The 260,092-nt window shown below is 39.6% G+C and overlaps 3 protein-coding genes across 4 annotated transcripts; 1 reads left to right on the forward strand and 2 right to left on the reverse strand.

Moving 5' to 3' along the window:
• Positions 1 to 46: 46 nt before the first annotated feature.
• Fdx1 (ferredoxin 1) lies at positions 47 to 18,362 on the reverse strand. Its single transcript, XM_051197462.1, has 4 exons — positions 18,052 to 18,362; positions 11,814 to 11,938; positions 3,759 to 3,888; positions 47 to 387 (listed from the first exon to the last, which is right to left on the reverse strand). Exons 1-4 carry the CDS (start codon positions 18,246 to 18,248, stop codon positions 273 to 275), a joined length of 567 nt encoding a protein of 188 aa, XP_051053419.1. The 5' UTR covers positions 18,249 to 18,362; the 3' UTR covers positions 47 to 272.
• Positions 18,363 to 93,743: 75,381 nt separating this feature from the next.
• Rdx (radixin) lies at positions 93,744 to 155,164 on the forward strand. Its single transcript, XM_051197464.1, has 16 exons — positions 93,744 to 93,899; positions 109,656 to 109,727; positions 112,267 to 112,350; positions 114,639 to 114,734; positions 115,246 to 115,520; positions 116,804 to 116,887; positions 117,782 to 117,928; positions 119,741 to 119,837; positions 120,564 to 120,727; positions 123,677 to 123,807; positions 131,952 to 132,112; positions 133,383 to 133,475; positions 135,814 to 136,056; positions 137,189 to 137,349; positions 152,369 to 152,466; positions 155,014 to 155,164. Exons 2-15 carry the CDS (start codon positions 109,716 to 109,718, stop codon positions 152,433 to 152,435), a joined length of 1,815 nt encoding a protein of 604 aa, XP_051053421.1. The 5' UTR covers positions 93,744 to 93,899; positions 109,656 to 109,715; the 3' UTR covers positions 152,436 to 152,466; positions 155,014 to 155,164.
• Positions 155,165 to 166,230: 11,066 nt separating this feature from the next.
• Positions 166,231 to 221,196, reverse strand: Zc3h12c (zinc finger CCCH-type containing 12C). Of its 2 annotated transcripts, none has more exons than XM_051197466.1 (6): positions 220,992 to 221,196; positions 195,688 to 196,439; positions 176,444 to 176,583; positions 174,565 to 174,799; positions 171,662 to 171,768; positions 166,231 to 171,087 (listed from the first exon to the last, which is right to left on the reverse strand). In XM_051197466.1, the coding sequence occupies exons 1-6, from the start codon at positions 221,013 to 221,015 to the stop codon at positions 169,691 to 169,693; spliced, it is 2,655 nt and encodes an 884-aa protein (XP_051053423.1). In that variant the 5' UTR covers positions 221,016 to 221,196; the 3' UTR covers positions 166,231 to 169,690. The 2 variants fall into 2 exon arrangements, with proteins under 2 accessions (XP_051053423.1, XP_051053422.1); XM_051197465.1 differs by lacking the exon at positions 220,992 to 221,196 and adding an exon at positions 220,515 to 220,657.
• Between the last annotated feature and the right edge of the window lie 38,896 nt (positions 221,197 to 260,092).

Raw genomic sequence — 260,092 nt, forward strand, 5'->3', positions numbered from 1 at the left:
AGATTACACAGTAATGTTTTGCTAAAATCACTGGACACACTCATGATAAAATGTGTAAGGAGTTTATTATATCAGCTGTCTTCTAAAATTAAACTGACATTTTAATAATTTAATCAAAACAAAACTGCAGTCTTTCAGTACTACAAACTGAATTAAAACAGCACAGCTACTCACACTGAGAAATACATTCTGTTGTGTAATCATTTAATTATACTGAGAAATAATTATAAAAATAGGTAAAAATTTCATGAAAATATTCCTTTTATTGTATCTTAGGAATTCTTGCTCATGTCAATAGACTGTCTAACATCTGCCACTGCCTCAGGCACACGAACAGTCATATTGTCCATAGCTTTGGTCAGACAGACTTGGCAGCCCAATCGCGACCTGCAAGGAAAGGAGGCTCGGTTTAGTATTGGGTACATGGCATTCACAAGCATGCAGTTGTTTAGAATATTTTTATACTTTCTTGCCCAAAACAGCTAGAGAATTTGCTAATCTTTTAAATTTACATTAGGCCAAAGCAGACACCACCATCCACGACAAGAAGAGGGCAGTAGAAGGTCAGCACTAAACAACCATGGTGGCAAGCACCTGTAATCCCAGCACTTAGAAGATGGAGGCAGGTCAGTTCACAACCATCCTGAGCTACACAGAAGTAAAGAGATGATGCTAGGATATAAGATCCTGCCAGAAAGTAACAACAAAAGCCTTTAAGACAAGACTCACAGACTCAAACCATCAGTTGTAAGAATGTATTTCCCTCATGTTTTTAACATCTCTGAAATCAAGGTCCATCTTAAGGCCAATGGCATGTTACAGTCACTGCTACAGTGAAGTGCCTGCTGTGTCATGGCTGTGAGATAGGCTACAATATACACACCAGTGTCACCAACTGAATAAAAGAAGTATTTTGATTCCAAAGGTGTTAATAAGTCCAAAAGGATTATAGACCTAAAATTACCAGCACTAGAGGAACTAGTAGAAGCAAATCTGCATGTTAAAGGAAGACAGACCACCACTCCATTTTCTTCTCTTTCTTTCACAAAATTACACCAATCACGCTTTCCTTAGATGCCTTGATTTCAACAAATGTGTTTCATATGTACGGATATGTTTAAACATCTTCTCTAAATACATACAGTACATTAAATGAAACTATACTACAGTACATATTTTAATAAACAGCATTTTTCTTTTCTCTTAGAAGTACACAAGTTACAAGTTAAGCCAGGATTGGTGGCACATGCCTGTCATCTCTGCTATTTAGGAGGCTAAGACAAAAGGATTTCAAACTGAGGGCCAGCCTGGGCTGAAGAGTAAGAATTCCAGCTTGGATTTAACTTTAATTCAGTCTCAAAATTAATAAAGTAAATAAAGGACTGGGATATAGCTCAGTGTTAAGTACTTTCCTAGCATGTGCAAAGTCCTGGGTTCATTTCCCAATACGGGAAAGAAAAAAAAAAAAAAAAGGAAGGAAGGAAGGAACGAAAAACAAAAAAGTTAATCTTACAATCAAACTGTCTTTGGCAAAACATGTTTTGAAGGCATTGGCTTCATTAACGGATTCAATAAACATTTACTGAATGTATAATGGTAAAATTTTTCTACCACTAAATGCCAATGGTATAGTACTAAATGTCAACTGGTGTACTACTAAATGTCAATGGGAACACTATTATATGTTAATGGGTATACACAGAGTACTTTCTTATTAATACCTGTTACATGTTGGGCACATGAGTGGTAGTCAGAGGAAACCACAGGATTTAGAGAAAACTGGCCAGCAGTCCAAAATCAGCAGTAACAGTGTATTCACGGGCAACTTTCCATTATTTCCTAACCTGATCATCAAGATGGAGAATAAAAGGCTTCTTCACAGGACTGCTGAAGAGACTAATTGCTAATGTCAACAGTATGGAGTGAACTTTCAATCAGACAGATGAGATGAGACAACTCACTGATTATTAGCATGTGAGACTATGGCAAATGCCATACAAACAGAAAAAAATGAAACCCCTCTGAGAAAGCCATACTTGCAGCCAAGACAGATGGTAGGTAAGATTTCCCACTTAGTGAGAGACAGGAACTTGAGAAGAGCATCTCAGGTAAAGGAGGTGCTTCAGATTTGCTGCTGTGAAGCACTAACAAGGACAAGCAATGGGCTGGGTGTGTCTCAGTGACAGAGCACCTGCCTAATGTGTAAAGTCCCCAATCCAATCACAACACCCTCCTCTGAGAAAAAAAGAAGAGAGAAAAGAAATTACATGGAAAACTATAGTTTTAAAAGTAGTCAGGGCAACACACTTAAATTTAGATATAGTGAGGCACCACTGGGGAATCCTAGAATAATGAAGCCAGTTTAACCACAGGGAATGTTGATGGTTTGGAAAAAAATAAAAACTACCTCCCATCAGTTGTCTTTCTTTGTAGAATTAGAAACAGCCTTGACAATATACACTATGCTCTATCTGCAAAAGCAAAACCCATGGCAATGCAATACATATTTTATAGGACTCCACATGTTCATGTATGATGACTAAGACAATGCTACTCTTTAAGGAACTATTAATTTAGAAAGTAAATCAACTGTCAGTGAGGCAAAGCAGAATACTAGGCCAGTGAAGACAAAACAAGCACACCATGGGTCAGAGAACATCCATGGGTCAGGGCAGCAGCCACAGCAAGCTTAGATATAAAAGGTATGATGCTCTCAGTCTTTCTTCCCAGGATGTTATATTAGTCTCATCTCCATGAGAGGGAGGTAGAAGGCAGGGACATAGCTGACTGACAGACAGGGTGCTCTGTCTGGCATGGGCAAGGCCCTAACACCCAAAACCAAACAGAATATAGGGACAGATGAATTATAAAAGGAACAACTGAAATTAATAAAACTATTATCACTATAACTGCTTAAATTTTATTCTTACCATATAAAACCTAGATCATGTAAGCTAATAAAGTTTTTAAGAAGTTATCCTTCATTGAGGTAGCAAAATACAGTTAAACAAAACCCAGTAAGCAATAAGCCTCCTTAATTATGCCTTGAAACAGTAAATCATGATGAAGGCTTCCTGACTCTAAGACTGGATAATTAAAAATAGTATCACTAATGCCACCTGCTACTTGAAGCTCACCATGTTTAAGAGAAACTCTACCTACTAATTAATAATCTCTGATTAATTTACTCTAATATACACTTTGAAAAAGAACTACTCACCTTAACATAATTACTATTATATATTAAGTTTCTTTGAAAACTCAGTTCTCTAAGACAGGTAAAAATTTCCACCATAATTTTGTTCAATTATCAAATCTGTCCTTCAAGAACAGCATTCCATTTAATTCCATCCTATGATAGTGTATAAATACTAATTCCTGGCATAAAAATAGACTAAAGAAGACATATTAGGATTTAGAAATTATATCACTAGTAATTAATTCTTTGACTTTTGTGAAAGGGAACTTTCATGGGGACCAACTGTGAACAGCGAAAGAGAAATGCTCCCAAAGGATGTTCAAATTTCATGACTTCTGTCTACAAGGACACTTCTACTCATGGCTTCGATGGACCCAACAGAATATAATGCAGATATTTCCAGGCTGTCAGTAACAGTGAAGCAGCCTTAAAGTCTTACCTGACAGGTCAGGCATTCTGCCTTATGCCTGTAATCTCAGCACACACAAGTGTGAGACCACCCTGACCAACAGTTAAAATCTTAGCCTTCAAACAAAACTAACCAACAAAATATACTCACCTGTCTGTTAGTCCATAAGCCAGGTCAAGCATATCATTCTCCTCATCAGTGATGGCATCTAACTTCTCATATATATGATCCTCAAAGATAAGGTGACAGGTAGAGCAAGCCAAAGTTCCTTCACAAGCACCTGTAAGAGCAGCAGAGGCTCAACATGCTGTGCATCGCAGCAGTGCACACCTGGCTGCTCTGAAATGCTTCTGTTAGAATTGGCTGTAATACTAAAGGAAGGGTTTCATTACTGAATAACCACAAGTCAGGAACAGGACCCCTTAACCCCACACACTTTCTGAAGTCACTCACACAGTACTTCACAAATAGGTAATGTGAGGGGGCCATGAAGGCCATACAATTCTAATATTAAAATGTATCAATAACTGAGGCAAACACACAAAGATGTATTCTTAAATATATATAGCAATGATGTATATAATCGTATGCACATAATTTACCTCACCTAGAGAGACTCAAAACAATTGACAATAATTTGTGTTAGCCAAGAGAAAGAAACCCTACACCTAAATAACTAGTCTTCCTTCTCAATTCTCTAAGTAATCAGACCTAACAAGCAAAACCTTTTAAGACTTACCACAGATTTAAATAATGTAATTATTTCTTTTATTCCATTTTAAAATTATATATTTATTCAATATATGTGTGTTGTATATGTATGTGCACATGTCTCAATGATCAAACTCTGGTCACCAGATGTGGTGTCAAGTGCCTTTACTTGATGAGCCATCTTGCTGGCTCCTTATTCCACTTTTAAACTGTTAATATAACAGTTATTTACTCAGCTCCTCTTATGTGCCAGGCACCACATAAAGTAAACTAACAAAATCATGTCATCTAAACAAATCAAGACAAACTCTATGAAACTGCCTCAGACTTCATTTGGAAATCTCTTCACAAAGAAACCTAACTATATAAACCAAGGTTTCCTTAACTTTTCTACTCATGACCCATTTTCAAGTTAGAAATTTCTAAGTGACCACAGGTATATAGGCAAATAAAACAGGTCCATAAACACACAAAAATAATAAATCATAAACAAACTTTTAGAGCAACTACTTGATTACACACACACACACACACACACACAATCTCCCAGAAGTGCACTAGCCAGATAGCCTTGAGTATATATACAACACAGCATCAGAAACAGAAACAAGGAGATCTGTCTCAATAAGGTAGATGAGAAACAGCTTCATGCCTTGCACCAGAACTAGAAGGAGAGAGAGGGAAAGTAGGAGAGAGAGAGCGCACGCACCCTAGTTTTGTTTTTTTAAGGTCATTTAAAAGCATTGATAGCCTCAGAAGGATCCAAGTAATGAGGCACAAGTTTGGGATATGAGTTCTGGAACCAGATTCCCTGCCTTTAACCACCTCTTCTGCTTACTATGTCATGTAGGCTTCTTCACTCTCTGTGCTTCAGTTATTGTAGTAGTAACTATACTAACCTCACCTGGAAGTTACAGGAATCATGAGTATAAATAAATACATATTGGCAACACATCTGGCAGGTTGTGATAACTACCATTTGGAAATAGTGAGAAATCTCAGGCTGCTGGGGGCCGGTAAGTGCTATCAATGACCTCACCCGGCACTAGACCCTGCATGCTACAATACTAACCAGACTGGTAGCATGTGCACATTGGTACAATACTGGCATGACTGCCATGTCATGGGTAAACCAACTTTCCAATTGGATTTTATCTGGCCTCACAGAAGGGACTCCTTGGCTGGCACTGTAAATCTGGTTGAAACCACAGGCCCTAGGAATTTACTGTTGTTGTTTTGCTTATTGATTAAGCTATCAAACTGCCTTCTAAATATTGATGTTTAGAACCTCTGATTTGCATTGTCCTACTCTGGTGGGACAAACTTGGTTTTACTTATTTGTTTTTGTTGTTGTTTTGTTTTGTTTTTGAGTCAGGGTTTCTCTGTGTAGCCCTGGCTGTCCTGGTACTCACTCTGTAGACAGGCTGGTGTCAAACTCAGAGAGATCTGCCTGCCTCTGCCTCCTGAGTGCTGGGTTTAAAGGCGAGCGCCATCACCACCACCCGGCAAAGCTTGTTTTTACAATGGGCAGTGAGTGATTAATGCAGAGGGCTCATAACTGGTTAAAATGCCAATATAAATGATCATAAGGTTCAGGGAACATTATGGAAGGGAGGCAGAAAGAACTCTAAGTATTGGTTGAGGAAGAGGGGAGCTATGAACTGCTGGCATCTGGACATAACATAGCTACTGCACACATCAACTCACAGCAGCTGTGATGACCTGCACAAAATTGCAACAGTCAAAATTCTAGCATGGATGGAGGAGGGGCCTCTAAGACCCTGCCCTTGGCAGAAGAACTACTGGAAGTTGATAGTTGCTGAGGGAGAGAGATCCATGCTCTTTTGAGGACATGACACTAGTAGGTTGTCCATACCCCAATGGATAGCCCTATACCCATCACATATTAGCAGCACTAATTGATCTCAGGGGGTTATTAATAGCCAAAAGGAGGACATGAAGTTAAGCGGAATACAGTGTAGGGGACACTAAAGGAAGTTAAAGAGATGTAGGAACGAACAGAGGTAATAAAAGCACAGTTATAATTATATGAAATTTCCTCTTTCCATTTATGAAATCTGAATGCTGCTAACAGGAAGTTGTCTACATGTGAGTCTTGTATTAGGGTCATTCTGTTCACTAATGATGCTGACAAGAAAGGTGGATCACCCACACACCTAACCCCTTCCCTAAATGAAACCTAGAATATAGCTGTGTGGTAAGTTACACATTGAGAATGTGAAATTATTGTCCAAAAAAAATGATGTAGCATACCAGAAAAACAACAGTAAGCATAAGGAAGCAGAAATATAGTCTTCTATAAACATTCCCGGGACCTCTTATCATAAAACAGGCATATGAAAACTACAGAAGGAAAAAAGTTTCAAATAATTTTAATCACAGATGTGTAACTGCCCCCAAGTGGCAGAACACTGCAACACACAATACTGAAAAGATTATTAACATAAAAATAATGTGTTGCTTCCCAAGTTAGTAACTGTCCATTTTGATACATTTATTTACTCATCCCTTCATACACAATAATGAATGAATTAAGAATGTCCGTATTCCTTATCGGGAGTTAAATGGAAGAAGGACACAGGAGTTAATCAATGTATTTACCAAAATGTGGTAAATGCTATGAAAGGATGATCTGAGGCAAGATGGTGAGACAGACTAGACGATGACTAACTACTGCAGACTACAAGCAATGCGAGTTTATAATGGATTGGGAGTAACAAGAGAAACCCCACTAGGTCCTGGGTGGTTGGGCAAAGGAGGATTTCTTTTGTTACCTGAACCCAATACCCTACATCCCAGAATCCAGTCACTTCTTCCACAGCATTTGTCATCATCTGCTATGTATTTTCCCTACATGACATAAGGAACTAATACAAAAAGATTTAATAGATACAGAATAGTAAATAAACATTTATGGGATGGGAGAGAGAAGACACTGTCCCAGCAGAGGTAAAAGTGCACAGGAAGTCTCAAAGGTGTGACTTTAGTGTGAATTCAAGCTTCTAAGAGGTCAGCATCGCCAAAATAGGAAGAAGAAAAAGGAGACATGGAGAAGACTGGAAGAGCAGTGGGAGGAATATCATGTGTAGTAGCCTTTTAGGCCAATGAGGAATCCGGATTTAGTCCTAAGTCCTCAGTGGTTTTAATCAGAGATCAGCCATTGCTGATTTTTGTCCTGGCAATCACCCCAGCTGCAGGGCTAGATCAGAAGCAGGTTCACAGGAGCAGGTGTGCAATGGCTTACCAAAGCCAAGTAATAAATATAAGGATGGAGCCAAGAGGAGCTACTAGAGGGTTAAGTGAGAGTAGGTGCTGATGTGCTGGGTGTACAGGAAAACAAATGCTGCTTGGGTTTCAGGCTGCAGTAGCTGGGCACAGGAAATTGCTGACACAGGAAATGCTAGGGGAAAGACTGCATTAGGAGAAGGGTGGGATCAAAAGCTGTTTAGAAACATGATTTTTAGCAGCCACACAGCTCAGTGGGTAAGGGCAATTGTTGCCAAATCTGGTTGATGACCTGAGTTTATGCTCATAATGCATATGGTAGAAAAGGAGAACTAACTCCGGCAACCTGTCCTTAGCTCTCCACACATGTATTATAGCATGTGTAGTCCTACACTCACACACAAATATTATACACATGTGGTAGAGGGGATAAATAAATGTTTAAAAAATCAAATGTTTGGTTATAAATACATTTGGGATTTCCAAAAGAAATGTAAAATAGGGAACTGAATCTGCAAGTTTAAGCTCAGAGGAGAAAACTAAGCCAAGGATGTGAATGTAATCTCTACCAGCATTTAGGACGGACTTAAAGCCACAGAAAGGAAGAGATCACATGGGCAGACACTGCAGAAGCTCAGATATTTGAACACATGGATCCTATTAGGTGGCACTGTTTGGGCGGGGTGGGGGGATGTACGGGGGGGGGGGGGGCAGGGATAGGGAAGGTGTCATGGAACCTCTTCAGGAGGTACAGCCTTGCTGGAAAAAGCATGTCACTGGGTCATGCTTTTAGAGTTTGTAGCCTCCCCCAGTTCCAGTTCACTCCCTCTCTTCACATCTGTGGTTGAAGATGTAATCTCTGAGCTGCCTGCTATGGCCACCTGCAGCCATGTCTCCTTCTCTATTATGAACATCCCACGTGCACCTGTAGTAAACCAAGTTAAACTCCTTCCCTAAGTCATTTTCGGTCAAGGGTGTTTTTATCACAACAGAAAAGATCCTGATACACTTGGATTAAATCATTTTTTCTTTATAGAAACCTTATGGGGTATATACTAATATTAGCCCCCTTCTACGGATGAGAAGACAAGATAAGAAGTTAGGGCCCTAGCCCAAAGTCACAATATTGTGAGAGTGGTTGAATGGACAGACAAGCATAGGCAGGAAAAACTCTACTCAACCACACCAAAAAGGGTTTAGAGGGAAAATACTGTTTCAACCTTGACATACAGTATGAATTTAATTTTACACACTTTATAAAATAGGTAAGTATTTCACAGCAAAACCCCTGCAAAAGAAGTTGTGTTTTTCTATGTTCTATTACTTTTTATTTCTCTAAGATACTAATTAGAATCCAATACACCAGAGCTGGGAGTGTATCTCAGTTGGTAGGGTACTTGTCTAGCATACATGACACCTTAGTTTCAATCATGACAGAAACCAGGCATGGTGGCTCATGTATTCCCAGCACACACAGATGGAAAACATTCAAGGCCAGCCTCTGATACATCCTCTCAAGGCCATCCCAAGATAAGGTTGGTCAGGCACTTTATCACAGCAACAGAATAGTAACATACAGTAGAGGGACTTTTGCAACAAAAACAAAAACTTCCTTCTGGGGCTGGATGGTGGTGGTACACACCTTTAATCCCAGTGCTTGGGAGGCAGAGGCAGATCTCCATGAGTTCAAGATCAGTCTGGTCTACAAGAGCTAGTTACAGGAGATGCTCCAAAAGCTACACAGAGAAACCCTGTCTCAAAAAAACAACAAAACAAAAACAAAACAACATTCCTTCTGATGTTTAATTCTTAAAACTCTTGTTGAATTGTCTTAAACAACATAGTCTTGCAGTCTATGACTACATATCTGTTCTCTGTAGACATGCAGCTGTTTTGTGTTAGAAACATCTCTGTAGTAAATTGCCTAGGACAACTGTCTCTTCGTGAAAGTGAATCTGCAGAGAAAATGGCATAAATAGCTTCACTCAGTTATAGCTTTCACCAAAGTGTTCTCAAGGGCTAGAAAAACACAATGAAAAACACAATTTCTTTTGCATGCTCTCAGAGTACTAACAGTCTCTACACATACAGATGTGTTGGTTGACGACATGACAAAGAACATGACTTAACATTTTGGTTAGTTCTAGGACAGCCAGGCCCACACAGAAAAACCCTTTTTCAAAACACAAACAAACAAAATTGTCTAATAAATCTAACATCTTGGTTTCTGTAGTGAGATATTCACTTTGTCCGCATCTGTGGCACTGACTATGCCCATTGTGGGTAGAGATGGGGTCGAAGTGACCTGGGTGAGGAACTAGGTCTGAGAAAGAGCCCAGGATCGCTCTCTTGCTGGCGAGACATGGACAAGAGAGGATCGGGAGGCATCCTTGGGACCAGGAACCTGATGGTGTTCATCTGTCTATTTTGTAAGTTATTTCTCCCTGAATAAACATCTATTCGGCCTATTTGTTTATGCTGATCCTTATTAAACCACGATAGGTTTCCTTGTAAGGCCCATACCTTGCTCTTCGTGTATGATGAATTTCTTTTTCTAATGCACTTGCAGACACCACAGTGCAGAAACTGGGAATAAGCTCACCCCACCCCAGATGTGCTACAGTCACTGCACATTGGTAGTCATTGCTGCTATGTTACCTAGTCACTCTTCTAGACAAAAGTTTACATTCCTCAGGGTGTGACTCCCAGCTTAGTGGCCAGAGGTTTAAATGTCTGGTGCCAAGAGGCTTTCCATGTTCTACCAGGAAACTCAGGTGACTAGGCAAATACTTCAACAACTGAGCAATCTGCATGTTAGTCTTCATTCTTGCTTATAAGAGCCCTCACCGTTAGCCAGAGATGAGAGAGTAGAGTCTGTGTCTTCTTGATCCCCAGAGCCTCTTAAAGCCTTCTATGGGCATCTTGCTCTGTGAATATTCCTTTCAATGTGTAGCTAGGCTCTCCCTTACCCCAACTGGCATCACAAACTGAAAAAGTTGATCATTTTTGGTGAATGCTCTATAGACAAAAATCACATCACACAGCAATCTGCAAGGAGGATCAAGGAACTCTCTGGACTAGAACTCTTCTAGGAAACTACAAGCAACAATAACAATGACAATATTCTGAGAATTAGAACTTCTTAGGAGAAACTTGAACCCAGTTTGCCTTCTAGAAATCACACAGGGGATAGTTTTCACCAGGGCTGCCACTTCCCAAGAATGCTGCATATTGGGTGTGTGTGTTGGGGGTGGGGGTGGGAGGTAGGAATTCTAGGAAAATGAGAATTGACCAAGCTAAACAGCCACAACACTACTGCTCTTGCCAAATTGTGCATCTTGATCAAACCAGCAAGAGCCCCGAAGCAAAATAGTCAGGCTGTATTACAGACAAAGGCATATTTTGAAATATATTTTTATTTTATTTTTTTATTTATGTGAATCTTTTACTTGTGTGTGAGCCCCAAAATCTGCATTTCTCAGGTGACAAAGATGGCAAAGAGACAAAGAACCCTCAGAAAAGAACCATTTAGACAGTCAGTGCTTCCCCAAGGTGTGATATGAAGGTTTGGAAACAGCAGCTTTGTACATGTGGTTAGACAATATGGTCAGAAGTAAAGAAAGAAAACTTTCCACACAACTTTCTTTTCGAGAATAAGTTATCCACCCTGAGAAGGTAGGATGGCGTTTAAAATTAAACCGAAGCTATTAAACTGCTCTGTGCTACAGTACGCACTACCTCTGACCCGTATCTCCCACACTCACTGACCTACAGCACAGGTGATCAGTTGGCAAGGGGCCACAATCAATTTCTGAGCCACAGGGCTATTTAAATTCTATTCTAAAAGCAAAAAAGAGTGTCATGCTGTTATTCATTTTGAAGAGTTTTTTTTTTAAATGTTTTTGTGAGTATGTTTCTGCCTGAGTGTACACCATGTGTTCAGTGTTAGAAAAAACAGAAGAGGGTGTAGAATCCCCTGGAGTCCCAATTCCAGGCAATTATGAGCCAACTGACTGAGGTGCTGGCAACAGAACTCAGATCCTCTGGAAGAGCAGTATGTCAGTAATTGGTTTTAACCGCTGAGCCATCTCTCTAGACCCTACTCTAATAATCTTTGCAAATAAAAAAAATTTTAACATTCCCTAAATTATAATACTTACTTAGAATGTTATAGTTTAAAAGGTAAAACAAACAAAAATCCCTATAACCTATTCAGAAGTTTACCTTGGCAGTTTCAGGAACACTTACCAAAACCATCAATATCTAGATTATTTTCAATCACAACATCCAGCAGAGAGTCACCGACTTTTCCCTTGGTTGTTAGTGTCTCACCATCACGGTTCTTGAAATGAACTGTTATCTTATCTTCTGAGCTAAGAAAGGAAGCAGCATTTCAAAATTTTTAGTAACGTCAAAATATAAGTTAAATGCCAGGGAGATAGTTCATCAGATAAAGGCTCTTGCCGTGAGAGCTTGGCCATCTGAGTTGGATTCCTGTAACTCATTCCAAGGTTATCTGACCTCTACATATGTGTCATAGGTGCCCACAACACATCATCAACATAACTCACACAAGAATAACAAATAAAAAAAATTAAATCTTAACCTGCAAGATCAAATGAATAAACTCACATGCAGGAAGAGACAGCACAAACCCAGGGTACATCCTTCTACTCCACCTACAGAGGGCAAGCTCTATCACCTTAAAAAGAATTGAAAACTACTTCCTGACCCAGCATCTGGTGGGTTGTAGAGTTTTGTCTCCCTACCTGTCACAGATCTGTAAATCACTCAGCAATGATTACCACCCAGGAAATCTACTGGGTTTTATGGTAGTGGTAACAGTGATTCTGGTTTGATTTTCATGCTGGGAATTAAATTCAGACCCTAACACATGCTAAGCACATATTTGACCACTGAGCTACACCATCAATTCATGAAACCTATTTTGCTTTTGCAACCTCATAGAAAAACAAGGTCTCTGTGACCATGGCCCTAAAAGACAAGGTTATTTGTGGTCAGCTTCAGAAAAGTAAATCATTCTGCTAGCCACAGGGTCACTACTGTGCAAGTGTCTGGTTGTGAGACTCTGACCCGGGGGGCAGCTATTTTACTTTTGAACATTTCATTTTAGTCCACATGGTATATTCCAAACTAACAGAATACTGGAAAGATGCATACCACTGCATGTGTTTTTAATGTTATCTATCATCTAGTAAATCTAAATTGCTTTCCTTCTACCAAACACTATTTAAAATGTGGGGGAAACATTATACTAACACCTGGAGCTTTCTCCTCCACTCCCAGCACTTTAATTAGTTGTAATTTTTAGCCATTATCAATAGATGGCAATAGCTACTCACCCCTAAAGGCCAACTTCCCTAGAGTAAAATCAAGTAATTACAGGGCTAGAAATATCTTTCAGAAGTACAAATCCAATCATCGCAATTCACAAATAAGGCAGATGAACTGCCTCCAGGGGATGATATGGCATTTGATAAAAGAATCCTGCTGATAAAAAAGGCCCAACTTTAAAATATCAGTGAAAACTTTCTTTGCTTGTATAATGATTATACACTAATATTTTTTAAAAGAAAGAAACAACATAAAATTTTGTGTATGTGCCTTCAAAAAAAAGGCCTATGTTCTCAAACTTTTTTTTTAATTGGGGGTGGGAGAAGCCTTTAAAAACACATATTTTTACTTGCCTGGCACCCCTAGCATGTGTCAAGTCTAGCACTGTCAAAAGACAAAACAGGAGATTTATTTATTTATTTATTTATTTATTTATTTATTTAATTTTTTTGCATGGCTTCAGAGACAGAGTCTGAGCAATGTTCTTCAATGTCTCAGTCCCAACCTACGCTCTGTAAAACAAGTATCCTCACACTGGGGGGATTGCAACTCTAAACTACTCAACAGCTACGCTCTTTTCTCAAGGTAAACCAGCTGAAAATGACGACAGCCCTCAAAGCTAGGAGAGTCTCTAAAAACACAAATTAAAAGATAGAGGAGGCCATGACTTACGCCAGCTGGACTCCATAGTAAAATGGAAAGTTTAGGAATTCACTTATATATTATTTGGTGTTTTGGGTTTTGTTTGTTTGGTTGGTTGGTTGGTTTTTCCAGACAGGATGTATCTGTATTGCTTTGAAGTCTGTCCTGGACTAGCTCTGTAGACCAGGCAGGCCTAGAATTCACAGAAATCCTCCTGCCTCTGCCTCGCTAGTACTGGGACTAAAGGCATACTCCACCAACACCCAGCTTACTTATATATTATTAAGACGTGTGTCTGATAGCTAGGAAACCAGCATAGGACAGACCCAGACACCATGAATGTGGTTGCTAGTTAGGAGAACTGGGCAGTCTATAGGGCCTCTAGTAATGGATCAGTATTTATCCCTAGTGTATGAATGAATGGACTTTGGGAGCCTATCCCACATAGCCTAGACAAATTGGGGAGGGCCTAGGCCCTGCCCCAAATGATATGACAAGACTTTGAAGACTCCCCATGGAAGGCCTCACCCTCCCTGGGGAGCAGAAAGGGGATGGGATGGGCTTTGGTGGGGGTGATAGGGGAGGATGGGAGGATGAGGGAACTGGGATTGACATGTAAAACAACTTTGTTTCAAATTTAAAAAAAGGAAAAAAAAGACGTGTGTGCATCACACACACACACACACAAACACACACGGTAGAGAGGTTGACATTTTCAGCTTGGGCAATTGGGTTTAAGTTAGGATTACCAAGATTAAGAGAAAGAGCTTTGTGGAAACTGAAAATGAGCTCACATTTGGAACTTGTTTGGCTTTTAATACTTGGAAAACCAGATGGGATGGTCCCCAAGCCATATGGTAATATGAATCAGAGAGATGCAACAGGAACAAATGACTGGAAGGTAAGCCACAGTAAATGGGGATTATGGAATTATTCAAAACCAGGGGCTTTAGGACTGCCATTCTAGAGCACACAAGTGCTAAACTTATAACAAAGGAATTTCAAATCACAGTAGTATCAGCCTTTTGTCAAGACATTTATCTACAGTTTGACAATATTCAAAATGCCTAAGCCATGGAAAAACTCAAACACAGATCAATAACTTTTATTTAAAACCCCCAAAATTTCTTTCTACTACTAGGAACCTGGACTGCTAACAAGTACAAGAGCAGCGGTTCACAACCGGTGGGTCTCCACCCATTTGGGTGTCCAATGACTCACAGGAGTCATACATCAGACATCCTACGTATCAGATATTTCATTACAATTCATAACAATAGCAGAATTACAGTTATGAAGTGGCAGTGAAAATAATTTTATGGTTGGGGTCACCACAACAGGAGGAACTGTATTAAAGGGTAGCAGCATTACCAAGGTGGAGGACCACTGTACTAAAGGTATGGAGCCCCAGTCAACAAATGCTAAGATCAGTAATGGATTCAATAAATGAAAAGGAAGGAAGCACAAATGAGAAAGGTAATTCTTCAAGAGAAATAGCGGAGAACCTAAGCGAGAAGACACAGCTTTTGCTCTTGCTCATAACACACACTTTGAAGGAAGTGACCATGAAAACCACTCCTATATACAAGTAGCATTAAAATACCATTTTGTTTGTTTGTTTTACCAAACCCTTCTTATCCTGGGCTAACTTCCAATGCTCCATGTAGCTAAGGATGGCCTTGAGCTTCTGACCCTCCTGCTCCACCACCCCCCCCCAGTGCTGGGGTATGTCACCCCTCACTTTAAGTGGTGCTAGGGATCAAACAAGGCTTCTTCACATTCTGCACAAGCACTCTACTAAGTGAGCTATATCTTTAGCCCAGGATTAAACTGTTTTTAAGTTAACAAGTTAAACAGTTAAAATAGGGAAAGTTTATGGAAATACTTTATGCACATGTACTTGCCCAGAGTTCACCCTCACTGACTGGTCTCTCAATTGTACAGACCACCCCAACACCTCCTTCTAAGAAATAGGTAAGATTTCAAGTAGCAGAATAAATGTTAATTCTTCTAAACCTTCATCACCAAATAAAGAGATACTTGCTTTGCTCAATCAACCCCAGCAGACACATCATCAGGCTTAATGGAGTAAAACAGTGGTTCTCAACCTTCCTAATGCTGTGACCCTTCATGTTGTGGTGAACCCAATCACAAAATTATTTTCATTGATACTTCATAACTGTAATTTTGTACTGTTATGATTGTAATGTAAATACTTGTGTTTTCCAATGGTCTTGGGTGACCCCTGTGAAAGGGTATTTAGAATCCCCCCCCCAAAAAAAGGGTCGATACCCACAGGCTGATAGCCACTAGAGTAAAGTATGGCTGCTCTTACTCTTTCGTCACATAACCTGGGACACTGGCACAGAAGAGGGCCAGCCTATGGCTCCCTCCTTCCTACAGTACCTTTGCTCTCTGAAATGACTCATGAAAGAATGAACTAAAGAGCTACCAGCTGTAGCACTGCAGTACCTCACACACCTAACAAGAAAGTGGGCCCTGATTACAACCACAACATTGCAAGAAGACTGTCACCTGTTATGTGGCACAAAACCTACTCAAGGTCTAGGCCTGGTTTTGCCAGCTAGATAATACTAAAACTTTATGTCCACTCACCTACCTATCTACTTCACAGGATTGTCTTAAAAGCACAGTGAAATAATATATGTTGAAGCCCTTTGTAATCAAGTTACTGTAAAATATCAAGTATTACATCACAGTATTTGGGAATACAAGCTTTTCAATAGTCACTTATTGAGAGCTTATGTAGATGTGCAACTTGAAACTCAGCTTCTAGAATTGCTGTCCAATAGGACTTTGGACTTAACAGCAATGTCCTATACTGGCAATGCCAAACACGGTAGGCACCACATGTTAAATACCTGAAATGTGTGTCTAGCATAACTGCAAGACAGAACTGAAAATATTATTTAGCTTCAATTTTCTTAATGTTCAATAACTACATATGACTGGGAGCTGCTGTGTTAACAGCAAGAGTCTGGCATAATAAGAGCTGGAAAATCTACTTGATGCTCCAATGTCTGTGTCAAGAATCACAATATCTAAAACCTAATGACAAAATCGTGGGAACCAATTTGCAAAACCATTTATGTTCCCTTATATACTAGTTACACTGATTAGGTTTAATATAGGTTATAACTTAAATCCAGAAAGCATCTGCCATACAAATTAAGGCTTTCCCAGATGAATAGTCAGAGGAACCAGGGGAAATAGGACCAAATGGCCCCCACGATTTCCCTCTTACTTCATGAAACACACACACACACACACACACACACACACACACACACACACACACACACGGGGCGGGTACACAAATTCTCATTTCCTGCTATACTCTCTACTCTGGAGTCAAACAACTAGCAGGAATCTCTATGATCAGAAGTTCTCTGAAGAAGCCATATCTGTGTTGACTATTCTACAGACTGACTCACCACAGACATTCGAGGTTGTAAAGAGATGGATTGCCACAGATCTAGAAACCCAACAATATCTTGGGTTGTTGTTGACACCTTTCATGGTCATGTATCATCAGACACTGTTTCTGAGCTTTATGATAGCCAGATAAATAAGTTTTGGAATGTGTAGTCCTAACAGGCCATGGGCTTCCAATCCTAACACTAAAGATGCAACAGCTTCAAAACCCTATAATCCATTTGATGTCCCCTCAACGTATTTGACAAATACATTGATTTGTGACTTTCTTTGGGCCTGTGACTACAAAAGTTGAGCTGAGTTCTTCCACGGAGAAACATACAATTCATGGAAACCTTAATCTGTGTTTCCAGACCATGGGCACTCGTTTGGCTTTGAAAAAGCTCTCATTTTTCCTTTGAAGCAACAGCCATGTTCTGTATTGACACTGATATTATTTCTCAACATGTCCCCACACCCAGAAACTTTAAGTAAATGTTATGTCTAGTAAACCCAAGGGTGCAGTGCCTTTAAAAACAATATAACCAATATAAATCTTACACTTCTGGGGATCTTTCAACTTTTTCAACATTTACCACAGAATTCTCTACACTATGACCCCAAGAACTGTTGCTAAGAGGCACCTTCCCACTGAGCCCTCATTTTTCAACCAGGTGAAAGACCAATGCCACCCGTACGGAGTTACTCATCCCTTAACCCATCCTGTAAGGGCAACACTGTTATTCTAGGTCTGCCCGGACTGAGGTTAAGTCAGTTCGCGTTTAAACCCCACCTTATCTAATTCCCACTAGGCAGGCGCTCCTAACCCTTCCATAGCTGGAAGGCAATACGAAAGGACAGTGTGTGTTAGCCTTGCCAGTGGAGCAACCACAACGGTAATGTCAACAAGGACTCCACCGAGGACGCCCGGGGACGGTGGCCCACACCGCCCTAGCCAGGCCCGAAAATGCTGGCGTCATGAAGCGGAAGGGAGTCCCGGGCGGAAACGCAGGCCGCGGGGCGCCGGGACCCACCTCTCGCCGCCGCGCCTCACCTGCTCCACGCACGCGCAGACACGCTCAGCGGCCGCCCCCGTCCCGCCTCTGCGAGCACGCAGGGGCTTGGGGTCCACTGAGGGAAGGCAGTTCCCGCGCGGACCCCACAGGCCAGCAGCCGGCGGCGATCCAGGCCACGGAAAGCGACGGAGGCACAGACGGCGCGCAGGAGTCGGGCGCCCGGAGCGGTCGCCATAGCTCGGTTGGAAGGTTCCGGCTCCTGCGGTGTCCTGCTCAGTCCGGAGGGTCCCGTGCGTCCCTCGCGTCCGGGTTCGAGCCGACTACAATCCCGCGAGCGCCCTGCGTGTCCTATAACCCGCGACCGCGCTCCGCCCCGCCCCGGCCCGCCGCTGCCACGCCTCCGCGGGGAGGGGCGGGGCCGAGCACCGCTCCCTGGAACCCTTTCTGGAGTTCACCTTTAACCTCTTCTACAGTCAGATCTGCATTCTGGAGCAATTACTTGTCAAACACTGTCCAAAAAGCTGCCTGGTTAACTGAACCGCCTTTGTCCTACTCCCTCAAAACCAAGCAAAATATCGCAGTTTCCATCACCTTTAGAGTTTAAGTTAGAGCAAAGGGGATCTAGGTTTTTCCTACCTAAGACAGCAGAGGTTTTTTACAAAGTTTTAGAATGCCAATCGGCATTTTTTTTATAAAGAGAGGCATAGATAAAATCGTAATATCATAATGAATAATTCGTTACTAAGGGGTGCTGAAATAATGCCTCAGCCTGGACTGACAGTGTGTAAAACCCTGAAACTTAACAGGAAAGGTGTTTTTTTTTTTTTTTTTTTTTCTTTTGATAATTAATGACTGGTAAGTTGTGAAAGAGTCTTTGAGGTCAGACATTCAAACCCAAGTCCTATGCTGATCAGAGAGACCTTGGGTAAATTATTCTCGGGGATAACAGTTTCCATAACTCACAGATAAGTTCGCATTCAGGGCCATTGTGGAGGCTAGGTGAATAAGAGCAAAGAAGTGCGTCATAAACCATGAGTGCATCGTCTTGAGCATTCCTGATAAGCTGCTGAAGGTCAGAAGCAAGCTGAACATACTTGAATATTCAAGCTGGGGTTGGAAACATAGCTAAGAGGTTAAGAATACTTGTTACTTGTGCTCTTGCAGAGAAACTGGGAGAGCAGCTCACAACTGTCTGGCACTCTAGTTCTAAGAGATCCAAAGCCCTCTTCCAGCCACGTCTGGCCCCAGGCATGCACATGGTGCACGTACATACATTTAGGCACATACATTTAGGAGAAGGAGTATTACTCAAGAGGCTGAAGATGTGGCTCAGCAGTTAAGAGCACTTAGTAGTGGGTTACTATCTGCAGTTAACTCACTGTGGAGCAGCACACCAGACCTGACTTGAACATCACAATATGCATACTGTGTACACATGTGTGTGCATATATACATACATAAAAACATCACATGAAATCCCATTAGTACTTAATGGTTTTGTGTGTTTGTCAAAATTATAAAGAACAGAAGTTGGAGAGATGACTCAGCAGTCAAGAATGAATGCTGCTCTTACAGTGGACCTGAGTTTGGTTCCTAGCATCCATGTTGGGTAGCTCACAACAGCTTCTATTACCAGTTCTAAAGGATCAGATGCCCTCTTTTGGCCTCTGTGGGCATCTGTACACACACAACACACACACACACACACACACACAGAGAGAGAGAGAGAGAGAGAGAGAGAGAGAGAGAGAGATACACATAAATTTTAAAAACAACAACAAAAACAGAAATCTATTGTCTCACAGGTTTGGAGACTGGGATGTCCAAAATCAAGATGGCAGCAGGTTCAATGTGCTGTAAGAGACCGGTCTCTACTTCCAAGATGGCACTTTCTTGCTGTGTCTTTCCATGAAGGAAATGGGTTAAAGCAAAAGGGCCTACTTAGTTCTATTAGCCTTTTTATGGAGGCATCAATACCATCCACAAGGGTCATGCCCCTATCCTATTTCCTGACCAGTCTTGGGTTGGCAATTAAACTCCCACATAGATCTTGGAAGGAACACATTCAAATTACAGCACTTTCCTCTGTCCCATCTTTTCCATTAAGTCAACCCTATTCTTCCCAACAGACCACCTCATCTTGCATACTTGCACAGAGAATACATTTGATGATGCCTTTGTTAGTAACTGTGCTAGGAACTTCCATAGTTTTTGGCTCACTCATGAGCAACTGTGTATGCCAAAGACCTTCTAGTTAGCAAAACAACCCTAGCTCTCTAAGGCCCACTGTAATAGCAGGTGTTCTTGGTCCCAAGTCCAGGGCACAAATAAAAGAAACTACAATTTTATTAGTCTTATAGTTTTGATCTTATAAACACAAAATTCTACACAAGGTCAGGAAGTAGCATTACCTAAGCACAAAAAGTGTGTGTGGGGTGTGTATGTGTGTATGTGTGTGTGTGTGATGCTGGAGTCTAAACTTCAGCCTCTGAATGCTAAGTCAAATGCTCTTGCTAAATAAGTTTCATTACAAAAAAAAAAAAAAAAAAAAAAAAAAAAAACTACCTTGACACCCCAAGGTGATTTAAAAAACAAATAGCTGATAATATTGATGAGTGAATTTCCTACATCAAATAATATGTAACTTGCATTTAGATAAATGCCTTGGTGCCAACCATCCTGTGTTGCTTCCAATGCTTGTTCATCCCTGATGTTTCTTTTTTCTTCTGTTTTTGATACTATATTTACATTATTTTTCCCTTTCCTCCTTCCAATCCCTCCTGTATGCCCCTCCTTGCTTTTCTTCAATATTTATATACAGAATTCTTTATTAATTCCTTAGAAATTACACATCACACACCCCAATCCCACTCACCTCCCAGTCCCTTTATATCAGCCACTCACCCTTGCATTATCCCCCCACAGAAGAAATCCTCCTAAAAATTAATTAAAAACAAAAAGGAACCACCTTGCTTCTCTGTCTTTCCCACCTCTCTGACACCTCTTTATTCTTCCTAGTGGCATTGGAAGCTGCGGTGTGTCACACAGTATACCCTTTTGTCCAGTTATCCCACAAATGTTCATTGCAATGAGACATTGGTCTGGTTCAAGGCTTCTGGTCTCTGGCGCATCACCATCCCTAGATTCTCACTGAAAATCCTTTTGGATATCCTGCTGTTGAGTCATGGGAATCATGCCGCTATTACTCCACAAGACCAGTCCCTTCATGTACTTCAGCAGATCATAGATGGGGTAGATGTTAAGGTGAGCCAACCCAAGGCCCAGGAATATGGGTCTGGGTGGCAGCTGAACTGGTCAGTCTGGGCATCTAGGACCACCCTCCTTCGGCAAGGGGCAGGGCCAGCTCTCTCACTCCCATGTTGAGGGGTGTGGCCATTTCTTCCAAGTGGTGGAAGGGGCAAGCAGCTCTCCCATGAGGGGCAGAGCAGTTCTCCTGCTTCAGTGTCCAACAAGGGGCAGGGCCAGCTATCCCGGGGCCAGTGAAGGGCAGGACTGGCTCAGGACAGCCTTCCAGTTTCAACACACAGAGTTCCTATTCCCCCCTGTGGTAATACAGGCCATGGGCATCATCACAGATGCCAGCTGCAACAGGACCACCGACCCAGACATGGCCCTCAATACCCTTCTTACTCTTTCAAATTCACAACCCCTTTCTTTTTTACTGTTGCTATATGTATATGCATATATTTCTATATTATTAAATATAACTTGCTCAGTATGAGTAATGATACTCATATGTATGCTATCATGATTAATCATTTAGTATTAGATAATCAATCGGTATGGTCTTCCATGGAAAAGTTTTTCTCCCATTCTCAGAATTCCTCAGTTGCTTGTTTTTTGTGTTGGATATGCTTTCTCCTCTCCATGTTACCATATCTATTGTTGCTGTCTTTGTTCAGCATATGTTAGGGCAGTCATGTTGGTGAGATGTATAAATGTAGTTTCTGACATTAGTAGGAGACACATTCTCACAGCAAATTCCGTGTTCCTCTGGCTCTTAGAATCTTCCCACCCCCTCTCTCATAATGTTCCAAAAGCCTTAGGTGTGGTTTGTCTATAATGGTCTCATTTGTCTCTCCATCTCGCTAGTGCTGGGATAACATCACCTTCATGTGAACTATGTTTCTCTTTCAGACTGTATCGATTTGGTGTAGCTCTGGGTGATCTTGAACTCACAGAGATTTATCTGCCTCCATCTCCTGAGTACTGAGATTAAAGACATGAGGCACCACTGCCTGTCCTCTATTGGCTAACTAATGTAAGTAGCTTTGCGCTCTTATCTTCAGGCAAGCTTTATCTGTTAGATCATAAACAAAATATTATCACATTTCTCCTTTTCTGTCTAATTCAAAAAAGAAGGTTATAACTAATATAAGAAAAACTACATTAAGTACAATAACTATATACAATATACACAGAAAATAAATATATTAACAATGTCTAGTTCATTTGTGTTTGACAAGTTCAGAGAAAATACTCCATATGTATCCTATCTTGTTGAGTGCAAACGGTTGTACCTAATTGAGTTTCTATTCTAATTTGCATTATCAAATTATCTTTTAATGTCTCTCAACCTTTTACACTTTACTCCTCTTTAGTGAGTTTCTTTTCTGAGTCTGGTAAACACGGAAAACTATAACATGGTAAACACATCTAGTGAGTCATCTGTTATTTATTAAAGTATCAGATATTATTTAGTTGCAAGGCTTTTACTTGAAAAATGATCTAAAGAACCTAGTTCTTTAAGATCAACTAAAATTTGATGAGCATTTCTACTTCCCAAGTCTTATTTGTTTGTTTGTTTGTTTGTTTTGAGATAGCTTATCATTTTGAAGCCCAAGCTGACTTCAAACTTATAGAAATCCTCTTGCCTTCTCTTCAATGCTAAGATTACAGGCATTAGACACACATTGGTCTTCAATTTCTTACCTCTTAAGTGTTTTCATACAAGTTAAAAATCACTCAGTGTATATATCTTAAATCTCATTACTTTTTTAAAAACCTAACATTTTTAGTACATTGTGTTGGTAACAGACTGCTAGCTGCTATGCAAAATGTCCAATTTCTTCTGAGAACAATATGAATTTTTATGTATGTGTAGTATTGTATATGTGTAGTATATGTACACATTTGCAGTTGTACATACAGAGGACCAAAGTCAGGTATCTTTTCCTGGATTCCTTTCTACTTTATTTGTTTATTATTGAGACATTGTACATATGTTTCTACTCTTGTTTAAGGTATTGTACCTATGCAGCTCATTTAACAATGTAATATAAATCTCTAGTCCTTGAAAGCTAGTATTACAAACTATTTAGGATAATAAAGAAATGCAGGTTAGTAGTTAGTCACTTATTACAATCAAACGTGTAGTCATATTAGCTATGTTTTCAAGGTCAAACAGATATATTTTAGATAGATAGGTGGTCTTCAAACACTTCAGGGATCACAGAATATGACATTTAAGATGTATTAATAACATAAGGCTTTTTATGACAAGTAGACATGTCTGCTCCTAGCAGCACTAATCTACTTCAGAGAAGACGATGGGCACTGAAGAAACTCCATATGGAGTTTGCTTCCTTTGTGGAAAAAACAAACCCCTGGGCAAGAAAGTGTCCTTGCCTCAACAGCTGAAAGTATGCTGTACAAATTGTACAAGCAGGGCACAAAAGAAAGTGAATGCTGAACTTTGCCAAGACAAGGTCAGACAGTCTTTCAAAATTCCTGCTTCACAGAAAAGTCTGTCAGGTATTCTAGGCCTGCAGGCAGAAGATGAATTCCTCAATTGTGCAGAGGAACCTTGGATGACCACCCAGACAGCCAGTTGTTTCTTTCATTTCTTAGTTTTGAAAGTTGTTTGTTCTGCGCTCCCTGTTTACTCAGGTAATATTGTATCCTTCTCCAGTTCTTGATGGAGTTGAAGACTAGATAGTCATAGTTACAGTTTTCCTTGTTACCAGAAAAGAAACTCACAAAAGAGGTATAACATAAGGTTGAGAGACAGAAAAGTATAGTTTCGGGTTGGTAATACAAGTTAGGATAGAAAGTAAATTAGGTACAACACTTTAGACTCCCCAAGATCAGATAGATAATGGAGTATTTTCTCTCAGTTTGCCAAATGAAAATTGACTGGACATTGTGAATACAATTCTTAGCTGATAACTGTTTTTATTGAATGTAGTTTTACTATATTAGGTAAAACCTTCCCTTTTTATTTAGACAAAAACAGGGAAATGTTTTGTGATATTTTGATCTCAAACTGACAATAAAGTTTGCTTTGAATCAGAGGACAGAGAAGTCATCAGTTACCTCTGTTCCTCAATCCAAAAGGCCGAGAGAGGATCTTACTTCTTTCTCCTATCTGTCTGTCCTCAGTCCTCCAAAACCTCTATGGTTAATTTTGGTCAGCTAGTGGCTAGTTCTTCCCTCTGACTCAAAACAAACTTTATCAGAATTTTATCAAAATATCTTACAACACTCAATGAACTTGGCTAGTGTCCTAGTCAGGGTTCCTATTGCTGTGATGAAACACCATGCCCAAAAGTTGAAGAGGAAAGGAGCTTATTTGGCTTACAATTCCACATCTCATAGTCCATTATTGAAAAAGTCAAGGTAGCACGCACCCGCCCCCAAGAAGGGGAAAGGGACACGATCCTGAGTAAATTGGGAGCACGTGGGGGGTAGGAGAAAGGGGAACGGGGAGGAGAACATGAGGGTCCAGGAAGATCAAGTCAAAGGAAGAATAGAGGAGAGCAAGAAAAGAGATATCTTAATAGAGGGAGCCATTATAGATTTAAAGAGAAATCTGTCACTAGGGAAATGTTCAGGGATCCACAAGGATGATCCCAACTAAGAATCTAAGTAATAGTGGATAGGCTACCTTAAATGCCCTTCCCCTGTAATGAGAATGATGACTACCTTAAATACCATCCTAGAACCTTCACCCAGTAGCTGATGGAAGCAGAAGCAGAGATCCACAGCTAAGCACTGAGACAAATTCCTGGAATCCAGTTGCAGAGAGGGAGGAGTGATAAGCAAAAGGATCAAGACCAGGCTGGGGAAACCCACAGAAACAGCTGACCTGAGCAAATGGGAGTTCACATACTCCAGTCTGACATCTGGGGAACCAGCATAGGACTGAACCAGGCCCCCTGAACGTGGGTGTCAGTTTGGAGGCCTGGGCAGTCTATGGGGCCTCTGGCAGTGGAACCAGTATTTAGCCCTACTGTATGAAGGGACTTTGGGAGCCTATTCCCTATGGGGGGGATACTCTCTCAGCCTAGATACATGGAGGAGGGCCTAGGCTCTGTCCCAAATGATGTGACAGATTTTGATAATCCCCCATGGAAGGCCTCACTCTCTCTAGGGAGTGGGTGGGGGGTGGGATAGGGGTTTGGTGGAGAGGATGGGAGGATGGGAGGGAGAGGGAACTGGATTTGGTATATAAAATAAGATTATTTTTATTTAAATAAAAATTTATGAAAAAGAAAAAGAAGAAAAAGTCAAGGCAGGAACTCAAACAGGGCTGGAACCTGGAGGCAAGAGCTGATGCAGAGGCCATGGAGGGGAGCTGCTCACTGGCTTACTCCTCATGGTTTACTCAGCCTGCTTTCTTATAGAATCCAGGACCACCAGCCCAGGGTGGCACCACCCATAATGGGCTGGGCCCTCTCCAATCAATTTCTAATTAAGAAAATGCCATACACATCTGCTCAAGCCATATCATATGGAGGCATTTCCTTAATTGAGGTTCCCTCTCCTTTGATGACTTTAGCTTGTGTCAAGTTGATATAAAACTAGCCAGCACACATAGGCTGGTTAAGCAATGAGCATCAGGAATCCATCTGTCTCCACTCATAACCCTCAAGGCTCAGATTGCAGGCACGTATCACCCTGGAACCTTAGGCTACAGATATCAATACAAATGTTACATAATACAAAGTGATGTCTGGGCAATTATTTACAACACTTTTGCAATAACAAAACACTAGAAACACGATCCAGCTGTTCTTCATTTGCAGATCAGTTCAGTGAACTATAACAATTGAATAGCATGAACCTAAAAGGGGTGGGGAGCTCAGAAAAAAAGTGAAATGCTTAACAGTAAAGATTTGTATTATAAGGAGCAAAACTTAATATTGATATATGAGGAAATACTAGACACAAATAGGAAAGTGGCCATTAGAACTGGAGCTAAAGGTTGGAGTTGTACTCCCCCAAATCAAAAAACACTTGGGCATACAAGGAAGTGTGAGAGTTATCAGTCATGGACCTAAAGAGGTCAGAGGAAAGTATCTTTTCACCCCTACACAGAAAAAATACACTGAGCCTGAAAATTGCTTTTGCAGGTTTTATCATTGAGCGGTGCGTGAGCTATGCCTGCAAAGAAATGTGTTCTGAACAGAGTTAAAAGCTGGATGTCATTGTGACTAGCTGTTAACAAAACACTCTGAGCTGGAGTCTTTGCATTCTTGTGCCATTCACTGATCGTGGTCAAAGCAGTGCCCTATAGTACTGAGCAGTCCTATGGCACTGAGCTGCCCTATAGCACTGAACTGACCTATAGCACTGAACTGACCTATAGCACTGAACTTTCCTATGGCACTGAGCTGGCCTATAGCACTGAGCTGTCCGATAACACTGAACTGTCCTATGGCACTGAGCTGTCCTATAGCACTGAGCTGGCCTATAGCACTGAGCTGTCAGAAGCAACTGTTGTAAAGACTAACTACATCTACAGGATATAGTCAGTATATGCACTCTGGATGCTATTTGTGTTGCTATTGTCATTCTATAGCAGAAATGCTTATGTTCAAGGACATTATTGAACCCTTGTCCAAAAGAGTCAAGAATCCATGGCCAAAAATCTGGCCAAAATCCCATGGCTAAGGAGATCATGTGCCCTGTTGTTTTGCTGTACAGACAAGCTATCAAACTGCCTTCTAAGTAGTTATGCTTGTAAGTTGTGTTACTCTCAATCTTAGCCAGAGAAGATCTTTATTCAGTTGTCAGTGGTTAATGCAGAGACTCATGGTCAAAGTGGTAAGAATAAGAAGGATGCCCTAAATGGGACATCTACATTTCCCTTTCCAAGGGAAATTATTAGAAAGAATGTAAGAACCAGAAGATGGGAAGAATGCTGTTAATATAGCCTTCTAGATCTGGCATGGCTGTGACAGTCACAAATTCACTACAGCTGGTGCTTTCTACACAAGTCTTGCACAACTTCCTACACAAGACTGAGCCCACCAACATCATCCAAACATGGATAGGGGGGTGGATAGCTCATGATGTTCTATCCCTAGCTGAGGAATTGCTGGTAGTTAATAGAGGCTGGGGGAGGGGGAGTCATTTTTCTTCAGTGATGTAGCCAATGGTAAAGTGTCCATGTTCATGAAAGCAACCTTACTTAGATTCAATTTGTCATAATAAAAAAAAAAAAAGCTGCCCAGGTTATAAAGGTGTGGCAGCTGAGAGCACTTAATGCTTTTGCAGAGAACCTAGGTTCAGATCCCAGTACTCACACAGCAGCTCACAGTCCTCCATAAACCCATTAAACATTAAAGCAGGAGAGGAACCTGTTAGGCAGGAGGAGTTCAGATAAAATGAGAGGAGGTAATAGAGGGTAATGTGAAGGTGACTATGATCAAATATATTATATGCATAATGAATTGTCAAATAATAAATAGAGAAAATACAGAAATCAGTAGGGGATAGAGATATGGATCACCAGTTAAGAGTATGTGCTGTGATCTCAGAAGACCTGAGTTTCTTTCCCAGCACCCATGTTGGGTGAATGAAAAAAAAAAAAAAAAAAAAAAAAAAAAAAAAAAAAGATGAATGGAAGGACATGGCTGTTCTTATGCATGCTGAGAGATTCTGGAAGAACCCAGATGGCAAGAACTGTTTTGATATGCTAAATAGGCACCGCAGTTATCCATTTGTCCTGAATTTGAGACCAACATTGGGTGCCACACAATTGCCTGTAACTCTATCTCCAGGTCCTCTTATAATCTTTTCTAGCTTCCATGGACACCTGTACTCACATACACATACCCATACACAGACACAGACACAGACACACACACACACACACACACACACACACACAAAAGTAATACTTTTTTTCTAAAAAAAAAAAAAAAATAACAATTGGGGGCTAGCTATATGGCTCAGACTTTACAGGCACTTGCTGCCACCCCAACAATCTGAGTTTGGTTCCCCGAACCCTTATGTTGGAAGAAGAGACCCAGCTCCTGCAAGTTGTCCTCTATCTCCAATCTCATACTGTGATATGTGTATGCCCCCAACACACTTTATATATTTGAAAAATGTTTTTTTAAAAAACAATTTGATTTCATCTTCTACTGTCTAATCATCTTGTCTTGCCTCGCTATTATATAGGTTATCTTATATGTATGCATGCTGGTATTTATAAACATGTCTTTAGGCAACAGTAAAGAGAAATTTGGGGATGGCAAGGATTTATATTTCAATGCAAAACTTGGTTGCCTAGTGTGTTGGTTGTTTTCATTGTTGTGACCAAATACTTAGCAAAAGTCACCTGAAGGAAATGAAGTGTCATACCACCGAGAGAAACTTGAGCAGAAGAGACCTCAAAGTCTGCTGCCACAGTGACAAACTTCTTTCAACACGGCCAAACCTACTTCACCAGTGCCACACCTCCTAATAATGCCACTCCCTTTGGGGCCATTTTCTTTCAAACCACCACACCTAGTAAGATGGAACTTTGAAAACTTATGCTAGACTTTACTGTCTAGCAGTAGAGGCAGAAAGACACTCTGGTATAAAGGTAATAGGGTAAGAGAAATTTTGTTGGGGTTTTGTTTTGTACTTTGTTTGGGGTGTGTGTGCGTGTGTGTGTGTGTGTGTGTGTGTGTGTGTGTGTGTGTGTGTTTGGAAATGCTCTGCCTCCTATCTTCCAAGTTTGCATGGATAATTACTTAGGAACTAATGATACTTCAAGATAGTATAATCACACACAGATTAGCACTAATGTAAAAAAAAAAAAGTGTGTTCTGAGTGCATAACTGGGGACATGGAACATGCAATCAAGAATTGTTTCAACTTCAAAGTATAATGATTAGAAACAACCAAGGGTTACAATATATACCACCCTACAATGTAACTGCATGGAAACAACAAAACTAAGTAATCAGTAAACTCCAAGATGATGGCTGGAAGCTAGCCAGAGATTATCTATTAAGTCAAAGAGCAAGGTCCTAAACTTAAAGGACCAATGAATGTAAAAGGAGGAATTTCCAGATGAAGTTATTGCCACATCAAGTTCAAAGGGCATTGAGTAACTGTGGGAAGAAAGAATGGAGAAACAGCCTTAGTTCTTGGATTGTCTGGCTCTGATTATAAATCACAATACGATTGCTTGTCAACTCGTATGTTCTGCTTCCAGTGGCCAAGCAGAATCTGCCAGGTGTGTGCTGACAGGCAGAGGCAAATTCCTACAAATGTTAGGTGACCTGAAACCAAATCAAACTAAAGCATCCAGTGGCAGAAGCGACAACATAGTTATGTTCTGTTGCCTAACATAGCATCTTAGTAAGGGGCAAAACACCATGAGCAAAGCAACTTGGGGAGGGAAGGATTTATTTGACTTAAACTCCCACACTGTAGTCATCACTGAAGGAAGTCAAGACAGGAACTTAAGCAGAGCTGACTGGAGGCAGAAGCTGATGGATGGGATCTGCTTACTGGCTTATTCCTCTTGGCTTGCTCAGCCTGCTTTCTTATAGAACCTGGAACTAGCAACCCACAATGGATCTCTACAATCTTATGGAGTTTATCTTCTCAATTGAGGTTCCTTCCTCTCAAATGACTTTTGCTTATGTCAAGTTGGCATAAAACCATCTGGAACACACAGTATCCACAACTGAGTATCTATGAAATGGTTCTCTTGACTTCCAGTTTGGGAGGCCACAAGTTGAAGATCAGTTGATATCATCCATTTCAGCCTCAATGAGGGCTTTATGGAAGATGATGTCACCAAGGTAGAGCAGGAGAGGCACATGGTAGGTGAGATGTGGAATCTGGGAGTTGAGGGGCCAATCTTTCTCTTTTTATAACTACTAACCTTCAGGAATTAACTCATTCTGAGCAACTAGTGTTGGTCTCTGGCTTTGACTGGCATTCCTATGACCTAGTCATCTCGTACTCCTTAGAGGGTCTGTCATCTCCCAACAGTCCTCATAGATTACCTTAGGAAGCATACTCAACAGCGCCATATCTAAGGCACGGCATCATCTTGAGAATATCACCAAAGAAAGCTGGACTGAGAAACATTCTATTCAATACAGGACTTCTCAGAAATAAAAGAAAGAATTGCCAAAGCTGAGAGGAGCCTGAAGGGCACGTGATGACTAACTGTAACATGGGATCCTGGAACAGAGAAGGATAGTAAGTAGGAACTATGGGCATCCCAGTAGAACATTGACTCTGATAATAAAAAGAAAGAAAAAGTTATGGAATGAAGGAGAAAAAGCCAAAATTTAAGAGTGTGTGGTCTCTGCTCCAAATGATATGACAGACTTTGAAGATCCCCCATGGAAGACTTCATCCTCCCTGGGGAGTAGAAAGAGGATGGAATGGGGGTTGTGGAGGGACTGGAGAGGAGGAGGGGTGAGGGAATTGGGATTGTCATGTAAAACAAGCTTGTTTCAAATTTAAATTTTAAAAAAATCATCACAAAAAAAAAAAAAAGGAAAAGAAAAAGGAAAAAAGTGTGTGGTCAAGTGACTTTACAAGACAATCTAAACCTTCTCTAATGAAGAATTCATCCTCTTTCCTGCAAATGAAGCTAGAATAACTAGTCAGCCTTTGGGAAGGATAATAATGACATTAAATTATATATAGTTGGGATAACAAATATGATATACCTAAAACAAAAGCTAAAATATAAAATACATGGAAAACTTTATCATGTTACTGTGAGATAGGGAAAGATGTCCTACACAGAACATAAAACCACAAAGCATAGAAGAATAACTATTAAATAAACTCATCAATATTAAAGATAGGGGGCTGGAGAACTGACTCAGCAATTAAGAGTACTCATTGCTCAATCATGAAGATGAGAGTTTGGATACCAGCACCCACATAACAAGCCAGGTGTGCACACACACACAAACACAAATAAATAAATGAAAAAATATGTAAAGGAGGGAAACAGGAAGAAGAGGAAGAAGAAAGGGCCAGGGAGATGGCTTGGTGGGAAAAAGCTCTTGTTAACACAAATCTGGAGACCTGAGTTCCACTCCTGGATCCCATGTAAAGAGCCAGATGCAATAGTACACATCTGTAACCCCACTATTCCTAAGGAAAGATGGGAAGCAGACAGAAGCTTGTGTAATAGCACAACCAAGAGAAACCTTGTCTCAAGGTGAGGGCCAGCACTCAAAAGTTGTCCTCTGGCTTCCACATGCTCTCTGTGGTACAGACAGGCGCGCGAGCACACACACACACACACACACACACACACACACACACACACACGTTGCTTTCAACTCTTTTGTTTGACTTCCAATCATGTGGCTTATCAGAAACTGTAGGATGCAAGCTGACAGCCAGAGTCAGATTTGTACATAAACAAAACAAAAAATAGTGGCAGGAACGCTCTCTCCTTCTCTCTCTCTTCTGTGTGTGTATGACAATTAGAGTGCAGAGTAAATGACTATAATCACAAAAAGCTGGGGAAAACTAAAAACATATTTTTCAATTTTTTAAATAGTAGATAGGTCATTAGTAAATATGTAATTTCAACTACAGTAATAGTCACTTGGAAAGAAAAAAAATCAAGTCAAAAGAATAAACATGTACCCTGTAGCTGTTTGAGATGCCATACACAAGCAAATGACTCTTCTATTAGCCTGTGTAGAATAGGTAATGGAACCTAGCATGACTTGTTCACACACAACTATGGCTTTAAAAAAAAAAAAAAATGATGACTAGTAGTGAGGAGGTTGTCACAATGTCATCTTTTCAGATACTTTAAAAATGCCAGTTAAGATTTGTTTCCCAAAGATAGTCTCTGAACTTTAGAACAATAGAGTCCAGAACACTTTTCACACCCAACCGCGTATTCCAGAGCAGAGCAGGCTGTGTACTAAAATCCCAAATAGTATAGCCAATGGTAGAAGGGTTTTTCTGGAATATTGTGTGGCACAGTTGCACATTGATTGCAACCACTGGCCATAGGTCTGTTCTGAAATACATACCAATTTTTGATAGTTACAAGCAGTATTTGGGTAAAAATCAAAAGCATGTCTAAGCACATTAACGGGTGACTTATGGGTTCACTCTGAGCCCTGCAGAGTCCTTGGTCTTCACATCAAAAACTCACATTCTTTGATGCTTTGTAACCCTGTAGATAATGTTTTGTCATCTGTCTTTATATAAATAAACAAAAGCAGAAGAGTTCTATATACTCTCTCCTCTTCTCTCCCCATATTCCCTCCGCAAGTCATTGCATTTAAACTTTCATCTTGGCACTTCACTGGTTTGTAACAATCAAGGTCAACAATAGTTTCCACACAGCTAAATACCATAGTCAATGCCCAGTTCTTGTCTTACTTCCTTCATTGGCCCCATTTGTCATGTCACCAGCAAATACCACACTTCCTCCCACAGTGTGAGCTGACATCATTCAGAGTTCCGGCTCTTATCTTGATCACGTCTTCTTGATCACGTCACATCCCCAACTCTAAATGTTAGTGTGTTCCATGTGCCGATCTTCAAGCTTTTATTTCTATTTTTATTAAAGGAATCTCAGGTAGTCTCCTTCCTGAAAATATATCTACAGATCTGTATGTTGCTAAAATATAAATTTTTCTCTTCAGGCCAGGCCATTTTTTAGTCTGAATTCCACATCTGATTTTTCACCTGGAGACTAACACAGACTTCACCTTAAAATTGAGAAAATGAGTTGAGTGAAGTGTTTCTCCTGTGTGTGTGTGTGTGTGTGTGTGTGTGTGTGTGTGTGTGTGTGTGTGTGTGGCCCAGAGGTCAACGTGAGGTGGTTTTATGCTGTGCCTTTCCAGTCACAAAGGACTTTATTCCCCAAGACACCTCACTTGCTTGCTGTTCCGTGCTTTCCCCAGATACACATACCCTTTTCTTCACTATGTCAGGTTACCAGTGAATCTTTGCCAATCATAAAACAGCATCTACTCTCCCTCATGTCTATCTTCCTTCCTGCTTTACTGTTACAGCCCTTATCAGCTTCCTCACCCCCCCCAGAATATAATGGTTCTAATATTATAGTCCCAATGTCTAAGTCAGCATTTGCCTATATTATCTTTCAATAAGGAAGATTTCAGAAGAATCTTGCACCAGGACTTGAGAGTCTAAGTAAAGTGAAACAAACAAAAACTCACTCCAAGTGTTTGAAATTTACATATAACCCTGTGACTAGATTTCCCTATGTAAGTTAGGGGAAAGAGTTGGAAATTGTGTAAATGATATGTTTACCTAGAACCCAAGGCACAGGCCAGTTCCTGTGATCCCTTAAAAGCAAAAGTCACCACCTGCTTCCATAAGGTCTTTCAGAAAGGCAGATTTTGAATATTAAAAACAGCAATTGAGGCCCTGAGAGACTGGCTGTTCCACACTCACCCTTAAAGTCCAACGATTTCTGTCAGGTTCCCAGAACCCACATAAAGGAGGAAGGAAAGACTAACTCCACAAAGCTGTCCTCTAGCTGTACATGTGCATTTGTGTTCCCAAATAATAGTGATAACAATTTTTAAAAGAACAATCGAGTATCAATGACATGGATGAAAGGGTACATTTTCTGATCATTCCTCCTAGCCTAAGTAATAAAGCAATTTGTCCATGAGGTAGAATAAGAAGCTCTTTCAATTTATTCAAGAACAGAGCAGACAGAAAGTCTAACTGCTACAGACTGAATGTTTGTGTCATATTTCCAGCCCTGGTAATATGTTGAAAGTCAATAATAATAGGAGGAGGAGTCCTCTTTGGAAGATGATTGCTACTTGGTTAAGTGGGTAGTTGTCTTGAATTGGATTAGTGCCCAGTGAAAGAGACCCTCGTGAGATCTTCTGGTCAGTGGTTCTCAACCTCCTAATGATCCTCATGTTGTGATCCTTATTTACCACAATACCAAACCACAAAATTATTTTCATCACCACTTCATAACTGTAATTTTGCCACTGTGATGAATTGTAATGTAAATATCTGTGTTTTCTCTTGGTCTTAGGCGACCCCTGGGAAAGAGTCTTTGACCCTGGGTTGAGAACTGTTGCAAGTCACCACATGACATACTGTAAGAAAGTGTGATTTCTGAGACTGCTGGTTCCAACCACACACCAAATCTGTTGGCTCCTGACCTTGGAGTTGCCAGCCTCTGGGTCTTGGAGGGAATCCTGTAGTTTATCATCCGGTAAATAGTCTGAACAAGAAAAGAGAGTAATTTTAGGAGAAAGCAGGGTCCCACGCTACTTGGACATTGTAAACAAATTCAAATAAGGGCAATGCTGGCCACTTCAGCCCGCTAGGTGGAGCACGAGGAGACAGACAACAGTCTAGCAGCTAGCAAAATCGACAGGCTTTCCAAGCCCAATCCAGAGGGTGTCTACCAGTGGCCACCCCAGTTGGTTGGAGTAAGGGAAGGGAAGTGAACCCAAAGTGAGCTAATAAAGTAAACAGCAGGGCAAAGCAACTCCCAATACAAAGAATAACAAACCTGATTTCAATCTGAAGCTGAAGGATGTGCTTTTATGAAAGCACAAAACTTTGAACCTTAGAAAATGAGTAGGCTGAAAGTGCATTTGGGACACTCTCTGGATCAGAAATAAAAAATTACTAGTTATATTAAAATTAAAGCCAGTGTCTGACAGGATGGCTCAGAGACGCCAGCAAGCCTGTATGTCCTGGGTTCAATTCCCAGAACACACATGGTAGAAGGAGAGACAGACTGCCTGGGATTTTACTCTGACCTCCACACATACACCTCCCTACCCTCAAACAAACAAACAAATAAATAAATAAATAGGTGCACATTTTTAAAACATGGGAGAAAGAAAGAGGGAAAAGTTATTAAGAGGAAGTTTGTAATCCCCCAACTAACTGCAGCGCTCTAATACTCAGGCACGGGAGTAAATTTCTGCTTAATTTGATCATTGTAAAGCTTTTAAAAATTACCAATTAAATATGTTGGATTATATTTCATGGATAAGCCTTTCTACCACTCTAAACACATCACATATCTCATCATCAGAAAAATCTCAGATGGAGATAGATGACTTGCCAATTAAAGAGTAAAATTTGGCTATGGCTTGTGCATTCCCACCCATTTACTATAAGCTCCTGTCACCTGCCAGGAATCACCTGCCCTGTTACTTTTCCAGTAGCTCTGTGCACTTGACTGAGTAAGGATGCCTTTTTAGAGAGAGACTAGCCATACGTTAGAGAGTAGACTGGTATGTCAGGCATGGTAATACAGGCCTATAATCCCAGTGCTCAGAAGGTGTAGGCAGGAGGAGCTCCACTTTGCAGGCTGACTGGGCTACACAGTATGACTCTGTTCAGAAAGGAAAGAGAGAAGGGGAGGCAGGGAGTCTGGCTATGATGTTTTCTATTCATGTAGCTGGGGTAGGGGGCACCAAGGTCATGAGGTGTTCCTCATCTCTTTTCATCAGCCTAGTGTAGGCAGAACTAAGATGATAAGGACCATGGGAACTTGATAATATTGTTGAGAAATCTAAGGGCCTCTATAATTTTAAGCAGAGACCAGATGTCTTAGGCCATTCAGACTACTATAACACAATATCTTAGGCTAGGTAATTTACAAACAATAGAGACTTACTGCTCACAGTCCCAGGGCTTAGAAGGGCCACGATGAATGCACCAGTATCATAAAATGGGTTTTCCTCTCTCTTTTTTTGTTGGGATAGAAATCAAAACCAGGGTCCTGTGAATGCTACAAAAGTGCTCTACTATTGAACTCTACCCCAAGAGTTCTCACACACAGCTGCCTGTGGGGACAGAAGTGGAAAAGCAGGCTCACTTCAGTCTCCTTTACAAAGGCATTAACCCCACTCAAGAAGGCAGAACCCTCGTGACTTCACGCTTTTCTCCCAAACCCCATTTATTAATAGGACTGAATTGATGATGAAGTTTCAACTTTTGAAGGGAAGCCACAACAACATGCTACGACTAGTCCAGGAAGTTGCAGGCCATTCTTCTATGGATGAAGATATGCAGGAAGGTGGAGAGCTAAAGCACAGTTAGGGCTCAGCCAAATGACTTGAAAGAACTGTGAGATGGACAAGGCAGTTGAGGATCCAAGGTAGTGAACAGAATGATTAACAGTTGAATTTATGGAGCTGGGGAGAATGGAAACTCAAAGGTCCCATCCAGACTCTTCTCAGCAGCTAAGGCTATAGAAGGACACGGGTTATAAGTAGACAGGGTGGAACCTTGCACTGCTGGCCTCTGACAGAAAGTAGAACTCAATCGCTTTCTAAGCCAGTGACCCAGTTTCATCTGCCTTAAACAGCTCTTGGCACCTGTGGCTGGTGTGCATTCTTCTGGCTGCAGAGAAGCCTCCCCTGACCTCACAGCTCACTTGGCTCCTCCCTGCCTGTGACTGGGCTGTTTTACACACCAGGCACTACACTGAGTCTTCTCTATACGTTTTATCAATTACTGCTTATGAGATAAACACTATCGGCATAGCTAAAACTTAAAGAGGTTTGATAATTTGTCCAAGGTCACAGAGTCAAGTTTAGATTCATCTTTGTAATTCTAAATGGTCTCTTTCACCTTTGTAACTTCCAGAAACAAGTGTTTTGTGAACCAGGCACAGTATAGTATACTAAGACATTTTAAAACTAAGGGACAAGGGAGATAGATATAAGACAGGTACCTGGAGCCTCAGCTGTCTAACTGCTATGCCGCTTGTCCCTGTGGCAGGCATGGACTGGAATTCAGAACTGCATGTGCTTGGTATTTGTATTTGGTTCCAGATTCAAAGAAGGAAGAGAGAATATCTGCAAGAGCCTCTGCTCATCCCTGTACCCTTCCCCTTCTGACTTCCACAGCTTCCCTTTGACTTACTTCTTTTCTCTTTGGCACCAATCAGAAAGAGCCAACCAGAAACAAGAAATAAGGAGAAAGAATTGGTGCCAGACAAGCATGGAAGCATTCTACTTCAAGGGAGGTACTAGAAATTGAAAATGCTGAAAGTCACAGAAATGGAATCTGCAAAAATCTAGATCATCCATGAAAGAATGATCCATGACATCATGGATGTATGTGTCCACATGTCACTGATCAGGGGTAGGGACTTCAGGACTGCAGAACAAAACCAATCACTAATGGCTGATGTGTATAGAGCCTACTGTGCCAGCACTTGGGATGCTGAGGGAGGAGGGCTGCTACCAGATAAAGCTAGCCTGAGCCACACAGCAAGCCCAGGATAGCCAGGTCCATAAGGAGGTTCCCTGCTATATAAAAGTGAAGAGAGAGAGAGAGAGAGAGAGAGAGAGAGAGAGAGAGAGAGAGAGAAAGGCACTTGTTATATTACTACTTGGCAAACAGAGTAATCAAATACTGTCATCCTTTTGATAATATGAAAGCCACAATTCAGACTAAAGATAGCTAGTCATAGCACTGCCTGCCTGTATTTCCAGGTTCGTGAGAAGTTGAGGCAAGAGGATCCCTTGAACCACTGAATTTAGGTCAACCTGGATAAATAACAAACAGAGATCCATCTGCCTCTGCCTCCTGAGTGCTGGGATTAAGGGTGTGCACCACCACACCTGGCAGACTTTGTCTTATAAGAAAAGGAATAAACAGAAGGAAAAATTAAGAGAAGAGAAAGGAGCGGAGAGAGGCAGGTAGTACTAGCAACAGAAATCAAGGGTCTAGTATAAGGGCTGACAAGATGTCTCAGTGAGCTAAATAAGGTACTTCCTACCAAGCCTGTTGACCTGATTCAACAGGGATCCACATAATGGACAAAGAGGAACATCTCCAGCAAATTGTCCTGTGCCTTTGGCACACATGTGGGTACACACGCTCCAAATAAATAAATGTGACTTTTAAAAAACATTTCACCTTGAAGCCTCAAGGTTTCAAAAATATTCTTTCTGTTTTCCTCAGCACAGCTACAGAAATGACTCATACATAGAAGGTCCCAAACGGAACTAAATTACAGTGCGCTAAAACAAAAACAGTTACCCTGGCCTGTTTTAAATTATCCTTAACAGAGTGAAAAGAGTCTGAGATGGAGCAATCCCTATTCACAGCCTTCACAGAAACTCCCTGGAGGCAATTGGCTATTTGTTTCTGGTGCTAGAAGCAGGGGAACAGTCAAACAATCTGCATCTTTTGGGATCAGTTTGAGGAGCAGCCAGGCCTTTGAGCCCTGGGAGTGTGACTAGAGAAGTGGCTTGCTTTGTCTAACACCCACCACATGAATTGTAGTGCCAGGCCTGGAGGTAGGGTGTGGGGTACAATGGAAGAGTGGAAGAGAGTGGTGTTGCTAACCCTCACAGCCTTGCCCCTGTTGTTTGTCTGTGGGAGTGATGCTAAGTGCCTATAATATGCCAGCCTGCTTGTGGGGAGCTGTCATCAGATAAGAATGACATGTAGAAGGGGCTTTCCACTCCCCCCAAAGTGACCAAAGGCAATTTCTTCAAATTATATCAATTTAAAAAATGCTGCCACCACCATCAAATCTTACTTTAAATTTTTGTGCTTGTTACAGGAAAAATAAATGGGGTGTTTTTTGATGTTTTGTTTTTATATAGTCACTTTCTTGATGGGAAAAAGATAAAATATGTAATAATTGGAGCTTGGGATAAAAGAGAAGTTTCATTCCAAAATAAAACCCAGCTGTATCTATGAGAGTTTTAAATGGGAAAAAAAGAAATTAATTTTAATGGTATTAGAAGCAAACTGGGATCTGATGTCCACTTAATACGATGAAAAGCAAGTGGTGGCACTTGCTTGTAAACTCATGAGCCTGACTCAAGAGGATGGCAAATTCAAGGTCAACCAATGCTACATAGTGAGATTACGCCTCAAAAAAGAAAAAAATTAAAAAGTGCACTGACCATATATATGTTTTTCATCCTCTTGTGATTAGCTGTGAAGCAATGCACAAAGATGTGTCTCCATCTCAGTCTCCAGAACCTGCGGATGCTGTTGAGCCTCTATAGATGCAACAACAATGTTGAATGTTTTGAGTAAGGAGACTGCAGACTATCTGGGTACATTTGAGGTGCAAAACTACGAGTATTCTTATAGGAGGAGGCAGAAGGAGACCTCATCTAGACAAAAGAAGAGGAAGCAATGTAATTATGTAGGTATAACCTGGAGTAATGCAGCCCCAAACCAAGGAACACCAGCAGCTCAGAAACTGGAAGATAGCAGGCAGGATTGTCTCCTAAGGCCTCAAATGGTGTTACTTATTGGATATAAAATGTATCCTACAGCCTGGTGTGTTTGGTCCCAGACAGCGGCACTGTTTTGAGCGGTTCCAACACCTTGAAGAAGGAGCTAATGCAAGGAAACGAGACTAGTAGCAGGCAGGCCTTGAGGCTAAAAAAAACCATGCTGCTTCTAAGTTCTCTTCCTCCTAGTTTCTGGTCACTGAGCACACAGCTCCTAATTCCTGCTGCCAGGTATTGAGCTGTCCCTGACACCATGCCTTCCTTGCAATGATGGACTGTACCCTCAAACTGTGAGTTGAAATAAGTTCCCCCAAACTGCTGTTTGTCAGGCATGTTCTTGCTGATTCAGAAGGAGTGTGGCCCTGTCAATGCTGTGATTATGCCTCTGCAATACCGCTTTTACATGTCTGCCTTAAAGAACTATATAAAAAGAAGTTTCTGTTACTTAAAAAAATAAAGGATTTATTTTTTTAAGTCTGCATGTGTGTGTGTGTGTGTGTGTGTGTGTGTGTGTGTGTATGCTGTGTGTGAAATGTATATGCTGAGTGCAAGTGCCTGTGAGTGCTGGAATCCAGAGGAGGGTGTCTGATGCCCTGAAGCTGGAGTAACAGGTATTTATGAGTCTTCTGACTCCAGTGCATGGGTCCTTTGTCAAAGCAATAGATGCTCCACTGTAGTTACTTTTCTATTGATGAGATGCAACACCACCACCAAGGCAACTTAGAGGAAAATGTTGCTGTAGAGATGTCCTATAAATGATCTCTTTTCATCAGGAACAAACCTGAATTCAAGGGCAACCTGTGACTCAGCTAATCTTCCCCTTGCCTTCATTTCTCTATGAGTTAACCTTCCCCTTCCTTATTTCCTATGAGTTAATCTCCCCCTTGCCTTCGTTTCTCTGTGGAATACTTCAGGGCAATCTGATAGCCAAAAGAAAAATGCCTTTCGGTGTGCTTTGTGGGGAAGTACGTTCATGAGGTATCTCTGAGTCCTATGTCCCCTAAAGGTGCAGATGAGAGCAGATGCTCTCAGTGACCCTGTCACCCTGCCCTTTAAATAGACAAAAATGAAAAATGAGGTTTGTTCTCTTTTATCAGGAAAAAGAACCAGGGTCTGCATGACTCTCTGTACTTGGCCATTGCTCTTCTCTTCCAAGAACTCCACAGTTTTAGCTTTTGCTGTGCAGAGAAAGATATTTAGTGGTTGCTTACTGTTTCAGAGGGTGAGTTCGTGCCCTTCCATGGCAGGAAGCATGGCAGCTGGCAGATGCTGGAGCAGTAGCTGAGAGCTCACAGCTGATCCACAAGCAGGAGGCAGATCAGACCTCACTGGGAATGGTGTAGGCTTTTGAGTCCTCAAAGCCCATCCCCAGTGACATTTCTCCTCCAACAGGACCACAGCTCCTTATGCTTTCCAAACAGTTCCATCAACTGGGGACCAAGTATTCACATCTATGAGCCTACGAGGGTCATTTGCATTCAACCCACCACAGTGCTCTTCACCCCTGACCCATTTCTTCAGCCCCAAATTTCTGTTGTTTTAAGCCACTGCTTTTATAGTTGTTACACTAGCTCAAGCCAATTAGCAAGCTTCCCTAGCCACCCAAGCTCCTCCAAGCAATAGTTAAGGGAGGGAAGACTTATAAATACAGAAAGAATAGCAGCAGAGGTTTTAGGTAATTTTTCTCTGTGTAACAGTCCTGGCTGTCCTGGACCTCACTTCGAACTCACAGGGATCCATCTGCCTCTGCCTCCCAAGTGTGCCACCACTGCCTGACAATTTAATAAATATTGTTGAGAAGTGATTTATCAGAGATAACAAAGGGATGTGAAGTGTCCACTCTATTGGAAAGAACTAGTCACCAGTTCCTTCCTGGAGCAAGGTGGCTAAGAGGCGCCACACAGGACAGAGCCAGGCTTCTGCACAACAGCTCTGTGCTCCGGGGGGGCGGGGGGGGCGGGGGGGAGAGAGGAGATGAGCTTCCTGAAGCGCTGATTCCACTTTCTGCTGTGTGCTCAGAAACAGGTCACCCTAACACTCCAGGTCTCAGAAGATCCTCAAAAGTTCCACAACAAAATAGCCAGGTAAGCAAGCTCACTGGTATCAGACTCTTCGATCTCATACAGAATTACACATAGAGTAGTCTCTAAGTTCTGAGAGAAATCCTTTAATGTCTACCATATCTAGAGAGCAACAATCATGGGAGACTGTGGAAGTGTGAAATGAAGATGTTTCAGGAGAAAAATAGAATTGATATTTATTTCATGTGTGGTAAAATTTGAGGGAAAATTATTATGAAGAGTTTGCAAAATCTGTTGGATATCTTGGGGTGGGGGCAGTAACTGTATAATAATATTTAAAAACCAAGCAACTGTCCAATGGTGAAGGAAGTAGAAATAATTCATTTTAATTTTTCTGTTTTTATCATTGGAACTTGATAAGTCATAGTTGCCTGTATTTATAGGGTGCAAATGATATTATATGGGGCTGGAAAGATGGCTCAGCACCTAAAAGCACTTGCTATTCTTCAGAGGACCCACTTTTAGTTATGAGCATCCAAATTGTGACGCTTAGGTCTTTAAGAGGATCCAACACCATCTTCCAGATGCAGCAGGCACCTGCACTCACATAGCATACATACAGATGCATAAACAATAACAACAGCACATTTAAGTGATGTTATGACTTTAAAACTCAACGAGGAACAATTATACTCCCTCAAAATTAACATCTCAAATGCTTTATTTTCTGTGGTAAAAGCATTTGACATTTACTCATTATTACTATCCAGGTTGTGTAATATCTCAAAGTTCACAAAGTAAAACTTTATTCCTCCTGTCTAACTGTGGCTATGTACCCCCTGACCATCACCTCCATATTCCTCTTATCCTAGATTAGAAGATTTACAATTACTGGTGTTAGGTTAAGCAGAGTCTTTGTAATAATGAAGATAGGATTGCAACACACAGCATGCCTCAGTGGTAACAGTTGATAAATACCATTAGACTTTCTTAGGACTTATTTTTATTACTTTTAATTATATATAAGTGTGTGTGTGTGCATGTGGGTATGTGCATTCGGGTACATGCATGTGGCTGCAGGAGTCCCCAGAGGCCAGAGGGGTCAGATCACCAGATGTTAGAACTTCAGACAGTTGTGAGCCACCTGATGTGGGTGCTGAGAACTCAATTCTGGTCCTCTGGAAGAGCAGCAAGTGCTAACTGCTGAGCCATCTCTCCATCCCCTAAACAGTGGTTTTTGACTGAACATCATAATTGTTCTGGAAAATGTGGGGGGAGGGAGGTGGGAGGAAAGAGTTGGAGTTGGAAAAGACATTTTAAAGATCTCAATAATTTGCCTTCTAGACTCACAGCCTACATGTGTGTCTTTATAGTGTTCAAAGTCCATTTACAAAGGAAACCATCTCATCACTGAAGAAGAAATTTGTAAAATGGGGATAATTGAAGTATCTGAGTGAGACACAGTGCTATTCATGTGTAATCCCAGTACTGAAGGAGGCTAAGATAGGAGAATCACAGGTTGAACAGATAGGAGTTCATCCTGGGTTACATCGTGAGACTATGCCTTGAGACAGGCAGACAGTAACAATAACCAAAAGTCTGTTTGGTTAAACAGAATATAATATAAACATTCTTCAAAAAAAATCCCAATATGTTGCATGATGTATGCCCAGATAATGAGAACAAAACACACAGACAAACAAGCACAACAGCCTCATTGCATCAGGTGCCTTCCCCATGGCTGTGTCAAACTCTTGACCCAGCAACTTCAGCGAAGAAAGGTAAGTTTTTGTTCATGGTTTCAAGGGACATCAGTCCATCATGGTGGGGAATGCATGGCAGCAGGAGCAGGTCAATCCATGGCTGCAGAAGCTGTCAGTTGGCCACCTCAGCAAACAGGAAGTCAAGAGAGCTCCGGCTAAGACCCAAAGTTAGTATCAGCTTCAAGGATCTGTCACCAGTGAAACACCGATGTCAATCGTCTAAGCATCATGGTCAAAGGGTCCACAGAGTCACAAAACAGTACCACCAGCAGGGGGCCACATTTTCAAACCCATGAGCCTTGGGAGTGGTTCAGAAACCGTGGGTGGGGCAGGGTGTCAGGGTGTGCATTTGACACTCAAACATGTGATTCTAGCATACTGCCACTCAAGGAGAAAAGATACTTACATGCACACTGAGGTTTGTGTCTGCACAGACACTTCTGGAAAGACACCCGGAGAGCTGCTAGTGGAGAATGGGCCAGCCCTGAGGAGGCTGTGGAGGGGAAGGCAGGGTAGGCATGCAGTCTGTATCTCACCGCATGCTGTTCGTCACTTAAAAGTTTATGTTAGTGAGTATACTAGCTGTGTATTAAAATAAAAAGAATTCGAGGAATTTTTTTTCTAATGAACCTTGGTCAAAGGGGGAAAAAATGCAAACAAGTGTCTCCTGGACATAACTGGGCCCTCATGAGCCACAGCAGATATGGTTGCTTGCACATCGAGTCAGCCAACATTCCAGCACGGATGGGCGGAGGGGCACACAAGCCCACACCCCTGCCTGAGGAGCTGCCGGTAGTAGGTGACTGCCTTGGTGACAGTCCGTTTTCTTTAGATGTGTGGCCTCTGCTAGTTGACTATGCTCCTGTGACTGGTTCCACACCCATGCCTATATGGGCAACACTAATTGGACTCGATGAATCATTTAAAAAAAAAAAAAAAGGCAAGAATTTGGGGGAGGATCTGGGAGGAGTCAGGGGAAGGAGTAAAAGATGAATGTGATCAAAATACGTGAGATGATCAAAGAATAAATGTTAAGATTAATTTAAAAAGACTGACTCTCTTAATAGCTCAGCTTAACCTGTCAGTCATCCCAATATGTTCAACATTTCCCCTTTAGGTGGCAGCAGCTGCATTCTTTGCGTGTACAATCCAGCCAATGTGTCCTTGGGACCAGATCAACAGCAACGTGGTTGCATGACTTGTTTGTTTTGTTTTGTTTTTCCTTCCACAAGGGAAAAGAATCCTTGAAATATTAAGTATTCATTGAAGAAACGCATGGCCCAGAAATGTTCCCACGTACTAGTGCTATAAAAAGAAAATCACAACAGGGCAAGAGGCTACAAGTCCAGGTGGTTATAAAGCCAGTGGGAGGGCCTTTACCAATTGGACAGTGTTGGTAGTAGAATGAGTATGTCTGGGTAGAAGAACAAAAAAACAGGTCAGCTTGTTTTGCTCAGTGCTCCTCCAGATTTCCTAAACGTGAAAGCTACTTCCCAAAACCCCGTTTATCTCAGCCCTAATCTTTGCCACTGCAGCCTTCTCAGCCCATGGGAAACTGAAGATGGTATGCACATGTTATCTAGTGCCTAGATATTTCCAAACCTGAGGTCTTTAATTTCTTAAACGTGGAATGAAGATAAGGACAGAAAATTAAGGCTCATAATAGAACTATTGGGAGAGAGTGAGGGAGGGCCTTCTTAATATTCCTTCAACCCAAGAGGAGAGTTACTATGGAACCATAAGGCTTATCATTTACAATTCTTCCTACCACTTGCACAGCCTTATATTTAATTCTGAACACATAATTTGACATTATTTTTCATGGGAGACGCATACATTGTCTAGTTTCTGAATCCATCAATTTCAGACACACCATTATTACAATATGATAAAATTCTCCTTGACAACTTTCTAAAATCTCCTTGAGTGAGATAGTTCATGATTTAAAGGGCCTTGAGAGGGGTTGGCACCTATATGCCCATATGTCAGTTGGTATTTATCTTCAATTTTAGACACAACTTAAGAGTCATTAGGAAAGGAGCCCTCAGTGGAAGAACTGCCTTGGTCAGACTGTCCCTTGGGCATGTCTATGGGGCATTTCTTTGATTGATATTGATGTAGGAGGGCCCAGCCCCTTGTGGGCAGCACTGTCCCAGGTGAGTGAGTGTGAGCTGTATAAGAAAGGTATCTGAGTGAACTAGAAAGTGAGTGAGCCAGTAAGGAGGCTCCTCTGTGGTTTCTGCTTCTGTTCCTGCCCTGGAAGTGTAAGATGAAATAAACCATTTCCTCCCCTACTAACCTTTGGTCATGTACTTATCATAGCGACAGAACAACAAAGTACAACAGTTCACAACAAAGTCCCCACCCAGCCCAGGAGACCAGGACTCCATGCTGTTTATTGCATTCCTGTCCCCTGACCCTGTCTGGTGTGTCTCAGGCATTCTAAACCATTTTCATGTCTGTTTAATGGAAGTGCATGGTATGGAGAGGTCTCTGTCAGTTCTTATAGAGCTATTCCTGGTAGCTAGCAAAAAGGGCATCTCATCTAACAAGGCCACGAAGAGTCTCCATCCCTGGAAGGGTTTCAGGAGAGTTGAGCAGAGCCTGTTGAACCATCAAAATGCTGAATGCACCCTGGGAAGTGGCTAACGTGGGAAGTTCTGTCATGTGTGTTCTACTCTAGTGAGATGGTACCAAAGAGACCAGACAGAAGGAAGGAGAAAAGAATGAATGTCCCTTGGGATTTTACTGATACTGTAACAAGACGGGATTCCATATCAACTCCAGAATTGTTCCGTCATTAGTACTCTTTTCCTTTAATTTTTGTTTTATGTGTTTGAATGATTTGCCTACATGCATGTCTGTGCCATGTGCAGGCAATGCACATGGAGGCCAGAGGAGGACATTAGATCCCTTGGAAGCGGAGGAATAGAAAGTGGTGAGCTGCTGTGTGGGTGCTGGGAGTCAACCCAGTTCCTCTGGAAAAGTAGCCAGTGCTCCTAACTGCTGAGCCATCTCTCCAGCCCCCTGTTCGTAATCATGCGCAGATGTCAATGATAGCTGTTGACACCTAATAAGGCCCTTATTATTTGATTGGGACAGTGTTAAGGAATATGGGTATATGTGTAAATATATCAGTAAATCTCAGGGTTGCATGGTTAATTGTGTTTTACTTTTTATAATTATTAAAAGTAATGTTAAATAATGTCAGGATTTACCATTATAAAGTTCAAAAACAAAGAATTTAAAGTGACATAAAAATTGTTTTATTATCTGTTTTTGGTTACTAGCACTTTCTCTACCCCTTTTCCTTGGGATTAGGTATGACAGCCCAAGACCACAGATAGATATGAATGAGTACTCACTTGCTAAGGCTTTGAAAATTTTATATATATGAAATTTTAAATACCAAAAGTTGTCCTGTGTAACAGGTACTATATTTATGGTCATTTTAAAGTCCAGAAAACCAAGGTTTAGAAACTGCAAATATTTGCTCAAGGTTCATGAGTGACAGAGCCCAGCTTGTTTTGAACTAGGAACTGACCCTAGTTTCTCACACATGCAGTCTTCACTGAGCTCCCTTCAGCCAGAGTCCAGATTGGATCTTGCTTTACTAATCTCACACAAGGTTCATCCCAGAGTTTGGGTCCCATTTTGTGCAAGCAGACATACATTTTGTTTTTGTCTTATGACATTTTTTTTTTAACATAGAAATCTCAGAGGGCTCTAAATTATATGGGCTTGGGGTGTGGCTCAGAGACAAAGCTTGGGAATAGTAAGGTCCTGGGTTCAATTCCCAAAACTGAAAAGAAAAATGGCATTTATGTGTTTGCAGATTTGAGAGTTGACTGGCACTTCTCAGAGAACCATGCTGAAGACAAAGTCTTAAGAAGTGAGTACTCGTATCTAGCTGTGGAATCTCAGTGTCATACATGACCCTGAGGAAAAGCAACAAGGAAAGTGCTAGTAACCACAAATAGGTGATTCTGTAAAATGATTTCAATACCACTTTAACTTCCTTGTTTTCAAACTTCATAATGCTCAATCCTGACATTATTCATTATTTCCTAATAATTATAAACAGAGTAAAGTGTAATCAATCATGAACCCAGAAATTTACTGATAACTTCTCCAAAGAGACCTGACTGGATGTGTGATTGTATTATTTTGTAAATGTACGCGTAAGTATATATTCATATGTATACACACATTGTCACAGCATGCACGTGGAGGTCAGAGGACAACTTTCGGAATCAAACTCAGATGGTCAGGCTTGGTGGCAAACATCTATACACACTGAGCCATCTTCCTGGAGCCATCTCTCCTTAAAGAGAACAAAATGATAATACCGATCAGGAAGAAGAGAGAGTAATATTAGTAATTAGTAATATTAGCTATGAGAACTTTCTCAGCAGTTCAAAGTGGGGGGGATGGATAGACTGGCAGATGAGCAAACAGAGGAGAAGCTGCAGGCCCAGGCACAAGAATGAGCATACACCTTCCCACAGGACCCCAGGAAGGCTCCACTCTGTCAACAATGCTATGATGGACTGTGGGGCAATTATCAGTGGCCTCATTACTAAGCTGGATTCTGTGCCTTGGGACATCTGGGCCCCTTACCTGAGACCTATGTAAACACAGCATGACAGATGAGACTTTGCCCCCAGGATAAAAACCAGGGCACTGTCCTTAGAAAGCAAACAGTCGGTTTAGAGAAGGTTCTTTAAAGGGTCTTGTGACCTAAGAGAAGACAAGAAGAAACTGCCAAATCTCCATGATAAACTCAGGGAAACAGTCAAACAAGCTGAACCTGCCTCTCCACCTCCTCCACACAAACGCCTCAGCTGCCTGCTCATCCGCTCTTTTTAACTGACAGGCAACAATTGTCCATATCTTTATCATTTATTTTTATATGGAGCCTTCAGATGCCTAAGATGCTGGGCTGGGGAGATGCCTCAGCGTAAAGTTCTTGCTGTGTCAGTATGAGGACATGAGTTCCAATCTCTAGCACCTATGTAAATATCCAAGTGTACTGTACACACCCGTAATCTCAGCACTCAGAGGTGGAGACAGGAATATTTCTGGGGCTGGCTGGCTATTCAGTGAGAGAGCATAGAGAAAAGCACTGCCAAACACTTATGTCAGGCTGTTAGAAACTAGGACTAGAGCCTGTGCCAACTATCTGACTGCTCTAAAGCATGCTGTTCTTACACAGCCCTTCCTAGTTGTTATTCTACTCCGCTCTTCATTGAGATGACTTTTTGTGTCCACAGGAGGTGCTTTTAGAGACATCATCTGGTACATAAGTCCTGCCATCTTGGATAGGATTCCTGTCAGTAATTCTATTGAAGGAAAAAGACCTAAACATTGGGGAAGGATCCACAAAGATATTTCTACCAAATTTCTCAGTTTCATTCATAGAAATAAACAAGGGACACAGACTTGTGCGAGGAAAAATTATAGCAGTGAAAACTTCAAATACAGCAACTGGACCTGAAGGAAAGAGGTAAGTCAAGCAACAAAGAACCAATCAACTCATAAATGACAATCACATTCCAATATGTAGTTTAGTTCATTAAAGAAATAAGTTTGAGGCCAGCCCGGACTGCACAGTGACTATCAGCTTAGGTTACATAGTGAGACCCTGCCTTGAAAAGGGAAATGAAAAAGATGAGAGAAAATTAACATAGAGAAACAAATTTTGGGAAATCTAACTAATAATACGAAAATGTGGTTTTAGATAATTTAAAAGACTAAAGAGAAATAATCTAGAAGTAATGAATTAAAATCTTCTATGATAAATACTTCAGATTGAAAATAATCCCACCAGTTACTATGCAGAGGAAGGGGAAACATACACACACACACACACACACACACACACACACACACACACACTATAATATCTAAAAATGAAATTAATATATAGTGAGTATACATTGTATGTTGTATATTCTCTGAGATCTTTGGAATGTATCAGCAAAGATTTTGCCCTTAGATCTTTTATTGTGTTGACCGAATGCCTTCAAAGTTCTGAAGAAAAATAAATGAATGAATATTGGAATATGTGTCCAGTCAGATTAGCAGCTGAATGCAAGAGTAAATAATTTTCAAAAGCAACTCATGAAGTGCAGAAGAAGCAAGGCCATGTAAGTATGGCCCAGAGGGAGAGAACTCCAGAAAAGGAGAGAAGGGAGGCAGAAGGGAGTGATAGAGAGGACAGGAAGACAGGAGTCAGAGGGAGGGAAGGGAGGCAGGCAGGCAGTAGTCAAAGAGATGGAGGGAAGAAAGGCAAGGCTCAGAGGGGAGGGAAGGAGGCAGGGCTCGGAGGGAGCGAAGGGAAGAACACTAGTCCGAAGCTTAGGAGACTCTCATTCCTGCTGTAGCATTCCCATTTTCTTCCAGATGGGTTTTCCACAGCATTTTACTGACAATTCCAGACCGCAGTTACAGAAGTCCTTTGCCAGGACTCTGCTGAGTGCTTCATGTGGAATATCACCAACCTTCACAGACCCATTTATAATTACAGTAGAATGGAAACATGTAAACATGAGTGTACATAAGGTATACACACAGTCCTCTTACACAAGTGGGAATCAAAGCTTCCATCCAAGGACAAGATGGCCCAGGTTCATTTTCCTGCCACTTGATAAAAGGAGACAGGAGGATTAGATTTGAGGTCAGCCTGAGCTACAGAGAGAGACCTTATTTCCAAAAGGAAACCCAATAGAAATAGAAACTTTGTTCTGGGAAAATACTTAAGGGTACAAAAATAATGTTCATCACATGGGGTGTTATTTTTGCTTTTAGTTTTAGTGTTTTAAATTTGTTTGTTTGTTTGTTTTGACATAAGAGTTTCATTCTGTAGCTCAGGCTGACCTCAAACTCAAAACAACCCTTTTGCCCCAGTTTCCCCAATACTGGGATTACAGGTGAGCCACTATGCCCAGGTAAGTAGAATTTTTATTAGGAAATGTAATAACATCATTAGCACAAGACAGAAAATCAAGGGGAACAGAGAAATTGAGAGCTCAAGCTCAAGAGATTGCCAGTACATTCTTCCTAGAGTGAATGCTATAAATACATTGCAATTGACAATAGCAACAGCTATATGATCCACAACAGCATCTGATAACTGCAGGTTTTCAGAATGTGGCCTGGACCTTTCTATACGAGAACTCTTTTATGCCTATTTGAAACTTCTATAAAATTATAAGTCACTTCAATACTAAATATTTACATACAATTATGTATTATTAAATAAGTGAAAGTTATGCATGCTCAGTGATCTTTTCCATAAGCATGTGACTAACACTTCACACACACACACACACACACACACACACACACACACATAACTATAAACTATCCTCAATACTGGCCAAAGGCTCGAGATTTTTTAGAGAATGCATCTTAAGTTAAAGAGAATTTATTGTATTAGTTATTTCACATTTAAAAGAAAAAGTAAACTATTCTCTGTAGCATTTCTGACTTTGGATCTGGGAGAGCTGTAAACATCATGACGCCTAACCTTTCTTGGCTTTATAAAATGACCCCAAACTGCTCACTCAAACACTTAGACTTCACTGAAAAGGAATTTATCACTGAGGCTTACTCATCTGCCAGACTGTGATAAAATGCAACTTTGTGTTAGGTCACCTTCTTCAGCAGTTAATATTTATTGAGCTGGGGAATGCTGTAGCACTGAGGACGGAGAGCCAGAGACAGAAAGCCCTTCAGGTCCAGCTCTGACTCCAGCTAGCAGAGTGACCCAAGCCATACACTTAATATGCTTAGTTTCTTCATTTGTGGAGCATGGAAACAAATTAATAAATAAATAACTCGCCTTACTGTTTTGTGTTGTTCCTGTGAGGATGATAAAAAACAAATGAGCCCCTTTGAAATATCACCAAGGACTATGAGATTACAATGCAGCACCATCTGAATCAGGTTTCTCTGTTGGGAAGAACTTAGTAACCAGCTAGCAATGTTTCCCGAATTCAGTTCCTCTCTCCCCCTCTATCAATTGTTCAGCCATTTCCTATATCAGCAGTGCTAATCTCACAGCAGACACTGATCTAAAATTATACCCTCAGAACTATTTCCTCTTCTAAAATGACAAGGAAACACAGGCCACTGCAGCCACAGAGGACTTGCCAGTCATCACATCTAACGCCCTTGTTTTAAACATGAGGCAAATAGCAGTCCAAAGGGGACGAGTGAACTGAGATAAATGCAGGACAATGAACTCAGAACTTGGATTAGAAGCTGGATCCCCAGTCCCCAGGAACACAATCCTCTCTCCTGTAGTTGCTGAAATAAAAAAGGAGAGAACATTTATGAATAAGCATGCTTAATAAAGGGACAGGATACCTGATGAGAGGAGACTAATTACTCTAACCATTTCTGTAATCTGAAGTCTTTGTTCCTTTACTCACAAAGCAATTACACAAGGTAACACAAACAGCAAACAATAGGAAATTAACAGGAAAAATTTAAAGTAAAAATCCTTGGGGGTGGGGCTGGGGGGGAACTACTCAAAACTATTCTGCAAATCTGATTGTATCATAATTGGGCACTTAGTCATATTAAGTATCCAACATTTTAGTAAAACTTGGTATCATTGAATCCTTAACAGGGCCCTTTGAAGAGAGGCAGGAGAGTCTAAGTGGTTCAGAATATCTGGCTTTAGCCTAGTGGGGTAGGACACACTTCTAGTCCTAGCACTTAGGAGGCAGAACAGGCAGGCAGGGTTACCTAGGGAGTGAGATCTTTTCTCAAAAATAAATAAATAAATAAATAAATTAGGAAAAGTAAGAATATTGAGTTTTACATAACTGTGGATTTGAAGAATCAATATTGTGAATATGGCTGTTTTGCCACAAGTCATCTATTGATCCAATGCAATCCCCATTAAAAAAAAAAAAAAAAAAAAAAACAACCTTATGCCAGTCTTCAAAGAAATAAAGCACAAATCTTAAAATTCATTTGCAACTATCAAAGACCTCAGATAATAAGGCCATCTGAACAAAAAGAATAACACTGGAGGTATAACCACATGCAATTTCATGTTACATTACAGAGTCATAATATCAAAAATGGCATGGTACTGGCACAAAAAAAGAGATGTAAATCAATGGAACAGAATAGAAGATCCATGCATAGCCACCTGACATTTTACAAAGATATAAAAAAAATGGAGAAAAGAAAGACAGCCTTTTTAACAAATTAGGTTGGGAAAATTGAATGTCCACATGTAAACAAATAGAATCAGATCCTTGCCTCTCATCCTGCACAAAAATCAACTTCAAATACATCAAAGATCTTAGCACAGGACTCAAACCTCTGAAATTGCTAAGGGAAAAAGTAGAAGAAACACTTCAAGATATAGGCATTGGGGGAGGGACTTTCTGAGCAGAACTCTAGCAGCTCACAAGTAGGACCTTGTGAGATTAAAAGCTATGTACAGCAGAGGAAACAGGCAATCAAGAGGGACAACCTATAGGATGGGTGGAAGTCTTTGTCAGCTATAGATCTGACAGAGGATTAATATCTACAATGTACAAAGACTTCAAAAAACTGAACAAGGAAGTGAAAATTCAATTAAAAAGTTATTGAACTGAACAACTGTCAAATGAAGGAATATGAATGGCCAATAAATATTTTTAAAGTATGCAATACCCTTAGCCATCTGGGAACTCCACATTACAAACTGCTTGGAGATTCCCTCATCCCAGTCAAAATGCCTATTATCAAAACTAAGAATAAAACAAACAAAAAAGAAAACAAAAACCACTAGCAAGGATGTGGGGAAAGAGGAATCCTTATACACTGCTCGTGGGAGTGAACACTGGTACAGCCATTAGGAAATTAGTGTGAGGTTTTACAAAAAAAAAAAAAAAAAAAAAAAAAAAAAAAAAAAAATAGAATCATCGTGAGAGAGGGGCTGGAAAGATGACTCAGTGGTTGAGTGGACCTGCTGCTCTTACAGAAGATCTGGTTTGGTCCTCAGCACCTGCATGGCAGCTTACAGCCATCTATAACTCCATTGTCAGGGGATTTGATGCCCTCTTCTGGCTTCAACTGGCACCAGGCATGCAAGTGGTACATAGACATACATGCAGGCAAACATAAATATAAAATACACATAAAATAAAAATAGAAGAACTGCTGTGTAACCTAGTTATGTTATCTTTGCATATAAACCAAACACCTCTAAGTTGACATCCTTGTTTACTATTGCTCCAATCACAATAGCCAGAAAAAAACGGAACCAGACTAGAAGTCTATCAACAGATGAGTGAAGTAAGACAATGTGGTACATACACACAGTGGAATTTTATTCAGTAATAAATAAAAATATGAAGTTTCCAGAAAAATAAATGGAATTGAAAAAGACTATACTTGAGAGGGGGGAGAGCTAGAAAGAAGAGAGAAGAGACCCCAGAAACAGTTAAAATACTAGGGGAATATACATCTCCCTTCCCTCTGCACAGCTTTGCCCAAACTCCAGATCTTTCCATCACCAAAAGAGAGATCTCCTCCTTTCTTTCTAAGTAGGACAGCTTTTTCAGCCAATTCCAGATAATATACCCTCTTTTTTCAGCCTGCCAAAAGTTGTTACTTGACTCTTAAGTTCACAGACCCCAGGTGCTAGATCCATGTGGAGGGGCAATGGCCTGTCTTGGTCACCCAGCTCTCTATTGTGCCTTTATCCTTCTTGCTATCCTGACCTCATCACATGAGGAGGCACATATCCTTATCCCTCACCCCCCCCCACCCAACCCCACGCAGCCCAGCCATACTTCTGTCTGGACTGGGAAGGATCTCATCCTCTTTCATCCTGATGTCTCAGTCCTGGCTCTTCAGGATTCAAACACAATTCGGTGCCAGCTTTTCTCTAAAGGGCTCCAATGAGATTAGATGCCCACATCCTCATTGCTAGGAAACCTTGGGCTTTTCTAGCCCTTGGAGCCAAGAGTGAGCTGATGCATCATTAGTTCTCCATAAAAGTTTGCTGGGGGGGGGGGGAAGGAAGGGAGGAGGGAGGGAGTAGGAAGGAAGGAAGGAAGGGAAATGTGTATTTGTTACTTTTCTGTGGCTGTGATAAGTCCTGTCTCAAAAAAGAATGGAAGAAGAAAGAAAGGGTTCCTTTTAGCTTTCTATTCCAGAGGCAAGAAATCTATAAGGATGTAAAAGGCACCAGGAAACCTGGCAACAGGAATAGGAGAGAGAGAGAGGGAGGGAGGGAGGGAGGGGGGAGGGAGGGAGAGAGGAACAGGGAGAGAGAGAGAGAGGGTGGCTATGCAAGACTAAATGGCCAGAGCCCACCCTAGTGAGTGCTTCTTCTGCAAAGCTTCACATCATGAGGTTCTATAACCCAAACAGAACTGCCAGCAGAGGACCCAAGTGTTCAAATACATGAGCCTAGTGGGGAACTTTTCATTCAAACTACCATAGAAAGGCAGAGATGGGAAAGGAAAAGAAAAAAAAGAGAAGAGACAGATTTGCATCATGTCATTTCATGTGCTAAGATGTAAGGAAGTCAGTTCACTAAGCATTTGAACAAAATTCTTACGTTTACTTTTCCACCTACCTGAATTTGAAAGCATTTATAACTGAAAAATCTTTTAGTATCATAAATATTTACATTTTGGGAGGGATTTATATATGTATATGGGAAGGGGTGCTTAAGCCATAAAAAAAAAAAAAAAGAAGAAGAAGAATTGAAAACCTGAGCTTAATACCAGGACAGATAAATGTGATAACTAAATTCATGTACCTACTTGGCTGGGTTGAGGAGTGCCAGACCCCGATGAAAGCCCTGCTGTGGAGCAAGCATGTCTTCTGCGCCTCACTGGATAAGAGCAGGTTTTGAATCAGAGCTGAGCAGGGTAGGTCATGTTCAGCAATGTGGACAGGTACCATCCCATCCCCCAAGGGCCAGGAGAAACTACAAAAAGATAAAGGGCTTGAATTTGTTCTCTGGGCTTGAGCTGAGACATCCATCTTCTGGTCACCCCAGGACATAGTTCTATGCCTTCAGACTCAGGATGACATTAATAACGGGCTCTCTGGGTTCTCCAATTAAGCAGGTGGTACATCGTGAGACTTTCTCAGCCCCTGAAAACCACAAGAGCAAACCCCCCGGGATAAAATTCACATTTCTGTATACAGTCATCCTTTAGTGAAGGATTGGCTGCAGGATCCTTCCTCATTTCAAAGTCCCTTATAAAATGGCATAGTGCTTGCATGTAACTTACATATAATCTTCTTTAAATAAACTATCATTTTATTTATTCATATGTGTGTGCACAAATGTTGAAGTCACAGGACAACTTGGGTTAGGTAGTTGGCTCTCTTTCCACCATATAGCTCCTGGGAATTGAACTCAAGTCATCAGATTTGGTGGTAGATTCCCTTACTCACTGAGCTATCTCTCCAGCTTTTTATTTACATCTTCTTGCATACTTTAAACCATCTATAGACAAGTGCATTCTATTTAATAAAATGCAAATGGCTATGTTATACTGTTTAAAAAATAAGATAAAATCTGAATATGTTTAACATATATATATACATATATATAAATATATATATATATATATATAAATTCTTTTTCAAATATCTTCCATGTGCAGTTGTTTAAATCTATGTGGGTAAAGCCTATAGATACAGAGGGGTGAATACAAATCCCGTTTTACCTGTTTATCTGTATATCTTTGATGCATCTGGAGCTTAAAAGTCCTAAATTCTTATCAGCTGCTGTGTGTTGGAGTATTCATTTCTTGGTGTTGTTTAAAATGAGGGAAATCCTAAAAAAGAATGGCATTGTTATCAAGTTGCCATGGCCAACAATTATAATGAAATTTTAAATTACCAATTTTTCATAGCATCCACAGAAGTGATCATTGCACTGTGAATTTTCATGACCTCTGAAGGACAGCTTTTCCATTGTTTGAATCTCTTTTGTTTGTGTCTTTGTCTTTACTTTACTAATACCTCTAGAGTTTATTGTTCCCATTAATTCTTGTCTTTACCTTACTAATACCGCTAGAGTTTATGGTTCCCATTAATTCTAGTTCTGAAATGGTTTTTTGAACCTGTTCCTGGCCTCTCTGTTCTGTGTGACTCCTACTCTGTTAATACTTCTCAGTTAGGTGCAATAGCTCCCTAAAGCTGATGTCTGCCTCTTTAGCTCATCATTCACAATTATGTCCATGGCATCCTGGGACACTGAAATGAGTTCAGACTGTCCAGGCCATTTATCTGTGAGGGTACTTAAAGGCTCAGCCTCTGGCTCCAACTATCTTGCTATATTCAATGTTCTCTGGCCTCCAAACCCTTAGCTTTCTTTTCGAGCTCTTCATGCCTGCCACAGACTCTCTTTGATTACCTGGAGAAATGAAAGTATTTGCAGGGCTGGGGAGATGGCTCAAGTAAAAAAAAAAAAAAAGTACTTAATGCACAATCACGGGAACCCAAGCTCCCATCCTCAGCATTACCTAAAAGGCCAAGCCTGGATGCAAGCACCTGATGAGAACCTACTGCAGCCAGTAACTTTATGCATGAAATTTTTAGACATGCTGAAAATACACAACCAAGAGAAGCTTATAATCACCACCACCAGCCTTGCCTTCTATTTACAAATAATAACATAGTTTTTAAATGACATCCTGATAAGCAGATTTCATTCACTGATGGTCCCTGAGTATGGTTTAAGCAGCTCTTTTCCCCAACTCTTCTAAATTGGCAGTTCAAAATAATTATTGACATAGGATCTTAAGCATTAATGATCACAACACAGTACCCAGAAATATACCCAAAGATTTATGCTAGCAGTCAAGAGGCCTCGGTGACCCAACATGAAGTTATTGTACTCTTCTGAACCTACTTGTCACAGTAGGATTAGGACCAAAAGTGTGTGAAGGAGAAACTAATGCTTATCAGTAAGAGTTAGTGCCCATCAATAAGGATTGCATAAATAAGGAGAGGCATAGGAGCTGGAAAGAGATAAGGGTAAGCAGTTAAGAGCTCTGGGTGACTTGTCTAGAAGACCAGGATTGATTTCCCAACACCCACATGGCCTCTCACAACTGTCTGTAACTCCAGTTCCAAGGGATCTGACAACCTCTTCTGGTCCCCTTGGGGATTAGGCAAGCAAGTGGTACAGACATATTTGCGGGAAAAACATCCATACACATAAAATAAGAATAAAAAGTTAAAGATTAAAATAAAGAAAGGCACATTGTGCTCTTCACTTAGGAGGTACCCATTGTTAATAAGTCAGTTCTCCCTGAAAGTAGTCAAAAATGTTTATCACAGTCCAGCAACAACAATATGAACAGAATTCCTTTTGGAACTTGGCAAAAGCAACAACAACAATTTTTATGGACAAATACAACAATCTGAGAAACAACCAGGAAAATTCTAATTAGGAAATGAACATTAGGGAAGATTCTGCAGTTCGCTAAGGTCCTGTGTTTACTGCTACTGGTCTGTTGCAGAAACAGAAGTAAATCCAAATAAAGACTATGACTGGATTATGTAATAAGGCAATGGAGATAAGCATGCCCTTCAGACAACTGGCTAGCCATTGGAAAAAAAGAATAAAGCTGGGTGCCGACCTGAGCTTCCAGATGTAATAAAGATTGCATCATCCAAAACTATCAAAAATAATTACAATCTTGTAGCTGAGTATTCCTCTGTGAAGGAGGACATAAGGCTGACTCTTGGGAAGAATTTCCACTACAGGGACTCTAGTGTGGCTTCTAGATGGGAGCTGTAGGAGTTTAGCTGTCAGCGCATATGTATGGCTTATGGGAAATTCCCCATGTGATTTTCAAATTCAAGAAGAAAATGCACGAGTATGATGCCTCATGCCTTTATCCTTGACACTCCAGAGGCTGAGGCAGGAGGACTGCAGTAAGTTCAAGGCTAGTCTGGATTATGCAGTAAACTAGGGTGTGAGACCCAATCTAAAAACAGAGATAATAAAAGTAAGAGGAGGAGGAAGAAGAAAATGTTACAACTGGATTTCAGGACAGTCTTCCTCAGTGTAATGATGCTGCCATCACTATCCCTGCTGTTGCAGGATCTACCCTCTTAGAGGAGGCCTGGGAGTGAGAATGAGCAGCTTTCTAGAAACAGACCCATATGCAGATCCTCACTCCCCTCCTGGAAGGAAACACAGATTTAAGACTTAGAATCCAATGGAAAAGGAACACACTGAATAGCCACTGGGTGGGAAAATAAAACTCAGACTCTGCTGTGTCTAGGCAAACAGAAGTCAAAGTTCATGTGTGGGCTGGATGATGCATCTGAACCAGAAACAGCAAGACACTGCAGCAAGATGCGGGGAGACAGCGATCCCTAGGTAAGCACACAAGCTTTGAACTCCATGCTGTGAATAGAAACTGGCCTGGCCATAGTGACAACAGAAGGAAAGGGCAGGGCTCAGACCCCTCAGGGATGAAAGTTTAGGTCACTATAAGTAAAGAATGCCGACCAGTAGGAATACATCCAGAGCAAGACATCATTTTGCTATTGCCGAGTTTGCATCTAAGTGTTTTGGCTTTTGAGTTCTAGACTGGAAGCAGCAAGCAAAGTGATTGATGCTAACTTGGTGATACATCCCCATTTTAAGAATGCCTGTTCACACTTTAGAAAAGAAGATAGATTCTTTTGCCTACTAAGAATTCTACAAAAGTTTATATCATTGGCAATATTCTGTCTCAAGCTCCCCCAGCCAGCTCCCTCTGTGCTGAGAGAGCTGTTTTTCCCTTCTCTCTAATCCATGGTCCTTCGGCCCTTCAGGTGTTTCTAACTCCATCCCCTTGCACCTGAGCCCTTTTCCCCACAAATTCATGCACGGCTGCTCACCTGCTGCCATGTGACATTTTTGGACTCAAGGTTGTCTCTGGAACTACTCTAAAACACTAAACTTCTGTTCACACGCATTTGGAGGGAGCGAAAGCCAATGCTGTGGTCTAGAACATTTACAGTATTACTGCTTTTCAGTCACAGTATTTATGGGGGGAGCTGAAAGGTCAAATCAGCATCCAGTCCCATGAGTCCAAAAGGATCAGAATAACAACAAATTAGTCCTTTTTTACCTCTGGCCCTGGTCCATGTGACTCTCCCTTTCCTGGCCAAAGGGCAGAGGAAGGCCTCTGAGTACAGAGCAGGAATCTGTTGCATTGTTCAGGATCTGCAGCCCCAGTGATAATTAAGGCTTTGGGGAAACTTGGTTTTTCCAACTCTGTTTCAGGTTTCCGTTTTTGTTACAGATTTTAGTTACTCACAGACCAAATTCTCCTGTCCTTAGGATGACCATTCACTTAGTGAGCACTCGTAGAGTGAAAATGTAAAGTTCTGGAAATTTCCCATTTTTCTTTTTCTTTTTCTTTCTCTCTCTCTCAAAAGTTGTTCCCCACCCCCACCCCCGCCGCATCAGGAGGCCGGTGTTTAGTCACCATTGTCATCATGAGTATATTTAACACAACAGGGTCACTGAAGGCTCAGGTCCTTTGGAAATTAAAGGTGAGTCACTCCAGTGAGAATCTCACACAGCTACAGGGCAAGCCCCTATTTCAGACTGTCACCATTTCCTCTTGAGTCTATTCCAGTGTCCTCCTTGTACCTGGCTGCCCTCTCTAATGGTAATTATGATTCCACTGGGTATGGAGCTATGCATATCCAGTGTTTTGTACTATCTAGTTGTTGAGTGAGCCAGATTTTTAATACACATACTCAAAGCAATGTAGGTACCACTGGGAAGCTCCTGGGGGGCAGCAGGAGCTATTTTATATATACTAAAGCAGCAATTTACCCAATGTACCTTTGAGATCTGAGGCAGAGGCAAGGATGGGAGGGGGGAAGGCTACTTTTTCATAGTATTCAATTTGATTCTAGGAGATTAGGCAAAGGAATGCCTGAGTGCATATTAATAAATAGGTAACCATAGACCTTATGTTTCCTAAAATCAATACGATTGCCCAAATGAGTGAGTTGACACAGGAAATGTCCTCAAAGGTACAAGTCCAGTTTTCTAGACACCAAAGTATTTCATTTTCCTGTCAGGGGCAGAACCCACATGGCCAGGCATTGTAGCTCATGCCTGTAATCCTGGTATTCAGGAAGCAGAGTCTGGAGGATTGCCAGTTCTAGGCCAGAATGGGGCACATAGAAAGACCATCTCAAGACACAAATGAAATAATGCATACAGGACACACAGGAACACTCTATTTCCCCTTTACGATTTCTCTCAAAGTTCATTCTTCTTATGTGAATTAGTAATTACAACACGAATGTTTCTAAATGCAGGTTATCAGGCCCTTCCTGTGCATGCTTACATCTTAATCCTCAAACACTTACCACAAACTTCCAAGTCAGTATTCAATATCTATCATAATAAAGACCAGGTGTGGTGGTGCGTGCCTTCAATCCTAACACATGGAAAGCATGGACAGAAGGATCTCTGTGAGTTGGAGACCAGTCTGGTCTACATAGTTAGTTCCAGGACATCCAGGACTAAATAAAGACCCTACCTCAAAAAAAAAAAAAATCACAATAAAATAGTAGCCTTCGGATGGATTTACAGATTCCTTTCTTACCGCTTTAAAAATCATCACTAAGTCCCAAGCACTCTCCACTGTTAAGGGAAACCCACCACTATCAGCAATCTAAATAGACTGTAGTATCTATAAATACATATTTGAACACTCATTTACTATGTGCCATATAAGGAGAGAAAGGTGACTGAAATGACATCGGCTTTCTTTCATCAGATTTACAACACAGCTGAAGAGATGGCTACAATAGGTCCTCACACATGAGAAGAATTGCAACTCTGGACAGGGCTGAATCCATTCCTGCCAAGGTCCCATTGAGCTTCATATGACTGAGCCCAATGGCCATTTCCAGTTAACAGTACTTGGCTTCTCCAAACATTAGCTAGTTAACTGCACCCTGAACTTTCAAACATTTCTACACTTGACTTTCATTTCTGTATTTTCTTTTCAATGCTTATGATTCCTAGATCTGTCGTTTTGGCTTCTGTATTGTGTCCCTCCTCAGTATCTCCTCTGGGGTAGTGAACATGCCCCATATGAACCCTGAATCTCCATTCCACAAGTCCAATTCCTTGCCAGTGCTCCAAACAGGATCCCTGTTAACATACTTGATCAGACCCTCCAACATCCTGGAATCTTCTTTATCTTTCTTACATTCAATTTGCCATGAAATCCTTCTGGGTTTATTTTAAACCCTATCACGATGTCCACATCTTCTACAACTCATCACCAGTATCTCCACCTAAGATGTGGTTTTCTACACACTCTTGGCTGACCTCTCTGCCTCCAGTCCTTGCTCTTTTCTCTCTAGAGCAGAGAGAGCTGTCTACCCTGGATACTGTCATTTCCTTGCATACCTTTCCAGTGACGTCCTTCATATGGAAACCTGCCCTAAGTTTTCTGCTTATGGTTCCTAGATTCATAGTTACATTCTCTGCCTGGTTCTTGGTTCGCTTTCTCTGCTACCCATTATTTGAGTGCTTTTTTATGTAGCTTCACTCTGAGACTCTGGTATTTGCATTCCTTTGCCTAGAATACTATTCACCCAGGTATCACTGTGGTTCTCTTCCGTTCTTATGTGTGTCTGTACAAATGTCAGCTATTCAGAGAGACAACTCCTAAATAGCATTCCTCTCTACCTCTTTCCTTCCTGGTTTTTTTTTTTTTAACTGCCTCTTCTCTCTCTTTCTCTCCCTCTCTTTCTTTCCCTCGCGCTCTTTTTCCTTCTCCCTCCCTTCCACTCACCCCGTGTGTGTGTGTGTGTGTGTGTGTGTGTGTGTGTGTGTGTGTGTGCGTGTGTGTGTGTGTGTGCGTGTGTGTGTGTGCGTGTGTGTGTGTGTGTGTGTGTGTGTGTGTAAGATCTAAAACAATGAGTGCCCAGTACATAGTAGATACTTCTTAAATAAAAGCTATATGAATGTGGTAACAAAAGCAAAATTACAATAAGGCATTGCATGTTAAATTGGTCTGTTATAAGTAGTGAAGGAAGCAAATATCCCTCAGTTAATGTTCACAGGTTTAAAGAGCAGCCACACAAAGGCTGAGGGCGGGGCTCTGTAACACTGTCTGGACAGTAGCACACTGCTCCTTGTGACCTGACCTACTGCAGGCCGTGGAAACACTCAATTGAAAAAAAAAAAAAGAAAAATAAAAAAGAAAAAAAAAAAAAAAAAGCAAGCATGGTTTGGTGTTGCTCTTTCCCAGAGAAATGTGACCAGCAAAATCTGATTTATCTGTGTAACAGACCTGTTTAGGAGGTGGACAAGAGAGATGAAAGGAAGGAGTATTGGCTGTCTTAATTTAAAAAGGAACAAAACAGAGAAGTCCTGTGACAACCCAGGTGGATGTGTAACTGATACCTAGCTTATGATCTTGCTTCCAGGACCTGAGATGGGAGAAAAGAGAGGCAAGAGGGGAGGAGGCAGAGATGGGGAGGGAAGCAGAGGAATATGAAAATATGAATGAGCACATATTGTCCATATGTCAGAGCGAGTCTGCTTTCTAGATAGATCCTCAACCCTGATTCCCCCCACCTCTGAATCTGATCATAACTCCCTTAAGATATAAGGTGAAGGAAAGGTATAAAAGGAAAGCGTGTGTGTAAGAGAGGGAGAGTGTGTGTGTGTACATCCACAGATGCATGCAGATGCAACTATAATGATTTGGGCCTTTAAAGGAATTTAATTTAATGGCATGAAAATAATTGAGGTTTACAGAATGGATCATGGAATTTAGTGGAGCTGCCGGTGATCTCTCTCTCTCTCTCTCTCTCTCTCTCTCTCTCTCTCTCTCTCTCTCTCTCTCTCTCTCTCATGCATTTTCCTTTTACTTTTGCTTATGTGTTGTGTATGTGGTGTGCATACTCATGTGTCTGTGTTATGTACACATATGTGTGTGCTGTGTATGCTGTGGCCAGAAGTGAATGCTGGGTGTCTTTCTGGTCTCCCATGGAATCCAGAGCTCACTGACTTTGTCAGTCTAGCTATCCAGCTTGTCCCAGGGATCCTCTGTTTTCACCTATCTAGTACTGGGAATCTGTGGGGGGGGGGCACTGATCTCAGATAAGTACTTTAACCTCTGAGCCATTTCCCTATCCATTTCTTTTATTTTTGAAATGTTGCAGTCAGCACACAAAACAATAGGTTTCATTATGCCATTTCCATACATGTATCATTGCTCACATTTGCCTCTTCTTCGTCCCACTCTGTCTGCTTTATTCTCAGCTCTATCTATGTAAAGTATGTTTTGCTTCACAATTATGGAAACAATTACATATCAAGGGCAGCATTGTGGGTATAGTCAATTAACTGTGTAACCTGTGCTTTCCTGCTCCAGCTGAGGCACATGGTAATAACCCTATTGCTAAATCCATATAGCATCCATTACTTTTCAAAATGTCTTTATGGAAAAGATCTGTAGAATGGAAACAATGAGGTGAGGGCTCACATGACTTGTTCCAGGCTCTTCACATGTGCTGGACTGTTACCATAGTCATAGAAGCGATCACTGCATTTTCCTTCCATATACCATGTGGAAGAGACCAAGGCACAGAAGGTCCAAGTAATCACATATAGTTGGCTGCTTAGTGGAGTTTCAGTCTAAAGCTATTTCCACAGCTCACGTGATTGATCTCCCAGTCTCTAGTCTTAGTGCAAATTTTAACTGGAGTCTCAGGCTTCTTCGCTCAAGGGCTTAAAGCTTTGCAGAAGGGTTTCCTACCATGGATGTAGCTCAGATAGAGCCTTTGCTTAGGGTGTCAATGGCATTGAGCTTGGCTACTACCAAGTAGTTTTCTAGAGTATGTGTTAATTTTTGTTTCTAAACTGCCCTACTAAAATGGTCACATATAGCAAGCCCACTCTCAGCAGTGGGGCAGGAACCTTAGCGCTGAGTTACTCAGAGAGCCTGATACACCGTGGTGGAAGTGGTAACTGAATTGGGAAATTGTCCATGTTTGCTACTCACCCTGAAACAGGAAAGTAGATTGCCCAATGCAGAATGTGCACTTTTACACACACACACACACACACACACACACACACACACACGATCTGATGCTCATCATTCAAAGGAGGAGGCAAGACTCAAGACAAGCCCAGATGCAGTTCTAAGAGAAAAGTGAAAAAACTGTTGTTATACGAAAATGGTAAATCCAACCCTAATAAACTACTCTAAGGCACTCATCAGATAAACCCAGTAGAAGGAAAATAAGAGCAATACAAATATACATACAGTGTGTATGTGTGAGTCTGTGGGGTGGGTGCAAGTGTGTGTGTACACCTGTATGTACATGTGGAAACTGGAGGTTAACCGTGGGTGTCATTCTTCAGGTGCTGTCTATCTTGTTTTTGGATAGGTTTCTCACTGTCTTGAGCTGGTCAACTACATTAGGCTGACTGGCTAGTGATGGAAATCCTCATTTCCACTTCCCTATCGGATTACAAGTGTACATTCTCATGCCTGCCTTTTAAAAAACAACAACAAAATCCACATGAGTTCTGGGGTCTCAAACTTGAGTAACCATGCTTACATTTTAGGAAGTTTAACACCCAACTCTTCTCTCCCATCCCCCAGTGCCCTCTTTCCAGGGAGCAGAGCCACAGACCCCCTAGAGTGCCTGCCCTGGTTATGAATGTCCTGTTCATTAGACAGAAGGACAAGTCTGAGCCAAAAGGATCCGGGATTCATGGGAAGGAAAGCTGGTTGAGCCCAGCAGGAACTGACAACTAGAGGGCTGGTTCCAGAGAAGAGACATAGAGCAAGCTCTAGAAAGTAACCAAATATTCTTCCCGAGATTCCACCAGAGATGATTTGTTCCACAGTAACATGGTGCCAGCAATCTGAGGCGCTGAGTCTAGCCTCCACCTCATCAGCCCAGACAGTGTGGAGGCCAAGAGAAAGAATTGGAGCTGGCTACCCTTAAGTTGTGCCAATCCAACCAGGCTGAAGATAGACATTGGCGAGATTAGAAAAAAAATAAAAATAAATAAAAAACCCTCTGGGGTTTGTAAATGTATCCATTTGTGTGTTCTCCTATTTGCTTTCTTTTCTTCCCATTTTCTTTGTTAATTCCAACCAAATTCCAGCTGAACCAAGAGGAAAACTGATTTTGCACACCTAAATAATGGAAATTCTCCAGAGGCAGATAAGGTAGGGAGGAGCCAGAGGATCTGAGGCCAAGAGAAAGCTGGTAGGCTGAGGCAAGGCTCTGAACAGCAGGCCACACTAACATCTTCCTTCCTAGTGATTTGGGCCTTATCTTTATGCTTTTCCTTGAAGTCCTGCTTGCACAGTGGCCTTGGGCCAGAGGTGAAAGAGGCTCTGTGACTTCCCATTGTCAGAGCCGGGGGAACAAATAAAGGATTGCCTCCATGGGATTGTGGAATGTTTATTATCCTAAAGAAAAGAATTTGTCTTGTCTCACAGGAAATCCTGTCATCTTATCTTAGAACTGGCCCTGAAATAAGTAATCACCATTGCCTTTATGGGAGCACAGGACCACTAGGGGATGAGTCAGTGGGGACCAGCAAGAGGCAGGATTAGGCTCAAAACCAACTCTCACAATATTCATGCCATTAAAATGACCTTGAAACAAACTCTGAACTGATGTGTCCTGTGTCCCTATCCTGTTCTTTGTTCTCCACCCTATCCAGGGAGCAGGGTGTCTTCCACACTGCCAAAGTTGAGAAACAGCACTTGTAGGCTGAGTTATCTATGAATTCCTAAAATGTGAGAGCTAGGAAAGGCTACTGCAACCGGGGCCGCCTTGGACTTCACCATGTCTCTGTGGTGCAACATACCTGTAAATCCACTCCCAGAATTAGACTTTTGAAAAGTCCATCCCTAATATTTTTAAGTTCACTTGATTCCTTTAAGGTTTCAACATTGTCTTTACTTAATCTCTTCCAGGGAATCTCTGCAAATCCAGTGTGGCATTCACCCAGTGTGGTTATTGGTTTCTCAGGAGCTATTTTAGAGTCCTTTGGATTTTGGAGCTGAGCGCAACTTTTTGTCTTTATCCCCTGGTTCCTTCCTAGCCTCATCTGTAACACACCCATGCAAAACAAAAACAAACTCTTGGGTTTCTACAAGACAATGTCTGACTTCACGTCATCTTCACTTCACAAATCCATGTTTGTTTTTGGTTTTTCAAGATAGGGTTTCACTGTGTAGCAGTGTCTTTCCAGGAACTCTCTTTGTAGACCAGGCTAGCTTTGAACTCACAAGAAATCTATCTGTCTCTACTTCCCCAATGCTGGGACGAAAGATGTGAACTACCACACCTGGCTCATGGGCCCATATGTGGATGTTTGTAAAAAATGTGCTTCAATAGGTTTAAAGCTTTGTTGACAAAATATTTCCAAGTTTGCAAAAGATTTTGTAACTGAAATGGAAAACAAATTTCTGCAAAAAGAATTTTCTTGCACTCCAATACTGCAATGATGGAATGAAAAGTTCAAAGGACTCCATGAGATAGGAGTCTATAGGAATTCTATGAGAATTAATTCTTAAAATCAAATCATTAATTTTTTGTTTTAAGGTTATATAATTTCGCAATGCTATGACTATTTCTGCTGCAAAGAACCTTAGCCTAGAAAATTCTTATTTCAATGACATCTAAAAAGACTGCTAATCAAAGGCTTAGAAACCCGCTACATCAAAGGCCAGTACAGCTATCTCATTTTTCTAAGGCAAGAGATGGTTTCACAGTTTTCCTTGATTTACAAATAGTGGAAGTTTACTGTGAATCTTGGAAATTTCACCAACTGTGTATTTAACAAACAAATGAGTTCTTGCTTTAGACAAGTAGAAGGAAATTTTTAAGCAGCAGACTTTTGATAAATGGCGGCAGGCCACATGACTGCTGAGGACTAGTCTGACAGGAATTGGCAAGATAACAAACAGTACAATGACGGTCCATTATCTTAGTGTTCACAGAATGACTTGGCACCTCGCCAGATGTATAATCAGCCCATTTTTGTTTTTATCACACAAACCAATGGGTTTTTCCAAATAATAGTAAATTAGGTGTGGCGCTTTTCTTTTTTTTCTTTTCTTTTTTAACTGAGAGGATTTCCTGAAATCTGTCTAAAAGTTTTGATTATATCTTTGTATATTTTCAATAAATGGTATGTTATGTACCTATGTTAAAAAATAACACAATGGGTCTGTTGTATGGGCTTTTTGATTTGGAGAATCATATTTTCAGTGGCTCTCCCCTGACTTGGTTATTCTACACAAAGGCTGGAACACTGTTATACAACCCAAGGACCACACTGCTCTCACAGCACCCTGGTCTCCCTCAACAGGGAAAAAGGATCAGAGCCAGCAATCACTGCTCCCCAAACATGCCCAAAACATACTGCTCAGGGTTATAATCATGTCTTTGTAATGGAATATTTGAATTCATTAGCATATTGCAGCAACAGCTGCTGATTAACTTACATTTTTTTTAAATTCAAGATCCTCCTGCCTCAGTCTCTGTAGTGCTGCCATTACAAGTATGTTTTACTATGCTACACACTTACAATTTTAACTGTCCAAGTTGTCAGAATATCTCAATCTGTATATAGACTATTGAATATATGGAATCCTCACATTCAAATCATAAAGGTCCATTTACTATTGAATATATTAAGGAGAAATAAAGATACTGTATGAAGCTCCACAGCTTTTGTTCTAAATGTCTAATCTTTTTAATATTTAAGTTTTTTTTAAAAAAATGTATGAGTGTTCTGTCTGAATGTATGTCTGCATGCCAGAGGAGGGAATCAGATCCCATTACAGAAGGTTGTGAGCTGTCATGTGGTTGCTGACAATTGAACTCAGAACTTCTGGAAGAGCAGACAGTTCTCTTAACTGCTGAGCCATCTTTCCAACCTCCCCCATGTCAGTTCTAACTGTAGCATTTCACTGAAATGTATAGTTTTGGGGTCTGGTTAATTTTGGGGGTGAAACTCTTTTATTTACAATACTTTTAAATAACAAATTTTAAACTAAACAACAATTTCTGCCAGGCATAGTGGTGCATGCCTTTAACCCCAACACTAGGAAGGCAGAGAAGGGAAGATTTCTGTGAGCTCCAGACCTACAGAGAGATCTACACAGAGAGACCCTTTCTCGAAATAAAATAAAATAAAAATTTAGTGGCTGGAGAGATGGCTCAGTGGTTAAGAGTACTGGCTGTTCCCATTATTTGTAATAGGCAGAAGCTGGAAAAAACCTAAATACTCCTCAACTGAATAATGGATGGAGAAATTGTGGTACATTTATACAATGGAGTATTATTCTGCGGGGGGAAAAAGAAAAAAAAAAAAAAACAATGGTATCTTGAAATTCACAGGCAAATGGATGGGACTAGAAGAAACCATCCTGAGTGAGGTAACCTAGTCACAAAAAGACAAACACAAGCCTTCAATTATTAGCTGATGGAAGCAGAAGCAGACATCCACAGCTAAATACTGAGCTGAACTCCTGGAATCCAATTGCAGAGAGGGAGGAGTGATGAGTAAAGGGGTCAAGACCAGGCTGGAGAAACCCACAGAAACTGCTGTCCTGAACAAGGGGGAACTCATGAACTCCAGTCTAACAGCTGGGAAACCAGCATAGGACTGATCCAGACTCCCTAAACGTGGGTGTTAGTTAGGAGGACTGGGCAGTCTATGGGACCTCTGATAATGGATCAGTATTTATCCCTAGTATATGAATGGACTTTGGGAGCTCATTCCACATAAAGGCATACTCCCTCATCCTAGACACATGGGAGAGGGCTTAGGCCCTGCTCCAAATGATATGACAGACTTTGAAGACACCCCATGAAGTCTGCTCCCTGGAGAGCAGAAAGGGGATGGGATAGGGGTTGGTGGGGGGAACAGGAGAGGAACTGGGACTGATGTGTCAAAAATGCTTGTTTCAAATTTAAATTAAAAAATTATATATATATATACACATATATACATACATACACACACACACACACACACACACACACACACACATATATATATATATATATATATATATATATATATTTCTTCCAGAGGACCTGGGTTCAATTTCCAGCACTCAAATGGCAGCTCACAAAGCTCACAACTGTCAGTGACTCCAGTCCCAGGGGATCTGATACCCTCATACAGACATGAATGTGGGTAAAACCACCATGTTACATCTTGCGTGCTTACACCTATAAAATATGATTGAAAAAATTTAAAGAATTACTTGAATCAATGGAGATAAGAAATTTGTTCACATTTAAAAGACAATATTGTAAACTACCAATTCTTCCCAAATTGACTTATTTAATTAAACCCTTATCAAGACCTCAGCGATCTTCCCCTGCACCCCTGTGGTAATTAATAAGTTTGTTCTAAGAATCACAAAAATGCAAATTATCTGGAATAGAATCACTTGATCCTAGAGTTCTATATCTGCCTGGACAACAGTGAAAGCCTACCAAAACCCCAACAATACCAGGTCAGTTGTGCTGAATCTAGGCTGCAAAGAGGAAAGACAATGCATCACAAAGGGAACAGAAATCTTTTTTTAGCTAGTGAATGTATTCTTTAAGTGCATTATAGTGATATTTTTATAAGTGTTTTATATAAATATATATATATGCATATATATTTGGTGTCAAAATTAGTCAGACTTTACATATAAAATATGCCTGATGACACAATGATAGAGCAAGTATAGCTTAATTAAGCAAGGAAAGACAACCCCTATGTTCATGAAGTGTGAACTGTTAATAATTAGATTTTGCACTTATTCTAGCCAACATCTCAAAAATATATAAAGTGCTTAAGTTGAAATGATGCTTAAAGCATCTAATGTGATTTAATAACATTCATATTAAAAGTTATTTTAGAAAATATGAGGAGATAAAAAAAGTTACATGTTTCTTGTCACTCAAAAATATGAGCTACAGCCAAGCATTGGTGTCTCACACCTTTAATCCCAGCATTTGGGAGGCAGAGGCACTGAGATCTCTGTGAGTTCAAAGCCAGCCTGGTCTACAGATCTAGTTCCAGGACAGGCTCCAAAGCAATACAGAGAAACCCTGTCTCAAAAAACAAAACAAAACAAAACAAAACAAACAAAAAAAAAAGAGCTACTAATTTTGTTTTCAGATCTTTCCATGTATAAAGAAACATAAAAATTTTGTAAAATGGGATTATACTGCAATATTACTTTGTATGATGATTCAAGATTATAAAGTGAATGTTTTTGTATGAAATTTAGTCTTTAAAATATATTTCTTTTCATAATGAAATCATATTTCTTATTATGTATGTTATTATTCTATGCTGTAGAGTTGTCTCTCATATCCACAAAAGATTGATTCAGTTTCAGGACATATCTGTCCTGTGGTACTCTGCAAATGTTCACGTGTCATCCATGGGATGCTTGCATGTAATCTACACATATAATCCTGAATACTTTAAATCATCTCTAGATTACTTACAACAAATAATACTAAGCAAGCAGTTGTTACACTGTATGTTAACCATATGTTAACACTGTACATGTTTGGTATAGATGCCATATTTAGCTGAATCCACAGCTGTGGAAAGTACAGAAATCAGGGTATAATTGGACACTGTATATTCTAATTCACTTACCACTTTTTATGAGTTTGAATTCTTTATTACATTTATTCATTTGTGTGTGTACACACATGTGAAAGCATGTGTGCCATGGTGCATGGGTGGAGACTAGAGGACAAGTTTTAGAAACTGTTCTACAGGTACACTCTGGGGATTGAACTCAGGTAGTCAGTCTTGGAGGCAAGCACCTTTACTCACTGAGATATCTCTCTGCCTTTATTAAGAGCTCCTGAGGATATTTAAGCTGTTCTGAGGATTCAACAAACCATTATTGTATTAGTGTTGAGTAGTTTAGCATATATATATATCAAACTATGTCCTTATTTTTTGGTATTGTTAGAAATGAATACATGATCATAGAGTATGAATATCTAGACTCCTGGTTATAATACCAAATTTGTTTTTTAAGGAATATTTTAGATATGAGAGAGGGTATCTCATTACATTCTCCAAACTATTTAAGTATTGGAGTCTTTAATTAATTAATTAATTTGACATAAAGTGTGGCTATGTAGCCCAGGCTAGACTTGAACTTGAAAGCCTTGTGTCTTAGTTTCCTGAGTACTGGGATTAAAAGTGTGCACCACTACTCCTTGGCTAAAGAGCTTTAAAATGTTAATAGCATTTTCTACTCTGCTCAATTCTTTCAAAGAGATTATTATTTGGATATGATACTTTATTTAAAAGATATTAGTTTTAAAGAAAAATAAAACATTACCTTTTTTAAAATATTAGTTTATTTTTGTTATATGAGTGTTTTGCCTGCGTGTATGTATGTTTATGAATGTTTGCCTGCTTGTACGAATGTACCCCCATATGTATACCTGTTATCCACTTAGACCACAAGAGGAAGTGATCCCTGGAAGGTGCAGAGGGTTGTGAACCACCCAACATGGGTGCTAGAAACTGAGCTTGAGACCTCTGCAGGAGCAGCAAATGCTCTGAACAGCTGCACTAACTATCTCTCCAGTCCCAATGGCATCATCTTTACTTGACAGATAGTGCTACATTCAAATCACATGCGCGCGCACACTCACACACACACACACACACACACACACACACACACACACACACACTGATGTTGATACACAAGTAAAGTTTTTGTTAAAAAATATTTAAGATGAGTGCATTTTTTTTTTCTTTTCAGCTTAACGTTTTATTATAGGGCCCTACTAGAAAATGTTGCCTGGTAAGAAATGATCATTTCTCAGCGACAATTGTCAAGTATGACCTCATGTGCTAGGAATGGTTAAAACTGTGAAGAGCCACTCTGTCTCCAATGTAGATTTTCCTGTTTTAAATTGTGTCCTATCATGGACAAGACTGAGACACAGGACACATATATCTTCATGTGTATGAAGAATTCTAAGTCCTCTGGGTATTTGTTTGATAATTCTGACCTCATGCCAAATGATTGATGTGTTCCCATTGGTCTAACCCCAAAGAATGATTCAGTCAGGGAGTCTGAGAGGCTGGAGAGCCTTGGGCTCTCAGGACAATTCAGGGAGGGTCAAGGTTCATAAGCACAGCATGAGACCAGATTTCAGTAGAACATTCAGAAAGAAAACAGAGAAGAAGCAGATGAAAGTCACAGTGCTTGAGGCCAAAGACTAAGTAAATATATAATGGATGAGGTCAACAGGAATTGCTCAGGGAGAAATGATCTCAGTTGTGAGTTAGAACAAAATGATGTACAACACACTGGATATTGTAGTAGGTTAAAAACACTGAAATGACAGTGGTATTGAACGATGAATGCAAGCATTGTACTTTGCTCTAATATCTTTGATGGTATTTGGTGCTGTGTTTATTTAGTTTGATGTATGTATGCATGCATGCATGAATGAATGATTATCTTAGAATGAAAACAAAAATGTAGAGAGTAAAAGAACTCCAGCAAGGGAGAAGGACCTTGGCTTTGGATGCTACTCTCAGAATGGCTTTTGATGTGGTGTTTTCTACTTGAAGAAATGAATGTGAAGATGAGTAACCTAAGTTTCCCCGAAATTTAAATAAATCACACCCAAGCGAGTCAGTTACCCTATTCCCTCTCCTTTGTACTTCTGTGTTTTTTAGACATTGGTAGGATGGAAGAATGATACCTTACTTCTCAGATGAAGCAAAAATCAGAGATCAAGGAACTGGATTGCCTGGATCTCATTTTTACCAAAATGATGGGCCAGAGAAAACTGGAAACCTCAGAAAGATGGACCTAGTCAACATTCCAAGAAAATGAGAATGTGTGAGTAGTCGACAGAGACTTTTACCTACTTATAGGTCTGAAATGTCTATTACTTAAGTCCTCCCTATGCTTTTCTGTTTGATATGTTCCAAAATTCCCCCAGAAATACCCAAACAGGGTCATTTTCTGTCAGGAGACAAGGGAGGGTGGAAGAAAATAATGACATTGTTTTTCCTGTGTGTGTGTGTGTGTGTGTGTGTGTGTGTGTGTGTGTGTGTGTGTGTGTAGCCAAGGGTAGTACTAGAAGAAAAGCAGGGTCAGACATGCACCCCTGAGGAGGAAAAGATGAATAAAGGGGCCAGCTTAGAAATAAGAGATGTCTTCAGGAGCTCATTAAGAGAGAATGGCTCCACTTAGGCAGTGCTGATTTCTAGAAGGGAATGGATGGCATTCTCTGCAGAGTCTATCCATTAGATCCTGATGTGTTCTTTATGAAAATGACCTTTCCCTAAATATCTTCATACCCTCACACACACACATGCTGCAGCTTTTTTCATTATTAATCCTCATCTCAGCAAGCATGAAGCTCTAAAATAGGTATTTGCCTGACTCTAGATCTTGGCCTCCTGGATTACCAGCCATGGTAGTGTCTCTGTTTCCTCATGGATAAATGAAGAAGTGAAGGGGGAAAAAGATGGAGGAAGGGAGAGAGGTAGAGTAGAACAGTGTTTCCCACTGGGGTTTATCATGAAGACTAAATAAAAACCACCTATGAGTCAGTTAAATACATATATTAGACTCATTATTTCTGTGACAAATACCTCCTGATCCCTTGCTCAGCAGCACCAAGGATAGACATGACTGGGATGCCACTGGAATGAAGGAAAGACAAACACAGACTCATGGACAGGCTGGAATCATGTGGTCTGGGATCTTAGACGCAGAAACCTCAGCACCCAGGAGGCTCAGTGTGTTTATTAGATAGAGTTGAACAGAGCAGAGGCTATTGCATACAGATGAACAAGGTGGTGGGCTAATTGGTTTCAGATGAACAAGGGGAGCAAAGTTTATGGTGTATATCTGGATAAAGGTGACAGGTATAGCAGTCTCTGAAGGACAGCAGTCTTCAGACAGTAAATATCTGGGTAGGGCAGCTATTGTGGACATTTCTCGTACACACTATTAAATATCCACACATGGACCAGAGAAAAAGGCTTTGCCATTTCTCCTAATCCTGAGGCTATGGGGCCTTGACATGGCTATGCCTATGTTAACAGCACAGATTCACTCAGGGACTCCTCTTCTCCCTACAAACACCTTAGAGAATGACTGGAAAGGAGAAAAGACTTATTTTGGTTCATCATGGCTTCGGTGGCTTCAGCTCATGGGCAGCTGACTCCATTACTTCCAGCCTTAGGAAAGGCAGACCATCATCATGGTGGCAGGAGTGAGTAGAGGACAAGGCTATTTGCCTCATGGTGGCCAGGAAGTAAAGAGGACGGAGATGGCATTAAAGACAAGATACATCTTCTCTCTGGGGTACTCCTTCAGTGACATTTCTCCAACTAGGCCCGACCACCTACCTTTTGTCTTCAAACAATTATAACTCAACTAGCAGTTAAATCCATTGCTTAAAGCCCCCAGGATTCAATTGCTTTCCCCCAGAGTCCACCCACTGGCAACTAAGTCACAGTCAACTGGAAATCCATGAGTGTGTGAGGGGTATTTCATACTCTAATTGTGATAGCTTATTACCTAGCTCAGAGCAGGTGAGTACTAACTCTATTATGGTTCTTGCTACTATTTCAGTGCGCACACATCTTAGGTGTTGGGGCAGAGGCCTTGCACACTGATTTTGTCAGTGAGATGAACCTAGATTTGGAGTGGTGTGGTACAGATGGTAGGATGTCTGCTGTAGCCAGTGCCTCTGAGCTGCCACTTTGTATCTCACAGCCTCGTCTAGTTCCAGGGTTCAGCCTCTTACTTTGTCCTCAACTTCTGCCACTCACTGCCATGAACCAGCTGTCTGCACTCAGACTTCATGGAGATGCCACATGACACTGATCCTCCTCTTACGAATGCCACTCAACTGACTCCTTCTCTGAGGCTGCCCTGGATCCTGGGAAGATGCCATGAGAGGTTTTCAATGTCCATGTCTGCCCAAGGACTGAACAGCGGGTAGGGTAAGCCTTAACTGATAGCAGATGGGAGAAGAGCAGGCTTTCTCCCTGTCCTTCACATGGACAAACTGTTCTCAGATATGACCATTCACACTCCTGCCTGAGGCCTGAACTTTAAATCAAGCGGCCAATTGTGCTTGGCTCATGTGATAGCTAGCTCAGTAAAGAATTGAGCATTGGCTCTCTTTCCTTCCCTGATTGAATATTCCTACCCCACTCATTCCTGTTTCCCTGGCTTTTTAACTTCCTGATAAATAAATACAAGTATGTAAACTTTCCCTTCAGACTCTGCAATTTGATATACTTATCATAGTCATTTCCTTACCATCTATAAAAGCTGGTATTTTTCAGCTGGGTGTGGGGGTGCCTCAATTGGTAAAGTGCTTGTCATGTGAACATGAGTACATGAGTTCTATTCCTAGAGCCTAGGAGTGGTGGTGCATGCTTGTAATTCCAGGGCTTGGGAGGTGAACACAGGAGGATCCCTGGGGCTTGCTGGTCAGCCAGCCTGGTCTAACTGATGGGTTTCAGAAGAGTGAGAGACCCTGTCTCAAAAAAGGGGGTGGCAGTGATTCCTGATGAATGATACCTAAGGTTTTTCTCTGGTCTCCACATGCATAGGCAAATATGTGTAATCCCCACCCCCCACACACACACACGCAAATAGTACTTTCAATTTTTAGCTAAGTAAATGACTGCCCAGAGACTCTGTCCTTCCAAGGCAAGACATGGTAATACATGTCTATATTCCCAGGAATTCAAAGATTGGAGCAAGAAGATTGCAAGTTTGAGGCCAACCTACAATCAAGACCCTACCTCAAAAACAAAACAAAAATCTGAAAACCAACCAATCAATCAAGCAATTAAAAAATGAAAAAAAAATACAAGCAAACAAACAGGAAAAAGAACCTATACAATGCTAACCTGACTTTCAAATCTCTTGCTTTAATGATGGCAGGAGCTGGAGCAGCCATCTTTGGCCATGAGATGGGAGGCACATGCAGAGAGTAGAAGAACACAAAGATGGGGAAGCAGATAGCCTTGACAATGGAGCAGGTAAGTCCATCTCTAGACTGCTTACCCAGTGTCCATGGCTGTCCTATTGCTATGAAGAGACACTGTGACCGAGCAACTTTATGAAAGTGTTTACTTGGGGGCTTGTTTACAGTTTTAGAGGTCTGGTCCGTTATCATCAATGTGGGTAGCATGGGAGCACATAGGCAGGCACTGGAGAAGTAGTTGAGAGCTACGTTCTGATCCAAAGGCTAGGGGATAGGGGTAGGCCTGGCATTGGACATTTGAAGTCTCAAAGTCCAGTCTACTGACACACTTCCTCAAACAAGGCCACACCTCCTAATCCTCAAAAAAGTGTCACTCCCTGATGACTAAGTATTCGAACATATGAGCTCTGGGGGCCATTATTCAAACCACTATATCTAGACATCATTCTGAGAAAGAAGAATAAGGCTGTTATCTATTCAAGTAAGAAATCAGCTTTCTGTATGAATAAACTGAGGGTCATATAAGACAAAAAATACATTAAAAGGATTTCATATGGTAGCTGTGGATTTGGAGCATAAGCCTGAGTGTCAAAGTATATATATCGCTTTCAACTCATAAAGACTAGCACAATGAGAACAAACACAACCCTTCCTAGTGAGCAGTCTTGACTAACCCACATGTTTTCAACCTAAATAAACACATGCTACTAGTTGCAGTAGCCTCTACGGTGGGTCATTGCACTTACACACTCAGACTAGTAGCCAGTTGGCTTTTTAACATCTAAATATTAATAGTGATAAAGGTCTTGGAAAGATCAGGGATAACAGGAACATACCTATACATAATAAGAGCAATATACAGCAAACCAACAGCCAACATCAAACTGAACGGAGAGAAGCTTAAGGCGATTCCTCTAAAATCAGGAACAAGACAAGGCTGCCCTCTCTCTCCATACCTCTTCAATATCGTACTTGAAGTTCTAGCTAAAGCTATAAGACAACAAAAGGATACCAAGGGGATCCAAATTGGAAAGGAAGAAGTCAAACTGTCTCTATTTGCAGATGATATGATAGTTTACATAAGCGACCCAATAAACTCTACCAGGGAATTCCTACAGCTGATAAACACCTTCAACAAACTAGCAGGAAACAAGATAAACTCAAAAAAATCAGTAGCCCTACTTTATTCAGATGACAAAGAGGCTGAGAAAGAAATCAGAGAAACATCACCCTTTACAATAGCCACAAACAACATAAAGTATCTTGGGGTAACACTGACCAAACAAGTGAAAGACCTATATAATAAGAACTTTGTGGCATTAAAGAAAGAAAATAAAGAAGATACCAGATAATGGAAAGATCTCCCATGTTCTTGGATAGGTAGGATAAATATAGTAAAAATGGCAATCTTGCCAAAAACAATCTACAGATTCAACGCAATCCCCATTAAAATCCCAGCACAATTCTTCACTGACCTTGAAAGGATAATAATCAACTATATATAAAAACAAAAGACCCAGGATAGCCAAAACAACCCTGTACAATAAAAGAACTTCAGAAGGCATCACCATCCCTGATTTTAAGCTCTACTGCAGATCTATAGTTCTGAAAACCGCCTGGCACCAAAATAGACAGGTAGACCAATGGAATCAAATTTAAAATCCTGATATAAACCCACACACCTATGAACACCTGATTTTCAACAAAACAGCTAAAAGAATACAATGGTGGGGGGGAGGAAAGCATCTTCAACAAATGGTGCTGGCACAATTGGATGATGGTGTGTAGAAGACTACAGATAGACCCATGTCTGTTGCCATGCACAAAAATCAAGTCCAAATGGATCAAAGACCTCAACATAAAACCAGCCACACTGAACCTCTTAGAAGAGAAAGTAGGAGCTACCATTGAACAGATTGGTATAGGAGACTGCTTCCTGAATATAACTCCAGGAGCACAGACACTGAGATCAACAATTAATAAATGGGACCTCCTCAAACTTAGAAGCTTCTGTAAGGCAAAGGACACAGTGGACAAAACCAAACGGCAGCCCACAGACTGGGAAAAGATTTTCACCAATCCTACATCTGACAAAGGGCTGATCTCCAAAATATACAAAGAACTCAAGAAACTAGTCACCAAAACACCAAATAACCCTACTAAAAAATGGGGTACAGAACTGAAGAAAGAATTCTCAATAGAGGAAATCAAAAAGGCTGAAAGACACTTAAGAAAGTGCTCAACATCCTTAGCTATCAGGGAAATGCAAATCAAAACAACTCTGAGATACCATCTTACTCCTGCCAGAATGGCCAAAATTAGAAACACCAATGACAACTTATGATGGAGAGGATGTGGAGAAAGGGGAACACTCCTCCATTGCTGCTGGGAAGCAAACTTGTACAGCCATTTTGGAGATCAGTATGGCGGTTCCTCAGGAAAATGGGAATTAGTTTATCAGAGGACCCAGCAATCCCCCTCTTAGGCATATACCCAAATGATCCACATCTATGCAACAAGGACATGTGCTCAACTATGTTCATAGCAGCATTATTTGTAATAGCAAGAACCTGGAAGCAACCTAGATGTCCCTCAACTGAAGAATGGATAAAGAAGATGTGCCACATCTACACAATGGAATACTACTCTGCAGAAAAAAAATAATGGAATGTTGAAATTCACAGGCAAGTGGATGGAACTTGAAAAAACCATCCTGAATGAGGTAACCCAGTCACAAAAAGAAGAACATGGTATGTACTTGCTCATATATGGATTTTAGACCTAGAGCAAGGATCATCAACCTTAAACTCACACCACCAGAGGAACTAGGATACAAGGTGTATTCTAAGAGATTCATATAAGGTCCCTCACATAAGGGGGAAGGGACAAGTCCCCCAGAGCAGATGGGAAGTGGGGGGGGGCAGTGAATGGAGAGAGTAGTAGGAGAAAGAGGAGGGGAGGAGAGGAAAGCACGAGTGACTAGGAATATTGAGTCAGGGTAGGAATAGAAGACAGAAGAAAGAGAGAGAAAAGAGGGAGCCATTATTGGTTTGAAGAGAAAACTGAACCTAAAGAAAGTCTAGAGACCTACAAGACTGCCACCAACTAACAATTTGAGCAACGATGGAAAGGCTACCATAAATGCCTTACCTGGATAGTGAGATCAACAACTAACTTATCCACCATCATGGAGCCCTCATCTAGTACCTGTTGGAAACAGAAACAAACACCCATACCTAAACACTGAGTCAAACTAGAATCCAGATGCAGAGGGAGAGGACAAGTCCAGGTTGCAGAAACACAGAGACAGCTGATCTGAACAAGGAGGAGCTAATGGGACCCACAGACTGATAGCTGGGAATCCAGCATGGGACTGACTCAGGCCCCCTGAATATGGGTCTCAGCCAGAAGGACTGAGCAGTCTAAGGGATCTCAGACAGTGGAACCAGGATGTATTCCTGATGCACAAAAGGACCTTGAGGACACATCCCCCACGGAGGGATACTCCCTTAACCTAGAGACAGGAGAGAAGTCCTAGTCCCTACTTCAAATGACTTGACAGATTTACATGACGCCACCTGAATGGCATTGTCCTTCATGTGGAACTGGGTTAGGGGGATGTGAGGGGAGGGTGGTCAGGGTGCATATGAGGTGGGAAAGAGGTGGGAAAGAGGGAGGGAGGGAGGGAGAGGGAACTGTGATTGACATGCAAAATAAAAAAATAATAATAATAAAAAGAAAAGCAAAAAAAACTTTAATAGTGCAACTGGTGTTTAGTATCATAAAGGAAAAGTACATGGGGTTCATACAAGGGCACTTAGCACAGGCTTGAATTATGATTCATATCTGGAGGACAAATTCAGTAAGGTGAATGGGGTGGAGAGAGGTGGAAGATCCTGGCAGTTGGGTGTGGAAGCAGATAAATCTAATAATCATAGAAGGCCAGGGTGACTTGAGCTTGGAGAGCAAATGAAAATCAAAGATGAGAATGTCTATAAATTGGTCTGGAGGGAGCAGAGATGTGAGATCATCATAATTACATTTTAACAAATTAACTATGGATGCAGTAATGGGAATTAATTGAAGAGGACACAAGTGGACATGTAAAACCAGGACATTATTAATGGAGTCTGAAAGGATCCAGATGGGAGTCATGTAGCTAGAAAGACAGATACAAGAGCTCAGATCGTTAGGACTGAGTAATAGGTTGTATGAGTCTGTGAGGAGAGGGAGATGTCAAGGATGGATCTTACAGCTTGTGCTGAGTTAGAGAGGAAGGGTAGGTTTGAGTAAGTCCCACTCCAGGGGTCATGGTTTCAAGGGTGGACTTTTCATTGAAGTCTCATCTGCTTCTGGATTACTTTATGTAATTCAGTCATTTTTCAAAGCTAAGGAATGGCCTATCATGAGTGAAATTCCTTATAGGTAAATGTGTTGATTAACTATTGCTATATAAAAAATACCCCAAACTGTGACTTAAAAGAAACACTGGTTAGCTCAAAATTTCCTATGGGTCAGGAGCAAGACAGCTGGGCAGTGATGGTTTAGGGTTTTCTTGGGGTGCCATTCAGGCTGTGAGCAGGGGCTGTAGTCATCTGACAACCTGACTGAAACTGATGACATACTTCTGAACAGCTTGCTCATATGGCTGTGGATGCAAGGCCTTGTGCCACCAGGTCACTTTATTTGGATTGAAGCCTCAAAAGCTATGAGTCAACAGAGAGCCTCTCTCTTTGTGAGTTAACTGCCTCAGGTACTTCATTACAGTCATAGAAAGCTGGCTACAATTACTGGGTAATTTATAACTCATGTATTCCTCAAAGTTTTGGAGGCTGGAGATCCCTAAATGAAGGTGACAGCAATTTGGTGTATGGGAAAAACTGGCTTCCTCCTCTTCAAAGATGGTGCCCTGTAACTAAGAGTCCTCACAAGGCAGAAAGGTAGAAGGGGTGAAGGACAGTCATAGTGGAAACCTCTCTTATAAGGGTATTAAGGCAATTCATGAGGGCAGCTCACTCACAGCCCAATCATTTTCTAAGGCTCCTTTTCTTTATACTGTCTTGCTGCTAATCAAGTCTTAGCACATGAATGAGAGCACAGAGCTCTGTCAGGTTATGGCACACACTGTTGATCCTACTTTAGTCTACTTGTCACCATGAGTCAACAAATACATCCCATTTGGGGAGGGAGGGCTCCATCTGTCTACCAGTGCACAAAGAGGTCAGGAAGAGTGTTGGATCCCCTGGAGCTGGAATAATAGGTGGTTGTTAGATAACTAACATGGGTGCTAGACCCCAAACCCAGGTCTTCTGAAAGAGCAGCAAGTGCTCTTACCACTGAGCCGTCTCTCCAGCCCCATATTTTAAAACACCACATTAAAGCTGTGATCTTTGGTGCTTTGCCATTCACAAAGTGCTGAGCAACCTTCCTTGGTAGTAAACAATGCTGCTGTATAGAATCAAACAAATAAAAGGAAACCAAAATAGTAGCTGTGGAGAATACTCAGTGCCAACAACCAGAGGGAATATTTATTTGCTTAAGTCTTTTTACTCTTCTCCCTCCCATAAAGAAAGGAAAGGGTAATAATACACAAAGTTTATTGAGTTACAAATCAGTCATTATTTCGGTTTACAATTATGAGATTTTTTTATGCAAGGTGACTCTGTACATACACATGTTCTGCATGTTTTATAAAAGCATGTAATGCATTCTGTAAATTACATTGTTTATATGAAAATCAACCATTTTATACTGGTCATAGTGAGAGCTGAAGAACTTTAAACCTCAAAGAAAGCTTTCTGCTAATCTAGTCCAGCTATCTCACTTAGTAATGAAAAAGCTAAGTACACACATGGGCACACACATTCACCCTCGATTTCTCACTCAGTTTGAGGCAGAGCACTGCTAATGAGATGGCCATTGGCAAATACCATTGGAGATGAGATTCAGTGCTCTTTTTTTTAGGCCTGAAAATTCTGCAGTATCTTTAACCAATATGTGTTAAAGGCCCCATGCTTTTTTTTTCTCTAACATTCCTTGCAAGTAGGTTACAGAATTGTCCATAAATGCTTTCAAGGGCACTTTGTAACTTGTTGGTAGGAACTGGGAATACAGCCAGGCTTGTACATTCCCTTTCTAGACTCTTTCCACTCCATTTATTACTTACTTCTGAAATTTTATTGTCATTTATCACCAACTAAATTGCCTTTACTATATGAATGGAGAGGATTAAGTCATAACTTTTAGTGTCTTTGTTGATTTAATATGCTCATATCTGTGAACACATGAATTATGTACTTATGTAATTTGATCCCAAGATAAGGAGAGAATGAAGGGAGGAATAGACATATGCTTTCCTGACTGTTACTTAGGCACATTAACCCTCATACTTCTATTGACTATACTGAAATTTTATAGCTCATATCAGCAATTAACTTTTTGTGGCTTACTCAGCACACAGCATCAGCGATAAGATAGTTTTATTTACTTTGAGTTTACTGAGGGCTATTACATTGATTACTTTGAGATGTGTTCTTAAACATGCTCAATAATGTGAGAGCTGTTGTACATAATGCAAATTCTCTTAGTTGTTTTCTACTTAGAGGCATAAAAACTAATACTATTTCTGCATTGTTACAGTTTTTTTAAATGATGAATAATTTTTAATGGAAAACAATTTTAAAGTGTTCCCATATAAAAAATATACTCTAATTTTCTATCTAATATTTTTGCTTAAATTCTTGGCTTGGACAAAAGTTTATTTTCCAAATAAGTGTAAAAAGGGACCTGTTTTAGTGTCCCTCTGTGCATTTATTTAGCAAGTATTTGTTCATTGGGTTTTTGTTGTTTTGTCTTTTAAAATAGGATCTCATGTAGTTTCAGATGACCTTGAACTCCTGGTCCTTCTTGAGTGTTGAGATTACAGGTCTGTGACAGCATGCCTGGCTTTGTTCTCATTTGCCACAGTTCCTTAAAGTTCATCTACATTTAGTTATTGAATATTCATTTATTCCTAGATCCTCCATAGATATTAAAGCCTAGCATGCTCCCAACATGACTGACTGTTTTGATCTTTCAATATTTACTTATCAGGAAGTTTATTTCCTGGCACCTTTCTTTACTCACTCTTGGTGCTAGTTCCTATCCATCCAGTGGCTTTGGCAATGGGAGCTATAGACTGTTCTTCAGAGATCCAGTTTTCATCAGCGATCTGTTGATGGGCACAGAAATCATGCGTGCCTACAGATTAGTCAGCACAGCTAAGCACCAGCGAATCTCCGGAGTCAGCATAGCCCATTGCTGAAGTTCCTGCTATTCTTTTTCAATTTCCTCAGTACCTCTATAGAAGAAGAGATCATGTAGGACTGCAACTGATCTTGGAGATGGTGCTGCACCATGTGCATGGATCTTCACTGGCCAGCAGCCACATCACACCTACACACACACACACACACACACACACACACACACACACACACACACACACAGAGTAAGTTCTCTTGTACTGCACAGATAGTGATGATGGCCACACAGAACAGAAATGAATCTGTGCTACACAGAGCAATGGTAGGCAGGTTGATATGGTACGTGGGAGAGGCTGGTGTTCATTCCTGGGGATCAGTCACCATCTGCTTCCTAGATCTGGTTAATGAGTCTCAGTCAGAGAGTGGCCAATAGGAGTGTCAGAGGCAAACTTTAGCACATCATGGATTCCTATAGGACATGACACTGACCCCAGAGGGTTTTCAGTGGAAATAAAGCTTTTCTCAGATCTTCTTCAAAGTTACAATGTAGACAGTGTTACCTGTCTTGAGGCTATTCTATTCCATCTGGAAGTAAAGGTGAGTGCCGTCTGCCTGTGTTACTGCTCTCAACCTGCAAGAAGCAACTAAGAGAGGAAGGGTCTACTCTGGCTCATAATGTGAGGGTGTAGTTTGTTATGACAGGGAAGGCACAATGACAAGACCATGAGAATACACCCTTACATCTGAGTAGATCAGTGGGGTTTTTGTTTGTTGGTTGGTTTTTATTGTTCTGGAACTTGCTCTGTAGACCATGTTAGCATAAAAATAAAGAGCTCTTCCTGTCTCTGTTTCTTGAGTGCTGAGATTAAAGGCATGCACCACCACCTCCTAGCTGTCTCCCTTTATTTTTATTCAGTTCGGGATTCTGGCACATGGAATATTGTCACCCACATTCAGGGAAGGCCTTATCCTCTTGGTTAATCTTTTCTGGAAATGTCCTCATGATATATTCAGAGGTATGTTTAATACAAGTTCACAATGACTATTAAGTAAAACAGCATTTTAGTGGGTTCCAGTTGCAAGGAATTTAAAAATATTCTTCTGCACTGTTGACAAGACATCAAGGGCCCTGGGCACTAGGAGTGTTTTCCTTTAGATTATGATAGGAATATAGAATAATGCCACATGGGCACTGTTCCATTCTACCAAGGACCAGAGTGGCACCACATACAGTGGTCTGGGTCTTCTGCATCAATCAATCATTAGTCAAGAAAATGCCCTCAAAATTTGTCCACAGGCCAAAATGACAGGTGTTTTCTCAGTTGAGGTTCCCTCTTCCTAGTTTGTGTCAAATTGACAAAGACTAACTGCTGTGGAATATTCTTTTATACTGTGTAAATATATGTCACTGTGACTATTTAATAAACAAGCTGTACTGGATTTATGTTGAGGTCTGTGATCCACTTGGACTTGAGTTTTGTGCATGGTGATAGATATGGAACTATTTGCATTCTTCTACATGTTGACATACAGTTATGCCAGCATCATTTGTTGAAGATGCTTCCTTTTTTCCACGGTACTGTTTTGGCTCTTTTTTTTTTTTTTTTTTTTTTTTTGTCAAAAATCAGGTATTTATAGGTGTGTGGGTTAATGTCAGGGACTTCAATTTGATTCCATTGGTCCATGTGTTTTTTTTTTACTATGGCTCTATAGTACAGCTTGAAGTCAGGGATGGTGATGTCTTCAGAAGTTCCTTTATTGTACAGGATTGTTTTAGCTATTGTGGGTTTTTGTTTTTCCATATAAAGTTGAGTATTGTTCTTTCAAGGTCTGTGAAGAATTGTGTTGGGATTTTGATGGGGATTGCACTGAATCTGTAGATTGCTTTTTGACAAGATTGCCATTTTTACTATGTTGACCCTACCTATCCAAGTGCATGGGAGATCTTTCCATTTTCTGATATCTTCTTTCTTCAAAGACTTACAGTTCTTGTCAAACAGATCTTTTACTTGTTTGGTTAAAGTTACCCCAAGGTATTTTATATCATTTGTGGCAATTGTAAAGGGTGATGTTTCTCTGATTTCTTTCTCAGTCCATTTATCATCTGTATATAGGAGGGCTACTGATTATTTTTTTTCTTAGTTAATCTTGTATCCTGCTACATTATTGAAGGCGTTCCCTGGTAGAATTTTTGGGGTCACTTATGTATACTATCATATCATCTGCAAATAGAAAAAGTTTGACTTCTTCCTTTCCATTTTGTATCCCCTTGATCTCCTCTTGTCTTATCGCTCTTGCATAGGTATGGAGAGAGTGGACAGCCTTGTCTTGTTCCTGATCTTAGTGGAATCAATTTGAGTTTCTCCCATTTAATTTGATGTTGGCTGTAAGTTTGCAGTAAATTGCCTTAATTATGTTTAGGTATGTTCATTGTATTCCTAGTCTCTCTAAGACCTTTATCATGAAGGGGTATTGCATTTTGTCAAAGGCTTTTCCAGCATCTAATAAAATGATCATGCGGCTTGTTTTCAGTTGTTTATATGGCAGATTACATTGATAGATTTTCATATGTTGAACCATCCCTGCATCTCTGGGATGAAGCCTACTTGATCATGGCAGATGATTTTTTGATGTGTTCTTGGATTTGGTTTGCCAATATTTTATTGACTATTTTTGCAAAAATGTTTATGAGGGAGATTGGTCTGTAATTTTCTTTCTTTGTTGTATCTTTGTGTGGTTTGGGTATCAGGGTAACTGTAGCCTCGTAAGAAGAGTTTATCAATGTTCCTTCTGATTCTATTGTTTGGAACAATTTGAGGTGTAACAGTAGTAGCTCTTCTTTAAAATTCTGGTAAAAGTCTGTGCTGAAGCCATCTGGTCCTGGGCTTTTTAAATTTTTTTTGGGGGGGGGAGTGCTGGGAGACTTTTAATGACTGCTTCTATTTCCTTAGGGGTTATAAATCTATTTAAATTGCTTATCTGGTCTTGATTTAATTGTGGAACCTATCCAGAAAATTGTTCATTTCTTTTACATTTTCCAGTTTTGTGGAGTATGATCTGATGATTCTCTGGATTTCCTCAGTGTCTGTTATGTCTCCCTTTTCATTTCTGGCTTTGTTATTTTTGGATTTTCTCTCTCCCTCTCTCTCTCGGCTTTTTTGGTAGATTGGATAGGGGTTTGTCTATCTGGTTGATTTTCTCAAAGAACCAGTTCTTTATTTCACTGATTTTTTTTTTTTTGTATTGTTCTCTTTGCTTCTATTTTATTGATTTCAGCCCTCAATTTGATTATTTCCTGGTGTCTACTCTTCCTGAGAGAGTTTGCTTCTTTTAGTTCTAGAGCTTTCAGGTGAGCTATTAAATCACTCATGTGAGAGTTTTTCAAGTTCTTTATGTGGGCACTTAGTGCTATGAGCTTTCCTCTTAGCACTGCTTTCATAGAGTACCATAAGCTTGGGTATGTTGTACATTAATTTTCATTGAATTCTAGGAAGTCTTTAATTTCTTTATTTCTTCCTTGGCCCAGTGGTGATTCAGTTGAGCATTATTCAGTTTACATGAGTTTGTAGGATTTCTGAGTTTGTAGGATTTCTGTAATTTGTGTTGCTGTTGAATTCTATCTTTAAGCCATGGTAATCCCATAAGATACAGGGGTTTATTCCACTTTTTTTTTTTTTTTAATCTGTTGAGCTTTGCTTTGTGACCAAGTATGTGGTCGATTTTAGAGAAGGTTCTATGAGGTGGTGAGAAGAGGGTACATTCTTTTTGTATTTGGGTGGAATGTACTATAGATGTCTGTTAAGCCCATTTGAGTCATAACATCTGTTCCCTTACTTCTCTGTTAAGTTTCTGTCTGGCAGTGTGAGTTAGCCTTGAACACATTGGCACATGAGACCACTTCCTAAATATAACTCCAGCAGGACAGACACTGAGAGCAACAATCAAGAAATGGGACCTCCTGAAACTGAAAAGCTTTTGTAAGGCAAAGGACATGATAAATAAGACAAAATTACAGCCTGTAGAATGGGAAAAGATCTTCAACAACCCCAAAACATATAAAGAACTCAAGAAACTAGACATCAAAATACCAAATAAGCCGATTAAAAAATGGGGTAGACAGCTAAGCAAAGAATTCTCAACAGTAGAATATCAAATGACCAGAAGACATTGAAGGAATTATTCAATATCCTTCATCATCAGGGAAATGTAAAATGACTCAGACCATCTTATACCTATCTGAATGGCTAAGATAAAAAAACACTGATGACAGCCTATGTTGGAGAGGATGTGGAGCAAAGGGAACACTCCTCCATTTGTGGTGGGAGTGCAAACTTATTACAGCCACTTTGGAAATCAGTATGTCAGTTTCTCAGAAAATTGGAAATCAATCTATCTCAAGACCCAACATTACTACTCTTGGGCATATACTCAAACAATGCTCAATCATACCACAAGGACACTTGCTCAACTATGTTCATAGCAGCATATTTGAAATAGCCAGAACCTGGAAGCAACCTAGATGCTCCTCAACCAAAGAATGGATAAAGTGTGGTACATTTACACGATAGAGAATTACTTGGCTGTAAAACAAAACAAAACAAAACAAACAAAAAACAATGACATCATGAAATTTTCAGGCAAATGGATAGAACTAGAAAAAAAAATCATTTTGAGTGAGGTAACCCAGACCCAGAAAAACAAACACAGTATGTACTCACTCATAAATGGATACTAGATATAAAGCAAAGGGTAACCATACCACAATCCACAGCTCCAGAGAAACCAGGTCAGAAGGACCGTAAGAGGGACACATGGATCACCCTGGGAAAGGGAAATAGATGAGATCACTTCGGTGAACTGGGGGCATGAGAATATGAGGGAATGGGATGGTCAGTTGGGTGGAGGGACGGGGTAGGAGAGCAAGGAAAGATAGATAGAGGGAGCCATTATGGGGCTGGGAAATTCCCAGGAATCCACAGGGATGACCCTAGCTAAGACCCCAGGCATAGTGGAGAGGGTGCCTAAACTGGCCTGCCTCTGTAATCAGATTGCTGTCTACTCTAACTATCATTATAGAACCTTCATCCAGTAACTGATGGAAGCAAATACAGAGATCCATATCCAAGCACCAGGCAGAGCTATGGGAGTCCAGCCAAAGAGAGGGAGGAAGGATTATATGAGCAAGGGGAAGGGGAAGTCAAGATCATTCAGGGAAACCCACAGAAACAGTTGACCCCAACTTGTAGGAGGTTATAGACTCTAGACCAACAGCTAAGAAACCTGCATGGGACCAAACCAGGCCCTCTGCATGTGGGGCACAGTTTTGTAGCCTGGTCAGTTTGTGGGACTCCTGGTAGTGGGACCAGGATCTATCCCTACTGCATGAACTGGCTTTTTGAAGCCTATTCCATATGGTGGGATGCCTTGCTCAGTCTTGATGTGGCGGGGTGGGGAGGGGTTTGTCCTGCCTCAACTGAATGTGCCAGGCTTTAATGACTTCCCTTTCTGAGGAGTGGATGCGGGTGATTTGGGGGTGGGGGAGATATGGGAGGAGGAGGAGAAGAGGAGGGAGGGGGAAATGTAGTTGGTATGTAAAATGAATTAAAAAAAAAATGAAAAACAAGCTGACTGGTGAATTGATGAACAGGATATAGTTAGGTGTGAAAGCCAAACTGAGAATGATAGGATGAGGAAAGGCAAAGTCAGGGAAGTCACCAGGCAAGTACAGAGGGAACAAGAGATGAATGTGCCATGCTAACAAATGTACAGCCACGTGGCAGAGTGTAAATAAGGAATATGGGGCTAATTTAAGTGTAAGAGTTAGCTAGTAATAAGCCTGAGCTATCAGCCAAGCATATTCAGTCTCTGAGCCGGTTATTTGGTTATTTGAGACTGGGCAGAAGGGACAGGAAACATCTGTTTACAACTAACAAGTATGGGCCTGTCCCTAAGTAGTGACAAAAGCTTTTTTTTTTTTTTTTTTTTTTTTTTTTTTATGATCCTGGTTGCCGTCTGGAAACCTACTAGAAATCCTGAAAGCACTACTGCATCTAGCCTTCTCTTTAGTCTGTCCCCATTTCTTTTAACGAATTCTAAGTCCTTTCTGCATCTCTACCACCTCCCAAATTCAAGAGCTCCTGCCTTCACATGGGGGGCTCTGTAGCCAAACTGTCTAAGGTGTCCCTTGTAAATCCATTGTCCACTGTAATGGAACCATGCAATCTGCATTGTTGTCAGTTGTCTTACTAAAATATGAAGTAAATCACATTATTCCTCTTTTCCCACTCTGTTTCAATTTTATTGAAAATAGATTTTTTTTTAATGCAATATATTCTGGTTACTATTTCCCTTCCCTAACTCCTCTGAGATTCTCTCCAAATCCCCTTTCGATAACCCACACCCTTTCTGTCTCTCATTAAAAAACAAACAGGCATCTAAAGAATAATATTAAAATAAAACAAAACAAACAAAAGATCCACAGGGTGGGGGAAATATAAGAAACACATATAGTCAGAGAAACAAAGACACACACACATTCACACAGTTACACCCAGGAAACCCATAAAAACACAAAGCTGAAAACCATTAGTATATACAAAAATGATCTTTAATGTGGATTTATTTATTTATTTTAAGAAGCAAGAGGCAAACTTATTTGTGTTGGCCATCTACTACTGGGTATGAGGCCTGCTCTTTAGAGTGGTTTGTATTCTCAGTGAGAATCAGTGGAGAGAACTAACTTTTCATTTGAGTGGTTACCAATTGGAGATAGCTTCTGGGTTAAGGATAGGATTTTGTGTCTACTTCTTTCAGTGATAGACAGATCCTATCTGGTGCATATCTGTTCAGGCCCTGTGCATACTGCCACATATCTGTGTGTCCAGAAGGCCTCGTTTCCTTCGTGTTCTCCATCCTCTCTGGCTCTTATAATCTTCTCTTCCACAGGGTCCCCTGAGTCCTGAGAGGAGGGATTTGATGGAGACATCCCATTTATGACTGAGTGTTCCAAGGTCTCTCCATGTGTGCACATTGTCCAACTGTGGATCTCTGTATTTGTTCCCATATACTGCAAGAGGAAATCTCTGATGATGGCTTGAGCAAGTCACTGATCTATGAGTGTGGCAGGATGTCATTACAGTCATTTTATTGGTTTGCTCCCTTAGCAGAGCAGCAGTATTTGATTTTTCCCTAAGTCCCTAGTTTTTCTAGTGTCAGGTTCTTGGCCACCCAATCGGGGTTGGTGATGGGTTCCACCTCATGGTGTGGGCCTTAAATCCAGTCAGATATTGGCTACTCCCACCTGACATTCCTCTCTTTAAACGCCTAAATCTTAACAAGCCAAAAGTTCAGCACTGCCCAACTTACCTTTCTGAACCCCCTAGGTATTAACCATCCATTGCTACTCAGTGCCCAGAGCTTCCTTCCTGCTTCTCTGAGGAAACTTCTACACACCACTTTCCTCTCACTTCCTCCTTCTGTAGTGTTTTCTTCTCTGGGCAGAGTTAATTGTCCTCTGTGTCTCCCTGGACACATGTGTGGACCTTTACTACAGTCATATCACATGGTACTGTTTGCTGTCTTCACTACCTATAAAGAGGGCCAGCCTTATAAACTAGGGGCTTGTAGCACCTAAATATCAAAAAAAAAAAAATTCACTTCATCTATAAAGTATTTTTGTAAACATTAGTTTTCTTCATTTCTGGAAGTACTTTAATGTGTGCTGGTGAGACCAAATTAGAACAAGCCAATATACTGTGGTGAAGTCCACTAAGAATGCAGTGTAGAGACTTTGGTAATACATTTAGTTGGGTTTTTTGTTTTGTTATTTTGTTTGAGACAAGATATCACTATGTAGCTCTGGTTGTCCTGGAACTTACTCTGCAGACCTGGCTAGCCTTGAATTCACAGAGATCTGCCTGCCTCTCTATCTCCCAAGTGCTAGGATTAAAGGTGTTAGTCACTATACTCAACTATGATCTTAAAACATATGCTATTTAAAATATATATATCTTGGTAACTATTAATATCAGATATCTTTCCAGGACAACAAGACTTGCTGTGGATTATGCTCACTGTTAATACCAAAGCTGATTGGCAGGGCAAGGCAGAAAGAGATTGGGCAAGAGAATGCTGGGAGAGAAGGGTGGAGTCAGGACAGTCACTGGCAAACACACATACCAACATCAAAATTAAAGTTTTGGGATATTTAGATTGAATAGTTCATATTTCATTTAAAGTGCTAATATTTGACGTGAAGAACAAAATTAAAAGAATGGTGTGTTTCTATGTTTAAAATATGCATCCTAAAGATAATATTGTGATGGGTTTTTATTTTTTGTTTTATTTCAGATTATTTCCTTCAGAAAGAACCCCAAATATGGGACTATGTGTTAATAGAGTTATGGACTCTCTTAAAGATTGACTCACTCCAACAAACTGTTTGCTGGAATTTGTTTCAGTTAACATTTGAGAGTACCCTTTTTAAATCTTACCAGTTTGAATACTATATTTTACTTAAATATTTACTAATATGATAGCCAACTGAAATGTTACAACTTGTGGATTTGCTATTGCAGAGCACCGGATAAAAATCAGGGCTTTTGAGTCAAACATGCATTGCATTTGGGTTTAAGTCAGGCTCTGCCATTTCCCAGCAAGGTTACATTGACAAACAATTCTTATGAGCTTCTCTTTATTCATTCATTACCTTATTTTAATGCCAATAGGAGCTCCTCTTTCAGCCTGAGCCTGGGGTTGTAGTAATCATTAAACAAGGCAGTCATGTGAAAGCACTTCACACTGTTCTGAACACATGACTAAGACCGAATGCTCCATTTTCAGTTGCAAAGTTCACCAGAGACTTTAGTTTGATTTGTGTGCTATTTAGAGACATTTTTACTCTCTTTTTTTCCTCTTTGTTGTACCCGTGGGAAGAGGGTCAGCAAGTATTCCTTTGGTTGTCTCCAAGAACCACATAAACCTGCTTGGTTACAAAGCATGCACCTGCTTCCCATCCTTGAGGAATTTGCAATCTAAAAACTTCTGGGATTAACCTGGACTCTCTGGGGTTTTTTTTAATTGTTTAGTGAGGTCTCTAATGGCCATGGTGGTAAGTTACTGAAGGGCAAGCTTGGTGAAAGTGCTGAGCAGAGTTCCTGGGAAAGCTACCGTCTCAGCAAAGGTAAGCCAAAGACCGGGAAGATAAATTACTTGTTCTTTAAACGTTAAATACACTAAATTTTACTTGTAATGAAAGTTCATTTACAAAGATATATTAAGTAAAGCATCTTAAAGTGGCAGGCTGGTAAGGTTTGTATCATTGCTGTCCTTACAGTCACTCCACTCCCAAGTGTTACTCTAAAGCCCAGCAGAAAATACCCAGGGCTGGCATCAGGGACATAACCCCACCAGGAGAAACTAGACAGACACTCTCTTGTCTAGTGAGTCTAACGAGACTATGGTCAGAGGGATAACTTTTTCCAAGTCTAGAATAATTTAGGTTTGGCTGCTCTCTGGGCCCTACTTCCAACTTTTTCTTAATCTGCCAAGCCAAAAAACCCGATCGCATTACAGGGTCATACCCATTGGCTTTTTGAAGGAACTTAAAACACTGCAAAATTGAAAGCAGCCAGCCTTTCTATTTAGTTAAAATCTGCATAAAATTAATGTCCCTTTGTTGCAAATGCTGGGCCTATTTCCCTCTTAACCCGGAGTCCTGATGCCTAGCACCCAACCGCACCGTGGAGCGGCGGCGCGGGTCGTCCCCCGCCCCTCCTGGGAACAGCTCCACCTCGGGGGCGCTGGAAACGCCCTCCGTGAGTTCCCTGGCACCAGCGGGAGTTTCAAGTTTCCACTCGCCGGGCGGGGGCAGGAGGCGGGCGCGCGGCTCCGCTTGGTTCACTGCGGGCTTCGGACTGGGGCTCCCGCCAGCCCGTAGTGTCCTCGTCCCTCGGGAAGCCTTCGCCAAGGCCCCGCAGCGTGTCCCCGGGCCGAGGCCCGTTCGTCTCCGCCGGTGGCGCCGAGGCCCCCCCGGGGGGGGCGGGAGCGGGAGAGACGCCCTCGCTGCGGCCGCGGCGTTGGCGCTCGGGCCCGGGCCTCGCCCGCCACTGGCGGGCCGCGGGAGGAGGGGGCGCGGGGCGGCCCCGCCCTCCCCCCCGAGGAGGCGCCGGGCGGCCATATTGCCGAGCTGTCTGCGGCGGCGGCGCGTCTCCTCTCAGGCGGCTCAGGACTCGCACCGCCGCCTCTCCGTTCGCTCGCTGCCAGCCGCGACGCCCCCGCCGAGCCGCGCCTCAGCCAGCCGGCTGCGGGCAGGGAAGGAGCCGCTCATTTTCGGGGTAAGCCCTGCCCGGCGCGCTCCCTGGCCCCCGGCCCGCTTGCCCGCTCTCCCCGCCGAGGCGCTGAGGTGGCGGCCAGAAGTTGCCGGGCTGTGGCGCGGCGGCCCGGGCCTGGCTGTGGCGCCTCAGAGACGGGTTCGCTCCTGGCCGCCCAAGAGGCGCCGCCGCGGTCGTTAACGGCTGAGCCAGGCCGCTTGCCCGGCGTCTTCTGCCGCTCCGCGCCTTCCGCCGTCGGCCTGGCCGCGCCGGGGCGTCGGGCGGTGCGGGTTCCCGCCGCTGCGTCCTGGGGCCCAGGCTCGGCCCGGCGCGCCCCCGAGGGCCGTGGCCAGCGTAGGTCGAAAGCTCGCTCGCAGCCCGGGGAGGGGAGGCACGGCTGGAACTTCTCCCCCGGCCTCCTGTTTGAAAGTCGGGGTGTTGGATTACTAGAGAGCCTGTGGACGCCTCAGCAGCGGGAGGGCTGTCGCGTTGCCGGGCTTGCAGCGTCGGCCGGCCGCTCCCGCCGCTCGATCCCGCGAGGCCAGGCCCGGACTCCCGGCCGGCCTCCCTTACCTGCTGCTGCCGTCCTCCCGGCCCCTGGCCTTGGCCCGGGCGGCGGAGTCGCTGCCTGGTGTAGTGTCAGCGGAGGACCCCACCCCACCAGCAAAGTTCGCATCCCTACCATTCCGTGCTCCCAAACTCCGTCTTTGAGCTAAGTTTGAAAGGGGGCAGTGCGTTTTTTCAGTTGAAACGGCACGTCTGTTCCTACACAGATGTTTGGTTAAAGGTTGCCAGGATTCTGGGTGGTGTTTCTTATCACCCTAAAAGTGGTTATTCGTTTGAAATGTGTTCTAAGAGGTCAACTTCATTAAAACACACACACACACACACACACACACACACACACACATATTAAAATACAGTTGAGATTTTGTAGGAGAGGTGCGAGTGCTAAGCCCGTTGGCTCTATGGAGGCACCAAGGTTTGCATGATGTAAGTGTAAAAGCCCAAGGTAATAAGGGTTTATGTGATTAAAGAATACTTGGACACTGCAATCTATTGTTGACCGAGCATCTTTGGTTTTTTTTTTTTTTTTTTTTTTTTTTTTTTTCACAGAAGCACAGAATAAACAATTGCCCTGTTCATTTTGCTGCATAAATAATGGCTTAATCTGCTTGCCAAAACATCATCACTGGATCTGGAGAGAGAGACTAATGTTTAGGGTTTAGGATTGCTTTTTTTTTTTTTTTTTTCCTAATCTTTAAAATTTCGTTGTTTGCACCAGTGTGCAGTTTACCTCTCATAATAATTTATTCAGATATGACAAAATGCAGGCTCCTTTTCAAGTTGTCAGTATGCTGTGAAAAGAGTTACACTGACTTTGCTTAAACCCCTCTGGATTTGGAATTTAATAAGCAGTTAATATTTAGAACGAATAATCACTCGGAGTTTTTAACTTTGTTTATATGAGGAGTTTGATTGTGATTCTTAACGAAAAGTTGCCCGGTGTTGGTTGTGTGTGCCTTTAATCCTAGCACTCTGGAGGCAGATGCAGGTGGATCTCTGTGAGTTCGAGGCCAGCCTGGTCTACAGAGCTAGTTCCAGGACAGCCTTCAAAGCAATACAGAGAAACCCTGTCTTGAAATAAAGAAAGAAATGTTAAGATGTTAAGCCCTTGCCTCCGTGGGTCATACATATTGTTTTGTTCATTCCTGTACCTTCACACAGGAGGGAATGTAGGAGGAGCTTGGAGATGTTTGTAGAATAGATTTAATAGACTTTGCTGTGGGAAAAACACGTTGAATCTCAGTTTTGTTGGAACTGATTACTCAGGTGGAAATGACATTGCTGCTTTTCTGTGTGATGGTTCAAAACAACAGGTTTTGCTCATTTTCCTGCTCAGTTGCTGTCAGTAAGCATAGGGATGAGAGATAGGAGCAAGAGCTGGTTTTTTTGCTTTTTGTTTTACCATTCCCAAGAGTGAAATTGGATTTTTATTAACCAGTTTTCAGACTCTGGCCAGTGGTTGGAAGACTTACAGATTTATTTTATTTTCATTTCTCAATCTTTTATTATAAAAATTATGTACAATCTAATATAGTAGATTCTAAAATGATGAGAGTCCTGGATTTTCATTCATTTTAAATATAATGCATTTTACCTTGAGCCATTTCAAAATGGAGTGGCAAATCTTTAACTTTTTCCCCAAAGACCAAAGCCTTGAAATGCTGTCTCCTTGAGGACTGAGCAGTGCTGGTGGAGCATATCTGTAGGGCATAGGTAAGAGTTTCCTGTGTTGGTGCTGTCTGGGAGAGGAAAGTCAATCTTTCTTGTAACTGCTGCAGTTTGGGAAGTAAGGAAGTTAGTCTTGGATGACTTGGGAACCCTGCAGATCAAGGCTGGTGGGCACTAATTTACCCTGTTGACGTCCAGGATATGTAGCTGGATTAAGTTGCTACTCTGAAAAGCTATTTTAAGTTTCTTGACCATAAGTGTCACCAGAATGTGTTCCGGGAAAGCCTGACTTACTTAAGTAGCTCATGGCATTGGAGGTAGAGGTAACTAGTCTGACCTCAGAGAGTTATCCAGTGTGTTTAAACTATCCCATCTTGCCTATTCATTGTTTCTGTATGCGTTTTAGTGTTTATAATGGATGTATATCTTGAATCATTTTTTAAAAAAACTATGAAGCTAATAATTATATAGTAAAGTTATAACACCCGGAAAGTCATTAAGCCATTGAGTAAAAAAACTGTCTTCTCAACCCAGAACTTGGCAATCCTATCACCAGCCTCATTTGTCATTGGTAATTTCCTTGTGTATAGAAAGTGGTAGCGCTTCTGTCTGTGGGTCTCAAGACTGTTAGCTGTAACAAACCCTGACATGGTGTTTATTACTTATATTAAACATCAAGTAATTGTGTTTTTCTAATTTTCATCATTTGAATGAAATTAGTGGAATTTGCTATACTGATTCTTAGAAGTGTTTGTGTAAGCACATGTGCAAATTTTCTTGGTTAATGATTAGTGGTGAGGTTTACTCTTTTTTTCTTCCTAAAGTATAGCATAAATTCACAGTAAAAGTTGGTGCACACAGAAACATGTACATATACATACAGGACATACACATAAGCACAAAATGTTGTCTTTTGAATCAGGTGTATGATTTGGAATAGCAACATTTATATAACATATGTATCTTTACCTGGAAACTGTTTTAGAGAAGAATAGTTGTCTGTGTGATCAATTTCTTCTAGTATCAGCTTTTCAGAAAAGGTGGAGGTTATATAGGGCTCCACACTGAATAACAATTATGTATAGCAGTCCTCACAAATTCATCAATTTAAAATAACTAGACTTTTTAAATTGTTTTTATTTCATGTATATTGTCATCCTTGCCTGAAGAATGCAAGTCCACATGAGGGTACCAGGTACCCTGGAATTGGAGTTACAGACAGTTGTGAGCTGCCATGTAGGAGCTGGGAACTGAACCCTTGTCCTCTGGAAGAGCAGCCAGTGCTTTCAACCACTGAGCCATCTCCTCTACCTCAGTTACTAGAATTTTGTTTGTTTTTTGTAATGTTTGTATTGAGACAGGGTCTCTAGCTCTGGCTGTCATGTAACTTCCTATGTAGACCAGGCTGGCCTGGAATTCAGAGATCTGCCTCTGACTCCAGAATGTTGAGTTTAAAGGTATATGCCACTATGCTTTGATAATAAACTAGTTTTGTTGAACAAGGTACTTGCTAAAAATTTGGGTATAAGTAAGCTTTGTCTTTCTCTATAGTTGACCTTTTAAGTATAATTGTAAATTACATGCATTTTTTGATGTATATAAACAAGGTCACTATAAATTTTATACATCTAGCCATGTGATAACCAAAAAATGCTGATTACGTTTCTTTGTGCTTTATATACATTGGAGATCATAAAGAAGTAAAATTAATTTACTTGGAAAGATTGTTTAGTAACTTTTGTTTTTTAGTCTGCCAGTTAAAATCTATAGACCAAATCCAGCTCAAATTTTTCTAAATAAAGTTTTGTTGCACCTTGTACTTGCCAATTGTTTACATGTTGTCTATTGCTACTTTTGATCCGTGATGGCAAACTATAGCTAATACAACCTAAAATAGTTACTCTTTGTCTTTTTGCAGAGGGAATTTTCTTCACTTACTTAAAAGAAAAACAAGAACAAAAAGCTCTACTCTATTGGAATGTTTTAAACTGGGCCTAGTAGTACAAATCTGTGATCCTAGCCGCCCTGAGATTAGGTAGGGGGTTGAAGTTTAAGGCCATCCTGGAAAACTTAGTGAGGTTCCCCCCCAAAAAAAAAGAATAAAAGGGCTGCAGATATATTTCACTAGTAGTGTACCTAATAGGATTCAATCCGCATTGGATGGGTGGGGATTGGGCTGTTCTTAGGTACAGTATCAAAGAAAGGAGTACCACATTATTTTTTCTAAGATAGTACAATTTATATATAGTTACCTCACTATCAATAATTAATACACTTTTTTTCTAAACTTTAATTCTTATTGCTCTCAGGACCTTAAATGCTTCCTTTCATTTACAAAAAGTTGAAATTAACTAAGACTTGCTGCAAGTGAATTTGCATCATTGAAGATGGACTGAGTAATAGAAACTTCTTAACTCTGGCCAAGGACCTTTCCCCCTTGGTTTAGACTAAGATTTTTTTTTTTTGTTATTGTTGGGGTTTTTTTTTTTTTTCGTTGTTTTTGTTTTTTAACTTTGGTTAGCTGCAGGGATGAGTTGAGTACATTATCTAGATACAAAGTATCCAAGAGAATAAGGGAGAGTTCTTTTCCAGAAGCCTCTCCCAAAATGTCATTCACTACTTCTTAGCCATGATAATGGCATGTACCATATCTCCCAACATTGGCACTGTTAATCAAATTGCTTTAATTCTGTTTCTAATATTTTCCTTAGTCATATACCAAATGCATTGAGTTCTTTCTTGTCCCCAAATGAAGACAGATACAAAGTGACCTGTCATACATTAATATACTTACTTTAGTTTGAATATGCAATTTAGTGTATTCTTTGTTTACAACTGAAATTGTAAAAAGGAAAAAAACATTGGTTGCTATTAAAATGCTTTGTTGAATTATTATACACAACTAAATCAAGCCTTCTGCCAGTTTTGCAAGTAAAATTTTATTTGAACACACTGTAGTTCATTTACTTAATTACAAAGAATAATTGCAACATAGACTGGAAACCTAAAATGCTTATTTACCTGACCCTTTACAGAAAAAGTTAGCTAAACTTTGTTTTAAGATGTCAGTCATATATCCAAGTAGTTGTTACAATATGGTAAATACTTGTTGCAGTAGGTCTGAAAGATGGGCAAGATACTGAGGAATTGGCAATGTAAAGAACAACACATGTGCCATATTGAATGTCTTAAAAATGTGTTAAGTGGGATTGTAGTGTATATCAGCTCATATAGGTGTAAAGTTCTAAGACTTTTCTGTGATGTCAATTCTGGATATCTCTTGCTTCCTATTTTAAAAAAAATTTAACTCTTCCTGTTTCTGAAATAAAGTCTTCTAATAAGACATCTGGAGTAGATATACTTGTCCTTAAAAAGAATCTCCCTTCGTAAAAGTGTCAATGAAGATATGCAGTATCTTAGCTATGGTTAATTGACAATAGTCTTTCCAAGTGTGTTGTCCCTGTGATCTGTGGGCTAATATGCCTCTGAGGATAGCCATGTGCATCCCAACACATCGTAGATGACAATGCCATGTTGAAAGGTCAAAAGTTGGACACTCATTGTATGGGGGATGGATTAAACTTTGTTAGATGTCCTGAGGACTCCAGTTCTTAAATTTTTTTAGGTTCTAGATTTAAAACTATACAAACCTAGTTTGGTTTTCACTAGAAGTATATGTACTGGAAAGCTTACTACTTACACTTAAGGAACACACAGTATGCTAATTATAGTCATTATTAAATGTAATGTTTACTATGTTTGTCTTCTACTGTTTCTTACTAGCTTGGCCATTTTATATCATTAAAATGAGAAGAAATGTTTTCCTTGACAATAACCAGCCGCTAAAGTGAGTATTTCATGTAAGCTCAGCTCATCATCAAAAGCAACAAACATCTGAGGACCATTTGTGAGACTGGTACCATCCTAATTTCTCAAAAGAGAGATTGAGATCAGAAAATTAGAAGTTAAATGGTTTATAGGGTACGATAGAGACCTGCCTTATTGACCACATGAAATGTCTTATTTAAAGATACTTAGGCATTGAATTTAGTTTTGAAAAAGCAGCTAGTGTTGTATAATGTCTAGTATCTCAAAATAAGTAAGATGTAGAAGTATTTGTGAGAATTTCCCAGTTCACTGTGGGTCTTTGGTTCTTTACCATAACTTACATGAACCTGCCTGCCTTCCTCATACCATTTCTAAATTGCTTATTATATGGTTTGGTTTTTAAAAAGTTTTCTTAAATGTAAATGAATAAGTTCGGCTGCAGATAGCTACCTTACATTTTATTCTAGCACATGTTTACAAATTATAATGTATCATTTCCCTTTCTTCTCACCTTAGGAACAATACAAATTATTTCCAAAATTTTTAGAGCAGAATTGAAATTCAAGGTAAAATGTTATTTTGTAGTTTTGTTTTACATTTAAGGTTTAGAAATTTGAATTTTCTCAAAATTCTTGAATATTTTCTTAAAATCTACATCTACATGAGCAAGTGTCAAATAGAATTCCCTGTCACCATGTAGGAAAGTCAGCTGCTGAGGTGATCATCTGGTTAATTTTCAGCTTTGATATTCTTAGAGGTTGGTTTTCAACTCGACAATAGTAGAGGAGAAAGCTTTCTCATCATCTTAAAAGTCCCATTGGTTGTCTGGCACTAGCTTGCCTCTAACTGCATGAGGAAAGCAGAGTAGGTCAGTGAGGGCCCAGAACTAGGAAACTCACTAACCAGTTCCATGCCTTTGACAAGTCACTTACTTAACCTGCATGTCTTTACTTTTGGAGGTATAGGAGTTGGAATACTCAAGTAGTGTGGGGGAAAGACAAGCAGTTATGAGGATTAGATCATGCCTGTGAATGTCTTTAAAGTGAGTATTCTGCAAATGCTAAAGGCAATCACATGGGGGTGGGAGGGGGAATTATTACACCATTAAACACTGCTAATTTATAGTAAACATTTCTTGCTATTTTTAAAGTTTTAAACCTGAGGGTATGTGAACTTGGATGGATAAGTTATATTCTTATTCACATTCTGTTATGAATGTGGCAGTATCAGACTTGTTTCCATAAGACATATCAGGGATCTTCATTATACATTCACTTTTAAATTAAATCCAGTACAACTGTTATTTAAAGCGCTAGAAAAGAGGCACATATTACTCTGACATGGATTTGTGTGTTTTAAATTTTGATAATTACATTCAAGAATGGCAGGTTTCTTGTAACTTTCTGTATTTTATGCATTTGTTTTATGAGCTTAAACACTTCTGGGATGTGGTGCATAGGCCAGAGTGCCCTATACAGGGAAAGAAAGGCTTGAGTTGTCCTTTTGCCAGTGCCGTAACTGTGATTATTGCCTGCCAGGTACCTTATTAATGCATTTTAAATTTGTCTTTGTAATATTGCTTCCTTGTTCCCCAGTAAATTGGACAAGTGTTCTTTTGAAATTTTATGCAAAGACAACTATTGTGCTCTTCTGTAGTTTGAATCCCAGAAGACTGAAAACCATTACAATTAGACCTTGGGAAAAGAATAATTTGAAAGTAAAGTGGGTTTGGTGTTAATTATTGAAGCTTCAATATAAGCCACTATTTTTGGTTGTCAGCCTAGCCTTTAAGGGCTGAGCCATCTCTCCAGCACAACTGTAAGCCACTAATAGACTACATTTGGCAACACCTGTTGCAGTTCGGGACCTGTTGGTCTGTTGTGCTGCAGAAATCCACTTGGCACAGACAGGGCAGCCTCTTCTGTGAGGAGTGTCAGCCTCAGGGTTGAAGGACAGGATGCTGTATAAGAATGTTTTGCCTTTATTGTATAGCATTGTGTTTGCTCTTGTGGGTAGTTTGCTGGAGATGGGAAGCTACTGTTGCCAGCATCTCTTCAGACTGAAGACAAACTGCTGACTGGGTAGTTGCTGCCCTGTTGTGCTTCTGAGGAAGTTGAGGTGGGAAAGAGGTTGGGTAGGGCCTCTTTAAGTAACATAGGAGTGTGAGGAACTGGAATGGGGAAAATTAATTACATTAATAAACTGCAGGGTTTTTTTGTTTTGTTTTGGTTTTTTTTTTTTTTTTTTTTTTTTTGTTTTTGTTTTTGTTTTTGTTTTTTTGAGACAGGGTTTCTATGTATTGCTTTGAAGGCTGTCCTGGAACTAGCTCTGTAGACCAGGCTGGCCTCGAACTCACAGAGATCAACCTGTCTCTGCCTCCAGAGTGCTGGAACTAAAGGCATGTGGCACCAATGCCAGGTTTGCAAGTGAAATTTCAAAAAATTAGGAAAGGGGAGAAGAGAGTCGTTGTTTTCTGAATAGTAAAACGAGAGAAGAGAGGAAATTCACCAGTGTTTGGTACACAAATATGAATGTTTGGAAGCCAGATAGATATTTAGAGAAGAAAAGGTGCTAAAAAACAAAGTTGGCTTCAAGTTGGTAGGGGAATCCTAGGATATGTGTGTATCTTACTTGATTTTTCATGTTATCTTTTATTTTCTGTTCTGCTACTAGCAGGTTCTAGTTGTATTTAAAATATATGATCCAAAAAGGGGCTAGATATGTGCCATTCATGTTAAATAGTACCTTTATATGAACATTGTTTAGTGATCACTAAATTGAAACTTAGATTTACTCCATTTACACATAGGTTTGTCCTAGAACTTTTTAGATAGAATTCCTTTACAAACCATATTATGTAAGATAATAAACTCGTATATAAACAGATTAGTGAAATATACTTTTGAAAGCTTTGTATCTAATTTTTAAAATTAGAAACTTAAAAGTAAAACCTCTGTTAATACTAAATGATATAACACAACAGATTCATGTTTTCACATAGTTGTAATGAGTGTCTAGTTAACATGTTCTGCTTCTGCTTAACCTTACATAAATGTTGACACAGTTTGTCCAAATGTATAGAGACAGACTCCCTAACAACAACAAAAACAACCCCTGGAGTGTCTGTCTATCATGCTATTTCATAGTTTCAACATTGCTTGTGGTTTTTATCTTTGTCTACTAGTAAATAATGTGGCCGAGAATATCTTAGTAGAGATCCTTTCTTTTATATTATTGCCTTGGGCTTTATTCTAGAAGCAGAATTTCTTTCTAAAAAGTTGTACAGCTTTTTTTTTTTTTTATGTTGAATCACAATTTATAGGAATATGGAGCCAATTTATGATACTGTCATACTTCTACCACTTAGGCTGCTCAACATTGACTATGGAAGTCTTAGCTTGCTACTGTGTAATGAGGACATAGTAGCACCTGCCAGTTATTTTGCTTTGTGGCTTTAGTTGTTCATTTTATCAGAGTACAATGTGTTTGTGCAGGTTTTCACTTACTGTTTATTAGTGGAATGGATTTTGCACAGCAGCTTTATTATAGCTATTGTATATTTTCCTGTTTCTTTACCTCTACCTATTTAGGGATGTAAAATAAAGTACATTAGTTTTATCCTAATATGTAAGTATTTCTTCCTCCAAAACTGAATTATCTTTGTTGTCTTCTTATCTTTCCTTTTGAAAACACAATTTGTAGTTTTATTTTAGAAGCTTACAGATTCATCCTGATTCCTAGAGGCTTTTCAATATTTTGGAGTATAACAATTTTGACCTTTTATGGTAATTTTTGCGTGGTTTTATAAGCTATCTTGTTCTTTAGTGGTCCATAAATATTTTCTCTGATTTGGTTAGTTGTATATGAGTTAGTGGAGTCTAGACGCCCTATGATTCATGTAACTAGCTTCTAAGACATACAGATTTATAAACAGTTCTGTTATTAGATTCTTTGTAGTTGTACCATTATAGAGATAATGATTTTTTTTTTTAATCTTTCACTTTTATCGAGACAAGTGAAATGAAGTAAATGGAAGGCTAACAATTTTTGAGATGAAGTGATCACTCTGACAGTGCACATCTCTGTCATTTGGAAGTGAAATGTTTCCATATTTGTGAAGGCTTAGTTAGGCACTTTACTTCTTCACAGTCGGTACCATGTGGTACTTTGCTTATTTATGTAAGAGCCTAGTTTTTTGTGTGTTGACGTAGGACATATCCTTTGGTTTCAGTAGAGCTCTCTTAAAGGCTAAACTTAATGCAGATTATTTTGCTTGAAACTTCTTTTTTGGGGGGAGAGGGAGAGGTGGAGTACAACTTGAAATAAGTCTAATTGAAAACTTGGCCAAATTATTTCAATTTTTAGTACCTGTGTTTAAGAAATAACTTTTCTGAAATATGAATGTTATAACTTAGTATGTAGAATCTGTTGGATAATTAAGGGTTTCGATTTGTTTGTTCCTTACTGATGAGATTGCACTGGAGGGACACACCAATCATATAGTTCAGAAAATAGTATGGTAGTATGAAGAAACTCATTTAAATCTCCCTCTGCCCAGCTCCAGAAAGAGTAGTGTGATAGGAACTGGTATGTTATAGTACAAGAACACTAACTCAAGAAAGAACTGAAAATTAGTGGCCACAAAGAAATATCCTGAGTACTCTGATAGGAAGGGATAAACCTGAAAAATACCTTCACGGTGATAATGTAATATAGGACTGGCAAGTTTCCTTCATTGGAGAGTTCATCAGGGATGTGAGCTCTCTAAAATGACTATGAAAAACAAGCCTCTATGAGCTGAAAATTGAATTTTAAAGAGAATAAATGGAGGGGCTGGAGAGATGACACAGTGGTTAAGAGCACTAACTGACTGCTTTTCCAGAGGACTCAGGTTCAATTCCAGCACCCACACGGCAGCTCACAACTGTCTAACTCCAGTTCTAGGGGATCTGCTACAATATACAGACATTTATGTAGCAAAACATCTATACACTAAATATAAAAATTGTTTTAAAAAAGAATAAAGGGCTTTAAATGAAAGTATGCCATGAAAGTATTAAACTGTTTTAGTCAAAAAAGGCTTTCTAGGGATGTGAGGATGGCTTAATGCTTGAGAGCATTTGCTGTTCTTCCAAAGGACCCCAAGCTTAGTTCCTAACACCCAAATTGGGCCACTCACAGCCTCCCCTAACTCCAGCTCCAGGACATTTGACAATACTTTCTTCTGGCTTCAGCAGGTACCTGCACACACACATAAAAATTTAAAATCCTTAAAGTTTATTTCTAGAAATAAAAAGCATTGAAATTTTAAGTCATGGACAGGAAAAATAAATTAAAGATAAACAGAATTGGGCTGGAGAGATGACTCAGTGGTTAAGAACATTTTTTGCTCTCTTGGTGGACTGCAGTTAGGTTCCCAGAATACACATCAGATATAGCTCACAGCAGCCCATAACTCCAGTGCCAAGATTCTGCTGTCCTCTTCTGGCGTCTCTGGGCACCTACACTCAGGAGGCCTACATCCACACAAACAACCATACACATAAATAAATCCTAAACAAAACTGGAGAAGCCGGGCCTGTTGACTCACACCCGTGATTCCGGCCCTCTGGAGGTGGGGGGATTGCCTCTAGTTTATGAGTGCTAGGTTGGCCAGAGCTGCTTACTGTGAGACCTTGCCTCAGAACACTCATCCAACTGTAGAGACATGCTGGCTAGAGGAGTATCATTCAGTTAAAGGGATGGAAAATTTGAAAATGTAGTCCAAGAATGGATAGGAAAATTTCAGAGTGTCCAAAATGAACTACTGGGTAAAACGAGCATAGAAGAAGAGGCAGTGGCTAATAGAGTCCTAGAATCCAAGAAAAGATGAATCTTTAGTAGGAAGAAGCTCACCAGATCTGTGGCAATTTGCAGACAATCTGACATTAAAGGAAAGTAAAAATTGTTAAAGTAGAAAGAAAAGATTAATACAAAGGAATGACTTAGATTGACAGCTGACTACTCAGTAATGCTAACAAATGCCAGAATTAAGACTTCGAAATGCTGAGCAGTCATAGCCACATGTCTGTGTACAGTTGCTATATGAGGAGAGACCACTTCACTGGAAAGATTTAACAGTTCTAGAACTGCTTATCTGATTACCAACCTAAAAATTCGTAGAAGGGAAAAACTGACATTTTTATCAGAAGTCAATTGGAAAAGCTTGATGTATTTTTGTCAAGATTGGTTAGGTAGACTAAAATGAGTAGAATAAGAGATTTAGAAATTAAAATCATGGCTTAGCTTGTTCTATATTACCCAAAGCATACCATATAGTATTTTTGTTTATATCTGGAACAAGTCACTAGCCCTGTACTAAAGGGTTTTAATATTGAAGCAAATGCAGAAACATAAAAATTAACATTTTGCCTATAGACCTAAAAGTCTTGCATTTGAAAACTAAAAATGGAAAGCAATAACATAAAATATTTTAAAGTAGTGATTAGAAATAATAGTTTGAAACTGAGATTTAGAGCTTGGTAATGAATGAGAGAAGTACATATAAAAATCAAAGCTGTCCCAGGCATGTCAGGGGCAGGAGGGTGATCGAGAGAATTTTGAGACCAGCCTGGGCAATATAGTGAGGTCTAGGCCATTCTGGGCAAAGAGTTAGAACCTGTTTGAAAAACTAAATGCAAAAAGCAACAAAAATCCCTAATCAATTGAGCTTGCAACTTATAAAAATGGTATAGCTTCAAGTACATGACAAATGTTCCCCCACCACCCTGAGGATAATCCCAGAAAAAGGGGAAACATTGTGTTCTCAGACCTTTCATTGCAAGATGCCACCTTCATTTTGAACATTAAAGTTGTATTTGACCTGAAACTCCTTTAATTCAGGTGTGTTTGTAATACTCACAGGGCTCTGATTAGTGGTTTAACTGTAAAAAATAGGCAAGAAATCCAGAGCAGAAAAGTGGGGGTGCTGGCACATGCCTTTAATCCCAGCAGTTGTGAGGCAAGAGGCATGTGGACTTCTTGAGTTCAAGGCCAGCCTGGTCAACAAAGCAGTTTCCAGGACAGCTAGGACTACACAGAGAAACCCTGTCTCGAAAAAACAAACAAAAGAAATGGAGGATGGGGGCTGGAGAGATGGCTCAGCTATTAAAGGCTAGACTTACAACCAAAAATTTAAGAAATGGAGGATGGGAGGGAGAGGGAACTGGGATTGATAAGTAAAATAAGATTGTTTCTAATTTAAATAAAAAGATATATCTCCAGAATGGATTTTATTAAAATAACTCAGCCTTAAAATTTAAAAACTCTAGTAATTACATTGTAGATTTTTTTTTTATTTGTTATTAGTGTAGTACAAATGGGATGTGTGTGTCCTAATGAGTGGTTGTGGTTTTGGAAGCAAAATATGAGTGATAGCACAATACATTTACTTAAAATATTGCTGGTGTTGAGCTAAGGGTATGGCTGTTGGTAGAAGTTACTTCCTGCAGAGTTTGACTCCCCAGAATCCATGGCAGTCCTGGATGGATATGTTGATTCACCTATAATCCCACAGCATAGGAGTTGGAAGCCAAGGATCCTCTGGATAAACTAGGCCAACTAGACTAGCTGAATGGGTGAGTTCAAGTGAGAGACCTTGCTTCGGTATGGAAAATGGAAAGCACTTGAAGAAGGCACCTCACATTAACCTCTGGCTGATGCTTATACTCAGATATTTATGGGTATATATACTCATGCTTGTATATCACAATACACATGAAAAAATGGAGTTACTGTAATCTTAAAAACTATTATAATCTGAGAGAAGTTTTCTTAGACATTCTTGCCTATGTAAGAGCAGTAAATTGTTCTATGAATTGTGAAAGAAACAAATTTCCTGTATCAATATTTTATAGATCATGTTTTTACCATTTATTATGCCACTAAATGTTATAGATGAAGTTTAATATACAAGTGATAAAAGAATTTTCCATATTCTCACTGGTTTGTTAGTGAAATTACTATGGAATTACCCTTAAACTTTGGATATGTTTAGCTTATGATCTTTAAGCATTAATTAGTAAAAAACAAAGGTTGGACATTTCTTTGATATATTTTAGAGAACACAAAATGACCCAGAGTAAGAAGAGTAGAAGAAAGCATTGAGACTTAATGAAAATTAACAAAAGTGAAAGATAAACAATTATAACAAAACTGAGAAGTAATTTTTTTTTAAGCTCAATAACCTAAGTGGACTTCTGCCAAGATTAATGGGGGGGGGGGGTGGCAGGCAAAACTTGATAGTATTACGAGTTTAAAGAGAGTCATAATTATACATCTAATAAAGAAATAAAAGTTACTATCAAGCATTATGACTGTTTCTGGAAATATTTGGGCCATTTTATAGTTGAATAACCCTTTAAAGTAGCTAAAAAGGTCTAGAGATAGAGATTGCAGTGAAAGCAAGCCAGTTTTGGAAGTTAAAAAATGTTTTTCATTTTTGCACACTATATAGCTGAGACTAGCCTCAAACTTACTATGTATTCCACTTTGGCGTAGAACACTGTCCTCTTGCTTGGGATCAGAGTGCAGGGATAACAGATGTACACCACCATGCATGGGAACTGTTAAAATCAAGTCCTATATATGATAATATTAGAACTAAGGGAGGGGCAATAGTGTTAGAGAAAATTTGGCCTGTCAGAATCTGTGTGGGGGGGGAGGGGGGTGTGGGTGAGAGTAGGGAATAGGCTACAAAAAGTTAAGGGATGGGTATTTTAACTTCCACCTGAATGTCATTGCCCAGTGACTTGGGGGGGGGGGTAAAAAAAAAAAGAGGAAGTTTCTCTATATAGACATTTTTTGTCATGTGTTTGAATAAAATTTAGGGAAAGTACCTTATTTGAAAGTGTGTTAATTTAGCTGTGCTTACAAATATCTTGTCAGTGATAGTCTACATAAGTTTATCTATAATGATACAGCATTAGTGAAAGGTTTGGAGCTGGAATCTCTTCCTAGACAGCTGATAATGATAAAGGGTTGGTAGATTTCTCAGAAAGTCAAACATTGTTGATGTTTCTTAGTAAGACTGTTTACTTCCAAGAGCACAGAGTGGCCCTTTCTTATTAAGATGTGCTGCCTCAGTGAAGAAATCATACATCAGCATTCACTTAGGACCACTGGGGTTCAGTGGAGCCCACTGACTAGCTGGGGACTAGCACCAGTATTGCTATGTAGAATTGTGGCTGCCTTCTTCACCTTAGGCGAATAAGGTGTATTTTTGTTTTGTATGTGTTTTGTTGTGTATTTTTCTCAGGTTTTAGAATTTCAAAAAGAAAAGTAATTTTTAAGGAAGACAACTTTGATCAGCTTTTTGAGTTTCCCTTAGTATTTGAGTCTACCCGCCTTCATTTTTACTGTCCCTTTCCACACAAGGCAGGTGCCTTGATGAGCTTGTATGGGAGAGCCAGTCTTTGGGTCCTTAGAAATCTTGCTTGTTTTCTTGGTGTTTCAGTAGATTAATATAGTTAATGCTATGCTATTTGAGACAAGTGTTGCTTTCAGTGCCATATACTTTTTTAAGGGAATGTGAAATGCTAGCTGAAGACATTGAACATGATTGTAAGAGAACATGGTGACACTTTTAACCTGGTTTTCTACTTTTTTCCTTTTTGTGTAAGGTGCAGCTAAACCTAATATGAAAGATAATAAAGTATGCTTTTTTTTTTTTTTAAACAGGCTATAATCGTTTATAGAAGTGAAGAGTTTCTAAAGAAGGTAACAAATAGGAGAAAGAAAATGCCGAAACCAGTAAGTGCTTTTTATATCTCTTGATACTGCTTAGCATTTTGTAGGTTGTAAAGAATAATCACAGGTGACACTACAGTTAAGGTTAAAATTAATGACATTTGGGACCAAGCTGTCTAGTTCTATCCTGGTTTTCATTGTTGATCTGTGTGACTTGTTTAATCCATTTTGCTTGACTTCTTTTGTATAAAGTAGGGTTACAATTTAATTTACTGTATAAAGAAGGGTTATAATTTAGTTTATTGTATGATGTAGGGATATAGTTTAATTTACTCAAGGAAGGAAACAAGGATTATAAGAATCTAGTATACATTTAGTGCTCAATCAATGTAACTTATTGTTAGCAGAAGATAGTTGAGAGGTATGCAAAACCCATGCCTTTTAACTTTCTCCTAATTTGAACTTGGATGATGGCCTAGATTTACATACCTAGATCATTTTCTTTCTCTTGGAAGTTTGTGCTTCTCGGCTAAGATGTACTCCTTTTGGTTTAGGGTAATGAAACAGCATTTTCTTCAGTGTTTCTTTTGGCTACCAGTGTGTCTGTGTATGGCCCAAGGTAGCCTTGAGTTCATAATCCTCCTCCTTCAGTGTCGTGAGTCTTGGGAATAAGATAATATAAGTGGGATGGAGTGGTGGCTTAGAGTGATCAGAACATTTTGTTATTGCAGAGGACCAGTGTTACATTTCAACACTTATGTCAGGAGGCTCATAGCCTCCTCTAACTCTGGCTCCAAGAGGATTTGATATCTCTGGCATGTATAGGAACCATGCAGCATTCATGTGCACAAATCTATGTACACACATACACATAATTAAAAAAACAGACTTAAAAATATATATATAGGTATGTGGCACCATAACTGGCTCAAATACATTTTTTTATTAACAAAATTGTTGGTTGGTTATTAGAATTTTCTGGCATAGATACCACTGTGAAATGACTTTGGTGCAAAAGAAAGTTAAAACTAAGGTGTAAAAATCAGAAAGAAGTAAAACTCTGTGTGCACATCTCTCTCTCTCTCTCTCTCTCTCTCTCTCTCTCTCTCTCTCTCTCTCTCTCTCTCTCTCACACACACACACACACTCACACACATACCTACCTACCTTCAGAGGCCAGAGGAGACCTTAATATCCTGCTTGGTCTTTGACTGAACCTGGACCTAAGCTCGTGGCCAGCAAGTCCCAGTGCCCTTCTTTCTGTCCTCCATAGCACTGGGGTTGCAAGTGTGGGCACAGCCATACTCAGCTTCTATATTGGTTTCTGGGGATTTAAGCTGAGGTTTTCCTTCCTGCACAGCAAGTACTTTTAAGTGCTGAGCAATCACCTCACCCCAGAGCAAAAAAATTTTATTTGTAAGTAACAAGGTATTTATTCAGCCAATCCTCATCAACCTAAAGCAGCTACCACAACTAATAATAAAACTAAATGATATTATACATAGTTACAGTTATAATAATGAAAAATTTCATATATTAGCATCAGAGTTTAAAAATGAATGTTACAGCATCAGAAACAAACTACTTAAAAAAAATAAAGAAGTGACACTGAGAAGTTACCATAGTAAAGATCTAACTGTAGCCAGGCAGGTGGTGGCGCATGCCTTTAATCCCAGCACTTAGGAGGGGAGGCAGAGGCAGGCAGATCTCTGTGAGTTCAGGACCAGCCTGGACTACAAGAGCTAGTTCTAGGGTATGCTTCAAAGCTACACAGAGAAACCCTGTCTTAAAAAACCAAAACTGATTGTATGGGAAAATGTTGGAGGCGTAATTATAAAGCATTCTTAAGATTCCTCCAGATGTAAAATTTAATTCAGTTCTAATCATTTGAGTCCCAGCATTCTTCTTGGGTAGAGTGGGTAAAGATTGCTAAAGAAATGAAAAACGAACAAACATGGAAAGCTTAGAGAGTTGGATTGAAATTCTTTCTTTTCAAGCTACAAAAATAAGAAAGGAACACCTGTAACTCTGCAGTCTATTTTTAGCAGGAATGTGAAACTTATAACTACTTTAGAAAGTATAGTTTGTCTTATAATTAATATTTATCTGTTACTTATCATTGAAATTTGTATATTAGTTGAAGATTAGCTCTGTGTGTTAACAGCACATTAAATATCCTTGGGGCTAGAAGATGGCTCAGTAGTTAAGAACGCATAATGCTCTTTGCAGAGGACCTGAGTTTCATTCACAGCACTTCTTGCCTATGATGTTTGAGGACCCATTTCATTTCTCAGTATCCCCTACCCCAGATTTTCTAACTGTACACGTATATGCCTATAATCCCATTAGTGAGGAGGTTGATGGGCCAGGAGAATTGCAAGTAGGCCAAGCTTAAGTTACATAGCAAGGCTTTATCTCAAAAAAACAAGGACTAGGGATGTAGCTTAGTGGTAGAGATTTGCGTGGCATGCACAAAGCCCTGGATTCGGTCCCCAGCATTGTAAATCCACACAAATACTGTAACTCAAAGAATGTTTTTATGCTTACTGCTTTGTAAATGTATTATCTTTTCTAATCACTATCTTTTTTGGTTTTATTGTAGATCAACGTACGAGTAACTACAATGGATGCTGAGCTAGAATTTGCCATTCAGCCCAATACAACTGGCAAACAACTTTTTGACCAGGTACCATTTAATTTCATAAAGCATGCAACTCTGTTTTCTATACTTCTGTTGGGTCAGTTACTTTTCTTGTTGCTGTGAGAAAATAACCTTACTAAAGCAACTTAAGGAAGGAAAGGTTTAGTGTTGCTCAGTTTTCAGATCTAGTCCATCACAGTGAGGAAATCATGGCAGCTGGAACTGATTAGGAAGCAATGAGTATTGAAACATTTAGGGTGAGTCTTTCTGCTTCAGTTAACCTAATCCAGATAAGTTCTTGTAGGCACAGGTAAAGGTGTGTCTCCTAGGTGATTCTAGACCCTGTGAAAATGACAATATTACCAACACATTCTCTTTGTCAGAGTTCAATTAACAGTTTTCATTGTTTGGTACTGATTTAATTTTGCATCATTAGTCTGAGTCTTTATATTTTGTATTCTTCCCCCCCAAGAAGTTTTTGCTTTTTAAAGAAATTACAACCTTTACTATTTCTTAGCTATTTTTTTTCTTACTTTTTATTTATATCTTTTAAGTTAAATTTTTCAAGTAAAGGAAAGTAAACTGAAGAGTGTGTCTTGCTGTCTTGAAAAGAAGTCTCTTAAGATTGTCATTCAAAACATTAATCAGACTGGAGCAGTGGCTCAATGGTTAAACACCCTAGTGCTCTGACATAGGACCCAGGTTTGATTCCCAGCACCCACATGGTTGTATACAACTATCTGTAACTCCAGTTCCAGGGTATTGGACAGTTTCTTCTAACCTCCATGGATAGCATCAGTATACATGTGATGCAAAGACACATGCAGGCAAAACAGCCACATGTAAAATGAAATTAGTAAATGAAAAAAATTTTGCTTAAAGTAGCCAAAAGTGCTTACTACTTAAGTGAAGTTAAATCTTTTGTAAAGATTTTAAATCTCATGTCTCCTTATTTTCCTCATTTTATTTTAAATACAAGTGGCTTTTAAAAATATACTGTAATGTGGTGGTATACTGGTATGCATTCTGGTTCTGCCACTTTATTCCAGCCCTTAGGATGCTCATCACAGATTTGTTCATATGCAACACAGTTCTAACTTCAAAGGGAATAAGTTTATTTTGAGCCCTTTAGGAACACATACACAGGTTGATTTGACTACATCCCACTGTAGGAGTGCTTCTATGGATTGCTATAGTCACGGAATCAGAAAAAGGCATAGAACATTCACCACTCTAGTGGGGAGAGTAGGGGGATGGATTATAGCAGTAGGGAAAAACTGCTGTATCTTTCAGATGTTATCTGATGATATTCTTAGCGGGGATGGATTATAGCAGTAGGGAAAAACTGCTGTATCTTTCAGATGTTATCTGATGATATTCTTAGCTTAGGGTTGGTAGAAGCTGGTGATCTGCTAAACTAATGGAGTCTGAAGGTGGTTTTTTTGTTATTGTTTTTGTTCTTTAAACTAGATAGTTGAAAGATTGTTAGGTCAAATAAGGAAGTGCACATGAATGGCAATTACATAGACCTAAGATGTGCAAGGATAATTTGTGCATCTGTAACATTTCAACTCTCTATGCTTTCTCTTGTAAAATCTCCATGCTTAGTCTTGCACAATCTTCACACAGTATGGCTTTTTCCTGGGAATTTTCCACTAGTCATTTTATCAGAAGACATGGATTTCAAGATGAATAAAATAATGATATCTGTCTGTCCTTAGGTGTTTAGACATGTAAGTGTTAAGACACATAAAAAGACACACTGTAAGCTAGTTGGTATAGGGAACAAATTAATAATTTTATTTCTATGATAGAAATTTTATTCACAGAAAGAATGTCAGTTGATCTGGGACTTAAATAATAAATTATTCGATGAGTGATAAAGATGCAGAAGTATTGTAGGCAGAAGGAAAAGTGTGAGCAATGGTGTAGAATGTGAAACTTAGACATGGTCCAAGAATTGAAGGCACCAGACTCTGTCACCAGAGTGAAGTGCTTTGCCCTAAGTACTGCTTGAACACTGCAGGAATCAAATAGGAGCATAGGCTTGCCCCATCTGTGCTTCTATCCTTCACACTGTTCTTTTGTTTACTGAGGCTGTGATTCGAGCCAAGGAAATGAAGATAGAAGTGGCGTAACAGGCCTGAGAATAAAAAGCTGAATTGATGTTTTCAGAAATGTTTTTTGAGCCTGTCAAAAAAAAAAAAGAGTGTGTTAAAGGAAAACCCTCTTCTGTGGCACTTCTACTTGTGTAATTTTTTCCTTGTGACCTATGGTGTCGAATGTCATCTGATCACTCTGTGAATGTTAATCTGAATTTATTTGTTTTGTAGGTTGTAAAAACAGTTGGTTTACGTGAGGTCTGGTTTTTTGGGCTACAGTATGTAGACAGCAAAGGATATTCTACTTGGCTTAAACTTAATAAAAAGGTAAGATGTGTATAGTAACATTAAATTAATTTGGTATGTTTATTAATCTGTGCTAAAAAAGTATTAGCAGGTATGCTTAAGTCCAGGCCTCCTTTTGCAGTTGTCTCTTGATCATTACTCATGCCTTTTAATTCATTTAAGCATCTCCAATATTACCACTATTACTCTGTACTACTACTACTCCAATATTACTATTACTGTGTATGAACCAATGATTGTGAGAAATAGAATTTTGAAGCAGGTGTTAACATGTGTTAGAAACGGGCCCGCCAGCTGTGAACATCTCTAGGATGAGCTCCAGCACACAAAGGCATTTTCATTCTGGCTGTTGACTGGGCTCCCAGAGCTGCTTGGCAGCCTCAGGACCACACACAGGAACTTTAGCACATGCATTGTTTACGACTTATATATAGCATTACTGTCCACTTTCTATAAAAAAATAATTTGATGTAAATATATTCATTTACAGTGAATTAAGTTTTGTTGATTATCCTTTAAATTACTATTCTAGGTGACACAGCAAGATGTTAAAAAAGAAAATCCTTTACAGTTCAAGTTTAGAGCTAAATTCTTTCCTGAAGATGTTTCTGAGGAATTGATTCAAGAAATAACACAGAGACTTTTCTTCTTGCAAGTTAAAGAAGCCATCTTAAATGATGAGATATATTGCCCACCAGAAACTGCAGTTCTTTTGGCTTCCTATGCTGTCCAAGCCAAGTATGGAGATTATAATAAAGAGATTCACAAACCAGGGTACCTGGCTAATGACAGACTCCTCCCACAGCGGTAAGGAAAGTAGGCCTTTATTTAATATTCTCTAAAGTTATATTCCAGAAGCATATGCCAAATTTCTGAAAAAGACTTTTAAGTTGCCAGGTGGCTCTTAGTCAAGTAAAGCACAGATTTCTATCTGTTCTACTGTGTTCATGTCTGTAGGATGTGCAGCAAAAGGAGTATGGTTTGGTCTTAAGGGAACAATATGAATTACTGTTTCTAAACATTGGAACACACGCAGGTAGATGCATAATAAACACTGTTGACTAGTAAGGGGCAAGAGCTGTTTCTTCCATAGAATGAAGTTTTGGTTTAGTGTGCAATACAGTCCCACCTTTGTAACACTCAGAGCAACACTGCATGGGAACAAATGACTGGAGAATGAAGTTTGGGAACTGAATCTAATCTGCTCTTTGCTAGTTACGCAACCTTAGATTTGTAACCTCTAAGGATCCACCATAAGCAAAAGTGGTTAATTTTCCTGTGGCTGAAAGAGACAGAGTCTATGGTGTTTTATTATAAATATATTGCTTTTGCTGCTTTGGCGTTGAGTAGAAAAATATGAATACTTTATCAGTTCACTGTTGAGTAAGAACATTGACAGAATACAGATGAAACACAAGTGTGTGGACATAGGGTTTAGTGTGGAGTTCTTGAGCACATTGGTCCTTGAGTAAATTGTGTAGCCCACATTGACTTCAAATTCAAAATTAGCCTGCGTCAGTTTCTTAAGTACTGGGATTATAGGTATTCACCACCATGTTCAGCTTAATTTATGCTTTCTTTCTTAATAAAAAGTATTATCTACATAAAATGACAATGTTAAATTTTGTCACAAAAATAGTATATATAGAGTATAAAAAAGGGTTAATCAGGACTCAAAAATTCTATTTTCCTTTGTGTTCTTAGTTTTCTGTTAATAATGAGATAGCTATTTTTTCAATCCAGAGTATGATTCATTTTAAACATTTGAGTTCTTGTAAACTATAAAATGCCATTAAAGTGTGAATTATTTAAAGTAATTTAAGCTATCTAAAACTTTATTTTAGCTTTCCCTAGTAACATCCTCTATGACTTCAGTATTCAGCCAGGAAACTGACTCTGACACAGCCTATGACCTTGTTCTATTCTGTTTTATATGCTCAGTAATATTTTTAGTTCTGTGTTGTTTTAACATGTGCACTGATTTGTGTGACAGCTTTCATAGTCAAGTTATGAAAGGACTCTATAGACTTTGAAAAGACCTTGAATTTTTTTAATCAAAGACATTAACTACATTTCTTTTTCCTTTGTAGTGTTTTGGAGCAACACAAACTGACAAAAGAACAGTGGGAGGAGAGAATACAAAACTGGCATGAAGAACACAGAGGAATGCTAAGGTATCTGAGAACTAGTTTCTGTTTATTTCTTTCCACGTTAAAGCACTTTCATCTCATTTAAAATCTTCTTGGGCTGGTGAGATGACTCAGCAAGCAGCTAAAATTGCTGCCACACCTAATGATCTGAGTTGAATCCCTCCCAAATGGTTGGAGAGAACCGACTTCCTTCCTTCCTTCCTTCCTTCCTTCCTTCCTTCCTTCCTTCCCTCCCTCCCTCCCTCCCTCCCTCCCTCCCTCCCTCCCCCCTTTCTAAATCAAAAGTATTATCTATCTACATTAAATGACAATGTTAAATTTAGTCACAAAAATAGTAGCTATGGAGAAATAATCAGGACTTAAGAATTCTGTTTTCTCTGTTCCTGGGTGTCAGTTTCTCACACCTTTAATCCCAGCACACAGGAAGCAGAGGCAGGCAGATCTCTTGAGTTTGAGGCAGTCTGGTCTTCAGAGCAAGTTCCAGGATAAACTCCAAAGAAATACAGAGAAACCTGTCTTGACAAACCAAAAAAAAAAAAAAAAAAAAAAAAAAACAGAGAGAGAGATGTCTTTTCCTGTCTGTTGCTTAATTTCTGTTAATAATAAGATAGCTATTTTTTTCAATGTAGAGTATGAGTCATTTGAAATATTTGGGTTCTTGTAAACTACATAATGCCCATTTAAAAATATGAATTAAAGTAATTTAAGCTATCTAAAACTGTTTTAACCTTCCCTGGTAACATCTTCTGTGACTTCAGTATTCAGCCAGGATACTGACTCTGACACAGCCTGTACACATGCTGTTCCTGGCCCCTATACACACACAGATGTTAAAAAAGGTTTGAGTATTTTTGTAGTTTTAGTTTAATGTTTACAAGTGTCTACTTAAATGTATTACATTCAGCTGTATTTTCATAGGGAAGATTCAATGATGGAATATTTGAAGATTGCACAAGATCTAGAAATGTATGGTGTCAATTACTTTGAAATCAAGAATAAGAAGGGCACTGAACTGTGGCTGGGTGTTGATGCTTTGGGTCTGAATATTTATGAGCATGACGACAAGTGAGTATACAGATGTCTGGTGAGCTAGTCTTTCTGTGGTCTGAATGGCTTTCAGATTAGCTCTGCTTGGAGAAGTTGACTCGATTGTCCTTATTGCTTTCTTTCTCTTACAGTAAAGAAGTAGTTAATTCCACATTGAGTTTTAGATGTCATTTCTATTTTTCCTAGTACCTTGTAGTTTCAGAGTTCACTTCTGAGTCTGTTTATTACATGAGAGGGTTTGCCTGTATTTACAGTGTGCCATTTTTATCTCTTGTGAGTGAAATCTAGTAACAAGTAAAAGCTGTTACCTCAGTAAATTAAGGGAGTCCTTAAATGTTGTTATAGTTAACTTGTAGCTTGAAATAAGTTAACTTACATAATAAGTCAAGAGGAAATAATAGATATGTTTAAGCATTTTCTTGTAGGAATTGTTTTACATACTTTTAAAGATCAATTCAGTAGATTATCCTATTATTTACAGTGGTTAGTGTAATATTTTTAATTTGATCAACTTAATTTTTTGTATATATACACAATTCATATCCTATATGTTACATCATGATCTTACAGTATTTACTAATATTGTAATATAGTATTAGTTATGTGTATGTATATAATGTTAAAATATGTTGATACTATATATGTATACTACAAATGGATGATACAGATATATAATACAGTGTGAATATATCAAACTCATAGTCCTTTTCGAGTGTAAAAACTAAGGGCTGGAGAGATGGCTCAGCAATTGAGAGCATATGCTACTTCTAAAGAGATTGCAGACTTGATTCCTAATTTTCATGTCTTAAGGCTCACAACTTTCTCTAACTCCATCTCTAGGGAGAATGGATTCACTTGCCTCTGAGGGTATCTGCTGTCATGTGCACCATTACACACAATAATAATAAAGTCTTTCTCTAAAGAATAATAAATCTACGCTATCAATCCCTCCCACCCTCCTCATTAAAGCAGATTGTGCTGATACTGTGTCATTGGCCATTAGAGGGCAGAATAACATGCATATTGATTTATTTTATGTAAATAAGTAGTTATGCCGTAGTGCTTATTAGGCATTAATAGTAATATAAATAGGCAGAAAATCTTGTTTTCTTATCAGGAACCTGATTAAAATGGCCTCTCTGTGTATAGTCATTTTTGTTCTCATGAGATTCCATGACTGGAATCAAATGATTCCAGTCTGATTCCCAATTTGTTTATAAACAGCGTGGCACAATGGTAGTGACAATTGCTAGGCACAATGGCTCACATTCTGAAATCCTAGTTCTTGGGTGTTAAGGCAGGAGGATGTAAGGTTTAGGCTTGCCTGGTCTATATAATAAGAGCCTGGTGGTCTAAAAACAGTAGGGGACCAGGGAGAGGGGTAGTAAGAACATGGGAGCAATTTTCATTATTAGGTTCACATATCATAAAATTAAACTTTACTGAAATTCACTACTTTTATATAGTCATGTATCTAAACATCTTAAAATTATGAGGAAATCTTTAATATTCAGTACTTTGTATATTCCACATCAGAATTTATGATTATGTTATAATTACTTTGTCCTACCAAACTGATCCTTGCAGCTTAAGACTCAACATGGTAAAAACTAAACAGAAGAGAAATTCAAGCCAGAAAATCTTGAATGGCTATTATTTTATGTGATTGAATTAAATTTTCCTTTCTAAGTTAGCATCACCTGTATAGTGTAAGATTATATGCTCTGAGAGTCTGGCGCTCTTAAGACTTGCCATTTGATCTGTCCCTGAGCTGTATATTTCCCACTGTTTCCTGCCTTAAATTTAAAGCAACTTTTTTTTCCCCGTAAGGTTAACACCCAAAATTGGTTTTCCATGGAGTGAAATCCGAAATATTTCCTTTAATGACAAAAAATTTGTTATAAAGCCAATTGACAAGAAGGCACCTGTAAGTATTTTTTTGTTTATCAACTTAAGATTTTCTGCTGCTTTCTATGACACTTAAAGAAGGGCACTTATCACCCCGAATTGTTTCTGAGGGATATTATCTTCCCATAGTTACATTTTTTTCTCAATGATGAAATTCTATTAAAATACAAAAGTTTCCATTTTTCTTAAGATGTAAGAGTTTTAGCTGTGATTTATATGATTGGTAATGGTATTGGAAGGGTATTAACAGTCATCCCTAAGAAGTAATTTAAACAGCATTTATTGTTTGCAAGATTGTAGTAGAGGTTACTGTTTTTTATAAACTCTATTTGTGTACTCTGAACTTTCTATTTTAATATTTGAGACTTTTTATTTAGATTTTTAATAATTAGTGTCAAATATACTTTAGTACTTAGTACTTATCTTTGTTATCTAAAAGATAAATATTTGAAGAACATTTTTAGATTAAAACAGCCATGGAGAAAGACCAGTTTTGACAGTATTGGCAAAACAAACCCTTTTCCAGGGTGTAAGGATAGCTGTTTGTAGAGTCTTTGGAGAATTTGAAAGAATTAATGACATTTAGTTCATCTTTAGAAAACAGGTGAGAAATGAAGGGATAAGGAACTGTGGAGGTGTATGAGATTTCGGAGTCCCTAAACTTAATGTGCAGTGACATCAGAATTTTACACATGTTGAAATTGAGTCGTTGTGAACGATTTTAAAATTAATATTTTCTATTCAGGATTTTGTTTTCTATGCTCCTCGTCTGAGAATCAATAAGCGGATTTTGGCCTTGTGTATGGGAAACCATGAACTGTACATGCGAAGGAGGAAGCCTGATACTATTGAAGTTCAGCAAATGAAGGCTCAGGCACGGGAGGAAAAGCACCAGAAGCAGTTAGAAAGGTATTCATGTGTACCTGTTCATTTAATTGCTTGGGACAAGCTATCTAAAAGTTACAGACTCTTATTGGTGTGTTTAATGCCAGACTTTTTGTACAGTTTTGGTGATGGGCGTGAAATGTATTTCTAAAATAATTTAATGTTACGTGTTAGTATAGAGGCAGTGTAGTTTTAATATATTTATGTCCTCAAAATAGAACTGGGTTGAAATGAATATTTAGAAACCCAAACTCTAAATGAAAATACATACATATATAATGTGAGTAATGTCAAGAAGCTTCCTGGGGAAAATGTGATTTGGTTAGGGTGTGGGAAAGGCATGTTCAAAGGAGGAAGCCAGCATAAACAAATGTGTAGAGATAAGAATATGCAGGGTTTTCTTAGGGATCAGTAAGTGGACCAGGTTAATCCTTTCAGTGTGCAAGGAAGAATAATGTCTCCCAGTTTTATGTGGGAGATGAGAAAGGCCTATAGCAACCCTAGGTGTCAGCATGTGATGTGAAGAGCTGAATGCCCTTGTAGTTTGGTATGGTCTGTGGAGATAAGAGGTGAGAAATGCATCTCAGCAGTACTGCAGAATCAGCCCCAAAATGTTTGCACACCATCAGGGTAATTGCCTCCTATATACTTACTTATAGTCACCTTCTTTTCAGTCTTTTCCCCCACCCCCTATCTACATATCTCATTTACCTCCATCCCTGTAGAAGAGCTGATGAGACACCAATAGGGAAAAGCTAAATGAAGCTAACACTCTTCCCTAGAAGGGACATTTGTGCCAGAGAGTAACCCAGAAGGTTTTGAGCCCCTGAGATAGGTTATAGCCTCTAGGCCTTGAGACTTGGTTTGTACTGAATCCTCAAGAATTAACGATCTCAGAGTGTGGCAGGAAGAAAGGTAGCTGCCTTAAGGACCTGTGGTAGTGCTGTACATGACTGTTCAGAGGCTACGGAGTGGTGGAATAGCCTAACAAACAACCTGGGTTGTAGACAGCATGCTGTAGAAAAGTAGTTATTTGAAAACTGGTACTTCTGCTTCTATGAACAGCTCAAGAGGACAGCAGGCTTTTAAAGTTGAGGGCTGGTGCTAGGCCCTGCTTTTGTCCCAGGAGCCTCGGAAATGCCAGCTTGCTCTTAAGCCTCTTTATTTAAGTTTTCTAGGGGTGTTGAAATTCCCAGCTTCCAATGTCTCTGCCTGAGTATACTTTATAGATGGAAATGAGGCGGGAAGTGCTGCAGAGACCCAGGACAGATAGGTATTGGCTCTTTGTTCTGGGTGTTGAGGAAGTCCATCATAGAGAACTTAGAACTGGAGTGGAGCAGCCCTCACTTGATTCATTCATTCTGTCTGTGTGTGTGTATGTATGTATGTATCTATCTATCTATCTATCTATCTATCTATCTATCTATCTTTATCATTTCTTTGTCTCTTGTTCTTTTAAAATATTTTTTAAAGATTTGGTTTTTCTTTTAATGTCTATTTACCATTTTGTCTGCCCATGTATGTATGTACACTACACATGTGCCTTGTGCTTGTATTGGTCATAAGAGGATGTCATATCCCCTGGAATAAGAGTTATAGATGATTGTGGCCTAATATGTGGATGCTGGGAATTGAACTTGGGTCCTCTGGGCCAATTCTTTAGCCTCGGGTCTTTGGTTCTTAAATGCAGTACCATATTCATTCATCAGTAGGAGGCTTAGTGACCCTTCAGCTTCCTGTGTCAGCAGTGATGTATCAGGAAGTCACCACCAGCAACTCTTGCTAACTTGTGACAGTTTTCCTGCAGAGTTCTACACTTTTTTTTTTTGTTGGGAACAGATAGATGCCCAAGATCTACAGGAATTTCCAAATTCAGGCTTTCTTAGTAAGAAAGTATTGTTTGGTAGTACAGCTTGTGATATAATTGGCACTAGGTGGCAGTTGGTACCTTTTTTGTGAATATTAAGGAAATGTTAGAGATAGAATCACTTCAGTGAAAAATACTATCTTTGAAGGTAGTAATTTGAATATTAAGCATACGAAGTAACACAGTTTAGTGTCCTCATCTTTTTGGTTTTGGTCACCCACATGGAGTTTGTCCAAGGGTAGGCTCTTGCTAGATGTTTGATGACTATATTAGTTTCCCAACTCCCCCCCCCCCCCCCCATGATCTTATTAGGACTGTGACAGACACAGATAAATCTTCTTGATATTTTTCCCCTTTTACCAGCATTAAATACCTTCTAAATTGTGAAAGATGGTAGTTTATTTGTCATCTTATATCTAGGCATAAATGGCTAGTACCCAGAAATTCAGTTTGTGTTAAGTTGTTTTTAATGGTTGAAAATCATTGAGCTCCCAAGCTGTTTTGCAGTTGAAGGTACTTGTATATGTTTTCTTTAAACCTTTGTTATTTCCTAATGGAGGGCTCCTGTTAACTAAAAGAGTGAACTCCCTTGGGTTGCGGCAATAGGTGCAGCAAACTATATTAAGATGTTACATTTAATCTGTTCTGTATGCATATGCTACATTTAATCTGTTCTGTATGCATATGCTAGATCTCCTGAGGTTTTTCCCACCTGAGTTGTCTCTGAGACCACGCTTTGTATAGTTGTTTTAAGTTTGAAAATTTTGTGTGTGTTATTGTGTGTATGTACATACACATACCTTAATTGTGTGGAGGTTAGAAGTCGAGAGCCACTGGGGAAGACACTTGAAAGGCAAGGTCTGTCAGCAAGTTCCAGGGACTCACCTGCTTCTGCCGTCCCCCAGCTCTGGGGTTGTAGCACATGCTGCCATAGATGGCTATGAGCAGGTAGTGCAGCAGTGCTCGAAACTGAACTGTAGATGGTGAATATGTTGAAGTCTTTAAATGGTTATGTTACGCTTTCTTAATTTGATTTGGGATTAGAACAAATAACTGATTAATTTGTTTCTACCTGTTTATTTGTATTATGTAACTTGTAATTTAAGGGCACAATTAGAGAATGAAAAGAAGAAAAGGGAAATAGCAGAGAAGGAAAAGGAAAGAATAGAACGTGAAAAGGAAGAACTCATGGAGCGTCTGAGGCAAATTGAAGAGCAGACGATGAAAGCCCAGAAAGGTAAAAGCGTTTTTGAAGAGTGAACTCAAGATTATTACTGTGATGCTAAATAGCAGTGTTTCTCTGCCGATATGGGATGTTATTTGTGTTGTATAGAGTAGTTGTGTTTAATTCACAGATTAGTGTATAGTGGAATCTTATCAAAGTCTGTTTAACACACAGTTCTCTTGTACTCTTATTCCCCTCCATTTTTTAATCATGCAAATGTTCTTTGTATTCTTCTATATTATCCATATATAAATTTATACTTTTTAACTTTTTTTGGAATTCCATAACTAAAAACATGCCTTTCATAGCTTCTGGAACCTCAGCCCATTTAGTATAGTGCTTTGGGACATTTAAATACTTGACACATTTTTAAGTTCTCCCTGTATAAACTAAGCCCCTAAGAAATACTTGATTTCAGTTATTATAAAGCACTGAAGGCTAGAGATGGGTTCTGTACAACATTTGGTAGGTAGTGTATCACAGAGCACTAAAGGTGGGGGGTATGGTTCAATAAGACACTTGCCTAGTATGTATAAGGCTTCATATTCGGCTCCAAAACACACAAACTCATGCAAGACATGCCATGCTGTTTGTTTGCTTTTGATGTTTAGATTAACATTCTATTCAGCATGTATTTAAAGTGCTGAAGTACAAAGAAAGACATAGTGTTTACATTGAATAACTCTAGGATACACTACTTTGACAAAGCATTAGTGGAAAAAATAGAAGAAAAAACGTTAATTGAACAGATTAAATTGTCCTTCCCAAGCTGCAGAATATCAGCAGATAATATGAACTTATTCTGTTTATAATACCTTCACCTAACAATTAATAGAACTTGGACATTGATGGCTCAGGCTGGCCTGAAACTTTTAATACTGCTGGCTCCCTCCTCACAAATATTAGGATAACTGGTATGTGCCACCTTACCAGATGTGTGCTTTGGGCTGGAGGTATGACTCATTGGATAAAGCACTAGCTAGCTGTGCTGGCATGACGATTTGAGTTTGGTCCCTGAACTTACATAAAAGGTACTGGCTTATAACCCAGTACTGGGAAAGCTGACATAGGAAGATTCTGGGGTTGACTGGCCAGGCAGTCTTACCAAGTCAGTGAGACCCTTGTCGTGAGAGGGAGGGAACAGATTCTGGTTGACTTCAGGCCTCCATGTGTATCCATATCACAGACTAAATAAACACAGATTTTAAAATATTTTATTCTAACTCAGTAGTAAACCTCGCCTCTCATAACCTAGAATTTTCTTCACCACCAAAAAATTGTAAAGTATCTGTTTATAGACCACAAAGTGGAGATAGAATGAATTCCAAATTTGATGTTGTGTATTCTGCTTTAGGTACCTTTTCATCTTCTAGGAGTACCTACATGGCAGTAAAACTGTGCAGATGAAAGAAATACATTTATAGAACATTGGTAGAGTGACATGATGTATGTGTGCTAAGGACCACATGACTAGTATAAGTTGCACCTTTCAAGAATGCTGGAAAGCAACCAGGACTAAGGAACATAGGGCACATTGACGGGATGCTTGCTTACTTGTGTGAGGCCCTCACTTTGGTTCTTAGTGCCACTGGGCACATGACTTTCTGTATTATACTGAAGGGTAGTTAAAGAATGAATATTTGATAGTAGATGAAATATTGATTCATAGCTTCTTAAAATTTATATAACTCTTTGAGAGAATAACCACTAAATCTTTTAATTTTAATCTCATTTATTTAGGATGTATAATAAAAGTGTTAATGGTTTACATACAAAACTACTCAAAGAAGCACTGAAGAGTATAAGGGAGCTAGAACATAAAGAATATAGACCACCTTTATCAAGACAGTTGCAAGTCAGTCATCTTAAGGAAAGGACATCCACCACTGTACTTTTCTTTTTTTAAATAAAGCTTCCCAGGCAGTCCTAAAACTTACATGATTGTCTTGTAATTTGTGCTAAATTTTCATTCAAGTGCAGCAAATGACCATATGTCATGATAGTTATAGTAATCATATTTCATTGTCATTTTGTTTTAATTTTTATTGAAGCTGTAATTTCAAATGACTCATTAAGTAGAACAAAAAGAGTTGAGCAATTGTCCTAGAACATCCTAAGCTGTGTTGGGGATATCTGAAAGATGCTGTTACTAGACCTGCCATTCATTTGCTGTTCTAATGAATGTCCAAGTGAAATTGACTTCCGTAAGACAAGCTATAGAAAGGAGTTGTGGTCTAGTGATTTCATTAATTCTGGATGTGTAATAAGTACTGGATGCATGGAACTACATAGATGCTGTTATGATTAAATGTGGTGAACCTTGGTGGATTCCATGGCAGGCAAAGTTGACCAAGGCAGGGGACAAACATGCCAGGCAGACATAGCTTAAGTGAGAAATTTTATTAGAACGGGAAGGGGGAGAAAAGGGGTAAAGAGACACAGAGACCGAGAAAGGACAGGAGAGAGGAGGGAAACAGAAAACGTCCTGTCATGAGAGGAGCAGGAAAGAGAAGAAAGCAGAAAGAGAGCGTGAGTGGAGGTCTTTCTTTTAAAGGCCCTTTGCACCTGGGCTGAGCAGGGTATTGCCTGAGTGCATTCTGCCAGATGACAGTGGCTGGCCAGCATAATGCCTTAATCCTTACAGGTGCAGTTCCTGCTTTGTTGCATACACTTATTGATGGAAGTGGAACAACAACTAACAAAATCATTCTGTGGTTTGAACTGTGGAGAGGCAGTCAGCATGATAATGTGATGAATATTAGATAGGACTGTTTACAGTTAGGAGCAAAACTTTAATTTTGTCATCAAGTTAGAATATGACCATGAGTGAGTCATTTTAACACCCTCATTTTCTTAGGTTTCTAAATTCTGAAGTGGAAATAATTCTTAATTTAGCATTCAGAGATTATTTATAGTTCGTTTTATTTCCTGAATACCTCAGAAAATACTGATAGAGTCTGTATAAAGCTGTTAGGAGTAAGTCTAGTCATTTGTTACTGGATAGTATATTCCTAAAAAATCATGTAAACTGTACACAGTCTTATTCTTGCAGCTTGTCAGAATAAGATAATGGACATTATGACTTTCTTTTATTACTTCCCAGTCATTTGTCATCTCCTATGTAAATTTTGCCTTTGAATTTGTTTTGAGGTCTTAGTTTTATCTTAATATGCCATAAATTAGCCATTTAAACTACAGTTTAATGCTGTTTAATATGTTCAGAGTGATGAGCAGCTACCACCACAATTTTCAGAATCTGTCGTCTCTAAGAAGAAATCCCATGCCTATTAAGCAGTCAACTAATTTCTCCCAGTAACCCCCCTCAGCCATGGGCAACTGTTAATCCATCACCACATCTACAGACTTGCCTTTTCTGTACATATGATTGGTTTTTCTTACTTAGCCTGGTATTTTCAAAGTACATCTGTGTTTTTAAATTGCTGAATGATATTTTATATTTTTATCCACCAGTTCTTGGGCACTTGTATTGTTTTTACTATTTCACTTTGTTGTATATAACTTATGAATTACATAAACAGGTTTGTTTTATTGTTTTCATATCGCTGGCCATATTGACTTACAATTTTTGAGGAACTGCCTAATTGGCTTTATGTTCCTACAGCAATGTGTGAATTCTCTGCATCTTCTCCAGGATGTATTAATGCTTGTCTTTTTGATTTATCATCTTCCTAAATTATTTACAGTGCTCTTAGAGTTTTGAGTTTGACACCTTAGTATCTAATGATGCTCAGTATCTCTCCATGTGCTTACTGGCCATTTCTTTATTTTTGGGGAAAATGTCCAAATTTCCAGTTCACTGGCCAATGGGATTTCTTGTTGTTCTAAGAGTTCTTATATGTCTGGGATACAAATCTTTGTCAAGCCAGGCAGTGGTGGCGCATGCCTTTAGTTCTAGTACTTGGGAGGCAGAGGCAGGCAGATCTCTGTGAGATCCAGAATAGCCTGGTCTACAAGAGCTAGTTCCAGGACAGGCATCAAAGCCACAGAGAAATCCTGTCTCAAAAAAAACCAAACCAAGCAAACAAACAAACATAAAACCCAACAACAAATCTTTGTCAAATATGAGATTTGCAAATATTTTCTCCCAGAGAGATGGTAGCCTAGATGATAAGGGCTTGTCTCTGTTAGCACCAAATGCTGTCATTTCACAAGAGTGCGATTTCTTTCTCTGATTCTGTAGCCTCCTACATGCTTTCTGTGTGCTTCCTTGTGTCTCATTTATATGCACATTTGGGGAATTGGCAAATAACTGGAGGGAAACAGCATGCAGATTTGATGAGGCTTTTCTCCTTGTTTGCCCCTTCCCTTTTAAGGCACTTGTCCTCCTAGTACTTTTCCAGTCTCAAGCTCTGTATCCTCAGCTTGGTCTTCCTGTCCCAGTAGAATGATAGTCCCAGGCTGCTGTGTGGCTTTGCTATTGTCCACTCTTGGGAGGCAGATACGTAGAGTAAATACACAGCACATGTGAAAATGTCTTCTCATTTGTCACACAAAACATGTGTGACACATATCCTGGGGTGTTTCGTTTTAAGAGAAGATCTGCCTTATTCCCCAGGCTGGCCTTGAACTCCTGGAGTCAACTGATCATATTCTTTAGCCTTTTAAAGTACCTAGGACTGCAGGTACACACCACTGTATCTGGCAAAAAAAAAAAAAAAAAAAAAAAAAAAAAAAAAAAATTGTGCCTTACTGTTTTCAATTATTGTATCCTAACAATTATACTAGTCATTGAAATCTTCACTCTATTTACAATGCCATATAATAACTTCATTATTACTTAGGTGTACTATTTTTGTTGTTGTTGTTTTCCTTTGTTTTTTAGTTGATAATACACAGCCACAGTGTTCTATGAATTCTAAAAATTGTGATTATTAAATTGTTACTTTTTTTCCTTCTAAGATTATGTGTTTTCCCCAGGAAATCAATAATGTAGATACTGTAGTTGATAAACCATTGCCTTTGAAAAGAGGCAGAAAAACTTAATGTTTGGGCTATATCTATTAAGGCTTATAGGTTTTGTGTGTTTTGTTTTGTTTTGTTTTTTGTTATTACAATGTTAGTAGTAGCTTCTATACTTGGTTCCTGGGGTGAGAAATCATTTGACTTGCAAAGTCATATGATGCTGGGGTTCAAATATGAGTGAGGAAGAGAAGCTTCCTTAAATTTTATTAGTTTGAATTTACATTACCTTTGCCTATCACCTCCATATTAACTATTATGACTATGAGATACGCACCGCACCACTCTGACATGAGTAGGGACATAAGCAGATTGTCTTTGTGACTTTTGAAAGAGGTATTTTAAATGAGCCTTCATACCACATCCCCAAGATGGAAAGGTGTTGGCTTTTTTTTTTTTTTTTTAATGAGCCAGATGGGGGACAGTTTGTACTACTTATCATTCTTATCAAGTTCTTCACCAGTCTTGACTCACGTATGGGCGAATTCAGTAAATATTTTAAGCATTAACACATCTTGATTACTCAGTTTGGCTGTTGTGTGAAAGCAGTCATGTAATTCTGAGTGAAGTTGTTGGTGTTGTCTCAATAAAATGTTAATAAAATAGCATTGGGTTTGGTACATAGGTCAGCATTTGTTAACCCTTGTTCTAGTGCTCTAGTGAAAACTGACCATTTCCACTTAAGGTCATATAACTATCCAAATGGGTTGTGGGTTTTTTTTTTTGGTAGGTGAGACTAGAATAATGTTCATTTTAACATTCTAAAAGACGGGTTTTTGTATAATCCTTTTTTAAAGTCATTTTAAGAATCTGTAACAAAAAGTTATTGAATCTTTGTTGTTTTTTAATTGATACTACAGAAAGTTGATTTAAAAAAATAACATTAGGGAGTACCTTTGTCAAATTTTAATTTGTAATCCAAACTTCCAAAAATTTGTTAGAAGATCACCCCCCCCGCCCCCCGTGGCAGACATAAAAATTTAGTACACAAGGGCTGAAGAGATGGCTCAGAGGTTTAGAGCACTGACTGTTCTTCCAGAGGTCCTGAGTTCAATTCCCAGCAACCACATGGTGGCTCACAACCATCTGTAATGAGATCTGGTGCCCTCCTCTGGCCTGCAGGCATACATGCAGGCAGAGCACTGTATATATAATAAATAAATAGATAAATCTTTTTAAAAATTTAGCATACTACCAAACTACCAATTTTGAAGTATATGGTTTAAAGATATGAAGAATCAGCCTGCAAAGCTAAACCTCTGCCTGTTAAGCAATAACTTCCTAGTCCCCTCTACCCATAGCCCTTAGCATATACCCTTCTCTGTCTGTGCCTGCCTGTTGTGGATAGTAGTGAGTAGAATCATGGAGTGTTTGTCTTTTTGTGACTGGCTTATTGCATGTAGTATAATACCTGCAGACTCATACATATTGGAACGTATTTCAGAATTCCTGACCTTTGAGACTTAGCATACTTGTGTTTCTTTGGAACCCTGTTTTCAATTTGTTTGTGTAGGTAAATGGTAGAGCCATGAGCTTTGTGAGCTCTGTCAGCCAAGTAGGGCAAGAGAAGCTTATTCTAGGTTAACTTAACTAAATTTTAAATGAAAATTCAATGAATCATCATGTAATTAAGCTGTGGTAACATCCTGTAGTATACATTTTAATATTTGTAGCTAAATAGCTACATAGAATTTGTATGCTAGATTTGTATGCTATTATTTTCAAGAACTTAAAGCTTAACCAGAGTCACTTTTGTTCTCTAACTAACCCTTAGAATCATCTCCCAAATCTGAGATTACTTATGCTACTTTTGATCAAGTCCAGTAAAATTAAGAGGTATAAAATCTTGTTTTTACATCTCTCTAAAGGACACAACAAGGAAGACTTGGTCTTTTTTGGACATTACACACTGTTGTGTCAGAATTCTTAGTAATACTTGCCAAAGTAATGCTACATTCAATGTTTTAAAGTCATCTAGGCTTTTAAAAAATAGTTTTGTGTTAGTAATATTTTCTTATTCAGTTTACTGAGATAAGAAAAAATAAGCTTGGTACATGCACAGATTACAGTGCTTGTCAGGCACTTCATTATGTCTTAAGGGGGTATGCCTACTCTCTCTCTCTCCCTCCCTCCCTCCCTCCCTCCCTCCCTCCCTCCCTCCCTCCCTCCCTCCCTCCCTCCCTCCCTCTCTCTCTCTCTCTCTCTCTCTGCGCCAAAGTGATTTGTAGGTCACATAAGAGCTTTTATGTCAAATTGCTTTTCAAATTTAGTGTCTACAGTTAGCCCCTCAAGATTGTTTATGACTCATCAAATAAATCCATAAAGACCTCGATACCCCCAAATCTGAAATGTTTCAGACTTACATAATGTCCTAAGTGAAAGCTGGATGCTTGACTTCATGTGGCAGGTCTCAGTCACAGCATAGGTACACTGAAATAAGTCTTGCATCAGATTATCTGAGGTTGTGCAAGGAAGATGAGTCTGAAACCAATGAATTGCATGCTATATTGACTCTTAGCTCTAAATTCTATCACTGTGTACATTCAATACTGAAAATCGTCACAAATCTGAAATTCAAAACACTGACTGTCCATGCATTTCCAATGAGGGTCCCCCACCTGTGTTTAGTTGAGGTGAATGGTCAGTAAGACTTAAAGTTTTGTCCTGGTATGAGAGGTTGAACTTTATCTTGTGTGCTAGACAAGACTTATAGCACTGAGCTATGGCCCTAGCCACATATGTCTTAAAATGCATTAATTTATAGATCTCTAAATATGGTGCCTACTGATAAAGAAACTCTATCTTTACTTTTGGGCAGTGCTGGGGATTGCACTTTGAACCTTGTACATCTGGGCCAGTGCTCTCCTCAAGTGTTATTCCACCCAGGCCACGGCCTTTCTAATTCCCCTGGATCAAAAGTTAAAGATTTTCTTTCTTTTCTTTTCTTTTTTTTTTTTTATGTGATTTTACACAACCTGAACTGTAAGGGGCTTTCAGTGTCCTTGCAGGTTTGGATTACATAATTTCTAAAATTGTGTAAAAACAAAGTTAAAATTGAAGTGTTTGTATATTCAGACACATGGTGATCTGTAGAAACTACAGATTTTGGCATCTTGTTGTAATTAAGATGATTGAAATTAACCCATGTTTTGTGGACTGGGTGAAACCTTTGACAGAACTAGAAGAACAGACTCGGAAAGCTCTGGAACTGGAGCAGGAGCGCCAACGAGCAAAAGAGGAGGCAGAGCGGCTAGACAAGGAGCGCCGAGCTGCGGAGGAGGCCAAGTCCGCCATAGCCAAGCAAGCTGCTGACCAAATGAAGAACCAGGAGCAGCTGGTAAGGCTCTATGTATTCTTGGCAAGAGCAACACTTCACCAAATACATGGTGTCTTCTAAAAAGCATGCCAAAGGGATAATAACAAATGTCAGAAATTGAACATTTTTTTTCTGCCTAAAAAAAAAAAAAAAAAGAAAAATCAAAACCAAACAGGATAAAGGGGTCCATGTGTTTTGAGTCATATTATTTCCTTTTATGAAATTGAAAATAGATCTTCTTTCATATAATATATTCTGATTATGGTTTCCTTTTAAGTGGAGCCAGTGGCCAACAAAAGGATTTTCATTCACTTAGACTACTGATTCTCAAACTTTTTAATGCTGTGCCCCTTGAATATAGTTCCTCATGTTGTGGTGACCTATGATCATAAAATTATTTTTGTTGCTATAACTATAATTTTTCTAGTGTTATGAATTATAATGTAAATGTCTGTTTTCTGATAGTCCCCTGTGAAAAGGTCGTTCTATCCTCCCCTGCCCCTAAAGGGTCGTAACTCACAGGTTGAGAACGCTAATTCTGACTTTGGACTGGCTATGCAGTAGGACATATGGCATCTTGCATTTTAGATAAATTGATAAAGCATGTTTATTTTCTGGATGACATCTATAAGCTATGATTGGTTGGCGCTTTGTTCATTTAGTGTACTTCCAAATAATGAAAGTATGCATGACACAGAAGATTCTAAATATACTTATCAATTCAGGTGTTCATTTATCACATGTCTTTGAATCTTGTTTGTAGACAAAGTCTTGATACTAACCCAGGCTGGCTTTGAACCCTTCATCATCTCCTCCCACTTCCTAAGTACCAAAAATCTCGTGGATCCCAGAGGTGTGATTGTCACCCTTGTCCTTTCCTTTTTGAACCTTAGTTTTTTTTCTCTTTGAAATGGAACTAATGAGGAATCAGATGAAACTGTTAACAAAATACTTTCATAGTTACAGAACATTATATAATTTTTGTTTGTTTAATGATAAACTTTTAAAACAAGCTCTTACACATTTAAGTCCTTACTATGGAAATAAGAGTAACTACTCATCTGTAGAAAAAAGTCTTTTAACTTTGCTCTGTATTATCTCATCATCTCATGTATATATTCAAATGAGCTAGTTAAGATATTCAGGAAATACTGCCTTTTTAAAAATGGAAGATCAAGGGAAACTTAAAGCAGCCTAAGAATGTACCTGAAAATATTTCAACTGAACATTAAAAAGGAATATTAAAAATATTGTCTCTAGTATTCATAATATAAAAATATTTTCATTTTAGGCAGCAGAACTTGCCGAATTCACTGCCAAGATTGCACTTTTAGAGGAAGCCAAGAAGAAAAAGGAAGAGGAAGCTACTGAGTGGCAACACAAAGTAATCACTGTTTTGTTGTATGCTGGCTTGTGAGCCGGCAGTATGCTTGCTTACCCTATAGAGATGATGTAATAAGAGTGGTACGTGCTCAGTCCCAGGGAAATGCATGCGAGGTGATCACCTAGGGGAACCAGACAGGTATCTGGGAAAGTAATAAACATTTAAGTTGGGTCTTGAGAAATAAATTAGTTTTAAGATTGGAAATGATTTAGGGCTGGAATTCATTGTTGACTGTTGTAGATAGAAAAGAAATGAGTGAGTAGAGAAAGTAGAAGTAGCCGTTGAAGTGTGACTTAAAGAAGATGAAAGTGACAGTTGGATAATAGAAAATTGAGTTATGGGGCTTCAGACAAATGTCTGCTGATGCAGATTGGTGGACTGTGTATGTAGATAACAGATTCTGAAGATTTTATAAAGATTTTAGAAAAACAAAAGCAAAACAAAAAGAACCCCAAGCTCTTCCATTGTGAAGTATGGATTGAGATATTGGATGCTTATAATACCCAAAGGATGTGGTGAAAATGAAAAGAAAGAATTAAACACTTTGTGGTAGACTAAATAGATAACAATCAATTACAGGAGGTGAGCTTGAGTTGGGGGTTGTAGTTTTGCCACTAGTAAGACTTCTTTTTTTCCTTTTTGAGTTTTTTTTTTTTTAATTGGCATGCTTTAATTATACATGGACATGGCCTTTTTATACATGCATATATATAGTCTGGCCACATTCACCCAGTTACTCTCTCTAGTCCTGCTGCTACTCCCACTGGTCCCCTTGTTCTTCCCACTTGGTGTCTCCCCTTCGTCTTTCCTGGATTTTCTTCTTTCTAATGGACCAATGAGTCTTTAGGGTTACAGAGCTTGGGTAAAATCTGATTTACAGGAACATGGACAGCTTGCCAGTGGCTACACCACTAAGGAAAGTGTCTCAGCAACCATTCACTCCTGCTCCTTAGGGAGAGACGGGTCTCCTGTGCTCCTTTCTTTCCCCAGCAGCCTTTAACTGCTTATAAATCTTAAGGGAGGAGTGGATACTGCTAAGACTTGTAATGAGAATTCACAAGTGCAAAGATGAAACTTGTAATTGGAAGGATGGCACAGAAAAGATAATGAGTTTAATTCAATAACATCAACTTAAAATAAGTACACTTACAATTTATATACCCAAGGAAGGTACATGAAATAAGTGAATTTTTTTTCTAGAATAAAATACACTTACTGTATAAAATATTTCTTTAAGGCAGTTCAACTTTTTTTATTTGTTAGCTTTTTTTTTTCTTCAAGTCATGGCTGTGTGTAACAGCCATGGCTGTTCTGGAATTTACTTTGTAGACCACACTGGCCTTGAACTCACAGAGATCCACCTGTCTTCAGGCTCCCAAGTGCTGGGACAGCCTGGCGGAGTCAGTTCAATTTTTATTGGAATATTTTTGACATATAACATACACACACACACACACACACACACACACATAACACATACAAATAATAGAGTAAAATGGTTAGTCTGTTATACTTCTTTTGTCACAAGAATCTTACAGACCCTATTTAGAAAGGGATTTATGAACTTTAGAGTTGTACAAACTTTTAAAATATTTTACAGCTACAAGTCCTGTGAACAATTTAAAAATGCACACAGATAAACAAAAATTAATTTAAAATGAAATTACAGTCCTATAAACTAGGACATTGTTTTAAATCATCAATGTGTATCCTCTCCTATTTCCTATGTTTATGTGTACAGTTATATATGTTTGAAATGAAATTGTTGTTTATATAATTCCATTTTATTGAATTATCATCTGTTATATTATACTTGGATTCCAAAATTTAAGCAATTAGTTTGGTAGTTTGTAGGTAGTTGCTCTGCATCGTGAAAAGCAGGTGTTTAGATTCTGTGTCTGCTTTAAGTGTTAGCACAGATACTGCTCATACTGATTTGCTGAAAGGGTCTGTAGAATACCCTTCCTCGTGTGTCTTATCTAGTTGCTTCCTCATTGTGTCATCCATTTTATCTTCCCTGAGAGTATTTCCTGTAAACTGTTCTATTTTTCTGCTTGTGCCTTAGCTATAATCTATTAAGTGTGACATTTCTCAGCATTGTAGAGATTTAAGTTGTTTTCCACCAAACATTTATACAACAGTTACAGCAACAAAGAATAGACCTATACCAATATTTTTGATTAGGAGATATTTAAAAACTGTTTGTTTCCTACCTCCTAGAATCCCATAAAAATGGAGCTTTTATTAAAAGGACATATCTTTGAAATATAGATTTTGTTTCAAAGTCAGCATAAATTCTTTTTATTTCTAGTTTCACAAACTTATTTTCGTTGTTCAGGCTTTCGCAGCTCAGGAAGACTTGGAAAAGACCAAAGAAGAGTTAAAAACCGTGATGTCTGCGCCTCCTCCCCCTCCCCCTCCACCAGTTGTTCCTCCCACAGAGAATGAGCATGATGAGCATGATGAGAACAGTGCTGAGGCCAGTGCCGAGTTATCCAGTGAGGGCGTGATGAATCACAGAAGCGAGGAGGAGCGGGTGACGGAAACACAGAAAAACGAACGTGTGAAGAAGCAGCTCCAGGTACTGATGCAGCCGTGTGTGCACTTAATACTCTCCATCAAAATTAGCTTCTTCAGGTGTCCAGCTCTTAATACAATGGGGGATGTCCGAGTGTGAGAGTGTGTGTGTGTGTGTGTGTGTGTGTGTGTGTGTGTGTGTGTGTGCGCACGCGCGTGTGTGTGTGCGCACGCGCGTGTGCGTGTGCGCGCGTGTGCGTGTGTGCGTGCGCGCGCGCGTTTCTCTGATTGATTGATGACAAAAACACTGTTTGCCCAATAGAGGCAGGAAGATAGGTGGGACTAAGGAGGCAAGGAGAATTCTGGGAAAGGTAGGCAGAGAGGCACCAAACGAGATGCCTGACAAAAGGAGTAGCAGGTCCAGGCATTCTCTAGCAAGCTAAGACCTTGTGGAAATACATAGATTTATAGAAATGGGTTATTAATTAAGACAGAGATAGCCAATAAGAAGCCCTAGTCATTGGCCAACATTTTTATAACTAATATAGCATCCATGTGCTTATTTGGGGCTGAAGGGCGGTGGGAAAAGAAACTCCAGCAACAATATAAGTATACATTATTAGGTCAGAATAGGAAATTTCAGCGTTATTCAACAGTTTAGAATTTTATTTTTTTTTTTCACTTGGTGAAATCTTAATAAAGAAATGATAATTACAGTAGCTATATTAATATTTCTAGAGAAAATGTTCCTTTTTTTAATCTTATATTAACTTTTCATTAAAGTGACGGCCTTGAACTTGATTAAGAAAGTTAAAGCAACTTAGAATGTATAAAATATGGTTGATGATTAAAGAAAAGAAAGGCCTTGGACATTCCTCCCCATCTCAGTTACTAAAAAAGAAACTTGTGGGGCTAGAGAGATGGCCAAGTGTTTAAGAGAACAACCTGGCTGCTCTTTTAGAGGACCTGGGTTCAATTCCCAGCACCCACACAGCACCTCACAACTGTGTGTAACTCCAGTTTCAGGAGATCCTACACCTCCACACAGATGCTTGCATACCACCCAGAAAACCATGACACAGTGGAAAGATTAGTAATCTTAAAGAGTCAGATTTGGTGTGCATGTATTTTTGCATCTTTAAACTATTTTCATACTTTTAAAAACTTTATGTAATAGTAATACTTTTTTAATGCAGGCACTAAGTTCGGAATTAGCCCAAGCCAGAGATGAAACCAAGAAAACCCAGAATGATGTCCTTCATGCTGAGAATGTCAAAGCAGGCCGTGATAAGTACAAGACTCTCCGACAGATTCGACAAGGCAATACAAAGCAGCGCATCGATGAGTTTGAAGCAATGTGAGAGCTGTTCTTGTGATACATGTCCTTCATAAGCTGAACCACCACCAGAGAAAAGCAGGCCTTTGCAGATGCGATGGAATGCATCCCACCTTGCCAAAGCACTCATACCAGTTGACTGTGCTCACAACCAGAATTCTGAAGGGTGCTCTTAAGCATTAAGGCAGTGTAATGTCATGTATGGTCATTTTTCTTTTGGCCAGGGGATGGGTAATGCTATTCTGTCACTTCTTTGTACATTTTCATTGTTTTGTTTCTGTTTCATTTTTTTTTTCAGTTGAATATTAGCACTAATGACCATGTCTGATAAATGTGTGTGTGTGCTTTGAGCACTGTGTACATCTTAGGGTAATGGTGGACATCTCAATGCATGTCAGTTAATGAACTCAGTTTTCTTTTCCCTTTCCATGTTTAGCCTTCATACATTTCCATGTTCACTCTCATGTTTTTTAAAGTGTGGCCTTCTCATGCCCTGTCATGACAAAGCCATAATTCTGGTGTCATACAGATCACTTACTGGAGGTGTTTAAAATTGGGGAAAACAGATATGGGATAGATGAGACAGTGATCATTGTGTAGGGGACTACTATATCAGGAGACAATTGCAACATTGAACAGCACAGTATGCAGAAGTGCTGAATTATTACAAAACTCCCTTAATTGCATTATTGGGTGTTTGCTTTTCATTTACTTGAGTAGAGTCATCATTGCCAGCTCAAGTGATTGGTGTATCATGTCCTATGATTGATCCTTTAGTGGCTTTCCTTGCCTGCCACTTCAGAGATGGAGCTAGCAGGCAGCAGTTGTAGGAGAATTTATTGATGAAGCTCTGCCTGTGAGTAAGTGGTCTCTGAAAGATTCAGGGTTTGTTTTTAGGTTGATTAGAAACACAATGTCTAATAGAAGATACTGTCGATGACAACTGATTTTAATTGTTTAAAAACAAAAACAGCCCTGGACCTTTCTGCAAGGGCAGCAGATGAAATTATCAGTTCTAAGAAAGTAACACTACCTCATTCTACACCTGTGGTGACTGTTCACACACACTGTGTGTGTACGCTACATGTCTGTTATCCATAGACAGTCTCAATCATGCCCTTCATTGAATATACTTTGGAAATTCCAGTGCTAATGTTTTAACTGCCTTTCTGTTGAATTATGGGGCTCTGATGTGTTCAGATTGTATGTTTTCACTGGTATGCTATTTCCTGAGGGGTGTTCTGTGTCTAAGGAAGTGAGTGCCCCTTTGGGAGAGAGGCCCTGCCTTTGCAGCATGTGAAGGATTCTCTTCCTTTATTCTTGATGAATAGATACACCATTTTAGCGTATTTGGTTTCCAAATCACTGCTTATTTTGTTTGCAGTCTCTTAAAACAAATCTCATTTCAATTACATCTTATTGAAGAATCTTTCCAGCTAGAAAGATACTCTTATGTTCTTTGATCATGAAGCACCTCAGTTTGAAGATACAGAAAAAAGCCTTGTTTTCTCTGTGTGGTTCAGCTACGTCCCATTTGGTATTATGCACTCAAACTTACATTTATCTATTACAATTGCCATTTTATTAAGCAGTTTTCATGCACAGTAGATTCAACTTGTGTCTGAAAATATCTCGTGCTGTTTTTTGATTTTTTTTTTTTTTTGTTGACTTTAAAAGGAATAATTTGGGTAGACATTATGAAAAGGAAAGGCCTTTCTTAATATATTTTTTGAACTCTGTAGGACAAAAGACAACTGGTTAACCTTGAAGTGACTCTTGTACAGTGGTTGTGCACATGCTTCAAAATCATTTGTGAGGGGACATTTCTGCTTTCCATACAGGAGAGGGCGAGATGGTAGGCCTTACTGCTCTACTTTGAAACATGACCATTCACTTTCCCAAAGCACTAGAGCAGTAGTTCTTATTGCTAAAAGAATTAACTTCTCATGGATTTTCACTGGTTTCCCCATTTGCATTGTGTACATTATCATTGCTACACCGTGGTTACAGTGTTGAGAGGCTACCAGTTATATTTGCTGTTAATAGTCTATTTGTAGATTAGGATTAAAATGGGTTTAATCCATTTTTAAAGCTGTATGGATTTTTCTAAACAGGAACAGCCATTTGCAATATGGGTTTTCATAGAGAATAAACCAGTTATTTTTCATTAGCAATTGAGAGCACATGTTCATATAGCAATGTAAAAACACACTAATGAGATGAGTATTTGGTAATTTCCCATTAGCATAATTTCATGATGTACAAGTAAATTACAATTCTCTAATTTTGGATAATTCATTGGTTAACAATAAAGTGACAAACGCTCATGCCTTTGAGGTCCACTGTTGTTATTTAATATGGTTTTCTCATATATTTCTTGGAATTATAATTTGAGCCATGAACTATATGATATCTTAGGAAAAAAGTTTGAATCCTCATGGGCTGTTTATCCCCCTTTTCTCCTGTGGTGGCATAGTGACTCATAGACTCTTAACATCTGAAAGATTGGGGTTTCCAGACCTTGCTTTACTTACAGTGTCCATTTTTCTCTTTCCTGAGGAAGATAAGGCTTTGCTCTTGATGATTCCTCATGCTATTAAAGATCTGATATTCTTTGCATTCTGTTTTAGGTATCTTTAATCTTAACTAAACTGTATCCCAGCAGCTCATAAATGTAGAATTGTCTTTTAGATAGTCACTCACTAATACTTAACATTCTTAAATAAAAGTAACAGCTCTCCTCTGAACATTTTAAAGCCAAGAATTGTTAATTTTTCTGTCTTTAAGAGAGTAGTCAGTGATTTCTCTGATCTTGAAAAGCAAAAACATTTTAATGTTTTACTTTTTTTTTTTTGTAGAGTTTTTTTTTTTTTTTGAACTGCAATTATTACTTTTAAACTTAACACACTATTGGAGTTTTTCTTTATTATGTTATAGAAAGTGGCTTGACATTACTGTTGTGGTTTGGAATAATTCCCATTTTGGTTTTTTCCCAATTTTCATCAAGATTTAAGAAACAAAAGGATAAATATTAAATCCACAAGTATATGTATCCAATGAAAACTCATCTTGTTTTAAAAAAAAGTTAAAATGAATTAAAATATAAGTGGTTATTAAATTTACATTAATTTACTAACTGATCAGTGAGGGAAATGTGGTCTGTCATGTAGAGTGATGCTCTCCTCACACAATTTGGAAGTTGAGCAGATTCTGTGTATGTTTAGGTTACATCATAAAATTGTCCAAAAGCCAGGTTTGGTGGTCCATACCTGTGATCTCAGATTTCAAGAGATGGAGGCAGGAGAATCAAGAATTCAAAGTCATCCTTGGGTGCACAGTGAGTTCAAAGCCAGCCTAGGCTAAATGCCACCCTCTCTGCTTCTCATGCCAAATAAATAAACCCTTGGTCACACTCTTTCCTGCTTCTACACGATAGATCACCCAAAGCATGGGCATGCTTGTTTTTTCAACCTTGGCTTTCCAGTTCAATACTTTGAACTCCTGTTTTTCCTTAGAAGACCTATCTCTTAGTAATGAGTCCATCTTTCAGGAATAAGGCCATTTCCTTATGGAAAAGGCCATGACTCTTGTCCTGTCTCCTCTTTAACCCCTTCAGCTCTTGCAAATCAAGTGCTCTGACTCGTTTGTACACACTGCCTTAAGCATGACATTTTCCTTCTTACACACATCACCCAAGGGTTGAGTGCTTCCTTCATGCTTAAATACATGCCACCCGAAGCACTGACATGTTAACTTTATGTCATATAGAAGTAAAGCCCCTTTAGGTCACCTTTGTGTCTGTCTGCAGAGCTCCTGAGCACTTGGTGGCTTCCACACTCTAGTAACCTTCATAAAATCAAAGCTGTTATTAATTGCCTACTGTATTTTAGAGCTTAGAGCATGATAAGAGTGACCATGGCCCTTCATATATGAGACTTCAAATATTAATTTAGTCTAGTTCTTACATCAATTTGCATTTCTCAAGTTACAGTATTAGGTTACTTTGAAATGTCAATATCAGACTGTTGGCATTGCATTACTTGTATGTCTAGATTCTTGCATGCTTACAGCTGACCTGATTACTTTCCCCGTCCTAATTGTTTTTATTTAATCAATTTAAAATTTGGGGTTTTATGCTTGTCAACATGTGGTACTGCTTAGTTTTGTGTCTTATGTCTAACCTCATGCTGTTGGAAATTGGGGACATTCAAGTGACTTGGAAGCTTTTCTGATTAGATGTGGATTGGGACATTCTCACACTGTCACAATAACCTTTTCATTTTCTCAGTTTGTGTATTATCTTAAACCTAGAAACAAACATGTATTTTTTAGAATCCTAAAACAGCATCTCCCTCCTCCCATTCCTTTTATTTATACTAAAAACCTATGAAACATTAAGTGTAGCACTTGAATATTTTATGCCATCTCTCCATTTCTATGGTTATTTACATTCTAAATGCATTGGCTAAAAGATGAAGTTGTACAGTGATGAGAATGAAGATATGGGGAAGATCAGTAGCAGGAAAATGAGCGGCCAAGAGGATGAGTACTGGGTGTGGTTCCCAGGGAAGCTTGTTTTGTGATACATTACAGTGTCCATGTCATGGACTGAGCTTTAAATGTTGCTTAATAAAGATACCCTAAGAGATGAAGCTCCTGATTTTAATTAAGTCTGTAACTATATTAAGATTCACTTTATACTCACATAGTATGTGAATTAGGTGGGGATTTGATGGAGTTAGTTTTTTTTTTTTTTTTGAGTATTTATGCATTTGTTTTGTGATAAACTTTGTGTAGGTGAGCTTGTTATAATAATCATTTCAAAGGAACAACATGGGAGTGACCACATTGTCATTGTTGTGCATCCATCTCCAGTATCTGTCTCCAGAGCATCTATTTACACTGAAGTTGTACCCATTAAAAGATAGCTCTCTTCCTGGTCCATGGTGGCTATCATTGCTACTTTCTGTCTCTGAACCTATGGGGTTTCTAGTCACCTCATCAGAGTCAACCGTAGAGTATCTGATCATTTCTGTCTGTCATACATTTCGCTTAATGTAAAATTTATATTTTAACACTTTCTATTTCTTGAATAAATGCTCCACTGTTTCTATCACATTTTATCCAGGTGGCATTTGGGTTGTTTCTACATTTTTACCATAGTACCGTTCTACCATTTTCACATTTTTACTAATGGTGCTGTGAACTTTGGTATGAAGATAGGTCAGACTCCCTAAGTGGATTTGCTGGATCAGATGGTAATCCTTTGGTTAGTTTTTTGTTTGTTTTATTTATTTTTTTTTTTTTAACTGGCTTTGTCTTCAATGACAGCCTTACTATTGTGTTCCCACTGGAATGCACATGCCTTCCAGGTTTCTCCTTCGCTAACAGTTGTTGTTTTCTGGATAGCTCCTTTTACTTGTCTGGACAAAGTAGTAGTAACTCACTGTGGTTCTGATTTACATGTCCTTGAATTTTATAAACAAGAAAATATGTTAAGCATCTATCTCTTAGTGTGTTTATGGCCATTTGTGTATCTTCTTTGAGGCATATTCACTTGAATTTGTTCATTTTGATTTATTTTTTGAATTAAGTTTTTAAAAGAGTTCTTTATATTCAATGCTGAAGTTATTCCTTATCTCAGGATTTAGTTTTTGGTTTTTCTGAGTCAGGGTCTCTCTACATAGCCCTGGCTGTCCTGGTATGCACTTATGTAGATCAGGCTGGCCTTAAACTCCCAAAGGTCTGCCTGCTTCTACCTCCCAAGTGCTAGGATTAATAGTATAAACCATTACATTCAGTGAGAAAATTTTAATCCAGTAACAAATATGAGTAGCAAATATGTTTTTCTCATCCTGTGAATTTGTTTCTCACCTTTATTAATGTCCTTTGATGCATAAAAGATTTGATGAAGTTTTGGTGTATATTTTGTTGCCATTACCTAGGGCTTTTCTTAAAAAAAAAAAAAAAAATGCTTTTATTAATTTTAAGATCTTGATGTGTTTCCCAGGCTGATTTCCAACCTCTGCATTGACTAACCTGCCTTAATCTCCTAGAGAATTTGTACTAAAACATGTGCTGCCACTGTGCCTGGTAGTTGTTTTTTTTTTTTTTTTTTTTTTTTTTTGGTGTGTGTGTGTGTGTGTGTGTGTTTTGTTTGTTTGGGAGGGTTTTTTTTTTTTTTTTTTTTTTTTTTTTTGGTGTGTGTGTGTGTGTGTGTGTTTTGTTTGTTTGGGAAGTTTTTTTTTTTTGTCTTGTTTTTAAGGAACAAAGTTTTGTAATATTAAGACAGGCTCTCCCTCCTTCCAGCTTGTTGTCAGTCCTGCTTCAGTGCTGTAATCCCAAGGGTTGGGTTACAGGCTGCTGTGCCTGATTTAAGGAAAGTAGGCTTTGCTGGAGACACTGTTAAAAAGAAAGACAAGATGGAAGAGTGGTTAGTCTCTAGACAGGAAAAATGTAAGTCACCATGCACTGACGATGGGATGCATTGCTTAAGAATGTTGCCAGAAGTATGTACAAGCTGGGATACATTAGTTTGATTCAAGGGCAACTTGTGGCTTTGGTATTTCATGTTGCAATGTTCCTAGAGTTGTGTTCTGTAGCTAGCGTGCAGCAAGGCTGTGGCCCTGTGGAGAGGAGGCATACTGGGAGAAGTCTGTTCTCAGCCTTGCTGAATGTAGCAATACTCTTTTTTTTCTTCTGCTTATTTTCTAAATGACCTGTTTGGGGACTCTTAGGGCTCTTTTCTGTGACTTTTTTGTGGGAAGATTTCTGGTGAACTAGAAGATTCTGGGTTCTAACTCCAAGTCTCACACTGTGGTGTATTGTAATTCTGATTACCAAGTTCATAGTTTTGAATCATTGCCTGTGTCAGAGCATTATTTTCTAAACTCTGATATGGATAACTTTGACTTCAGATGTATTTTTAAGACTACTGGCTAACGTTGGCTAATATCCATGTATTTTTCAGTTCTTGCTTGTAGTTGAAAAGCTGTTACCTCATTGTGGTGCATACAGCAGTAATTCTGTGCTCTCAGATGACCTTAATGATGTCATGACTGGAAGATGTCCATCAAGCAGATTTCTAGGGACTAAAAAGCCAGCTTCTTCAGGTCATTGTGAAGGGTCCTAATCATCAAGACATGACCCAGTGGTGATTATCTCAGAGCACAGGGCTACAGTTATTTACTGGCTCCAGCATCTTTGGGCAGTCCATTCTGGAAACTTCTATAAGCACAAGAGATAAACTTATGTGCTACACAGAAAGACTTGGAATGCTGCAACTGCCCATTCATATGGAAGCATGCAAAGCAGAGATACAGAAGGCAGCATGTGATACAGGAAAGTCATGATATTAGTTAGCTTAGTAGGCTGGTTAGTACGTTAGATGTGCAGTTTGGGCCCTGATGGAATCTGGGTTGGGGGTGAGGGTCCAAGAAGAGAAAGTGGGCTTAGGCCAGAGCCTTGGAGAACACCAACAGCACTGCCAAGCTGGGGACATTAGGGAAGGGAAGAGCACAAACGCTGCACAGGGGACTAACTCCCCTGAAGCTCCAGTGCCATAAGAAAGGGGATGCTGTCATGACCCTTGTGATTACACTAGCATGGGAGACAGTCACTGGAAAAAGCATTAGATTTGATGATATGCACAGAGACAGTCACTGGAAAAAGAGCATAAGATTAGATGATGTGCACAGTGTCTTTCGGAAGATGTTTCCCACAAACCTCCATGTCAGCGGTTCTCAACCTATGGGTTGCAACCCTTTGGGGGTTGAACGATCCTTTTACAGGAGTCTCATATGACATAATCTGTGTATCAGATATTTATATTATAATTTATAACAGTAGTAAAATTATAGTTATGAAGTAGCAACAATATAAATTTATAGGGGTCACTACAACACGAGAAACTGTATTATAGGGTCGCAGCATTAGGAGGTTGAGAACCACTGCTCCGTGTGATTAAGACTCAAAGAACAGAGGAGTACTCTTCCTAAGTTGAACTTCACCTGGCACTCTTGCCCAAACCCATAGGCTTCTCTCTAGTAAAGTGGCAATTACCCTTTGGGGGCAAATATGGCCCGTGAGGCACTTAAATGATTCAGTTGCTTCACATAATCTGGTTTGGTAACACTTCAAGGCCCTGATGATTCATAGATGAGTTAAAACAGTGTAGTCAGAGGAGGAGCAGAAAAGTCAAGATGAGTGCCAAACACATAGATGAGTTCAATCTCTTGCTGCTGTCAGATAGACTACAGATGCTTCCTCCCTCTGCTGAGGCCAACTGTTTGCACAGAGGCATTATAGTATGTGACATGTGACACTCCTCAGTAGTCTCCATTGCTGGAGCAGGGATTGAATTTGGGGACAGAAGTCCCTCACCCAGAAGTAGGTAAAGGCAAGTGCTGAGTAGTGGGGGGCTATCTTGGGTCATGATTACTAAAGCTAGAACTGTGGCCTGTTTGCAGAAGGCCTCGAGATAGATCTGGAGATCTAAATGTCTTTGGTAGGGAGAGAATGGCAATGTGTTCATTCAAATATTTTAGTGCCGAGAACCTTTCAGACACTATACACTAGCCATTCAGGGCATTATGTGACATAAGCCCTTGTCCCAATGGCTTACTTTCTGTAGGAAACACAGAAGACATCAGTAAGCAAAATTAAAATGCCTATTTCGGTTTTAGGTTAATTGTGTAAAATAGCCACTATTCAGTGCCATCCTTGACCTATAAAAGCAGTAGTATTTCCATTTGACCTATGAAAGCACAGGGCTGAGTTAGGAAGAGCTAGGGGGTGATAATCAGGGTTCAGAAGGTCATGTGTATCCCCATAGAGAGGTGGTGTATAAATTGTCACTTGAAGGAAGAGAAACCCTGCTCCCTTTCCTCCCCTTGAATCAGGAGGGCTGGTACACCAGGCCTAGCCAGAACTCTTGTCTGTTCAGGGTTCTTATGTGCTCTCTCTGGGGCACACATGGTTCCTCAGACACAGGAGCCCTGCATGGCTGTACCTTTTGATCTCCCAAGATGAGTCAAAGGCTTCCAGAAACAGCATTTCAGAGTCTAGGTTCAGAGGGAAAGAGGTCGTCCAGAAGTGAGGTCATACATAACTTGAGACAGGTTAATCATCTCAGGTAATCTAACTGCATGTCTGGAGGAGAAGAATGCTAAATATCCTCAGAAATGGGTGTGATTATTTCAACAAAATAATTAGTAGATGGAAGGTAAAACAATTTTGTGTGAAAGCTGCCCCTTACTTCACAAGTTTTTGAAAAAGTTTATCGAGCCCAGCAAGATATACCTGCCTGCCCAAAGGAACCCATTGGAATGCAGTTTCCAGGCATTGCCGAAGGTGTTCCAGGAAGAGGGAACAGCAAACGGAAGACCTTTAGGGAAGAAAGGACTGGACTGACTTCAGGAAAAGAAGGGAAGGGTTATGACCGATGACTGAAGTCAGAGGACAGTGTTATATGAAGTTGGAAAGGTGCCAGACCAATCTTTCCTAGTTCATGGGGTTTAGGCCACATGTCCACTGAATAGTTTTTGCTTTGGAGACTACATTATTCCCAGAGCTAGGCCTGAATTGTTTCAGTAGATGTTTGAGGGATAGAAGACGAAGGTGCACTTGGTCAGAGATACAAATGGTGTTGGTCCAGTACTGGGATGCACCTCCCTGGAGGAAGGGTCACCTCTGCCTAATCCACAGCAGTATGTCGGGAAGGCTGCAGGTTGCCTTGCAGCTTGTGAGCAATTCTACTTAGTGCAGTAGTTTGTCCAAAGACAACCATCATGGCAGTCTGTATTTGGACTTAGATTTGCATTGAAGTGGGAACTACCTATGTCCACATCTGTATCTATATACCTGCCATGAGTATTCTATATATGTTAAAGTGACAAGACATACTTGAATGCTCTTGTAGATCTACCTTGTCTGCATATCCCCAAGAAAGCCAAGCTGTAACAGTAAATCCTCAGTTTAAAGGTAGCAGGGAGGCGGTGATTACAAATTAAATCTGTCAGTGAAAGACTAGGTTTCCATTCGGCTGCTTCATCTTCAAGATGAGGCGACTGTGGCTTCAATCCAAACTAAAATAGATGATTGGTCCTTGCAGGGATAAGAATGCATTTTTTATTGCCTGTTAAAGCTCCCCAAATCAGAAGAAGCATATGCCCCCAAGAGGTGGCTTTACTCTAGGGGAAGGAACTATAGACATCAATGGCTGTTGAGAGTTGAGAGCTGGAGAATCAGTCTGCTCCATTGGTTATCCCCATAAATGGTCAGGCCTAAACACATATGCATGTAGGTAACACTAATGAACTCAGCAGATTGTGTGTGTGTATGTATACATATATATATACACATATATACATATATATATATGTACATATGTAACAATAAAAGAAGAGGGCATGAGGAAATGGGCAGGACACAGGAGAAGCTGGCAGGAGCAAGGGGGATGGAAATGACATAAATACGATACTTTGTATGAAGTTCTTTTTCAAGTTAAAAAATCTGTAGAAAAATAAAATTGGGGACATGATGAGCAACAGGCTTGTGCTGAGTTGAGTCAATGTTTCTCAAAGGTGTTGAGTCAAGTGCTTCAGGACTCAGCAGGAATTGGGGTGTAGGCACTAAATTCAGGCTGGAGAAAATCAAGAGGTTGGAGCCAGAGGGAAGAGATCAGGAGAGAAAGGAAGCCCAGTGGGCAATGAGGATTGAGGTCAGCGATGGCTTGAAGCAGGCTGTAGTTCCCTGTAGCTATGGAGTGAAGGTCTGTGAGTAAGGGGAAAACACTTAATTTGCGCTCAGAATCCAGTGTGATTGTTTCAGTAAAACTCAGTAGTTTGGACCTTATTAGGATATTGGAAAAGAAAAAAATAGCACAGTAATATGTTATAGATGCCCTGTGTCTACAGATGAACACAGAGCTAATTTGACTTTATGTTTCTTTTAAACAATACATTTTTACTTGTGGAATTGAAATGAAAACTACATTGTTAAGAGAAAAATCACCGGAGATGAGTTTAGATTTGCAGATGTAAGTTATCAAGGCTTGGCAAATGATCTTTTGTTTGAGACAAGGGTTCACTATGTAGCCTAGGGTAGTTGGTCTTGAACTCGTGGTGTTCTTACCCTGCGTTCCTGAGTGCTGGAATTACAGGTGTGAGCCACCATACCTGGCTTGACAAAGCATTTATGTAAGGATCAGATTTTTTTGCCTTCATGAACCAACTAGTGGCATGTATGACTCTATAGCTAGCATGGATGGTACATAAAGGAGCAAGCCTGAGTTCCAACATGGCTTCTTTATGTTTACATAAAGATGTCATGTACTTTTCATTGCTAGGGAGGCTTTAGATTTGGAAGCAATGGGGTGGGGGGCGGGGAGAGGAAAGCTTAAATCACTGTTAGAACCAAAACTAGTGGAAAGACAGATTAGGTAGATTAACTTGGTCCACAAGGCGGTTTGCTGGGTTTAAGAATTCATAGCCAGGAAGAGTGCACAAAGCTCTTAGCCCAACACTGGGAGGTGGATGTTGGAGGCTAGTCTGTTTACATAATAAATTCCTGGCTATCCAAGGCTGCCCTGTGAGACCCTGCATCTGAAGACAGACCCACAGTGGTCAGTGGCATGGGGCTCTCAACTGTCAGGGATTTTGATGTGGCCACAGTGGAGGTTGGCTTTGTGGCAGTAAAGGGCAGGTCCTGCCCTTTGAAAACCCTTTAGCATCAACTTAAACCAACTTGCCTTCAGAGTAACCCAAAGGACACTGACCTCTCCTGACTGGTCTCATTTGTCTACCTCGTCTTACTGCCAGATCCTGTTTACAGCGTGACCCCTTCTGTGACTGAGGCTTCCCACGGAGGTTTTTATTTAGCTTATTGAATTTTTTATTTCCATCACCAATGCAGTTGGTTTCCTTCAGCAGTTCTCTTCATGTCTCCTATTTTCATATCTTGGATTGACATCTTTTTTTATCTCTCTTTTCCCCCTCTTGGTGTATAGTCTTGAGTAACTGAGTGTAGAGTCATGCTTTTGAATTGTTTGTATGGTAGCTCTGCCAGGTCACTACTGTGAAGTGTCATTATTAAGAAATTAGGGACTGGTTGGGGAGGAAGGCTATCTTTGATGTCCATATTTTTGTTCTTATACTGAACATCTGGAGTAATTTGTTGGCTGTTTCCCCCCTCATTTCTCTCAGCAGAGGTGGTTTACAATGTCCAGGAGAGGACTAAGATATAGTCCCACCCCCCCCCCTCCTGCGCTTGGAGCTGGTGCAGGAAATCCTAGAGTGATTTAGGCAGCCTCTAAGGAGGGGAAGTAGGGTCCCCTACTCCCTCTGTGCATGCTGAGCTCCAGGGACAAACATCCTGGGAGCTGCAGGAGGCCATGACTGGCACCTGGTCCATGGTTCCCAGGTAGTGTAGATGGGCCTATGCAAGGGGTGCCATGCCCCCTCCTTGCTGGGGGAGGCTGTCTGGGCGGGGCTTCTTGTGCAGGAAGCCTTTTCATGCTCTTTCTTATGGTTGCCGTTGCTGCGCCTTTCACAACGCACTGTGTTACTCCAGTAATCAACATGTCTTTCACTGGTCAGCACCACCCTGTCTTAGTTTAACAGGTCTTCATCCATGATGTATCCGTTACTTCTACAGTTTCTCCACTTTATTCTGATGAGAAGTTCCTACACTCTGTGTAAATCTCAGAATTAGTCTAAGCTTTATGATGAAAAAGTTTGTGATGGGAAATGGTGTTATTAATGTTTACAATATTAGAGACTCTTAATAACAATAGCATTGTTTCAGTTTATTGGCATCTCCCCATCATGTGGCCAGGGAAAGTTGTTTAAATTGTTCCAATAAGATCATATATCTTTTTTTTTTTTTTTTTTTTTTTTTTGGTCAGGTTTATTAATAGTCTTATCTCACGATCTTTTCAGGGTTATGACTGAAAGTGTTTGGGGCTAGTCTGGAGAAATGAAATTGGTTTTTGTCTGCTGGCCTTAAAAACATTGCCAAGTCCCTGTTGTTCCTGATTATATGCAAATTCTTTGGGGCATTCTAAATTTTTCAGCATTTGTGATTTCCATTCTTTCACTTAGTGGTTGGAGCTGAATGTTGGTATCTTATTTCTCTTAAGACCAATGTTTCTAACATGACCGTTACCAGATTAATGGAAATTCCTTATGGGCTTACTCATATTTTGCTAAAAGGTTCATTTACAAAATACAAAAGAGGGTTTCAAACTTATTACATGTAATTCGTGTATATATTGAGATAACTGTATTCAAGAAGTTTTGGTTAGTTTTCCAAACTAGATGAACAATCATTAAAGCAATTTATGTGTTTGAAATAACTCGATATAATGTATGTCCTAGCTATGGCCGGTGCTCCACAAGTCCTGAGCCACCTGCATTGTGACTGTCCTGCCCATCTGGTCAGTATGTACCATCCTCTCCCCTTCAGAGGATGCTCTCTTCGAAATAGTGTAATCTAACAGCGCCACCTGCTGTCAATCTTGGGAATTTCTGCTCTCTTGCTCTGGGCTTCCTGTATTGGCTCTTGTCTTCTGGTGCCTTTTTCTCTTCACTCACCTTTCCTCTTTGTCTAAACGTTAGCATACACATTAAGCCATTCTTTTCCTTCCTTTGCTTTCCCTCGCTTTTGTCTCTTCTGCAGTCTAAGCCTTCTTCAACAGAGTCTAATGATGGAAACCATAGAACTGTCAGTCAAAGAAAACAGTGCAACTAACCATATGTTTGAAAGGGTATTCAGTGCCACACAGTGTTAATTTAACAATGCTAACCATTAATATCCTCCAGATGCTGGGAATCCCTTTAAAATGTCCTCGCTTGTCAATTTTTAATCATTTTCTGATAAATTCTGCACAGTTTAACAAGTTCAAGGATTAGTGAAAAATTATTAAACTGTTAGTAACTCATTATTTCTATTCTTTTTATTAACATATTTGACAAATTCGGAGTTTCTCCTATATTTTATTGTAAGGGTTCAATTTTTCTTTATGGGTTCTTTGACCTGGCTGCCGAACCATCGTCCACTGCAATTATAGGGAGACAGCCCTCCACAGTTACACAACTCACTTAGGAGACAGACTTCTGTTTCTACTTTCTAATCTTATTAGTGCAGAAAATAGCATGAGCGTCAGTTTGGGCTAACTGATGAGCAGGTATGGCTAGTATAGTCACTTCTTTGAGGGGTTAACCTTCACCTTGCTTTTGGTCTGTATCTAAGAATGGCAGTTGAGTCTAATAAGGAAGACAATGTGTCCCAAACTGATCTCTATAGCTAAAGAGAGTACACCTGTGAAGGTATCATGCCGCTCCTCTTCATTTACTCCAGCCTACTAGGGGTAAATTACAAATTCTTGCACATTCAGAAACAGTAACTCTCTATTTCAAAGTAGATACCACAAAATATTCTAGGTCCACTAAGCTGGTTGTTACCTGAAGGACACAGGAGAGACTGTAAAATAATACAGAAAATCCAGGTTGGGGATGTAGCTCGGTTGTTAAAGAGTGCTTGACTAGCTTGCAGAAAGCCTTGGCTTCTGTTCCCAGCATCACATGAAACCAGACAGTGGTGTTCACCTATAACCTCAGCACTTAAGAGCTGGAGACAGGAAGATCAGGAGTTCAAGGTCATCCTTAATTACCCAGTATGCCGAGGTCACCCACTGATGAAGTTCTGACATATATGACTTTAAAGCTATGATGGTTGTGAAACTAATTTAGTCTGGGGAGAGTTCCTCAGTTCTTAGAGAACCCTCTGGCATCTGCTTCAAAGGGATCTGGAGATACTCTTCTCTCCATGTTGCACTAGTGGAGTTTCAAAGGTGTATTTTAAGGAAGGGTTAGAAAGGAGACCAGGTTAGCAGTTGAGTTCCCCGCTTGGCCCCCTGATAGTGCAAGCTAAGAAAGACTTTCCTAGCTTCTAAACTGCCTGGCATGCTACCCCCTCCCCTGCCTCCTCCCGTGCCCATCTGCATTCATGTTTTCTAACCTCTGGATGTCTCTTTCAAAAGGTGGGGACCCAAACTGTACGCACTGTTCCAGATGCGCTCTTGCCAAAGCAGCATAAAGCATATGTAACTGGACGGCGCCCTCCCTCCCTCTGCATGAGGTGAGTACAGCTGGCAGCAGCTGCTGGGGGGAGCCCACGCTCGAAGGAGACCTGCTCAGATCCTCGGGGACCTCCTATTTCTGTTCACCTGCTCGCCAGGGCCTTCTGCTGTCCAGATAAAAGAGCTGAGCCAGAGTGCACCGCAGCACCCCATCCTGCCCCGTCCTGACCTTCTTAAGGGTCTACATCTTCCAGGGTCCTTCACCAGTCAAGGGTGCCGCCCCCCACTGTAATCACTGTGCTGTCAACCCAAGTTTATGTGAATGAGATTTTATCTGTGACCTCGGTCAACTGATTATAAGTGCTACTACTTTAGGTAGGACATTCTCTTGCGTTTGTGAGAGGCTCTGGATGAGGGAGAGAGCTCAGGCTATTAGAGTGTGGCCTCACATGAGGCACTTTCAATCTGCTGGGGTATTAAGGTCACACCACTCTGAGTACAATGAAGTGTTGTACATGTGTGTTGAGTCAGAAGGTCAAAGCCTTATTAATAAAGTATTGTGCACCTCCCTTGGTCTGGCTATATTTAAAGATTATTTTATCACGATGACAGATTGTTAGAAAATTACTGAGTGTCTTTGGCAAAGACTCTTGTGACCCCAATTCTAGATGAAACCATAGCACTGTGGTTTATCTTAGCAACTATGATGGCTCCAGGGGAAGGTTCCCCCAAACTTTCTGGGAGAGGTTCCCAAGATTTTACCTGCTTAGTCACAGTGATGCCGTACGCTTGCAGATGTGGCACAGGATCCATCCCAGTGATGTGTCATTTAGACTTCCTTACATGGGATGGAACAGATGCCATGTGCTCATACATGCCATGAGGTCATCTAAAAATGACTTCCTTCGCCTTGAATTTTAGGTCCTCTGAAGTGAGGTGACCTCTTGACACCACTGAAACTGTCACAGTTTGAAAGTGAATTAGGCTGCTGTGAGCCCATCTATGTCTGCTCGAACTCATTTTGAAAGGGGCGTGGCCAACCGTAAATTCGTAGAATTCAGCTGTTCTTATTCCTGGTCTTTGACCAAAAATCTCCACTGGCCAGATGGTGGTGGCACACACCTTTAATCCCAGGGAGGCAGAGGCAGGTGGATCTCTGAGTTCAAGGCCAGCTGATTTACAAAGCAAGTTCCAGGACAGCCAGGGCTGTTACACAGAGAAACCCTGTATTGGGGGGAGGGGGGGATTCTCTGCAGGAAACACAGCCTAAACATTCACAGATTGCTGCAAACAGTATCCCCCATGGCCTGGAAACCCTGACTTCCAGAGCAGAAATTCATTATCCTATTTTGTTTGATTAAAATAGGTTGCATGTCCCACTCCTCGCTGGCCCCCTTGTTAATGCCTGTGCCCTTCAGGGGAACTGACTCCAAGTTCTTCTCAGTGTCAGAAGCAGATAAAGTGTCCCTGTGACTCAGGAGAGCAGCCGAGCTCCAGTGACAGACTCTGAATTATCCAGAGATGAATTCATGAAGGGAACAGGGAGCTGGCAGTCGCTGCATCATTCAACCTGAAATGTCATATAGCTGTCATCCTTAGAAGGGAGAAGGGCTGTGGCCTCCACAGTCTGTTGTCACTGGAAAAGAACTTGGTTGTCTTTTAGGCCTTAGTTCTTCAATCTCTCCAGACTGTCACCCTGCCTCCCTATGGGATTCTGCTGGCAATTGGAGGTAGCATCCAAAGCCACAGAGGGGAACTGGCTGGCTGGTTTGCTGTAGTGGAACCCCTGCCGTCTCAGAGCCAAATTAAAGCAAAATGGCTAATTAGCTGCCACAGTGTGGATCACTGGCTTCCTGTTCTCAAAATTCAGGCCCTGGGTTCTCTGCAAGGTTCTGGGCTAATTTTTGCTGAAAGGGCCAGGGTCAGATTTGACCACAGGCTTGTCTACGTGGGGTCCCTGAAGTATGAAGTGGCCTGAGGTACGTGCCACATGGAGCTAAAGTCAGTAAGGTGAGCTCACTCCTCAGGCTGTCCTCCCCACCCCCACTTCCTCATACCAGAGATGTCTGTGACTGTGACGTGAAGGGCAGAGAGTAACTTTACATCCATAACACCATTCTGGGGCCAGAATGTTCCCAAACCCGCTGTTCTGATCTCTTTTGAGGCCCCAAACAATTGCAGCTGCTATGGGGTCAGAGAGCAGCCTGAGCCTCCTGGCATTTCCTCCACAGCATTCCAGCCCCTTCACAGCCCCGGAACATTCCCACAGTGCTGGACACCAATTTCAGGGCCATGCCCTTTGCAACCCTTCCTGGTAATGTTTATGTTGAAATTTCTTCTCTCTCCTGACTTTCCCATCATCTGTCTGTACAGGTCCCTGGCAGCTGACCGTGATGAGCTTTAGACTAAGGATGTACTGGGACAGCCCTAGGTCTTGAACACATACACCCCAAACTCTAGTATCTCCAGGACAAATGGATGGCCCAGGGTGCCTGACGCTACTCCCCCAAACCCCCCCCCCCACACACACACACACTCACACCATTTGCTCTTGGTTTTCCTCTGCTGTTATTCTCTTTCCTATACTTTCCCACTGTCTTTCCTAGGAACAGCCCTCAGGAGATGGACCAGGACTTGGGATGTCTGCAGACCCGGCAGTCCTTAGCCAGCCAGCGTCTGCTGAGCTTGGCTTTTAGATGCCCTTTTCACAAACAGATGCTGGAAGGCACCAGCTTCTGGAAATCCCCCAGCACACCCCACCCCTGCTTTTTTTTTTTTTTTTTTTTTTCTGCATGACTAGCTCATAAGATGGAATCTAAAGGAAGAATTATTAAGACTTTTCCACGTTTAAAAAATGTATGTGACTTATCTTTGGCTTTTATTTAAGAGCAAACTTGGTGGCAGGCATCTCCCTTTGTGTATACTCCGGTGGAATCTGCAGAAATCGATATGACATACCCCCTCCTGTCTGGGCTGTTTGTATAATTGTATATAAATGTAGCAATAAATATATTCTAACATCATCTGGGGCCTGGATTCCCACTTCGTTTTGCACCTCGGTAGCAGGCAGTGGCAGTCACATTCTCACTGACAGGCCCTACTGACCACTGGGACCTACCTGGTCCACTGAGTTTCTCATCTCTGGTTTCATCAAGTGAGTGTTACTAAGAAGCAACCCAGCATTTGGAGAATGGATGGGGAGGGTTGGTAGCAGAGCCGGGACATGACACCGCATTAGTAATTCATGAAATGGCACTGGTCCTGGCTGGGGGAGGTTTGAATGTGCAAAGACTGAAGCACTGGGTGACAGTTTGCCATGTGACTCAGCCCTCTGACATTAGGGTGATTGTTCGGATAGCTGAGTCACATGGCAAACTGTCACCTTACGAATATGTTGTGTAGCCATGATGTGGTGAATGTGACAGGTACTTGCCAGGCACAGAGGCAGACTGTAAGGATTTTCATAAAACCACACAAAATATGCCATGATAGAATGTTTTCATTGGTTCAGTGGTTTTCAGAGGGACCAAGGCAATAAAGAGGGTATCTGTCAAACAAAACACTGTTTATCTACTGCCAAGAAATGTTTATTAACACTGCCCTCTCATGTACTCAAGGTCTTTTGTTATGAAATGATAATCATATGCTTTGTTGTGCATCTTACCAAATTGTTGGTGTTTCTCAATAGGCTTCTCCTTGGTCATAAACAGAAATTGGCACACGACCATTCAGTCAAAAGGATACGATGGGCCCCAGATTGAAACACACTATGGCACAGGAGGGTTTGGGAACCCTTGAAAGGCTACTAATTTTTGTGTTTTAAAAGGCAGTAAGCTGGAAGCAGCTGGGAATTATCAGACTGTGAGTTCTGAACCTTGGTGGTGCTGCAGGATTGTATGTCACAGCTGTCCTTAATCTCACCTCTTTGTAGACTCCAGTCTTTTGCTCAAAGGAGAGCCTGCTCTCCACAGCCGATGCTACCTTTCTGAACAACCTTCCTTGCTGGGACTAGTGACTTGCATAGGCAGAAGCCACCAGAAAAGAGAAGGTTGTGGTGGGGTGAGGGGTAATCCCATGGACAGACTGCCTGGAAACAGAGGCCCAGGGTTTCCTCATGGGGTGGGAAGACCAGAGCTATAAATGAGTGGGGATTAGTGGCTGGACCTTGGACCAATTGCTCCAGCAGTGCCTCTCACTCCTCTGCTGTAAAAATGGGTGCCTGGATAGAAGAAGTGAATCCTGCACCTCCATTTCTACATTTACTTTCTGTTTGTAATGTGTCATCTTGGAAAAGGGAAAGAAGTCACCTGTTTTTAATATTCAATAGAAGATGAACAATAGAGACAGGAGGATTACAAGTGTTTCTGTTCAGATACTAAGACATTTCAGAGCTTATCAAGTCCAGCCCCTGTGCAGAGACAGAACACATCAGGTGCTCACTGTCCATGCTCTAGTGGCTACTTTTTCTGACTCTTCTGCACATCAGTGGACAAATGGCCCAGATGCTGATGGCTCACAATCCCCCAGCAGAGGGTGAGAAGATGATGACTTTTAATTACCACCATCCCCACATGCTCCTGAAGGAGCACATGGATAGGGAAGCTTCTCTTATCCTCAGAGAACCCACAGGGGTAAGCATTCAGCCCCTGGCCTAGGATGTGCTCAGCATTTCTTTCCAGAAAGATGGAGGCCTTGACTGGAGACTTTGCAGAGGACACTGTTTCTTGAGTTTTCTTTTTTTTGGGGGGGGGTTGCTGTCTGTCTGCAGAGAGTCCACAGGGAGGGTGGGCCTGCCTTCTTGGGATTCAGTGGTAGACAGGAAGTTTGGTTGCCCCAGACTAGGTCTGAACACCCCAGCAAGGAACTTCAGTCAGGGTCAAGGTGACTCTCCTGCCTCCAGCCCTGTGTTTCTCATTTTATGCACATCAGACTCACCTGGAAGGGTGGCTAAGAAACATGCTGGGCCCCTTTCTCAAGACTTTCTGACACAGCAGGCCAGAGGCCTGGCTGAGGCATCTGCATTTAGCACATTCCTAGGTGAGGCCAAGGCTCCTTCAGAAGGGACCACACTTAAGACCCAGAAGCACTTCTCTGAGAGAAGGGGTTGTATTTATTGTACTCCTCAGACACCACAAGAACCAAATGTTCTCGAGGCTGAGTCAGCTGGGTGACATTTGCTAAACAGGGGCCAATGACCATTCCCTGGTCAGCATGAGTAACTCTTACAAATCAATATCCTCTTCTGGCCATGGCCTTGGGGACATACAAGTGGTTATGGATTATATTCACTTCAGACTGGGTAGAACATCAGATAAATGGATGCCAGCTGGACATCGGTTCTGAATTGGCAATTTAAGAAGAGAATCCCATTTTCCCTCAATAAGACCATAGACAGAGCCCTGTGCTGGATAAACAAACATGCACCCACCAGGCCTTAAAGCAGGGAGGGGAGAAGCACTCTATTTGAGCTTTTCACTGAGTTATAAAAGTCAAACACCCACACATCAGGAGATAGCCTGACAAGTCCTCACCATGGGAATGCATCTGGGGGATCAGCAGCAGAGGGGACACCCGGCAGGTGCACTTCCCTGAAACAGGTATCAGCTCCAGTAGATCTCATCTAATTGTAACTCATGTAGCTGGAGTTCATCTGCATGTACTCTTGAGTGTCTGCTTTTACTCAACACACACATTCAAAAATGCCTTCAAATGCCTTTCAACCCCTCTGGCTTTAGTGACAACCATACCAAATGCTTCTCCAGCCTTTGCCAGCAAGGCAGCTACATGCAAAGCCAGCAAGGACTTCCAAAATCCAGTCCCAACGTGGCTTCTCAGCCAAGTCTCTGCAGGGATCCACACCTAGACTTCCCAATTTCCTAGTCTTCCTGCAACCTGGTCCACTCTTGTGGAAACATCTTCCTTGCCACCCACCCCATTTGTGTTACTGTAAGACTCCACAAGTTGCCTGCAGTACTCTAGCCACAACCTTCTTCCTGGGTAGTTTTCCAGAGCGCTTTGCCCGTCACCAGTTTCCATCAGAGAAGCACTTTCCTCTCCTTCCTAATTACTCAGCAGTAGCCGCAGGGCCTCTTCTAGGCACACATAGGGAAAGAGCAAACACAGGGACTGTCTGGTGAAGCTGTGCTGGCTAGTTTTGTCAACTTGACACAAGCTAAAGTCATCTAGCCTCAACTTAGAAAATGCCTCCATAAGATCTGGCTGTAGACAAGACTATAGGGTATTTTCTTAATTAGTGATTGATGTGGGAGGACCCAATCCATTGTGGGTGGGGCCATCCCTGGGCTGGTGGTCCTGGGTTCTATAAGGAAGCAGGCTGAGCAAGCCTTGATGAACAAGCCAATGAGCAGCACCCCTCCATGGTCTCTGCATCAGCTCCTGCCTCCAGGCTCCTGCCCTGTTTGAGTTCCTGTCTTAACTTCCTTCAACAATGGATTTTACCTTGTGGAAGTGGGTATCAAATAAACCCTTTCCTCCCCAACTTGCTTTTGGTCATGGTGTTTCATTGAAGCAATAGTAACCCAAAGTAAGACAGGAAGCACAGTCTATCTCTTCTGCTATACTGTAGGTCATGAGTATTTGACAGATGATTGTCTGACTTGTTGAGTCTGATCATCCCCCCCCCCTCTGGCTCTGTGGTCCTGGTGAGTCCTGGGGTGCCCAACATAACAACAGTGAAAACAGAAAGGGATTTGGGTGAGCGAGGAAGAGCTGAGGGCAGGCTCACTTAGTAAGTTTCCTCCCAGCCTGTCCAAGGATTGTGCTCTGTGACTTAATCACTTCCCACGAAGTTCCACCTCTTAAAGTTTCCCATTACCTCCATGTTGCCAAGTTGAGGACTAAGGTTCCATCTCATAACCAAAGCATAGTGTGAGCATCTCTGCCTGTCCTGGTATCTAGGCTCCTTCTTGAGTTCTCAAGGGTCACAGGATAGCCTACTTGCATTCCTGTGGGTGGACACACCTGTATTCTCATGGCTCTAGTGTGTGTATTTTCTACACCCAGGGCACCAGGGGACATGTCTGTACACATTCTTGATTGTTAGGATTGGGTGGAACTGACATCCAGAAGGAAAACCAGAGTTCCACAAAGCACCCTCCAATGTGTAAGGGACTTCTGTAACCTCAAATATCCACTCATCATGGCTGCCAGGTACCCTCTTCCCTACCCCAGTCTATGGCCTCTGTGATGGGTCTGTCATGGCTTTGGAGAGGCTGAAATGGCAAGGAAAGGAGTGGGGGTGAACTGAGGCCAGGCTGGACTGTAGATTGTGACCTATATCCCTGGCTCCTTCAGTGGGCCAGTGACTAGCAGGAGCAAAGAACAGAAGTGAACAGGTTAGAGGGAAGAAGGATCTATGTGATATTCACAAGTCTTCTGTCTCTAAACACATCAGTGGGGCTCCTCACTCCAGAGTCCTTCCTCCCTCCACAGGATACTCTCGGGGCCATGGGATGCCTCTGAGTGGATCCAGAAGTCTCTGAACATGAACACTCAGGCCTCCTGCACCCTGAGCCCCACATACTATCACCACTGAATCTTCCTTCATGGTGACTGGTGATCCAAGTCAGGAGGTCTGAGGCATTGCATTCCACTGTCATGACGGGGCTGACTGTCCAGCATTGGTCTGAAATGAAATGCACTCTTAAATCTCCAGTTTCTCTGCTGTGTAACTCTGGACACCTCACTTAGCTTCTCTGGATTTTAAAATAGAAAAAAATAAAATATATTGTGAAAGAATGAATTACACCATACATATTAATTTTAAACTTTTTTCTTCCAATAATATCTGTAAGTGCTCAGTATTAGTTCTTAGTTCATTTTGAGGACAACAAGGTTGTCCATGTGTCCTGCTTTCCTGGGGCAGCTGCTCACCCAGCCCTGAGGAGTATTTGTGAGTTCTCTATAGGCTGAAATGATGCTTAGTACATTCTGAGAAGCAATTATGTGCAGTCAGAAGGAACAGCATTGTTCAACAGATTATTATTGTTTCCTGTCTCTCAACAACAATTTACAGCCACTCTGAGCTCCAGCCACACAGTCAGGAGGATAAAGGGGGTCCTGCCTTCCCAGGGGCCTCTGTACCTCTTCTTACTGTATCCAGTGCTGGGGCAAGGACCTCATAGTACTAAGAGTCCACCATGGATGATGACGGGGGGTGGGGGGGTAGGGGGGGACTACAGAACTGAAAGTTTCAAGGTTCCTCCACCCAAGGAAATCAGCTAGAGCAGTAATCTAGCTGTCAGGTGTCACTGGCACACTACTCTCTTTTGCATTTAACCCAATGTCCAGGAACACAGCCCAGAGACAGACAGCAGGCTGGACAGACAGACAGGAAGAGAACATGATGTGAAATGCCTAGGAATAGAGACTTGCATCCAAATTCCTAGGTGCTACCTGCATTGCAGGGAGAATGTGAATCTAAATCTGGGGTGAATGATGTCTGCCACTGGGGATTGTGAAGCTGGTTTATAAGTACTATACCCTTGTAAAGCTCACTCTGAAGTGTAACAAACTACTAGCTAGCTCTGCATGAACTGGTTTCTCTGCTTTGGGATACCACCCTATCCTGGATTTATATATTGTCATCTCTGGGCATATCCTTTAACCCAACATCACATCATAAAATCAACACTCAGGATATGGCCCACTCCCAGATGAGACCTGAGACCCACTACCCAAACTTATCTTGGCTTTCTACCTACCTGCCTTTCTGGATCATGGGGCAGTGATGGATCTAAAGAAAGGCCCAGCTGCAAGTAGCTCATGACTTGTTAGGGCCAAACCCTGAGCCATATGTGCAGGTGTGCAGCTGCATTCCTGAGGCAGCTCAGACATACCCCAAGTTGATATTTGGGATGGGGCAACCAAAAACTTGGTCTGGTCATATATAACAGATAAACTAAGAAAGTTATAAACCAGGATCATTCCCTCTCCTCATAGTGTATATATTTCAGGGCAGGGAAATACACAACACACAAACCAAACCTCAGTGACAATGCTGAGGAGGCAAAGGAAAATGGGGCATATTAGAGAGGGAGTGTTGGGAATGTTCAAATATCAGGAAGGTAAGATCACAGAAGTAATGAGAGTAATGGAAGAATGCATGCATGCTGAAGAAATATCCAGAAGGCCCAGTATCTGCTGCCCTCTCCAACTCAAACATTTTAGGAGCTTGGTTTAATGAAGTAAGTGGGTCTGGGCATACATATGGCCAGAGGCATCCAGCACAAAGCAGAGGGGCAGGTGGTGGTGGAGCTGAGACAGAGCAGTGAAAGGACAGGACGCAGCCCTGGGAGTAGGCTGCGTGTACCTTGTGAGGGACAGGCAAGACGGCCAGGTGCAGACCTTAGTCTGCAAAGGAACTTTTCATTTCTAGCAACTCTATAGTGGCATCTTGCCTTGCCTGTGAACTTGTGGTGGCCACCACACCCTTTTGGCATGGTTTCAGGTGCCCATTATAAGGTTGCAGAGAGCATCGGAAGGGCAGAGACTACATCTTTTGGAGCAGGAAGACCATAGTGGTTATTTACTCTTATCTGTGTAAATGCTTCCCTAATGAATACCTATTTATCATTTATCTTGGATCTGGTGGATTCATTTAAACCCTGCCTTCAATTAGCGTCCAACGTGAGACAAGAGTCTCCATGTAATAGAGTTGTTATGGGCTTCCTAGTCTCGCAGTTAGTCTCATGCTACCCTCCTAAGAGCACTTCAAGGTGCTCTATACAGGCATCTACATAGCCACAGTAACCCCCTCAAGGTGCAAACAACCCCATCTACAGAGAAGTAAGTTGCCCAGCTTTGAGATCTAAGTCTTGTTCACAGGGGTACAGCTCTGAAGCTCATGTTCACGACATTGTGTCCTTGCTCCAGCCTTTCCGAGGGGTGTTTGTCACAGTCTCCATGTTAAGTTCTTTGGAGAGAAATGGACAATCTCTCAAAGCCAGTTGCTTCCTGTAGTCCTAGAGTTCCTTGCAACTGGCCTATTCCAATATCCCTGAAACCTTGGCTGTGTTCTCTCCTGGAGACAGAGTTAAGGATGCTCACCTTTGCAGCTGCCCCAGAACCAGATGATGGAAGTTTGGCAAAGGCTCAGGTCCAGGTGTTTTGCTTTGAATAAATTCACCATTACAGTTGCTTGTTGTGACACTCCCCCATTTACTCATTATGAATGCTTTAAGTCATCAATGTGTGCTAACCTTCCTCCTCAGACTAACCCTGGGGAAAATAAAGTACATCTCCTGCTCTGGGCTCAAGTAGACCTGGGAAGGCTGGAAGCTTCTCCCACTAAATGTTACTATTGATTCATTGCTTTTGGATATGTTGAACTCTGACAGCTACGAGAGAATCAATACTTCAATGTGCATGGCAGCTTGAGCAAAAACACACAGTCCAGGTCTGCAAGTTCTCAGCTCAAACAGACAGTCAAGTGGGAAAGAGGCAGAAGAATATCTGACATTGAAAAATGGAAAGTACCAACTTTAGGGACAATGTCAGAGGGAAGCAAAGTGATGAGGAAGAGCCCAGTACATTTTATCACACCACCATTAGAGCATGTTATAATGACCACAGAAGAAGTGTTATACTCCCATTGACTAAAACTTTTTAGAAAATTGGGTAAGGAAAACACAGCTCTCTACAACAGCAGGAATCACATGAAGTCCTGGTTTCAAGGCTCAGGAGCAGTGCCAGGCAGCACTGTCCTCATCTGTACCTGTCCTTGAGTTCTCCTCATCATCATGCACTGGAGTTAGGAATCTATGAAACAAAGGCCAATGCCATTTTACAGGGGAGTTTGGGAAAGACTGAGAGCTGATCTGCTTGATTCTGCATACTGTGTGTGTGTTGTCTCTACTATCATACTAACATATGCAAGATGGGTTCAAGCACACAAGCACCACTTACTAACTCCTGCCTGCTCTCTCCTCCTCTCCCCTCCGGAAGAAATGAAACATTTGTCTATAGAGATCTATTATTTTGGGCCTAAATTATCAAGAAGATGAAATTTACCCTCTATCATGTTTGGTTTTTTCCTTTCTTTTTTTAATACTTATTCATGTTGACTGTGTTGTTTTTAGACTTGAGCTTAACTAGAATCTAGAGACCTTGAAGGATGCCTGTTTAGGGTTCACATGCATCAGTGCCCCAAGTTGGTGTACCATCCCAATCCATACCGCCCCACCAAGAGCAGCCTTCTCAGTACCTTTTAACCCTTGTTGGCCTTCATTAGAACAAGGACACTAGACCATCTGGCCATTCTATAAACTCAGGGGGCAAGGTCCCTCTCAGCAATCACACTGTCTTAGCTAGACAACCAGACATTTCAGTCACCAGAAACAAAACTCCTTAGAGACAAAACATGTTTTGAGTCATGACTAGTTGTTTTTTATATTTAATTTCAGTTTAATAGGAATTAGTTGTGGCTCTAACATTTACAATGATGCTGAACATGAGCACATCCTACAGAGAAGTCCAATGTCATTAATTACAGAACTTGGGCAAGCCAGGGGAACAGATAAGGAAAATGCTTTGTTTATTTAGCATTTATGCTGTCATATGAGATCAATTTCTTCATGAAACAACAACTTATCATAGGAAAAAATGAGTATTTTGAATCTCCCACTCTATAGCAGAATCATATAGGTGTTTCCACTGCCTTTGAGATTGTAACCACCCCCCCCTCACAGAAACACACAGGCCAAACAGAATAATACATTTATAAAATGATTGCTCTAAACATACTCTTTACCTTATTTTTCCTAAATGAAAAGCGGATCAATAAGGAAATTCTCTACCAGCATACAACTATAGTTCATAGGGAAAGGGTATACCATGTCTGTAGTATTTAATCATTTGTGAGTAGTTAACAGAAGGTAGAAAATTCATGATCTAAAAAACCCAGGGGAAATCTAAATCTAAATATACACACATACGCAAACGTGTGCATATACTTACAAAACAACCACTGGGTTTCTTTTTCCTGTGAGACATGAGCTGCTTTAGAGAGAAGTGGTAAAAACCCTGTTGGGAAACATCTCGTTCATCTGAAATACTTGGATAGAAAGTCAGTACATGGTTTAAGAGATGAAACTTTACAAGTTTATAAAGAAGGGAAGCATGCCAAATGATCAAAACCTGAACGTGTGATTAAATCTGAAGGCCTGAGGATCCCAGGGAAGAGCCATAGGTAACTATGACAGTATTGTCATAACAGGATAACAGGCAAGGAGGTGGGAGTATTACAGGAAAAAACTAAACACCGTTAAAGCCGGAGCTGCATTCCAATTTTAAAAGGAAGAGTACCTACTCAAGTGGATGGTGGTTTTCATAGCTATTGAACAATCCTATGGAAATAGTGTTATTGCTGTTGTACCATGAATGAAGCATTGAGAATGAATATGCTCAGCAGTGTGCACCTCCAATCAATTCAGACTCACGGGCGGCCATAAGAACATCCCTCCCATGGCAGCCCCTAAAGTATCTAGAAACTCTACAGTGAACATATGGACACAGAAAGAAGACATACATGTTCCTTATTAAGACAGACAATGTAACAAATACACTCATTATAGCTAGTAGACTATTCAGTTTTAAATATTACAGTGAAATTCTATACTGTGAAATTACAGCATGTTAATATTTAAAACCACTTATAAAGGAGGGTAGGTCTGCTAAGTATCAGAAGACAAAACCAACAGAAAAATGTAACTGTCAAATGCAACTTTGAAAATTTTGTGGCTAATTATAGGCTAAGTTTTAAAACAGATTGGTTTTGGTCCATGAGGCCATTAAAAAAATAAATGATAAAGGATTCTTATTCATAAATAGAAACTCGAAGCTCAAGGAAAAATTCCAATATTCTCTTTTTGCAGATTTTTTTTTGTTGGTTGATAAGAAACATTGGAATGATGGTTGTAAGAAGCATGAAGGTGCTATGAAATGACTGTGGCACATCATCTTCTAAAGGATGCCAGTAACTATCTGACTACATCTAGATGTTTGCTGAAATACAATTAATTTTTATTATATTAACACATACCACAACTTACTGCATAACATGCCTGGCTTTCTTCCTCAAGGGTGGGGCTGAGGAATGGCCCATAGGTAAAAACCAGCCTGATGCTTGTTTCTGTAAATACAATTTTATTTTAAAAAGTCATATTTGTATCTCTATGTTGCCTGTGGCTTTTACACTGTAAAGGCAAAGGTGAGCAGTTTTAAAGAAACTATTTGATTCTCTGAGAAGCCTGAATTACTTACTATCAGATCCTACACAGAAAGAGTTGTTGGCACATCACCTAGGGTTTAATTCCTAAGGTGTCTAGAACAACACAAGTGTCTTTGCTTTCACACACAGCTTCTTTGTACTTGGAAGTGTGTGTGACTTAGTTTTCCATTCTTTATTTTGTTCATTGGTGTGTATCCTGAAAGCTTAACACCACAGCTTGATTTTTCACTTTTAATATATTTGGAGTATAATCACTATCTCTAGTCATAATCTGCTTGATGTCAGGCATTCTTTAAGAATTAGAGATTAATAAAATGGAAGAGCCACCTAGCAACAGGGAGACTAGAAAACTGTTCCTCTTATTTTATCCTGAATAAGGAAACAGGCTAGTAAAAGGAGAAACAAAAACCAAATATACTTTAAATACTAGCAAGTCAGGAAAAGGCGGCTCAGCTTTCACACACAGAAGGGCAGACAGAAGACAGACAGAAAAGACATTAATATGTGTGTGCACGTGTATATACACACACACACACACACACACACACACACACACACACACACACAGTCCTCACATCTATTATAAACTAAAAAATACAACATAGAGTATATTTGTTTTATAAATATATTACTGTCTATATACATATAGATACATCCATAAAAGACATGTTAAATAATCATTGAATAATCAATACTACTTTGTGTATTTAAAAATTACACATTCTATTAAAATTATCAAAATAATCTTTAAAATACCAAGAATAAAACCAACCAAGTGTTTCTTTCCATGGAAGTGGTTCTGAATCTTATCATTGGTCAAATAGACCCTAGACTTGGTCACACAACTCAAAGAAACAATTCAATCAGGAAAATGCTATTCATTAAAAGACAACCCCCCCATTTTTTTAATACTTCATAACAAACATGTGTATATATAAAACACCCTCTTTAGGTATATTACATATTATCATAAATGTATTTTCATAAAAACACAAAATTCAAGTTTCCACCAGTGTCAAATATTTTATACTGGTGACCATTACTTTCACTGTTTAGGTCAGTGACAAACTCCTGTTAAGATAACGAGACTGAAAACGTCTGTATTACATGCAAGAAAAGAGGAAATTCTAAGGACCATTTTGGCCAGTTAGGTACTATTCCCTCTGGACTAAGACACAGGGACAAACGAACAGCTAATTACTGCATAAAGTACAGTCAACGGTCTGTTATTCAGGGGCAGAATATTCCAGTCTGAGTCCTTTTTATCAGCTGACCAATTCTGGCATTTTTATTACTTATTAACACACCATTTTCACGTTGTTTATTTATTTATTTTAGAAAGTCTGGTAAATAGGAATTAGCAATTGGTAAGTAATATTTTAGCTAAAATTAAGGTTTATGATCAGCTATGAACTTAATAATGGACTCCTGTTACTTATTGAGATATTTGAGAATTTGATTGTAGCTGAAGTCTGCCAATTATGTTAAACTCTGCAAGCAATGTTGGTGCTCCATTAAAGGGGACAGACTGTCCTCTTGTCATAAGAAAACTTTTCCTTAGCACACAGCTAATGGCACTGAGAAATGTAGGGGTGAGTGGGTCAGAGCTACCCACTCCATGACAGACACTGGCAGGGACTATATTAAAGATGAAAAGGAGGGCAACGAGTCAGCTAAAATCATTAGAAGGCCAAATTTTAAAAGCCATATCCTTCTTACCTAAGGTCTCACTTAAATCCATTTAGTCAAGTTTGCCCACTTCCAAATAATCACAGTGCTAAAATGAAGCAAACGCGACATGTTCATTTGAAGTGACTTCCTACTCTAGCCTCACGATATGGCTGGGTAGGCTGGGTAAAAGGAATCCCACATTTGTAACCCTGTTTTTGGCACTCATTTAGCCTCCACAATTCAACCTGTCCTTTGGACAATGACTGACAAAATCAAGGACAGTTTCACAAGTCAGCAGTGTCACTCTCAGACAGACACCACTAGGAATGGCTGGTGTGGCACCACCTGCATCACTCTTGGTAAAGACGTGTGCCACACTCACTCAAACACAACAGCAGTAACTGTAGAACATCACTTTCCTGAATTAAGTTTGCTGAACATGGTTCAGATTATTGGATATGCTAATATGCACAATGCTGTTTAGAAGCATTTACTGTGTACCCAAATCCTACTCCATGCAACACACAGTGTCACACAAGTAGTGAAAATGTTATCCTAGTCGAAGATGCTTGGACGTTATTTCAGGCAGCATTTTACCTTTATTTTAAGTTCACACTAAGTAAGTTTTAGGAGAGAGAAAATGCCAATAAATTTATTTAATATATGTTAATATATAAAACTATGACAGACACCTTTATTTACCTTAATTGTTACTTTTATTTTCTACCCTATTCTAGACTTCAATTTTACTTTAAAATTTTGTATTTAAATAAGGGATAAAATGTTGCCCAAAAGTCTAATTATAGTTACACATTTGTGTTTTTAACTAGATCTACAAATCAAAATAGTTCTTATTGTTAAAAAGATACAATTTGTATCAACAGTAAAAGGTACTTTCTGGTTTTCAGGGCTTTGCCTCTCTCAGGCTGCAGGACCAAACAGATCAGAGCATCGAGTCTGACAACAGGAACAAAGCTAGACTTGTCCTTTACACTCAATGATTCTGAGTCAAGTTCTGTCTAGCGCAATACTGTCTGCACTGATCATAAACCCATCTTCCCATTCTCAGAAATGTCACTACAGCAAGCAAAACCTGTGACTTTGCAACCAGAAATATCCCTTACTAATACTAGAACAGACTTCAGTCTGTATCTAAAACTACACTATTTGTGGCAAGAGTCTGGCCTTAATAATGTAACAGGCCCCCCAAAAAAACTACCTTCAGGAAAATGGAAAATATACAATATCTTACAAAAATTTTAAGTTACCATTTACAAGTCCTCCATTGCCATTTCTATAGTGCAGTATCAATAAATGTTGCATATCCTCAACACATCAGACCATCTCAGGCCAGCTTTGATAAATAGCAGGAAAGCTAGAGTGTATTAAATATAAAAGTTGCATTGAGAATACTTAGATTCATTAAAAACAGGCAAGTACTGTGAAAGAATTATTCATCCAGTATTGTGCCTCCCACAAATAAGACAGACATTAAAAATACACATGAATGGAAAGCTAGAACCTCAATCTCCTTTCTACTATCAGAAGTACATTTCAGCTGGAAAACAAAGCTTTAACCTGTGATAGTTACGGCTTTTGCCTTATTCATAAAAAAGAAAATGGAAACTTTTTTCCATTGATTGCATCTGCTTTCTTTTAAACTGACCATTTAAAATTAACTAATTTTCTTACAGGAAACACCCACCCCCCAAAAAAAAAATAATAAAAAGTGCCATATTGGAAATCATTCTAATATATACTATTACCCATTTTAATATAACTGATAACTTATATTTTGTTTAAAATATAAAGTCAGTGCTGTAGTATATCTTTGTTTCTATAAATAATGATTATAGCACAAAGAAGCCCACTTTCCCCAAATAAAAATAACTTAAAAAGCTATAAAGGATTCTAGTTAAGCTTGGCTTGAGGAAATAGTTTGCTAGGTCTAGTCCAGTACCTCCACACTCTGAAGGTACTGCAATTGCTTGCAGTTGACAGACAAACACCAAGTTAGTAAGACAGGAAACAAGGATAAAAAGTGCTGCATATAAACCCCTGATGCACCAAAGAGGAATATCAAAGATCACAGATACATCTATTAAATCAAACTGGAGAAACTTCCAGCCAAGTGTATAGCTTTAAAAAGGAAATGTTTAAAAAAAAAGTTTGAATGTAAAGCAATCCCGTGATACGTCCACCAGTGGGGTTCAATACAGATTCCATGATACAGTGTTTCACATAAATGGATACTATATAACCTCCTTGCCCAGAAGGAGATTACATGTGCTATTGTAGCAAACCTCCCTCAGCATCTGAGCTGAACAAAAAACTACTCAACACCACAAAGATGCATCATCTTTTCAATAACCCAGCTGCGATTTCTCTACTAAGATGGCTGCAGCAAGCTGCTGGGCATCTGTCATGTGAGGATTCCTTTTCATGACAAGCCTCACAAGGTCAGGCGGGAAGATGTTGCACAAATTGATATAAATCTTCTCCCGGTTGTCCTGGTACCTAGGAGGATCTTGTGGCATTCCACAGTACGGGATTCGCCATGTGGGCTCCTGCTGCTCAGGTAGGCTCTGGAAGGTGACTGGCTCATAGCACGGAGGTGTGGAGTTATCGGGTAAGGAGTAAGTCTGCCGATAGCCATATGCATCCATCCCGTAGCTTGGCCTATCCCAGCTTCCTAAGCCTTCCTGGCGTGAGTAAGGCTTTCTTTGTCTTGAAGGAGAACTATCATAGAGTCGAGAATCAGAAATGCTGTCTATTCTCGTGGCCACTAAGGACCTCCCTAGGTGTGGTGCCTTAGAGTGTGTGGAACTTGGTGGAGAGGGGTAATCACCGGGACAGCTGGACCGGGCACCCACAGCAGGGTGCTGCAGATGCATAGCCACATGTGGAAGAGGAGGCTTGTGATGGAACTTTGGTTCTTCATGACTGTAACTTTGCACTCTGGTTACGGGGTCGTGGAAATTCTGCAGGAAGGGCTGGGAATTAAGGCGGCTGTGAGGGTGCATGTGTTGACACTTCATATTGTCTTCCAGTTGTGGGTCAGGGGAGCTGACATAGGACCGATCATTGTACCCCACATAGGAGTCGCTGCTCCCACAGCTCATGCTCCCTTCACTGCTGCAGTCTGAAGCTACAGAATTTACTCTATAATCAGTGTCTAATGAGAAACGCCTTTCAGGACTTCGGGGGCCTGAGATACTCAAATTTGAATACGCATTCAACATGGAATAATATCCAATGTCAACAGGCGAGTCACATTTTGGATACTGTTCATAAGGCATTGGCGTTCCATGATTTTTGGTTGCCATCATCATTGGAGGGTACTGTCCCTGTGGTCTTTGATCCTGAGGTGGGAAATGAACTCCAGATGGAAGGCCATTGCTTAAAGATGTAGTGCTTTGGGGTTTTGCAGTAGAAGTAGCCGGTATACTAACTAAAGAAGGTACAGACCTGGTTTCCAATTTGTTTTTGGTGGGAAGCTTTTCCTCTATGTCTTGGTAGACGTGAGTCCTTATGCTCGGGTCTGACTGCCTCTTTGGAGCACCTCGTTTAACGTCCGAAGTGCTATCAACCTTGGTGCTACAAGGAACACTGTTGCTTTTCACCAGTCCCCCTTCATTTGTCGTTTTGGCTGCTGTGTTTCTAGACATGGCACGAAGTTCATCAGCTACTGACCGCTGAGGCTGACTGCCCCTTTCTGGGTGGTAATATTTGCACTTGTGTCCATAGGTACACTTCTTTCCTATGAAGATAAAATCAGTTAGGCAAAGGAGCACACGATGGGTCCTGCACAGCCAGTGAGGCACACCTATCTGAGCTCGAGAAACAAAGGCAGAAATGGGAGACGGGCTAAGTCTTAGTCTGTCCCTCACTCTTCAGTCTTCTTGCTTACTATGAAGAGCACTGAGGAAACTCTCAGCTGGTATCTGAGATCATACCTGCCTCCTCTTCCACGTCTTTACAACTGGGTGGGAAATTCTGCCACGAAGAGCAACTGTACTGCTGTAACATGATATGATAAAGCTATGCTTATCTAATTCATACCTAGATAGAAAAATTCCCAATTTTCAGTCCCATAAAAACTAACTTCGAACAGAATTACTGCCATTTTCAGACCATATTGTCTGAAATTCATATATTGAACCCAAATATGTAATAACAGTTTTAAGGCTAACACACTTTCTTAAATTCAACTATAATCAAAAGAACCACATATTATACCATCTGAGATTTTTCAATGTTTATTTATATTAGCCAAAGTTTAACAGTATATTGTGCTCTAAAGGTACATGCAAAGTATTCAGAAGGACAGTTACCATATGGACAAGGTTGTTTTTTGTGCTCAGGAATAATGGGTTTCTTCCTAAGAAAATTATCCAGACTTGGGCCATGTCTTCCAAGAGGGTCATCAGGGGGCATAAACCTGCCACAGAGACAACAATTAAAAAAAAAAAATGACAGCCAAAAAGAAGGCTAATTTAATCCTAAATATATAACCACTCATTCAATTTCAATCTGTGTCTTGACTAATATTTATACGATTTAAAAAACCCAAACTTTACACCAAGTTCTCCTATAAAGTACAGCTTTCTTGTGAACTTGTATCCATTTTAATTTACATAAGCTTTGAGACAGCATGTCCTAATAATTCTTCCCCACCCCCTTCCCAGTCTTAAGATGCTTAAGAGGATTTTAACACCAGTTTTGCAAGGGAACACAGGGCAGGGGTGTGTGTGTGTGTGTGTGTGTGTGTGTGTGTGTGTGTGTGTGTGTCGGGGGGAGTGAAACAGTTAAAAAGGGGAAGGAGGGGGAGGGGCAGCAGTGAAGACAGGAGACTCACTTGAAGCCATTATGTGGCAGATGTGCTATACACAACACTTCATTTCCAAGTTCAAATTCCATCTTACAGATCAATCAATAAATCTAATTTAGGTTCAGGTGAACTAAGTCACTTTGTGTCTAACATTCAATGATAAAGTCAAGATTCAATTATACATGACTAAAATCTGTTCTCTTCCCATTATAGCAATGGCTTCTCATCTGAGAAGGAAAAAATAAGTTGAAGGAGGCAGAGCACACCTGTGATCCCAGCTGCCTGAGGTAGCGAGGGCAAGACTCTGACACCAGCCTAGATAACAGGACAAGATCCCATCTGAAGGAAAACTGTTTTTTTATGATCAGGTCTGAGCCAGATGGTGGTGGAACATGCTTTTAATCCCAGTACTCAGGAGGTAGGAGTAGATGAATCTCTGTGAGTTCAAGGCCAGCCTAGTCTACAAAGTGAGTTCCAGGACAATCTGAGCTACAAAGAAATATCCTGTCTTGAAAAACAAACAGCAATAACAAAAAGTCAGATCTGGTGTCACAGATCTGAAATCCTAGTTACTTGGCAGAGGGGAGGAGGTTAAGGAAAGAGGACTGCAAGTCAAGTTTCCTAGGCTAGGTGGCCTGGAACTCACACCTTGGCTCAAAAAGACTGAGAGACAGATCCATTGAGGCTGTAGCTGAGTGTGTCAGTGGACTTGCATCAATGCATATGTGCTGTCCTGGCTTTGATCCTTAAGAGAAGGAGCTGAATCTAAGGACATAAGCTTATCATTGGATTGACTAGAAAATGGAGGAAAGAAGAATTCATACTGCACACAGGAATAAATTCTAATACTCATTATATACTTGTTCTAACTTGAAATAAGCCCACGTTTACCACAAAATAAGAATATTTTGCACAATATAAAAACTCAATGAGGAACAATCAAGATGGCTAAAGAAAACCTTGGCAAATAGCATCACAAAAGCAAAATGGCAATATCCTTCAAAAAACTAGGGGTTAGGATAGAGTTCGGTGGTAGAGCCGTGACTATCCTAAGACCATAGGTGCCATCCCCAGCATTACTAAATAAAAATATTTTCCATGTTTCTTCTCTTCCTCTTTTCTTCTGACAGTCTTACTCTGCAGCCCAAGTGGCCTTGAACTTGTTATTCTTCTGTCTCAGCCTGTCTAATGTTGCGATCACAATGTGACACTTCTCAGTAGTCTTCTCAATTGAGTAGCTGAGCAATAATGCAGCAGGTACACATTGTGACTTGGCTGAGTTTTCTAATGTGTGTTCAGTCGCCTTGGAATTCTGTAATTCTAAATAGCTTATTTTTTTTTTCCTTCAATAATATATTCTAGGGGCTGGAGAGATGGCTCAGCGGTTAAGAGCACTGGTTACTCTTCCAAAGGTCCTGAGTTCAATTCCCAGCAACCACATGGTGGCTCACAGCCATCTGTAATTGGGTCTGGTGCCCTCTTCTGGTGTTGAAGCAGACATGTAAGCAGAGCATTGTAAACACAATAAATAAATCTTTAAAAAAAAAAAAAAAAAACAATATATTCTAAGGAGTAATGCAAGGCTGAGTGTGTAAACATAATTAATTTTAAAGCTTTTGCTAAACTGACCAACAGTTTTCATGCATTTAAAATTTTAACTTATTTATTTTTCTGTGTATAGGTGTTTTGCCTGCATGTCTGTGCAGTAAGTGTATGCAGTGCTCAGGAAGGTGAGAGGAAAGTGCTGGATCCCTTGTTACTGGAGTTACAGATGGTTATGAATGGCCATGTGGGTGCTGAGAACCAAACCTAGGTCTTCAAGAAAAGCAGCCAATGCTCTTAACTGTTGAGCCATCTCTCCAGCCACAGGTTTTATGCATCTTTAATAGCCTAAATGTTCATTTTATTCCTGAATTAATCAGGTGAGAAAATAAACTTTAGGGTTTACATTAACAACAAGTAAACTTCCACGTTTGTAAATATATTTACTTCTTGTAACTTATGCTTATTTATGGCATTTGTCCTTTTATCAACTTGAAGGCTACGACCATGACCAGAGTCTTCCTTGATAACACAACTTTTAAAATGTGTGTGTTTAGTTAAGCTACCATGCTCTAATGTGACTTGACTGGCATTTGGGGAGGTTTGGGTGAGTGGTATACATGGTTACATCAGCCAGATTCCTAACACAGAGTCTAAGAAGCTTCTTTGGTTTCAGGTGTTGTGATAGCAACTCAGGGAGGGCACAAAGCTCACACTTGCCCTCCTATAGCACAAGTGTTCAGTTTTGGCTCCCATTAGGATTAATGAGAAACTGGTGGTTAGAAAAAAAACAGTCTCAGGTCTGGTCAATGGCAAAGCGGGAAGAATATTACTGCAGCTGCTATGGACAGCTGGCTTACTTACTTGTCATTGACAAAGGAATACATTAATAACCGTTCATCTATGAACTTCTTCCATTCTGGTTTCTCATTTGCCAAATCTCTGTAGTTATCATTGGACACAATTATGCCATCAGACTCAAAAGCTAGCTTCACGATGAACCGGTCATCATAGCACACCACTCGCCTGCCCTGGACGCGCCGTGATGGCGTGAATACCAGGATTTTTTCCTTCTCTAGTTTCCGAAGAATTTCCTGGTCTGCAATAACAACAGGGTAGAAATTCAGGAGTAAATACATAATTAAATACATGGTGACTTTCATACAGTTTTTTAATTTAAAATATTTGTTTTATGGATATTAAGTGTTTTGTTTGATGTAGGTCTGTGTATCTGGTGCCCACAGAGGTCAGACAAAGCTGTTAGAGACTATGGAACTGTAGTTACAGATGGTTGTAAGTGCCATCTGGGTACTGGGAATGAAACCCAAATGCTTTAGAAAAACAAGTGCTCTTAATCACCGAGCCTTCCCTCCAGCTTCCTGGTGAGAGCTTTTATAGGAACTGGGATGTAGAGATTACAACTCACAGTTGATGGGCATAGCATACCTATAATTCTCAACAATACTTTTAGAAATTCTGAGGCATTGCACCAGAGACAAGTGCACTAAGCTGTTTCGTTGGTTTAGTTTTTGAGCGACAGCCACTTTCCTCGGTGGGTGTGTTTTGTTTGTTTATTTGTTTTCTAAATGGACGATGTGATGGTGAGAGAATCTGGAGTTGCAATGAAGGAAGTGAAAGAAACATCTGAAAACACAGGCTCACGAGAACAGACTGGGTCAGAAGCACCTGTACAAACATGGCACCACACATTCTGTATCCTGTCCTCTGAAATATGTTAAGAAATGTCAGCTAATAATTCTCAAAAAACCCACCCTATGTGGTATGGGTTCAGTGGTCATTAAAGATAAGAATGGACCAGTGGAAGAAATGTGGGTGGCAGAATAAGCGATCATGCATAAAACTCAAGTTCTGCCAAAGTTCATAGGAGCAAATCACAATCTCAATGAACCTGCTTCTCTGTTTCTGAAATGGAGTGGGCAGGCTGTAAGGAGTAAACCAGTTAACATACGGAGAGGTGCCAGGAAGCTCCCCTCCACCCATAGCCTGTGTTCTTCAACCTAACTTGGATGTATTTCAATCATATGTGATTGTTGACCTTTTTAAAATTCACAGAAAATCAGTGCAAACCCTAAAGCCCAGATTCAATAATAGCCATTAGAACTTGGGCTAATTTCACAGCAATGACAAAAGTGGTGTCTGAAGAGCTTCTGTGTCATTTTCCAAGTACAATGTAGTGACCATCAACGCTAGAATACATCTACTAAGTATGTCTCAGAGAGTCAGAATTTTATAAAATTTGATGTCAAAGTTTCCACATACATGAAAAAGATCTGACTTATATAGCTGTGGTGTTTGAATGAGGAGAGTCCCCATAAGCTCATACATTTGAATTATTTCGTCCCCAGTTGGTGGAACTGTTTGGGAAGAATTAGGTGTGGCTTTGTTGGAGGAAATGTCACTGAGAGTAGGGCTTTGAAGTTCCAAACAACTCATGCCATTTCCACCGTGCTCTTTGTATACTGCTTTTGGTCTGAGATGTGAGCTGTTCCTGCTGCCAACTTCACTCCACCATTATGTTTTATCACAGCAACAGAAAAGTAACTAATACCTATAGTATTTAGTTAACATAATTAGATCATTTTCAAGCTGGCAAATAAAATACACTCTGTCCAAGACAATGGCAGTCACATAGACTGAGCAAACAGAAACAGACTGAGAACCTCTAGAGTGCCAGGCACCTGCATGGGTATGTCATGGACACAGCCACTTGCAACAAGCTTACCTGTGATGAGAGCATCAGGTCGGGATTGCTCTTTTCTCCATGCAGGAACAAAAACGGTAATATCTTTGTGGCCTCTTTCCAAAAACCAATCCACTGCTAATTTTATTCCTCGGCAAGAGAATACTTCTTTGTTTCCATGGCTGAAAAAATATTTTAGAATACTTAATGCATAACAAAACCTAAATTCAAGTTTATAAACAGAAACAGTCATATCATTATAGTAATAGTGAGAAACTTGAAATTTAATATAAAGTTATACAACTCTGAAAAATTAAAGCTGTTGACCTCATTTAACTTAGTTAAAAATCAGAATCTGTGTGGAAAAAAAAAAAAAAAAAAAAAAAGAAAATTGAGATAATGTAGACATCAGGGAAAGGTGAGTTTTTAAATGTTATGCTACAAGGTTTAACTAATCAAAAAGATACAACTTTTTCTGTTAAAAAGTATTCAACAGGAAGAATTTCAGTAAAAGAGAACCCCCCACATACATATACATTATTTTCTAAGACATTTGTCTTTTCAAAAAAATTTTAATTATATATTTCATCTAATGACTAAGTAATGCACAAAGATGAGGTGTGTAAAATAGTAAAAATACCGTACAATTACAAAATACAAAAAATGCACAAAGATGAGGGTTGTAAAATAATACCACATATTTACCGAAATGGAAAACTACACACAAAACACTTCATATCCTACCCAAGTTCTGCTCAACACCACTGTGTTAGGCAATATTAATGATGACTACAGAGCATTCAGAACTGGACTAGTGGTACCAGTGTGGCCATCCTGTTAGCATTTACCTAGCACCAACTCTACTTATACCCTTTGTTCTAGTAATTAGATAAGACACATTCTAATGTATTTAAAGGAAACATTTCCTGCTTCAGATGTACTCTGTTGCCTTCTTTTCCAGTACGAACACTTGTAGGCTTCATTTCTCATATATCTGTTTCTTCTTAGAACAAAGGAAGGCATAATAAAATGAGTAAATGTTTTGCTAACTTTTAACACATCATATATGATATATACTGTTTCAGTTGGAAGCAACAGAACCTTCTAACATATGGAAATCAATTTAGTATAAAACAGAAATAAAATCAACTTGTTTTGAAGATGTTGAAGGCTGAAAGTACAAATGGACACTGCTTATGGTCCACAGCCCATTTTAATGGTCCAGGACAAGACTAGAATGAAATCAGATGCACTGGCATGTCAGAGGATGGGAGACAGGAGAGTCTGAGGTCATGTTTCCTAAGTCAGACAGGCTGCCTAACAGCCTACTAATGCACCAGCAAAAGGTACAATGTCATGTTAAGCTTCATAGGAAATAGTGACTAAAATCTCATCATTCTTTTTGGGAAAGAAAAAAAAAAAAAAAAAAAAAAGGAAAAACCTTGACATTTTCAAGCTATCCCTGGAGAGAATATATACAGCAAGAACACCTAACTTGCCAAACCTTAACTACATTGTTACTTTGATTTAATGACTTGAGGTCTATTTGTAGTATGCTTTGCTAGTAAATTGAATTATCTGGCAAACTGAGAGTCAATAATGTAATTGCTTCTGCTTCTTCTAGCTCTCAAGGCAGGCCTGGATAAGTGTTTTTTTTTTTTTTTTTTTTTTTTTTTTTTCCCTCCCTGGTGTTTCATTTGGTCAGAGAGAATAATTGTCACATTCACTCCAGAAAGTAAAATTATTAATAAAGAACTTTCATAAAATATGTATCAACAGTAGATGATTTAAGTTCTAGAGTTGCCAGAGCCACACCATAGTTGGCTGCCGTCTCAGTTTCCTCTGCTACCCATCCATAAGCTTGGGGGAGAAAGGCAGCTGGCCACTTACAAAGGCTGCAGTCCTGAGCAATGTACCACATCCATGTCCAATCCTGTTCTCTGAGAAAAAAAAAAAAAAAATTCTCCACTTCCTTAAGTAACTACAGCAAAATTTTCTGCTATTTGCACTTGAATATATCCTTAACTTCTATGAAGATTACTATAAATCAAAGAAAACTGACATCACTCTACTGGTTCTAGGAGAAAATAATGTAGGTAAAATGTTATTAGGGATTAACAAAGCGATTACAAAAAAGGAGCATACATAGGAAACTACAGCAATTCTGGAATCTGTCTCTAGATTAGTAAGGCAGAAGAACACAGAAGAAATGAGTAAATCCACACTCATACTAATTGCTACTTAAGAAGAATGGAACAATCATTTGAATGCTGGTCTAATGGACACATACAATCCTGCAAAGATTAAATGAGAGAACATCTTTTCAAGAACACATGGGAACTACATGAACAGTCACTTCACAGAAAAGGGAACCCAAATGACCAATAAACACGAAGTGCTCAATAGTAAAAATGCAAATTAAAGCCAAAACGAGACACTACTTCACACCCATCAGATGGGTAAAAATAAAATCTGCAAACACCAGATGTTGCCAAGAATGTGTGAAAAAAAGAAACTCATACATTACAGGTTGGAGTGTAAATTGATGTAACTATTTGGGAGAGCAATTTGGCAATATTATAAAGATGAAGGCGTACTTTCTCTAAAACATAGTAATTCTACATCCAGATACAGTAAAACTCTACAGCAACCCAAAGCTCAATTTAATGCAGTTAGCCTTTGATTTCTAACCTTTAATCAGAATTAGATTTCAAGTAGAGGTAAATCAATATTCCTACCTTTGCAAGCGGCCATAAAAACATAAAAAGCAAGTGGGGTTGTGCAGGTTAAGTCCCTGAGTGTCCAAGGTTTTCTGACCCAATCTCCAACTGATCATGTCAAAAAATGAATGTCAGTGGAGTGCTCAGATAAAAATAGGGCACTTATACCCTCCTTCCTTCATCCTAAGAATTAGGAATCATCGTGGAAGATGGAGAGAAAGGTTCAAATAGCCAGACTGGGGAGGACCAGAACAAAACAGGGTCCTCTGGACATGATAGGACTCATGGGCTCACAGCAGCTATACCTGTCTGCACCAGATCAAGCCAATCAACATTCTAGCATGGAGATGGTACCAGCTCATGAGTCCCTAGCCCTGGGAGCTACACACAGCTGATTGCTTCTTGATGGGTGTGTGTGGCTCTTAGTAGGTTGGCCTTGCTCCAGTGGATGGACCCACATTCATGAGTATATAAGAAGCACAAATTGGACTCAATGGCCCATTAACAACAAAAGAGGACAAGAAATTGGGAGGGGGTAGGGAGGGAGGTCCGGGTTAGCCCTGGGAGAGGAGAGTGAATACAATAAAAATATGTAGCCAGCAGAGGAAGCCCCAAGTGAGTGAAATTCTTAATGAATGCGTGCTACTGGCATGGGCACAGCATGTCAAGGACCCCATAGCCTCAGACCCATGGAAAATGGGAAAGCCTTCCTTGGTAGTGGGGTATCAGAATGTTGATGATACTCATAATGAATGCAGGAAATGTCTACAAAGCTCCCTTGCCCAGATATTTACAACATGAAGTCTGCTCCCCTCCAGAGACTACTCCTACTGAGGTTAGCTAAACCTGGCTCCTTGATGCAGTTGTATTTCATAAACTCCACCTCCTTGTTTATCTGTATATAAAAAACCCATCTCCTTGTTCAGCTGCAGGCAATAACCCTGCCTCTTTGTTCAACTCTATAACAAACATGCTGAGCTCCTGGGGTACTGTGGGTTCTTCATCAGAGTGCAGTAGAGTTCACCTGAACTCTGTCATCTTCTCTTCATTTTCTTGCTGCCCCTAAGGAGATCCATCCCTGGACTGGTGCTAGATATGGCAAAACATATATGGTATGAAATTCCCAAAGAATTAATAAAAATACAATATTAAAAATGAATGTTTACTCAGAAGTCCATACAGATGACCTTGGATAAAACTCTCCACCAGCTACCAAGTCAGAATTATCCGAAGTAATACAGGAGTCTTAACAGGAAACCACCAGGTGGCTCCAAATTGCAGATGAGACTTGGACAGTGAGAGGAGTGTGCAGGACACTGAGCTAGGTTAGGTTTCTCTTTATTGAGGCATGTAGCAAGGTATGACTACTCATATGTAACAGATACAAGGAGCAGCTAAGGGGACACTGATGGAGAAGACACAGTAAGTCTGATGAAATATCACAAAGAGCAGAATATAAACATGTACTATAGCAACAATCACAAATCAACTGTTTGTTGACTATTTCTAAAACAGGACTACATTGCTAATTCTACATACAAAGAACAGAAAATTTACTATAGCTTTGCAAGCATTTACTAATGCTGCATGCATTCAGAGTGTCTTCCCTCTCAATTAAAAACAAAAGGCTGACCCTTCATTTATAATTTAATTTGTCCCTTTAGGTATCTATTTCTTTCTATTCTAATACTGTAGAACTAAGTATAGCTGACATCTCTTATGCACACCTAATGTTAGGTGAGTATGTTGAAGAATCTGTAGTCATCTTGGATTAAGTAAGAGACCATGGATATTTATTTACTAAGAGCCTCCCTCCCCAACTATTTTAGAAATAGTTGGAAAATTCCAAACCCCCACGGTAAGTACTGAGTTTCTGGGGCACAAAATGGGTAAGAGCTTGAAGGTCTCACTGAACTCAGCACTTGTTGGTAAGAGGAGCCCAGGTCTCATTCTTATAAACAAGAGGCTTATTTTATTCTGTTGTGTTTGGAGTGGGTATATACTAGAAAATTCTACTTTGCAGTGACCAGAGCTCATGTGAGGCAAACAACGTATTTACAGAGATTTTCAGATAAATTCCACTGAAAATAAAAAGGATTGTTTATATCTCTGGAAATCATTTTATTTTTCAGGGACTAAAAAGAATGAATTAGACAGCCATAGAGACTGAGTGGGAAAACAAAACAGTCATTCAGGCTTCCGACCTGTTGGTTTTCTTGACTCTACTCCCAATTACCTGTTTGCCTTATTATGAGACCTAGAAAAGTGGAGTGGATGGACAGATGTTCGCATTGGCTACAGAGTGTATGGATAACGAGCCCTTCAATGGGGAGAACTGTAAATTTATCAGATTATTCTAATACAAATCCATTTTCTAAAACTCTCCTAAACTTAACATTCAAAATTCAAAACACAGCTAGAAGAGACGAAATGAAGAGCAAGGAATGTGGAGTTTGACACTCTGGATTGGAGTCTATTATAGAATTAAAGATGCAGGTTGGCATGTGGTTTCCCTGGAAACTTGGACAAGAGGACCAAGGAATCAGAGCACCAAACAAACCTTCCTGGAGCTCCAGTGACTCAAATCTCTCTCTCTCTCTCTCTCTCTCTCTCTCTCTCTCTCTCTCTCTCTCTCTCTCTCTCTCTCTCTCTAAAGAGTCTATCTATTATTATCTATTATGTAGCTCTGGCTGTATTGGAACTTGCTATATAGACCGGGCTGTCCTTGAATTCAGAGATCAGTCTCCATTTGCCTCCTGAGTATTGGAATTAAAGGTGTGCCATCATGCCAGGCTCTCGAATGTCTTTAAAGACCCAGGACTATCCGGAACACCTGGTACATTAAGAGTTCACAGACCTCGTTTCTCAGTTGACATCACTCATCTTAAAAGTTCAAGTTTCCAGAGCTCTGGAAAAACTTATAAAAACTTAACAAGGTGCTTTGTGGCATGTTTTCAGTTTATAGCTCAATGCATGAAGATGCTACATGCAGTGATTTTGAATGACCAGTGAAACAGGCAAAGTAGAGGTAAAGGATAACCTCTTCATAGGTTATCCCATGGTTGCAGGATGCTGACTATCTTCTCCAATAGCTCTAGCTGCCCCTGTCCTGGCAGCAGCACATGAAATCCTTCTGTAGGAGGTGATCTGGGAGAAGCTTCAATAGGGCTGCTCAGTTCATCACTGAACTTTATCAGTGGTCCATTGGGAATTATTTCCAATAAATGAGGATGATCTTAGGAGCAGATTGAAACAGAATCTGATTCTTTTCTACTTTGGGGCAACCATGTTACTGAAAATTCAAATCTAAGTAAGAGTTGAGAGAAAATATGGAGAGAGATAAATAAGGTAAAGGGACTTAAGTTTCAACCTTGCCTGGTCAGTTAAAAGTTTGCACAGGAGATGCTCGGGAAACAGATGTAGCTCAGTTGATGGTATACTTGCCTAGAGTAAATGAAGTCCTAGTTTGATGCTCAGCACCCCCAAAAAGAACACCCCAAAAGGAACACACACAACCAGGGGTCTAATGGGAGATGTCATTCTGTAAATGTGTCTCTTATTGGTGAATGAATAAAGCCCTGTTGGTTAATAAGAAAACAAGATAGGCGGGACTAGGAGACAAGGAAGATTCTGGGAGAGGTAGTAGAGAGGAGTCAAGTTGTAGGTAATAAGAGGAATAGTAGGTTTGTACTCTCTCTCTCTTTCTCTCTCTGATAAGACCACGTGGAAACACTTAGATTGATATAAACTGGTTAATATTTAAGACAGAGCTAGCCAATAAGAAGTTCTAGCCATTGGCCAACAGCTTTATAACTAATAGAGTCTCTGTGCATTATTTTGGGACTGACATGGCTGTGGGACCAGGCTGGTGGGAAAGTGCTTGTAACAGGGGGCAAACCTTTTTCGAAAGCCACTGTCAAGTAAGGAGACTTTTAATAAAGTTAATAGGCCAAGATGGTAGGAAGCCAGGGCATTGAAAAAAGGAATGCAAGGAGAGACTGAGGGGACCATGGGCTGCAACTCCATTCTAAAGCTCTCCTGCCTTCTTCCAATGGCTCATACCCTCCAGAAGTAGGCTGAAAGCAACAAAACAAATCTAATGGTGGCACCTCAAGGCTGGGAAGGAAACCACCACATGCCTGCCTGTGGTTTTTCCTTTCAATTTTCCCTTGTGAATATTGAAGGCTAAAGATTTGCATTATGAGGAATAATTGGTCAACTTCTCTTGATAGTCTTCTGCCTGTTCTTTCTTCTGAGGCCCCTGAGTAACTAAGTCCTATCATGCTCCTCTCTTGTGTCTCAAGGCCATTACCCTGTGGGAAACACACCTGCCTTGTCAAGCAAGAGCTTCCACATTCTGAAGCTTCTGGGAGACAAGTCACCCGAGCTCCTGAATATGTGCCCTTTTCAATGGAAGTAAATACTAATAGTCTTTCATTCCATGGGACTGACTGTGAAGAACACAGGCTTTCTTACATGAATGGCAACAATAATATCATATGGAAAGTGAACCACTCATTTGTTAGGGTCAATGAGACTTCCAAAACAAATATACTAGAATATATTATAGACCTTGTACAGGAAAGAAAGGTGAAATTAATTTATAAATTAAGCTATCACAGGGTCCACTGAGTATTGGGTTGGCTAATTTGAGTCTTATTAATTCCATAAGAACAATTATAGTTTCAGACATACGCAACTCCCTATGCTGAGTAAATTGGAAATCAGCAGGAGATAGATGAATACAAATAATCTTGACTAAAAATATATTCTTTATAAGACTTTCACTACTTTCTAATACTCTGTGAGATCATTTTTCTCATAGATGTAAAATGATTATCTGTAATTTGCTCATATTTAGCACTGCAATATATTTGAAAAACACATCTATTTTATTTTTCTGTCCTCAACATAGAAGCAATTTCATGAGACATCAAAACTTTTCTATAATAATGCACATCATAATACCACTGGAGAATTAAAATATACTTGCTTATTAATGCCATTATACTACTTCTGAGGGTTAACAGATTATAAAGGTAGATATTTTTAATATAAAGATTCAGGGAACCACTTATTTAATTATAATTTTTGTGATTCAGAAAATGGAGGTAATAAACCAACCATGGTCTACTTTATCTAGTAAATGCAATTCCCTATATCATATTGTCTTCTGTTGTAACTATGTAGGCTAGCCCAAAGAAAAGAAAGTTTGTTTTAGAATTGTAATTGTCATTGTCCAATGGGAGACAGAAGCAGTAAATGACAAGAGAATCTAAAATAGGACTAAAGTCATTTATTAAGGGAGACTGCTTCTTAATGGTTTACATGGTACTCAAGGGCAAGAAAGAACACAGGTGTTACTTTTCAATTACCTTTTTATTTCCTTCAAAGTTCATTTCACTACAATCTGTATCATAAGGCTTGTAAAGAACCTTTGAAATTATAGGTGATTTTTTATTACATAAAATTAAGTAAGATATATTTATATTTATTGTATAAATATATTGACTATATAATCAAAAGGAGGCTATTCTTAAAAATAATTTGCAGAACATTTACAACTTAATTATAAAAATTGTACCCAGAGTGACATATTTTAATACTTAAAATAGGAATGGATTTTCAAGAGTAAGCTAATATGGTGAAAATATCAAATGTCTCTGTTTTTAAGCCACTTTTCTATGATCTTGGACAAATTCTTATTCTGAACCTCAATTTCCCATATTTAAAACCATATGTGATTGTGAGAATCAAAAAAGTAATATACATAAAACACCTGTCTGAGTATTCTGCAAATAGAAGGCTTCAACGAACATTACTTCCCTCAGTTTCTCATGAGCCGAGTCCTTAACATTTAGGAAAGGACACTTGGTTTAGAATGAGGGGGAAAAAAGATTTTGATATAGCTTTAATCTCACCATACAGTATAATGATTCTTATATATCTTGGGCTGAGGACATCACTTAACAGTTCTATTTCTCGAAGGAAACCAAACAGGAGTGATGGAGGACTCAAGAACAAAACAACTGTTTTTCAGCAACCTTTTTTTTTTTTTTTTAAATTAAAACAACACTTGACTTACATATTTACTAAATTCTAAAATGTGCCTTTCTATGATACTGTCCCTGGAAAGATCAAACACGAATATACACAATGCCTAAGACTTGATGGATCTTCATACCAAACTATCCATCGTGACAACTATAAAGCAGAGTCATCAGCTATTGCGGTTTAATAATGATCAGGATAAACAGATAAGCCGAATAGATGTTTATTCAGGGAGAAATAACTTACAACCTAGACAGAGGAACACCAGCAGGTTCCACTGGATGCTTTCCTCTCTGTGTCCTGCCAGCAAGAGTTACTTAGGGTTGGATATGGAAGTTGATGCTTAGACTTGAGTTTATCTTTTAGACAGGAATAGGGTATGGTTGGGAAAGGTATGATTTTAGGTAGATTAGCCTATCTTCTTGTGAATTATTTAGTAAGAGTGAGATATTAGTATTATAAAGCTTACATTGTTATATATTCTTATTTGTGGTAACCTATGTAAAAATAAGTTTATATTCCCTTCCCGGAAGAATTGTATATTATATTGTCATATTGTGTGAAATCTTTCCATTTATGATGTTTTATGCACATTATTCTTACCATATTCTATGTATGTATACTTTTGCTTGTGTTCCAGACATTTTGAATATACAATTAAGGTATTTATTTATCATGCTGCCCTTTATAGGTCTACCTCTTGTCTAGACATTTCTACTCTACCTCTGTTTTAGGTATTTACATGTATATATGTACATAATTATACTGTTTAGGTATTTGTCCCTGCTTCACTCAAGGAAGTTTCAATCCATTTTTTATCTAAGTTCCTAAATTTTACAGATTATCTTCACCCGTTTCCTTTACCTATGAGATTAGTCAGACATAGATACTTAATCTTCAATCACTTCATAGACATGCAGAACATGGCATTTAAATGTTTTATTTAATATTAGTACTCCATTGACATGAGACACTATTGCTCCTGACAGCACCGTGCACTTTCCAAAAAATATGTTGGACACTGTTGTTGCTCTTCTGGAGTCCATTCTAGCCTCAGCTAATGGCCTCTTGGGCAAAGAACTGCCCCCACCTTGACCACTGATTTGGACATGCGGTCCTATATGCTTGCAGGAGACAAACATAGAAGACTGCTGAACCCTGCCAAGTCAGGGTAAGACAGCCATTCTACCTCCCTGCTTTTGTTGTGGTCTGTCAGGTACTCTTGGCCTTAGCCAAAACTGGGTGTACCAACGTTGCTGTGAGACCTTGGGTGACTGTCCAGGTAGCTTGCTGTTTCTGTCCTCACTGCACCTTTTGGAAGTTGCCCATCTGCACTTCCTGTCTACCCTAGTATTGTTATTTTCCTTCTCAGGTCTTGATGAGGTTGAAGAGTAAACTATCACAACTATTATTTTCTCATTCTAGTTAGATATATTTGGTACTAGACTTAAGCTTTCCAGCTTAGGACAACTCTATTGTAAACTCTGTTATGCCTTCACCCTAGGACTAGATATGTAGGTTGTTTTGTTCTTGATTTTCCTTTTCTTAGAGCACACTTGTTAGTCACTGTTTTGTATGTAGTTTTGTATCAAGCCCAAATCTTTTCTTTAGACTAAAAGGGGAATTGTAGTGGGATATTCACTTTGTCTGCTTCTGTGGCATTGACCCGGCCCATTGGGGGATGGAGCCAGGGGGTGGAAGTGACCTGTGAACTAGGTCTGAGGAGAAGCCAGGGAACGCTCTTGCTGGTGGGACACAGAGAGGACAGCATCCGGTGGAACTTGCTGGTGTTCATCTGTCTAGGTTGTAAGTTATTTCTCCCTGAATAAACATCTATTCGGTCTGTTTATCCTGGTCCTTATTAAACCACAATTGTCAGCAAAGAGTCTACAATGAGAGAAAAGATGAAAAAGACTTTTTAATGCTTAAGAACCATGTCCCAGACTCTAGACCTTTATGTCTAGATAAATACTACAGAAAATTAAGAGTTCACAGAATAATAGTGATATAATAATATTAAATATTTGGTGACCACTAAATTGTTTAGATAAAGCCTAGGTATTCTCCAAATATTTGAATTTTTTCTTCAAGTTTTAGACCTTATGCATGAACCATTTTAGACATATAAAAATAGATTTGAATTTTAAAGCAACATAACTTTAGAAGAAAATGTATTTCACTTATGCTGTGCTTTAAGTTGTGCAAATAATACCTTCAACATAGAAATGCAGAACATTTTATTTTCTATTTTGTAGTCAAGTTAAATCACATTGTACTCGAGGACTACAATTAATATCATACTGTGGACTGAAACGCATCTGGAGCCCTTTTTCCGCAGGACCAAGGTTAATAAGCTCGTGTTTTCTTACCTAGGCACGCCTGCTGTCACTCTTACAGCTACTCCATTGCACTGTCTCTGATTTTTCTCAACAGTAGCAAATCACTGAGGATCTTGTCCTAGTTCTCTGGTTGCAACCACTATCCATCACCCCAAGACAGCAAACCCTGCTCTTACAGGCCACTTAAATTAGTGTTTACAAGTTGTGCTCCAGCCAGAAACTCCACAGTAGGGCACAGAGGCTCTCTGGGGGAGAGGGGCAAGGACATTTTTGCAGTGGGCAAGGACATTTTTGCAGTGGGCAACAAAGCCGCACATACATCCCCCACTGTGTTTCCAAGCAAGTTTTATAAGAGCATATTGCTCTCAGTGAAAAGAAAGTGTGAAAGATCACTGATTTAGGAAACTAAAAATATTCAACCAAAACTGATTATGAACACAGCAAGAGAGGTAGTGCTGAGACCTGGGAGGCAGAAGAGGAGGAGGAAGATGCTCTTTATCTTACACAGAAGATCCAGGAAGATTAACATGGAAGCACATCTTGCTAATCTAGATCTGAGTGGTCCATGGGTCTAACGATGACAAAGAAAACATATCTGCTAAGGAAAGATTAACCAACGTGTGAATTAGTAAAAGTAGAAAATGTGGACTCTAACCATGTTTTGACAGTTGTCATCAGTAATGCTAGTTTTGTGAAGATCCGTGAATAACTTTACTAGTTTGCTATTTATGGTTTAAATAAACAAATGTAAGGCAATAGGAGAGATTGTTGCCACTGATCTCTTAAAATGTATGATATCAATGACAATTAGAATTATGTACTTAAAGTGACAGGGTTATTATGGGATATAATTAGGCTTTGTCTCAATTGGACTCTAAACACATCCCACCTCTGATTCTTTCCATACAGAAAGAGAAAGAGAAATTGAGAACTGTCAACTCACTTCAAGTAATACCAGTGATATACCTAAGGGAACTGACACTGCCCTTGAACTCATGCAGCAAGCTGAACTTACAGGCATTCGACTGAGAGGCTGTCCAACAGAAATGTGAGAATCTCATATGTAATTTTAAGTGACCCAGCATAACATACTAAAAAAGTAAAATCACCTGAAACCAGTTTTATTATGTGGCTCAGGTAACATATAATTATATCAACACATAATCAATATTAAAGTCATTGAAGTAACTATTATTTGTAACAAGCTTTGAAAATCTGTATGTATTTCATAGTTTGGATTCTCAATTCCAACTAGACATATTTTGAGATAAATAACTATAAGCTGCTTGTGGCTACTACAGTGGATCAGGAAGGTCAATTATATATGATTTTGATATAGTTTTATTGAGGGAGCCAAAAGGTATCTGAATGAACTCTAGCCAGTCAGTTTCTCCTGAAGTCTAACCAATGCACCATGATTTTAATAATTTTAAGTCAGTCCTATCCTTAAAAGGTAAACAGGCAACAGGAAAAAAACCAAACCCCCCCGCCCACTGAAGGTGAATGTTAGCTTGTGCAAGACAGAGTTCACAGCTAATATTTAAGAATTCTCAAGTTTGTATGATTTTATAGAACAGGTTATATGCAAAAAGAATTTTGTATTTTAAAGGAATGACTCAGACATTTCAACTCAAGTGTACAAACTGCTGAACTTTCTGGGCAGTGCTGGCACACACCTTTAATCCCTGCACTTAGGAGGCAGAGGCAGGTAGATTTTTGTGAGTTTGAGGCAAGCTTGGTCTCCAAATCGAGTTCCAGGACAGCCAGGACTGTTACACAGAGAAACCTGTCTCAAAAGGGGGCGTGGGGGAGGGAGGGAGGAGAAAGGAAGAGGGAGGAGGAGAAGACAACGACTACCTTGATGACTACTCACCTGGGGCACTTTTCTACATGACAACTTTATAGTAATACCATTTGCTTTCCAACAGGAGTCTTTGCAGGAGGTAGAATATTAAGCAAATTGTTAAGCAAATTGTTGGATTATTTTTCTGTTTTGAGCTATTTCACTGGCATATAAAAGTACTGATATTATCATGCATCTTCCTCTCTAGTTGTTCAGTTATGTCCATATTCCTACCTCAGGTTTTAGTTCTCAAACACATTCTCTAAATTTCCTTATAGAACCATCTTTCCTAAAAGTCAATCTACTACACCACTCTTCCCTGTATAAGATTCATCTGGTGGTTATCAGCACTAGCAGAGTTAAGGCAATACAGATCCTACTGGCAAAAAGAAGTTTATATGAGAGTATTGGGCAACAAAATATTGGTCTTGATAGTTGGCACAAACATGTTCTAAGAATTTCTGGTCTACCTATTAGCCAAGAGATTCAACCTAACCCAGAAACCTAAGTTCACTAACAGAAGACTTGTAATGATGGAGCAGGGCTCAATATTTAGGGCCATCCAAAAGAGAACAGGTGTCCCAGCTTCCTTTCCAATATGTGGCAGTAATGACAAGGGTATTGGTTTTTTTTTTTTTTTTTTTCTTATATTTTCAGTTGTGAGCCTATCCACTAATGGCTGGGCTATCTCTCCAGCCCTCTTTGTTTGTTTGTTTTCTTATTTTATATAAAATCTGGAAGAGACTTGGATAGAATGTGGAGATTAGATCATTTGAATGTCAGATGACGAGGCCCTAGAAGCATACTAAGGAAATAAAACATTTTTTTTGGAAATCAAGTGATCCTAACAGCAGCTAATTCTTACCCCATAACAGCTCACAAGTTGTACTTTCTAAACAACATAATAAATCATTGAAACCTGAAAAAAATTTAAAAATAACTGGATTTAAGGAAATACATTAATTTAAACTAATGGAAACATATGGAGAGAGACCAGTTTTATATTCTATTGCTATCCCAAATGTAATGGAATCACTGATTTTGAATAAACAACAATCATAACAATAAGAATTCCAGAAATGAGGGTAAATATTGAATTTTGTTTCCATATCTATAAATGAAGTATAAACTTCATGATTAGGAAATAATACTATTAAGGAATAAGGCCTATTTTTTTTTACTGAACAAATACTATATGAAATGATTTAGCACATTTAAAAATTTTTTATTAGCTACAGCCAGTTGTCAGAGCTTCTCAGACAATCTAACTCTACTAAATACATTTTTTTTTTTTTTTCCTGTTTCACACTCAGAAAGCAAGCGCTTCTTTGGCTCTCATCACTTTACAGGAAAGTTTAAGGATTTCCCTAAAAATAGTTCACCCTTTTCTAGTTTTGCATACTAGGTCCTTGATCCAATACCTGGTTGTTAGTTAAGTGCTTATCATAAACTGAGGTAGACTAAGTTTGTGGCAAATTGTGTATTCAACAGACTTTATTCAATTCTTATCATTTTGACACATTAAAAACAACAATAACAACAACTATCATCACCACCAAAAAGAAAACTATTAGCCAAGCTCAAAGCAGCAGCAAGCTCTGTAAGGCAAGAAAAGCTCTACAACTTTCAGGAACCATGTTATATATATTCTGGAGACTCCCTTGTGACAGTGTAGAAACTGTCATTGAGGGAATGGTGATTGAAATCAATGCAACTATTAAAATATTTAATGCACAGTTTATAATAATAAAATGGACTATTGTTACTATGGTTATGACCTGCCCAAGACCATACCAGATGGCACATTAACACAAATGAGAAAAGGTTTTTAAGGCCACCCCCTACTAGAAGAGCTATAGGCAGTCAATGCTTCTGAGGGAAGGAAAGCCAGTTTTCTCAGGAACCCTGGTAGGTTTCCTAAGTGGTCAACCCTAAACATATGTACACAGTAACAATATTTAGACTCAGGTTCTGTGTGCATGTGTGTATATACACATGTAAGTATATATAAAACAATAATTATAGAAGAAAAGTATGAATTTGCGAAGGTGTGACTGAGTAAAATGAGAGGAGTTGGAGGGGATAGGGAGGAGTAAAATATTTAAATATAGTGTACTTATATACAAAATTCTCAAAAAAATGGTTCATGAATAAAAATAAAACCAGGATTAACTGTTTAAGTTTTGTTTTCTCTCTCTCTCTCGAGCAGCATTTCAAATTGAACCTTGGGCTTCATTCATGGGAGTCAAGTTCTCTACTAGTAAGCTACAACTACAGCCCAAATTCCCATTTGTTACTACATTCTTGATTGAGGGATTAGTTCTTTAAGGTAAGAATACCTGTAATCTATTGATTGTCTATTACATGTTAAGCATTGGTAACAACTATCTCTCATCCTGAAAAACAATATTGACAATATTGAATTCTCCCTTTAAGACTCTGGAAACAGAGCCTTGGGGTGCTGGTGCTTACCTTTAATCCCAACACTCAGGAGGCAGAGGCAGGCAGATCCCTGTGAGTTCAAGGCCAGCCTTATCTACAGAGCTAGCTCCGGGACAGTTAGGGCTGTTACACAGAGAAACCCTGCCTCAAAAATAAATAAATAAATAAATAAATAAATCTGAAAACAGAGGCTGGGGGTGGAGACTTTAAGCAACTGGAGGAAAAGCAAAGAATATCACATAGAGAACTAAGTACTGCCTTTTGTTTTTAAATTCCAATTTCAGCTTTTCTTTCTTTCTTTCTTTCTTTTTTTTTTTTTTTTTTTTTTTTTTTTTTTTTATGTTTGTGCTCTGTCTTCATGTACACCTGCACACCAGAAGAGGGCATCAGATCCCATTATAGATGGTTGTGAGCCACTACGTAGGTGCTGGCAATTGAACTCCCTGGAAGAGCAGCCAGTGCTCTTAACTGATGAGCCAATGCAACTGCCCCAGAGAACTGAGTATTGTAAAATCCCACAAGGGAGCTAGGGAATTTTAGCAGTAGTTTACCTAACATTCATCAGGTCCTGTGTTCAATTCTCACGCCATTTTGTATTTTGAATAAAAATTGTATTGCCCTCCTACTTTAAATTCGCATATAAATATGACTGGGTGTATCTAGTCTGTGCTTAGCATTTAACTAAAAATAAGATACATTTTCTTATGGAGTCTGTCAGGAAATAAGAAAGACAACAAAATAAGATTCAATTATAAACTAGTTCCATATTTACTTATCACATATGAGCTATTATATGTGCAGACATATTAGATACAAAACAGGCTTGCTAAGCTTGGCAAGAATAGAAAATTAGTTTAAAAGTGAAGGGATATACCATAAATGCAGCATGAAATGGAGGCAATCTCTCTGTATTTTTGTTAGAGGAAAATTTTGGACCTGAAGTAAATATGTATTTATAACTGACTTTGTAACTGGAGATAAAATTTATAAATGGCAGAATGTATAAGTTTCCTATAAATTTTTATGAATTCTGGTACTTTTAAAATTATAGACATGGTGAAATGTCTTATTGTGACTGACAGAATAATACTGCTACAATAATAATTTCCTGTCAACTTGTTCCCTCCTGAAATGCCTTAAGCACTTCAGTTTAGGAGACAAATTAAAATATGTAATGAAGAAAGAAATTGATCTGCATGGCCCCATTTTTATAGCAAGAGCTACAGAATGGAGCCCTAATTAGGTGTGGGCAATATTTGTTTGTATAAACATTGTTTGAAATGTTGTAACTATGCCATGTGTCTTGCATTAATGTTTTTCTGTAGGTAATGCTCAATGTGTTAAATTAAAACTCAACAAATTCTTCCCCAACTTTTTCTCCTTGCCATTCCCTTCCTGTGTTAATCTTCTAGAGCAGTGGTTCTCAACCTTTCTAATGCTGTGACCCTTTAATATAGTTCTTCATGTTGTTGTGACACCTAACAATAAAATTATTTTTGTTGCTACTTCATAACTGTAATTTTGGTATTGTTAGGAATGGTAATTCAAATGTCTCATGTATGATCCTTCTGTAAAGGCTCATTCAACCCCCAAAGTGCTCATGATCTACAGGTTGAGGAACCACTGTTCTAGAGGAACAGTCAGTCACTCCGCAGTTGGGCTTCTGTCTTCAAGACCTTATGGGATTCTTGAAAACAGTTTCCTGGCTGTGATGTCCTATGACTTTGTTTTCTTAAGCACAGCATGGGATAGTCTCCCTTTTTAAAAAGCCTTCCTCTTCATTTTGTTTGATGACATTTTTTTTTTTTTTTTTTTTTTTTTTGTGGTCTCTTGGTCTTTCCAGTACTATAAATATTTCTAACAGTGTCTTTCGCATTGCCAGCTTTTCCTTCTCTGTGTTAATCTCTAGATAACAATACTTGAATATTGTTGATTCCCAACAATGTCTACCTATAAAATAACAGTGCCATAAATAATAGGTGTTTGGGCTTTCCTTTCAACCAAATCAGGCTCTTTAGGTCTACAACACTAGAAGATGTTGTTTGTTTGTTTAGTTTTGCAAGACGGGTTGCTCTGTGCAGCCCTAGCTGTTCTGGAACTCAGGGGCTGGCATCAAACTCTCAGAGATCTGCCTGCCTCTGCCTCCCAAATGCTGGGATTAAAGGTAGCTCAGGTAATTCTGGCATATAGCCATGGGACAATAGGTATTACTCTCAGTGGTCTACATTTGTCCTTACCTACTTTCTTCATGGCAATTTCATAGACTTTGCAACTATATTTTATCATCAAGGTCATCTTATAATAACCCAGTACTTCTGGGTTAAGGAAAAAAAACAAAAAAACAACACCTTTCTACCACAAAATTTGGAAAAGATCAAACAGCAGAGGGGTTCTTACCAAAAGACTTGTCAAAGTCATGTGCATGCTTCATACCTCAATAGTACTTGTCAGAGTTCTCTTTGTTCAATAGAATGTGCTGTTCTTATTAATCCTACTTGCTACACATCACTGACAAGTTGGTGCAAAGCATTCTTATATTTAAAACCCTTTGATTCTCTTTGGATTGCAAAGCATTTAAGGCCTTATTGCATTGTTAGTAATTAATTCACAGAATTATACACACCTACCAGGCAAGAGCACTACCAATGAACTACATCCCCAGTCCCATTAAAGTCGTGTACAATTTGTCTAGAATCTTTGTCACATTTCCCTTTCTACTACAGGATGAAGGTGTACCCTCTAAAGTCATACATATTTGGTTTGGAATGTTTAGGCATGATAAGTAATTTAGATACTGTAAGTCTAATTTGCTGATAAATGAAAAAAGATCCTGCGGCTTCCATCTGAAAGGGCTGCATAGAAAAGTACATACTAGTCCTCTTTATATTTTATGTAACCTACAGAAAACAACTGTCTTAAGATTTCAATATAGATCATTGTCAAATAAACAATTCTTATGAATGAATGTCTAAGCTGTGCCTTGAATTTGTGGCATTCTAAAATTACTACCTATTATGGTAGTTAGTAGCCACATGTGCTACTGAGCACTAAAACAGAGCAATTCCACAAATTCCACATTCCAAAATCTCATTGTCACAAGAATAATGCTAATGTCTTATTGGTAACTTTTAAAACTAGACTACATGTTGGAATGTTATTTTATATGTATTAGTGAAACACGAAGACGTTAAAAATAACATGTAGTTTGCATTGTATTGCCACTGAAAACACTGCTAGAAAAAAAACCATTTTCAACAACTTCTCTTGTCTAGTAACTCTGAGATCTGTTTTTGATACACAATAGCTGAAACTCGAAGCTCTTGAAGATTTTGTCTTTTTTGAGTCTTTTCCTCCTCAAATGCAGTGAATATTCTGGGCACTTAACTACAGTGACTGAATTTGAGTCACTCTAAACTTTAGGGCATCAGCTTCACTTGAATAAAATGTTTTCCTCAGTTCCTAAAGAATTATGTTTGAATTACATTTTTTGAATGGAGCACAGAACTGAAAAGTGTACCCTTGAATTGTTATAAAACCAAAAGAATAGATTTTTATCTTCTAGAAGAATTGAGTTTTCCTAGGTTATTTTCATATAAAAATAAGCTATTTGATTACAATTCCAGAAATGGTGAATGCTATCATACTTGAGTTCTTTGAGAACTCACAATCAACACTAAGCTGGTAACACTAATTTTTAACCTGTAGCACTTTAAGGAGTATCTAAAAAAGAAGTATTTATTCAAGGATAGAAAACAAATGTTTTCTAAAAGAGACATTTAGTATTATTAGTTTTAATGACTATGAACAGAAAAACAGACAAAGAACTGGAAATTTTCAAAGATTTAGGAATAGCTTCAATAAAGATTAAAAAAAAAAAAAAAAAACACTTACCTCATTGCCACATTGCTACCATCAATAACTACTGGTCTCAGATTTTCACCATCATCTGTTACAATTTCTTGCATTGGAGACTCAGACCTCTGAGATTCCAGCGATGATGTTTCCCGCATTACACTGTTTATAGTACTAACTGTTTGATCAGCTTCACTTTTGTTTCCAAGTTTGACAAGTTCTCCCAATATATCATTGATTAAAGCATCAGTACCAAGTTTGTTTAGCACAAGCTGGACCTGCTCTTCAGAATAACCTAACTTCAGTGCAAACTCCAGTTTTGTTTGGTATTCACGAACCACATCAGGGGGTTTCTTCACTTCCTTGGATGGGGTCTGGGACCCATCTGGTTTAAAGTCTTGCAAAATGTCACTATGTTTAAGCAGGTGAGGCTCTAAGCAGGGAGACCGACATAACTGCCTGTGAGTCTTGGTTAATAAGCATGGCTCTACTGAAAGGCTACTCAGTTGTCCTGACTCATGATCAGAATTTGTGCTTTCTTCAGAGTCCCCAGAGCTCACACTCTCTTCAGACACCTCTTTTTCTTCCTTCCCTGAATTGACTGTATCCATTGTTGGGTTCTCTCCCATAGGCCAAGGCACAGCTGCACTTATCTGCGGGTCAGTGCTCTCCATACAAAGGTGGCCAAGGTCATGCCCCAGGTGATCCTTCAAGCCCATGAAGCTGTTCCGGACACTTGACTCCACTTTGCTGCTTTTCCTGTATTCTTGAATGCAGAGTACCCCGTATTCCTAGAGAAAATGGTAAAGTATTTAATAGATCATATTTTTTGTTTGAATCTTCCCTTAGCAAACAAGCCAGAAATGCCGAACTATTGACTACCTACTTTGTATTTTGTCTGAAGCCTCTCATCACCCACAGCAAACTTGCCAAGACTCCTTTACATGAATCCCTCCAAGGCAGCAAAGTAAACGTTAAATCACACTGGGCTTTACAAAGGTTTGCCCCCCCCCCCCACCTTTGTGCTGATGTGTAGGTGTCTAACAATTAAAGAAAAAGAGATCATGAATTTCAAAGGGGAATACATGAAGAGAGTTGGAGGAAGGAGAGGGAGAGAGTAAATTATCTAAAGACAGTACTCATATGTGAAAGTTTTAAAAATTAAATGTAGGTATTGAAATGAAGGGGCACATATTCTAAACTGGTCAGTAAGGAATTGAATAATCACAAAGCTAATTACAGCTCTGCCCAAGCTGCTGTATGCCTGTGATACCAGTGACTGGGACACTGAGAAATGAAGATGGTGTATTTGGGATAAGTTTGGGCTACAACATAGTGAGTTCCAATCCAGCCTGTGTTACAGAGAGACACTGTCTCAAGAAGAAGAAGAAAGGAGGAGGAGGAGGAGGAAGAGCTAATTACCTTACACTTTGAGATAAATATATTTTTCATTATTAATTATGACTTCATGAATACTGAACATTGTAGCAGAAGATACTTTTAAGTATTATGGTTCTTTATTAAATGGCAGAGACACTGTAGTCTATTTCATTCAAGAAAAGAAGTTTTTTTCTATATATATATTTGTTGAGAGCAGTGAAATTAAATATTTTACATAAAATCTGAAGCAAACACACTATCATATCAGTTTCTTGATTTGGTAAAAAAGTATTTTTGTATTGCATCAGATTAATTAACAACTACCTGCATTTTGTTAAAAACTCACTTTTTCTCCATTTTCCCTGTAGAAATATTTTTACTGTTTAAAAAATGTTTTTTGCTACACTACTTTTCCTTAAGACCTGTTGGAAATAACTTATTCCTCTACTAGAAATAAGTCAGAAAAGTAAGGTTACATTTTCTTTATACTTCATGAGGACTATATCAACAACAGGAGTTTACTGATTAAGGTAACTCTGCTGTTCTACCATCAATTAGAAAGTCATGGGTAGCTAAACCTGAGGTTGTCATAAAAAAAAAAAAAAGAAAGAAAAAACTCCATTTGATTAATGAGAAAATTGGAGAAACATTTTCTTTTAATCAGAAGCAGTTCAACAAAATACATATACCAGAAGAAATTTTAAAAAGGCTTATTTTTTGATAAATTTTAAAGTTCATCCAATAAACCCACTCAGTATCAAATATTTCTATACAGGTTAATGAATTTTATTAACTATGGTAAATATTCAATTTTAGAAATATAAAATTTCAGTATTTCCTTGGGGTAGAAGTCCTACACGTTTCTATAGGACTTTCTTTGGGGTTTGTTCTTTGCTAATAACTTGAATACAACTGTTCAACTAATACAACACTCACTAAAGAAGCACCAATTTTCCTAGTTCCTGGATACCCCACTGATAAAGAGCATCTGCTTCATTGTGAAGCTGTGTCCATTTCAACTTTTTCTATTAATATGGATATGCATGGTCCAATTACTTAGAATTAAGGAAGGGATTTTGAAAGTAAATCTGTATACCCTGTGATTTATTAACTACAGTAATGTACTAACACCATAATGCAAGAAACAAATCACAACAGCATCCCAATAATGGGATAAAGTTAAAAGAAAAATCTACACCGTGGCCTTAGTAGAGCTCCCACCAAAAGTATCTTAAACAAGGAAAATCTATTGGAAGCTGAGCTGCCTGGCAACCAGAAGATGGTTGCTAAGCTGCACTCCTTTAACATGCCATCATGAATGCTAGCACAGTGAAAGAATAATTTGGTATGAACAAAAGCCTATAAAAGAGACTGGGACTTAAGTGCGTCTGGTTTACCCTCAGAGAACAATGAAGCTGCCAAACCAATCTGGAAGCTCCGACATCATTGTTCTGTAAACCCCACAATCTGTTCTGACTGCAGGAAGTGCATTTAATGGGAAACATTTTTGATCTCCCCTGAAAAGTTTTGGTTTTGCATAAGTGCTGTTGTGAGATAATTCAAGATAATGACTTGCTGACCAAATTGCTGAGTTGAACTAGGGAATATTATTTTAATATTGAGCAGTTTTGTTGTGGTTTTGAGCTAGAGCACCTATATTGGACGTGGCAAATACACAGCAAATACAGACCGTGTAAAACATTAGGATGAAAATTTCTGACTGAAGGATATATGGATTTTATTAATTTTTACTTTTCAAAGTGACAAACTCAGACACTACAAAGTTTTGAAACAGAAAGTCAGACCACTCTAAAACTGCATTTCAATTAATCCTTCTATATTTCACCTTCAATTAGTATTTGAGAAAGTACTAGTGGTTGTTTTCCAATCTGTTCTCCTACGTACTCTATTTATCACATGGTTACAGTGACAAGAAGAAATGGATGTTTTGTTGTTTTTATAATATTAAGTGATTTAATAGTTCTTTCTAGTAATGAAGTTAGAAAATACTAATATTTTCAACTTGAAACAATTCATATACATAGTATTTAATAACATTTTATAGTATTTTTCAATAATATACAATAATGTTTCTCAATGTTAAAAGTAAATGGTCTGTGTTTTAAATTAACATTTGAAATAACCTGATTTATACTGACTGAAATGGTAAAGATTTGGAATTTAAAGCTTCAATCTTATGCTTTGATCAAGTTGTAGCCAGTAAAAAGTTGCCCTGACTTACTATGGCATTTAAAAACAATCCAGAATTTGACACTATCTTAAAATTACTAAATAAAAATTTAAGTATTAAAAGAGATACAAATTGTAGTAGAAGATGCAAAGCTTACAAGGAGCTAACACACAAAACTTTACAGAATAAAGAACAGCATGGTGTTTACTTCTGTTTAGCCTCTCTCTTAATGACTAAGTTTTCAAAAGAAAAAAACACTTAACACAATGTGTTACTTATCATTTGTAATGAATAATATATTTTTCTTAATTTCTAAACCATGACAGCTTTGACTTTTAAGTTTTGCATTATTCAGTCAAACCCAAGCTTGTGTAAATATTCGTAATACTCAAACAAATATTCCACTGGTAAAGGTAACTTTTCTCTGTTCATGCAGAAGCAGGGTCAAAGCTTTGTTCACACACACAGGCAGACCAGTTTGTACTCCCAGAGTTGCTGGGAAACTCTGAGCAGAAATTGTAAACTTTGTATCACAGAGCCATTATATGTGGCATTTACACACTATATTCTTGAACACAAAAGGTATTAGGCAAAAATACAATAATCTAAAAGACCTTTCCACTTTCAAAAATCCACTGATTACCTCTACATAGTATATCAGAAACTCACTTTTTTCTTGATAAAGACATTTAAAAATTAACAATATTTGTTGAAAAAGAATGAATTATGCTAATTTTGTAGATAATGAAGGAAAACTCATTCTTTTGTCAAAAAAATAACTGTAGTGGCTAAAAGCAGGTTTAGGACTTAAAGGGTACTGACCTGAAATTTACACATATACTGGAATTCCTCTAGTGAACGGATTGAAAGTTCTCAATAGATAACTTGTATAAGAACTCAACTCAAACCAGGTAAAGCTAGTTTTTAGCATTCTAACAGCATTACAGTTAGCAAGAATATCAGGCCATAAACTTGTTACCTCAAATTATTTGTAAAGTTACAATGCCATGAAAGTAGGTTTTGGTTGTTATCCAAATGGCTCTACTATGAGAACAATGAAAATAAAATAATGAATATGTAATAAACACCTCCTGCTATGGTCTTTGCGCATTTAATTACCATTGTATTTGAGTGAGCACTGTTGTCTGCATCCCTCTAGCTAACAAAGGAAGGATGTCCCTTTGAACAGATTGGTTAATGTTCTAGGGCAACAGATGTCTACTGGAACTGCAGGAGACCAGCAACTGGTGGCCTGCCTATCTTCTGAAAACTTTCAATAGACTTATGCATATGCTCACACAATAGGGCATGTGGTAGAAATGAAAACCTCCCTTTAACCCTTTATGTTCTTCCCTCTACCCCCAAACTGACAGATGAAAGTCTTTGTCTACTCCTCACTTCCCCATTACAGAACTCTTGAAAGTAACTGGAATGGCATTTTCAATTTAATATCTGAAAATAGCACAAGAGAAGACGTAGGAGAGAGGAAATAAATTCTACATGAATACTGAAATTGTTGACAAGGCAACTGAATGCTTAATCATCATTTTTAAAACCAGCTATTGGAAACATTTATCAGTATCAATCTATCTCTGCAAACTAGACTCTTTTAACACAATAGAAAAATCTACTGAATCTGACCAGAATTTCACAGGAACTAGCTATAGCAGTGATACCTTAAGAAACATAGGCATTTGACAAGATAAAATCTAAATGTGTTATTTAGCATGATATTAGAACTTCCTTATAACTTGTCTTAGGCTCCAAATGATTGTGTGTAATGTCCATTGGCTTGAAAGCATTCATGAATCTACAAGTAATTATTTGCAAAATCTCCAAACATAAAAATATAAGACTCGGCTTCACAGATATATTTTTACAGCAAGCAACAGATTCTCCGGTATACTGGCACTAACACATTTGCAGGTTTTCTTTTGTGGTGCTTCCTATCCTTCACAGAGATGAAATTATAGCCCTTACAGCAAAGTTTAACTTCCAAAAGCACTAAGTAGCATGAATACTTACGTTTTCAGGAAAGTACAAAGACATTGGTTTCTGTGGCAGCTTCAGCAGTAACAACACAATTTTAGCTGCAGACTTCCAGGCAGGCAAGAGGAACAATGAGTGGTTGAACAGATGGAATGGCAATGTCTTTGCTTAACCTATTACTGAGTTGGAACTACAACCAATCACAGGCCAGAGAGCTCACAATTAGTCAGTCAGGCAGATGCAAGACAACCTCAGAACCCTGCATCAGGTTCGTAGGTTTCTAAGATAAGCAAGTTGATGTCATTCTTGGGTCTGCCCCGGGCAGCATGTGTATTAACGAGGGGTGTGCAGCAACAATAGGCCATACAAAGCTGACTAGTAGGCAGCTGCTCTATGAGAGCAGTCATTAGGGAGCAGGCTGCCAACAAGAAACACCTGGCTAGGGCAGACCAGCCTTTCCTTGTTTTTAATGCAGGAAAACAAAGAAACCAATTATATTTTAAAGCAGTAAAAGTTGCACATTTCCAAAAAAGTTGAGGCTATATGCTAGTCCATTAGTGTTCATTTTTCTTTGGTAGATAAAGAAAATGAGGTGTGTCAAAGTAGTAATTAACAATTGCAGCAATCTCCTTTAATAAATGAGTTACTGGTGAAATGAGGCAGAAGGTTATAGTTAATCTATTTTTCTGGCAATAGTGGAAAATCTGTACTTTAAAAAGTATTTGTTAGAAAGGAGGTGGTAGTGCATGCCTTTAATCCCAGCATTCAGGGAGGCAGAGGCAGGTGGATTTATAAGTTCTAGGCCAGGCTGGCCTACAGAATGAGTTCCAGGACAGCCAGGAATACATACAGAAATCCATTCTTGATAAAGCAGAAACAACAACAACAACAAAGTATTTGTTAATGTTACACAATAATAAAATTTAAAGAGACTCGGTGAAAATTGCAAAATAAAAGTCTTATGAGTTTACAAAAATAATTAATTAAAAAAATAGTTCTCAGCTGGGTGGTGGTGGCACATGTCTTTAATCCCAGCACTTGGGAGGCAGAGGCAGGCCGATCTCTGTGAGTTCGAGGCCAGCCTGGTCTATAGAGCTAGTTCCAGGACAGCTAAGGCTGTTACACAGAGAAGCCTGTCTCTAAAAATGTAGAAATGTAGTAAAATAGTCTGTTTGAGAAAACAAGTAACATAGATTGTACATTTAAACAAAACTTCATCTTAAAATCATTAGACCAGCCCAGATGAGATATGTCAAATAGCAATATAAAATCCTCTTATTACAGATACTGGTCAGCTACCTGCTTAAGTAAAAGCAAAACCTTTTATAATGTACTTGTTAAAATGTATTTCATAAAATTTGAAAGTTGTAATAGTGAAATTTAAGTTCAGGATGTGTTAGTACTAAAATGAAACACTGGGATATTGTGAAGGACATCTAATATAAACTAAGTAAGGACCCTAATTTATTTCTCTGTTCCATGTGACACCACTTATAATCTTGTGGACTACTTGCTGAGTGCTGCACAGGTTCTATCTTGAGTGAGCTAGTATTGTGAAAACGTTTAATCCAAATGTTAACACCATATGGCTTTGTGGTGTTTCCTTACTGAGAAAAATCTACAGCTATTCTACTTACCTATGTGATGTAGACTACTCATCTGTATAGTGCAGAACCAATACACACAAGTATGCAATCACATGCATAGCCACACATACACAATTCCCTTTTCACTGAAATGCAGATATAATTCCAGTATAGGCCAAGAACTAGTGATTTATGCAAAGCTCAGACTTTTTTTAAAAAAAATCCTATAATATAAAACTAAAGTACACCAAGCAATGTAAGCAATGTAAGACAATTTCCCTTTTCACACACAAACAGCAGTCGTTCACAGTGGGACCATTTGTGAAAATTTAGGAAAAGAAAGTTCTGGTTTGGGACTTCTGCCCTTGTCCTTTTTGAGTTCACTCAAACACAAATCAGATTTTTTTATATTTGCAAAATGAGAGAAAGATCTATTTCAGACACTTAACATTTTTGCTATCTCACTAAAAGCATTCCCCCTGCTCACTAAAAACCTGAGATTTGTTTACAGAAAAGGAAAAGACAAAAGATATTGTATATCATCATGTCTATGGATGTTTTCCCTCAATACAATTTAATTTTTTAGTGAAGTTTGTTGTTCCAAATTTTAGAAAAGTGTGTTTAGTATGTGTGTGTGTGACTGAGAAGCACAGAGATCACAGAACACATTTCTCATATTGGCTCTGTTCTTCCACCATGCAGGTCTCAGTGTTCAAACTCAAGGTGTCAAGCTTGGCAAGCTCCTTCACCCACTAAGCCATCTTGTCAGCCCTCCAACAATATTTTTGAACAAAACAAAACTGCTAGATTCTGGATGTTATATTAATTTCTGGAGTGAGAACTATTCTTTTTCTGCAAGCACTGTAGTGATATAGCAGAAGCAGTTAAACTTGTGATCTAACTTCATTAGTCCACTGAAAATCAAGATAAAGTATCTCTATCATCACAGTTTACTGTAATTACTATGTCTAGTATACAGAATGCAAAGCTTCACTTTGGGGTAAGCATATGAGTATCACAGAAATGAGGAAAATTAGAATTTATCTCTGCTTCCCTCCATTTCCAGAGCGCTCTTAAAAGGTCAAAAAAGTATCAACTCTGAAAGCAATAGGGCCTAACTAAGTCAGATAAAAAGTATGAACACAGCATAAATCCATGCAAAGTAATTACAGCTATAACCCAAAATACCAAAGTTGCAAAGCACTGACTAAAAGACACAGTAAGAACTGTACTTAAGTATTTATATTAAGGCCTTTTTCTTTTGTTTGTAAAAGGAAACTACCTAATATGAATGGACAGTCTCTTTCCCCTTCGTTTTCTCCTTTTCTTTATCACTTGCTACCATAGTTACTACTTTACAGCTTTAATGCTGGAGAAGGAGGAATCACACAGAAAAAAACTACCCCAAAGCACAGCATGAGGCCTCATCTACAGCACTGGATTAAGCTTTTTTGCAAACAGCAAATAAAAGCAGTGATCTGAAAAGCTAATCAGATCCTGCTGTGATATTTAGACCCTCTTCTTTGCTAGTATTTGATAATGTTAAGCACATTAAAACATCTGTAGGTGAAAAGAGCCCAGTTTGGCATTTTTAGTCACATGTCACTTAGGCCTGCCTAGTCCACTTACTATGGCAGGACAAATTCAAACAGCTGTACCTCATGAGTTCTATTTGAGTCATTGCAAAAATCTACTGTACATATATGACAGGAATAAAAATAAAGTAACAGGGGAAAAAGAGCCACCATAGTTCTTGGTGTTCCCTATAACTTGTCAATGCAAAAGGTGGATCTACCATTTGAAAATCAGGCCTTGTACATGTTCTGAGGTGTGAAAGTGAAACAAATGTACTTCGAGGCTGTGTTTAGAAGCAAGTCTTTTGGCCAGAGGTGACTCAAGTTGACTTACTGTTACCTTTCTCTCAACATGTTACCATTCTCTTTAATACATGAGAACTCTTGATCCCAACAGCAATATCAGGGAAGATTATTATATCAAAATTCCCCAATTGTGCCACTAAAGTTACAAGACAAAGTTTTCACAAAATTTGTTATTATTTCTCAAGGTTTTAAAAAAACAAACTAACCAGACAAACATAAAAGCTAACAGACACACTTAATATAAAAGATGGAAGAGAAGAACTGAGGACTCATAGCCATAGTTGTCTTTCTATTAGGAAGGCATGTGATCTTCCATGCATTAACCATTTTTCTGAATGTTATTTGAAGTGTTGAACCACAGCACTGACAGTACTCACTATGTGAACTAAATGCAGAGTATCAGTTAAAGTCACAGGATCAACTTTGTCAAGAACTGATAATTATCACTTTTTATATGCTGATTCTAGAACATCCTGAAGAAACACACATTCTCATAAGCCCCTTTGCCCAGTGAAAACCAGCAAGAGGAGGCATACCATGAAAACTTCAACATTAGCCCATGTTTGGATCCAGCCCTGAGTATAATCCATCCAAAAAAATAAAAAGTAATAGAAAGTATATGTTATATTTAACACCAACTGTGAGGAGAGATAGGAAATGAAACCAGAAGTTTCTATTAAGGTAAATCATCAAATATAAATGACTTTGTATTAAACAAAGCTCACAGTCTGAGAAAATATTCATATTGGCTGGGCAGCAATATACCAAGAAGCCAGCTGTGGTGGCACCTGTCCAATGTCTCAGCACTTAGAAGGTGGAGGGTGGGAGAATCCCAAACTGGAGGCCAGATTGACCTACAAATACCTCATCTCAAACAGCTAAGTAAGAAAATAACAAAAAGTACACTAATACATTATAATACAGATGGAAACAAAACTCAATGGAAACAACAGATTTCAAATTCCAAACATATTCTCAGCTCCCACTTTCCTCAATGAGATAGCTGGCATTTCTCACTGTTAAGCTAAACACTGTTGGCCGATAGGGAAGTAGGTTAAAATTATCACTGATACATCTTCCTTCCTCTATAGCCACAAAATATACCAGTACTGTTCTAATAATAAAAACATCTTTCCCAATTCATACAAAGAATCAAATATCAAAAATCTTTAGTATAAAATTTACTTGCCCCTAAAAATACCACACAAGACCAACAGTAAATACAAGTAGGGAAAAAAAAGAAAAAAGAAAAAAAAAAAAAAAGAAGAAGAAGAAACAAGGTATGGGTGGCTTACATCTGTAATCCTAGCACTAACACTTACAAGGTAAAAACGCTGAGTTCAGGCTGACCTGGGTTTTGGAGTAAGATGTTTCAACAAACAGGGAAACAACACATTAAGAAATAATGAATGTAGCCGGGCATTGCTGGCACACACCTTTAATCCCAGCACTTGGGAGGCAGAGATAGGCGGATCTCTGTGAGTTCAAGTCCAGCCTGGTCTACAGAGCTAGTACCAGGACAGGCTCCAAAGCAATACAGAGAAACCCTGTCTCGAAAAACAAACAAACAAACAAAACAAAAAAGAAATAATGAATGTATATTAATCTTTATCCACAGTAAAAACAGACTTTTAAAGAAAAAGAAATTTAAAAAGCATATGCTGGCTGGTTTTATGTCAACTTGATAAAGGCTAGTCATCCCAGACAATGGGAATTACACTTGAGAAAATGCCTATCTACAATCAGGCTTCAGACAAGCCCTAGAGCATTTTCTTAAGTGGTGATTGATAAGAGGGCCCAGCCCATTGTGGGTGGGGCCATCCCTGGGGTAGTGGTTCTGGGTTCTATAAAAAGGTGGGTTGAACAAGTCATGGAACAAGCCAGTAAGCACCACTCTTCCACTGCCTTTGCATTAGCTCCTGCCCTCAGGTTCCTACCCTGTTTCAGTTCCTGTCCTGACTCCCGTTGATGATGAACAGTGATAAGGGAAACAAACCCTTTCTTCCCCAAGTTACTTTGGTCATGGTGTTTCATCACAATAATAACCCTAAGACAAGGATCAAAGAAAACTCAACATTTAAACCTTTTGGAAGGACAAAGACCAGGACAGAACTCAGGGTTTGATTTGTCAGGTTTTCAAGAGTGCTTTGATCTGATGATTCTGGGCTAGCTATCCAAATTCAAGAGACAGTCTTAGAAGTGCAGTTGTGGGTCATGAGCTCATCCTTTTCACCCAATTGGTGTGGCCAGAGGTATGTGGGGCTGTGACTGGCAGTTCCCTCAGAACTATATGGAGTAGGCTGAGTGTTCATTTGATGAGGTGATATTAGCAAAATCGGAGGAAAGAAAATGGTCAGTAATAACATTAAATCAAAATAACAGGCATTTCAGGTTAATTTTTGTTGCAACCAATGTACAGCCTTGGAATACAGCACTGGCTTACTTTCACATCTGAGCTGTATCATGGCTCTCACCTGACAGTGCATTCTACAAACTATTCAACTTCTGTTTCTCAGCTGTGTCATTCATTCAGGTTCTAGTTAATGAATGCCTGGTTATTTTTCTCTTCTCAACATTGTCCTCCTATGGATACGAATAACCTATAACCTCCAGGTAGGCGAGGCATAACCTTTCCCTTAGGCTTAGAAGATTTCTATCTTTCTTTTTTCCTTTCCTTTTCTTTTCTTTTCTTTTTTTTTTTTTTTTTTTTTTTTTTTTTTTTTTGAGACAGGCTTTGGAGGGTATCCTGGAACTAGCCCTTGTAGACCAAACACAGAGATCTGCCTGCCTCTGCCTTCCAAGTGCTGAGATTAAAGGTGTGCACTACCACTGCCCGGCTAGACGACTTATTTCTTAAACTATCTCTGTAATTATCCCTAGTGTCTTCCTGACAAAGTCATTTCCAATGACATCACTCTAAGGCTAAAGAGATAAACAGCTTCAAATCACAAGTTCTGATTGTTTTTATTTTCAAGACTATGATTTGGGCCTCCTCTGGCTCTATAACCTTATTTCTCAATTCACTTACAAGGAAAAGACAGCAAACAAAAATGTACAGATTTTTTAAAAAGATCTGCCTGAAGTGTCCTTTTACTTATCCTGATCACACCTGTCATTCAAGACTCACTTTTACACAAGAGGTAGGTAGGCAGGTCTCTGTGAGTTTCAGGTCAGCCTGGTCTATAGAGTGAGTTCCAGGACAGGCTCTAAAAAGCTACAGAGAAACCCTGTCTCAGAAAAAAGGAAAAGGGAGGAAGAGAAGGGGAGAGGAGGAGAGGGAAAAAGGAGGGGGAGCAAAAGATTTTATTTCTATGTGACAGAATGAACATGTCAAGGTAGGGTTTCTGGTGCTGCTAACACTCAAGGAAGCCCAAGACTCCCAGGGCTGTAATACTTCTCTGAAGTCATGGTTTTGCAGCCTTCACTGGGGTAGCACTACAGCCTGTCTTTTTCTTGGATTGATACTTAGCTGATATGCAAAGCTAGCAGAAGGTCTTTTAAAAGCCACATGCATGTCTGTATTCTTTTGTATTAATTAATTCTACAAGGCAAACTAAAGCTGCTTGGTGAAACAGACAGGTTACAAAAAATAATCATAACTATATCAAAATTAAAAGAGGGCTCATTATTTGATTGCTCTTAGAGATCTAATGATGTCTGTCTATAGCACTCAGCACTATCTGAAATTTCAGGCATCCATCAGAGTCTTAGAATGTATCCTCAACAGACAATGGTTCCATATTCTCTAGTTAATTACTGTGGAAACTTTATATAACAAAACTAAAATGAATCACATGAATCCAGTGTAATTTCTCTCCTTTCTGAAAATTCATTCCTCTAGCCCTAAACTTTTTAACATTGGCTTTCCTCTAAACTGAGTATGTCCTCAGTGTCTTGCATTAAGGATACCACAGGGTCAAAGTGTATCCTCTTTTCTTCTATCACATGTATGGAGGGGCAGGGGAGGCAACGAGAAATTAGAACTAAGGCCAAGGAAGCTAGAGTGTTAAAGAGCTGTGCTTCTCAAAAAATTGACACTGCATTTGAATCAAACTAGGACCTTGAAGATTCCAATTTAGGCAGTCTACATGATCATAAAGGCTGTGGGTCCCAGGTAGTAGGTCACAGAAAGAATTTGTCCTTTATTCTGAGGTGGGAAACCATAGGTTTTAATAGAGGGGTGTTAGGCCAGGTCCATATCATAAAACTTGGGCCTATTTCTTTATGCCATCTTCCATTAATTTTTATCTATTTCTATACATGGACCATAAAAGAAATACTGTTACTACAACAGACTGAATACACTATATGTACACATTCTTTTCATGTCCTGGCCACAGTTGTGTGTACATGCTTCCAGATATGTATTAGTTGTTTTGACATAGTTTCCAGCAAGAGCTATTGCCAGGGACCCTACTACAGCAGCACTTTATAAGGAGCCCCACTGATTACACCAAATCCACTCAAGTTTCCTTTATTTTTCTACAGAGTCCTTTATGGGGTCAAATATTTCTCAAGAAACCTGTCTTAAAATACTCTGCTGTTCTTCCCCTTACATCTTCTGATTAGCTATTACTGATGTCTTAGAATGTGCTTGGTAGACATGAAACTTAAAACTACAACTCAACTTGTTCTTTAGTGTTTCCCTGTGACTACTGAGTGTTCCAAGTATATAGAATCAGAGTCCCTCTTCCCAACTAACTTTCATATCTACCTCATAACTTGACTAGTTGTACTGTAATATGAAAGAACAATGTGCATGCATACATATGCAAGTTTATACATGCATAAATGTGCTGACCCTGGTACCCTATAGTAGGAATGTCTGGGTTCTTATAATATTACATATTATATAAAAATATAGTTATATATGCAAATATTTGTTGGAAGATCATATTTACTAATAATTCACTAAGAGAGAGCATGTGTGTATGTGTCTATCAACTTATCTACTGACCTACCTATGGTCTTGGGCAAATTAATTTCTTCATGTTTAGGTATTCCAATTTGTGGAAAATAATGGCATATGACATGGTTATTTTGAAAATTAATGTGACCAAACCCTTAGAATAGTGTTAGATGCATAATAACCAGACATGCAGTATTAGTTTTATTTTCATATCACATGCACATCATACTACATACATACAGCCTTGCAAAACTTCTAGAAATACATTCTCTCCTTTACCAAAGGTTTAGGAGAAAACAAGGAATGCTGATTGTGTTAAAATGATCTATTAAGAAGATCACACACTACAGGCAGAAGTAAAAGGGTCACAAGTTCTAGGACCCTAGACTACATGGTGAGCTCCTAACTCAATACCAAACATGATCTTGTACGTTTTTATTTAACTCATTAACATGAATATGTTACTATGCTATCTAATATAAACACACAGGAGGACTTGTCATTTCTGTAACTTATCCATTTGCTACACATGGGCTCCAGTGTTTACTGATGTAAAAGAGAAAGAAATATAGTTATTTCATTCAACAACATCTCTCAATGGCCAATGCCATAAAAATGAGCAGACCTACTTGTTCCTATTTAGGCACCACTATTTCTAAAGATGATTCACTGGTATCCTGGTTTGTCTCTGCATGCTTACTATAAATTCTGGGATAGAGTTAACTGCAACATGAAGTCTAGTGAGAAAAGGATGAGCAAGGTGAGAATAAATTACAAATTTACAGTTTATAAATGTAAGAAACAATACTGTATCAATGCCTTGTCCCAAGCTAACCTAGTACCTAGAGAAGATACTTGTCACCTCTCAGTTCTTCAACACAATTGCTAGAATAGGAATGCTGCAAGGAGAAGTGGGATATATATATATATATATATATATATATATATATATATATATATATATATATAATCTTTTAATAGTTCCTGTTACACAGTAAAAGCAGAAGCATATACTTTCAAATGTTTGTTAAGTGAAACTATAGTACAAAAAAAGTAGAAAGCTTAATTTATAGATATTCTCAGTGAAATAAGTGCTAAGGTTCTCTCTTTACAGAAGAAAAAATAACAAGTCCCACTCCTGACTTGTTTAAAGAGCCAAGAAATCAAATAGCTTACACTATTTGCTTAGATTCAAATGGAAATGATTCTACTCTCCTTATTAATTAATTAAGAAGAAAGAACATCATTCAGGGAAAGCCTATTATTGCATCTCACTAGCTATTCTTACCACATTTAAGAACCACAAAATCCAATGCCTGAGAGTTCACATGGCTTGTCATATTCCTTTATTCGTGATATCACATTACATGAATTTACAAAAAAGAATAATCTAGAATGATGTTTCTCAAGGGAAAAAGATGTAACATTTAGTTCAGAAAAGCCAAAGATACAGAGTGTTGTTTTATAAGAAACACCAATATTACATTGCCAGAAAGACTTCAGTTGGTAAGCTTAGTTAGAAAATGTTAGTACCCTGGTGAAGAAAAAAAAGTATAAAAATTGTTGTCAACCAGTATTTTACAGTGGAACCAGGATGTATCCCTGGTACAAAAAAGGACCTTGCAAACACATCCCCCATGGAGGGATACTGCCTTAACCTAGAGACAGAAGTAGTCTCTACTTCAAATGACTTGACAGATCTACATGACCCCACCTGCATGGCATTGCCCTACATGTGGAATTGGGGTGGGGGATGGGAGGGGAGGGAGGGTCAGGGTGCATGTGAGGGGGAAGAGAGGGTAAAAGGGAGGGAGGGAGGGAAGGAGAGGGAACTGGGTTCGACATGTAAAATAATAAATTAAATAAAAAAGAAGAAATATATTAATTTACTGATGAGCAGGAATAAGGGGAAAGATGGTAGATGGGCCAGGTGTGGTGACACAAGCCTTTAATCCCAGCACTAGGGATGTAGACACAGGTATACCCTTATGAATCTACAGCTAGCCTGATCTACATAGTGAGTTCCAGGTCAGCCAAAGCCCATGGTGAGAGCCTGTCTAAGAGGGAGAAAAAGGGGGAGACTGGCAGAGAGAAAGAATGAAATTACTATTACAAGACAATATTGCAAGTGCCTAAAAGGAAACTAGTGTTTTTCTAGGGAAATAAAACACCACCATGTGTTTCAGTTTAATGATATAGATGGTAGATAATAAAATTTTTTCTTTAAAGTTCATGACTGTAGACAGACTAAGAGCACCTATTCCCTCCTACCTATGTACAATCTCATTAACCTTGCCATTTCTAGCCACAGAAGTTTCCTAAGGCAATAAATTGCTATTTGCCATACTTTTCAGTTACCTTTCTTCATGGACCTACAAATTAACTACTGAGAAGTCAAAACTATAATATTTCCCTCAGATATGTATTTAAAAATAACCTTAAGGAGCCAGGTGGTGGTGGCACACAACTTTAGTTCTAACACTTGGGAGGTAGAGGCAGGCGGATCTCTATGAGTCCCAGGCCAGCCTGATCTACAGAGTGAGTTCCAGGACAGCCAAGGATACACAGAGAAACCCTGTCACCCTGTCTTAAAAAAAAAAAAAAAAAAAAAAAAAAAAAAATCCCTAAGGAATCATGTGATTTGCAAGATATCCAACAATGACTAGCTATTTTATTAATCATTTAACTAAAATTCAGAACATATAAATTATATATGTCAGCTAGTTGACTAAACTTTATTGCAAGTCTGTACAAGTAATACCTTGATGAAAAGTAAGAAAATAACATGGGCCACAATTAGAAATTCAAAGCAAATGAGAGGTAAAGCCAGTATCCAATACATTCAATATATATATTGTTTTGTTTTTCGAGACAGGGTTTCTCTGTGGAGCTTTGGAGGCTGTCCTGGAACTCACTCTGTAGACTAGGCTGGCTTTGAACTCACAGAGCTCTGCCTGCCTCTGCCTCCTGAGTGCTGGGATTAAAGCCATGCACCACCAACACCAAACTTCATAAATTCACTTATTTGCATGTCTGTCATGAGAAAGAGTTATGCAGAGTGACTCAGACAGGTTACAAAGGTTAATAAAGCTGCCTTAACTCTTTCAAGGTTGTTTTACTTCTCTCTCTCTCTCTCTCTCTCTCTCTCTCTCTCTCTGTGTGTGTGTGAGAGAGAGAGAGAGAGAGTGCACATGCTTACACACACACTGACCTTTTGGGGAATCAATGAAACACATGTTAAGAACTCTTGGAAACAATTCAATGGTAGAGTGCTTGTCTAGCATGCATAAGGCCCTAGATTCAATTCCTTGCACAGGAAAAAAAAGTGTATAGTACAGAAGAGTTGATATAAGTTTGGTAGGAAAGAGTTAAACTGCAGAAACATTAATTTTTTTTTTTTTTTTTTTAAGGGACGATAGGAGAGGGTAGGAATAGCTTCAAAAGGAGGAGCAACTCTTCCCTTCTTCCTTTTTGAGGTGGGGACAGGAACCTTAAAGTAGGAAGAGGATTTCAACAATTAAAGGTGAGTACATGCACACACATGAATGGAGGCCTGCATGCATGGAGAGGGGGACTAAGACTTGACTATTTTAGTAAACCAATGGCTCCCATGTAATTCTTTGCTAAAATCAGTCTTCCACCTCAGCTCTGCATTCCATTCAAGGCTCTGCAACACGCAGGACCACCTGGGAGTGAGGAGTGAAGCAGAGAAGGCCTCTATCAGGGAAGCCAGCCTTTTGGAGAGGCAGTTACCTGCTGTGTGGTGTTTACTCTGCTTCCTTTCCTAGCCCTTCTCTAACCTCTCAGCACTTCAGCTGCCTGCCATCTGCCACCCCACAGCCACCTTCTATCAAAAATCAAAACTCCCAAAGAAAGATCAGTGAGTGTTAGGATACTTGCAGGATTAAAAGAATGAGGCTTTAAAGTATGAAGGCTTCTTTAAACAGCAGAGTAATAAGGGCAGCTTATTGAATCACATCTTAGGCTTCTCTTGGTTTCTGAATCTCCTTGGTTCTCTGAAACTCCCTTCCTCTGCATTAGTATATGGGGGAAGGGGAGACATAAGTAGCTTATCTCAGTCTCTTGTGGGAGAAAGTTCAACCCATTATGTAAAAAAAAATTAAAGAGCATTCATTAAGGAATATAAGGTTAGGATTTGCTAACTGCATTTCTCACTCTTAGAAGGTTTGATGAACAATGCCTAAAGGCTATAGGGAAAGCAATGATTTGGGAAATGAATGTGTCTGTAAGGAACCAGTAAAAAAGTAGCTGAGCATTTTACTTTACCTTCTAACTTTATCTTTTCAATAAATAACAAATGTAACAAGTTGAGTAAGAGGCTATTACATTAAACATATAGTTACATATTACATTCTAATCACTTTATTCATAAAATACATTTTCATAGCAGGCAATTTTTTTATTTTTAACTTGGGGCACATGTTAACACTCAGAAGTTTTGCATTTTGGAGCATTTCTGATTTCAAATTACAGGATGCCCACATTACCATATTATGTATAATGAGAAACTGTTCATAGTAAACGATGATAGATAGCTAAGGCTTCAGTGTATATCATCAATCCTTTCCAACACTCATATCACGATAACTTGTTACTGCCACCACTTGACAGGCAGGAACCTGAGACTTATGGGAGATGAAAAAGAAACCTGTCCCAAATCACACACATACCATGCAGCAGCTCAACAGGAGCTCAGCCTCAGTCTCCCTATCCATAAAATAAACTTTTCAGTTATATGTCCACCAAGGTCTAGCAAATCAATGAGGCCATGTGAAAACCCTGTGCACAAACGATGGGTGCTTAGAAATGGATATTAATACATGGCTAACAGGGTACCAATTAGTGTAACTTCTCTAGAGATCAGCTGCCATGATCATATATCAGAAAATGAGTTTAAGATACAGGATGGAGAGATGGTTCCTCAGTTAAGAGGCCCGAGTTCAGTTTCCAGCACTCACCAGGTGACTCACAACTGCCTGGAAATCCACTCTAGAGCATTTGGTGTTCTCTTCTGGCATCTGAAGATACTTGTACACTTGTGTGCATGCGCTCACACAAATTCAAATGATTAAAAATAACAAAAATAAAAAAGAAATTCATATGTAACACACTTGAGGCACAGATCTCTATACAGACATTTTTTCCCACAATTGTTTATTATGGGCAAAAACTGGTCAGAATCCATGTGTCCAGAAATGTATACATTTCTTTTAGGCTTTCCTAGTTGTTAACACACAGTTTTTCATAATAGACCACAGTAATCTCTTTTTATGTTTGTGTTATCAGCTATAATGTTTCTTTTTTCATTTCTAATCTTATTTGATTCTTTTTTTTCAATTGCAATATTTGAATCTGCTCAATGTCATCCAGGCAGTAAAAATAATCCCTTAAAGCAGTGGTTCTCAACCTTCCTAATGCTTAGACTTTTAATACAGTTCCTCATGTTGTGATGACCCCAACCAGGAAATTATTTTCATTGCTACTTCATAGCTATAATTTTGCTACTGCTATGAATCATCATGTAAATATCTATGTTTTGCAATGGTATTAGGTGACCCCTATGAAAAGGTCAGTCTACCAACAAATGGGGCAGGACCCCACAGACTGAGAACCTCTGACTGAAAGGAATACTGAATGACACAGGAAAATTTCTTATGAAGAGCAAGACAGTGCTTACACATTTTTAAAAGGACGTGCTTATACTGATTAACAGGATCATAAAATAAAAATAAGGACACTAACATTTTAATTATCTCTAAGTGAGAACTATAGGTGGTTTTCATAATTAACTTACACCTTTTCTATGCTTTATAAATATGATAAAATATGCCAAAATATGAAACTGCAAACAAGTTTAAGAGATAGGTTGCAGTTATAAAAGTATAATTGTTTAGAAAACACTCCTCTTTATTAGAGACAATTTTCCTATGTATGGCATTGCTAACTTTAACTGACTTTAAACTTGTGACTTTTGTGTTACTCAAAGCACTTCTTTTATCTTAGCAAAAACAGGGATAATATAATGTTTCATCTAAACAGACTATTTATTGTGCATTTCAAGTTTTTTTATGGCTGTACTAGTCATATTAAAATTAAGTAATTCCTAAGATCAACTCAGGCCAAAGAAAATGACACAAATATTTTAAAAGGGTAAGTTACAATGAGATGGCTTCAAATATGTGAGCAAATCATTCAATGTATGAATATAAGTGTGTGAAACAATGAAAATAAATTATGAAGTAAAAGCCAAGATCTGAAACAGACTAAATTACAGAATTAAGCCCACATAATTTTGAATAGGAAATGAGTACAAATGACTAAGAACAAAAACTAATTTTAGCTTCATCCTAAAAGACATAAAGTAATAGAGCTACAGGACTTTTGAAAACCCAAAAATACAAGCTCATATATTTGTAACAATAAAAACTTGATTTTACAGAAGTTTTACATCTTGCAACTGCAATTACTCCTAATACAACTAAGAGCCAGAGATTAAGTAAAAAGCAAAATAAATAAATAAAATCAAACCAATGGCACTGTTAAATGTTTTCTCTTAGTAACTTAATGACTCATCTAGCATTTTTCATTCATTTAAGATTTTTATTACATGCCGGGTGTTGGTGGCACATGCTTTTAATCCCAACACGAGGGAGGTAGAGGCAGGAGGATCTCTGTGATTCCAAGGCCAGCCTGGTCTACAGAGCATGTTCCAGGACAGTCAGGACTGATACACAGAGAAACCCTGTCTCGGAAAAAAAAAAAGAAAAAAAGAAAAAACAAAAACAAAAAGACAAAACAAACAAACAAAAAAAGAAAGTAGTTTAAAAGATACCAGTTAATTTAAGTTTTAAGAGCTAGTTAGAAATAAGCCTAAGCTATTGGCCAAGCTTTGATAATGAATTAAATTCTCTATGTTGTATTTCAGGAGGTGGCTGGTGGAACTGAGAAAGACTTGATACACACAGCTACACAGATGCCATGAAATATTTGTGGAGGTTGGAGGACAACCTAAGAGAGTTGGTTCTCTCCCTCCACTATGTAGGTTCTTGATTCATGACATCAGTCTTGGACACAAGCACCTTTGAACACTGAGCCATCTCACCTGCCCTCATTATTTTATACAAAGCAAGGCTACAAAGTAGACAGTTGGGACTGGGTAGAAACAAATAAAATTTAGATTCTTACTTAGGATGAACTGGAAAATGACAGGGCTAGGGTTAGCTGATGCCAAAGGCTTCATGTGCCTTTTCCATACAATACAAACCTTCATTTGTCAGCCTATACTATTCGAGCATCCTTACCAGATATGTCCAAACTTCTGACACATTGACATACAACATATCTACATAGCTTGAGAACTACACAATTGAAGTTACCAAAAATAATGCAAAACACAAACTCTCATTTGAAGCAAGTCTACAATATTGTATTGGGTTTCACTCTTAGCCATCCTGGGTCTCATGTGGGTAGTATGTTAGACACATCCACTAGGACTTTTGACACCGACTTTTTAGCTATAAGGTTAGCTTGCTGTAATTTTGTTTCACAATGCAGAGCTGATATCTGCACATTACAGAAAGTGAATGATGGTATCACTAAGGAGTAGCTACTAACAAATAGAGAAGACAACATTGATGTGAATCAAAATAATTAACTCCTCACACATCCCACATCTAACACAATCTGCATAGCTACTTAGAGAGTGAATCCCCATCCCCTGAACCTAAATTCTTAACACCTCTAGTTATCCATTTACATGTGCACACTACAGTGTTCATGGGAGGTCACAGGACAGCCTGTAGGAGCTAGTTATCTCCTTCCCCCTTGTGGGTCCCACAAATTAAACTCAGGTCATCAGGTTCAGCAGCAAGTACAAGCAGTGAGTCACCTCTCCAGCCTACTGTCAAAGATTTTTCAAAGTTACTCTTTAATTAAAGTATAATGAAATCAGACTTCTTCCACTGTTAGTGAGTTTACAAAGCAATACAACCTGTGGTCAAAACGTATTCTTTTTGATAATTATTTTTAGAAGTATATTCTTAAACCACAGACACTGAAAAGATATTTTTACTGAGATACTCATTCCAAGAATTATGATACTGAAATATCAGGAACAACATAATAGTCTGAGAGCAGGAGGATGATTACATAAAATAACATTGTTTGAAGTATTGTTAATACAGTAAGTAAATTTTGGTGCATATTATTATAGGAATTGAAAGGGGAGGTTCAATTCTTCAAATAATATAATTCTAAATATATGGGAAAATGCTCTGCCTTCTTAAAAACAAACTCCCAAGAATGATGCTACTGCATCATTTCACCTAAACAATAATATGCAGGACAATGTACTAGGTTAGAAGACTTTAATACCGTCACAACAGGGACGAAGCAGGTTGAAACCCTCACTCTATCATTGCTAACTATAGTTGAATGTTGCAGGTCTGTAAGGCTTATAAGTACTTTTGGAACAACCAGTACACTGCAGGTCAAGCAACAGTCGAAGGCTAAACCTAGAATCCTCTTTCAATAAATGTTCACTCACTATTTTCGTTCCTAATACAAACATTCCCACATGTCTACCACATGCCCTAGACAAGCCACTCTGCTTTCCCATCAGAGTTCTAGGACATGACTCTCACTCCATCCTAGATACCTGTAACTAATTTTGAGTCCTTGCACAGAATCTGAATTTCCTGCTGCTTCATTCACAGGGTTAGGGACTTCCACTAAGTATCATGTCTGCCTGTTAGTAAAAAGAAGACCTCTAGAGGTTAGGGCCCTTACTCCACACCTAAATGATTATTTAACAATGAAACTACTTCCAATGAGCAATAACTGGCAGATCAATTTATAATTTTACAGTCTAACATTAAAAATATTTTTTAAAAGTTCCCTTAACATCTTGTTTCTTTAAAACTTCAAATCAGAATGAAAGAACTCTTCTAAACTTAATTAAAAACAGACCACCAAGCAGATATTGACAACAGCACTTTTAGACATATACAGTAGTTAAATGTAAGGATCATGAACTCAGATAATGACAAGGAAATTCAAATTCAAACTAGAAAAAATGTTTTAAAGATACATTTTCTATTAATCATTCGGGGTCCAATTTGACAGTTGTAATCCACTAAAACATCTCCAAAGAAGCTCAAAATATAAAACAGGATATTTTTGTTGTGATCATCTAAAAAATTGGTAAAAGGAAGTGACTACTAAAAACTCCTTTTGGTACATAAACTTTCCAAGTTTCTATTTCCCATTCTTTAATATTTTCCATTATTCTGAAATAGTTTCATTAGGCTTTCATTATTAAATATAAGTTAAAATACTGATTTCTCTGTTGTCACTCAAACTGGGTTAAGAGATACAAACCTAGCATGTTTAAAAAAAAAAAAAAAAAGCCTTGCAGTTGTAGCATGTGCCTTTAATCACTAGGGAGACAGGAGGTAGCCAGAGATGTAATACAGAGAGGAACATGAAACCCTGACTTGAATTGGGGGGGGGGAGTGTAAAGAAGAAAAGAAGAGAGAAAACCTAGCATTCAGGATGTTGAGAGTTCAACCTAAACATCAAAAAGAAAAGAAAATGCTCATTTATTTTGTTTACGATGTTTTCTGGTTTTGTTGCTTGTTTGAAGACAAGGATGCATACTTTGTAGCCCTGGCTGGCCTAGAACTTGCCATGTAAACCAGTCTGGCCTAGAACTCAGACATCTGCCTGCTTCTGCCTTCCAAGTGCTGGGATTAAAGGTGTGTGTCTCTTCTTAATGAGCAGATACTAGAAAAACTGCAACTTACTTTGAAAGTAAAAGTGATTCTTCAAAGAAAAATATTCAATCATTTAAAACCATGGATTCAGATTCAACATACAGAGACCACTTTGAGGTCTTTATGGTACCTTCAAGTAGACAGATTTAGAATGATAAACGTAAGACATGAACAGAAAAATATTTGGGTTTGGACCAACATTAAGATTCGTTTTTATAAATCTTTAGTGAGGTTATCTATTCAAAGGTCAGAGAATACCAAGATTAAGAAACTGTAAGCAAAGTTAATTATACATGTAGGAGACTAAACTGGTCATGCCCTTGTACCCATCTTCCTATCCAGCCCTGGCTAGCCTCGAACTTAGAATCCTGTTGCTTCAGATGAGTGCTGAGATCACAAGGCATGTGTCCCACTGTTCCTGGCTGTAGTGTTTTTAATGGGTCTTGGAAAGTCAAAAGGAAAAAAAAAAGGGGGGGGGGGTGTTGAGGCATGTCTCCTGTTTTCTGTTTATATTTGAAGCAGAGAACAAAAATTTCAATAAGGAAATGAGTGAAGAACTGTACAACTTTCTCAGATTTCTAAATATATAACGCTTGGCCCCAGTTATCTCTTTATCTATTCTAAGGCGGCTTAAAAAAAAAAAGAAAGAAAGAAAGAAAAAGAAATCTGAATCAATAAGCGCCTGATGGAGCTGGAGATACTCCAAGATAGTCCTGCAACCAATAGGAGAACTTTCCCTGAATGTGGATTACGGTTTCATCTCTATCACAAAACTGAGAACACAAACCCCCGAGTTGTTAACGGATACCCAAAGCAGCAGGAAACCCAGTCAGAATCATCAGTACTGGGAAGCAACCGCTGTTTGTGAGGACTTTAAGGGACAATAAAGGATGAAACAGTATAGGGAAGAAAAGCGGGGCTCGTTTCTCCAAGTTAAGGAAATCCCTTGTCGCAGGGAGTTAAAAATGAGCCTGGCAGAAATGGACGCGGGCTTTGGGCGGGAGGCTGAGGACGGACAGGGGACCTGGACGAAGGGTGAAGGGTTTTCCGAAGACCCGCCAGGGGAGGACGGGTGGCAGGATGGCTAGTGAAAGCGAAAGGCGGGGGGCTGGATGGAGAAGCCGGGTGACGCCTCACCCCTCCGGCGCGCGAGGGTCCGAGCGGCAGGATCACAGCGGCGGGTCCGTTTCCCTCCGCGGCGCCCGGGCCCGCCTCCATGTTCGCTGGCGGTGGCCCTCGGGCGGGCGGGAGCCACAGGACCGGCGTTCTAGGCCGCCGGGCCCGGCTTCACCTCGCCCGAATTCCCCGCGGGGCCGGCGCCGCCCGCGGGCAGGATGCGCTCGGCTTTCCCGCTCGGCGTTCCCGAGCGCCGGGCACTGGACCACTCGACCTCGGGGGTCGGAGCGGCCGCCTGGGCCTGGAGTTCCCTGAACGCGGCCGCTCCGGCCCCGGCGGATCCTGAGCTCGGCGGGCGCTCGGGCGCGGCCTCCCCGCCCCGCGGGCCTCCCCTCGCCCGGCTGGCTCGGGAGCCGGGCGCACTGAGGACGGCGGCAACGAAGGCGACCGCGGCCACTCCCGCCCTCCACACACTCCGCCGGCCGCCGCGCCACCCACCTGCAGTGTCTTCTCTGCAGCCATCACGACATGCTCTGGAAGCCGAGCCGGCCCCGGGCCCCCCCTCTGCCAGGCGGCCACCTCTCGCTTCAGCGCCGGGCCGCCACGGCCGCCGCTAGGGCTCGGGCCGAGCGCGACGCTCCCCCATACCGCCGGCCCGCTTGCCCGCAGGGCGGACCGCACGCCAGGGCTGCGGCTCTCGGGCGCCCTGGGGCTCCGCCGCCCGCCGCCGCGCTCCTCGCTCGCTCGCTCGCCCGCCGCGAGCCGCTGCAGCCGCCGCCGCGTGCAGCGTTCCTCCCCTCCGCTCGCTCGCCTTCCTTCGCCGCCGCTGGAGCGTAGCTTGGCAAACCAGCACCTGCTGCTGGAGAACGCCGAGAACTGAAACAGGAAACCCGGAGCCGGGGAGGGGGGGGCGGCGGGAGGCGTGGATAGGGGTGAGGGGAGCTGCTGGAACCTGTCGGGCTCTACTCGAGCCTCCTCCCTTCTAGCGCTTTCCCCTTCGGGCCCAACCCTGGGGTCTTGGATCCCTCCTCTCCAGTCCCGTTTTGCGCCCCCGAAGGTGCCTCTTGAACTGACTACCTCATCTCCACCCTGCACTAGCTCAACTCATGTCCTGGGCAGTCAAGGAAATCGCGTTGCTTTCTCTGGGCATGTTCCTTCTTGTTGACTTATTATTAATACCCTGAAATGGGGGCGGGCGCGGGGGGGGGACGACGACGACAAACACCACACCCTGGGCAATAAAACTAGTAAGGGAATTTAAACAAATGAAGCTGTAGGGATTTCACCCTTTGGGAAGGGCTTCCTTCAGCTAGGGAACTGGCTTTGCTGGAAATGGCAATCACTTGAGGATTGAGGTTAAACCCAAGATAAGCTCAGATCTCTTTGGGCTGGGAGCAAGCAGCCCTGTGCATTGAGGTGATTGAGGTAGACACGTGTGAATAGCTTTGAGCATAGAGCATTCTATGAACAACACCTAGTTCAATCTAGGTCAACTTCTCGGAAATGCTCCCACCATCTTACTCATCCGCTTATGGAAATGTTATCAGGAGCCTCACTTCTCACCCTTTGCTGGGCAAGAATGCATCTAATTCTGGAACAGGAGGAAAAGATAGTAATGGACCATGTGCCATCACCAGCAGTTTCCTTATCTCATGAAATTGCCACTACAGCCAGGTGAGCTAGGTATTGTGATATAGTTTATCGTCAGACAATCAAAGTTCTAAAATTTTATACAACTTGAATAGAAGAAAGATCTTATGTGTTGCACACAAAGCACGTATTTGTCTAAGGACTGGCCTATGGCGCCTTTGGTTAGACTTTTCGCCTTTATTAGAATTGTTTTATTGCCTTTCTGAGTTGTTTTCAATGGGACATAGATCATTTAAGCCTGGACCTCGGACTACTTAATGTACTAGCATTCATTATGTTTATTGAAGCTCAAACTGTATAGTTTAATGTTTCTTTTTTCCCCTTTTACAAAATACCAAATCTGCCTTCGTGGCTCAGTTGAGCAGCATGCCTATCTCCATCGCATCTATTGCACTTGAAGTTTTGAAGAGGTCCCAGCTGAAAGAATCCTTCCCAGGATGCCCATGGTCCTTCCCAGCCAGAGAGAAGAAGAAAGCAGGGTGTCTAATTTAGCCCATTCTTCACTCTCAGAGACCAGTCTTGAGGCCTATTCAGTAAAATGGCAGACAGGAGGTTGGCGTTAGTGGTCCATAGTTTTAGTGTTGCGTTGGCGACCCTGGGAAGACTAGCAATCTGCTCTCTGCAGCAGGTCAGATTTTTGGCAGGAAGTTGGAATACTCTGGGAAGGCAGCCCCTTTACACCGGGCCAAACCCACAGAAATTTTTGGAGCGGGATTAAGAGGGTGGCAAGGACTTAGAAAGAATTTGGCTGGCAGACAACAGTAAGTCCTAGCACCATGACATGACTTTAGTGATGCCAGGAAGTTTCTCCATTTTACAGTGTCCTACACACACAGCCTTGCTCTTTTGCCCTATGCCCCGCAATTGACTCAGCCAAGTTCAAGATCAGGGCCCTCCATTAAGTACTTTGGAGATAAGGTGAATATTATTTGTAAAAAAATAATATTTATTGGATGATTACAAAATTCCAAATACTAGTCTTTGCATATGCTTTCTTGCATAAGGCCCACAAACCCAACATGGAGGGCTACCTGCCATAATCTCCCCTTTTGCAGATGAGAAAACTGAGACCAGGATTATAATCACCAGATAACCAAGAGGGCAAGAAGTACAGTTTAAGAGTTCAACTCTAGAATTAAGACCTGTTATATTAATACGATGCAATAACTGCCCTCAGTCACATTGTTATTTAGCTGGGGAGATAAGAACCCCAAAGATAACCCTGGGCTTTGAAAAGGGAAGTCTGAGGGAGATATGATGGGCCAATAGTATTCTGATGAGTAGGGAGATAACTATCATATCCAAGGACAACATTAGGGAAGTCTGGGGGAACAGAGATCCAAAGAAAAGGCTGGAGAGGGGCAGAAGGGAAGAATCAAAGAGATTTGTGAAAACAGAAAAGGGAAGAAAGGAGGGATGGAAGAGAGGAAAAGGGAGAAAGATGTAGGTAGATATTTGGTTCCATGTAGTCTACAAACCAGCGGAGAATCTGTCAGATTTAAGATGATCTATTGGAAGATGTCTTATTTTAGGAAGACAAAGCTGTTATGTTAATGGGATGGTGAGAGGGCAATGGGAAGCACTTTTTGAAGCTCATATGATAGAACTAACATGAACTAATGATGCAAACTGCAAAGTGAAAGAGGAAAGGAAGAGGCATGCTAGTGTGTGTCTTAAAACAGGCCTCATGGATATCTGGGTGCACACTCACTGGAGAGATGGAGTTGAAAAGGGGGAGATAGTGTCAAATGAGTGTAATGTGAAGCCTGAAGTAAAGGCAAAGTTAGGGTGAAAGGAACTACGTCTAAAGTTCAGAATCATTCTGTTTCATATGTGCATTTGAGATAATACCAGGTTCTGCATGTAGGAATGGCATAGTGTTATCTAAAGTGGCAGATAGTTTAGGAGAGTCATTTATCTGCTAATAAGAGAAAAATACGAAAATTTAACATGGTCTCCACTACTAAGTAATCAGGTATGATGGCTCATTTTTGTAAAATAGTGGTGACAGAAAATTTCTAATAAAAATAACTCTATGGCTCTGGGTTAAATAGGCTTCCTGCAACCCACTTATGTCATCTTCTTTACCCCAAGCTATACTTCCTTGTAAGGAAAGAGAAATAAACAAAACTGTTTTCACAGGTTCAGAGGAAGTTTGAATGTTGAAAGGAAACATCATTTAATGTGAACCTGCTTGTCATTTTGGTGAGGCTGGGATCAAACCCTGCTTGTCTGATCATCACCAGGCAAGGGTGGCACCTTCCCACTATCAGCTCTGGAGAGCAAATCTTTATTTTAGTCATAAAATCAAGCCCGGACCTTGAATTGCAAATTAGAATTGAATATAGTTATAGAACTCAATCGGTCACATCTGTATGGTAACAAATTCTTGTAACGGCATTGACAATTGATAATGATGCCTTTGGAAGGATGGTTGTGAAGGCAGTACTTCTCCCTCCTAAGATAGGCTCTCAGGTAGACTGTTACACACCTAGGTTTATGCTTGACTCATAAAGGTTCAATTTTAGATGCCTGTCCCATCCCACCATGACTTGCCTTCATCAAGAATTTCCACCACCAGCACCACCCCACACACACATACATACACATAAGAGCTCCAGAGGTTTCCAACAGCATTCATGTACCAAACTACCACACACTCCTGGCAAATTTTTCTACTGGACTCAAAGGTTTCTGGGTAGTATCCTTAGGGCTTTTCTTCCAGGTCATTTATGAACCTTAGCTACACAAGGAGTTGCAAGTTACTTAGAACTCTTGCCTCATACCTTCCCCGTTTCTGCTAAAGAGTCTTACCTTCACTGAGATGATGTCAGCAGTTCATTCAAAGTGAGCTCATCTTCAGCTCTCGAGCCACCAATGCTTTCCTCCAGTTAGTTGGAGGGCTTCCTTCATAGCTGCCATATCCTTTAGATATTCTGTAATTCCAACAACCTATAGATGAAACCTAGCTCCATTCATCATCATTACTCCACAAAAACTATTTACTAAGTTCACACCCTGTGTAAGATACACATGGCAATACAGCATACTCTTGCCCAGTGAGTCTCTGGGGCAGCTACAGTTGCTTATTAATACTGCGTTCTTAGAGAAGGAAACTAGAAGACACGAGATACGCACTGTTGACCAATCCCAGGACTTCTTTTTTCTTATGGGTAACCACAAGATTCCATAGCAGCGGTGTGACTGTTTCCTCCAGCATTTGAGGGAGGCCACCAGGGAAAGCCACCAGAGAGCCACAGGAGCGAAGTTTTCTGTATGCCAGTGTCATAGCCTTGTGCTGGTTTTCTCCCCAAGCCTGGAATGGCCCCATCACTTTTACCATGTTTGGCAAACACAGGGGACCTGAGAACAACAGAAAGGTTGCTGCTATCTGAAGGAGGGCTATGATTGCAATGCCACTGCCCTTTACACTGCCCCGAAGTTCTACAGGTTTCCTTTCAAGTGAGCTAAAACCTCTTCCTTACCTCAACAGTCATCTGCTGTCTGAAAAGGAAACTGGTACTTAGAACTGTAAATATGCAAAATTGAACAAACTGAAAACATGGTAGAGTCTAAGGGTCACATTGGAAGACCGTTAACTAGCATTATTTGTGAAGATTAAAAAAAAACCAGTTTAATGCACACTAATGGGAGACTATTTAAATGAACATTCTTCCCATTCATTGGTCCTATATGCAGCTGTTAAAGATTAGAGTTGCTTTGTGTCTATGAGATATACTTCAAGATACATTGTTTACTGAAAAGTAAAGGTAAAGAGTGCTTAGCTTTTGTGTAAAGGAAAATCTATGATTATATAAGCATATATCTCTGATGAACACACAACAAACTAGGGGCACTAGTTGTCTATGGGCAGAAGAACTGAATAATTGGAAGGAAAGGATAAAAGATTTTATTGTTCTATATATTCATAGTTTTTGAATTTTAAAATTGTACATATGAATTCACCTTTCAAAAACACTGTTTAAAAGGTTATTTTTATTGATAATGTGTCTTTTTGTCAGTACATTTCTGTTGAATTCCATAACTAGTCAGGTGTTTTTAAAGTAATAGAAATAATTCCAACTTTATAACATGGTTTATGGGAATGCAAATCAGAGTAGCCACTATGGAAATCGGTGTGGGAGTTCCTCAAAAACTAAAAATAGAACTACTAGATGGCAAAGCTATTTAACCACCCAAAGAAATGAAATCAGCACATTATGGAAATACTGGTGTGCCCACAAAACTATCCACAATGACCTAAATATAGAATCAACCTAGGTGCCAATCAATAAATTAGAAAATGTAGTATATACACAATGGAATATTATTCACCCACAATGAAGAACATGTTATTTGTAGATAATGAATGGAATGTGAGATCATTATGTTGAGCAAAACAAGACAGACTTAGACAAATATTGCCTGTTTTCTCTCATCTGCTGAAACAAGTTTTTTTGTTTTGTTTTGTTTTTTTTAAAAGAGATTCAAGCAGAAGGGGAACTATTTGGAAAGAAAAAGTGAACTCCGGACTCATGGGAACAAGCAACGAGTTAACAAGAAAGAGAGAGTAAGATCCAAGTATAATATATGGATGTATAAATATAACACAATGATGCCCCTTATTTGGTATCATTAATATATAACTAGCAGAAAAAGGAAATTGTTCCCAGTGGCGAGGAAGAGGAAGTGAAGGAAACCCTGTGAGTTGCACGTGTGGAGTCTGGGGCTTCCCAATCAAGGGAAAGATGTCTAAGATCATGTGGAGAGGGAGATCCCATGATTGCTTAAGGATTCCCAGACAGAATTAACAGGATTAGTCACAGTGATTACAATTTAGTTGTTAAAACTCCAACCTCGGGTTCTATGAGATTTTTGAAAGGAACTACTTTAATTAAGGGAAACATTTGTGGGGGAATGTTCTCATAGCCAGATACTGGAAGAAAGTGCTTAACAGGTATAGATAGGTACAGGCAGATTGAACATGCGTGTTTTCATAATGTTCATCACATAGAGTTCTATTTGCTTATTCCATTGTCTTTCTGTATCACAATGTTAAGTTTTATGGAGGCAGAAGGTCTGTCTGGCTCCCCAAAAGATCTCCAATTCTTTTGCTATAACAGGGATGTGACACTCAGGTTTACTCTAGATAATGGGAACACTTCAGCATTCCAATCTGTGACTATTTATTTCTCTTTGGTTTATTAGAAGATACGGAAGGCATGCCCATAGGAACTAGGACTCAGGGCCATGACCTTTCTAAGAGTGGCCAAGGTAAAATTCAAATCCCAAAGTGAATGGGAAATCAGAAGAATACCCAAGCATTAGGAATTATGGGAAGGAATTAACGACTAAGATATCAGGGTAGTACAGGCATAAGGAAGAATGAAGAAGAAAAAGAAGGAGGAAGAGGAGGAAAGAAAGAGAACAAAAAGGTAGCTAACTGGCCAGCAACAAACATATATACAGAAGTACATCCTCTATCAGTAAGTAAATTAGATGAAACTGCGTTAGAGACAAGCAACAAAGCATACACAAGAAATGAAAAGTCAGCTTTGAAATAAGGGCTACAATGACAGGAAGTGCAGGATTATCAGCAGAGCATACTGGCTGCTGAGTCACCCTGGTCCAGAGACTTCAGGAGTGGGGGTGGATCCAGTCACCCTGATGGAGGGTCTAGATTGGCTTCAGTGTCTAGGAGAGTGGGCAGCTGAGTAAGCTCGGTGGCTAATGTCAGACATTTGGGGAGAAGCAATCAATCTAGATAGCTCAGAGCACCCACTTTCAACCTGAGTAGAAGTCTGTGGAAAATTTACACTGTCAGTTATTTCTGTCTGCACACGGAAGTTCCAGGAGCTACCTGGGAAAAGAGTGTCTAGAAGCCAGGTATGATGCTCTGTGTCTGCAATCTCAGCACTCAGGAAATTGAAGCAGGTCAAGGCCAGCTAGGCTACTTAGTGAAACACTGTCTCAAGAAGTAAAACTGTCTAGGATTCAGAAATGAGGACTCCAGGTGGCAGATGCTAAGCTTATCTTTATGAGTTTAGTAAGCAAGAGCCACAGGATTAGGTTGGAAATGACTATAGCCTTATAAAGGGATAAACATGTGGGAGGCATCTTGTAGATTTAATGGTCTTTGTCAATCACAGGTCAGGTGACTCAAGAAGACCTTTTTATTCTGTCTTTTCTATTCTATAGCCAGTGTAGAGCACTCAGAGTTAGAGATACTGGTAAGGTTATTCACCTACTTCAGTGTCTCTGGTCTACCATTTTGGTCTCCTTATCTGAATCCATATTGGTGGTTCCCTGAAGTGCTTTTCCAGCTCTTCAGTCATTATGAATCTTCTCTAGCTTCTAGGTTTACTGAGAAAGGCTAGGTCTCCTGGATTAACCTTACAATATCTTTATGTTAGGAGTGCATATTTGTTTGTGTGTATGTATGTGTGCACACAAGCATGTGTGCTCTTGTGTCCATGCCCATACATTTATGTATGTGCAGCCCAGAGGTCAAGATTAGATATTTTCAACCCGCCCCCTCTTTCAGGGATCCTTTTATGTCTTCCTTCTCAGAGCTGAGATAAGTGTTCATGCTACCATGCCCAGATTTTTTGTGTGAGTGACAGGAATTCAGGTTTGAGACCTTATGCTTCAGGTGAGTATTTTACCTACTGAGCCAACTTCGCATCCCTGCAAAATCTATTGTTTTGTTTTTATGCGAGCATTGTTTGCCTTAAGCAATATCTACTTTATGATAATCTTGCTAGAGGGATTCAGGAACCATTGGTCTTAGTTTGGACAGCTACATTGTACAAAGAAACACTGAGCTTTGGCAAAGACCTTGAGAAGGCAGTGAGCTGCTCAAGTGGTGTGCTTCACTCAAAGATGCTGCTGTGGGTGGTCATATGCACATTTGGAGAAGGTCTTTACAATCACTTATTTTTGCTTAGTGGTTGGCTCTTTGTGTTCAAAAGCAAGAGCTGGCATTTTCTGAGCCCTCTGGAGTGAAGCTGAGTATAGATAGTTTAGCTGCATGGAACTGGAGGTAGACTTGCTTAAAAATCTGGGAGCTTAAGCATTCTAATGTTATTTTAAATTAGAACAGAATCATGCTCCCTGTAGAAAGCTTTAAAGCCATGCTGTTTCAAAAATGCAAATCATATCTAATTCCATCACACAGATAACCAGTTGCCCTCTACTATTGGGCCACTCTCACATTTTATACCTGTATTTCACTAATGTCTTTAACTCAAGCAAACAAGTCTGGAGCAACAACACTGGGCTCAGAATCACAAAATTTAAAACACACAGTCCATATCCTAAAGTATGGTTTTGAAATAGGAGACACAACTGAAAAACAAACCTAGAGGACACACTTGATTATAAAATCAAGTGCCAACGTTGCTGGAAGTAGGGCCTCATTCAGTTACCTGGGGTCTTCAGGACTCAGCTTTCAAAATGATGCCAATGCAGTGGGGATTCGTTCAGTCAATAAACATTTGTCGGTCACCACTGTGTGCCAAGCACTCTTTACATATGCCACAACCTTCTGAGGTGACTTGAGATGTCTAAGTGGAAGAACATTGCTTCTGTCTGTTCTGACAAATCATCTCCCATCATTCTTTGCTCAATCTCTGCCAGTCACACTGGCCTCCACAATCCTGATGTTTCTCTCTGGAACACCCCTTCTCAAGTGTCTACAAGCTTTTCTCCCTAATATTCTTTATGTTTCTGTTCAAATATCACCTGATTAGAGAAGCCATCCTATATAGCACTTTATTTAGAATATGATATATATTCTAAATATATATTCATATATATATATATATTCATATATATACACTTTATATTCATTCTGGTCATTTTCAGTACTCTTAGCATAATGTAAAACTATAGGGTTATGAAAATATCATGATTTAAGAGCTCTGGAATAGAAAGAGCATAATAAAAAATAGTAGAGTCTGTACTGACCCTGAAATAATTTTATATGAGACCGGGTGGTTGAATATGATGGAAGTTTATTTATCTTTAGGTGAAAATGGAGGGAAGCTTATCTGGCTATGGTAGAGACACAACACCATGATATGACTAGGACACATCACAGGGAACACACACAGATGTAGATCCACAGGCACTTTCTTCAGTAAAGTCTCCCATGGGCATAAGAATGAGGCAAAGCACGGAGACAAAGGGATGAGATAAGCCTTGGGCTAACCAGGTGTCAGCTGTTCATCCCCCTGAGCAAGAAGCAGGCTGTCTGATCAAGTCTCCATTTGCATTGTGAACTCTCCTTTGGCTTTTGTGTTGTAACTTCTTTATGAGTCCTTACCTTACTTCTTCAGATCAGTCTCTTCATTTTATTCCTCTACAACCTACTCCCCTAATGAATTATTTTGTAATGCATTATCGTGGTGTGTGTGTGTGTGTGTGTGTGTGTGTAAGTGTGTGCATGAATATGTGTGTGCACACACTCCAGTGCTTTCTTCTGTCATATACATGCCAAAGGGTAACACAGAACTCACTAATTAGGCTAGACTGTCTGGCAAGCCCCAGGGATCCTCCTGTCTCCACCTCCCCAGCACTGGAATTACAAGCATGCACCACCACTCCCAGCATTTTTACAAGGGTTCTGAGGATGGAATTTAGGTTCACACCTACTAAACAAACAGATGAGGTATACAAATGAGCAAATGGACAGAAGGAATTCCTGAAACAGCTAGGTGAAGAAGCAAGGCAGAACACCGCCAGGAGCAGGCAGGTTTGTTGCTGGTGTTGAGAGTTCTCTTCCCAATCCTCCTTGAGCTATGCTGATGTTACAGATCTAGCCACACAAAGTACACTGAGGCAAAACAAAGGGCAAGAGAAAGAGACTCCGGAGAGTAGAAACTTGTTAAGGGTCCTTTGTAAGAAGCAGCATATTAGCCAGGCAGTGGTGGCACATATCTATCTTTAATCCCAGCACTTGGGAGACAAAGGCAGGCGGATCTCAGTGAGTTCGAGTCCAGCCTGGTCTACAGAGTGAGTTCCAGGACAGTTAGGACTATACAGAGAGACCCTGTCTCAGAAAAACAAAACAAAACAGCATATTATGGTGAGAAGCCTGGAAGGAGGAAGAGAGGGAGGGAGGGAGGGAGGGAGGGAGGGAGGGAGGGAGGGAGAGAGAGAGAGAGAGAGAGAGAGAGAGAGAGAGAGAGAGAGAGAGAGAGAGAGAGAGAGAGCACTTAAAATCATGGTCTGGGAAAGAAGGCTCTTGGTCCAAGTATGAGCTGCCTGCTCTGAGTGAGTCATTTTTTCTCCTGTTTGCCTTGGACTTCATATCTTCCCCTTGTCTTATCTTGGCCCAGCCTCCCTTCTTTATCTGACCTGTCTGGCCCTTGCAGAAACATGACAGTTTCTGAACCATTGTTATTATAGACAGGCTAATTTCTTTGTCTAACACTGTTCTCCTAATAGCTTCTCGAGGCAAGATTTATCTCAGCAGTTCATTCCATTCTTGTTAGTCTCATCTATATGTGTTAGATGTCTCTCTTCTATGCTCAGGCGAGGAATGTGCTCACCTGAGTCATTCAACAAAGCTAGAATTTAAATTTGTTTGTAACGGCTGTGGCTCCAGGGCATGCTGCTAGGAGTACTGCATAGGATGACACAAATACAACACTTAGGACAAACCTTGACTTTTGGAAAAATACTCAAAAAATGTTAGACTGGACGACAGACAATCTTGGCCACTGAGGAGCTTATGTTTAAAAAGAGGAGCCGGGAAGCTTAGTAAATGAATAAGCCAGAGAAAACAAACTGAATACCCTGGAAGGATCTTGACTACTGCTGTGTTTCTCTCATTTGTGCCTCTTTGGGTAAGGCACCAGACATTTAACAACAGACATAGTGACATCCTTTGAAAAAAAAAACATAAAGAGGAAGAGCAGGCATGTTTGAAAAAGTAATTAATTCAGTTTCAGACAGATAGAACTTGACAAGCATCTAGAATGTTTGACTGGAGACTGAGCAATAGACTTGGTAAATATGGCAGCACAATTCATTGTGTTATATAGGTGTCATGCATGATTCTTTACTGTTTCAGACTTCAAATCATTTCTATAATACACTATGTTATCCAGCTCTCTGTTGCTGTGACAAAATGCCCAAGACTCTCACAGAAAAGATTTCTTTGCTTCAGACTTTCAGTACATGGCTGGCAGCTGGCTGGTTCCTTTGGTTTTTAGGCCTATGAGAAAGCAGAAAATCATACAGAGAGCATGTGACAGAGCAAAGCTCTCAATTGGTGACAACCAGAAAGCGAAGCCAGAAAGAAGAGGCTGGCATTCCAAGATAGTTTTCAAGGGTACTCCCTAAATGACTAGCAATTTCCATCTCCTAAAATGGTCACCACTCCTCAATAATACACTACTTTAAGAGTCCACCAGTGGAGTACTGCATTGATAAAATCAGAGCACCCAAGATATGATTGTATACAAAATCTACCTAAGAACATTGATACATGGAAACAAAGCCTTCGTGAATGAACGTGGGGGGACATATTTCAAATGGAAACTTATGGCCTCTTTTCCTCTACCATCACCTTGCCTTGCCCCTTTTTCATCAGTCACGTGGCTATACAGATAGTGTCTATCTTGTAAGAATGCTGTGTGCCTTCAGGTAATTTATGCAAAATACTCAGAATACCCTTTAGCACATGGATCAAGGAAAGCACAAAAAGTAGAAAAAGAAGCAAGGTTGCACTGGGGTCATGTAGTTCAAGGAATACATGTTTCTAGAAGAAAAGTAGCAATCAAATGTTAAAGTAGATAGGGAACTTCCCTGTGTGTGTGTGTGTGTGTGTGTGTGTGTGTGTGTGTGTGTGTGTGGTTTTTTGTTTTGTTTTGTGTTTGCTTTTTTGTTTGTTTTCTGTGCTAGGACATGTTTACACAGACTGATGAAAGAAAACGTTGATCAGGGTTCGTCTGCCCAATCAGTAATCAAAACAATGTATATAACCGTTATGTGCAGAAAGGTTGAGTCAATTGGAAGCTCCTGTTAGAAAGAACAAGACTGAACTAGGATCTAGTTTACATAATTCTCCTCTGTTGAGTCAAAACTATGTATGCCAAGCTGCTGACTGGCTTCCTTGGAGTTGCCTGCTCCTGTTCAGTCAGTGGAAGCCAGAGAGGTGTGACCAATCCATCCTGAACATGGAATACTGCTGAACTGGGACCAAGCCTTCAATACACACACTACACATACCATCTTCTTCTCTACCCATCTCCTTCATCCAAACCCATACTGGTGTCCCTAGGGTGCACGGGTGACAAGCACCATAGTTAACATTACAGTTGCAAGATACAGTTAGTTGTGGAAAAACAGAAAGGCTGAAGTCTGGAGGCTGGTTTTGAGTCTGAGCAATCTAGTTTCACTTGTGATAAGCGGCATGCTTGAGCAAGCTAGTGAATCTCACTCATGCATGCTTTTCTCTGCTAAAATGGTGTGTTCATAATTCCACAGGAGATAGATTTTGTGGTTAACTAAATTTACCCCAAACCATGTAGGTCATAAATAAGCTTCTTTGTTTAGTAGGTGAGACTGTTATAACTGAGTTATTCAAATGAATTCCTAAAGCTCTTAAAGATTCTGCTTAAAAGGACACTACTCTCTGGGAACAGGACACAGATATAATACTTAGCAAATATTTTTTTGTCTTCTTTCAGAAGTACAAAAAGAGTAAATTCCTTTCAGCCCATGACAGAGAACATGGAACAACCAAAGCGAGTGGAGCCCACACAGTTCCACTCTCTGATAAAATGTATGCAATTCATTGCTGTGAGTTTGTCTACAATGCAGTGAGATGAGGTGGACTACACTAAGACTCTTCTTTTTAAAAAACTAATTACGGAAGCAGAGACGGGGGAACCATGAGTTCAAAGACAATTTGGGCTAGATAATGAGTTCAAGACTAATCTGGCCTATGTGTCAAGACTCTAACTCAAAGAAAATAATGGTTAGGGAAGGAACTCGGTGGCATAGCATAAGCCCTAGGCCTGGGTTTGCTCCTCAGCATCACAAAAATATGCCTAACAAATGTATGTGTGTGTGTGCACGTGCACACACGTGTGCATGTATTGTATACTTTGAGCTATAAACCCATCCATTACTTCATATACTTCTCCTGAATATAGTAACAACATTTAACTTTTATTCTCTGCAATTCTCAAGCACAGAATATTAAAGGCTCTCTTTTAAAGAAGTAGAGCATTGTGTTAAGGAGCTTGAACAAGTAAAAAAAAAAAGAGTGAATAAAATAAAGGGAAGTTCAATGGAATGAAAAGGTCAGCCTAGAAATCCAGAAGTTCTCAATGTATGAGAAATTACTCTCTAGGCCAGTACACATGTAGAATGGAAAAGTTGGGAGCCACAGCACAGAGTGAAAACAGGAGAGTGGGGAAGAAGAAATAGCTAAGTACTGGTGTGTTGCAGGTCAGAGCCCAGTCACTACCTCTTGGAAAGTATACAGTGAGTTTCAAAGTGAGAATGCCCAAGCTGAAGTGACAACAACAATTCCTAATTGTGTTGCTGTTGTCTTCTCTTCATTTTCAAGTGAAAACTGCCTTATTCTCGAGCTACAACACAGTAAGATATTTAATATAATTTAAAGCAAGTCAGGATTTTACTTTTTTGGTTAATGAATATTAGTTATTTTTTTTTATAATCATTAGCAGTGCTAGAAGATCAGGCTTGAAGACTGTGGAGCCATCCACCATGTCTAATACCCAGAGGCACAAAGATCCTAGGCAAAGGCAACCCTCTGCCAACATGCATAGATAGGGTCTCACGTCCAACCTGATACTACCACATGAAATGGCCACTCAGACTCCTGTGCTTACTGCCTCTGAAAAGAAGATAGCTTCTGCCCTTGCCAGGGCAGACTGGAGGAGATTTATCCCCTTTCTTTGTGTGTCATTAGAGTCTTGCTTAAAACCTATGGTGAGAGCCTCCAGTCAGAGTCTAGGCCACATTCCAAAACGTTTGCTGGAAGAGAAACTGGGTAATTAACATCTAGCATGGTAATTTTCTATAGTACCAGGAGGCACCTGCTTCAGGATGATTCCCACATTTAGTAATCAAGGTTAAGGGCCATGGAATAAAAATAGTAAACACATGAACATGCATATATATGCATGTGCACTCGTACACACAATTTGTAAGAATCCTTTGAGCCCAGAGAATAATTACAAGATACTTTGGCACAGAACGCCTAAGCAGTTTACTTTTAGCTCTCAGAGTCTCTGGTCAGTTCTTAAGAATTCTCGGAGAAAGTAAAGGCAATACTGATTTCATGATGTTTTGGTTAACAACAGACAACACATAGACAGTGGTAATCTTGCCAGTAGCAGACAGGACTCCCGCTTGATGCTACTGGCTGCCTCCTGAACAACTTCCTGTCACTGGAAGCTCTACTGAAGTACCCTGGGATCTTGTCTAACAGCAGAAAAGAACTTCTGGCTGAGTCAGCATGAAGCAAGTCTGGATTTAGTAAGGAAATGATAAGAGAGAGGTAATACACATTTTAGTGTGGGTATTAAGAGAGACAGACACAGCTGGGCTTTGGTGGTACATGCCTTTAATCTCAGTACTCAGGAGGCAGACACAGGTGGATATCTGTGAGTTCAAGGCCAGCCTTGTCTACAGAGCTAGTTCCAGGACAGGCTCCAAAACCACCGAGAAACCCTGTATGGAAAAATCAAAACCAGCCAACCAACCAAACAAACCAAAAAAAAGCAAGAGAGAGAGAGAGAGAGAGAGAGAGAGAGAGAGAGAGGCAGACAGACAGACAGACAGATATATGTTAAGCTTCTTAACAACAGCTCTATCTGCAATTCTGTGACTTTGGAAGCTACTTTGGCTGAAGAATGTAATTTACAACAAGGTTTAAAGAGTAAACAGAGTTTAAAAACAAAGAAAAGTTAATATATGGTTAAATATGATTTGGCATACATATTTGTTTTATCACAAAGACTTTCCTTTTATGAATAAAGTTTTAAATGGCTTATGAGGCATATCATTCAAATGTAAGGATTGGTGAGGAGTACTGATAGAGTTAAACTCAAAGGTCCCTTTAACTTGACTTAAGCAAGATCTGATCGCTTGATGTTTTACTACTTTCTTTGAGTGTTTTCTGTAGGTAGCCTTCAGAGTGGGTTTCTGCCTGCTTTCTGCCAGTAGTGTTGAGTTCTTGACTCTTCACTGATGAGAAACGTACACCGAATTCCAAGGGTGAGTGGCTTCTTTCTACCCCCCCCATGCCATCTTAATTTTCCCAGTCCCTCTTTCCTGTCTCAGTCTTATAAGATCTTATCACTTGCTTACCTTGTAGCCATCATAGTAATTGAGCAGAAAACAAAGTCAGTTACTAAAACAATTCTCAAGGTGTGTCCACAATGTTAAAGGATGGGTGACTGCAATTTCCTCCCTGAGGAGTGTTACCTAAAGACTGTTATCATTCAAAACTTCCAACACAGGTTCGAAAATCAACGAAAGATGGCCAAGAGGGCAAATGTGCTTCTTATATATGCATAAGGACTTGAGTTCAGATCTCAGTACCCACATCTAAAGCCATGTATGACCATATACTGGCCTATAACCAGGCTGCTGTGGAGAGCAGGGACAGGAGGATCACTAGGGCTTACTAGCCACCAGCCTAGCTCCAGGTTCATCGAGAGACCCTCTCTCAAGGAATAAGGCAGAGAATTATAGGGCAGGACATCTGATGTCCTCCTGTGGCCTCTATGTGCAAATACACACCCTACATGCACCCAGGCAGGTGCGCGCACATACATACACACACGCGCGTGCACACACACACACACACTTCAAAAAAATCAAGGTGTCCCTTTGTTGCACAAATATATATTCATTAATATAACAAATATATAAAATATGTTCAATAAGTACCCACTGAATTATGAAGTAGGTTTGAAGTAAAGGTAACAGGATTCCTTCATACTTAAGACACACCAAGATTAGGTAGCCCCTAGTAATGAGTGATGATGAAATAATAATAGTAATAATAATAATAAACAAATAGAAGATTAAAGATTTCCTCTAGCAGTAAGTTTTTCCTTAAGGTTCCTGTCTAGACCTGTGGCAAAATATACATGTAGTGAAGAGGCTTCAATTTTGTTTTTCCACTGGTTAAGGTTTGCGCAAACCAGAATATAGACTGTAACAGCTCATATCAAATGCATCTAATAGTCATCTTACAACTTGACTGCAATGCTGGCTATGATGCAGCTGTCTGCCACACGAAGCAATTTCTAGTGCGTCTGTGGTCTTTCTGTGTTCTCTTCCAGGTTAATTTATGTCAGGAAACCTGATGGGAATTAGACTTTCCTCAAAAGCCTGAGCACTTCTTTTACATGTATTTTTCTAGTCTTTCCATCTGGAGACAACATTTTCCAAGTGATGGTAGTGAAGAGACGGGTGGCCCTTTGCTGGTGCTTACTCAGTCATTGTCTTTCCAATGAGTCATTATTGGTTTCCAGCCAGATGCCGTGGCAAGGCTGGTTTTTCAGTGTGCCCTTTTCACTCATTTGGAAACTAAAAAGGTATGTGGTGCACCACGTCCTTCATCTTAGCCATGTCCTTCCTTCATGTCCTTCAGGCCACTGGCTCTGCTGCACTCCAAGGCAGAGGTACATTCACAGCTATTGCAGAGTGTAACAGGGTCTGCTTCAGGGAAAGCATCACATGGGTCTTGTTAATGGTATTCTTAGAAGGCTTTGAAGGTTAGAAGACTGGAGCTAACGACCCTTCATGGCTGGGCTTGGGAGGAAAGCAGGCCTTCGTCTTTGTGACTGGGAGATAGAAATGTGGCATGTTGGAACTCACCATAATATAGTGCTAGGGTATTTATCCCCATGTCCCCTCTGAGACACTTGGATCAATGCTTAGTTATTAGAGTAATGGAAGCTTTTTATAAATGTTAGGTCATGTATCTTTTATATTTAGTTTTATGAGACAGGGTCTTGCAGAGCCCAGACTGTCCTTGAACTTGTTATATAGCTATTTTATATAGCTATCTTTAATTTATGATACTCCCGCTTCTGCCTCCAGATGCTGAGATTACAGGAATGTGGAGAGACCCAGTTTGTGTGATGCTGGTGAGGGAGCCTAGGAATCCTTCATGCAGGCAAGCATTCCCAGCCCCAATATGCAATCTTTACAGCAATTCTACTCCAATCAGGAAGCTAGCTCCTGAGGTATCAAGGAGTTTGCTGAGGGTAACATACCTCATTTGTGGTGTAGCCAGGATCCAAAGCTGATTCTATCAGCATCCAAACCTCTTAAACTATACCAGGAAAGCCAAGTTTAAATTTTAGAATCATAATATGATGACAGGAGGGACAGAGCATTCCATTTCACACTGAAAGGAAAAGGTATGCCTTCAAGAGAATTGCTTGAGTGCAGTGTTGAGATAAAATGAGGAGCCTCTGGCACACTCCTTGGAACATCAAGAATGGGGTGACTCCAGGTATGGGCAGAAGCTGCTTAGGACTGATGAAAGAGAGAGTCTATGGGTTGTTGCAGTTTTTAGCGTATTAACAGAGCACCCAAGTTACTTTACTATATAAGCACCCCACCTCCCAGGGTGGTAATGAAGAAAAGAAATAAAGGATTTAAACATTTAAAATTTGCTAGCCTTTGAGCTGTTAGTAATTGCCTTACTACATGGTCAACAAATGTTTTACTAACGAAAGCATGGAGAGGCTGACTAAGAATGCTGTAGTGCTGCACACCTTTAATCTCATCATTTGGGAGGCAGAGCCAGGCTGATCTTTATGAATTGGTGGCCAGCCTGGTCTACAGAGAAAGTTCCAGGAAAGCTAAGACTACACAGAGAAACCCTGCCTCAAAAAAACAACAAACAAACGAGAATGCTGTGTGTGTAAAGTACAGACTACTAGAGTTGGAACCAAGGCTTGTAATATCATCATCATCACCATCATTGTGAACATTTTTTTTTGAAAATTTTTTCATTTATTCTTTTAAATTTTATTTTACGTTCCAACCACAGTTCTCCCTCCCAATCCTCCTCCCGCACCCTCACCTCCCCCCAAATCCACCCCCAGTCCACTCCTCTTCACAGGTAAGGGCTCCCATGAGGAGTCAACAAAGTCTGGCACAATAGGTTGGGGTAGGGCCAAGCCCCTCTCCCATGCACTAAGGCTAAGCATGGCATCCCCCAGGTTTGTGTCATGGTCCTACTGCCAAGAGCCTCTCAGATAGTTCAAGTTTCACAGCTGTCTCCCACATACAGAGGACATGATCTTGACCTTCCTTGCTCATATACTCCTTCCTCCCTCTCCAACTGGATTCCCAGAGCTTGTCCTGGAGCTTGGTTGTGGATCTCTGCATCTAGTTCCATCAGTTACTGGATGAAGGCTCTATGATGATGGTTGGGGTATTCACCAATCTAATTACAGTGTTAGGCCAGTTCAGTCATTGCTAAGAGTCTTAGCTGGGGTCATCCTTGTGGATTCTTGGAAATTTCCCTATCACTAGATTTCTCCCTAAGCCCATAGTGGCTCTCTCTCTATTAAGATGTCTCTTTCATTGCTCTTCCACAGCATCCCTTCCCTCCTGGACCTCCCTGTACCCTCCTATTCCCTCATGCTCTCATCCCCTCTCCCCTTACCAACTTCACAACACTAGCTTACCCAGTAAAACTTGTCTAGTATCCCTTCCTAGAGTGATCCATGTGTCCCTCTCAGAGTTCTCCTTGTTATCTAGCTTCTCTAGAACTGTGGATTGTAGTCTGGAGAGTCTTTGCTTTACATTTAATAGCTACTTATGAGGAAATACATATGGTGTTTATCTTTCTGAGTCCAGGGTACCTCACTCAGGATTTTTTTTTTTTCTAGATTCATCCATTTACCTGCCAATTTCATGAGGTCATCCTTTTTTACAGCTGAGTAGTACTCTATTATATAAATGTAACACATTTCCTTTATCCATTCTTTGGTTGAGGGCCATCTAGGTTGTTTCCATGTTCTGGTTATTACAAATAATGCTGCTATGAACATTGTTGGGCAAGTGTCCTTGTGGCATGATTGAGCATTCTTTGGGTATATGCCCAAGAGTGATATTTCTGGGTCTTGAGGTAGATTAATTCCCAGTTTTCTTAGAAGTATGGGTGCACAATTTAACAAGTGATTAGAGAAAATCTGGATCTTATAATCAATTGTGTTCTTACATGAACTAGAAAGAGGCATTGCAGTGAATTCTAAAAGGCCAAGGGAGAGCTACTTGCTACTGCCCTGGGCACCCCATGGTTTAAAAAACACATATTTTTCTTTGTCAGCTATAAGAAATGAATACCCTTCAGCAAGTAATGCTGCAAGGAACAAAGGGTTGCCAAAGGCCCACAGCACACCTCCAAAGGGTCCCCAAAGACTGTTACTATTGGTAAGCCAGGGTGGGGATGGGGGATGGAGAGTGCCTTTGGGCAGGGGTCCCTGGGTAGCTGATTGAACAGTTATTAGCACAGTGGGCAGAGAACATCTCCAAAACATGTGGTTCTCGTTTCAGGGAGATTTTTTTTTTTTTAAATTTCCTTTCTTTACCTCAAAATGTAAGTCAGTTGTCTTTCCTAAAAATTTGCATGGTATTTTGTGTAATATCCCATTATGACCCATTCACATCATTGAATTGGACTTGTCTAAGTAACTGTTTTCTTCTCTCTTTTCAATGCTCATGTAGGTATTTCTGATGCATAGCACATTGCTTGGCATATAGTGGGCAATTAATGTATAATCATTGACTGATGGTAAGCTGTGAAGACAGGACATGTTAGAGAAGGCACTGGAAGAGGAGGATGATCTACAATTGCACTTGACACGGTTGTCCTCACAAGTTGTAATCAGCAATGCCTTGTATTACAGTATAGCAATTAAGCCATTTGTTCTTTATCGTGGGGTTTAACTTGAAATGCACATACTGTGTGTTTATTGGATGCTGGACATTATGCTATGGTTCCAATTCCTAAGAAGTTGCCAGTCTAATGGGAAAGAGTGAACCTGGATAAATAGCTGTAGCCCAAAGTCACATGATCACTGCAATAAAAAATATTAATGTGTTAGAAAGTGTTCTAAGTGTGAAGCATTCTTTATGTCAATTAATTCAGACAATACAATGAGATAGATACTATTACTGTTCTCTTTTCAGATTTGGAAACAGAGACCCAGAAAGATTAAATGAACTGCTAAATATCATACAGTGACTAAGTTGGTAGAGTCAGGTGACAAGTGCAGATTAAATTGCATTCAAAAACCAAGCAGGGAACTGTTGCACTGTTGGACCCAGCACAGAAGAGGGAGGGACTATTTAGGGGTAAAGACAATGCACATCAGGGAGGTAGAAAATTTCAACCATGGTTTTAATGACAAGTAAGATAATGTCAGATGGAGGAGATTCAGAAATGTCATGTGGCCAGGGGAGATGGGGAGCTTGGTATTAATTAAGGAAAGAAACTAAGGAACTGAGCAGGTGGAAAGACAGACAAAGATTACATCATGGGAATTAGAATGTCCTCAAAATTCTATAGTTCCTGAAATGAGAAGGAGATTTTCATGACTTACTATCTATGTGCCTACTGGGTATGTGTCTGGTAACGTCTGCAGGATGTCCCAGGTGAATCAGTTCTAGGGGCTGACAGGCAAAAAAAAAAAAAAAAAAAAAAAAAAAAGCCCAGGAATTCTGATATAGAAATTTTGCATTCGCCAGGCCTGGGTTGACTCTAGTTTAGAACATGCTACAGTTTGCATGATCCCCAGAGATTCTCGGATTTCAAGCTCATCTCTAAATGAAGGAATATTGGCAGGTGGAACCTTTAAGACAAGGTGCCTGCTTGTCTTAAGACAAGGATCCTTCCAGTTCCCAGAGCTGATCTTCCCCTCTGCATGCCACCACTATTGGAACATCATCTGCTGTGAGGACCTCTTCAGAACTGAGGAATGGAAGTGCCTTGACTTGAATTTATCTTCAGAAAGACTCAAGTCTAAAAAAAAATTAGAGGAAAAAGTGAAGAAGTACTGAGAATAGCTGGCTTCTAAAATCAAAAAAGAGTAAGCAAGGTTTAGAATGGACATTTTTTTTATTTATTTGATTTTATATAACCAAGTCCATTTAAATGAAAACAAACATGTTTAGACAATATTTGGGAATTTGGGCGTTTGTTCTTTCCAAACTACTTCCTGCTGGTAAGCGGTGCTGTCATGGGGGATTCGAAGAAGATTCAGACATATTGGCTGTAGTCTGTCAGGCTGCTTTGTCTAGCTGTTTTGAATGTAGGATCATAGAATGGACATTTTAACTGGTAATGGCCAGACAGAACTTGCACTGTGAGCAGGGTAAGGGAGTGCAGAGAAATCAGCAGGTTTCTGGCATGCAATTCTATTTGACCTGATTAAAAAGAAGAGAATACACACGATTTCTTTTAGAGTAGCCAAAACTTCCCTAGTCCTGTTTTAATTTTTTTTTTAATAAAAACGAAATCTCATAGTGAAATGTCCCATAACGCATAGTCTTTAATGACTGCAAGAAATCTTATACATGAAACTTCCCATAAGGCATAGTCTTTAATGACTCCCATGGTATTTAACACAAGAAATCAAATAGCAACTTTTTAATTACTATTTCTTGCAGGTTCTGCTGAGAAACGACCCACTGAACAATTTGATTTGACTCAAGGCTGTAACACAATATCTAGAACAGAGGGTTTACAGGCCACAAGATACTTTGTAAGCAATCCTTCTCTCAGCAAAAGGCCCTTGGCAGGAGGCAGATAATGCTGAGAAAGCCTTCTCTCTCCAGGGTCTGATGTGCCAATGGTCTTTGTGGTTGGTTGATCGATGCATGCCTTGAAAATAAAAATAGCAGAGGACAGACTGTCATTGTATTATTAATACACAAAGAACTTCCATTTCACTCTTGGATGACTCTTTCTGTTAGTGGAAATGCATTAGATTATTGAAAGTATAACAAACTAAGGGATATGAAGCATGGTGCTAGGAACCTGTTTTCTTCCCTGTCTAACTCATTAGAATTAAAAAGTCCAGGGGAACCATGAAAACACTTCTTCTATTATTTGTTGTTGTTAAATAGATCTTATGGGTTTTCTAACTCTCCACTGTCACCTGCAAAAATCTTACTTCTTTGTTGTGATAGAAAACAGAAAGAACACTAGTTATGAACACCTTGCATCCTTAGCACCCTATCTTTCTGGCTAACATCCTGCCTGCTGACCAATATCACATTTTCTCACACCTTTGCTTACATAGCTGTGTTAGTTATTTTCCCATTGCTATGATAAAATACTCTAATCAAACCCAATTTAAGGAAGAAATGGTTTATTTTGGCTTCAGGGTTAGAGCCTATGACATTGGGGGATGGCATTGAAGCAGGTAGCTGGATCTGACTGTTCACATCTCAACCGTATACTGGAAGCAGAGAGAACAAGCAGAAAGTGGGTGGAACTAAAAACATCCAAAGCCCATCTTTAGGGACACATTCTTTTAGCAGACCTCCATATCCTAAAGTTCCATAATTTCTCCAAACAGCACCACCAACTGGGCACCATGTGTAAATACAGGAATCTATGGGGCACATTCTCTTTCAAAACACAACAGCCTTCATTCAGATGTATGTTCTAGGTCCTTCCTAACTTGAATGTTCCTGTTAGTCATAGTTTCCTTCCTTGTTGCTCATGGACTGCATTTGAAAAGGATTTCAAAGAAAACTTTTTAAATTTTAATATGGCAAAATCTTCAGCCTCCCTCCCCAACTCCCCTTCCCCTCCCCCCCATGCCAGCATTTGCTATTTCAGAATTCCTGGAGAATCAGTAGGATATAGCAACTGTGACTTTTCCAACAGGGTTGAGCACCAACCTACAGAATAGATGCTCTCTTCATTTCTTTCCTCATAAATAAGTCAGTGCTGCTACTCAATTGCAGGAGTTAGATACCTGAAGTAACACTACAAATTTCCCAGGAATGTACTTTGGAACCACTCTAACATTAATTTATTCATTCAGTCATTAGTTCCTTCATAAAACAATTGTCCGTAATCAGACACTATGTGGGGAACTAGGGATTAAAAAACAAGACAGTCCTGTCTCTCAAGAGTTTATAGGTTACGAGAAAGACAAACATTAAAGAAGAATGATTATAGGGAACTGTAATAAGATTCATGGAAAGCACCATGGAGCCATTGACAACGAGATGGCAAACTTTGCTCAGAGAAATCCAGGGAATTTTCTACAAAGGAAACAGGAGATTTTCCAGAAAGGAAGACACTAAACATTAATTTTGAAGGAGGGAGTACTCACAGGTTACCTGTGGGGAAATACAAGCATACCACAATGTATAAGGCAAGAAAAGGGTGTCTGGAATGCAAGGACAGACTGCCACATTCACAGATAGATAGTCATATTGGCGGTCATAGGAACCATGAAGAGGTCATAGGAACCATGAAGAATTTTAAACAAGGAAGAATTAATGTTAGAATTTTATTATAGTTAAGAGTCCCTGAGCTTTTGTTTAGGGGATAGATTAGAAAGAGATGTGGCTGGAAGCTTTTCTAACTTCCCTAGGCAGATTATTAGGTGCCAGGGGCCTAGTGGAGAGATTAGAAGTACCCCTTGCCTAAGACTATTGGAAGAGGAAAGCTGGGATTATGTGCAGGAGAGATGTGGAGTGACAAGATAGACTGTTTAGAGAGAACTATCAGAAGAGCAGTAGAAGACTGAAGTGGTGGGAAGAGAGCGACAGCTCAGAAAGCGTGGGACAGGGGTTGGCTGGAGCCAGCTCCTGAAGGGGAAAAGGGCACTCTCGACAAACCTCTGTATGTTCCTATCGTTGTATACTTGTATGATTTCCCCAGTTTAGATGGGCAGAGTGCACTTACTGGAAGTTGCCACACTGAGCACACATGAGACTCCTTAACACTGTCCAACCAAGGTGATGCAGGAACTGATGGAAGACGAGATCGATCTTAGGTCTTTCAGTTGCCTTCCTGGGCTATTTTTGCAGGAGAAAGTAAAAGAACAACATGCTACCATGAAACAAATCAAAGTAGTATACAAGGGATTATTCTGCACTAACGTTTGCAGTTTATTTTAGTGGAATCTCAGAGACAATGCTTTTAGCGGTTACATATTAATACAGAGACTTTCTGGCAGCAGGCATGAGAACAAATTTATGGACTCCAAAACTCTATTAATATCCTTTATGGGGATGCTTACTCCTACTGTCTATGGTAAGGGACATCCTCCAGATTGCCTGGAGTAATTTTAAATTATGAATGCATGAATTGAGAAGTGGGGTTAGAACATATGGAGGTTAGCATCTGACTTCTCAGGAGACCACTTGCTCCTACGCTGGCTCTGTGTGAATGTAAATAACTAGAGTCTTTATTGAGCTCATGCAGCTTGGCCTAAGAGCCAATTCCTGCCTCAAGAGGGGAAGGGCAGTGACAGAGCATTAAGACATAAAACTGGTTGCAATGGAGGTGCCTGCTCTGTTGTCCACCTGCTGGCTTCTTGAACCATTCTAAATCTAGGTCGGAGAACTCCTTTCCAGCCCAGCAGTCACACAGTTGTCCGAACGTGATTAAATATTTTCATATGTGGAGGCTGAAATACTAGTGAGGCAGAGGTCATTCCATTTTCTTTTAAAATAAGAACCCATAGAAACTCTGCTCAGCTGTTTGCTAATTTCTTTTCTCCAACCTCTCAGTGTTTCCCACTGCAACTTCCCTAATGGGAAGACTTGGGAGGTTTTCAGTCTGTAGATCAGCTTAGCACATTATTGTGTATTCCTCTTTACTCTTGTGTGTTAGTCAGCTTTCTGTTGCTGGTGACAAAATGCCTGAGATCATCAACATAGAAGGAGGAAAAGTTTATTTAGTTACATGGTTTCACAGGCTTCATTCCACAGCTGCTTGGTTCCATTGCTTTGGATCTGTGGCTGGATCATGGTGGCATAGGAGGGCCTGTTGGTCCTCGCCTTATCTGAGCCAGACTCTCCTCACTGCTGCATACATGAGAGCACCTGAACCATGAGCTTCTAGTAATTCTTCTGTCTCAAACTCCACCTTCCCATTAGGAGTACCTAGAGGACAGGCACGGGCCACTGTGCCTTGCTTTACGTGGGTTCTAGGGATTTGAACTTAGGTCTTCATGCTCACATGGCAAGCACTTTGCCCATTGATCCACCTTTCCAGCACCTGAGCACCTAGTTTTAACAGTGTAACTCTGTGTTAGCATAGGTTGAGGAACCACTAATGTAAAGGTTGTGAAGTCAGAGAACTGTTTCCCATTTATATCATTCATTGGCTTATTTAATGTCTTTTGTTCATACCTTTTCACTATTAATTATACTTATCACTATAGACAATATAAATTATAGAATGTAGAATATATTTCCCAATGAATATATTTATTCACACGAACATATTTGTGGATATAAATGGCAGTAAGTAATGTTACATAAACTATTAGTATAATAACATTATCTTAACTAACCCAATCAACATAAAGGATAAAAGAGAATGTGTAGTTGCTTAAAATTCCATTGGGATGGACACGAATAAATTTTGCTAACCATTTTTTTCAAATATATTATAGGAGCATGACTAAAATACATTATGTGTTAGCTAAATGTATGCATTAATTTATATGTATATTTTATATGAATAGGATATTAAATATCTTCTTTTTATCATGGGTGCCTGCTATCTTATTTCTACCCTATTAAGACTTCAGTAACCCATTTATGAACTGGAACCATCCCCAGTGAGCCATGTTAAGACCTATTGAGTTCTTTTACATGTTTAAACCCACATTTATATAACTGTTTGTAGGCCTATTTATATCACATCTATCTATCTATCTATCTATCTATCTATCTATCATCCACCTACCTATTTATCATGTATCTATCTTACTATCAATATCATCTACCTACTTATTATGTAAAGATTTAAAAAATAATTCATTAAAATAATTATTTAAAAAATAATCCCATAACAATGGAAATAGATGCCTTGGTTACTGTGCATACCCCAAGATGTTAATGCCCATGTGTTGTTAAAAGGTGCAGAGATGAACCACTCTGGAAACTGTTTCAGGGAACAGCATCTGCTTAATAGCATATGAGCAACTACTTATACAGTAGAAGCCTATTGACTGATTGGTGAGCACATTATCTCGGATTGGATAGTGAGAGCTCATACCAGCAGGTTCTCTATGTAGAAGCACATTAAAGGAGATATGGAGAATGCAGACCCTTCTGCAGGGAAGCTACTTCAGAATTTAGTGTTTTGACTTCTGGGAATATTCTGGTGTCATGCTATTTAAAAGTGTGCCAGATAGGTTGGCCCTTGTGGGAATTTCAGAAAAGCAGCATGAGAGAGAAAGATGCCATGTGACAGGGTTTAAGCAGAGGGTTTTTGTTTTGTTTTGTTTTGTTTAAAATTAGGGAAAGGGATCATAAAAGGGGGAAAGGAAAATGGGGAGATCAGCTTCTGAAGACAGGAGTAGCAGGAGAGAGGAAAGGTGGAGAGAGAGAGTCAGAAAGAGGGAGAGAAAGAGAGAAGGATGGGATGTGGGCAGGGTCCTTTTAAAAGGGAACACAATGAATATGCATAGGTGGTGCTCTTGGTGGCTGCAGCTGAGGGTTTATCCTGTCAGAACCCCCAAAACAGGCCAGTAGAGATGCCTGAGTACTAACAATGTCTACATTTTCTTCTACAAATATTAAAATAGCTTTTTCTGCAGTTGTCATTCCCTTTGAAGAAGCTAGCTCATGGGACTCATGTGGGCCACTTCCCATCACTCTTTTCTAATGTCCTTCTGGAATTCTGTGAATAGATCACCATGTATTCAGCCATCTCCCCCATTAATAGACTACTTTTCTGTTTTCAGTTCTTGAATTTTCCATAAGTCCTGAAGTCTTGATGCTTTGTTTCCAAAGACTGGTTCCTGGAAGTGAGATGAGGCATTGATAAATGCATAAATGTATGAGTTTGCTGTTAATAAAGGCTGTAACATATCTTGATTTCATCTTCCACATATTGCAGTAATTTATTTGTATCTCTCACTAAATGCAAGTGCTATAATCATCTCAGGCTTTTCAGTTGAGTGGTACAATGTACACCTAAAGATTATTCTTTCTGTAAATTTACCTAACTCTGAATGAATTTAAACATTTTTACACAGTTGTTGACCATTTATGCTTGCTTTTTTTTTACTGAGCTGTTAGTTCATGTTTTCATTAGTTTTAATATTTTATATTTTTCCTTTCCCTACTCATCTAAGAATTATTTTGTATATTACAGGCAACAAAAATGGTCATTTTCAGTGTGATTTAAAATGTGCATTCTAAGAATAGTAATAAGAAAGGAAGAGATAACTACTAGAAACCCTATGAAAGAAATGAAATTTATATTAGACTAATTTCAGAGTGTTCTATTCAGCAATGCTTGGTAAACTTTACCAATTAGACAGGAGATATTTTTTTTTTCATTTAGTTAAAACAGTTTTCTGTAGAGAAGCAGCTATGCCAAAAGGAAATGATCCTGTTGGAGGAAACATTTTGGCAAGGCTACTTGACATTGTAATTTTCAGAGATGATTATCACAGTTACTAAAGATAAGACACCTGAACAATCAGCATGCATCCTGGTAGGAGAATAAACACTGAGCATATCGTGTTCATCTCATCAAAGAGTAGAGTCAGGTCTACACAAGCAAGTTGTTACATTATGATTTTGGCTCCATTTAACAACCAGGCAGACTAACCTTTCTCTGTCATTTTTGTCTCTAAGAAAATTTAATAGGTTTCAATGATTGGCAATGAGGTCTTTATAAATTTGGATGTGTTCTGATTGCAAACAATTTAGGGGAAATCCCTGCCTGATGGAATGGTCCTAAGTTTATCACAGTCTTTTTACCTTTCTGTCTATTTATATATCTACCTGCCTACCTATTATCTGTTAATCTCTCATCTATATATGTATTCACTTGCCTTCTACCTTTTATTTGTCTACCTATCTACCTCCATCCTTACCAGGGTTGATTCTTGCCTTTGCTCACTTCTCTTTGAACATTAATCCAAAGTAAAGGAGATGGAAGACCCACTGAAGAGTGCAACTTGTATGCCAGATATGTAGAATAGATTAATCACACTAGTTATAAATGAGTTGAGAGTGGTTACATGTTGAGGTTTGTGGTGCATCTTCAATGTGGCTCCTATTTAGGAGAATTAGTATAGTGTTTGAAAAAATTCCTTTGCTGAAACACACTTGGGGACAATGTGAAGAAACTCCCAGGTATGATTCCCACACATTGTTTTATACTGAAGGTCCATGGACTTCAGATCATAGAAACTTCAACAGAAGATGCATGACAGCAGAAGAAATGAACACTGTTGTAGCTACTGTTCCAAATACTGATTTATTTGATTAAGCAGTCTCTGTGGAGTGGGCAATTGTGTTTACCCACCCTTTGTAGCACAGGACATTATTTTTTCCTCTTTTTTTATTTTCTTAATTTTATTTAATTTTATATAACAGTCCAATTAAATGAAAACAAACATTTATACACAATATTTGGGAATTTGGGCGTCGTTCTTTCCAAACTACTTCCTGCTGGTAAGGGGTGCTGTCTTGGGGGATTCGAAGAAGATTTAGATATCCTGGCTGTAGTCTGTAGGGCTGTGTTTGTCCAGCTGTTTTGAATGTAGGATCAGCTTGTACTCTGTTTCAGGCGGTCTGGTGTGATCAAACCACATTAGTCTGGAAGGAATCCACATCTTTTCATTTTCTGTGGAAACAAAAATAGAAATCCTTTTCCCCAGTAACTTGTTATGTCTCAACTGGGGTTAACAGACATCTATAGAACATTCCATCCAAAGACAAAAGAATATACCTTCTTCTCTGCTCCATATGGAACCTTCTCAAAAAATCGACCACATACTAGGTGACATAACAAACCTCAACAGATACAAGAGAATAGGAATAGTCCCCTGTATCTTATCGGACCACCATGCTTTAAAATTGGAATTCAACAACAACACAAATAGCAGAAAACCTGCAAACTCATGGAAACTGAACAATGTGCAATTGCACCACTCCTGGGTCAAAGAAGAAATAAAGAAAGAAATTAAAGACTTTCTAATATTCAACGAGAATGAGGATACAACAGACCCGAACTTATGGGACACCTTGAAAGCAGTGCTACGAGGGAAGATCATTGCACTAAGTGCCCATATGAAGAAAACAGAGGATAGTCACATAAGAGAATTAACAGCCCAACTGAAAATCTTAGAACAGAGAGAAGCGAATTCACCCTGCAGGAGTAGACGCCAGGAAATAATCAACTTGAGGGCTGAAATCAACAAAATAGAAACCAGGAAAACAATACAAAAAATCAATGCAACAAAGAGTTGGTTTTTTGAGAAAATCAACAAGATAGACAAACCTTTATCCAAATAAGCACAGGACATTATTGTCCAAGGAAGGAATGATGGCTTTTGCAACTTCCTGCGATAAAGAATTTTTAAAAAATTAACTTAATAACTTTTCATTTGCTTTAACATGTATGAATGTTTTGCCTGGATAGATGCATGTGTATGACGTGTGTCTGGTGCCTGAGAAGGTTAGAAGACAGCATCCTCCTGACACTGTGTTTATAGTTGATGACTGTGAAATATAATGGAGGTGCTGGGAATCGAATTCAAGTCTTCAGCAACAGCAGCAAGTGCTTTAAACCACAGGGCCACCGCTCTAGTCCCTAGGTTTGTGCTAGTAGCTTAGAACTTGGAAGCTATACAAGACTGGAGAGTGTCTGTTAAAACTGTATGGAAATTGGTGGTCCACACCTGTTATCCCAGCAACCAGGAGCTGGAAGAAGAGGACTGACAAGAGTTGAGGGCTAGCCTGGACTACTGAGTGAGTTTTAAAGGTAGATAGCTGCTAATGTAAAGTTAGAAGCTTACAACAACTGGCTAAAGAGAAGAAAAGATTAAAAAGAAATGTGTCTATTATAGAATGTAATAAAATACACAAGTCCAGAAACTTAGAAAAACTATAGGCCTTTAATATGATCAAATGTAAAATTTAAATAGTAAGCAAGGACAAAATAGGCTACATTCTATTAAGATAGACTATATATAAAGAAGATATTTAAGATATACATGTATAGTGAAATATGCTAAAATAATGCCACTAAATAATTTAATAATTTATTGCCTTGGTTAATTAAAAAAATGACTGAGTTAGAAGGAGAAGTTAAAAATTAAAAACACATAAAAATTTTTTCAATTCTCTGGAAAGGAACAAATCCTACGGCTTCCAAGGTGAGGTCATAGGTAGTTCCCAGAGAGCTAAGGACCAAGCATTAGGACCATGGTCTTGCTGCTGTATTTGTTGGTTTCCTATGTACCTGGTTTGGTTAAGCAGACTCCACAGGTGGGTCAGTCATATCTACCTACTCCTGAAATTTTCTCTGCCCAGAACAGCATGGTAAATGAAAACACTTATAAAATTCCACACAATATTGTCAAAAGCTGGAAGATAAACAGGTCTGCCAGAATATGGGAGATGGTGCTTGAAAACATTTCTATTTAAAAATGTTTAACACAATGACATGTTTGGAGGGTTTTTGTTGTTGTTGTTGTTTGTTTGTTTGTTTGTTTTTGGCCTTAGTTGTTTATATGTGCTACTGTGGCATTCTCTTGCACAGGTGATGATGAAATCTAGTTGGGAAAGCAAGAACATCCTAAGAGTGCTTTCCTGATGTGGAAACTGTAGGCTGAGCTATTACCAGAGGAGAGAAGGCTGGAAAGGTCTTGAGAATTCCAAAGTTGGAGCATTGTTAAGCAGTTATAAGGAAGGAGGTAACTGGAATTCCGTGGGAAGACTGAGGCAGAGCTAGAGTCACATTTTCTTCTCTTCACTCGTGTGTCAGCTGGCTGACACGTCATTCTGGACATGCTCTATGCTATGGCATTTTACTCCTAATGCAGTGACCTAAATTTAAATGACTTCCAGGAACAAAGAGATATCTGTCTGATTCAGATCTCAACAGCCCTTAGAGAAAATACTTGCAGCTTTCGTCATGGACACCTGCCAAACCATGTCACTTCACTTGTAGATTGTACATGTTGTGGTATTCAAATGGCTTTGCATATGCTGTGTGTGTAAAAATATTTTCTGGTCTTTTTGTCTAAAATGGAGTCTATCCCCAAAATTTCAATTTAGGAGTTTTTCGTGGGATTAGTTGAAGATGCATCCCCATGCAGAGAGGGTGAGTTTTTCCACAGTACTTCTCAATCCATCTTTACTCTAATGAATCGCCTTGCTTCTTACTTCACTGAAATACTAAGGCAGTTGTGAAAGACAGACCAGAGTCCTGAGACTATATCTCTCCACTGTGTTCAAGGGCCTATCTCCAAGGATATTGTTGAGTACTCTGTGTGCCTATCTCTCAGTTAGGTACTAGATGTGTGTTTCCTCAGGAACATATTATAATCTTGCAAGAATCAAATTCTCCTTTTCAGTAGAGCATGGCCGTCTGTTGATAGGGCACACCTGCCCTGTTGGTAGCTTTGAATTGTGACAAAACTCTAAAGCCTCCACACCACTTCCCTCTCATTCTGTATCTTCCCTCACAGCCGCTGAGTTACAGCCTGCTTTGCTCCATGAGAGGTTTTTAAACATACCTTCCTCTGACAGAGTCAAAGGCCAAGTCTTAATGGTTGCATTCCGGTGTCTTTCTCCCTTCTTTGCCCACTTCTAGTTATTGAGTACTTACATCACTTTTCCTACATCTGTGATGCTTGACGTTCGTTTGGGTTCACAGTTTGGTGGGGTATGCCCTGTTATGGCATGGGAAAGCATGCTAATCAAGCAGCATAGTCTGAGTCTGTGAGTTTGCAAAGTGGCTTCTTGGTATCTCAGAGAAAGAGGAACCAGGGTCAGGTTCCCTCATAGTGGCGTACACCTGACAGCTGGACCCTAGCCCTGGAAGATTCTATAACAGCAGTTCTCAACCTGTGGGTTGTGACCCCCCCCTTTTTGAGTTGGAATGGCCCATTCACAGGGGTTGCTTAAATCCATCAGAATTATCAAATATTTATATTATGATTCACAACAGTAACATAATTACAGTTATGAGGTAGCAACAAAAATAATTTTATGGTTGAGGTCACCACAACATGAGGAACTGTATTAAAGGGTTGAAGAATTAGAAAAGTTGAGAGCCACTGCTCTACAACCTTCCTAAAACAGCACCACCTCTTAGGCGCAGAGTATTCAAGCACACGGGCGTGTGGGGACACTTTAGATGCAACCCATCCCACTGCCAAATTCTGACCAATCACTGCATTTGCTTTATGATCCATTGTATGATTTTTCCTTTCTGTGAGTATGCATATAACTTTTTTTTACTGATATGATTGAGGGTAAATCACAATATAATAATCAGTCACATGCAATATTTCTTAACAAACAAGAATATGCTCATAACCCAACAGTACAAATATTAGAATCAGGAAAATAATATCAACTGGATGAAAGTAGCCAACTTACAGAATTTGTTCAGCTTTGCTTTGGTGATTAAAAAGTGAAATGTTGTCTTAGATTGAAAGAAAATTTTAAAACTTTTTCCCTAAGATGAGATATTCTTGGTAAATCAATGCAAAGGTGATTTGAAAGCATGACTTAGAAGGAAAAAAAAAAAACTAAATGAAACTTTTAACAACTGTATATTCAATTACGGAAAAAAAAAGTAGATTGATTTCAAACAGTTTGTAATGCTTACGGGAAAAAGCTCTCTCTATTGAAATAAAACTGCTAATGGGGTTTTCGGTAATGGGGAAAAAAGGATGCCTGGGTCATTATTTTTACGGTAATGTGTGCCAGAAATCAGGATTATAGAAAATTAGTAATGGGAATACAGAATTGTGTCATTACATTTCTCAGTGCTCCTTGAACATTGTGGAATTTTTATTTCTAGTGAGCTAAAATGTCATGACATATTCAGAGAAGCACAGAGTCCCAGGGCCACATCGCATTCAATGGCCAGGGTCCCAGGGTTGAGGAGGAGGTAGGACATTTTGTTTCTCTAAGACTGAGGACATTATAACACTCACGGACAAATGGCGATGAGGAGAGCTTAATGGATGTGCAGCAATTATAGCTGGGAAGTGATGGAGTGCTGCACTCTCCTTGCACAGCCTGGCATAAATCCTCCAAGTCCTGCCTAGTGCCGTTCATTTAACTGAAAATTGTGCATATTCTATGTGCATTGTCCTTCCCCCTTATTCATTCATATAAATGATGACAATAGTATGCACACACACAAAAAAAAATCTTACCCAGTTGAAATGAACCTCAGGAAATTGCCGAGTTTGTGGCACCTAGTCTGGTTTGATTAAAAGGCACAACCCAATGATAGATTCAAATGAAACACAACACTTCTAGCAAAATGTTAAAGTGGATTTTTATAATCAGTTATGTCCCTTACCATTCCTGGAATCAACCACTGTTAAATTTTTGAAGTTGTAGTCCATTTTCTTAAATGTTTATGTAGTGATATCTAACTATACAACACACACAAACATGTATATATGCATACACTAAAGATGTACAGGTGGTGTCATTCTGTGTGCATTGTTTTATAACTACTGTGTGTGTGTGAGAAATGTTATGTGTATATCAGAAGTCTAGTCTAACTCCTGCTTACATTACTAACTCTTTTATAATTGTTTTTAATGTAGAAGTATAACATTAATGCCATTTGAAGTTTAGAAACTTTTGATTTTGATGAAATCCAATTTGCTAGTATTTTATTAATGCTTTCATATCCTTTCTAAGAAACACTGGCTTGTCCCCAAGTCACAAACACATTTTCCTATAGAAAATTTATAGTTTTGGCTTTTATGGTTATATTTATGATCTGCCTCAAAGTAATTGACTATAGAACAAATAGGATAATTTCTCACATAAATATATCCCAGTGTTGCAGAAACATGTATTTAAAAGTCTTTTGCGACCCATTGAACTGACTTAGTACCCTAGTAGAAAGTGAACCAAGTACATATATAAAGATTTATCTGTGAGCTGCTCTGTTCTCCTATATTGACTTGCTTGTCCTTACCTGTACACCAAACTGTCTTAGTTAACATTGCTGTATAATAAACCTTTAGAGCAGGCAGTAAAGTTTCAGTGTTGTATCTAGTTCTCTTGCCTTTTAGAATCCAAAATGTGGCTAATTTTATTATTAATTGTATTGAATCCACAAATCAGTCTGAAATTATGGTTATCGTAATAATATTGTCTTCAAATACTTGCCTGTAACCATTTACTTGGTTTCCCATTAATTTCCTTTAATGTTTCACAGCTTTTGGATTAGTTAGAATCTTGTGTATTTTTTATTTAGTATAGTTCTAGCAATTTGATTTTTCCTACAGTTTCACATAGTTTTTGGAAATTTTAATTTCTAAGCATTTTCTGGAGGAGCCATGGCAGTTAGACTTTTTATTTGTTCAAACACTTCTGCTTTTACTGATTAATTCTAGTGTTGACTTTTCTTCTCTGTAGGTTCATTAGAGGTTTCTATGTTCATTATCATGCTTTGTATGAATAATGTTTCACTTTGTCTTTCCAATACTACTGCTTCTTATCTAATTTTTCCTCACTTCACACAGTAGCTGAGCCTTCCCTTTAATATATTCTTAGTACTTAGTTTTGCACATTTTAATTTAGATTGTGAGACTAATAAAAATATCACATTGGTATTTGTATTGTGGCAAGCTGGATGACAGCTTTTTAATATGGCATAAGTGCATAGCATAAAAGCATCCATTTAGGCCATTTTTAAATGTAGAATTTTGTGACATGAAATATACTCATATTCCTGTGAAATGATTACCGTTATCTGCTTCCAAAATTTTCATCTGTACCCATTAAATGTAGCGCCTCATTCTACCCGAACTCAGCCCAAGAGGACCACCATCCTATTTTGTGAGGTGACTACTCTAGGTTCCTTAGATTAGAGAAATCATATGATTTTAGTCTTTCCATGACTGACTATTTTACTTAAGCACAATAGTCTCAAGATTCATTCTGCTGAATAGTAGTCCATCACATGCATACACTACATTTAATGTAAGGTGTACGGGTTTTTCTGCCTGCCGCCGCCCGGTCTTGTCCCGCCGCCACGCCAGCCCCAAATAACGCACTGAGACTCTGTATTTGATACAATACTGTTGGCCTGGTTACTTGTTTCTTATCAGCTAGCTCTGCCTTAATTATTAACCCATTTCTGCTGATCTATGTATTTCTCTTACCGGGGAGCCGGAGGCATACTGCTTTCTCCAGACTCTCCATCTTGACTCCTCCTTCCTACTTCCTATTTCCTCCTTGTCTCCTAGTCCCTCCTATCTTCCTTTCCCATTGGCCAACAGTGCTTTATTATTAACCAGTATGAGAAACATACAGAATGACCTCTCCCATCATCTCCTCTTTTCTGTCTAAATAAAAAGAAGGGTTTTAACCTTAACATAGCAAAATATATCACATAACAGTTATCAAATAAGAATCACAGTTAACACTATTTAGTCCATTAACATTTAGCAAGATTTGAAGAAAATATTCCATCATCTATCATATCTTTGTGTGTCTAAAGTCTAAGTAACTTATCTTTAATACTAAGGAAAACTGTAACCATAACTCTCTGTCTTCAAGTCCCTCAAAGACCACAGAAGGATAGTATAAACTCTAGAAATGACAGAGACAACTCGCTGCCTGGTCACCCAAAGTTCTTTTGTAATCTTCCATCTTCAGCCCATAGGCCATAGTGTGTCTGGCAGACTCTTCAGCAATGCAGGAAACTTTAAACTGTCTTCTTGTATTGGCAGTTTATCAGTCACTTTTCTCTGTGTCCTGCATACTGTCTCGCAGACTCTTCCATGAAGCAGGAACTCTGTAGCAATGTCCATCGTGAATCAGCAATCACTTTTCTGTGGGCCCTGCATGTCCAGTTTATATAGCACAAAGTCAAACAGTCCAGACAAGAGCAGTATTTTGTCCAAATGGCTAGTCTTGCCATATTGGAAGTAAACTCCATAATGAGTTTCTTCAATGTCCATCTTCATCTTCCTTTCTGACGCAGGTGGTGTTGCCAGGAACAATTATGTCTCATTGTCAAGAAAAACCCTAAACCATTTTAAATGCCATATTCTGTAGGTCTTTGAAAGATTTGAAGAATATCTATCTCAAATACATCTCTGTGTATCTTGAAAAACCTAACTAACTTAACTCTAAGCTTTGACTATCATAGGTAATTATATATAATCTGTATTCCATTATACATTACATTTCTAACTAAGCTCAATAAACACAATACCTAAACAAGAGGAGAAATATACATATCACCTTATTGACCTTAAATTGTATCAATAAATGAAAATCTGTTCCAAAACAAAGTATTCATATCTATATCATAATTCCCTTTTTACCTTTAAAAAGATATTGGTTGTGATCATTAACCATTTATAACCAAGTCCATTTAAATGAAAACCAACATTTATAAACAATATTTGGGAATTTGGGCGTCGTTCTTTCCAAACTACTTCCTGCTGACAGGGGGCGCTGTCATGGGGGATCCTGAGAAGATGGCAGTAGTCTGCATGGCTGCCTTGTTCAAGCTGTTTTGAATGTTGGATCATCAGGAACTCTGTTTCAGGGGGCCTGGCTTGATCAAACCACATTAGTCTGGAAGGAATCCACAGCTTTTTATTTTCTGTGGAAACAAAAATAGAAATCCTTTTCCCAAGTAACTTGTCCTTAGACTTAAATTTTTGAGTCAAAGCATTTTTAAAATATATAAATTGACTTAATCCAGCAACATTTCCTTTATCAGTTGTTGTTATTTTCTCAGCAGTCAAACAAGGTAGAGACAACACAATAGCATACAGTAACCAGATTCTCTCTGAGCTTTTCATCTTTACGTGGCTGTATTATTACTCCGTTTCTTTTATTTTTTATTTTTTGAGACAGGTTTCTCTGTGTATGTAACTCTTTATCTGTCCTGGAATTCACTCTGCATACCAGGTTTACTTTGAAATCACAAGAGATCTGCTTGCCTCTGTCTCCTGAGCACTGGGATTAAAGGCGTGTGCTACAACACCCAGTTCCTCTTTGTCTCTTTAAAACCATTTTTTTTTTCATGTCTACGTATATTTTAAAACACATTGTAAACCTTTAGAGGTTTTTCTTAATATGAATCTATCTTTACTGTAAATCTTTATCTTCATCTGGCCACAAGTCTTTTATCTGATAAACAACAACATTGCTAAAATGAAAGTCATAGCTGTGTCAGCTGCAGTTTACCAAAGATGGTGGCCGGTACTTTTACCGCCAGCACGGAAAGTTGTGCTCACCATCTTGGTCTGCGCTGCCACCCAGAAAGCATGCTGCCGGCTTGGAGATGTGGTCACTGCCATTGCCATCTCTCATACACACCAATAAATTGTTAGCAGAGTTATTTAAAAGCTGTGCGGTTTTTTGCCGTTTATGCTGAGTCAGGAACCTTCCCTTAAAGGAGCCGCGCGAATATCTGCTTGTCTCTAGCAAGTCAGAGTCCAACCGAGAAAAATGCTGTTACCAAGAAACCTTGCTTGTCTCTGTTCTTTTGTTTGTAAAACCCTTTCTTAAGCTTTTGTTAAAATTTAAGTGTAAGTTCTTATTAGCCACGTGGGCGCCATTTGTAAGGTGTACGGGTTTTTCTGCCTGCCGCCGCCCGGTCTTGTCCCGCCGCCACGCCAGCCCCAAATAACGCACTGAGACTCTGTATTTGATACAATACTGTTGGCCTGGTTACTTGTTTCTTATCAGCTAGCTCTGCCTTAATTATTAACCCATTTCTGCTGATCTATGTATTTCTCTTACCGGGGAGCCGGAGGCATACTGCTTTCTCCAGACTCTCCATCTTGACTCCTCCTTCCTACTTCCTATTTCCTCCTTGTCTCCTAGTCCCTCCTATCTTCCTTTCCCATTGGCCAACAGTGCTTTATTATTAACCAGTATGAGAAACATACAGAATGACCTCTCCCATCAATTTAATTATGCCCTTTCAGTTATTGCTAGACACAGAATTGCCTTCACATTTACTGTGAATGATACTGCTATAACCACTGGTGAACACATATCCAGATTCCGGCTTTCAATTATTTTAGCATCATCTGCAGGTGGAATTGTTGGTCATATTTAATTTCCCGAGGAATTGCTGTACTGTATTAAACAATAGCCAGGTCATTTTACACTCCTTCCAGCAATGTCACATATCCAGTTTCTCCATGCTTCCTGCTGTGGTTTTGTTTGCTCCCATTTTTAGTATTAGTCACCCTAGTGAGCATTGAGTGGCATCACGTTGTGGTCTGATCTGCATGTCCCCGATGACTAGCGATGTCACACATCTTTTCACAAGCTTAGTGATTATTTGTGTATCTTTCAAAAGATGCCTTGTAAACCCTTTTGTTCATTTTAGGCAGATTATATATAGACATTTACATATTTAGGATGTTAACCACTATAACATTCAATTTTTCCTTCATTCTGTGGGCTGCCTTCAATCTGTTGATAGAGTATACTTTGATACACAAAAGTGTTGTGTTGATGAAACCTGGTTTATCCATTTCCCTTTGGTTGCCTGATTTAAACATCAGATCCAAGAAATCACGGCCAACTCTGGATTCATGAGGGTTTCCCCCCATGGTTGATTCTAAGACTTTGTAGCTTAGATCACCTTCTTATGAATATGATAGGATTTTATTCTGCTTGGTGCCTTTTGGCCTTAGTTTTAGCTTCATTAGCTTTCTCACCAGTATAGAAAAAGGGAA

Source organism: Phodopus roborovskii, unplaced genomic scaffold (assembly GCF_943737965.1).
Source record: "Phodopus roborovskii unplaced genomic scaffold, PHOROB, whole genome shotgun sequence".
In the NCBI taxonomy this organism is placed as follows: Eukaryota; Metazoa; Chordata; class Mammalia; order Rodentia; family Cricetidae; genus Phodopus; species Phodopus roborovskii.

Excerpts from the sequence above, each read along its gene's own strand:
- Fdx1 (XM_051197462.1), bottom strand. The coding sequence starts at position 18,248 with ATGGCGACCGCTCCGGGCGCCCGACTCCTGCGCGCCGTCTGTGCCTCC. Across the intron at positions 11,939-18,051 it reads TCTGCGCGTGCGTGGAGCAG|CTCAGAAGATAAGATAACAG; the intron begins GTGAGGCGCGGC and ends TTCCTTTCTTAG. Across the intron at positions 3,889-11,813 it reads TCTAGATATTGATGGTTTTG|GTGCTTGTGAAGGAACTTTG; the intron begins GTAAGTGTTCCT and ends CTGCTCTTACAG.
- Zc3h12c (XM_051197465.1), bottom strand. The coding sequence starts at position 220,595 with ATGGAGGCGGGCCCGGGCGCCGCGGAGGGAAACGGACCCGCCGCTGTG. Across the intron at positions 174,800-176,443 it reads ACCTGATGCTCTCATCACAG|ACCAGGAAATTCTTCGGAAA; the intron begins GTAAGCTTGTTG and ends TTGTTATTGCAG. Across the intron at positions 171,769-174,564 it reads TATTCCTTTGTCAATGACAA|GTTTATGCCCCCTGATGACC; the intron begins GTAAGTAAGCCA and ends TCTCTGTGGCAG.
- Rdx (XM_051197464.1), top strand. Across the intron at positions 114,735-115,245 it reads GGCTTAAACTTAATAAAAAG|GTGACACAGCAAGATGTTAA; the intron begins GTAAGATGTGTA and ends TTACTATTCTAG. Across the intron at positions 132,113-133,382 it reads TGAAGAACCAGGAGCAGCTG|GCAGCAGAACTTGCCGAATT; the intron begins GTAAGGCTCTAT and ends TTTTCATTTTAG.